Source organism: Rhipicephalus sanguineus, chromosome 3 (assembly GCF_013339695.2).
Source record: "Rhipicephalus sanguineus isolate Rsan-2018 chromosome 3, BIME_Rsan_1.4, whole genome shotgun sequence".
In the NCBI taxonomy this organism is placed as follows: Eukaryota; Metazoa; Arthropoda; class Arachnida; order Ixodida; family Ixodidae; genus Rhipicephalus; species Rhipicephalus sanguineus.
In genome coordinates this window covers 126,197,601-126,462,431 of record NC_051178.1, presented here as the reverse complement: position 1 = coordinate 126,462,431, position 264,831 = coordinate 126,197,601, and the positions used below count along the sequence as shown (strand labels likewise).

Below are 264,831 nucleotides of genomic sequence, written 5' to 3'. Positions count from 1 at the left end.
GAGCACAGACGTGCAACAAATTCTGTTTGTTGGCAACATCTGTTTAGCACCAGGAGCACAACTCTGACAAAATGCAATGCTTAACTATTTTCTCAACCACAGGGAACAATATGTTGTCACATAGTTAAGAAACATAGAACATAGAACGTTAGCTACCATGTGATTTTTATCAAAGTTTGCTTCATTATGGTTCAAGTGAATCATGGCACAACAAATTACACTATTGCTGCATCCAGATTTTATCTCGTTCATGATGCAACCACAATTCTTGACACAAGGTTTAAAACATCATAACACTTACCCTCAAAACAACATCTTTAGGTCGACAAAACTAAATAAGGTAATAAAATTGCATATTCATAAAAACATGGTATAATAAGAACACAAAGAGAAACAAAGGAAGAAAGAGACAAATAAACAAAGAAAATGCTAAAAAAAGAGTAATGTTCTCCCACTAACCTTAAAAACGGCAATTAAGGAAAAAACAAGATTACAGAAACATGACAAACCTCAGCCATGTTACGCTATGCAGGAATTCTTATCTGCTAGTGGTGTTTCGAGTTATAGAGAAGAAAAGCTACTATATGTTTTTCTCCAAAGAAAGCCCTTAAGGTTTATCACAAACGAGAGAGACGAGCACAGCATAACTTCTAAAAGTTGACAAGGTTAAGAGACAGAGTATTCAGTTGAAAGTGAAACTAGAATGACAACAGGTACAAGGTATAAAAGAAAGGAAAGCACATCACACAAGACCTACTTGGCAAACCACAGTTCAGAACACAACTGTGACGTGACTAAAGTGAACACATTATCTGCACAGTGTGTTTAATCATTTTGTGCTGCAGCGAGATTCACCAGTTCAGGCACCTTCTGCATTTCTCCATTTCTTGTTTTTCAGACTGCTGTACAATTACCACCATTACGATTCCATTATGGTTCAAGTACTTTAGGAGAAGAGCAACTTTGCCATTAGCACAACTAACAACATATTATAACAGGAGATGCTCAACAAACATGCATTAACCAGCTCTATTTGCGATAGTTCTGCAAAAGATTTATGGACATTTTGGAGACCTAGGATCGCAGTTCATTCACAAAACCACCACAGATGTCAACGATCTGTTAATTCAAAGTTCATGAACAAATCATCTTATTACTTGGGCACAACATGAAGGGCTCGTTTTTCTTTGTTAGACACAATATTAATGAGAACCAACAGACAATAATGCCAAGGAAAATACAGGGGATAATATTTGTAGTAATTAGGATATAAATGTGAAAAAAGTAAAGTGGACGAAAAGATAACTTGCCGCCGGCAGGAACCTGATCATACATACTAGAGAAGAAAAGCCTTCTTGAAAGGCAGGTACTCCAACTCGAATTGGACAACAGGAACCATACGTGACATTCAATTCTCTACACTAGATGCACAGCCAATAAATAGAAGCAGAGGGTTTCACCGAGCCTGACGTAAGTTAGCGGAGGAGACGGAGAACGCTCAGGAGGGCGAGATAGGCAACAGGCTAGAGCATTGAAATCTGCCTGTGAACAGCTGGACATGTTGTTTTAATGCTATAAATCAGATGAATCAGGAATATATTGCTACTCTACTCCAGCACAAATTATTGCAGCAAAAGTTAAGCATCAGTGAAGTTAGAAACACGTACACTACTCGCTTTCAAGTAGCACAGCGGACTGAGCCTGTTGGTATTTTCAATTATCCATTACAGTGCCATTACAGTGGTTGACTACAAGATTAATGGAACTCTGATGTAAAATCAGGTGCCAGCAACTATAATCAACTCTGGTAATAATCACTAAAGCATACTTCTTGCAATGCAACTCCAATGCTGACCTGTGCAACCTGTCATCCTCATCCCAGTGCCCAGAAAAGACCAACCGAAGGTACCATATGCTAGCCCAACATGGGGCAAATGTGGTCCCACGCGAATCTTATGCTTTTGCGCTTACTGTGCCAGTACTGTGCCAGCTATGAAACGGGTGCTTGTCTACTCGTTCTATGTATGCACCGCACTGCCCTATCCACATAGCTGAAAGTGTTGCATTTGCTTCAAAAGATAACTTTTTCAGCCTTTGCAAAAATTTTGATCTTACTCGTGCACCCATGTACTCGGACCGAATATTATGCATGCGTCGAACTATGAACATCACGACTAAAATGCCAATTTTACATACATTACAAAAGCACCCCTGCAGTTGCAACTAATACCAAGCACGTGTACCACAGCTACTCAGCTTATAAATTTGCCATTACATACTGCGTGCTTGCACACGGCTCTGCAGAAAAAGAAACTCGGCAGGTGTAACAGTCTTTAACACAAGACGGTGAAACCCTTGCCGTACTCATGTAAGCTAAAATGAGCCACATTGAGCAGTACACATGTTTGGCATTAAAGTGGACCCTCTGTACACCTTATGCGAGCCCCTTTTCGTGTTGTGCATATATTTCTGTCTTTCGCTTGTCGCGCTCGTCATTGTTCCACTTCGCACTTCCGCACATCATCTTCAGCATCGCGCACGTATAGTCACAGAAGCACGAGCAGCAACACGCGCTTCTTTTGTAGCAGCATACTTGTGCGGCCGTCCCCGCAAGCCGAAAGGGCATGCACGCTCCATCACTTGCCTCTTCACCACCTACTAGCGCCGCCAGCAACAGCCGACACCAGAGAAACGGCACTGCCTAGTTTGATGTATATGCACAGTGCGCACACGCCTGATTTTATGCGCAACAGAACCTGTTACTCTGCAGAGTAAAGCTGGGAAGACGCATCAGCTGCTTTGCATACATTATTTTTTCACTCGCTCACAGCTGTTTCCCCCACATCCGCAGAGGGATTTTTTCATCATGCCATGTTTCACGTCATCACAGGTTCTCTGAGGGGCCTCTAACATAGAAACCTAAGGCATTCAACTTAATAAGCCATAGACGATGATAAAATTACTGTTCTCTCATACAGTGATGAAATAGTACTTTTTAAATTTTTCTTCATAATAAAGGGGGGGAGAGTGCGGGCAGCAGGGACATGTTACTGGCAGCAATTAAATTGTGCTGGCAAAATTTGATTTGTGTTGCCAACGCCGTCACTGACATCTGTAGACAGATTCAGGTGCTATGAATAGGCCTCAAAGCATACTTCAAGCATCCATATCCACACTATCTTATGAACAGACTTTCATGCAATATACCCAGATAATTGCACAGCATCTTTGGTTTTGTTTTACCACAATGAATCAACTAAACGGCAATCAAAAGTGTGCCAGCAGAAAAAGACACTAAAAACTAAATTGCCAGGTCTGAGCGGAAACACAGCACAGTCGCAGTGTAAGCTTGAAGAGCAGCCTTCTTAGAGACCATTTAAAATGCTTGGGGCAACTAGTGCAAATACCAGTGGCATGTACCCACCGCACCATAATTGTAATCATTTCGTAAAGTAGGGCAGTGCCCACTACGCCATGACTACGGTATTGTATCGTGCAAACCTGTATATGTAGCTGCACATCTGACTCCTGGGGAGATTAAAATATGTTGGTGCTGGGGCTGCTGGTGGCGATGATTTTCAGCACACCCATTTTTATTGACGATGAAGTGTTTAAGGAGCCTGTTATCAACAAGCATTTATTCAAAAACAGTAAGGTGTGCTTTGTGATCGGAGAAGCACAGGCTGTTTCACACTTAGGGGAAAACTCATTGCGAAGGACATGCACTGTAACAATATGGGCACTTTGTTGTTCGTAAAGACAAAGTCCAAACAAGAGCCAGTGATCGATGAGCTGCCATTTGTATTCGATGCAAAGGGCATGCCGAGGTCCACTTGCACGTAGCGTGTGAACCAGGCATTGTGGGGATCCTTTGTGTTCATGTTAAAATCCCCCATAACAATCACAGGCACGTCCTGTTCAGGCACGAAGGTCTGGATGAAGAAGTCAGCTATCTGGCTGTGTTGTGCGCCTGGCGACACATACACGGAGGCTACCACAATACCTTCGGAATTTCGTACTGCGTCAGCGAACTCGACGTCCGGTGCACCGAGAACAGACTCATTTCCTCGCTCGTAGATGGCCACACCCGATGCCCAGTGCATACGTCTGTTTGCTGATGTGACACACCTGTAGCTGTCAATTTCCTGTGGATGACCCCAGGTTTTGGAAAAACAACGTACGGGCACTTGCATTAGGATGTGGTGGTGCATGACGTCATGCCTATGTGCAGCAAGTGAATGCACGTTGAGCGAGCAGATGGCAAATCGTTGAGGCTGATCGAGTACTGCAAAAAACGTTGAACGATGGTGTCAAGCCGATGGTGTCTCAATCTGTTCAATTCATCATGTAGCAATCGATCTGGATTGCTGGCGCCGTGATAAAATGTGAAATCGTCGTCGGCATTGGTGATGTAAAGGCCATCGATAGACGTGGCTCGACTAAGTGCCACGTACACAAGTTTCTGGGGATGAAGCTTGTGGTAGTCATAAACCACCCCAGTAGCACACATGCTGCCATAGGACTTGTGTATTGTTATGGAGCTGGCTTGAACCATAGGAAATTGTGTGCGCCGACATGTAATGTTTATCTTATGGTCCAACATTGTGGTCACAGTCTGCTTTTCAATAGGCACCCAGTCGAGACTGACTGCTTCCGAGTACACCGCGCAATGGTGTCACCTTCAGTCGCGCAAGTCTTCCCGTGGCACCACATTCGAAATTCAGACACAATCTTTTGATGCATCACGATTCGTCCACTTCAGTATGGGCAAGGTTCCCAACCACACCGTTGACCAGACCGTCCACTAGGTCTATGTTGACCGTGATCATGTAAGGCTTCCAAATGCACAAAATGATTTTTGATGGTAAGTTGGCCATTTTGGTCTGCAACATATTGGCGATTTTCTTGATAGCCTTGTCACGCTCGTCAGGTTTTCAGTTACCAGAAACCGTGTCCTTGACATGGATGGCCTGCACATGGAATATGCCTTCTACGGCCTCTTGACTGCTGAAAGCTTCGACATCCTTGTTCACACCTTCGAGATACATCTACTTTAGTGGCAAAGCGAGAGTGCAAAATCGTCAACTTATCATCGGTGAGGGCTTCTCCATCTCCAATCTTGGTAAGAGCAGCAGAGAACGTTACTTGCTTTTGTCTCACCACTTCGAGTAGCGGGAAGTATGCCAGGTGGTGCCACATGACCTCGGTGGTGAAGATGTTTTGACGGCTTTTGCTGCGTCGAAATACTTCATTTGCCCTAATGGGTGGTAGTTGACGCAAATCACCGCACATGATCACGTCAAGTCTTCCAAAGGGATCGTTGTATTGGGCAGTTATTCGCCATAGGCGGTCGTCAATTCTGGCTAGTATGTCAGCACTCATCATGCTAACCTCGTTCATGATAATGCATTTAACATTCCTGAATGCTAGTCTGAATGAATTGAGGTCGCCGTCTCGTAAACCACCTTCACCTGTGGCGCTCAATTTGAAGGCTGAGTGCACAGTTACATAGCCAATCACAACCGCTGCCTTGCCTGTTGTAGCACAAGCGACGTAAGCATTGCGATCGCTTTCCAAGAAGTGTTGTAGTAGCGATTATAAATGTCCATTAATAGACGAAGTACTAACATCTTCCCACAGCCAGCGACACTCGTCAAGAAGATCCTCAGCGGCTGCGAGTTGGGGGTGGTGAGTTTGTGAACTACCTCAGTTAAAATTTTGTGCTGTTAAGCGTTTGTGAGGCACGTCATTTCGTAAAAGGTTTGGGTAGGCATGATGTCTTGCCTTTTCATTACTGCGGCGCAGCGTACCATTAACCTTGCCTCGCTTTCTGCCTCTCCACCAATGAGTAGATCAGCGTCTTCAACGTCGGTTTCTCATTCGTTTGCTTTGATGATTGGAGGCTGATGATGTGCCTCATGCATGATTTCAGAGCACAAATTTCGCAGTCATTCTGTGTCAATCTTGCCATTGCACTCTTTCTTCTTAGCGCAGATCACTTCAAGTTGTGAACGGTAAATCTCTTCAAATGTGTTACAGTCAAGAAGTGCGTTTCCTTGGCGGAAAGGCAGAAAAAGCATGACGTGCTCGCACTTATAATTCCAAGCATCGTCGATGGCATACAAACGGTACCGTATGACAGCTTGCTTCTGAGGTCGGTAAGTGCAGACGTTGTACCGTGAGGCGAAGTTGGCGAGACACGTACTCTCTAATGCATCGGGTCTGTTTTCATAGTGTCTAATGATATCTTTTTTCCATACGTCATGAAAATTTGGTGGAAAGTGTTCAAGTTCCATTTCTGCATGTGTCTTCCACACCATGGGTCCTCTCCTCGGGCAAACAAGTAGGTACGTAAACCACAGCCCTACTGCATTGAGAGATGCCCTGCCTTAAAAGAAACTAAGCGGCTTCTCGTGAGGGCATCTCGACTGCTTTTAGCATTCATACCCCAAGCCTACGAAGAGCGTCAGCGCACCTGAGGTCAGGGTTATCTCTTAGCATGTCTGCAACTTGCACGTACAACTTTGAGCTGCCTCTTTTGGCCATGTTGACGTAGTCAACTACGTACCGGGCACACGAGTAGCAGTCTAAGATGACTTGCAAGTCGCAATTGGAATCAAGTGTATGTCCGATCCCGGCGTTGAACACATTTACCCATCTTTGCTGCAGCGTCCGCTTGAGCAAGAGAGTTGGTCAAGTCATGCCCGCCTGCAGTATGTAGTGGTACTCCTGCTCAGAGTGCACGTAATGCTGTTGCCAGAATTGTTGCATGTTATCATAGTTCGTTGCTTCCAGTGCTTGGTGCATAGTCATAAACTTCTCCTTTAATCTCTCTTGGCGCGCCAGTTCTTCTTTGTCATCTTGTGGCGGAGGTTGGAAAGGAATAATTATCACTGGACTGGTCACTTTGCCAGAAGGGAGCTCCGAAGCGACAGTGAGTAGTGTTCTCCTTGAAGCACGTGTGGGTATGTTGATGCTCTTGCGTGCTTGCCCGCTTGAGTATCGTCGTGTACAGAGTCATAAGTTTTGTGTCCATGCATATTGTTTCAGGCATGTCAGCACTGAGATCTTCATTAGAAGTGCCCTCCAGCCGGAGAATGTGTGTGTGTGCACTTCCCCTGTGCTGAAATTCTATTCGTTTAAAAAAATCGACCACTCTGTATGGCAGGAATGGGGAAAACTTGCGATGCTGTAATATTGAAAGGAGTATGCAAACTAGCCTGTTGAAGTAAATTGTGCACACGACCGGGTCGTTATTCACCAGACTGGCACGATCAGTGCATGCATGTCTGCAGGATCGATTTCAAGGTCAGGGTTATTTTTCTGTAGGCGTTCAAGCAGCGAGAGGAGGTGAGGCCAGTGAAGTTCGGATGCCAAAAGAGCGAGAAAGACTGTCAGCTGACCAAGCTGACGGATCATAGCAAGGACATCACGTTTCTGCTGCTGCCAACAATTGACTGTGTTGGGAACGCCCTTCATGAAGGCCAGGTCATTATCCACAGCATTCTCAAGGAACGAAGGTTGTTCTTGCATTTCATAGGTGATATGGTCTGGTTCAGGGGTTGCATGAAACGCTATGGACAGGCCATGACTCACCCAGAAGCAGAGAACTCGCATTGCCATATAAAGGACATGTTCGGGCACGACACCTCGACGGTCACTGCGACGAATTTCACTCGTGGCAAATGTGAAAGGAATTGGCTGTGCAGCGGGATCAACTCGTCGAGGCTCTACGAGGTAAATTTGAGGAAAAGAGGGTTCTTCTGCGTGTTCATCAAACAATATGCTCAAGGGGTTGTTTCATTCACCTGGAGCAATGGCAAGGATGTTCTCATTATCCCAGACTAGTGTGTACTGATATGACTACAGTGCCAGTGAAGAATCAATGGGGTCATCCCATCTTACATCCTCCTGGAGGTCTTCGATAACGTCGTCTGGATATGTCCTCCTCAATTTCATCTTTTACGTCAACAGCATTTACCTTAATGTTGTAGTACTTGCAGAGCGTACTCTTGCATAGAAATGCCAGCCACTGATACACCTCAGACTTTTTAACGGCACCCGAAACGTAGGTTGTATTGTTGAGTAGGCGTCTTTTCAAGTGAACATTCACGCAGTAGTCTTCATCGACATTCCGTGGTAGTGACGTGATCATGGTATTAACGTCCACGGGCATGTTAACCACGGGCCCCACAATTCCGTAGTGACCACCTCTGAGCATCAGTCGGCATAGAGACATGACCGGTATGCGTGGTGATATGAGCCGTTCACTCACATGGTTGAGTTTGGGAAGTGCGTGCGGCTTCGGAGGATACGTGTATCCATAGCTGCGACACAATGATGGCAGCTTGTTCTTCATCAACGATGCCCGACATGTAGCACAGACGTGAAAGTTGTCAATGACCTCACTTCGAAAAGCAGTCGTAAGGAGAGGCACATGTACGTTTTGCACAGGCTTCACATCAGTCTGAAACCACAAGCAGTCGCATACATCGCACAGAGCACCAAACGCATTATCCATGAATCTGCGTTTGAACTCTGGGTTGGCCTGCGGTGAATGTGGATGGGTGTGTAGAAGCGTTTCTTTCCTGCACTAGACTGCCTTGTCAGCATCGTTGTCGAGAATGTGCTTGACGTGCTTGCCATCACTTTCTTGTCGCCTAATTTGTTGGGCAAGGTTTTCAGCAGCGTGCGCCTGTCTGTCTTCTCAGCGAAGTCTTACTGCTTGGTTTTCTATTTCACGCATTAGGACTGCACATTAGGATCTCATCGGCGTAGTTGGCTGGAGAAGTTCTTGAGTGCCTGTGCTTCAAGTTCTCTGCGGCAAAGTTGACGTGCGTGATGCGGCAAAGTTGACAGTGCGGATTTCAGTCTGCCTAGCAAAGCTGTCGTGCCTCATTTTCAGCTTCACACATTTGGGGGTTCGCCGTGTTGCAGCTCTCGGGTCTCAGCTTCCGGTGCATGCACCTGAGTGTCCGAACGGCGAAGCTCTCAAACCTCATTTTTGGAAGCACGCACCAGAGGGTCCGAATGGTGAAGTTCCCAGGCCACGTTTTCAGCTGCTCGCACCACAGGATCGGCACGCCGACGTTCTCCGACATTCACAAGAACGTTGGAGAACGACGTTCTTGTGAAAGTCGTTCTCCACTGTACAAACCTCCGGGTCGGCACGGCGATGTTCTCGGGCCTCATTCTCCACTGCACACGCCTCCGGGTCTGTGTGGCAACGGTCCCGGGCTGCATTTTCAGCAGCACTGCGCCTGAGGTGCTGCACGGCGAAGCTAGCCCTGCCAAATTCTCGGCAGCACGGACCTGAAGGTCTGCGCAGCAAAGCTGGTGGGACACGTCTTTAACAGCAAGGTTTTTAGGGTTTTAGTGGCAAAGTCTCTTGCCATCGTTTACTCAAAAACGAACCGAACTGTCCGCCCGGCGTCGACAGCAAGCTGCGGTTTGGGCTACTCTCTGCACAGCGGTCTGTTGTGCCCGACGTTGCCTGGCTGCAGCCACACGCGAAGCTCTGTGATTCGCTTCTTCAGCAGCGGTCCACACTTTGCGAGGAGGTGCCATCAAGTATATCAAAGAGCCAATACAGGCTGCTGTCGGGGCTGCGCGGTGCAGGTCGCCTGTTGCGTGACGCATGGCACGAAAGAATAAACTGCTGTTCAAGGCTGCGCTTCATAATGATGATGACGAAAATGATAGAGAATTTTTAATGATGGTTCTGACAACGACGCAAGCATTTACGACGATCTCTAAGAAGGCCGCTCCTCAAGCTTGCGCTGCGACTGTGCTGTGTTTCCACACATCACAGAGTGTTTGCATGTGCATTTCCGTATGCTGTCATCGTATGCTGTCACGTAGGTTTGCACTTTACAATAACGTAGTTATTATGGTGTAGTAGGTACTAGCCCTACTTGGCGAAATGATTAGAATTGTGGCATAGTGGGTACCTCCCACTTGCGCAAGTTGCTCCAAGTGTTTACAAAATGGCATATAAGAAGGCCGCTCCTCAAGCTGTGATTTTGCTGCGTTTCCACGCAGGCCTGGTGTTTGTTCATTATGATTATGCAGCGAATGATGATTGAAGATTAATTGTGCATGACGCCTCTGTAATGGGTGCACAGCTTTAAAGCATGCAGCTGTGCTCTTTGAAATGACTCCTCGTACTCGTTAGGCAATCCACTCTGCATGACCCGCAGTGGTATTTTACTGTTCTACCACGTAATATTACATATGTTAATGTCAATCCTCCACCGACTTTGTACCTGTATAGGTCTTTTTTGCGAGGAACTTTCAAGCAAAGGCGTGGCTCAGCGGTAGAATACTTGACTACCACGCAGATGGTGTGGGTTCGAATCCACACGGATGATTTATATTCGAATCCTGCTCGGTTCTGTTTGTTTTTTTCTAAATTAGCGTCATAGTGGTTACGGACCCCGGTGACGGCGGACAACTACGGCACCAAGAAACTGCCGTTGTTGTGACCTCATAACAGCTTGCACTGTAAAACCCCTATTCCGTGTGCAGATTACAGGCAAGCACACTTATGCCTTTCTAAAGCTTGCACACGGTCGCCTCATTGCACTGGCATGATTCGCTTGCACTTCACAATGCCTGGGTGCATACATATGTGACATACAAGATTTCATTATCGAAACAACACTAAAGATCTTCAAAAAATTGAAAGAGTCTTCTGGAAACACCCTACTAAAGAGGTGCAGCCCATTATCCCATGAGCTAGGAACTCCACCAAAATAAGACCGTAGCTGCACTACTGACAACGCCATTAGAAGCATGGATGTACAGGCTGTTTCACACTTAGGGGAAAACTCGAAGCGCATTGCAATGCGCTCAGAGTTTTCCCCTAAGGAAGTGTTCCCTACATCCCCGAAAGGCCTTTTTAGTACTAGTAGTTTGTGTCAAGCGTTGTTACTAGGTATGTTAGAAGTCAAAGGAGATGCTTTTCCCTGGCACACATATCCATCTTTCATAACTTGAACAATTTGCATTTGTACATGCCAATTTTAATATTTTCTTTTCGCATCTGCATGATGTGCTGCAAGGAACTCTCCAGAGCCCAGTTCTGCAGCCAGACAAATGTTCCAAGCTGCAGACCCGAAAGTTGTGAGTTCGATCCCGGCCATGGTGGTCGCATTTTTATGGAGGCAAAATGCTAGAGGTCCGTGTACTGCAGGGCCGTAACTAAGGGGGGTTCTAACACCCCCCCCCGAAATTTTTTCATGCTTTAACTTTTCGGGTTGCACTAAAATACTTTCATGCCTTCACAGTGACCACTAGTTGCGAAAATTAGCCGTTCTACACCCAAACACCCCCCCGAAAAAAATTCCTGGGTATGGCCTTGGTGTACTGTGCAATGACAGCGCACATTAAAGAACGCCAGATGGTCAACCTCCACTATGGCATGCCTCGTAATTATATCGTGGTTTTGGCACATAAAGACCTAGAAATTGTTTTATAATTATTATTTGTTAAAAATGTTACAGATCTTTTTTTGCCCAGTTAGAGGAACTGAGCACAACTGATGCAACTTCAGTTTACTCAACAGCTTACCAAACCAAATGTCTACATTGAGCTGTAAAATTGCACAGTTTCTAGCAAGCACAGTTTCTTTGTATAATTCAATTCTAACTGAAGGTCCCGTACGGTGCCCATACATACTGACCCAAAAATTTGCATATTTATTCTATAGTCCTAAAATTAGGCATTGATGCATACTTCTGACTTGACTTGCATGTGTAAAAAAATGCACATTAAGGAAAGAAATAAAAGATACAAAACAAAAATTTATTTATGATGCAAATGCTCCTTGCTGCCCTGCACTTACAAATAAAAATATATGTGCTCTGACGCGGCAGAACACAGCTCCAAAATGAAGCATGTCGTAAGGATTCAGTGTGAACGCCAACTTTGCATAATACATGCAACCATTCAACACCACAAACTAAAGGGTTTCATCAGCCTGCCAATCCACTATAAACTACTCAGCAACGTGCTACACTGATATACGCACTTGATACGAGATGACAATGGGTCAAGCTACAATTCCTTTGCCTAATCTTTCTAATAAGACATACCCACTGCAAGAACATGAGCGACTTTTTCTGCCAAACTTTCCCAAGCTTCGAAGTTGCTAAAACTAATTCACCATTTAACTGCTCACAGCATTTTCACATTAGTATTTAGCTTCTTTCCCCTTTTATTTTTGGCCCCAATGTACTTACAGCACTTTACTAGTACTAGCCTAAGCAAACCTAGGCTAAATTTAGATGCTATTGTACCACCTGGACTAAGGTAACCTATTTATTACTTTTTTTTGTCTTGTGATGAGCATGGTATGATTCCAAACTCAAGCAACCTTTGGTAAGGAGACTTCACAACACTGCTGAGCCCCAAAATCTATGATAAGGCAAAGAATACGAGCTTGGCTTCAAAGTACATAAAAACAAACATTCCCAAAGCTTGCTAATCTTTCATTTTTGGCTTGAATTGTACAGAAATGTCACACGCCACGCAACACCGCTGTAATTGGACTAGCTTGTGCATCTGAACACTCTGCTACTGCATCATATTTAGTATGAAGGTGTGCGTTATAGGTGAAAAGTAACTGAACCTAGGAAGAATGGAGAAATGTATACCTCAAAATGCGACAGTTTTGAAAGTAACAAAATTGCAAACAGAAATGTCGCACTGCACGTAAATCTGTGCAGAACACCCAGCTGTCGAAAGCCACAATTATCACCCCCTCAAAAAATGCACGAAAATGCAAGGTCAGCTTGTGTTTTAGACTAGACAACAAATATACTATACTGTGAGCAACGAAAACGTTTTCAACGTAGTTTGGAAATACGTTTAAAAAAAAAGGGAGAGATTCAAAAAACAGGAACGATAACAGTACATGGTCAAAATGGTGGCACGAAGACACGCTCCACATGTGGTATTCAGCAAAAGCGAGGAGGACGTGCAATTCCATCGTCGTCTGCGTCCCAGTGTTGTACTACAGCATGCCAGGCCTGTCGCTCTCCTTGTTGCCGGCCTTCTCAAAGAACATGTAATCCTAGGAGCAATAAAAATAAATAAAAATGTGATGTGTTATCCTCTTCAGAACCCTGATGAAATGGCTACATGTGTAAGGACAAACTACACTGTTTAACAAAACTTGAAATTTGGCAAGATGGTGCATAGCTTTTCGGAACATTAGAGCACAAAATGAGACATTCACAAGAACGAGAGACACAGGACGGGCGCCATCTCTCATCTACCTTTATTTGAGGTTTCGCCAGCAAATATATAGAGAGAAAAACGCATGGTCACGTAACACGAAATCACTTCGGAAAAAATGTTCAGGATACTCACTCTCTGCCCTCCAAAGCTTCACAGACGTAGCACTAACAAACATATCTCCACTCTTTCTGATGTGTTTCTAATAGTTCTCGCGCCATCCTATCCCTACCTTTTCCCAGATTGTTTATCTCATTCACTTTCGGCTGACAGGCCCTGCAACTTGCGCAATGCTCAGCCAAATTAGTACCCCGCTCTTAATGTTTGTTTTCTCTATATATATTTGCTGGCGAAGACTCAAATTAATGTAGATGAAAGTTATCGCCCTTTCTGTGCCTCTCGTTCTTGTGAATGTCTGTTTTTGCGCTCTAATGTTCCCAAAAGAAACTACACTGTGGTTGAAGCTCTCTTACAGTAACAAGCCCAAAAACAACATGAATTCTTTTAAAGGTCTCTTTGTAAGGTCAGTCCTGTCTTTTGGCACTTATTCATTATTGGAACATTAATTTTGTATTTGAATTATTTATTTTGATCACATCCCTTGCTTTCTGCGAACTGATAGGTGCAGCAAAAGAACGAGTATGAAGTACCGTATTTACTTGAATCTAACGCGCACCTTTTTTCCGGTAAAACGAGTCCAAAAATCGCATGCGCGTTAGAATCGAGTACCGAAAAAAAAAGAAACTCGGTTATCGTATTGCCATCGGCATTTCAAAATGGCCGCCTCCTACGCGCCTTGGCCATTTCTGCCATTATTGTTTCAGTTCGTACGTGTGCTGAGGAGATTGTCGTCCCGTTCTGCGTTCGCATCAACGGCATGGAAGTGGCGACTCCAAATACTCGACGAGTGCACCACGTTGCAGCATTTAAAAGAATAGTTATTACATGTGCTGAGACGGGCGGAAATCGGGCCGCATCGCGGTCGTTCGGAGTTCCCGCAACGTGCGTGCGAGACTGGAGCAAATAGAAGCAGAAGATTTTTTACAGCAAAGCTTCACGAAAAGGTTTCAGTGGACCAAGGCAGGGCCAGTTTCCCGAAATCGAAGAGCGTTGACAGCGACAAGGAGTTGTCCGACAGCGACGAGGACTGATCCATTACGCGACTCGTATCGCCGCCGTAGTGGTGACAGTTTTAGCGGCAAGGCCCGCTTTTTGACTTTGTGTTTTACTTTTTTGAAACTTCAGTTCTTTAAAACCCAAATACTTGTTCTTTCTTTTCTCTCACGAAAAAATGGGTGCGCGTTACAATCGATGTATTACTTTTTTTTTTTTTTTGGTCGCGGAAAACGGGTGCGCATTACAATCGAGGGCGCGGTAGAATCGAGTAAATACGGTAGATTTTGTTATACCTACAAGCATGGTCCTCATACCGCAACTCTTAAAAGTACTTCAGACGTGGGTACCATATTAGATATTTCTGTGCGAGTATTGCATTGAAAACAGAATGCCATCTAAACAATTGCTGTGCTGCAAATCACTACAAGTCAAAAAGAAAGAAGTGAGAGAAGGGCCCTGGTAATCTTCACTCAATGCCCTACCTAGAGACCTGTAATGCCCGTTAACTCCTCTAATTCAACTAACTCTAAATTCATCATCATCATCATCGTTCTCAGCCTGATTTAGTCCACTGCAGGATGAAGGACTCTCCCAGTGTTCTCCAGTTTACCCTATCCTGTGCGAGCTGATTCCACTTTACCCCTGCAAACTTTTTTAATTCGTCACTCCATTGAACTCGCCTCCTACCTCGACTGCGTTTCCCATCCCTTGGTAGCCATTCTGTTGCTCTTACTGTCCACCGGTTGTCTGTTCTATGCATTACGTGGCCAGCCCAGGTCCATTTCTTTCGCTTGATGTCAACTAACATACTGCAACACCTGCTTCTTCCCTGACCCATTCTGCTGTCCTCCGATCTCTTAATGTTACTCCTGTAATTTTTCATCCCAGTGAACGCTGCGTGGTCTTCAACTTTTTCTCTACTTGCTTTGTTAGCCTCCATGTTGCTGCCCCATGCGTTAGAACTGGCAGTGTGCAGTGATTGTATATTTTTAATTTTAACGACAGCGGCAGAATTCCTGACATTATTCAACTAGCTCTAATTCAACTCCAATTAGATTAATTTGTTTGTTAACTCAATTCAAATCAAATGTTATGTTTTAGCGCAAGGAAAAAAAACGAGGACGCAAAAGCAGACACGAGGACACAAGCAAATGCCATGGCCAGCGCCCTTATATATATACATAAGGCTCAACTTTCCTTATTTTAATTCTAAAATTTGCCTTCACTGGATAATTTTAATGTTACTGGACAGCACACGATACTAACCCTAAATGTGATCCCAATTGCGACCCCTCAGGTGGCAGTGTCTGAGCTTAGAAGAAAGTGAATGCACTGAGCTCACAACAACACCCTGCCAAAAATGCCCATTTTTGGCCTGCCATTGAAAGATTTTCAGGCAATGTGATTTTTGTTGAATTATGTTAAATAATGAATTGCGAAGATGTGTCCAAATACTAATGACAATGTGAAGATCCCCCAATGTGACAGAAACGTACTAAATGTGTCAGCTTACAATAAGGAAAAGTGCTCCAAGCAGGACAGCCTTCATTTTAACATCCAAGTCCATGGGAAAGCTGATGCCAAAATTGTCCGTGTCGGTGAACGACTCTTTCAGCAGCCCCGACCACTGCTTGCTGATGCGGCCGACTTCTACAGCGCCATCCTTTGACAGCACCTAAAGTGGGAAAAAAGAAGAAAAAAGTAGGGCATGCGCTACAGGTGCATTCCATACCTTTAGTACTACATGCCAACATTTAGTGGTGCTTTCATTACGTAACCCAACCCTTTGTATAAGATAACCTATGCTCCGACACCAGTTCCATAAATAAATGTGCCCATGGAGCTTGTGCAAATAGAACATGAAAACTGTATTGTGTAGGCAACTACCAGTCAGGATTGCCAACCCAAAGCAAAGCAAAACCTTAGGAATACATGAATATCAGTTCACATGCTCCATTATCAGTACTTCACTTGCTCCCTGTTCAGAAGCAGGGTGGCATCCTGGCAATACAGACTTTGGGCTCTGCAGTCAAAACCAGACATTTCAAACCCGGGTATATAGAATTGTGCCCTCTAAAAAATGGTTATAAGATCTCCTTGGATATTCCATGCAAAAGTATAGCATTCCGCTATGCATATAGTATTAAGCTTCTGTTCACCCCCATATTCAATATCGAACGCTGCACTGCACTGTGGCTCTCCCAACTTAGCCACGATAACATCTTGTGTCAGTGGAAATATTCATGCCCGTTAAACAACACTGATTTGGCAAATGCTGTGAAACGAGACATTGAAATTGAAGGGTAGTACAAGCAAGAGTAAAAATGTGCAAGGTGATTGCCCCAACACATGGTTGGCTCACATAGTAAGAATATTATTTGCGCTTCCAAACTGATTTGCTTTAATAAGCATCACTATATTATGTCCATGTCACGCGCTGGAGCCTGGTAACAATAGAAAGAGCTACCATGCAGTGAAGCATCCTGCCTGCAACTATTTGTTATCAGAAAGAGGGCCGCAGCGCCGCTTTAAAGGAGTCCTGACACAAAAATTTTCGCCTCGCGTTTTTTTTGCTGCAATGTGTTGCTGGGGGCCTGTCAGTCATAACACGGCACATCGTTTGCTGCAGCGCGCGACAGATAATTAATTACAAGGTCCTCATTACTGACACAGCCTCAGTTTCGGTTTGACAAAGCTCCAAAAACGACAAGCCGCCGAGTGCAACTATCACCACCTAGCGAGTGAAACGCTCGGTCACGTGAGCACACAGAACAGCAACGCATTTCCGCGCTGTCTGTCGTCGTCAGGCTCATCGTCGCCATCAGACGACGATTTTCTCGCGGCGGGGATGGAAGGTAGTTTCGACGTGGCGAATCACTTCAGGTTTGACCCGCTGGCGAGGAGCGATTCGTCGGGAAGCGCGTCAAAACAGAAATGGCGGCTACGACGTCATCATAACTTGTACCGGCTGCAACGGTTACGTAGGGGAAGTAGGGGGGTCACCTCGGGTCACCTCCGAGGGTGTCAATGCACCAGGTGTGGCCTATAAATGCTGGATCGCGCTCGCAAACTTCAAAATTCATATAAAAATATCTTCCAAGCTTTATTAGCTGTCGATATTTTGCAGATGGTATGCGCACATACACGGGAATCGATCCAGCAGGCTATCTCGGCCGCGAAATTTTGTGTCAGTACCCCTTTAAAGGGGCCCTGCAACACTTTTTCAACATGGTCAGAAAATGCTCCCGATTGTTAGTCCAGGCTCTAGAGAACACGCAAGCCAAGTATTATAGTGCAGTAAGCGGCTTGGAATTTACAATTAAATCACAGTCGGCTAGAAATTGTTCCCTCTTCTTTCGGCAAATCATGCCATATACCTAAAGGACCGCGCCATATACCCAATTTCACAGCCACTGGCTGATTTGGCAATCGTGAGCTGCACAGTTACCACGACCGCCGCAGGAGGCTGCCACGTGCCCGCGCACATGCGATCACACTGAAAGTAAGCCGCATGTTTGAAGAAAAAAAAAAGAAAGAGTGCTCAAAGTCGTGACGCATGCATTGCACAATTTCTTTCCCCCGTGCCATCCCTCCCTGCTTTGCTTCCAGCGTGCTCGTTAGGAAGAGAGAAGAGCGAAAGCAATTACAGCGTGCAACAAATCTCTAACTCTGCTCGTACTTGATGAATTCTAAAAATTCTTGCAGCAGTTGATTCATGAGGCAATGAACTCCTATAATAAAGCCATTCGATGCTTACTTGGAAAAGTGTTGCTAAAAGAATGTGATAGGCTTCCCAGTCTTACACATACATTCCAAGAGAAGGTGAGGATAAAAATAAAGCTAAATCCTACGTGTTCAGTGCAGTCTCTGAGAAACAAACCGGTACTTTATATTCCCCTTTTTAACAATTGCAAGAGTGTGTTCAAGACATGCAGGCTTATTCAAATGAGTCTGGGGTAAGCATATTTTTTATTATCAATTGATCAAACTATTTTGCGACCCCCTTGATATCCGACGTATTTGGGTTTCGCTGTGGTAGAGCCTATTGGGTGCCCCAGATTCTTCACGCTCACCTTGAATTCGACGTCTCCACAAATGCTCCAGGTACAGAAGGGGCCCTCAATCCTCAGCACAGTCTCCCGCTCTGCGTTTTCAACTCGGAACTTGGGTATGCAGATGCTCCACTCTTGGATCACATACCCGATGGGCGTGTACGGAGGCGATGACACTTCAAGCTTCTGCAAGATGAAAAGACAAAAGCTATCAGCCTGTGGCATCTTATGCATAGACTGTGTTAATTTCAGACGAATCAAATACACACAAATGCCACTGTGTCTGCTTGATGAGAGTGAAGAAGTCTGATCACTGCCAGGAAGCTATAATAAAGAATGAAGAGTGTTACTGAGCAAGCTTGTGCCTGGAAAGCAAGACGAGACTAATGTGATGACAATGTTCAAAAGTATTTCATCTAGGGCTAGTAAGTATGGCAGAACTGAAGGTGTACTCATCTGTATTATCGCAAGTGCATAAGGGCTCCTCTCAGATTAACTTCACGATGCCAGATTTGCATGCAAACTTCCACAAGGAGACTAGCATTTCCTCACTACGCTTGAGATCAGTAGGTTCGCTCTGTGCAAGACACGAAGTGGACGAAAACCTTCACAATACCACTGGAGGTGCTTCATATCTTGTAGCATGGTAATAATAATAATAATATCTGGGGTTTAACGTCCCAAAACCACGATATGATTATAAGAGACGCCGTAGTGGAGGGCTCCAGAAATTTCGACCACCTGGGGTTCTTTAATGTGCATGGGCCTCAAACACTTTCGCCTCCATCGAAAATGCAGCCACCTCGGCCGGGATTCGATCCCGCGACCTTCGGGTCAGCTCTTGTGGCATGGTGGCATCATCAAAGTACACGGGCTGGGGTTTGAATGGTTGGTGTGGGCTAAAGAAAGATGACTCTGAGGTCGCATCAACCACGCATCTTGTTCACGCTTGCAAGGACTGTGTAAAAGATGTAACCAGGAACAATTGTAGACTTCTGAAAGTTGAAAGTAACAGTGACATCTGGAGCAGTCCAACAGACCTTCACAACTGACAAGTGATAATTGGGACATTATAAACAGCACATCTAAAACGTGCAGATCTTTTTTCCACACAATCTGTGATATCCCCTTCAGTGGCAGTGTGTACAATTGTACACATCAACTTCGGAGGTGCTCCACGCACTGCCTGTTTCTTCTAATGGCTTGAAACGCAGTGTGAACATTCATGCAGGCTTCCTGAGAGGACAACTAGCAGTCATTTATCTCCATTGTTGTGCGTACTGCTGCAGAGGATCACTTTGCTGGAGACACTACCATGTCCAACAATCGTTCGACGTGCTGCGTTCCAGGACTAACAAAAAGAGCATTTTTTTTCTTTGCTCGAAACGAATACAACCAAAACACAAACTGTGCATGCATTTTCAGCCTAATATTTCATTCTTTTTATGCAAGGATTGAAGCTGAGTGATTGCAGAATAATTAGGTATTTAATTACATGCTAATTAACATTAATTACTAAAACTCACACAAAACAACACATTCCTTCATTTTCTTTCTTGGAATGTAATAGTGAGTGCCTTGGAATCATGCAATGCGAATTTGATGCACTTGCTGACAGTGCATCATAATTCGCGCCTGAAGGGGATAGACGTATATGACACTGTCAACAAAGCGATACTTCCATATAAGTCGGCCTGCATGGAAACAAGCCTGTATGGATACCAAACATCAATGCTGAAGTGTTGATGGAAGTTCCCAATACAGTCATTCGGACATAATGTAGACATATTAGGACACATTACATTGTGCCATGTGCAAGCTATGCAGGGAAAGGACATGCTACTAGCCCATTCTGTGGAGCTGGTCATTTTCACAGGCTATTCATTTCTGATATGGCTATGCAAATTTAGCTCAAACATTTCATAACCCTGAATTTTTGGACTTTCATTGTTAAGCACATTCATTCCCAACATGGTAGTTAACAAGATTGTCATGGGAAAATGTAGAATTGTTTTTACTGCTATGAGACAGAATACCTACACATAACAAATTTTTAAATTAGTAAGTTTTTCATGTCTGATGGCATGTAGCACATGCCCAGAGATGTAAACCAGTTTGCAGTGAGCCATGCATTGATTTTTTCTTGCAAGCACAAATTTTGTTCCAGTTCTGATGTAGATATACCGAGTGCATCTATTGTGCCTATTAGTTCAAACGTTGCTACAGAAGCCATGTGTAAGAACAATGAAGCAGAGAGAAGACAAAAGAAATCCCAGTTTCGCCGCAAGGGCAAAGCGATGCATGCAATAGCAACAAATTGGAATACATACAAAGTAACGCTAGCAGCTAACTCTTTTGGATCCAATCTTGCGTAACTCAACAAAATGCTGGTTTAAGGGAATATGGCTGCTCCAGGGACCGAAGTGGTTTTCGTGCTGCTAGTCCTCTAGACATGAACTAAGTGTTGAGAGCACAGCAAGTTTAGAAGCCATCTCCTGATGTCTGTCGAGATAGCACCCTTATGAGCAAAGTTCGCAGTTGCTGCTCAAGCAACACAGCCTCCTCCCTTGCCCCCCTCCCCAGTTCATCAATGCTTCTTTGCTCGACGAAAGGCTGGGGCATTTCCTCTATGCTTGAGGAGCCATTCACTGCAGGCTTCGCACGCGGGGTGATATTATTGCATGCACCCTTCGTGCAAAGAAGATGGCCGGCTCCGGCTTGTTTCATCTCTGCTTCAGCGACGTTCATCCCCAGCGCTTGGTGATGTTATCGCATGCGCCCTTTGTGCAACGAAGATGGCCGGCTTGTTTCATCTCTGCTTCAGCTGCGTTCATCCCCAGCGCATGCGTGCTTTTACTTGCACGTAGAACATACGATGTGCGGGGCGATGTTATCAATTTGGGCTTTATACAGAACATGATGGTGACGGCAAAACAGCACGGCAAAAACCCGCCGAGAGTGTCCATATAATTGCTATCACAATAAAAACTAAAGAGTTTCTTGACATTGTGTGAAGACTAACGAGGTTGTACAAGTATGACAGCAAAGCGCAAAATGTCCACTGCACAGACAACCTTACCTGCAGGCAGCATGGAAAGCAGCAGGAGCTGCAGCGCAGATCCCTCTGCAGATGGATCACTTCATTGCCAGCATTGTCAGTGAACTTGATGTCGAAGGGGCGGTTAGGACCGCAGCAGTTTCGGGAGCAACAATCAGTGTCTACAGGAAAAGAAAGTGTGCCATTAATTAAAAAGAGTACTGATACAGAAATAAGGCATCCCTGTAATGATGAATGGTACCCTTGATCAAGTATTTGTGGCAAACAGAGGCTAGAAGACCCCTTCTTTGCTCTATGAACCGTGTGTGGGTATCGAATAAGCATCAAGCCAGCCCTTGGCACATGTGAGCTTTTTGTAAGATTCAATGATAGCTAAAGAGGTGTGACGTGGTATGAAGGTATGTGAAGGTATCTTTCATTGATGGCAAACAGCCAAGCTTTCACTGAATCTGTGCGGATGTAAATCACCCCTTATGACACTTCAAATTGGCTTGTGATGTATGGAATGAAAAGGATCATGAAGCAAGATTCAACAGGTGACATGGAGACACCAAGCAGAAAGTGGCTTGATATGCTTAACTCTATTGTTTTCATCCCCATATAATTCACTCGCCAGTGAAGGATCATTTCTACTTGCCAATACTGACACACTTAACCCAGATAAGCAGCACTATCCAGAAGATAATCCCATAAAAGAGCTTTCAGAATAGGTTTCAGTTTCGTTTATGCAGCGGAACAGTTATTTCTGGACTAACTTTTTTTGTGAACTAAGGCATGCAACATTATGGTGAAAATTTCAATTCTTTAGCCCATCACTGATTAAAAAAAAACAAAACAAAAGTTAAGCGACCTTCAATTACACTGCTTGAACTTTCGAGCAAGAATAGACAGCGCTGAGGCAGGGATGAAATACATACATGTATCTAATGTATCATCCTCGTCTTAACACCATCAATTCTCATGCTATGCATGATCAACTTGTTCAAATCAAGTTACCGATTGACCATCCAAGTTTTGCAATTGTGGCACCAGCAGTAAAACAGATGACATCGCATCGTTAGATTTGAGGTTATACACAGCATTGAAGAGTGACAGTGGGAAGAAAAAGTCTACAGCTGTCCACAGGCAAGTTTAGATTTCTACTTTCTAGATTTCTACTTTTCAAATTTCTAATAAAGAGCCATCTAAGATTGATAACAATGAATATTAAATGTGAATAAATTTCCCTGATGTGAAGATAAAGCTTGCTGGTTTCGTTCTGTTTATTGAAATAATAAGAAAGGCGTGGTTGCTGTGCATTAGCGAGCCAGGTTTATTCAACAGCAGATGCGGTGCTCAGCAGTTTCGTTCCGACTCTGAGCGTACACCACACACGTGCCATCAGAACTGCGTGGACACTATGATCGTGTCGTTAGCGACCACAGCTTCGTCCACAGCAGATGCCTCACTCAGTAGCCTTGCTGTGATTTCGGGCAGTGCGTGTGCGATGTCACAAAACTCAAACATGGTGGAAGCTTATGAAGATGAAAAACTTTAGCCGCTGTCCGCATGGTGGTATAAAACTCATTTGCTACATTGTGGTGGACTAACAATCAGTTGCCGGCCATTTTAAAAAATTATCGTCACGTGTGCGTGGTGGTGTTGGCGGTCGCAGTACGTAATAAAAGATGGGTTCAGAGCGTGTTTCAGCTTAAGACACCAGGGTCATGAGCCGCGGTCTCATTGTGAACGAAGTCACGAATGACGAAAATTATGGCATTTACACTGCTCTTATGCAAAATAAGTACTGGATTTACGTATTCATTAAGAAAATGAAAATGCAATGATGTAATAGACACTTTTTTATTGTTTTATTGATACTTATGATATTTTCTTGATACTTTTGATAACCTAGTGGTCCGCCCCATAGCGGTAGGTGACGCACCGCTAGGTGGCGCAGACAGGCAGTTTAGCTCGTGCTCAAGTGGTCCATAAGCTTTTGAGGTTGATTGTACATCATACCACAATTATTTACTGATATTTTCCAATTTGGGAATGAGCAATTCGCTCTCATTTATTTTTCTTCTTTTTTTAATGGGTGAACAGCAAGACAGTCACTTTCGCCAATGCTGCAAGTATAACTGCTACAACTTGTTTTCACACAAAATAATGGTCGGTGGATTAAGCCGATATCTTAAAGTTCTCTTAAGTGACAAGCGATGATCACCGCTAAACACGTTGCATGAACGAGTGCTGTGATAGAAGCCAAGTACAACTCTGAGCCCACGCATCTGGCCACGACTGCAGTGCATGCTAAGCGGCTCGACTGCACTGCCGGGATGCAAGAAATCCTTCATTATACAGGCACTTTTGTCACAGAGGCTTATAACCTTACTGATACAGGTTTTCATGGTTTTCTTTTAAAGTGAACAGAAAAATGCTGACATTGCAAACTTGCGTTCCTAAGATTTATTTTTTGCACCTTACGTATTCTGAAGCAGCCCTTTTATTATTTATAATGCTGCATTATGTGCTAGGCCACCACCTACGGTGGCAAAAAGGATTTGTTCTGAGACCTCTCAAAACTCGCAATTCCCCTTTGCAGTGAAAAAGGTTTAAGCATTTTTTACAGACTTAATAATGGCACCTCAAGCAACCAAATAAAAGCAACCATGACTCTGCCTTCAGAAAGGAAATGCAGGGTCGTCCCCGTCTATACAATCATACTCAAGTTCTAAAGGTGTAACGTTATTCCCCCATACATACCCTCCACAGCTTTGTAGACCTTCTGGCCCATGCTGTTCTTAATGGTGTACTTGTTCTGAGTTTCAAATCCGAGAAATGCTGAAAAAAAAAAAAACGAGAATCAATGAAAGCATCACCTTTAGCTCAACATCTCCACCCTCTGGCTTAAGTCATAAGGCTGAGGTAGTGATATATTCTTTTATGAAAGGTTTCGCACAGATGTCCTAAATGAAATAAACCTTCCGACATTTCCAGGTACTGATGTAAAAACGTATGACATATTTACTCACTCCACAAATTCAAATAGCAATGCCATTAGTACTGCCAGTGCAGCTGTAATTAAAGATTTCAGACAACATCGTAATGGCATAATAAATGGCATTCGACTTTCGCTGACTGTTAGCAGCTCTTTCTTGAAATGCGCGTGTACCTTGACCTGCATCTTATTAATATGAAGTACTACTATCATAGAAAATAAAACTGAACCAGGGAAGTTACACGTATAATACCCATTGCATGTGACAAATCAAAATCACAATTTCACAAAAGATGGCACACCCACAATCTAAGCATGCAAGTTCAAGAGAAATGGTGATGGCATGAACAAATAGAGAAGGAACAAGTTCAAGTTAGCCCTAACCTGCTGGCATTTCATTTGTTTGCAATGGTACAGTACTGCTGCACCAGTGGTTGCGCCAAGGGTCACGTACAGTATAGTACACTTAAAGGGCCCCTAAACCACCCAGCGGTCGAAATTTAGTTGAGGTGAGGAAGTTGTGCTCGAGTTTACAACGAACACGTAGCTGTGAGAATTTTTCGAAACGGTGCCGTAATAGCGGAGTTACACGCGTTTGATGATCAGAACGCGACGATCGCTCGTTTCCCTCTTTCCTACGCTACCCTCTTCCAAAACCGCTTTGCCCTCCTCGCTGAGTCAGCTGAGTGCTCCTCCTCATCTCGCGTGGCATACGTCACCGCTGACGCGCTGTTCGAGACAGCATCTACTTCCGGTTGCCGCGACTCCGGCGACTCCGACGCTCCAGCTCGCCGTCAACTCTGTGTGGTATCTGGATGCACTGTTCGTTGACTAACCGCTGTTGCTGCCGTGCCGGCCCGTGCCCCTACGAATCGTGCCGGTATGGACCCTGTGTTGCGCGCACGCCTTCAAAGGATCGCCAACGTGATGGACCCGTACGGGGACACGCCGTGCCAGACCACCTCGGCTCGAGATGAGGAGCCGAGCTCGAGTTCACGGAGCTCATCAAACCACAAGGCGTGGATATGTAATTACGCTAGCGACTTGGCGGTTGCGTTAGGGCCCGCTCACGCAAGCGGCACGGCAGCTCGCCGTTTGCCGTTCTCAGGCTGCCGTGCGCAAGTGATTTCGTTTGTGCACGTCTGATTTTCTCGCCGTCCTCCGTCTGCCGCAGAGCGACATGGCCAATCAGTGACGGGAGAGCGGTTGCCATGACTACGGCGCGCCGCGTCGTCTGCTTTCGGCTTTCCGCGTCGTGTGCGTCTGCCGCTGGACGCTTCGAGCTGCTTGCTTTCTGCTCCGCGTTTTTCACGCTAGAAGTGCAGATGTGGTTCGTGTCGTTGCCAGGCATGGTTCCAGCAGTCAATAGAGCGTTTCAGTCTGTCCAGCATTAAAAAAAGCGTCGTGTACAACCAAATAAAGTGTCCCCAAGCTGGCGCCAGGTCAAGTGGCACCAGCTATGGACGATTAGAAACAACTAACAAACGCGTAATCTATGTCCTCCGAGCATTCGGATGCGCTCATCTCGACTCGCTAAGCCTACAGCATCGATTATTTGTGTATGGCTCTCATAAACGAGGCCGAATCGACACGAATACTTCGCCGTCGAAGCTTAAGGTCACGAATCTAAAGCAAATGGAAACATCAGTTCGGAGCTTACACGCTACAGAGCGCACGGCGGCCACTGGATAGATTCGAGGTGGACGACAACCGCTTTTGGCAGTGCGGCCGTGTTTTTCGGAGGCTCGCCGGCGAAGCTTGCCGTGCAAGTTGGACAGCTCTCGCGCGTGCGGCGACGGCGGACGTTCTGCGGCACCGCGCCGCCTGCCGCAGATGTCGATTTCCAAGCGGCAACACGACCAAGAACAGCAAGGTGCGCGCGAACAGCTGTTTGCAGAGTAACCGGAAGTCGTCGGTTGTCGTTCGGCCAATCGCAAGCATCGAAAGTGATAACATCATCGAGTTTCACTGGTGATGTCACACATGTCAGTGGCGGGAGTGGCGGGGACCGGAAAGGAGAAGCTATTGTTTTTTCGAAATTGTGGCGCGCCCGCGACCTGTAGCGCTGCGGCGTGTGGCATCGTTGATCGCGACGGCATTCTGCACGCGATGCACTTGTTTACTTGAAATGTTTGGAAAAATGTCTGAGGGGGTTTAGGGGCCCTTTAAACCTCGATATAACAAACACGGATATAACGAATTATCAGTTATAACGAAGCAAATGAAGAACAGTCTTGTCAGAGATACAGTGTTACAAATAAACGCTTATAACGAATTTTTGGATATAACGAAGTTATTTTCGTGACAGATGTGACTTTCTTATAATGAGGTATGAGTGTACTACAGTACAGTACTACTGTACCGTGACTCTTGGCGCAACCAACTGTTGCCATTGCTGTGATCACGCCTACTGTAACGCCCTTGGAAGATGGAAGCACGGTAAATAAATGGTGCAGCTCCGACCCACCTTCCAGCATTTCCACTTTCTGGTGCACCAACAGTTGATCTATTGTCGTGAGGTATTCTAAACCGGGCGGGCAGCTTGGAATACCAGGCGACACTCCCATTGGTGCTGAAAAGCACATGACAATGGCATAAGTGGATTAGCGTGTACATAAGGGCCTACATTGTAGCAGAAATAAATAAAAACACCAGCTGTCAGCAGCGAGATTCCTAAAGAACTGCAAGAAAGCAGAAAAAATTATTGCAGGCCTTAGAAGTTTGTTGTCATAGAAAAGCCAGTACGGAACAACCATAGCATGTTCAAGCGAGGTGAATCTATACACTCCTTTACAACTTTATAAAGTCACAGTGAAATCATTAGAAAATGGATAGGACAATCTTTTGTAATATGTAGTTACAATGGAAAACATAAAAGTTGAAATGCAGGATGGCACCAAAAGGCACACAAACTGTCAACAATACTGTTTGCGAAATTGATTATTATGTCCCGAACCATCAAGCGAACCTACGGAATAAAACAAGACAGATTAAGACCAAAAACTGCATTCATTGATGTACACAGCATAAATCTGTCACCACTGTAAACGAAATTTGGCAGTTTATGTGAGGTTTACTTCAGCCAGCAGTACACTACTTATTGAAGAACATGCGACCTGTAATTAGGTCCGCAGCCCGAGAGGGGGGCAACACAATCCCCCCCTCCCCCTGTGGATATGTTTCAGAAGGGTGACTGAGTGGCCACACAGAGACTGAGTGAGCAGCTTTAAAAACAGCAGTCTACAAAGCAAAAAATTCAATAATTCTGTATTTGTCTTTCACTGTCGACTCAAAATGTCCACATTTAAAAAAAATAGCCTCAGTCATTACACAACCAAAGAGTTAAACATTTACTGTGGTTCAAAGTATCAAAACAGATGCTTCTGTGTTTCGATCTTTCACCAGATACACTGTACGAGTACCGTAATAGAACCAAGAAGAAGGAAGGCATTAAATTCCATTTCCTGCTGCTGACTACTAAAAAATTTACAAGTTTTCATTTTGCTTGCACCTGCTTAACAAGCTTCAAAGCGTGTTCCAACACAAACATACTTGAGGTGACACTATTGCAAAGACAAACATAAAAGCCCATGTGTCCTCTGAACAGCTGAGAAGCAGTTACTCATGTCATTCCTATGCCACATTATATGAAAACAAAGTTATTTCATTACAATACATTTTGTTTCACATGTGAATGATGGAAATGTTAATTAAAATTCAATGCCAGGGCTAACGGTACTGGAGAGAAAGCTAATTCTTCGCTTTGCCAGTTGCACTGACAGTTTGCATTATTCTGTCACAGCGTTTCACTGACTCATCATAGACAGGCACGTTGTCATCGCACAGCTGCAGCCTGGAAATTGCAGACATGTTTCAAAAGCATGCAGTGACATAAGCTCTACGAAGCCCTTACAGGGCAATAATTTTTCCAGGCTGTCATTTTTAGACGTGCTGCAGCTTTTGGTCGGGTGACAAGGCGAGGCTAGCTTTCACATGTACAAGAACCAATATAAAGTGTGTGCGCTGCATGCGTGTGTGTGTGCAAGGGAGCGAGGGGGAAAGCAATAAAATAGAGTTTTTAAGCAATGTAGCTTCATTAAACTGATGAAACAGTGATAGAGACTGTCACGCAGCAGGTTGACCAACTGAATCAGAATTCTTATTGAAAAGCATTAGTCAAAACTCTTTCACACTGCAAAGAACTCATGCACTGGACCTCCAAAGCAGCAACTGTGCGTACATCGTGCATCGAAATTATCAGACTGCCACCTTCAGGACAAGTTCCTATATTCAGGAGTCCACAAAGAAAACACTATGCCTACATTCACACTGTTTTATTAGCTATTAAGAAAGCATTCAGTCTATGCATTAAGTTGGAAAACTGAAAGGTTAACTCGACCACATAATCATGCTTCCTATATCCGATGGCTGCAGTGTAGCTTCTCAATAGCACCCATTGACATTTAACCTTAAGTTTCAACAATATTTTTGAATACGAGAATTCAGCAGACAGCTTTTCTTAAATGTTTGCTTTAGAGAACAAGCTTAGCTATAAGCCTGTGAAGGCATTAATCTCTTTTTCAAAGAACATGAATTTCAAGGAAGGCACCGAAATGAATGAAGCTCTGCTTACCCATGTCTCCGCCTGAAGGGGGGTAACCACCACCTCCCATTACTGGTGGCTGTGTGACAGGTGTCCCTGGAGCCATTGGCATGAACTGAACGTCTCCCTGTGGGGGTGGATAGCCCATAGCTGGCGGATAACCACCCTGCATAGGTGGAGGGTAGCCTTGGGCAGGTGGTGGGTACCCTTGGGCAGGCGGCGGGTATGCTTGAGTAGGCGGGGGGTAACCTTGGTCAGCAGGGTAACCATGATGGTAGCCTGGACTAGGCGGTGCATAACCCACATTAGGCGGTGGGTAGGCCTGAGCTGGTGGGTAGGCTCCACCATCAGCAGGAGCATAGGGAGGGTAGCTCATGGTGTAATCAGGAACTTGATGCGATCAGCTGTGGTAGCCTGCACAAAAAATACCGTTCTAGTTGGATCCACGTTTTGCGATAACAAAGCAACATAACCGCCATGAAGGTGTAGCCGTATTCAACGACAACAGGCACTACTGGCAAAGTACCAGTGTAATCTTAAACTAAGAGGGCAATTTACCCTACCTTCAAGCGTAACGGCGCTATAATAATAATTTTTGGGGTTTAATGTCCCAAAACCACAATATGCTTATGAGGGACGCAGTAGTGGAGGGCTACGGAAATTTCGACCACCTGGGGTTCTTTAACGTGCACCTAATAATAATATCTGGAGTTTAACGTCCCAAAACCACGATATGATTATGAGGGACGCCGTAGTGGAGCGCTGCGGAAATTTCGACCACCTGGGGTTCTTTAACGTGCACCTAAATCTAGGTACACGGGCCTCAAACGCGGCCGCCGCGGCCGGGATTCGATCCCGCGGCCTTCGGGTCCGCAGTAGAGCACCGTAAACACTAGACCACCGCGGCGGGTGCGTAACGGCGCTGTTGGACAGATACATGCCCAGATGAAATGAACATCTATGTATCATCCAATAAACAAACGGTACAAGAGAGTGTCCTTTCTGTGCCGGGCAACTGTCCAGCTCTAAAACAGCTGCGGTGTTTCTTCGATAAAATATAAAATATATGCCTTCAAACCGGTAACATGGGTCCGTCCCTTATGCGCGCAAACCATACAGCTCCTGCAATTCCCTATCAGTAGTACTTACCGAACGATTTCATTTGCCTCTCTATATAAAGAAAAACATGCTCAAGATATAGCGCACTGACGTGAAGCTCAGCTGCAAGCAAGCTCGTTCCTAGCTGCACTGCACTGTTCTCCGGCAATAACCAGTCGTACACGTCAAGGACTTCCCTGCTTGCCACAAATGTCATCGACTTGCAACGGCACCTACATGCATGCTCTGTACCGCCCCGACCTTCCTCGTTCAGTGGCCTTAGAGGCCGCAAATCGGCGACGTGGTCAGAATTGCGAGAAAACGGGAGAATGCGTATATGTCATAACACAATAACTGAGGGGAGGCCGTAAGAGAATGCCGGCCAGAAATATCGAGATAGTCCAAGAAGTGATAAACAACAGGAAAAAGGAAAAAGGAAACAGGAAAATATAAATTGGTCACCAAGGTATTGCCGGAGCGCGGAACCATTGCTAAAAGGTAACGCATCGAACGAGCTTGCACTCACAGAAGACAGGTTGCTCGCCTTCCTGGCAATCGACGGATAGTAGGACTGGTAGGACGCCCACTATGCACTAGGCCACTAGCGACCGGCCCCGTATTGTAAACAAACCAATTCAGATATACGTCGCGCACGGGCAGCACGGGTACGCAAGTTGCGTGAAGTAGGCGGCGAGGAGGGCGTGCCTAGCGAGAACAAGGGCCAAGCCAACGCGTAGTAGCGCGAAAGCACAGGGCTGAAAACAAGTGCGGACGCAGCAGACAGTTTACAAGCGTATGCAACAGTGCACTTATATCAACAGACTTTCTTTTTACGATGTTACGCCAGTTACGCTATTGTTCTCGAAACGCCTCGGCTTGTTTCAACGACGCAGGCTCGGTAGCGGCAAGCAACCATATAAGGGCAGAGAGGTTTTGGTTTCGTTTCCGCCGTTTGTGGAAATAAATGTTTTGACCATTACAGTAATGCTTCATGTGGCACGAAAACATACAGTGCTTGCACATTAAAATTCTCAGTTATTTATATAACCAACGACATGCTTGTATTTCGCTCAGAATGCGAAGATGCAGGAATGTGACATCAGGGGCGCAGCCAGGAATCAGTAGCATAGCCAGAAATTTTTTTGGGGGGTGTTCAACCATAAAAATCTGGGAAGGAGGGGGGGGGGGGGACGGCTTTATGTATGTTCGTGCGAGCGTTTGTGTGCGTCCGCGTATACATACACATTGAATTTTATTTAAATTCGGGGGTGGGGGTTGAATCCCCTAAACCACCCACTGGCAACGCCACTCATGTGGCTGTTCACGACGAAGGCGAGATGGGACGTTATGATATTATTTAACCTTTGAAGAAAGCCGGCCATCATGGGCGGTCAATGCATGTCTTACGGGGACGGGTACTGAAACCTTTCGTCGCAGCCGGGGATGTTTTAAGAGCGTCTCCTTCGCGGCAGCGGCAGTGTGTTTGAACACCAGCCCATTATATCCATAGTCCGTCTCCCAGGCCATGCTCATTTGAATTTCGGATAATCGAACTTCGATAATCTAACTTCACAACAATGCATCTATACGTAACTCAATAGATCGACCTTTCCAAAAATTTATAAGCTAGCCCAAATTTCGACAACAATGCTGATCTGTTGCAAGGCTGGGTTATCGCAATATTTTTAATCAGTGTGCGAAAATAATTGCAAAAAAGTTACAAATTACGACTACATATAGGCACCGTCGTTTTTACGCCAACTGAAAGATGTTGAAATACTACGACACGTCAGTTTTTCAAATAACTCAAACGTCAATTATAAACATTTTAAAAATCTATCTACGCTGGTGCGCGGCGTAGAACCATCATTGCGTTGAAGGCTCGCTAACATTTCATATATTTATTGCAAGTTAAATGTCACCGTCAACGGCGGGTTTGGGCTATATATCTGTCCAGAAAATGAGCGCATGCATTCTCCACATGACGTCTGCTTGAACTGTTGCATGCCAGTCCCACCAATCAAAAAACACGTGTATCTACGTCAGCGGCGAATGCTAGGATTTCAGGAACAACACTTACCACATTGCATTTGAGAGGCAACATTTCTCGTAGGCTTGCTGTACCGTAGAGAATGGGATGTCATGCATTGTCACCGAAGAATAAGGTAATATAGGGATGACGCCATTCGACCGTACCTCCCTTAGCATGTCGCACCGGTCGCACCCCCACGGCCCCGACAATACCTTATAACAGCAACCGCCATCTATATGGACGCTGCGGCGCTTATCACCGCAACGCTGTGCCCTTAAAAGGGCAATCTCGCGTTTTTCCTGTCTTACGACGACGACCGGCCGAGGAGTGACGGTGAGCGCATAGAGAGCGATTTTTGACGCGCGATTCTTACGTGTAGCTGGGGCTGTTGAATATGTTTGTTGCTGCGCGTTGTTCTTGCTTGAGCGATCAGCAGTTACTGTGAGGGTATGCGGGAGAAAAATATGTATGGGACAAGGAATTCGTTGTCAAACGTATGCATGCCTTCGCTTGCCGTGGCTAAGGTGTAAAGTTAGTTCTTGTTCTATTTAAACATATATACTCGTGCAAGCGACACCTGCAAAGTACTCATTTTAGTGTCAGCAGCGCTATGTCACTGAAAACAAATGATGATTGGCCGTTCCGCATAGCACTTGCAGTTAAACAAAATTTCGTAATATGGATCACTACAGGCGTTTGAATAGAGAAAAAGAAAAAGTCGAGATGAAAACTACAGCATATGTAAGTGTAAAGATGCGTGAGGCTGTAACATTCCACAGAAAAATGTTCAACCTCCAAGAGCATGCATGCGATATTCCTGCGTAAATGCCTCGTTGTTACGCCCATTGCAACCCATCCCCACACCTCGCTGCTTACTTTTGTATTGCAGTGCACAAACTGTCGCATAATATATAACTTTGAAACTAATCACAACTTTTACAATGTGGAATAGAGTCCCAAGAGCGCGACTAACTTTTCTTTCTTTCTTTCTTTCTTTCTTTCTTTCTTTCTTCTTTCTTTCTTTCTTTCTTTCTTTCTTTCTTTCTTTCTTTCTTTCTTTCTTTTTTTCTTTCTTTTCTCTAAACTTACCTGGCAGCCGGGCCAACTGGTACAGTCCGCGATCTACAGCACGTGCTTATTTCTATGGAAGTTAATAATATTGTGTGGCGTGTTCTTTCTATGGCGGTACAGGAGCGAAGTAAGATTTCGGCAATAAGTTTTGTTGTATTGTGACGCCCATCATCAGCAAGATCGTGACATGTGCAAATTTGATAAAGATCTTTGTAATTCGAAACTTTGCTATTTGTACGTTTCCATTATGAAATCACAGCCACGCTCACACTAAACTTGTTGATCAACTAAAAATTCGGAAGTTAACATATAATAGTTTGAAAATATATGTTGTCGCCAAAACTTGCGGAGATCAATGTCATGTAACGTTTTTATGTGGCTGCTCCTTCTGCTTTCTCATTACTGTATATATATATATATATATTATATATATATATATATATATATATATATATATATATATATATATATATATATATATATATATATATATATATGAGGGCCCATAAATTTTAGTACGATTGTATACTCGCGGACAACTTTTCTTGGCAATGAAGAGAAAGCTACGGGGGCGGAGCGTCTGCACATTACTGCTACGCGAAGTTGTCCGGTTTGGCGCGCGTCTCATAACGCCGTGGAAAGTGATGGCTAGCGTTGCATTTCTACGCAAACGCTGCTTAGCGTAAAAGGCGCGACTTTTTCACGCACGCAAAAACGCAAAGTGACAACGTACAAAGTAAAAGAAATACACATATCTCGCTTGTGTGCGCTGCGTTCCGGCTCAAAAAGCTACATGTATAAAATGAAGGAGTATTTTATATATCTCAAGCAGATAATACGGACGCAATTGTGGGACTACATTCATTAGCGGTAGGATACGTGCATTGTGGCTCTGTAGCCTTCGCTTCACTGTCAAGAAAAGTTGTCCGCGAGTATAGTAGCGCCACAGCGAGTAATGCGCTGACAAAAAAAAAAAATAGAAAAACACGTTTACAATTTGCCGTGACTATCACCGGACTATTTTCTTCTTTTACTTCACCTATGGTGAGACGCGTGTACAGTCAAGCCCGCGTTGTGCTCACATGAACTTTTTTTTTTAATTCTGAAGTTCAAGAGTTGTTCTTTTTTTTATGGTGACACTAGAGAGGGAGAAAATTAAACTTTCTTTTGTTTTTTTTACTAGGCTTTTTTTCGCCTCTGCCTCCTTCGCCCCCCCCCCCCCCCACCCGAGGAGCAAACAGTCAAAACAAAACGCATAATACTTTCACTTGGTCGAGTTGGTACATACGTTGGACGAGTGCAGCGCGATTTTGACGATCTGTCTTCGTCAAAATCGCGCTGCATACGTCCAAAAACGCATAAACTCTCCGCCTACCTGTCCCCCCCCCACCCCCCCACCCCGCCTACCCTCGTTAAAACGATGCTGGCGCCACCCCTGGATAGGCGTTGCCTGTTGATACTTGTTGCATTCCCAGACTACTAGGAAAATATTTTTTTTCGGTAAGGCATTGTTATCGAGATGATGGACGTCAACAAGAGCGGATACAAGCGCAAATTACCAAATCAACATGGTTGTTCGCATATCTTCATGACACTGTGATCTGCCATTGTAGTTCCCAAGGCTTGGAGATCAACAATCCTGAGCAAGTACGATTTTATTGCCCCCCCTCCCCCCCGGTGACTTCGGCCCCGTTATTTCTAAAGCACCCCAGTGCGTCCTCGCATTCGGCGGCACAATAAATTGAAAGTAACACGCAAACTTATACGAAACAGGTAAACAATGTGCATGCGCAGATATTGCCACGCGCAGATAGAGCTTTTATTATTATTTTCTTTTTCGTTTTTTTTTTTCTTGGTGGAGGCTTGACCTTTAAACGGTGGTTGATGATGATGATGAAGACGACGACAACATCATGAATGCTTAAGATTAATAATAATAAATAATTTAATAAGCGGTTAAGACGACCCGTTTTCTTCCTTTATTTATTTTCATACAAGAATTGGCATTCAAATACGCCGCTTTACTTTTGTGTTGACACCGATCCAAATGATTTACAAAGATTTACAAAAGGAACAAAAAAAAAACACGTTATAAAGCAAAAATTGAATCGCACATGAGCTGAGTGCTCTCCGATAGTGAACGCCCGATAGAATTCAAAACGAATAGGCCTTGAACAAGGTTGGCGGGGAGTGCCTGTCCGACATTACAATTACGCGAAATTTCCTTCGGCAAGCATTTCTTTTTTTCCTGCTGGGAGTGAAAGGTAGGAGAGAACGGGTGGGAGGGGCCAACTTCTAAAAATGAGTACACCACACCACCAAGCGCCAGGTCTGATGTGACTCTCGCCCCGTTTGAAAAACCGATTGTTGGGGGCGGTACTGGGAATTGAGAACCCAGTACCTCTCGCATCGTAGGCGGACGACCTATAGACATCACTTGACCACTGCTGGAATTGGGCATGCCCTCCCATCCTCCACGGCGCTACGTCATGTACCCATATTGGTATACGATGAATTAAGCCACTATCTGGATGTCCATTCAACCTGCAATCAATCGTTGATTCCATGCCGATTTCAAGAACCGTAGCAATACTCGCATCTCTTTGCATACCTGTGACGCCTGGGGCCATGGTCCGAGTATCTTTTTATCTGAAAGGCCGCGCATGAAAACACTTGAGAGCAATATAGCGCTCAGAGTATGTTGTGCAGATCTCAGAGTACAATGTGGACTTTCCCGCGAGGTTGTGTAAGTCACCCTACACGGTGGCTCTCGCTCTATAGCTCTTACATTATTTTCTCCGTTCTATTCTTTTCCATTATTATCATTATTCTTCTGCTACACTAACTAGACTTTTAGCCTATTAAGCAGTCAATAAGCTGTGGCACGAATAACGATCTTTCTGCCGTGTCTCTTTCTTTGACATATAAAGAGAGAAAAATTAGAGAGAAGGGGAATGGGAGGAGAGTTGTGTTTTTTTTTTTTTTTCGCTCCCATTTTGCATATATCCGTCGCTTTCAGCGTGTTACCCTATAAGGCCGTTATGGCACACAGGAAACGAACCAATATAGAAAGGGGGTCACCTCTTTCACCACACGAGCACTCGGCGATATGCGCCGCCCCAGCAACGGCGCAATACATCCTCGCGCAAAGGGCTAAGTGATATCCAGGCCGTTGGTTTTCCCGGCAAGAGAAATAAATATCAAGTTGCACTTCAGTCGCCCACATGGAACGAGATAAGCTGCTGCCGTTGATATGACGGCCGATGCGATATGTACGATTACACAGAGGCACGTCAATCCACGAGTGGTTGAGCCGTGAGAAGGTGAAGATATGAATAAAGTGCTCGCATATGACGTCGATGCTTTGCCCATCGCAGTTCTCCTGCTGTGTCGCTTTTATTAGATACGTCACTGCGATGAATTTGATCGCAGTTCCGACCACGGTGGTCAAGACCAAGATATAGGACACGCGAAGCTTCGGTATAAAAAATAGGCGTAATGGGTGCTTCGTGATATCAAGTAATCAGGAAATTACAATATTTGAAGGCGCCTAAGTGCGAATGTTTAATAAGTGTCGAATGTTTAACAAGAGTCGCATTTTCGGCAGAAGGCGTACGATAGCGATAACACTGAACAACACAACTGCATGAAGGGAGGTTTTCAGTTTATTGACCGAATATGCTGCATCAAAATTCACTTTTGACAAGCTTGGTATACCACGCGCTCACGGGCAAATAAGCAAGAACGGCTTGCACTTGACCGTTGTTGCGACGATGACGTGAAAAACAGCGAGGGTGGAGGTCAACAAACTTTCTGTTCTGCGTCATTTCAACGCCGCCTCTGATGCGACATCCGACACTGCACTCCGAGCCAGTGCACTCCGAGATTGTGCATGCGCTCCTGCAGGCGCACGGACACCAAGCGCGGCCTCCACGGGCATAAGAGAATGAGGCGCGCGTTCACCTCGCCTAAAGGATAAATAAATTGTAGAATGTAGTATGCCTCACGACACCGATATAAACAATTACATTTACATATGAGCAAACTGGGGCATTGCACAATAAGATAAACAGTAACAATTAATGATTGGTGGAAAATGCAATGACCATTCTTGCAATGCGTGGTTGGCGAAACATCTGTGGAAGGAAGTGCACCCAACCTATTACAGCACGGTGCTGTCATTGTCGAGGTTTGCCGTGTGTCGTAAATAGAAAGTTATCATCATCATGAACCGGCACGCACTCTCTTCGTACTGTTCTTCCTCTTCTGCTTCGCCCCCAGAACACGCGCGCCGATTTGTCCGGCGTGGGATGCAATAACTGTGATGGGCGAGAGAACGAGTGCAGAGAGAGAGAAAGAAAGATAGAGAAAGAGAGAAATTCTTGGCGAGGCGATATTCGAACCCGCGTCCTCACGATCCGAGGGCAGGCGTCGTAACCACTCGGCTATCCAGGCACGCTAGCAGAGCATATCCTTGTATAGTATAGCAAGGGGCTGGGAAAGGGATGTGAGGGTGAGGAGGATGGGTGAACTAGTACAGAGAGAGAGAAAGAAAGGAAAGGAAGACAGAAAAAGATAGAAAAACAGGGAAACAAATAGAGATAGGGAGAAAGAGATAGAAAGGCATAGACTCAAAGAAGATAAAAAAGAGAGCAAGCACAGCCATGTATAGTATAGTATAGTATAGTATAGTGTAACAAAGGTGGTGGGAAGAGGACAGGTGAGATGTTAAAAGCCTAGCCAGGCCAGGACCAGCTAGGTGACCACCAGCTCTGCCGTGACCCAGCCTTGCACGACTTAGCGCAAGCTGCGCTAATTTTTATCATCCACGAAAAAAGTGGAATGTAGGCGCGTGTTAAATGGAGCTGGTGATTAGTAGCCGCCTGTCGTAAGAAGGTGGCAGGAAATGTTAGAATTGGAAGCCTCGAAGGTAAAAGGTGACAGAATCCGAGGGAAGTATATATGGACCATTATATAGTTGATCACCGAAAACTAATGCGATACCAACCACTGTGGCTTTGTCACCATCATTCTCAGCCTATATTCATGTCCCTTGCAGGGCGAAGGCCTCCCTTATAGTGACCTACAATTTACGATATCTTGCACGACCAAATTTCATTTCATGCCTGCGAACATCACTCCATCTAACCCGCTGCCTTAATTCCTCGGTTTCGTTTCCCTTTCCTTGGTATCCGTTCTCTTCCATACCATAACACGACAGGAGGAAACCGGACGGGGCAATTGCCTGCATACGTCGCAAGGCTAGGTCCGCCTGGAACCTATACAATATCCTCCTCCTCTAACTCACACCATTTGTCTGTCCTACGCATTAAGTGGCCGGTCCAGGCACACTTATTTCGCTAATATAAACTGTAACATCAGCTACATTTGTTTGTCGCCTGGCCAATTCTACTGTCTTCCGATCTCTTAACTCCGTTCCATTGTGCGCTGCATGGTCCTTAACTTTTTATCGAGTTTCTTGGCATTCCTCCTACAGTTTCAGCCCCGTACGTTAGAACTCGAAGTATGCAATACTTTTCGATTTATGAACAGCGGCAGAGTAACCTATCGTGTTGGTAATGCCTGCTGTATGCTCTCCAGCCCATCCTAATTCTTCCGTGAATTTCCTTTTCATGAGTACGCTCCCCTGTTAGTAATAGACCTTGGTATCCATATTCTTGTACAGACTCCAACGGCTGGTTTCTCTTCGCCAGGCCATTTAGCATTATCTCTGTATTCAGCATATGTTCATGTTTAGCCCTACTTTTATACTTTCTCAGTTTAGGTCTCCAATCATACTTTACAATATCGTCGCCATCATTGCTGAAAATCACTGATATATTGCATACTTTTCATATCTTCGGTGAGATCAACCCACGAGAAAAACAGGCTCTGCGCTTGCCTGCTTCGCCTTCTACGTGATATGCAACGCTGACATCGGAGATACAGAAACGGCCCGCCGCTCCACACGTGTTTGTCTGCGCATTGAACCATTCAAGCTGTATCGTCACGCGCTCTCGCGTTCAGTTGCACTTCCTCGCCAAGCAACACACACTCGTCGGCTCGTTTCCACGCTCTATAGCCGCGGATGACAGTCGCACAGGTGAGCGACACGTTTCTCGAATTTCACGAGAGACTTTTTTTTATGTTTAGGCATTCTCAAACAAAACGGACAGAAAGCAATAGAGAGATGAAGCGAAGGTGAGCACGAGGTTCAGAGGATTGCGCGCAGCAACAGCCAACTTCAACTTGATGACACCACGTGTAATGTCGTTGAAGTCACCAGCACGGAACTTCTCAACTGGCATACGCATACAGATAATGTAGCGCCCGGTTGCAACGCACAATAACAACTATACATTATCAACGGCAGCTTATGAATGCGTCGACGAAGTTATATTACACGTGTGCTGTTGACGCGTTAACTACACGGACGGTCACAATTTCGCTGTAGACCCTGTACTGTGCCATTTCTCGTATAGCCCGTGCACGGCGTATAGCTTGGTAAATAACGACAATTAAGTCAATAAATACAATTATCGACACAGAGCGCGGAGGACAGCTCGACGCTCATCGGTGTGTATATCGACAATTAACTGTCAAGTTGGCGATAAACATATAGGTTTATCGCTGAAGAAATAGGGATGTGTAGTGAGCGAGGATACGAGCGTACGTCAGACTCATACGTATGTTCACAGGCCTGCATGTCTGTGTCCTTCCTACATGAATTCTAAATACCGAATTTTGGCGACAAGGTTTCTTCTAGCCCATGCACAGCTACAAAAGAATCCCCCGCTAGTCCAACAGGATGAGCTTCCGGAGGCTAAACTATTGCCGCCTTTTCTTGCTTAACCTGGCCATTCTGTTCGTCTCGTAATCTGGATACACATAAATAATTCCTGCTGTCGCAGTGCGTAAAAACTTCGGCGGTATCGATTAACTGACTTGACTCTGAAGTCAACAAGCAGCAGAAGCAACAACAACGGACGCCAATCAGGCGGCACACAAACTTGTTCAAAACGAGACGGAAGCTTCTTTTTCTATTAAATAATATATTCCTAATGCACAGGCGCTCCATCAGAAGTCGTATAACTCAGCTTCTCAGTTCAGTGATGACGTTGCGGCACGCACCAATTTTCTTCTGCATCGTTTTGCTCTCACGCAAGCATATTCCTTTGCAGGCGTATATGTTTGCAGCCAATCTGTCCTAGTTACAAACAGGTATTCATTGCGCGAGTATGCCAGCTGCTGCATTTATACAAGCAGAGCTATGTCCTCATGTGACATACACTTGTATTCATACGATAGCTCATTGCCTTAATTCAACCTTTCTCAGAATTAACGAGGGATGTATTACGTGGCATACATGTTTCCGCATAATATGATGTCGGATGTTCGCGTAACTCTATAAAAGTGGTTTAATCATGCTGTTGCCTTCCATTCTTCTCAGTATTAACAAAGGCGGGATTACGCAACATATTCTATCTTGTAATAGGATCGAAGGTTGCGCGAAATGGCACGGTAACATTATTCTGTAGAGTCGTCGCGGTGACTCAGTGGTTACGGTGCTCGGCTGCTGAGTTCGATCCTGGCCGCGGCGGTCGCATTTCGACGGAGGTAAAATGCTACACTAACGCCTAACGCGTAAGCTGAAGGGTAAGCCCGCAATTCAAAAAAAAAAAAAGGAATAGGAGTGTAATGCCAATTTCGAATATCGTCGGCAAGCCGATTGGCTCCTACAATTAGCGCCGTAAAGATAATTGCATAAACATCAGCACTTACGCGTTCTTAGTGGTGCGACTACAACAACAGAACGCGCCTTGTTTATTGCTATAGTTCTTTCCGGAACAATAAACATACTATTTAGGGGCAACAGGACGAAGTTCGTGCACGTATTTACAAGTGGATGGGGCATTGTTTCATGCAGCGAACCGCTATCCGAAATCTGACTCGTCTGGTGTACAATATTATGTCAGGATCGCGACATAAAAGAGAGCCAGCACTAACGTTTGTTTAACGGATGCCCTCGCATAGCGCCTATATGCATGTGCCAAACTGTCTTCCACATGCACAGCTTATGCAGCAGCTCTTAACTATGTCCGTGCATACATGCAGCGCCTGATTCGCAAGAGGATTTCTACGCAAGAGGACGTCACTACTAGCAGCAAGGATTTCTACATTTCTGTGAGGACTTCGACGGAGAAGCAGACATCACTTACTAGCAGCAACCATGATGAACCCGTCGCACATACCACCAGGTCTAGAGTACCTTGGCATGATCGACCAGATCATCATTAAACAGAAAGTGCAGCTACTAGAAGGTATGACATTTATATAGATGTAGCCAATGTGGGTGGAGTCTCGGTCCGATTCTGGGGCATATAGTTCGAAAACTGCCCCTTCTTTAATCGGTTCTTGTGGTATACTTACAGCGACTGAGATGAAAAAAGATTAACAAAATAAATTATTTTTCAATCGTCCCCAGCTTTTGTATATGTTTACACAAGTGACTCGGTGCGCGGAGGCTAAGGCGCTCTGCCGCTGTGTCTGGTGTGCAGGCTTCGATTCCCGGACGCATTTCGAGGGTGCATGCATGATACAATTCGAGCTCGCCTATCGGTGTGTCAACTCGCCAACAAAGTGCTAGAGCACAGTAAAAACACCAGTATGGCTAGAGGAGGTATAGTCATACCGTTGGATTCGTACCAAGTGATCCACGGCCATCCCGTGATCGGCTGGTAATTGCGTGCGCCGTCAGTAAGGCAGTATCTACGTTCTCCACGACATGCGAGTCTATATACGTCGACCGTGGCTCTATGTCAGAGCATGCAAGGCAAAATGCGTTACGTCGGAGAGTAACACACGCTGAAGCACAATGAAAAAAATAATAATAATAGAAGAACGTCAGCTTCAGAGCAGCGTACGCCCTTACGTCAGTCACAGGAAATTGTTCTTGTCACTTTGAGTCACATAAGTTTCGACTGGATTGCAACAGATGTGCTTGCTCTTGAAACCTTTTCTTTGTGTGCTGTAAGGCAGCTGAAAGAGTCGATGATAAGGCTGCAATTTCGCGCTAGAAGGGTGGGAACGATACCACCGTTAAAGAAAGCGGTCATTCTGACCTAGTGTGAGACGTATCCACTCATAACAAGCGCTCGCGCGCCACAGCCAGCGCCTCCTCACAGGAGGCGTTGGCTCAGCGAGCACGCCTTGTGTCGAGATAAGATTATTTCACGGATCCGTTTAAGTGCCGCCATGCAATGATGTTAGAATTAACGTGCCGTTTTGTATCTGTAGCAACAAAACGAACGGTACTATACAGTCTAATTATAAGAATGAAAACAGCTATAAGGAGTGTCAGCGCGGCTTCGATCATCTGTGTGAGCGCGGCTTCGATCATCTGTGTGAGCGCGGCTTCGATAGAAACGCATTCTTCGGAATATGATTTCATGCAGGGAGCTCTTCGACCTGTGGGATTTTATCTTGTTAATGATGTGTCACGGCGCATGCGCGACAAAGTGTGTATATTTCAGTGGGGCGTTCTCGCAATAAACCGTTGATGGCGGCGAGAGACTGTCCTTACGTATTTGTGTGTCCGTCTTCATTATAACGCTAATTTGACTTTGTTATACAGGGGCATTCAACGCTTCATGACTTTTTTTTTTCATTTGACGTCCGATTTTCACAACTGAATGAAAAAGATCATTTCTGCAAAACGGCGATATGGCGACACCAATGAATGAAAAAAAGCAACACCATCATCTATGCATAACTGTGCGCGCACTGTTGGCAGTTTACCGAAAGCAGGCTGTGAGCAGAATGCTTTATGGCTTAATGGAAACATCCGAAAGCTCGGCGAACTTATCGGATATGGGGCAAAAGAGCTTGGTCGAGCCGGCCACCGGAAGTTGCTAGCGGAACCGTGCACCTTTCCGCTATACCCACATCCGTGACAGGGCTTTCCTGCCAGACCTCACGTTCCGTGTTGCACGTACAAGTTATCACCGCAGCCGACAGAATCGGCGCAGCAAACAAGAAAAAAAAATACGGCTAGGTGGCTACGAATGACGTTCAGAGGGCGTGACATTTCTCTGTTATGAAAATTACTATTGCGGTGTTTATATATAGAAATCGACCTGACACGAGGTCAAAAAAAAAAAAAGAAGTGTCACACTTTATGGTACATTTAAATATTAATGACAATTAAAGAGGCACTAATTGCGTTATCTGCCTTCCCGTAATGAGCGACATCTCATTCTTTGTTTCTTAATTTTCTCTTCTCAGTCTTCACCGGCTTTGAGACGGCGAACAAGTACGCCATCAAAAACAGCATGGGCCAAGACGTTTTCTTCGCCGTCGAAGGTAGGCATCTTCGACTAGCAGAAACAACCAGCGGCTTTGTGCCGAATTGTTGTACGTTGAATATCAAACACACTTATCGGAAGTCTAATTTCTCGTGTCACTTGCGCAAACTAAATCATTGTCTTGCCGCATTTGGATCGGGTTGGTATCTACAAATAGCTTACTCGTCTCGCACTGAAAATGGGCGGCACGGGCATACAAATGAGCGCGACGCCTGTGGGACCATGTCCAGCGCCGGCCCGTCAGGAAAGCATCAAACCGGCCAGACTCAAGGCCGTGCACTTTCAGCAGCGAAGTTCCTTGGGCCACGAGTGTCGCCTGCGCTGAAAGGAACGTGGTCTACGGCTCTCTGCGACCTCTTATGTCATTGGCGTAGCCGGGAGGGGGGGGGGGGAGGGGGGTTTCAAAACCTCTCCCCCCTCCCCCCTCTCACCTCCCGAAAAACAATTCTGGCTACGCCCTTGGCTTATGAAGGTGGATGCAGAGAAAGTCTCGATAAAGAGCGCAACTATAGAGTCCCCTACCTCCTTTTCTTTCTCTTTCCCACCCCCTTACCCCAACGCTGGGTAGATAACCGGAAGTGCGTCTAGTTAACCTCTCTGCCTTCCCTTTCTCCTCTCTCTGTACAAGGTGGTTTACTACTTTAGTTACTTTATTTTCAGTATGCTGTCATTTGTGTGGTAAACGCAAGCGTAGAATATCGTCTCTTACCTAAAAAGGTACACACACTACGAACTATATGCCCGAAATACGGCATACTAAAGCGTAGGTGAAAAAATAGCACGTGTTTTCGCTCCATTTTATGGTATACCCGTTCATCCCGGCTATACGCTCGCGCGTTTCCAAAACGCGCCGCCGTGCCGCCATGCCACGTTCGAGGAAGGAGCGCTTTTGACGTCCGCTGCACGCCTGCATGAAATGTCGACGCACTGAGAGGAATGCCAAGGCGAGGCGTACCCGCCAAGTGCCTTGCGACACCATCGTCTTCCGCTCGTCTGCGGCCTTCCCAGCTATTTTCTGCAGTGGGCCTCGTCGCCTCCAAGTCGGTGACTCTTCGTGCCGACGCTGAATTCCGCCACGTGCAGTCACCAGATTAGACCAGATCAGAACATACATGAAAGGTCGCCTCGAGCCCTCTATGAGGAAAGGAGAGGCGGGTGGAAGCCAAGTACGTCTCATTCGTTGTACACGGGCTTCGTGTGCAACACCCCAGTAGTAAGCTGAGCGTTAACTGCCACACACTTCGCTAAGGCCCGCCTTTCAACAACGGCATCTTGACAGAATTGCAGGCTTTTCCTCTAGGCGCAGATTATCGAATGGTACGTTTCAAATTTTCAGAATTGTTTGGTTCGGCGGTCGATCCGTGTGACAATTTCGAAGAAAGCTGATATACTCAAGGCGAGGCACAGATATCGTCTTTTTAAAACACAAAAGTGGGCTCTTAATTAAGAAACACGTCAAACACAAATACACAATGCAGTAATACAAACTTTATTTTACTTTAGGGTACTAGGACAAAGATGGGTGGGTCCCGTATAGAATAGTGCCCCACTGGCCTGGCTACGGCCTGGGAGACGAATTACAGCTCATGATTACTGAACTGGATACGGAAAGCAGAAGAGTAGGTCTGAAAATTAATATGCATAAAACTAAAGTAATGTGGAACAATCTTGGCAGAGAACAGCGCTTTTCGATAGGTAGCGAGACACTGGAAGTTGTAAAGGAGTACGTCTACTTAGGACAGGTAGTAACCGCGGAGCCGAACCATGAGAGTGAAATAACTAGAACAATAAGGATGGGATGGGGCTCATTCGGCAAACATTATCAAATCATGAATGGTAATCTACCACTATCCCTCAAGAGGAAGGTATATAACAGCTGCATCTTACCGGTACTAACCTACGGAGCCGAAACCTGGAGACTTACAAAGAGGGTTCAACTTAAATTGAGGACGACGCAGCGAGCGATGGAAAGGAAAATGATAGGTGTAACCTTAAGAGACAGGAAGAGAGCAGAGTGGGTCAGGGAACAAACGGGTGTTAAGGACATCATAGTTGAAATCAAGAAGAAGAAATGGATATGGGCCGGGCACGTAGCACGTCGACAGGATAACCGGTGGTCATTAAGGGTAACTGACTGGATTCCAAGAGATGGCAAACGCGTGAGGGGGAGACAGAAAATTAGGTGGGTAGATGAGATTAAGAAGTTTGTAGGTATAACGTGGCAGCAGAAAGCACAGGACCGGGTTGATTGGCGGAACATGGGAGAGGCCTTTGCCCTGCAGTGGGCGTAGACAGGCTGATGATGATGATGGCCTGGCTATAAAAAGGAAATGCGAGACAAAACAAGATTTGCAACAGCCTTAAAATACACACTATGCGAGAGTGTGAACGGAGATAAAAGCACAAGATAAAAAAATAAGTGATTAAGGTGATATGTCGAACTAAAATATTACAACACTCGATATCTGCACCACTTACGGATTAGCTAAACTCAGTCGCAATGCACGGATCGCGATCGTCTTCATACGGACCTGGTCCGATCGCGATTCAAAGTGACTGCGTGACGCATGTAATAAAGAATACAGTCGCGACTTCGTTTGCCATATGTGCGAAGGCGAGTAGATATGGGTCTGAATCCTAATATCGACCTCGAATTCCGGTCGCCCGGTTGCAAAGCTTATGTAGTGGACAGCGATTGCATATGTGCGTTAGACTAACCACAGCCACAAAATAGCAGATCAGGCCCGTAGCCAGGAATGTTTTTCGGAAGTTGGGGCGGTGGGGGGGGGGGCGCACTTGCTGAAGGCCTTGACCATTTAAGGAAAACACCTATTTTCATTAGTCATTTTCGGTAAAACACAAAATTCCGGGTGCGATGGGGGGTGGGCAGACCCCTAAGATACCCCCCTGGCTACTGGCCTGTAGCAGATCCATAGTCCGTCTCTGTACAAACAGTTGTGCAATTTATACTTTGGCATCGCGAGTTCGCACTCATTCATTAATGTGCCGCCCGAAAACAGCACGCAAAGCAAAGGACATGCACGCGGAAACTCTCGAACTTCGAGCGGTGTGCGTCGGTATGACCATTACTTTCGTTCTTTTATGAACAGCCACATAGGGACTCTAGCACGCAAATCTTCATAGGTTTACATAGGCTTTGATGTTTTCTGTCGGTTACACAAGTTTACAGCAGGCGTTGGCTAAAAAAGCAAAAAAAAAAAAAAAGACAGAAACACGGACTGGGGCTTCTGTGTCAAATTGCGCGCTTTGTGATCCACGCAGACACTGACTGCTGCACTCGCAATTGCTGCGGCCCCATGCGGCCCTTCGGCATTAAGGTGCTGGACAACTTCAAGCGCGAGGTGATGTACATTGAACGACCACTACGATGCGACAGCTGTTGGTTCCCATGCTGCTTACAGGTACGTGGCGCAGCCCTTCCACATCATCATTGTCATCATCTGTTCCATCAGCAGTGAACTGCACACGTGTGCTTCCGAGACAACAATCGCAACGCTCAAGTCCCGCCTGCGTACGCCACGACCCTCACGCGTCCGTATATGTTAGAACGCCAACGTATATTCTTTGTTGAACAAGCATGCACATCCTATCTGTGTCGCACGTTGTATCTGTGTGAGCGTCGCCTTGTGCGAATGATCCTTGGTCTATGGAAAACCCGTACGTGACTCATAACACGCACTCGTTCTGTATGAAGGTGCTTGAGCGGTATCCTTTAGGGAGTCTTCACATTCAGTCGACGCACGCCTTTTCTTTTAAGGGCGAAGCTCCTTATAGCGGCACCCGTTCGTCCCCGTCGTAGTAGTGTGTAACCAGTCTTAAAAACGGAGGGGGCGTGCACACATGAAGGCTCCCTAAAGACAATGCGCTGCGACAGTACGTGATATGTATCGCCCTCTCCTCTCCTACGCTTCCCCCTCTTTCTCCTCTCCTACGGTCATCATCATCATCATCGTCATCATCAGCCTGTCTACGCCCACTGCAGGGCAAAGGCCTTTCCCATGTTCCGCCAATCAACCCGGTCCTGTGCTTTCTGCTGCCCCGTTATATCTACAAACTTCTTAATCTCATCTACCACCTAATTTTCTGTCTCCCCCTCACGCGTTTGCCATCTCTTGGAATCCAGTCAGTTACCCTTAATGACCACCGGTTATCCTGCCGACGTGCTACGTGCCCGACCCATCCTTCTTCTTCTTGATTTCATCTATGATATCCTCAACCCCGTTTGTTCCCTGACCCCCTGCTCTCTCTCCTGTCTCTTAAGGTTACACCTATCATTTTCCTTTCCGTCGCTCGCTGCGTCGTCCTCAATTTAAGGTGAACCCTCTTTGTAAGTCCCCAGGTTTCTGCTCCGTAGGTAAGTACCGGTAAGATGCAGCTGTTATATACCTTCCTCTTGAGGGATAGTGGTAGATTACCATTCATGATTTGATAATGTTTGCCGAATGAGCCCCATCCCATCCTTATTACGGTTCGCAGGTTCTACCGTGCTTCTAAAGGTAAGTAGATGGAGACAAAACGCAGTTTTTTTTTACTGCGTAGACTGTGCAACAAAAGCAGCCTCGATGACGTCAGTGCGTACACCGTACAGCTCTTCCCATCAAACTCAACAACATTGAGCGTGCATGAAGCGCACGTAGCAACATGAAACGCCGGTAGCACGGGGGAGAGCGCTTCGCAGACCATTACCGCCAGGTGCCTCTGCATAGCGGTATTCGATAGGTAAACAGGTCCACGATAAAATAGGTAAAACACGGTTGGATGATTGGTGGCGGAGATGATTTGGGAGAAAGGACAAAAATAAATAGCGGAAGAAATAATGCGACTCTGCCGTATGCGGCGAAAGTTGGGCTGTGAACTTAATTTATTTCTGTAGGAAGAAAGTTTTAATTGAGGCAGATAATGCATTAGGCCGAATTAAAAGCTAATATTAATAAAAAAAGTTGTTTTTCGATTATGGTGGCGCACAGGCGATTGCCCCGTTATAGAATATAAAATATTTGTTGGCTTTTTACGTCCCAAATCCGCGATACGGCAATGAGAGACGCTGTAGTAGAGGCAGGGGCGGCGGCAGGGGGGGGGGGGGTGGGGGGGGCAGCAGCCTCCCCAATGTTTTGCGCCCCCCCCCCGCCCCCTCTAAAAGGAGACATATTTAAAACACAACGCATAAATTCTCCACCTCCATGCCCCCCTGAAGGAACTCACTTGTGAGTGCTTCCCCCCACCCCTCCCAGTAAAAGAATCCTGGCGCCGCCCCTGAGTGGAAAGCACCGGAAATTTCAACCACCTGGGGTTCTTTATTGTGTAGCTAAATCTAAGCATACGGGCCTCTATTTCGCCTCCATCGGAATGCGGCCGCTCGTGCCATCCATCCATTCATCGACAGGTTGCTTCGATGCGCGCACCCCTGCGGAGAGTGCACGCATCAAGGCCCCTTATATTATTCAATGCTACACGTGTACTATGCAAGGGCAAAGGCCAAGCATCGAGATAAATTTTTGACGCTATAGCTGCGACAGCAACAACCGCGACAAGTCCGCCAGCGTTCCATCTATAGCATTATCACAAAAAGAGCTCGAGATACCAGAACAAAAGCTCACCATGGGCGCAGCGGTGATAGCGTCGGTTGCTTTTCTGGAACCGCCTTTCGCGTTCGTAGTACAACGTGAAAAGATTATTCTTATACGTGCGTTTCCACATTCCTTTAAGAAGTGTTCACGCTTGTGCACCTGTACAGTTGTATAGAGAGAGATAAACATTCTAATGAAAAGCTGGAGACGTTTGCCTGGCTGTTCGCCTGACGTGCTACTCCAGGTGCTGGGTGACGCATAACACATACAGCCACACAAGTTTAAAAAGTTTCGTTCAGGCTCGTGGCCCGCAGGAAAGTCAACAGCGCTTGTGCATGCAACAACGTAATACATTCAGTTGCAACCAAGTCCACTCCACCTGTTTTCCTCTGTTTCTGTTCGTGTGTTCGTTCATTCTGTTGTGCTGCCAAATATGACTGCAACCGTTTAGCCAATCTCGCCGCTTTAACTACGTCCTAATTGCGCTTTTGGTTGAGAGCTTTATAACATACGTCGCGCCCACCTCGATCGTAGTGCATGACGCACGTTCCATGCAGAACCAAGCGCGCCTACTTAACGGCGGAAATGGCACTGTTTCTTTATGCTTTTGCACAGAAAAGGTCAATGCGCGTGAATTTTTTGCGATGCATTGTAATCGTTGTTAAAAATGTAAGAATTAGCCAGGAGACTGCTTTCTACAATTACGTTTCTTTCTTTCTTTTTTATTTTTTTGTTATTGACATCAGAACGGTTGTCTCCTCTTGCTAGTCCTTCTCGCTTGGCAAAGAAAAGTGTTGTCATTATCAGATATAATGCTTCTCACGGATAACGAAGTTTCGCTAAGTTCGGCCCTGAACCATTTCCTTCGTTTTTCTTTTTTTTTTCTTTACATAGACCTTGGAGGTGATGGCGCCACCGGGCACGACACTCGGCTATGTGGTCCAGGAATGGAGCATCCTCTACCCGCGGTTTCGCATCGAGAACGCTATGCACGAGACGGTGTTACGCATCGAGGGTCCCGCCTGTCGCTGGAGCTGTTGCGGCAGCGACGTCGTCTTCCACGTCAGTTTTCCCACGCTTGTTGCAGTCCGCCCGCGCTTCTTACGCGCACTGCGGTCTCTGGTCGTCTTTATCAGGTCGCTGACACCACTTGCAGCTTCCACTGTAAGGTGCCACATTAGTGAAATGGAGAACAGGCACTTGATGTGCTAACGATGGACGAATTCGGGTGCATGCGATGAACCGACAAGACGGAGTGAATCACAGAAAGTTGGCTTCGCCCCTCAATGTCTATGAAAATGGGAAAGCCCGCTTCGACGTAGGCTCTTTGTGAAGCTCGTGAGTATGCGCACACGTAGGCTAGAGCGAGGAGAGAGAGTGAAAGATACAAGAGGGAAAGACAGGGAGGTTAACCGGTATTTAGACATCTGGTTTGCTACCCTAGGCAAGAGAAGGCAGCTAGCTACTACAGGGGAGTTGGAAGTACTTTATACCACCTGTTGCCACCAGAAGGAGCCGATCTCCTGAACACAGGGACAACGCAATTGCTAGAGAATATTGCTGATATTGTCCATTTGTCGAAGGCTGGCCCCTTTAAGGAGCATGAAAAGTGAATATACCGGTAGAATTAGGCTCGAGATAGCATTTTGGACAAAGATAATGAAAGCGAAAGCAACATCAGAAATGCGTTATTCAGCATTTCCCTATCACTCGAAATTAATCTTTATCTCTCTCAGTATATTTATTCTTTAGTCAAGAAAGTAATTAGCTATGCCAAGCAAACACACATTGAATCTTCGCTTTGAAACGTTAAACACCCCAAATCAAACCAACCAAACATAGTCAGTCTTCGGGCAGCGATATCAAGTTTCACATACAAGCACTGACTGTGATCGCCTTCTTACACGCAGGTACTGTCAAAGGATGGACAGACGCAAGTTGGTAGGATATCTAAGCAGTGGTCCGGCCTGTTAAAGGAGGCCTTCACAGACGCAGAAAATTTTGGCATCTCTTTTTCCAATGGACATGGACACGAGCATAAAAGGGGTGCTCATCGGTGCAGCTTTTCTTATCGTAAGTGACAGTCCCGATTTAAAAAAAAAGGATAACAAAGACAATTATAAAAAAAACTGAACAATCTTCAGATATGTGAAGTCTGAGCTTGTCGTATAGGTAGGGATTCATTGTAGAAAAAAGTTAGTCGTGCAGACGCGGACACAAGAACAAGACAACACCGCTTGTGTTGTCGGTTTACCTTCTCTTACGTACGCGTCTGCAACCTGAACTCATTTCTACGGTAACAAACCAAATTTCGGAGACGCAGCTTGCCACCCGATTATTATAACTATTCACGCAGCAATTGCAATCGACATTGCCTTTTGGATATTTGAACAAGAAATCCAGAAATGCGGCATTGTTGGTACAGGTTAACTTGCCTTCTGCTTGCAACTCGTTCTACACACTTAACAAGTCGCGTCACTCCCTGTTAAAAAATATAAAGGAAAAAATTCAATGCCAGCGTTAGCGTTTTCTAGAAACCTTAAACAGGGTTTCTGTTTTTCTTGTAATTTAGTGTGCCCGTTGCCTGTGACGAGTGTCATATAAATCTACTTCTCATCTTCGCAGGACTTCATGTTCTTCGAGAAGACGGGCAATCAAGAACAAGATTGCTTTGGAATGTTTTAGGAGGAGCCACATGAAACGGGTTGAAGTGAGAGTACACTCGCACGACGGGATTTTTCGTTCCTTCTCGTGCAGCCCTTGCGCAAAATATGATCGCCATACGACAGCCGAATGCGACGTCGCCGCAGAGTATATTTCGCACGAAGAGTATCGGCACTTACCGCAGCCTATACAATCAGTGGCCGCGTTTACACGAATTACATAGCAGCGCATCGCGTCCTTTTATTTATTTTTATTTTTTTCGCATCACGGCTATGCCAAGGCGTGCATACTTCTGGCGCATCCGGCTGCCCCTGAGACACGTCAAAACCTGTTTTCGGCGAGTGAATTTCGCTGGAAAACGGTGAGCGCTAACAACAGCCATCTCACTCATGCTCTTTTCGTCGATGCGATACGCCGGCATTTTCCACCAATCGCGAAAAAGGACTACACCCGTGAGCGATTCGCCTAGCGCATCGCCAACTACACATAGATGCGACACGCTCGAAGTGCGATGCGATGTGCTCCTATTGTCGCATTTTCTTGTAAACGCTGATATTTGCCTGTTAAAAAGGCCTTGCGCTGCTAAACTCGAGGACGCGGGTTCGATGTCGGTCAACACCTATCGACATCCGACTGGAGCAAAGCGCTAGACCACACGCGTACTTAGTTTTTAGTTTTAGGTACATGTTAAAGAATCCCATTTTAGTCAAAATCAATCTGTAGTCCCCGTCACGGCTCTGTCTCATAAACATATTGTATACACTTTTGGCACGCAGATCCCCTGAATTTAATCTTAAATTTGCGGGCTTGGGCGTTGCAAGCAAACAAGAGCAGCGGGTATATCACGCGGTATAGCGACTGCGTCTGGGACGTATGAAACGGCTGCGTGACGAGAAAACGGTCGCAATTTGATACAAAAATCCACGCGCCGTTCCTCCTAAGGAGCGGGAGTCATGATCACGCGTATGAATGCCCTGCTCAATACGTATACTGCCTGCAACATCAATGGCCGCGTGACTTCGGTTAACAATTCCATGCGGAATGTGCAACGCCTACACTATAGTAATGCGCCGCGAAGCAAAACAGGAAGGCAAGAGAAAAATGTTGGGGAAGGAGAGTTTGTGACGTGAACGTGACGCAGCTCGTCCGCTCAGGTACGTGGGAGAATGAACGCAGATAGCATACGTTATCATGCAAGTTTTGTCATTTGTGCACCTACGGTATGTGAAAATAATGTGCGTGTTCAGCTACCCATTCTTCACGTGTGTATTACAAAAGTGACTATCATGTAATGTAATTTGTGAGCTAACGTAATTCTTCATTGCTGTATGTAACTTCGCGCCTTTTTTGTAAAATTCACTTTTTTTCGCTTAATAGACTTCTTTTTTAACCTTACTTTAGCAGCCTCTTTTCTGTGAAATGTAAATCTACTCTGAGGGTACTGTAAATAAATAAATAAATAAATAAATAAATAAATAAATAAATAAATAAATAAATAAATAAATATTTAGAGTTTTCTTTATAAAGATAGCACCAGCCTTCAGTCCGTATTATTAAAATGCCTCCAAGCTCGACGAAAGCTTGACACTGTACAGTCGTTGCTCGTTTATATTGTCTCGGGGCCGAAGTGTAACAAACATGAGTACGTGACGCACTGCGATACACATGGGGTCATAAACACGCTGATGTGTACACGAAACACACGACACGCAATGCACCCGAAGCGGTCTTCCTTTGAAGTCATCGTTGGAGCACCCTCATAAATTATCGCTGTATTGCAGCGCTATATACTACTCACAGAGGTATAAGCGAAATAAAGGGAGGCCTTCCAAGGCAGTTACCGAGAGCTTTGCGTGGGACGCCATTCGTACTTAGCGAACTGAGAACGTCCTTGACTTGCAGAAGCTTGCGCCAGTCGCGCAGCTAAGTGTCCATTGACCTATACCGGCGCTCTCGGCTTATGTAAAGCCGCGTGCAAAATTTTAGAGGCCACGGCAGCGCGTGCCAAACTAAAGCCTGCCAAACTATAGGGCGCCTCGATGCAAGCGTTCGCTGACATCGGCCAGACTGCATCGCTTCTCCTTTTGACGGTGTCACGGTTGACGTCGAGAGCGTGTACCGCGCACGCGCGTCCTTTACAACATGCTATAGTCTGATAGTTCGTTCGCTTGAAGCGCGCGCGCATCGGAACGCGGTGGGGAGTGCAAAGAGGTAAGCCCTGTTCTGGCATGCTATGACCAGAAAATCGGAAGGTGGAAAGGGGAAAAAAGGATAAACAAGAGCAACGCAAGAGACGGGAGAGGAAAGAAAGGAAGGAGAGATGCGCATATACGATTAAGCGTCTCATACAATTATTTCCATTTATAGTGCAATGTCTTGCAGGCAGGCCGCAACAGCCCTCGTAGATGTCCTTGCGCCGTGCCGACACAGTGCGGTCAAAATAGAACCTTTCGATAATGCTTGCCTTCCCCCCGCAATAGGTATACAGAGCCAGCCGGAAGCTTCCTGGATGTAGATCCTTAGATATATAAATCGAAAATTAGACGCTACCCTGCTGGATCGGTTTACCTTCATGAATGGCTAATACCCGCTACGGGTTTTGGCCAAGTCTTCGTGTCGTTGCTGGCTACTAGCGCACTACAAGAGGCGGCACACGTGACGTTGAACCGAACACTTTCGACGTCAGTCGTCACTACATATAGTTTCGCAATCACGACGATGTTCATCGCGCGTTTCACTGTTCATTCGATCGACGAAATTTGGCATCGCAATGGAACAGAACTGGGAGACGTCTAAGTAGACAACGCTTGTTTGTGAAGGGCTGGACCGTGTAACGTACACCACGAAAGGTCGGCACAGTCTAAGACCCTTCATCGAAATTGCGCGAAACCACCATCCTTGGCAGCGCTCGACCAGCGTTGAACCAACGCGCACTGCGGAACCGATGTGACGATGAGGAAAAAGAAAAATAAAGATGGTGGTATCCGCCGGCTGCGTTGTGCCATGGTGAGACGCGCAGGGCGAGGCGCGGAATGATGTCCACCGCCGCTGCGGCACCATGTCATGGCACTCGAGCGCCTTCTTCACTTCACTGGCCCTATGGACCGTGGCCGTGCTCTTCGTGGCACCCGAGACGCAAGAGGGCCGCACCGCCTGGAGGCGCAGCGGCGTAAGCGCCCACGACAGCCTCCTGCTCACCTGGCGAAACGTGACGGTCGCGCTGCTCTGCGCCGCCGTCATGTCGATCGGCTACTGCAAGCTGCGTCTCTACCTGGACGAGATGTCGGACGCGCTGGCCGCTGGTCGCACGGGGCTCAACCCGTACAGCGTCAACGACGGCGGCTTCGCGTTCAGCAATGTACGTGTTATGTAGTACGCACGCCTGGCCTGTTTAACGCACGAGTGACCCTGTAACGTGGTGTTCCCCTTAGCAACGTTCTTTCTCGTAGAATTACTCGGATATGTGACAAACGCACAGCACGAAAGAATAGACCACGGGAATAGACACAAGAAGCTTGGAGGACGCTTAAGCTTCGCCTTTAAAGGGACACAAAGTGAAACAATGAATCGGTTTACATTGATAAATGGTACTCTGAGAACTCTAATGTCGTTAATTTCACTATCATAGGCCTATTAATAGAGGAGAAAATGGAGGTCATTTTAAATCTCGCGCCGAAATCGCCGCACGTGACGTCACGGATTTGAAAGAGTATTTTTCATATTTTGGAAACATTGGCTCAATTACATTTCCTGACGCTTGGTATATTAATTAAGTCTATGCCCCCCTCAGATGATAATATACCTCATTTTCGCTGATTAGGAACTACGCAGGGCCTAGCAGGCGCCGTCAAAATCTATGACGCCATGACGTTTGGTGCGAAAATTTCAAGATGGCGTCGCCACCCGCATTTTTTTACACGTTTTCTCGCTTACTAAGCGTCCTCTCGCAGCGAGCATAGTGATTTCGAATTTGGGAAAGAGCAGCTTACGAATATGAGAAAAATTGTTTTTCTCTTTAGTGTCCCTTTAAGAGCGCAACGCGATAGCGCTATCAGGTCGAATTAGTTACAGCGCAGTAAAATGCGGACGGAAGAGATGACACGACAGACGAAGCGCAAACAACTGACATTCATTGAAGGGATACAACACACTAACATATATTATAAAGGAGACGTGACAAAAAATAATGAGAACATAAAAATAATTGCCTACACAATCTCTGAGTGTCATGCGCGAGACAAGAGCACGAGTTCTTTTTTTTGGTTTGTTTTAGTCAGAGCAACAAATGCCACACTTACACATTGTGTACCCAATCTGGCAATCTCTTTAGCTCCCATTACCTCCCGCGTTAGCTGGGAGTGTCTTCGTCCTACCACCCGGCACTGGTCCAAAAGAGGCTTACAATCCATTGAATTATTAACGACCAACTCGCCCAAAGAATCTCACTTCTAAGCGTTATCAGGCCCTCTTCGCATTGCCTTCTCATTCGCCTGACCTAGGGCGCCGACCGCAATTACAGCTGTGAAGTAGCCACTACGCGCCTGTAAGGCAATACATGCACCCATAGGCGTGCGCACAGGGGGGGCAGGGGGGGCGGCCCCCCCCCCCTAATCATCTAAGAGGGGGGACGCGAAATCTGCCCCGTACATTGACCCTTCTAGTCACCTAAGAAGGGGGGGGGGCGCAAAATCTGCCCCATACATTGACTTAGTATAGGGTAGGGGGGCGCTGCGATGAACCTTCGCCCCCCCCTCATGGTGAACACTGCGCACGCCTATGCATGCACCTATACGTATACCTGCACACATTTGCTGGTGCTGTGGCTGACGATGGCGATGAATTATAGCTCAGCCCTCTGTGATCGGTCGGCAGCTTTCAACGAACTATACTCGTAATTCACGTGGCGTGACGCCTGGTGCGATACTGTACGCTTTCGCCACGCAATATTGCATCTGTTAACGCAACTCTTTGCCCGACGTGACGACTGTGCAGGGTCTTCTGCCGAAGCAATTTGAAGTACTGGCGTGGCTCGTTCTTGACGGATCAAAATTTTTGCGGCAATCGATTCGTGGGGGCAATAAACTCCGACAGAGAGCTCATTCGATGGTTACGTGGAAAAGTTGCATGACCCCTTTAGGCGCTTTCTCTCCCATCCCGAAGAGCGCACTGGAAGGTACGCGGGGGAAAGAAGTTACGTGAGTGCGCGTCATGACCTTGAGCTCGTGTGATCAAACCCGATCACTCTTTCTCGCTGTGATCCCTCTGCACGCCAGTGTGGCTACTGTGTAATGTTAGCAGACTATGGAGCGCGACGCCGGCACGTGGCAGCACCCCGTGGAAAGAAGCGCATCTGATCCAAAACGGCGCTCTTGATTTATGTCGGCTAATAGCCAATAGCATGCTATATCTGTTGTTTGACGCCAAACAGCAGGCGCCGCTAGCTCCGAAGAGAGTGAGCACAGGCCTCTGTATAAAAAGACGGCGCCTGAGAATCTCTTCGCTTCTAAACTCTCCTTGCCGCGCAATAATACAAGATTTGGTTGAGATGCTCATAGCAGTGTTTGCTTAAAAATGAAGCGATGACGTGATTCTCAGAAAGGCTTGCCACTGCCCCCCCCCCCCCCCCCAACCACCGCTTTCCGGGGGTAAAGGTGGGAATTTAACAGTTCTTTGAAAGCCACATCAGGAGTTCTTGGTCGCCATTATCGTAAACAAACAAAAATACCCCTGCGTATTAAAAATAACGTCAAAGGTCCGACTGAGTTAAAGGCATGGAACAAAATTGCCCCCACCCCGCTTTATATGATCAGAGGGACAGCCGCCCCTCCCTGCCCCTCCCCGTGCGCACGCTATGCCTACAGGACATGAGTCAGGAAGGCCATGTTTTTGCTTTGCACAGGCGCTAGTCATGATACGTCCGCACGCACGCACGCACGCACGCACGCACGCACGCACGCACGCACGCACACACACACACACACACACACACACACACACACACACACACACACACACACACACACACACACACACACGTGTGTGGGTGGAACGTATATTTTCCTGTATATGGCATTACTGCCATTATGCAGGGAAATATGCTGTTTTTTTTTTCGAAGTATGCAGGAAAAAGTTACCGTAATTCGAAATTTTCATGTCTCGGAATGGAATTCTTCGGCGTAGTATATATATATATATATATATATATATATATATATATATATATATATATATATATATATATATATATATATATATATATATACGGAACATCACTGTAGCCGTGCCTCGCGACGGAAGCGGGCGCGCTGAGGCACGAAGCTCCGGAGCTGTATTTTGTAAAAATTTTCTTTTTCTCCTTCGTCACTGTCTGTATCGGCCACTCAGTATGACGGGTGATACGAAATAAAATCGGAGGGAAGAAATACTTACATAATACGGACTTACACAATACGGCCGCTGTAGTCCAGATATCCATTGACGTGACAGGAGAACAGCTTGCCGGCCGGCGCGCACCGATCGGTAGGTAAGGGCTCCCGTTAAATTTGCAAAAATTTTCCAGGTCGCGTCCTATGACATCTTTGACAATAAAACATTTTCCCCACGTAAAGCGCGTTTCGGGCGGTTGTTTTTGAGACCGCGTTAATCACATCGCCCTCGGCGACGCAGGACAAGGTCACGATGACACGGAGCGTCCTCAACTGCCACGACCGTGCGACAGACTTCCTCACATCGTACAGCAACGACATTGTCGAAATGGAAGAAAATATCCGCACCTGCATCCGCTTACTCATCGAAGACATCGCCAACTGGCACAAAGAAGTGTCCACGATTGCCCGCGAGCTGCGAACGGTGCCAACGTCAGCACTGTCTGCGGTGCCGCCGCCGCCACCGAACATGGCGCCGCCCAATGTGACGGACAGCCCCGAACAGGTGAGTACCAGGCGGACCCTTACATCACGGACAGTGCGTGTAGCGACTTCGGTGTTTTGCTATTGCAGGGAGGGCTCGATGTCAATGGCTCGGGTACCAACACGCCGCAAAGTTCCGGTCTGCCAAAGGCGCCCGGGGACCGGAGCATGCTGGTGAAGAAGTATCGACGCCAGGGCAGACACCTCAGCAGCAGCTCGTCGGGCGGTGCCACAGAACACCCGACGCGGCCGCCGAAACTAGGAGGCGCGCAGGCGGACCGTGACACCGAAGAAGTAGACGTGTGGGCCCCAACGATGCGGGCCCAGACGACGCGTAATAATGTGATGGCATCTTCGCGCAACGCGCGCTACACGGACCCGACGCGCGAGAACACCATCCTGAACGTGCGCAGGCGCACGAACAGCTCGCGCAGCTCCGAGTACAGCCCCCCGGAGCCACACGGCTTCGACGAACCTCGACCGCACGCTGAAAAGATGCGCATTGAGCTTGAAGAAAGGAGCGGCCTTGCCGCTTCGGCACCCACAGAGCAGGAGCCGCGGAAGCGTGACAAAACGCCCGCGGAAACACTGCCGCTCACAACTTCGGAAGATGGTAGCCAGCTAGTGCCCTGGACGGGTGGCCCCTGGACCGGTGGGGATGACCTAGACCCAGACATCGCGCCTTCGCCCAAGGAAGACGACTATCGCGCTGCATCGCTACAGCACCTGCCACAAAGTAACGAGCACCAGCAGCATCGGGAACAACGGAAGGAGGATATCGAGGCCAAACCTGGTGACGAGAACCCGGGTGACAGACTGTAGTATCGTGAGCAGTTAACATCTTAGAATGAATTAAATGGAAAACCCACGACCATTGTCTAATACGAGAAATCTAGCCGACAGTATTCGAGGTGTTATCTTTTTCTTGCAGATGCTTGGTAAAGGAGACGAAAGCCAGTCCTGTCCTACATAGATCACCAAAATCGGGACTTGACAGACTGGTGCAGATTAGAGCACTGCACAGGCCCGGGCCCGGCCCGGCCCGCGGGCCGGGCCGGGCCGTATTTCGGTCTTTTATTCGAGGCTGACACATACGATACATTTCATTTATATTCCTTGGTATTACGTGCCAAAACCACGATATGATTACGAGGCACGCCGTAGTGGCACCGGATCAATTTCGACCACCTCGAGTTCTCTAACGTGCACTTAAAGATAAGTATATACACGGGTGTTCTTTCATTTCGCCCCCACCAAATTGCGGCCGCCGTGGCCGCGGGAATCGCACCTGCGTCCTAGGACTTAACAGCGAAACAGCTTAACTGCTGAGCTACCACCGTGGGCAAAGCAACATTTCGATGCATGTACACACCGGATTTTCCGTCCGATCGCCCGCTACAAAGCGCACGGCATCATTAATAATCATCATCAACAACTAATATCCTCTAGCGGCTCTAGCGGGCCCGGGTCGGGCCTGGTCATGAACAAGCGCACCCTGGATTAGTTTAGTAATGAACGCCCGGGCCGGGCCCGGGCTTGGAACGACGGGCCCGGGCCGGGCTCGGGCTGGGTACGGTCAAGTACGCCCGGGCCGGGCTCGGGGTGGGTGCGGTCATGTACGCCCGGGCCAGGCCCGCACTTGGAACCACGGGCCCGGGCTGGGCTCGGGCTTCATAAAGCGGGCCCGGGCCGTAAAATCCGGCCCGTGCAGTGCTCTAGTGCAGATGGCTTTGCAGTGCTTTCCATTGTGCACCATTAATGTGCTCCTATATACCCACCAAAAAGCATCACCTTGAGCAAAGAGGTCAACATGCATGCTTGCAAATGTAGGACCCATATTCATGCATGTCACCTCCGTAGCAAAGCATATTCAGAATACCACAAGCAAGCGAAACATACCATAGGCATCTTGCCTTGATGTCTCGTTTCTAGAGTTCTGATGTATTTCACACATGCAGAATTTGGGAATATGAGACTATGTGTATGATGCAAGAAATCTAAACAAGAATGCCTTTAACAAGGAATGGCAAATATAGTTTGTACTATATAAACATAGTCTCAACCATGTAGACACGCATGCGCCCTCCAATGTACATCCCTTTCCAACCCCGTGACCAGTGTACTGGACATAAGAAAAACAGTGCAGAAAAACAAGCAAAGCCAAAATCGGAACTGAAACAACTTTTGCAGCTTCTCTAAGATGTGAGCAATCTTTTTTTTTTTATGCTTCTGGTTAACCTCCCTGTCTTTCCTTTCTCCCTCCTCTCTCTCTCTTTTTTTTAATGTAGGTCCTCCCTCAGCCACATTTTCTTATGGACGAGCCTCAGAGTAATAGCGTCGTCCACGAGAAAACTCGCGCGCTCGCTGCGCTCAAGTGCACGAAATTATTTTAGGAGTTAGTATATTCACGAAATTCAAATAATTTAAATCATGCGAGCTAACTTATGTCATTTCGAAACAATGGTGTGAAAAGGTAGCCTTTGTAACCAGAAATTTGCTCACAGTGTGAAAATGTATTTGTGTCCAGTACACTGGACACTAGGATGTAGGGGTGTGCGAATATTTGAAAATTTCTAATAACGAATCGAATAGCATTCTATTTGATTTAGTACTCGAATCAAATAGTACGTATTCGAAATGCCGAATATTTTTCGAATAGTTTTCAAATGAACAGCACTGACAGGAGAACACCAAAAGAACGAAACTTTGAAAGAGCTGAAAATAATTATTGTTCTTTTAATCACTAAATTACCAATCAGCATGCAGCTCAAGCTTTTGCGGGACGACTGACGCTATCTTTATTGCCAGGTGAAGGCAATTTTTCTGAAAACTCCACTCTTACTCAGTTTTCGCTGTGCTGCAGCTGCAACACATTAATCAGCTCCTGCCTTCATCTAGTAATAACTGAGGGTGGGGACTCCGACTGCATTCAGCTTTATGAATAAAAGACACAAGTGTTGTGTTTGCTAAATTGCTCTTCAGCTTTCAACACTGTTTACAATCTTTCGGAGCCGAGGCCCATGTTGTGATGACAGGGTTATCCGTTTCATTACATCCTCAGCTGTATTTGTTTGTTTGCTTCAAAAGTGTTTAGCCATTATGTCTCAATTTTATCTAAAAGTAGGTGACCAAGTATCACCTTCATTACTGTAGTCATAGCTGTATTTCAATTTTCAACCTACAGGTACCAAATATTTCGAAGGCCCTGGTTGTTGCTGTATACGAGCATACCTCAGTTTTCATAGTTGTGCTATTTTGAGTCGGTTAAAAGCAACCAATATGTTCTTTGGTGAAAATCTGTGAATATATTAGGTTCACATAAAAGTTGGGGAGTCCTAAGACTTATTATTACACTGTAGTTCTGTGGAATCCCGCAAGGTGGTGGAAGGATTAAGAACCCTTTCGCCAGCAAATAAGAAGCTTTCTCTGAGAAATCCGTGTACATTTCCTTGTGGCTTCGTGCTACAAATGTGTGGTTGTCAATTTCCCTTTCTTGAATTCTACGACTGTTTTGGAAATGGTGGATTTGGTTCGCACTATTCGCACACCCCTACTAGGACGCAATTGGTGGACATCGTGCTAAACATGGAGGGGGAAAAAACTAGGAGGGAGCGTCAAGTGACAATCTTGAAGCCCAGTCATAAAAAATTAAATAGGAGTATGCTGGGAATTCTACCAAGAGCATGGAGCTAGGTGCATGGAGATGCATGGAGACGCTAGGCACGTATGCTCGTCAATTTTTCTCTTTTCCATGAGCTCAGCAAAAGGAAACTTCGTTTTCTCGGGTCAAAACAAACTGTTGTTGTGTTTTATAAGACAATTAACTTTCTGACAAGACCAAAATCAACATTATTTCAAGAAAGAAAGCAGAATACGTGTACCCATAAGTGAAACAAATAAATCCCAGTGTCCTGTATACTGGACATGGTTCTACTGTCAAAACTGTTGTACTTACCGTCTCCTTTAACATTTTTGCATGCATTCCAATAGCCTCTTAAGTAGAAAAGAACATGAAAAACTTTTGCTACACCCCACAAAAAACTTGGAATGGAGAAAGGGATATGTTCACACCATGTAGCATCATGTTGCTTAATTAATTGATAGGGTTCATTTACAATGCAGGCCATGAGGTCCTCAATATTGTGAAGACGAATTGTTGCTACATGCCCCAGCAAAATGGAGAGTGTGTAGGGTGACGGGCTCCATTGTGCAGTATGCATTTTAACCTCCTCACAAGTGTACATATGCTTACGCATTGAATAAGCCCACTACTGACACACTGCCAAATTTTTCGTTGAAGTGTAACTTGTAAACATAGTGACGTGAACAGCGCGTGAAACACACAAGGACGAATTAACCAAATCTATGTGTTATCAAATGCTCCAGCATTTGATAACACACAGATTTTAGCTAGGCATCGTCAGGATAGCACGCGCATCATCATTGAAGCTGCAGCTATCGCTAAAGGCAATTGCATCAGCAAACCTTCAATCACCCTCATTGCCAAAGAAATAGATTACCTAAGTTCATCCGGTCAGATAACCTAGACATACCCCGGTTGCTTTTCCTGATGCCTTTTCGCGGTTTTTGCTTATTCATTCTTTGTGTCTCTCGGTTCCCTTTCCATGTCTGCCGTCATGCGCAATTGAATGAGCGGTGATCACGTGTGCCATCTTGTTCTCGTTTTCCATGTTTGTGTTAATAAATTTCAGTTGGAAGTCAGCGCTAGTCCTCGTCGGTTAATTCGTCCTTGCGTGTTTCACACGCTGTTCATGTCACTATGGAATACCAACTAGCCCGTTCACACACCTTGCAAACATAGCTAGGCTTTATTTTTCTATAGCGTTCCCTCAAGTCAACCAACTATATCTTGTCTAAACCCCACATTAACTTTGAATCACATTTTGACATATACTCGCTTTATAGGAAAGATGAAAGTCAATGAAAAAGAAAATTACAGCCATTTCATGGCCTCATTACATTACAAACATCAAGTGGTAGGCAGCTGACACCATCACAGTATAAGAGAGCTGGCATGGAAATCTATAAGAAAACACTAAGTGGACAGTCCATTTCAGTGTGCTGCAATTGGCGATACCTCAAGAGTCAACAGACAAACACCAATTGTGAATGCTGGCTCTTGATCGCCCTCCGATCAGTGCACTCTGAACAGCTAAGTGGACGCTTATAAAATACCACACTGGGACTGTATATCGAGTTACAGTGAATGCTGGGAAAGGTATCCTTCCCACAGGGTAATACTGCCACATGAACCATGTGGTCAATATGCACTTATGGTAACACCCACCCAAGAAATGTGTAATGTGATTACCAAGGCACCAGTATTTTTATGAAATCTTAGCCAGCAAATGAAGCACACGGAACCTCCATCATTCTCAAGATAGGTGCCAGGCTACTTCAGAATTCATGGAACTGCAACTAAATCTAAGAACACGGGCCTCAAATATTTTCGCCTCCATCGAAAATGCAGCCGCCATGGCTGCGATTCGATCTCGCGACCTTCGGGTCAGCAGTCGAGCGCCATAACTACTAGACCACCGTGGCTGGGCCATATCTTGCTATTGCTGAACAATGCAGCCACAGGCAGTATGTTCTGAGGACTGATACACACTGGTAACAACAGAGTGAATAACAACAGAGTGAAGTGAATCATAGTACTGTACTCATTTTATTCTAAAGAGCCCTCGGCTATAAGGTGCACTTAGTTTTTGCCACCTCGAAATGCAATGCCTTCAATTGTTTTCCCGTCGGGCGTCCATGGTAACAGAGTGCAAAGTACCTATTCGTCTTAGTCATGAGGAATATTTACTGCACCACAGACGCAGTGGACCAGGCATCACTTTGTTCAATGCCTCAATTGCCACTAAATTGCCACAAAATGTTCAATGCTTCGTAAGTGGGAATTAATATTTAAGAATAGGGATTTTGACAACATATACTTTTCAGTTTTGGAATTTGTTTCTGAAAATAGAAAGGAGCAAATGTGCTATCTAAATGTTGGACGGTTGCAGCAAACTTTACAAACACATGAAAGAAAGACACAAGAGTCCTGGTATGTCTCTCTTTCGTCCAACCATCTCAAGTTTGCTGCAACCACTCAATGTGCAAGATTACTAACTAGCCAAGATGCAAGCCATTATGATATTACCTAAAGTTGTTGACAAGCTAAGAATGCAGTGCAAGCTCCATCCACAATATTGCAGCTACAAAGCCATCAGTGTTTCCACACTCGGAGATACAGTTCTCAAAAGATGAAGTCCACATGCACCGTGATGTCATGGAAACCGATGAAAGTTGTGAAGCAATGAACCTAAACAGTCTTTCACCAACCTGGACAGTATGGTGCTCGTCAATGTATTCTTAGAATATCATGACCAGTAGAGTGTACGATCTTTTCTCCCCTGTGTCTCAAACAAAGAGGGCGAAAACATTAGATTGCATAATTTATTTAAAAGCCATAGCTTTGCAAGCTATTACATGAAAACATTGCTAAAAATCGTGTCTGGATCATCTGTAATTGTATCGAACAAAAATGTCAATACTTCTTTTTTCTAGTATTGATGAGTAAGGATATGCAACAAAAGAGAAATTGTAGTAAAATAATATGTGCAATATACAGTAATTTGTTTAGAAAAAAAGAAAACGACAGCAGGAAATGCTGTGTTCATAATGTGCCTCAGAATTAATCCACATGAAGAATGTGTACAGGTTTGCATGCCTTCTGCCAATGAGAAATGGTGAATGCGAAGCAGCACTTTACAAACCAAGTGCAGCTGGGATGGTCACGTCAGGTGGCATTGGAAACCGTCAAAGAAGTGAAAATGTTTTAAACTACTTTATGTACTTCTCCATAAACTTTTTGTGGAACTCTGAACGCAGAGTGTCGTTGATGAAATGGCGCTCTTTGCTGCTCTCGAGGTCACCCTTGGCACAGTTTTTGAACACGACGTCGTCGTCCCATCGTCGCTTCACCTTGAATTCAGCCTTGCTTGAATTCAGCAGAGGGTTTCCGCTCAAGATGTTTTCCATTCGAATCCTTTCCTCTTGAATTTTGCGCTCAGCTTCCTGAAACGAGCAACAGAACACCGTATCATGAGCTTGGAGCTAAGTCCCAACTTATCAAAATTACATGTGTATGTAGCTTCTTTTCTGCACCAGACAATTTAGAAACGACTGCCTATAGTAGAATACAACGTAGGAAGTCCGGAGAGGCCCCACAAATACCGAAGCGCGGCAGCCGATCGCCTCCACAACTAAAAAAATAGTCCCGCTTATGCACTCTGCAATGTTTTCCAAATGCAAGGTCACCAGCCGTCCAGCTCATGACATGTCTGGAGCGCGTGCCCACTGGTGCATGCTTATGTGCATCCGCCTTTGAGTAGGAAATGCTGCGGACTTCTAAAGTTGTATCCAACTACTACAAGTCTTCTGGTTGTTTGAATGTGCACAGCCCCGTGTATTTGGGAAAGCACCCAAGCAGACTCTTTGCGATTCTCCACAACACGTTTTCGTGTGCTTTCCACAAACGAAGACCTGCTCAATGCACGTTACTCTAGACATCTGTTCAACGTCTAATTTCCTAGCACTTTTATTGCGGTAATACAGTAAAGCCTCAATATAATACAATTCTCTCTCTGTATGAGTAAGCATTAAACTTTTTACAACTTCATGTCCAGAAAACACTGCGTATCTAATATAACAAAGTGCATTTATCCACAATTTCAATGTAACGAAGTACTGAAGTTTCACTGCTGCAGCAAACGAAGGCTGGGGCAACCAACTGAAACTAACTGGTGCCGATGGTCAAACAGTTGGGTTACATGCAGTTTTTGTGAGCGCGTATTTCAAATTGCATGCTGCACGACAAAACATGGCCACTAAAGTGGAGTAGCATCTCTTCTGGCAGTGGCTGGGAAGCGCACCTCAATTCTCTCCTCCAGAGCTCCCTGGAAGCACGTAAGCATTTTAGTGCACCAGGTCCATTCAATTCGCCTGCACTACCTGAACCAGTTCAACTTGCCACTCATTTCAGTGATCCAGTGTCTGCTCAACTGCACCGTTCATTTCAAAAAGGTGCAGCACTGGTTCACCAGTTTTTCGGCACCCTCCCAACTGATGGTGCTGGTATGGTACAAATATGCGAGTCCGAACCAGCCGTAGAGCAAATGATGCAGTACACAGGTGCAGACACTGCTTGAGGCCCGCTTACATTCACCCGCAGTACCTACACAACTCTGTGTGTGTGTGTGCGTGCACGTGTGTGCCTCAGGAAGCAGGCACACATGCAATTTATGACCTCTCAGAGCTTACATGGACAGACCACTAAACATGCGGTTTGCACTGTGTTCTTTTTCTTGTGTATGTTGTGCGCAACAAGAGCTAAGCGCTCCACTTTTGAAGTGTCAATCGTTGATGGAAGAGCCGCTGTTCAAATCAGCCGCGGCACTACTGACTGTGGACAACAGCTCAGTGGCAAATTGCTCAGGGTGTACCGACAGTTGATAGAAGAGCTCTTTCTGAAACATTTTGTTTTTCTGATGGCCAAAATGCTGCGACCGGCATCAGCTCCCCCTCCTACCCTGAAGCGCCCTCCACTCCCTCGCCTTCAACTGCCTGCATGGATGGATATACTCCCACCACCAGCCAAAGTTTAGTTACCTGCAGTTATACGGAAGCAAACATTGGCCAGGCAGCCAGTCGTAGACTCACGAGCATCAATGGACTGGTGCCCGGGCTGGGCTGTGTGCTACTGTTGTGCTCGATCCTTGTGCTTCAGTGTCACGAGTGCTTGGGCTAAAAACCTTTCTGTGCTCATTCACAGCAGCATTCTCCAAGCCGAAGAAACTAACTAAGCGGCGGGAAGCAAGTTTGCAGTTTCTCAACGGGTGGTCCTGCAGTGGAGACTGCAGTGTGACCAAATTTTCACGTGTGATGCCAAGCGGCAATGTTTTTGTGGGCTGAAATCGGGACGCTTTCCGGAGCCTGAGGCACACGTGACCAAACTATGCGGTTGCTCAGTGCTAGTGACATGCAAAATGGTCATGCAAGAAATCCGTATCTTTGCTTCGGAAACCAGAACGCTGAGGATGCACTATAATGCCAGCAGGGCCTGGGCACCTAAGTTCATGAAGAGGTCTTCCTTGAAGACAACAAGTGAGGATGTGTGTTTTTTTTTAAATGCGGTAGCAATTATATGGACACTCAAGGCCCATTTCTGCTATTGCTGTCACCATAAGTTTCAATATAAAGACTTAGGGTGATAACGTCACCGCATCCGTGCATCGTATGCTCCATGTGAGAGTGAAGGCATGCAAGGGCAGCCGATAACTGCAGCTCAAGCTGGAAGAAAATGTGATAGCAGTCTTCAGTAGTGCAAAAGTGGCTCCTGCCTTTGTATGAGGACTTGCTTGAACACAGCACAAGAACACTTGTGCTGTGTTGAAGCAAGTCCTCATGCAGAGATATGAGCCAGCACAAGAACACTTGTGCTGTGTTCTCATCTCTCAGTTTGTGTTGAATCAATAGACAGCACGAAATTGCCTTACTTGCTGTAGCGGCTGCGTTTCCTTATGCCAACGTTTTGCTGGGTTACGCCAGGTGGGATGCTAAATCTTGACTTTGTCTAACATTCCAATTTGTTGCTCTTGTATTCGTTGCGTCACCATTGCGGCGAAACTGTGATTTGTTTTTCTCAATGTGCGATAAGAAGGGTCGACCTACATTCGAGTCTACTCACAATCGTGTAAATTAAGTACATAGCAGGAGGGACAGACAGTCATTGGCTTATTTCATGATGTGAGAATATCCTTAGTATTACAGTCGAGCCCACTTACAACAATATTCAAGTGCCACGAAAATTCTATTGTTATAACCGATAATTGTTATAAACGGGTTGCATGAAAAAAGAAAGCAAAATACAGACAACTGCCGATTTTTCGGCCATGCATGAAAATTCCGGCGCTTTCGCGGCACTGTCACAAGTACCATACACGTTATTGTAACAAACATCTGAAATTTCGGACGCTGAAACTCTTCGGCGTCCAATTTTTCGGACTTGCTGTGCAAACTGCACGTCTGAACCGACATTAATTGAAGACCCCAACTCTGCCGCGTCTGCAGGGTGGAAGCAGCGCTTTCGCAAGTCGATCAGTTTGCGCCGTAGTTGAGTTCAAGTAGCTTTGCCGCAATGCTGAGGTGTAATAGGGTGAAGCTAATGAAAAAAATCCGGCAGATCCCACGCACTGTGGGAATCGATGTAATGCGAAGCAGCCAGCAAAGAGCTGCATACATCGCCTTGTTTGTCTTTGAGCCGAATGAAATCATCCAGGCCATGGCATCTAGTCCACCATATATCGCATATTTGCCATGCACGCATGCATGCACAATCTAGTACGCACCATGCCAATGAAACGCATATTCTGGTATATACAATGCATGACCTGTCGTTTATGTTCAACGCACTCGTGTCATGCCATACCAATTTTGGTATATATCCAGTTAACAAAACGGCCGGAAGCGCACCATGACAGTGGCATGTAAATCATACCGTACATGACATGCATAACATGATTCGCATGTTAAGACCTCTCATTTATGTTCGTCATAGTCACATCGCGCAATACCAATTTTGGTGTATATCAAATGAGCGAAATGGCCACGAGTGCACCATGAGTAGAGCATGTAAATGATGTCATACATGACATGCATATCATGGTTTTTCATGTTACCCGCTGTCACTAATGTTCGTCATACAGACACATCGCGCAATACTAGTTTTGGTGTATATCAAGCTTGCGAAACGGCCGCGAATGCACCATGAGCGTGGCATGTAAATCATGAAATACATGGCATGCATGTCATGGTGTTCATGTTACCACCTATTATTCATGTTTTTCATACAGTCACATCGCGCAACACCAATTTTGGTGCATATCAATCTAGCGAAACGGCCACGTGTGTGCCATGAGCATGGCATGTAAATCATGTCGTACATGTCATGCATGTCATGATTTTCATGTTACCACCTTTAATTTACATTCATCATACAGTCGCATCGCGCAATACCAATTTTGGTGTATATCAAGCTAGCGAAACGGCCGCGAATGCACCATGAGCGAGGCATGTAAATCATGACATACATGACATCATGCCACGGTTTTATGTTACCACCTGTTATTCATGTTCGTCATACAGTCGCGTCGCGCAATACCAATTTTGGTAATTATCAAGCTAGGAAAACGACCGCGAATGTATCCTGAGTATGGCTTGTAAATCGTGTTGTACATGACCTGCATGTCATGATTTCCATGTTACCACCTCTCATTTACGTTCGTCATGCAGTCGCGTCGCGCAATACCAATTTTGGTGTATATCAAGCAAGCGAAACGGCCACGAGTGCGTCATGAGCATGGCATGTAAATCATGTCGTGCATGTCATGATTTTCATGTTACCACGTCTCATTTACGTTCGTCATACAGTCGCCGCAATACCAATTTTGGTGTACAAGCTAGCGAAGCGGCCGCGAATGCATCATGGGCGTGGCATGTAAATCATGACATACATGACATGCATGTCATGGTTTTCATCTTATTAACTGTCATTCATGTTCTTCATACAGTCACATCGCGCAATACCAATTTTGGTGTATATCAATCTACTGAAACGGCCGCTAGCGCACCATGAGCGTGGCATGTAAATCAGGTCGTACATGACTTGCATGTCATAATTTTCATGTTACCCCCTCTCACTTATGTTCGTCATACAGTCGTGTTGCACAATACCACTTTTGGTGTATATAATGCAAGCGAAACGGCCGCGAATGCACCATGAGCATGGCATGTAAATCATGACATACATGTCATGGATGTCATGGTTTTCATGCTACCACCTGCTATTCATGTTCTTCATACAGTGACATCGCACAATACCAATTTTGGTGTATATCAACCTAGCGAAACGACCGCGAGTGCGCCATGAGCGTGGCATGTAAATCATGTCGTACATGACATGCATATCATGATTTTCATGTTACCACGTGTCAGTTATGTTCGTCATCTCGTCATACCAGTTTTTGTATATCCGCGATGCGCAGCGCCTATAGGGGCGCCACTGAAAGCCGCGTAGCGGCGGCCGTTTGAACCGCTGGTCGGTCGCGTAGCAGACGCTTCGTTTGCGTGCGTGCGATTTGCCGCTTGTGCGCGTCCCAGATAATTACTTTTGCGGCGATAGTGTGCGCAAAGGAGCCGCACTTTATAATAGTGGACATGTGTCCGATGTCAAAGCTGTGTGGGACGACAATGTACTTCACCATACGCGCCAAGTGTTTGCCACAGACAAGCGTCAACAAGCTTCCCTACGAAGTGGAGCTTATCGTAAGTACACCGCCTTCATTATAACGTCGCGATCAATAATGCCTGCATGCGTTGACGCGTGAACCAACGTTTTTTCTCAACACAGTAGCTTCGTTTACGTGCCATGTGCTTATATAGTAGATTTTGAGGGAGTGCTGTCGCACCGTCGTATAGATTTCACAGGTGCGGCCACGCGAAGGTTCAGTGTTGGTAAAACTTTGAAACCACCACGATAAACTTGTGAAAAAATAAACGATACACTTGTCATCATCGGTGCAGAAGCGCACAGCGAACATTCTGCACCGATGATCGCATTCCAGTGCCATCAATAAGTAGAATGCAGCCGATTTCGTCCAGCACACGTGTGATTCCACGGCGCTTTTGTAAAAGAGCCGTCACCTTCCCCACATTCTCTGGCATTGCGCTTCGCGCCACTCGTTTTTCAAGACAGCCTAGGCATCGCGTCTTCACACTAATAACAACCTCATGTGCATTGTAGCGTCTACAATGCAGGCGAGGCGACCAAGTGTAAACGTAGTAGCGTTCGCTGAATACGTAGCGACATAAATGGAGAAATAAAAACACGGTAATCGTTCTAACACTGCCGTAAACAAAGCGCGATTGCTTACTTTCTACGTCGTACAGCCGCAATCCACCGCCGCCGTCGCTCTCGCTCATGAAATAGCACTGGAAACCTGTAGAAGTGCGTTCCTGCGATTTTTTGTGTGTGTTTGAGCAGCCGACAACGCAGCAGTTATTTTTCGACATCGCTGAGGCCCGACAGAGTCGTTAAATCACGACGAAAACACATCCATCCGTGCACTCGCGTAGGCGCTCGCGGGAACACTGCTCGCCGGGACCCATCGGCGCTTCCAAGCCGTGGCGGCAGATGGCGTCGTCGGCGCTTTGCGCACCGCCTATATCCCTTCATTTAAACGGCCGCGGGCGCCCCGAGACCACGTCATGTAAATCATGCTGCACATGACATGCGCGTCATGATTTCCATGTTAGGACTTGTCATTATTTTCGTCATGAACTCTTGTCACGCCGTAACAATTTTGGTATATATGAAATTAACGGAACGGCCGCAAGAGCCCAAAGGCCGTGGAATGTAAATCATGCTGTTCATGACATGCGTGTCATGATTTTCATAATACGACCTGTCATTTATGTTCGTAATAAGGCCATGTTATGACACACCAATTTTGGTATACATCCGATTAACTAAACGGCCAGGAGAGCACAAAGTCGTAGGCGGCTAGATAGATAGATAGATAGATAGATAGATAGATAGATACGCTCAAAGTCGCAGAAGTTCACTAAGAAATGCTTCGCATTTAAAAAAAATTTGCAGGGGTCACTGTCATGCCACAGTGCGGCGATGTCTTTACGGAAAAGCACCGGAAACTTGGGGAGGTGTGACAGCGGCAGGTGGCAAACGCGCCAGTACAGCTTAACTGCTGACAACACTTATGATATGCATCTTCAGCTAGCTGCTCGGTAGTGCATGTGGCACAGTTGTACGCATACTGCACGCATTTAATAGGCAATTACCCAAACGCGCCATGCTGCGGTTCATGCTGCCTCTTTGTGCGAGACCGCTAAGTGCGCTGCACACACCCGTTGCCTTCATGAACGAAAGCAGCTCGCCATCGCCACACCCCTGTGCGGTCAGAAATGCAGTGGGCATTCCATAACGAATGCTTTCATGGCAAACGCTTGCATACGATACAGCAAGTGCCCCGGCAGTGACGGCATGACCTTCGTAGGCGATGTGTTTCACATTGGCTGGCACGAGAAAACCCCATGTCCGTCAGCCTTGCTTGTTTTACGTGAAGCTCGCATAACTGCGCAGAATGAGACGCGAGCGAGCTGACTGTGATCGCAGGCAGCGCGTGGCACAGGCAGTGCACTTGGTGCGGTCCATTCATGTTTTGAAGGGTGGCAAGCAGTAGCCCATTCATGTTCGGAGGGGTGGAAGGGCGACGGAGAGGCACGCAAGGCTGTCGATTCTGAGAAGGCTGCAGGACAGCTGCTATTGTATAAATGTGCAGAGGCTGTTGGCGGGGGTGTAGCAACTCGAATTTTTCACTTTCTTCTTTATTTTCAAAGATTTCGTGTTCCATTACCTTTTGGCACGCACACCTAGCAGCCATACTTCATTGTTATACTAACCGATAATGCGGCATGGCGGCATTGTAGTAAGCGGGTTATTTTACCATAGAAAACATACAAAAGTTGACGGTGAAGCAGCTTTTCATTGTTATAACCGATATATTGTTAAAACCGGTACTGTTATAAGTGGGTTCAACTGTACTTCTATTCTTTGTTTTCAGTCTAATAAATTTTTAAGATATGCACGTCTCCATTTTGAAAAATGCCAAGAATCGATGTATTTAAAGTATTGTTTTCTCCTATGAGGCAGCACTGGGCGCAGTGCATCAATGCTACAGTTAAACCTGCCTATAACGAACCTCCATACAACGAATTCCTCGATCTTACAAGTTTTTCTATTCCCCGCCGTTACTCCATAGAAGCACATGTATTTGCGACTTCTATGTAACAATGTGGCAGCGGGAGACACCCTTGATATAACGAATTTTCGCCCCCGACAACCTAGGGATTTTGCCCTGAATTTTGTGATTTTGGCACGAGCAGGAGCCGCATAATGTTCTGCGGTTGTCCCGCGGACGAGAGCGCAAAGTGCCGGCGTCGCGCATGGCGCGCTTGATGCACCGGCGACATCCAGGCGAGAGCGAGTGCTTTTGGTGCGTGCGAGTGTGCACGAGGCGGGCAGGTGAGGCATGCGCTCATTGAGCCAGCTTTCTTGCCGCCGCGGACGCATGCGCCACGGCTAGACGATGATGGAGCAGCGTTGTAATGATGTCCTATGAATGTTTAGTATTGCCATCCCTCACAAACAAGCAACAGAACAAAATAACCCAGTTTTTTACGGCTAAAGAAATGTTTTGGTTGAGCTCTGCCTTCAATTCTCCTTGTGTTTAATTTGTGCATTTATTTTCCGAATTTTCGTGCTGAAACTGGATATAACGAAAACCTGTTTATAACAAATTTTTTCAGGAATTGGTCAATTTTGTTATATTCCGGTTTAACTGTATTTCAAACAATATGTGCTTAAATTGTCACGTGTCGTGTACAGAGCCTGCTATGGCAAGACTTACCGATGCAAGCCATCATTTGCAAAACCACTGGTACATTTGCCAGTGCATGTTCGCTCACAAGTGCCACACGAGCTGCAAAATTGGCCCGCTGATAGGCATGCTTATGGCACGAGAACCATTCGAACAAGGCGTCTTCAACTTCTCTGTGCGCACCCTGTCGAAGTCTCTTGTGGTTCCCACTGTCCATGCCATTGAACTCACTCTCAGCCAGTGTGGTAGCGGAGTGGATGATTGTTGAGATGGTCACTTGTGACAGTCTGTACTTGACCACGAGGGCGGACACTTTTTGGCCATCACTGTTTAAATGGCTCTTTTTTGCGTCCAGTGTAATTTCATTGCGTTTTCTTTTCTGTTGCGATGGCGCACAACCTTGCAAAGAATGCGCTGCAGGCGGATCGGCCGCGACATCCCGATGTCCCGTGCGCGGCGAAACGTAAAACGGAGGCAGTTGTGGAGAGAGACTGTCAAAGCATCGAGCACACAACAGGCGAGTGAGCAAGCGAGTGGTGTGAGCCACCATTGTGATCAGGCACACGGACGAGGCCAATGCGGCGGCACTGGGAGGGTAGTTTGGAAAGAAAGCTCCTCCTCCTCTCGCTTCTTCGTAAGCGGCGCAGTCGACTCGTTTTCTGAGGGGGTGAATGGGGTGCCAGGCGCATCGCGGCGCATGCCGTTGGCACAGAGAGCCATTTTCGGTGCACGTTGTAGCCGGATTCAATTGCTACATCCGATATCGCGGCACTGGAGAATCGTTATAAGCGGTTTATTTTGGCATAGAAAGCATACAAAAGTGGACGGTACCATCGTTGTTCATCGTTATATCCGATATATTGTTACAAATGGTAATGTTATAAGTGGACCCGACTGTATTCATGTTGAAAAAAGTTACCCTCGAGTCTCAAGAAAAAAGGAAACTCCCAGCAAAGGCAATCGGAACTGACAAATTTCTACTGCAACTAAAAACACTTTCAGTGAATGTAATGCACCAGAAAACACATGAAACCAATGAATATTTCGTCCCCAGCACAGTGCCCTGTGATCACTGCCTCAGTGGCAGGTTTCAAAGGAAAGTTAATTTCCTGATAAGACAACATACCCTCTTTGCTTCTTCTTGAGCACGTTCCTTCTTGATTCTGTTCAGTTCTGCCATGAGCTCAGCAGTGTCGTCCTCATCGCTGTCATCACTGTCTTCGTCCTACATGCAGAACAAGACACAACTAAGAAATTGCAAGTGCTAGATTCGTATTAGCCTTTGTTCTACAAGGAACTACACTGTGAACAAGAGACACGTCTTGCAGCCAACACTGTAATCTGTAGTAGTAGGGAGCGGTTTATTTGGCACTTAGTGCACCGTGAATTTGGCAAATGTGAGGCTCTCATGTTGTAGATATAGGTTTCCCAGTTTTGTTCTCGATAATTGGCAGTCAAGCAAAAGTTGGTACATCCTACATCCAAATATATTAGTTTGTTACCGTACCTCACGTTTCACGTAAATACTATGTTAGGTTGAGGTGAATCTGAACTTCGACTTGTCGTCTATTAAGCACTGCTACTCAACACTGCATGCAACAAGGAAGATTTTTATAGCTGATTTCTATTAATTAGATTTTAACACAACCAATCAGACTAGATGTTATGGCGGTGCAAATTTCGATAAGATGCAGAAAATATGTACAAAAACACTACTGCTTCATTTGCCACTATTTACACGATCTAAATGTGCTCCCAAATCTAACGAGTGCCCAGCTAATACGGGTTCATAGTATAATACAACGTGCGCCCAAATATAACACACATGTGCACACAACAAGTAGCACACCTATGAAGGCTAAGAGATTCTTTAAGGGTCAGTCACGTACATATACAGCCCCATACACAGGTCCCAAATGGCCAATGACATACATTAATAGCACTGTCTGTATGATGGAAAACATTACTTTTTCAACTCTTGTCTGCCCAGCAAGTGCTGGGCAGACAAGAGCTGGTCACTACTGCAATTAGACATGTGCTTGCTAACCAGTCAAATTCTAGTTGTATGGCTCATGAAGCAATCAAGCACCAGTTATGACTTCTTGTATGGGAGGAACAAAAAAAAAAAAGGCTCGTGTACATGCGAGTGACGTACAGGAGCCTACTGTACATTACTCAAGATAAGTCAGCAATCTGTAGCTCGCAATTTCACCTAGGCACATTGCAAGACAGTGAAAAAATCATAACAGCTATCAGCTGTTTTGATGTTTATAAATTAATTCTGTGCCTAAGGTTTCCATAAAATATATTTTTCTACAGGAACATTTCGTTTACCATATGTTGCAGCAAATGATACCAACGATAGGAAATTGCATACATGGCATGTGAAACCGATAACACTCCCGATGGAGAAGCGTTGTGCCTGCAGCATGCTCAACATCTGCCTTAACTTTAAACAGCTTAAGTTTTATAGGTAATATCACTGTGCAATAAGTATAAAAACATGCTCCTTTTTTTCACATTTGATTATATATCTATGCAGAAACATGCATGACAGAAATCCAAGAACACAAAGTCAAAGGAGCATTCAAAAAGCAATACTGAGTGCCAGATAACCAAAATCTACATCATAACTTGTATTTGTATCGCCATATTTTGCTGGCTCCGCAGGGAGCAACATGGGACTGCATCGAAACTTTCAGAAAATTACTGTTGGCATAAGCACCGAATGCGCACACACACTGGCATTCCTTCTGAGCAGCAAAAAACAGCACTGCATCAGCTTATTTACACACACAATCCAACAGCTTATTTACAGACACAATCAAGAGCTTATTTACAGACACAATCCAAGACATAAACAAGAGTGACAGATCTCCTGTTTTAGTTAAATGTGTAAGTTAAAACATAGGTTAAACAAGCTATTATTTGGTTCTATAATAAATGGTCAGCATGATTTCATTTTTTACAGTCCAATAAAGTACTCATTAAGTTTACGGTACTCACCTCATCTAAGGAGTCATCAGCATCAAGATTTGATGCAGGTGCCTGCTCCAGTCTGGGCCTCTTTGATGGCTCTATATATCAAAGGACATGAACATTTACTCATTTACCATATATAGTCAGCCTTGAATTAATGGGAGACAAAGAATTATACACATGTGTATCACTCAGAAAACAGAGAAAGCCTTCTAATTCCTCAACTACACAGATCATGCTGGTGATGCAAATATAGCTGATACTACCAATTGAACAAGGCTTAGTGCAATAATTACTACCAAATGTAATTGTATAAAATACTTGTTCCTTTATCTCTAACCCAGGTGCAGGTGTTGGGATCGAAGAACATCTTCTAATGAGAAAGCAACTGTTAATACCACAGAGCTGTATGTATCCTAAAAATGGTCATTCAATGCAGTGTGCTTGGTAACACACTCGGTGACTGGCCACCGTCTCTCTGGAAGTATTCATCATGCTGTAGATGCCTGGTAGAACCCCCTTATCGATAATCGTGCATATGCAAATGGCAAAACTTCAATAGAATAGGCATTTACATATGTTGACTTCCTCAACTTATCCTAGTTCACTAAATGTTTACTTAATTTGTCTGTTAAGCAACTGTAGCTTGTGCTTCCTACAATACCTGGTAAACAATCAGACCAACCTCATCATTCTTATCTTAGCAATTTGAAACTACTTAATGTACAGGCTTGTCTACCCTCACAGTGGTCATGTGAGCGTGAGGCCAGACTTTGTAGCACACCAGTGCAGCCAGCACGAATGTGCATCAAAACAAAGCTGTATGGGGGCCATGATGACTAGAAGGTGTGCCATCATATTGCCACGCCCACTTCTTGTCTTGTTTTGATGTATTCGGGTTTGACCGGCAGGGACGGTTATCAACGCTCGACGCTGTCCGCGAAGTAGTGTTCTAGAAGCGTCGCGATTGTTGTAGATCGGTTTGTTAAGATTGCGCGCCGCACGCGAATGTTCCAGCTTTGTCTAGAGATAACGCCGCCACCAGCGATATTGCTGGAAAGTTCGATAGCGCCTGTATAAAAGCCGACGCGCTTGATCGCTTGTCAGTTGATCGACGGACGACGCCCTGTTCGCCGCTATCATTGTACAGCGTGTATTGCTGTAGTTCTAGTTCTCATTTTCCCCGGCCACAAGTTCGGCCAAATAAACAGTTTCATTCTGCAAACGCCGACTGCTGTCTTCGTCGACGTCACGACCACGTGACATCTGGTGGAGGTGCTGCTTCATGATCCGGACGCCACCGCGGAGCGCTGACCCAAGCCCAAGCCGCGAAGAAGACGACTCTAAGGACAACCCGGATCCTCGAACCAGCCGCCGGCAGAAGGGACTGCAACCAGAGTACGGGCTCCTTCCCGAAAACGCCAGGCAGCCGAAGATCGTCACATCGACCGCCGAGACGATGACTGACGCAGTGCCCCCTACGGCGATCGTGATGCAGCCACCCAGGGAGCCGCCGACGTTCCGTGGTTCGCCATGTGAAGACCCCGAGACTTGGCTCGAGACCTTCGAAAGGGTCTCAACATTTAATAACTGGAACTGCGAGGACAAGCTGCGCCACGTATACTTCTACCTAGAAGACGCCGCGAGGACGTGGTTCGAGAACCGAGAATCCGCCCTACAAACATGGGATCTCTTTCGGACGACGTTCCTAAGCACGTTCACGAGCGTGGTCCGCAAGGAACGGGCCGCGGCTATGCTGGAGACCCGTGTGCAGCTGCCCAACGAAAATATTGCCATCTACACGGAAGAGATGAATCGCCTGTTTCGACACGCCGACCCAAGTATGCCCGAAGAGAAGAAAGTGAGGTTCCTCATGCGGGGTGTCAAACAGGAACTCTTCGCTGGATTGATAAGGAACCCGCCGAAGACGGTCGCTGAATTCGCATCGGAGGCTTCCACGATCGAGAAAACGCTTGAGATGCGAACGCGGCAATACAACCGCAGCTTCTCGGCTACAAGCTACGCCGACGTTCAGCCCTAGGACCCGCCGACCTGCGTGAGACGATTCGAGCAATCGTGCAAGAGGAGTTGCGAAAAATTCTACCTCCGTTGCAACCTCAAGTAGAGTCCATCGCCGACGTCGTGCGCCAGGAGATCCAGCATTCACTCGGCGCGCCTCAGCTAGCAGAGCCGCAGCCGCAAGCTATTAGCTATGCTGCTGCAGCCCGCCGTCATGCTCCTCCTCCACGCCCCCGCCAAGACGCCACACCGCCGCAGTACCGTCGCCAGACGCCGCCGCCTCCACCGACGCCCTACCGACCACCTGTCGGCCAGCGCAGCACCCCGAGGAAGACCGATGTCTGGCGTGCCCCCCGACAACCGCCCGCTCTGCTACCACTTGCGGAGAGGCCGGCCACACGTACCGCCGCTGCCAGTACCGACAGATGGGACTACGGGGATTCGCTATCAACGCGCCGCGCCCGCAGCCAGGCGAACGGCCGCGCGACATCGACGACTACCTCACCGGAACACAGTGGCAAGAACGACGACCTTCCCGCTCGCCGTCGCCCGGCCGCTTACATGTCACCGCACCGCCGGCCGTACACTGGCCCAAACCGGGGCCGGTCGCCTAGCCCGTATCCGGAAAACTAAGGGCAGCAAACCGATGGAGGTGCGGTTGCTGTACGACGAACTACGGAAGATCCTCCGCCGCCGACGACGACGCCACGACGAAACCTTCAGAGCACGACGCGAACCAGACAGACCCCTGACGACGAAATCTCGCGGTCTGAAGAAGACCCGACGACGCAAAATGGAAGCAGCGGAACACACCGACGCAGCCGTGACCCCACGCCACGACCTAACTGCAACGCGAGACGACGAACTAGCGACCTCGACGTTCTTATCGACGGCCACAGCGTCACAGCCCTCGTCGACACCGGAGCCGACTATTCTGTCTTTAGTGGACCGTTCGCCACCAAGCTGAAGAAAGTAAAGACCGCTTGGAGTGGACCCGAAATCCGGACAGCTGGAGGCCACCTGATAACGCCGATCGGTGTCTGCACGGCGAGAGTCACAATCAATAACCGGACCTATCCTGCGAGCTTTGTAATCCTACAAAACTGCTCCAGGGATGTGATACTTGGAATGGACTTCCTAAGTGACCACGGCGCCGTCATCGACCTGAGGTCTGAGTCGATAACACTGAACTCGGACAAAGCGCTCCCGCCCCACGTGATGCCAGGCAACCATGAATTGAATGTGATAGAAGAGCAGGTGACCATTCCGCCGCGCTCCAGCGTCATTATTTCCGTCGGCACCGAAAAACCTGCGAACCTTGAAGGCGTCATCGAGGGTGATCAGCACCTACTCCTGAACCGTCAAATATGCGTCGCACGAGGTATAGCCGAGCTGCGTGACGGTAAAGCAAAAGTAGTGCTGACAAACTTCAGCCACGAATATAGGCACCTCAACTTTGGTACGACGGTTGCCTACATCGACGAATGTGTAGCCGCCAGCGATGCTTTCGCCCTCTTCGATGCTGCCGAACCTGCTTTGACGAATAGAGGTCCCGAAGCGGATTTTGACGTCAACCCGATCCTTTCGAAGGCCAAGCAAGACCAGCTCAAAACCCTGCTCTTGCAATACAAGGACTGTTTCTCGTCGTCATCGCGGGTCCGACAAACGCCCCTCGCGAAGCACCGCATTATAACAGAAGAAAATTCTCGACCACTCCGTCAGAGCCCCTACAGAGTTTCTACTCGAGAGCGCGACGCAATAAAGAAACAAGTCGACGAGATGCTACGCGACAACATCATCCAACCGTCCAAGAGTCCATGGGCGTCACCCGTGGTGTTAGTGAAGAAGAAGGACGGGACACTGCGCTTCTGCGTTGATTATCGGCGCCTGAACAAAATCACGAAGAAGGACGTGTACCCCCTCCCACGAATAGACGACACCCTGGATCGACTTCACAACGCGACATACTTTTCGTCGATGGACCTCAAGACCGGCTACTGGCAAATCGAAGTCGACGAGAGAGACCGAGAAAAGACTGCCTTTATAACACCCGACGGCCTCTTTGAGTTCAAGGTCATGCCTTTCGGTCTTTGCTCGGCACCTGCGACGTTCCAGCGTGTCATGGACACCGTACTGGCCGGATTGAAGTGGCAGACGTGCCTTGTGTATTTGGACGACGTTGTCGTGTTTTCCTCGACCTTCGACGAGCATCTCCGGCGGCTTGAGGCAGTACTTCAAGCAATCAAGACCTCTGGACTGACCCTGAAGCCAGAAAAGTGCAGATTCGCGTATGACGAGCTCTTGTTTCTGGGTCATGTGATCAGCAAGTCTGGAGTGCGCCCAGACCCGCGGAAAACAGCTGCCATCACCGAATTTGCGCCACCCACCGACAAGAAGGCCGTGCGCCGATTTCTCGGTTTATGTGCCTATTACCGACGCTTCGTCAAAAACTTTTCACGGATCGCCGAACCACTGACGCTTCTCACGAAGAATAACGTGGAATTCAGGTGGGAAACGGCGCAAGTGCAAGCCTTTCAAGAACTTAAACGACGCCTGCAGACACCACCCATACTTGCGCATTTCGACGATTGCGCCGATACAGAAATACACACCGACGCAAGCAGCGTAGGACTCGGTGCCGTCCTTGTGCAAAAGACTAACGGGCTTGAAAGGGTTATCAGTTATGCTAGCCGGTCACTATCCAAGGCAGAAGCAAACTATTCCACAACAGAAAAGGAATGCCTTGCCATTCTCTGGGCTACCTCAAAGTTTCGCCCCTACCTCTATGGCAGGCCCTTCAAAGTTGTCAGTGACCATCACGCCTTATGTTGGCTAGCTAACTTGAAGGACCCTTCAGGTCGTCTCGCACGATGGAGTCTCAGGCTTCAAGAATTCGATATTACCGTCGTGTACAAGTCCGGACGAAAACACTCTGACGCCGACTGCCTGTCTCGTGCCCCCGTCGACGCGCCGCCGCAAGACGACGACGACGACTGCTTCCTCGGAACTATAAGTGCGGACGACTTCGCCGAAAGGCAACGGGCCGACGCGGAACTGGGGGGCCTTATTGAGTACCTCGAGTGCAAGACCGCCGTTGTCCCGAAGGTATTCAAGCGAGGACTGCCGTCGTTTTTCTTACGGAACGGCGTTCTCCTGAAGAAGAACTTCTCGCCACTTCGAACTGACTACCTTCTCGTCGTGCCCTCATCATTGCGACCAGAAGTCCTCCAGGCCCTACACGACGACCCGACGGCTGGACACCTCGGTGTTTCCCGCACGCTCGCCAGAATACAGGAAAAATACTACTGGCCACGCCTTGCTGCCGACGTCGCCCACTACGTCAAGACTTGCCGAGATTGCCAGCGACGGAAGACACCGCCGACTAGGCCAGCGGGACTTCTGCAGCCAATCGAACCACCTCACCGGCCGTTCCAGCAAATCGGGATGGACCTACTGGGGCCGTTCCCGACGTCGACTTCCGGCAACAAGTGGATCGTCGTAGCGACTGACTACCTCACCCGCTACGCCGAGACAAAGGCCTTGCCCAAAGGCAGCGCCGCCGAGGTAGCCAAGTTCTTCGTGGAGAACATCGTCCTGCGACACGGCGCCCCAGAGGTTCTCATCACCGACAGAGGTACGGCGTTCACGGCTGACCTAACTCAGGCGATCTTGGAATACAGCCACACAAGCCACCGCCGCACCACCGCGTACCACCCACAGACCAACGGCCTCACCGAGCGTCTAAACAAGACTATCGCCGACATGCTGGCCATGTACGTCGACGTCGAACACAAGACGTGGGACGCCATCCTTCCGTACGTGACCTTCGCGTACAACACGGCCGTACAGGAAACGACGCAGATGACGCCATACAAGTTGGTCTACGGACGGAGCCCGGCAACGACGCTCGACGCCATGCTACCAAACGTGACCGACGAGGAAAACATCGACGTGACCACCTACCTACAGCGCGCCGAAGAAGCACGACAGCTCGCCCGCCTACGGATCAAGAACCAGCAGACGACTGACAGTCGCCGCTACAACCTTCGACGACGCCACATGGAATACCAGCCCGGTGACCGTGTATGGGTATGGACGCCAATACGCCGACGAGGACTTAGTGAGAAGCTTCTTCGACGGTACTTCGGACCGTACAGGGTACTTCGACGCCTCGGCGCACTCGACTATGAGGTTGTCCCTGACGGCATTACGAACTCTCAGCGGCGCCGTGCGCGACCTGAAATCGTCCATGTCGTGCGCCTTAAGCCGTTTTTTGCGCGTTAGCGAGCCTGGGGACTCTATCTTTTCCTTTGTTATTGTAATTTAGTTGTGTATGCACTTGTTTTTTTCCTCTTCTATGTTCTTTCACAAGCATCGGGACGATGCTTTTTCAGAGGGGGGCAATGCCACGCCCACTTCTTGTCTTGTTTTGATGTATTCGGGTTTGACCGGCAGGGACGGTTATCAACGCTCGACGCTGTCCGCGAAGTAGTGTTCTAGAAGCGTCGCGATTGTTGTAGATCGGTTTGTTAAGATTGCGCGCCGCACGCGAATGTTCCAGCTTTGTCTAGAGATAACGCCGCCACCAGCGATATTGCTGGAAAGTTCGATAGCGCCTGTATAAAAGCCGACGCGCTTGATCGCTTGTCAGTTGATCGACGGACGACGCCCTGTTCGCCGCTATCATTGTACAGCGTGTATTGCTGTAGTTCTAGTTCTCATTTTCCCGGCCACAAGTTCGGCCAAATAAACAGTTTCATTCTGCAAACGCCGACTGCTGTCTTCGTCGACGTCACGACCACGTGACAATATTGTGTGATACATTGTTCAGACTGTGCTGCTGTACAAAAACTTCGCTTTCAGTATCATGTGGCTGTCATGGGCAAGTCAGCTTAGCGTTTTGTACTGTGTAATTACTAAAAGGCTGATGGTTTCCTGACCATCAGCCAAATGATCTGCATCAGTGCCATTGAAACATCTAGATTAGGCAAAAACATCTTAGCTGGTATTCATTATAGCCAGCACTGTGGTTGAAAAGTCAAATATTTCTTCAAGGGAGAATAGTTCTGTGCTGTTGATACAGTCTATTTGGCTCCAGGTATGCAATCCACCAGTAGCCTAAATGTGATGCATGGTTTCGCACAAGGAGGTTAAAATAAAATTTGCTGGAGTGGAGGAGGCGCCCCTCAGCTGAAGCCGTGTGCCGCCATCTTGCCATAGGCAGAAAGCGTGTCTTCCGCAACGCACGCTGCAGCGGCCGCATAGATGTTCTAGCTGTTCTCTGGCGTGGTGGCGTCCGGACGTTGTTGGATACATTATAAATCGAGCGAAAAAGTACTCTGGGATGAAGTTTCAGTTGTAAGCAGAACATTTCGAGCTCGATGAAAACTTCTCTATATGCCGGAACACATGCTGACAGCCCGCAATCTGTCTCTAATTTCACATCTGACGGTCATTCTTTTTTCCTAACCGGTTTCGTAAGGACTCAAATGTTCGAAGCACGTCGGGGCAGGCTGTTTGACGGGAAGTCTGGAAGCCAAAAGACGGCGATCGCATATGTTAGAGGCACTTTTCGCCAAATTGTTTCGACCGGACTAGGCTGCGACCTGGGAGTTCTTCGACTAGCTGTGCTTGACACATTTGTAAAACACTTGGAAAACCCAGTGATACACATTCTTGTGCTTGTTGATACCACTGGTGCGGGCGCGAATAGGAAAATAACGCACCGCTTGCTATTCATTGAAATTATATAAATAGGCAAGATTTCGTTATCGGTTGCCCTGTTCGTGCTAAAGGGTAGCTCGCAACTACGAGGTTAAGTAACATCATTTGGGCAATATACAAGGACCTGTTTTTTCTTACATTCGTGCATGTTTTTCGTTATATTTGTATTTGCTTTATGCAGTGGAGCGAGTAAAACCAGCAGGTCTGAACTGTGCAGTGCTCTTTCCAGCTGCAAATAAAGCGACCTAACCGATTGCCCAGGGGTACTCCGGCCGTTAGATGCGTTCAAATTGAAAAAAAGTTGTTGAAGATGTGACAGTTGCATCACCTATACGGCAGCATTACGAAGAAATGCTTCATCTTTTCCAAGAAGAGATAAAACAGCTCAAGGTGAAAATTCTGCAGCAGAAAAATTGCACACTAACCAAAAAGAGCGAGGCTCGATCCTCAAGCGATAATAAAGCAGATCAAGGATAAAAACCTCATGTCTGAGTAGGGCAGGGCGATGTTCACTGCAGCCTTCACCCATACATACAGCAACCCCATAGGGCACGAAAAGACCAGAAAGGCACATATTCCATCCGAGCTGCGGGCGTTTTCGTTAGCGCTGCACTTCTATTCTCCATCAGCTTACGAGTAAGTTTAATCGCGCGCTGTCAGCAGAGCGCTCTATACGAGAACGGTGTACAGAATTCCATCAAAGGAAATGCTGGCTTCACAGATGAGTCACTGTCTCGAAAAAGCTAGCCCAATGCCGCACAAAAAACTCTACTGTACTTTAATTGTTGATGACAAAGGAGAAAACATGTTGAGATTGTGGGCGACTAAACGGTTAGATATGCGGACTTCGGGACTGGAATACATGATGACAGACTATGCTCGTTGGCTTAAACTTATGACTTATGTCACTTGGGCATTTTTAATAAGATTCATTGACAGGGTAAGAGAGAGCGGCCGAGCCTACGAAATAGTATCGAAAAAGCTGTATCTATTGAAATAGTGTCGACTGCAAGCTGAATGCCCTTGAAGCACGTCCATGCAAAGCCAAAACTATTATTTTTGGAGATTTTGAGCTTGTCTTGAGAAAAGAGATGGCTTTCAAGCCTTGACGAATATATATCCTTCTCGATGAGCATATCGAGTGTGGTGCTTTGGACCCACATTTATATTCCGCTCAAAGAAAGTGGCCGAACTCCATATATGCATAAGACTCCGTCACATGACGAACGAAATAAACAGGAAAATGAATGCCGAGAAGTGAGGTCTGCTCTTACGAGGATAATTATTAAAAAAAAAAAAAACAGTGATACAGGCCCTTCGGTGTGCATGCTTGCAAGGAAAACGCCAAAAGAAACAGAATAAAACTGACCGCATTCTTATCTGCGATTTCGCTTCTTATTCTTGACAACTTCTCCCTTAATGTTCGCCATTATAACCATTAAAAATTACGGCGGAAAGACGCGGTCAGCGTGGCGGGCGCGCTTTGGCTCCCGTTTCTTGCCTATGGCAAGATGGCCGCCGCGCGCGCGGCGCGGCTTCACTGCGGCCCATTGGTAAGTATAGGCGGCCTCCACTCCAGCAAGTTTTATTAAAACCTCCTTGGTTTCGCACACATAAAGATGTGACTTTGTACGCAAAATCTTCTTCATCGGAGTGCTGACCTGGCGTGCCCATACAGTCCATCAGATGACATTAAGCTAAATGTCACTGCAGCTGCACAGCTCTTATTTGACACACAGCTGCGCTTGCTGCCCTAGAACTCTACATGTCTACGGTGATATTGACTGGATGTGCTTCTACCTGCTGCCAGTGCTTACCCACACAGGTTTGTCTTAAAATTCGACAAATACACTAGTTTGTGAAGAATTCACGTTTGCCCTGCTCTCCTGACACGTTTTTAGGTCCTTTATTTGCATAAAAAAAAACAAAAAAACGCTGTTTTGTGCAGCTGCAAGAAGACACAAGCGGCATCACGAAGGGTTGGGTAAATTTGTATCGGCATGACCCAAAAAGGTATCGCGCTAAAATATATGTAGCAGACCAATGAGAACAGCAGCTTGACCACCCTACTCACCTCGGATTATCTTCTTGCCATCTCTCTCGTACAGCGCAGCACGCTCACGCTCCTCCAACTCACGGCGAAAGTCCTTTGCTTTGAGCTCCTCGCTGGTGCCCTGACCGGGTTGCCTGTTCAACATAGAGCGTAAGCCTCAAAGCACAGACAGCCGAGCGCAGTTGTTTGCGGCGTCAGTTTTACCCACCTGTACTTTAGCTTGGTGTGTCCCGGGAGATCCCTGCTAGAGTACTGTTTTGACAAGGCCCCTAAGTCTTTCTCATTGCGGCCGCCACCACCTCTGGCTGGCTCGAAGGTGGGTCTTGCAGCGGTAGTCATCTAATAAAAGAGACGGTTGGTCAAGAAAATCTGAAACGACAAGTTTTGTTCAAGCACTTATTCGTCCCAAGCAGTGGCGGTTAACGCTGGCAAATAACTCCAAAGATCAAACGCTTGGCGCTATGGACGCATCACGCAATGAAAACTACTTCAGATGTTCCGATGGCATGAATACAAGAAGCACTAGAAAAAATGTACAGCAGACTTAAGTAAAAAAATACTGTTCCCACCTTGGATCAAGCGATCCTCTGCGACGACAACACTTGATGACTACCGCGATTGCGCTTCCAAAGATTAAAAAAAAACCTGAAGAAACTGCCATTGATGCCAGACTTTTCTCGTTTGTTCGCTAAAATAGGCAAATACATATTATTTCTAATGTCCTCACGGGAAACGAAAGCTTATCGCTCCGTCACAATGTTAAAATAACAGTTACCACACTGAACTGTGCTGTTTTTCACTAGGAAAACTGACATAGTTTAATCTTAGTTAAGATCAACTTAAGTGAAAATGCACACGTTCTCGTCTTCCTGCAGGTACTTCCGAACGATTCAATTGAATATTCCTCTTTTTTATAGGATGAAGTCTTTCTTTTTTGCTATTTGTATTGTTGATAATTCACTTGACACTATGGAATTGATCAGAAAGAAAGTCGCATTTCCGCCCGATAAAGCACTGTAGCCTAACACTTGTTTCTTGAAGCCGTCGACGGGTTAGGGGGAGGCTGAACGGTTCAAGTGGCGCAGCTGATAAAGACATCCTGGTGTCCTGGTCGCAAAGCGACCTTTATCGCCAGAGCCGAAAGTGGCAACGGATATCGTATGGCCCGAGCGAGACCGAATACTGCAATGACAGATAACTTTTCTTTTTCTTCTGTCGGTGTGGAGGAGGTTGCTATTCGGGAGTGTTGATTTCATCACTATCCAGATTAGTTTATCGCCACTGTCACGGCGCCTCGCTTGCACGCGGCAGACATCGCGTACGTCGAGCCGTTCAGAGCTGTTCGCATAAAGCGGGTGAGTCCACTGTGTTTCAGGTTCGCGAGAAGAAGCTGCCGACAGTAAATAGACGTTCAGTTGAGCAGCGTGCTGCCACGCAGCGTGATTTCGTAAAGGTCATTCACAATACAACTTTTGCCATTTTTTCGCCGTCTTAAACAAGCATGCAGTATCGCACTCTGTGAACATGTAATGGTAGGGTACAAGTGTTTTCGCGCTCATAGAGAAAGCGGGATTTCGTTAGGACGTCAGGTTTAACGACAATTAATGTCAAGTACAGAACATAGAATTCTGCGATAACTTTGTAAGGGCACATAGAATTCTGCGATAACTTTGTAAGGGCATGGAAGGTTTTTCAGATTATTTCCATGAAGTTAATTAATTAACGTCAGCAGTTCTACATTTAACTTAAAAATGTTTTCCATGTTTCTGCGTACAGCGAGGCGGACAGAATACATTACAGCCAGGGCCGTAACTAGGGGGGGGGGGGGGTTCTTAACTATTCGCGGGTCATATTAAAGTACTTACAAGCCTTAGCGAACACCAGTTGCCAAAGTTAGCTGTTCCACATCCCCCACCTCCACCTCCCTCGAAAATTTCTGGGTAAGGCCCATATGACTACAGCCAAATGGTATTATCACGCAATGCAATTCACAGGGCCCTTTTGCTTCTGAAGGCATTTTAACCCGTTTAGAATTTTGCTTCTGAAGGCATCTTAACCCGAATTTCAGAATGCACTTTAACCAATCGTATGTTGACTAATCTTATTGTTCGAGTTTTGGGCCATTTTCCGAAAGCTGCACAGTTGTGCAAAGCTCATGTTCGTGCCGCTGTCATGAAGCTTCCTTTAGAGTTTCGCCTTCAATTATTCATTATTACGGCCGTCTTAGCGGTTAAGGTGTTACCCTACTTTGCTCGAGGAAGCGGGTTCGACTCAGGCGCATATTCAAAAAAAAAAAAAAAAAAAAAACCCTGGTGGTCAAATGTAATCGGGGGTACCCCACTACGGTATGTCTAATAATCATATCGTGGTTTTGGTACGTAAAAACCCAAAATTTATCACTTTTTTACTTTTTAAATTGTGTACTTTGTGTATTTCATCGCCTGCCCCTTCCGTGTACAGATGGCAGGCGTCGTGGTACGCCTTTGCAAACTAGCAATTTTTCTCTTGTTTTAGTTCTTCGTGGTCGTGATATTTTTCTTCGTTATAACAAATACAGACCTCAGGTTGGTCAAAACTGAGTTTTGGCACACGAAATCCAAGAACTTACACTTAAAAAAATATCCTGTCGAAGGAGCTTTTCTCGCGGTTGTAAAAGCTAGCCAAAAATATGGTCAAATCATTTTCGTCGTATCATTCCCTAGTTGTAGCATGTAACTGCAGGCAGCCGCCGCTTGTTGTTATGTACGTATAGTTTCTGTCGTATGTGGCTGTTGTATAGGTAATAATCATTACGATGTCGTGAATGATAAATATATGCACTTGCTCTCACATACACGTCTGCTTGTCATATATCCGACAACTGCGGTAGAAACTGCAATCACAGTAGCAGTTGCTGATAAGTAGTAGCAGCCGCTGTTGTACCGCATATCCGATCACAAATAAAATGAGCGACAAATTCTGTACGCGCTTATTATTCATTATATTTGACATATATAACGGTCGTACAATTAAAGTGACAACAAGGGGTGAATAATAGGTGCAGAAGTGTACACGACGGAGAGCAATCGACATATCATAGAACGCATTGAACAGGAGTGCGCGTCATGTGTTTAGCTACCTCAAACACATATGTTTTTTTTTCAGCGTTTAGGGCGCGCTATACACATTGTGCTAGTTTCGACTAGTGCATCTTCAAAAACAACTAACGTTGTGGTCGTAAATTACTGTAATCTAATGCGTCTACGAATTCGTGAATCGATGCGCTACGTATAAATGTCGATTGAGAAATGACGAAACACGTTGCAGTTCAATCAATGTCATACAGAAATCACCGCCATCCAGCACAGCACGTTACTGGCGGGGTGTAGGAATAGCCATTATAGTAACTTACCTCGAGTGTTCCTGTAATGCTTTCACATTACTAGGTGGCCAGTGAAAAGTTGGTTACTATTACCTCTGGGAAGAACTAACACCTGCCGCTAATGACTTTCTGCTTGCGGTAACGAGCCTTTTATAAACTCCTTTTTGTTTAAGAGTGTACGCCTTGTACATTTAGTGCCATATGCACACCGTTTCATATCGTATATTTCTCTGAAGTCTTCCTTTTAAAGTGCGGAGCACCTTAGGGGCTTTGGCTGTCGTCTCATGTCTCATGTCTGCTGTCATCTGTCATCTCATGTCGCCACGCAGGCAAAACCAACGTTACTAGTTGGGCAAAACCATGTATAACATAGCCATGTATATAACATAGTATATAGAAAGATGGCGTGAAATTAAAGTGAGGGGGAGGAGGGGAGAGAGAGTAAAGTATAGCATAGCCATGTATGGCGTCACGCAAGCAAAACCATGTAGAGAATAAAGGAAAGAAGTGTTAATTTTAAGGGCTCGTTTTCTTTGTTATACACAATGTTAATGAGGACTAACAGACAATAATGCCAAGGAAAGTATAGGGGATGTTTTTTTTTTTAGTAGTAAATGTAAGGTAATTGTGAAGAAAGAAAAGTGGACGAAAAGATAGCTTGCCGCGGGCAGGGACTGAACCTGCGACCTTCGAATAACGCGTCCGATGCTCTACCAACTGAGCTACCGCGGCGGCCATCCCCCCGTCCACTTTATAAGGTATATATGTGCATTTAAACGCGGGAGCGTCAGTCAGCGCCACCAGTAGCCATGACGGCGAGTGTGGAACACTCTTTTTCTGCCTGTTGGCGTCACGTAGCACGTGAACTTATTACGAGCTGGCAGCTGACCAATAATAAGGTAATTGTGAATGTAGAGAATAGTCACGTGTAGTACAGAGATGTGATGGTGAGGAGGAAAGAAAGGAGGCTACATAGCATAGGCGTGTATAGTACAGTGGGTGAGGGAAAGGGAAGTGAGGGTGAGCAGGAGGGAAAGGAGGAGGGAAGATAGCGCCACTGCATCACAAATGGTTTCCTTTCCCGCCATGGACCCCGAGCAGGATGCACGTTTGGAACGCCAGCGCTTGCTTGCCCGTGAACGCCGGCGTCGCCCAAGGGCAGGCGAATCACTGCTTCGCACTTCAGCTTTACGTCGAGTGCAACTGCATATATTTTTCTAAGTGCAACAACAGTCTTATTTTTGGGATCTGTGTCATGATAACGATAATTGTCAGTGTGCTGCGTCTATAGGATAACCTTCGACAACGGCATACGGCTACTAGCGAGTTTTAGTATAGCGGATAACAGCAAACGCAAGGATTTAGCGTTAGCGTTAGCGTTGCGTGCTCCTAAATGCGCATGAGCAGAACGTAAACGTAGCCCGAGCTCTTACGTACGAACGCAATTTCTGGAATATAGCGTTCAACGCTAACGCACGCAAGAGATGCCGTACGTAGGGCAAGATGGCGGTGCCTGTTGAAGCGAGAGCCGCCCGCTTCGAAGCTTTGTAGCCGTCGTCCTGCATTATTAAACTTATTCATTCTCTAATAATGTTCGTATTTGATTTAGATTTGAGTAATGGGGCTTCGCCAACCGTGTACCGCCGATAAAATAGCTCCGTTTTTGAGATACAAAGTGGATTTGCGCTGCAGAAGGCTTAGCAAGATTTGTTTGCAAGGTTCGCTCATATTTTCTGTAGCAGCGCAGAGATGGCGACGCTGTCTTTAGTCGCCTCTTTCCAAGATACGGCCACAAGTCAAGCAGATACATGTCAGGCGTCGTTTCCCTTCATGCCTTTCGCGGCAGTGCATGAATGTGACGCGTGATGCGTCCCAGCTTAAAAAGCCCGGTAATAGGGGTCTTGAAGAATTCTCAAACGCGGCATGTCGACAGAAACCAATGTGTCAGAACTCAACACTTCGGCAAACGCGACATGGAGACGCAACAGTGGTGACTTTTGATCAGCTCGACTTGGTGGCGCTTTTGTGGATTCTACAGTGCATTTAGTGTTTTTTAGGGGTGAGCAAATATCAAATTTTTCGAATACGAATCGAATACGAATATCCACCTTCGGATATCGAATCGAATATCGAATATTAAAGGTAAAATCCCTCCACAGTAACAATATTTTATATAACATGTAGCTATTTGAAAAAAAAAAAAACATTAACAGCCTGACTGGCAACACCATACACTGCTATCTCCAGAACACAATTCCAGGCTAGCACAATGCACATCACAACACAAGCAAATATCACGGCACAATGAAAGTAATGACTGGATATAGTGAACGAGTGGTAGTGCGGCACGTTACGGCCGCATAATATTGAAAATGTACGATTACATGATCGCCAACAGCGCTGCACGTCGGAGATGCACCAGCAATAAATCGTACGTATTGGGGCGCTCGTCGCAGGCAGATATCGTGCCTCCGTGTACTTACGATGTTTATCGCTCCTCTCGGCAACGTTTTTAGCTATACGAACGCAGCAGAAATGTGGAAGACGAGTTATTTTGTGCATGATAATCGAATAGCATATTCGAAGTTATCGCATATTCGAAACTATTCGAATACAGGATTTTCGAATCGAATACGAATATTTCGAATGTTATATTCGACGAATATTAGAAACTTTCAAATATTCGCACACCCGTAGTGTTTTTATATCTAGATGGCGCTGTCTGTATGTGCTTGCGTTAGCGTTAGCGGGAATGCCTTCCGCTGTACTAAAAGACCACCAGTTGACACGCAGTGCGTTCCGTTATAGCGTTAGCGTTGAGACGCACGCTAACGCTAACGTAAGCGTTTCCCGCTATACTAAAACTCGCTACTATCACAAGCAACATTGCTAATGGAACATTGCGTCCATCACTTGAAGAAAGAAAGATACTTATTTGCACCATCACAGGGCCCTAATTCATGATTACAATTAATGCTAGACATCCCATACTACATCAAAGATATGCGTAAGTTATCTGTGTATGATTGCGAATTCGAGCAATGTTTAGCATGTTATAAAAACAGTAAGCTTGGGAATGGTATTTTAAAAATAGCTATACTGTATGACTCTCTGTGCCACCTGACATATTCTTCGGAAACTTTGGGGATTTTCTAATTGCAGCTGTTCGGCATTTTTATTTCGTCGTTGTATTTCGGTCTTTGTGGTGCACACAGCTTACAAGCTTACAGCTTTGTGGTGCACAGCTATCGTGCAGGTTGTACAAACCTCGGTCATGTTCATGGCAAAAATGATTCATATTCATAAGACGCAATTTTCACAACTGATTGTAAACACAATCTGGGGCATCTATTTTCACGTGTGTTGCGTATCCTACATATTGTCACGTGGTCGTGACGTCGACGAAGACAACAGGCAGCACGTCCGAGATGAAACTGTTTATTTGGCCGAACTTGTGGCCGAGAAACTGAGAACTAGAACTACAGCAATACACGCTGTACAATGATAGCGGCGAACAGGGCGTCGTCCGTCGATCAACTGACGAGCGGTCAAGCGCGTCGGCTTTTATACAGGCGCTATGGAACTTTCCAGCAATATCGCTGGTGGCGGCGTTATCTCTTGTCAAAGCTGGAACATTCGCGTGCGGCGCGCAATCTTAACAAAGCGATCTACTAAAATCGTGAAGCTTCTCGAACACTGCTTCGCGGCCAGCGTCGAGCGTTGATAACCGTCCTTGCTGGTCAAACTCGAACACATCAAAATAAAATAAGAAGCGGGCGTGGCAATATACGGGGACCCCAGCACTAGAATCACTGCGCACGGCACATATATGCACGCAGGCGGGCATGTTACGTGGCATTTTTTGTATTTATTTCGCGGCCATCTGTAGCTAGAAGAACACCAATATTTAATAGATAGAAAGTGACGTTTTGCTAACCGACCTACAACTTTCTCATTGGAATATCTTGCTCAGCTTCGTTGCTCCAAAGCTAGTAAATTAAACATGCCTAATTAAGCAAATAAGAACACAAAAATAGTGTGACCAACTCCATGCAGTAGTCAGCAACATGCATTTGGTCGCGTCTTCACAGAGTGCGTTGGCATATTTTTAAACTCTGGCTAGAGTTAGCTGGGCACCCTGTATACGTTACATTCCTTAGGGGAATGGCTGCTCGGTTGGTTGGATACGCCCCTGCTGTGTTCATCGCTCAATAATGTGGAGAATGAAGGTGATGACGGAATGGAGTGTGCATAACTGATAGCTGTGCTAGCGTCTGATTTGCGAACGATAAACACGCTCAGTACAAACACGGGAATAAAAAGATATTATGCTAGGCCCGCGACCTCGCGGGTGCAAATATCCCTTTCTTCGCGTATATATATAGGTTTCATATTGAGGATACTTAGCGCAACTTGGCATTCACTCGAAAAACACACTCATATCCACACACGCTTCCACTCATGAACACACCCCACACACAGCGCTCACTACGAACTGTTTATTGTGCGTGACCGATCATCCTATATATCTGTATGATGCGCAAGAGCAATTATCAACAAAGATGCGCATGTGCAACGATCCAGCAAGCGATGCAAGATACAGCCACACCCTAACAAATCAACAAAGAATGAAGAAAACAGTGCAAAGAAAACAGAAAAGACTAGCTAGGAGCACTTTAAGTTATAGCCTCGAGCAAAGAGATTTCCTTCGCTATAGCCTCGAGCAAAGAGATTTCCTTCTAAAACAAAACCACTGACGGCTCGCTGACACACCGATCCTTATTTTTTTCTATAAGGTATGCTCCCAACGAAAGACGTGGTTATGTTTTCGCGCTTCGATGAAGAGGTGTCCGAAGTAGCGTGGGAGGGCATCGGCTGTTGTGGCTCTGTACGGGCGTAGCTGTAACTTGCGTCAACGGTACCTGGACGGGGAACGCGGCAGCGGCAGAAACGCTCGACATGGCCGGGTAGACAACAGTAGTAACAGATTGGTCGGTTGTCCGTTGTGCGCCAAGGATTATGGGGAGGGGTGACAGGACGGCGATAAAGTGGAACGTGCGGGCTTGCCGGCGCCTGCGTTGAGTAGAAGGCATTTGAGGGATGAGCAGAGTCCGTGCCCTGTGGCAGCGCATGTGACTGCCTTCTCGCGACGTCAGCGTAGGTCAAGGGCGCGGATACAGGTGGTGCCTGGTGCGTGGGCGAAAGGGCCTCGGACACTTGCTCCTCAATGGTTTGTCGCAGCGACGACGGGAGCCCATGAGTTTTGCCTGGGAGAAAGGGTGCAAGAGACAATTGTCGCGCAACTTCTTCTCGGATGAACTGCTGGATTTGTTGCGTTAACACCGTCGGGTCCGGAGTGATGGCGCCAACGGTGAGTGCTGACGTACTGGTCGTGTCGAAACTAGGACGGCGTGTGGCAATGCGCTGCTTTCGCAACTCGTCGTAGCTCTGGCAGTGCTGAATGACGTCCGTGACTGTTTGAGGGTTTTTCGACACAAGCATGTGGAACGCGTCATCCTCGATTCCTTTCATGATATGCTTGACTTTGTTGGCTTCGGACATGACAGGATTGAAGCGGCGGCAGAGGCCTACGACGTCCTCAATATAGGAAGTGAAACACTCTACAGACAGTTGGGCGCGATCACGCAAGCGCTGTCCTGCGCGGACCTTGCGCACTGTCGGTCGACCGAATACGTCCGCGAAAGTCGTTTTGAAAGAGGCCCAGGTGGTAATCTCAGCCTCGTGGTTGTTAAACCAGAGTTCCGCGACTCCTCTCAGGTAGAACTGGACGCTGCCGAGTTTGTCGTTATCGTCCCACTTGTTGTTGACACTCACTCTTTCGTACGAAGAGAGCCAGTCTTCGACGTCCTGCTCATCAGTACCGCTGAAGATGACTGGGCCGCGCTCCCTTGGAATACCGGGACAGCGACCAGCTTGGGGTGTGGCAGCATTCTGCTGTGCAACGTCATCGGGCATTGTTGACGGGGAAGGTAGAGTCCGGTTACGGAGTTCCAGGGTGCAAAAGGGAACCAGCACTCTCCACCATTTGATGGCACGCGTTTAGCGTTGCGTCCGTGATGTGTTTATTAAAGAACTAGCACAGGTGAAGCGACCAGCGGTCCGAAACGGAGCAAGCACGAGCACCAAAAATGATGATGATGATGATGATGATGATGATGATGAACTTTATAAATGACTCACACCCACACCGGGGGAATGACCAAGAAACGAATAATTTATACATAAAAGTGGTCACATGTGAAAATGAATTATAGAAAGTTAGAATTGTAGAGAAGCATTGGAACGTTGTAATGGGCCGTCCTCTCAAGCGCCTTCTAGTGGGTCGCCCTCTTCGTCTCTTCTCGGAGACGAAGAGCTCCTCGTGCTCGTGAGAGTCTGCGCTTCGTCGTGACTGTCGTGCATCGTCGCCGTCAATCCAGCCGTCAATAAACGCCTTTACAAAGTGGTGGAGAGTGCTGTACCGTCACCACAACTTCGGTCTCCATTCGATGCCCCTGGAGCTCCGATCCCGTACCGTGCCATCTACCATGCCGCAAGACGCCGCTCTGCAAACGCCGCCTCCTGCCCCGACCGCTTGTCGGAGCTGCGCCGGCAGCGCTTGATGACCCGTCGACCGCCATCACGCGATGCTGATCTCGCAGGCTTGTCGGCAATTCCTGACCACTCCACCTTGCTCGCCGAAATCAAGTCGTTCGTGCGTGAGGAAATTGCCCGCCAGGTCTCTCTACTGGCTTTCACTCCACCGCAGCATGTTGACCAGCCGCCAACTACACTTCTGCCTCCTCTCCGCCGAGCGATTCAGCAAGAAATCGCGGAGGTCATTCCCGAATACCACCAGCCGCCTCTAGTGCCTGCACCACTAAGCTACGCGCAAGCTGTAGCCAGGCCGCCCCCAGCGATTCCTGTGACTGGCCCGCGGAGTTACGCCGAAGCCGTCGTCGGACCACAGGCCTTCGACGCGGCTGTGCCGCCTACATACGTCGACGTCGTCCCCAGGCCCCGACTGCTGCCCACAATGCACTCATATCAGCAGCCGCCTCGTCCATCCCGTTCTGCGACATGGATGGGACCCGCGAACCGCTGGCGCACTTCCGACAACCGCCCCATTTGCTTTGCGTGCGGTTGCGCCGGTCACGTCGCACGCTACTGCAATCGCGTGCAGCCGCCTCGGGTCGCATCAACCCTGACCAGCTCATCAAGCAGCCCTTATTATGACCAAGCGCCGCCTATGTCACCGACGTCCCGCCCCGCACCATCTACCCGCCGTTCACCGTCTCCACGACGTCGCTCACTGTCGCCGATGCGGCCACGTTCAGGCTCACGCGACCAGGAAAACTAGTCGTCGCAGTCCACGAGGCAAGGGCTGCGACGCTATCGAACTGCGAAAGCCCTCAGCGAAGCCCCTCGAACGTGATTGACGTATTTGTGGACAGTGTTCGCGCATCTGCCCTTATCGACACTGGAGCCGCCGTATCCGTTATGGACGCCAAGTTTAGCCGATTACTGCGAAAAGTGACGACGCCGCTTTCCGGGCTCTCCCTCCGTACAGCCAGCGCCCAAAGTATTCACCCAACAACGGTGTGCACAGCTCGCGTCATTATTCAGGATGCTCTGTACGCCGTCGAATTGATCATAATTCCTGCCTGCTCTCACGACGTCATCCTAGGATGGGATTTTCTCTCCCGCCACGACGCCGTCATTCATTGCGCACCAGCCGAAATAGAGCTCTCACCCTTCTCTGAATTGGCGCCGGCAGACAGTCCATCGGCTGCGGGCAAGGTACTTGTCAAAGACGACACCAAGGTGCCTGCAAACTCGTCGACGGCGGTGTCAGTGTACTGCGCCAGTCTCTCCGACACCGTTGCACTTCTCTCGCCATCTGACCGTGTTTGCACGAGGAAAGGCATGCTGGTGCCTTTCGCGACCGTGCAAGTCACTCAGGGCAGTACGTCAATTTTTGTTATCAACCCATCTCCGTACAGTGTTACGTTGGTCCGAGGGGAATGTCTCGGCAGCGTGGAACCCCTCGAAGACGCACAAGTTATGGACGAACCAGATGAAATGCACTGCCACAGTTCCAGTACGCTCGGCGCTCTTTCGACGTCTGGTTCATCACCCGCTGATGTCTTTGGTTCCTCCATTGCTGACGACCTTACACCGGTCCAGCGCTCCCAGCTTCTGGGCCTATTGGACGAATTTCGCTCTTCTTTCGATGTCGCTCAAACTTCTCTCGGCCGCACTTCCGCCGTTACGCATCGCATCGACACTGGCGCCCAGCCGCCATTGCGGCAACGTCCATATCGCGTATCTCCCACAGAACGCCGTGTAATCAACGAGCAAGTCGACGACATGCTTCGACGCGATGTTATTCGACCTTCTAACAGCCCCTGGGCGTCTCCTGTCGTTCTTGTTGCGAAGAAGGACGGTTCTGTGCGGTTCTGTGTGGACTACCGACGACTCAACAAGATCACTCGTAAGGACGTGTATCCACTACCGCGAATAGACGACGCGATTGACAGCCTGCAAGGAGCAGAATTCTTTTCATCTCTCGATTTGCGCTCAGGGTACTGGCAAGTACCCATGGCTGATGACGCTCGACCGAAGACCGCCTTTGTCACGCCCGACGGCTTGTACGAATTCAACGTCATGCCGTTTGGGTTGTGTAATGCGCCCGCCACCTTTGAGCGCATGATGGATACCGTTCTGCGCAACCTGAATGGCACACATGCTTGTGCTACCTCGACGACGTCGTTGTTTTCGCTCCGGACTTCTCCACGCATCTTCAACGCCTGCGGCATGTTTTGATGCGTTTGAGCGACGCCGGTCTACAACTGAATCTAAAGAAGTGCCGATTTGCAGCACGGCAGCTGACAATACTCGGTTACGTCGTGTCCAAGGACGGTATTCTTCCCGATCCAGCCAAGCTTCGGGCCGTGACCGAGTTCCCCAAACCTACGTCCGTCAAAGAACTGCGCAGTTTCGTAGGACTGTGTTCCTACTTCCGGCGCTTCATTCGAAACTTCGCGACTGTCATATCGCCGCTGACGAAGCTCCTCGGAAGTAACGGGTCCCTCAATTCATGGTCGTCAGAGTGCGACGACGCTTTCGCGAAGCTCCGTCGTCTTTTGACGTCGCCTCCCATACTACGCCACTACGACCCTACGGCCCCTACAGAGGTACACACAGACGCCAGCGGTGTTGGCCTTGGCGCTGTCCTTGCGCAGCGCAAACCAGGGTTCCCTGAATATGTCGTGGCATATGCAAGTCGTACGCTCACCAAAGCCGAGACCAATTACACCGTCACCGAAAAGGAATGCCTGGCGATCATCTGGGCCCTTACGAAGTTCCGACCTTATTTGTATGGTCGCCCATTTGATGTCATCACCGACCACCATGCACTCTGCTGGTTGTCATCATTGAAGGATCCATCAGGCCGCCTCGCCCGCTGGGCACTTCGGCTACAGGACTACGATATCCGCGTGCTGTACCGCAACGGACGCCAGCATGCTGACGCCGACGCACTCTCGCGCTCCCCCTTGCCTGACGACAATACCCACAGCTCAATGTCTCACAATGCCGTTTGTTCCATCGACGTTCACACTGTCGCTACCGAACAGCGCAAGGATCAATGGATTGCTTCACTGCTAGACTTGCTCACTGATCCTTCGGCAACACCATCCACTCGCGCGTTGCGTCGTCAAGCCCACCATTTCGCCATTCGCGACGACCTCCTCCACCGACGCAATTACAACGCCGACGGCCGCCAGTGGCTACTAGTAATACCCCGCAGTCTGCGTTCTGAAATATGCGAATCGTTCCACGCTGATCCGCAGTGTGCGCACTCTGGGGTATCGAAAACATACCACCGCATTCGCCAACGGTACTTTTGGCGAGGCATGTACCGCTACGTGCAGAAGTTCGTTCGCTCCTGTATCGATTGTCAGCGCCGCAAAACTTCAACGCACCAGTCACCAGCAGGTCTGCAGCCTTTACCTTGCCCTGACCGGCCGTTTGGGCGCGTTGGCATCGATTTGTATGGGCCACTCCCTCTGACTTCGGCTGGTAACCGCTGGGCCATCGTCGCTGTAGACCACCTTACGCGATACGCCGAAACTGCCGCCCTCCCAGCGGCTACAGCGCGCGATGTAGCCTCCTTTCTGCTCCGCCGGTTCATGCTGCGCCACGGTCCACCCCAGGAGCTGCTCAGCGATCGAGGCCGTGTCTTCCTGTCGGAAGTCGTCGAAGCCATCCTCAAAGAGTGCAACGTTGTTCACCGCAAAACTACTGCTTACCACCCGCAGACGAATGGGCTCACGGAACGCTTTAACCGCACGCTCGGAGACATGCTCTCGATGTATGTCGCCGCCGATCACACAAATTGGGATTCCATTCTACCTTTCGTCACCTACGCCTACAATACCGCCCCTCAAAGCACCACTGGTTTCTCACCATTTTTCCTATTGTACGGCAGGCACCCGTCGCACACAATCGACACAATACTTCCATACAAGCCGGATCGATCTGAGTGTGCGCCTATTTCTGCCACAGCCAGACTTGCTGAGGAGTGTCGCGAGCTTGCGAAGACCTTTACTACGAAGGACCAAGAGCGGCAGAAAAGCATCCGCGGTGAGACCAACACTTCTGCACCCACGTTCCTACCTGGAGCACTCGTGTGGCTCTCGGTCCCTACCACTGCAGCTGGCCTCTCTTCGAAACTGCTGCCCAAATACGAAGGCCCCTACCGTGTCGTCGAATGCACATCCCCGGTCAACTACCTGATTGAACCCATCGACCCATCTTCCGACATGCGCCGTCGAGGGCGCGACATTGTCAACGTGGAGCGCCTCAAGCCCTACCATGACCCGCTCATAGTGACCAGCTGCTAGGTCGCCGGACGGCTCCCTTTTCGTACCCGGGGTAATTGTAGAGAAGCATTGGAACGTTGTAATGGGCCGTCCTCTCAAGCGCCTTCTAGTGGGTCGCCCTCTTCGTCTCTTCTCGGAGACGAAGAGCTCCTCGTGCTCGTGAGAGTCTGCGCTTCGTCGTGACTGTCGTGCATCGTAGCCGTCAATCCAGCCGTCAATAAACGCCTTTACAGAATATATTAATAATTCTAACTTAAAAATTCAGAATCAAAATCGCCCTGATTCAACTAAGAATTTTTGTACAGCTGAACAGACATCCCGGTGACAATGACCTAATGAGGAGGCTCCCAAGGATAGAATATTCGAAGTAATGAAATCCAATCTAATACGATTAAACGCTGCATTGAGAATGTTTTTCCTCAGTAAATTGAAGTGGTTACATGATAAGAAATATTGTTCAATTGTTTCGTCCTTGTTACAAAACGAGCCAAGAGGGGAAGGAGCCAGACCAGTTCTATGCATATAAAAGTTTAGTTTTGGAACGCGGCATCGTAATTTAGTAAAAATACATCTTTTCTTGTTAAACAGAAATTCCTACGCCAAGGGAACAAGAGGTGTCAATATTCGTTTAGATGAGTGATTAATGTTTTACCAGAATCTTGAATTATGGCACGCCTTCTAAATCTGTCACGAATTATGAGTGCTGATGTGGGGATAATTGATAGTATCAGACCACTGAGAGCGGCTTTCGCCAGAGTGTCCGCCATTGTCCTTGTCTTCGTCTTTCACCGGCGCTCCTGTCTGCGCCCTATTCATTTTATACCGCATTAATGGCGCGTTCACACTTGGCCTCGATGGGGGCGAAAGCGGCAAAACTCGCCGGAAGTTCACTCGCTTCGCCGCCTAAGCGGCCGGAAAACCACGCCGCGAGGCGGACGCGAAAAAATCGGTCCGAGACCGATTTTTCCGCCACGCGAAAGCGGATCGCCTTTCCGCTTCACGGGAAGCCGTACTTTGGCTGCGCTAGCTTAAATCACGTGACGTAAACAACAGACCGCAAATTCAACATGGCGGCCAAGGCGTCGGCGGTGGCTCGCATCGGCGCATTCGCAAACTACCCGTGCAGCGCGACAAGACTCACAGCCTCGACAAGGACGCGTTCCTCGAGAACCTGGTTTGGATTACGATTGACGAGAACACTGGAAGTAGAAAAAAGGTGTAGCAGCAGCGAGTCGGCGTGCCCCAACGTGCCTCGCGTTTTGCAAAGCCGGGTGAATCCGCCGCCGCCGCCACTGCTGCCGTGTCCGCTTATGTGGTTTCTGCTCGTGTATCTCCCGAAACGGCGGTTTGAAAAGGTGAAAGCTATTTATTTTCCGTGTTTTGCATACTTAACTTGAATTTGGTACGAAATTAAATGCTCAGGAAACGGGGAAAAGAGAATTAATTCTCTTTTCCCCGTTTCCTGAGCATTTAATTTCGTACCAAATTCAAGTTAAGTATGCAAAACACGGAAAATAAATAGCTTTCACCTTTTCAAACCGCCGTTTCGGGAGATACACGAGCAGAAACCACATAAGCGGACACGGCAGCAGTGGCGGCGGCGGCGGATTCACCCGGCTTTGCAAAACGCGAGGCACGTTGGGGCACGCCGACTCGCTGCTGCTACACCTTTTTTCTACTTCCAGTGTTCTCGTCAATCGTAATCCAAACCAGGTTCTCGAGGAACGCGTCCTTGTCGAGGCTGTGAGTCTTGTCGCGCTGCACGGGTAGTTTGCGAATGCGCCGATGCGAGCCACCGCCGACGCCTTGGCCGCCATGTTGAATTTGCGGTCTGTTGTTTACGTCACGTGATTTAAGCTAGCGCAGCCAAAGTACGGCTTCCCGTGAAGCGGAAAGGCGATCCGCTTTCGCGTGGCGGAAAAATCGGTCTCGGACCGATTTTTTCGCGTCCGCCTCGCGGCGTGGTTTTCCGGCCGCTTAGGCGGCGAAGCGAGTGAACTTCCGGCGAGTTTTGCCGCTTTCGCCCCCATCGAGGCCAAGTGTGAACGCGCCATAACTTCTTGTGCGGAGGCGATCCTAATGGTCGGTCGCAGGTGTTCATCCTCGAAAGCGCCTTTACCTTCAGGTGTTCAGGTGGAGGTTCTCACCTCCTGTAAGCAGAACAAGTGTTCGCACAAGTGGGTACTTCCGAACATGGCGATGATCCTAGCAGCCTGTCGACGTAGCCCCGGGCCGTGGCGGGCCGCATGAGGCCCGCAGGTCGCGTGTTTGAGACTCCTGCTCTACTCTATATGGCATCCTCATAAACCTATAGTGTCAGCGTCCCCTGAGACACGTTAATAATTTAATGAAACATCTTTAGAACCAAAGCAGACGTCATGTGCCGTGGAATGACATTGAAACAAAAACTGTTGACCACCCGAAACGGAACTTTCTCCCTCGATTTTACGCAGCGAACTGAACTCGTGCATTTTAACACTATGCGTGTCGTTCTGCTTTGCATTATCCCGCGAAGGTGTTATGAGGTGAAGTCAGAGTGCGAAACAAAATATTACAAAATTATCTTTTCTTTTGTTGAAGAAGAAATCTAATAATAATATTATCTGGGGTTTAACGTCCCAAAACCACGATATGATTATGAGAGACGCCGTAGTGGAGGGCTCCGGAAATTTCGACCACCTGGGGTTCTTTAACGCGCGCCTAAATCTAAGCACACGGGCCTCAAACATTTTCGCCTCCATCGAAAATGCAGCCGCCGCGGCCGGGATTCGATCCCGCGACCTTCGGGTCAGCAGTCGAGTGCCATAACCACTAGACCACCGTGGCGGGGCTGTTGAAGAAGAAATCGTCACCATTGTTTTTTTTTTTTTTTTACTGAGCGTATCAAAGGGATAACCGTTTTGTAGCACGAAATCACAAGGAAATCCGTACGGATTTCTGAGAAGGAAAAGCTTCTAGTTTTAAGAAAAATTCGTCCGGGGATTGAACCCAAGACCAACGCCTTTCCGGGGCGGTCGCTCTATCAATCTTCAACTAGAACCTTTTCTTTCTGAGATATCCGTGTAGATTTCCTTGTGGCTTCGTGCTACAAACTGGTGGTTGTCAGTTATCCCTTTCATTACGTCTCCGCCAGATGGCGGGATTCCGCATAACTTATTTGCAAGAGTTCTTATCCTTTTATCTAACACCCACTTTGGTTCGAATTTTTTATTGTACAGTCTATCGCACTAACACCACCAAAACGTAGACGAAAATGACGTCTTTTCGTAAATCAAGGCCAGTTTTGTAGCGTTAGATACACTGGCCGAGCACGAGCAGTCCAAGAGCCGTGCTGCGCATGCGCGAGGAGAGGTGACGTTACACGGCGCATAGCTGGCGCACCGGAGCCTCCGCCGCCGCGCGCGCCTGGCCGATCTGCGCATTCCAGAGGAGTGACGGCACAGCCGTGGCAGACATACTGGCGCCGGCGTTGGGACCGTGCACGAGACGGCAGCGTGTTACTACACTGACCACCGAGCCGTCTATGCAGCAATAAAGAAATGGCGTTTGAGCAAAAAATAAATATACAGGTGTCATATAATGCGTATACCATGTGTGTCATTGAAGCAGCGTAAGCATGATAATCAAGCTAATCCTATTTTTATGGCTAGCTTCAGGGTATCGAGGCACAAATGAAGCTTTACCATATAGTACGTTTTAAGGGCGGCTCTACTTACAGGTTCTGTAGTACACTACAATTTTTCCGTTTGTTTTATTGCGATAGCAATTATATGGACAGTCTCGGCTGGTTTTTGTCCGTCCCCGTCGCAGCCGCCGAATGCACCGTATGTATGTATATATATATATATATATATATATATATATATGTATAAAAGCCCCAAAGAAAAATAATTCAGAAAAATGCTTCCGAGGCGCGGAATCGAACCGGGGACCACTCGCTCCGCAGCGCGTGGCGCTAACCACTACGCCACGAAACTTTTTTTTTCTTCATTGCTTGCTTAGCAAACTACGCCACGAAACGCAGACGACGCAGATCCTCCAGGTAGCTAACGGCGAGTGTTATATACACACCCTTTACCGCTGGCCGGACTCAGAGACGGCAGGCACTTATAAGCGTTTCTTCATCACCAGCAAGATGGCACGAGGAGCGCAACGGGCGCATTTAAAAGTCGTCGGCCAGCTCGCTCGCTTCTTCTAATATTTGCGCAGGGAGAACCTTGCCCTTCCGCTGCCTGCTCTTTATATACACCATTTACTTCAGCGTGCTTTCTTACTCACCAGCGAGATGGCGCGATGTGCGCGCTAGGCGCTGGCCTTTAAAGGTCGTTGCCCCGCTCCTGCGAACGCCGATGCTCTTTGCCCTACAGGGCGTGGTCGCCTTCGTGCGCTTATCTCAAGGAAATAAGTGAGGTGGAGCGGGGGGTTGTAAGCCTTGTGCTTTCCCCGCGATGTCCGCGCTGAAGTCACAGAGCGTACGAAGGTGACTTCGCTCGCTGCAGCGGACGCGTTTGCGAAAGGAGCGCACTGTTCAAACAGAGATAAGTAACAATTGCGACATTTAGTTCGCGCTCGTCCTGTGTGTACCTGTTCGTTCGTTTCGTGCGTCCTGCTTTATGTTTCAGCAGTGCGCTTCAAGTATCGAGCTGTGACGCATGATAGTTCGCGCTCGTCCTGTGTGCGTTCTTTTCGTGCGTCCTTTGGGCTCGAGCGACGCGCTGGCAATTTCGAGCTGCTTTCCGTTCTTCGCGTTACATTCCAATTTGTTGTTATCGCATTCATTGCTTCGCCGTTGCGGCGAAACTGTGACTTTTTTTCAATTAACAAAGAAATACCATAGCTCGGCCATATTAAAGTTCGCCTTAAACAATGCGAATTCGTGACTAACATGCCAGCCTTGAAATAATGTGTAAAACACTAAATTTTTGGCACCATGTTTCATCCAACTTGGTGTCTCGTTCGTTGAAATGGCCTTCGGTAGCTTAAATATTTTTAAGCGTAAAATTCAGGAATGCAGTCAACGCTACATCTGAACAAAAAAACCAAAATGCAAATCCGACGAGAAGGTTAAAATCTTTGCGAAACGAGGAATTAGTTAATCGTTATCACGCGTAGCGATGTAACGACTACTAATGTAGTCGAGTAGTCGAGTAGTTATGAATGCATTCAAAGAAAAGTACGACAAATGTTCAATAAAATGCGGCTGGTGCTAAAAAAAAACAACGACACGTTGACAGCTTTAAAGTTTTTTAATATAGTGAATAGTGAATATAGTGAAAAGAATATGCATGCTGTCTTACACCGGTATCAAACGGACACTTTTAATCGCGATCGGGCCCGATCCGGATCAGTTTTCTCGATCATGATTGGCTTCTTTGCGCAAGCTGCGGAAGGAAACCAATCACTGCTGAGAAACATGATCAGGATAGGGTTTAATCGCGATCAGTAGTGCACCGTGTGACACCAGTATTGCACCTGCGGCAGCGTCAGTTGATATTCTGTACAGCGTTGGAGTCAGCGCTTTAGTGTTTTCCTTGTACTTGTGTCCGCGGCGGTTTTTTGCGCTGTTTTTTTCCAATACGCTCAAAGTTGTCACGAGCAGCTGCAACAGGACCTCATGCAGAGCACCCTTACAAGGGTTTACCTATCTTTGGAAACATATTCAAGAGCGGAAGAGATTATGCTACTGAGAAACACTTTGCAGCGACACAGCGGCGGTTTCTGCATGGCGATACCGCTAAAAACGTTCGGGAAGCTTCATTTCTAGGAAAAGCAGATAAAGTGCCAGACTTGCAGAGGTCTGTGAACGACAAGCGTCAGCCACGTGCATTATCTTCAACGGTTGCGACTCAGATTGAGCGATCGAGTTTCACCATGAGAGGTATGCTTGCGGATCAATCCCGTTTTCCCTGACTTGTAATACCTGTCTTATATGGTGTTTCTTTTTTAAAGATGTTCATGAGAACGTGTTTACTGAGACACTCGGGGAAATGAAGGTTTGAGGACAACGATACAGCTTCTGCAGTCAACAGATAGTTGTGAAGCCAAGGAAAGCATAAGGGTCTTGTAGGCATAGGTAGGCAAACTCACTCATGAGTCGACTCACTCAGACTCACTCAGAATCAGATAGAGCTGTCAGTCGGAGTCTGAATGAGTCCGCGTGAGTAATATTTTGGTGAGTTTGAGTCCGAGTGAGTCCGGTTGAAGAAAATTTTAGTGAATATAAGTTCGAGTGAGTCCATTTGAGCAAAACATTGGCGAGTCTGAGTCCGAGTGAGCCCTTAGCGCAAAATATATTTGTTGAGTGAGTCAAAGCGAGCTCCACCTTTTGTTGCCGACTTATGGGCCTATCTACTCACCTTCTGCATTACTACCAGCTTTATACCGGCTTACGTTTATACTCCCGTCTATTCACACATATCTCAGCACAGTATCATTCATGCACCACCTCAATATTTATTGATCAGAGGCGTGAGTTAGGGGTAGAGGTGCCATGACCTCCACCCGCAAACTCTTTCATGGGAAGTTCTTGATAAGAATATGTCGTGTGAGTCGTGTAGAGAGAGAGAGAGAGAGAGAGAGAGAAAGGTTAAGTGAACGGCAGGAAGGTTAACCAGAAGTTTTTCGGTTTGCTACCCTGCACTGGGGAAGGGGTAAGGGGGATAGAAAGGTAAGGAAGAGAAAAAAAAGAGTAAGAAAAAAAAAGGGGGGAAAACGCACACACTCACGGGAGCATCATAATCGTTAAACGAGGTCGGTTGAGCGGAGAAACTTCAGCAACGCCTTCGTCGCTTTCTGGTTGGAAGCTAGAACGTTCCGGCACTCCAAGATTGATTGTTCCGAAAGCAGTTGGTCATCGAGGCGTGCTAGCGTTGCTGAGAGCTGTTGTCTTTGGGAACTATAATGAGGACAGTGACACAGGACGTGCGCAATGGTTTCCTCGCTGCCACAGTGAGCACAGGCAGCACTGTCTGCCATTCCGATTCGATAAGCAAAGCTGTTCGTGAAAGACATTCCAAGCCACAGGCGGCAGAGGACTGTTGTTTCGGATCGAGATAGTCCGGATGGAATTTGAAGTTGAAGTGATGGATCCAGACGGTGAAGGCGGGTATGCAGAAAACCGGACGTATTCCACATTGAATGCATTAGATCATGTGCGAGCGAGCGAATCTTTGACGCTGCATCGGTTCGTGATAATGGAATGGCTTCTTGCACGCCACCTTCATGAGCATTCTTTGCAGAACTATCGGCATGTTCGTTGCCGTCGATGCCACAGTGGCCTGGAAGCCACTGAAAAGTTATGTCATGCCCTTTGTCCTTTAATTCCTGGTAGGTTTTTCTTATTTCTAATACTAGCTGGTCTTGTGCACCACGACGTAAAGCTGATGACAGACACTGCAGGGCTGACTTCGAGTCTGTAAATATGCCCCATTTCTGTGGTGACTCTGGTTCAATTCTTCGAAGTGCACTGCGGAGTGCCACAAGCTCCACAGCAGTCGACGTAGTCCTATGAGACGCTCTAAAATGATAGATTTCGGCTTTTGCAGGGAAGATAACAGCGCCTGCAGATCCCCTAACAGATTTAGAGCCATCCGTGTAAAGTTTAACGTGGTCTGCATATTCCTCATGTAGCATCAGCAGAGACAGCTGCTTTAAAGCTGGCGACGAGAGATCTGCCTTCTTCCGAACCCTTGGCACTGTAAAACGAAGTTTAGGCTGTTCCAGGCACCAGGGGGGTGTCATGATTCTTTCAGGAGGTGTGTAGCCTGTTGGAAGGCACTCTCGGAAATTCGAAATCCTCTTGCAAAAGGAGGCACTGGGCCGATCTTCTGGAAGTGAGGCTAGGTGGTGGGCAGGGGCGCGAGCAAGGTGCCTATTGTGTGCCCTAAGCACCTCCAAGGTTATGTGAATGCTAGCCGGATGATCGTTTGCAATGGCAATAGTCTCCGCTGTTGATGCGCAACGTGGCAGTCCGAGACAAACTCTGAGTGCCTGACCCTGAGCATTTTCGAGTGTACGTATGTTGCTTTTGCAACTGTTCGTCAGCACTGGTAGACTGTACCGCATATACCCGAGAAATAGAGTCCGATATAATTGTAACATAGCGTGCACCGATCTACCCCACGTTTTCCCTCCGAGGAACTTGAAAAGATGTGAGATGGCTGTCAGGCGCTTCTTAAGACAAGCCACATAGGGACTCCAGCAAAGGTCTCTATCGATGATGACTCCCAAGAATCTGTGAGTCCTGGCGTAACAAACATTTTGCTCATTGATTGATACGGCATATGCTGTCATTGACTTCTGCGTAAATGCGACCAACGCAGATTTCTCAGGTGAAATCTCGAGGCCTTGTTCACTAAGGTACGCCGATATTGAAATCGCGGCCTTTTGGAGTCGAAGCTGCGGGATGAAAATGGGCATAAAAAACAAATTCCTTGCACGCACCTGAGGCCGTGTTACGCCTGACGTCCAAACACAGATGTCATCGGCATAAATGGATATATGAACTGAACTCGGTATACGTTCCACGAGTCCGATCAACACAAGGTTGAATAATGTGGGACTTAAGACGCCACCTTGAGGAACACCACGGTGTGTGTAGTGCTGAGACGTTGACCCATCATCAGTTTGCACAAAGAATGATCTCATGTGCAGGTAGCAACAGATCCAACGGTACACTCGACCACCAAGACCAACCGATTCGAGGGCGTCAAGTATGGCCTCATGAGAAACGTTGTCGTATGCTCATTTTACATCCAAGAAGAGCGCGACGGATAACCGCCTGCTCGTTTTCTGGTGTTGGACGTAAGTTACCAGATCAATGACATTGTCAATGGAGCAACGAACGCGTCGAAAGCCGGCCATGGCATTTGGGTATACGCTGTAGCGTTCCAGCAACCACTCTAGCCTGGCAAGGATCATTCTCTCCATCAGCTTCCCTACACAACTAGCCAGTGCTATTGGGCGGTATGATGCCAGCTCTAGTGGGGATTTCCCAGGTTTTAGAAGCGAGACTAGACGGCTCGTTTTCCATTCTTGTGGGACTTGCCCATCTCGCCAAGATTCGTTGAACACATCTAGCAGAGCTTCTCGTGCCCGCTCATTGAGGTTGCATAACATGCGGTATGATATGCCATCTGGGCCAGGCGACGACGACCGATTGCATAAGGCGACAGCCGCATCCAGCTCCTCAATCGTGAAAGGCATGTCCATGCGTGAGTCCAATGAAGGAGGTGCGAAATCAGCAGCAAGGGCCCCTGTGCAAGTCGAACGGCCCGCGATCTTCCTGCAAAAATCTTCAGCTACTTCGATATCCCGTCGGTGTTGGAAAAGTGCCAAAGCTTTGAAAGGAAATCGCTGTTCAGGAAATGTACGTAGACCTCGCACAGTCCGCCATATCTGTGATAGAGGTTTTCGGGGGTCCAGAGACTTGCAGAACTTCGCCCACCGTTGAGAGACTAATTTATCTAAACGACGCTGATCTTCTTTTGTAAGCGTCTGACTGTCCTTAGGTCATGAATGCATTTTGTGCGTCGGTACCTTCGTTCGGCTCGTCGACGAATAGCACGAAGTCGTTCCAACTCAATGTCAGTTTCCGAGTGCCTCGAGGAGCATGTCAGCGTGCGCATTGCAGACTGCGCTGCTTCCTTGATCGCTTGCTCTAGGCCAGAGGAGAGACCTCTGCGACAAGCACCTTCGATGTTGGTTTTAAATGCAGACCAATCAATTCTTCGGATTGCGCCTACTGAATGACAGCCAGCGAAGCCTTTGATGTTAAGGTAACAGGGGATATGATCACTGCCATGTGTCTCGATGTCTATAAACCATTTTACAGATGTGGCGAAGCGACGTGACACAAACGTCAAGTCCAAGCAGCTGCTATATGTGGAGCTTCGTAGAAATGTAGGGCTTCCATCGTTAAGTAGGGACAGATCGTGATCAGACACGAACGAAGCCAGTCGCTGACCTGTTACGTTAACTTTTGAGCTCCCCCAGATAGGGTGGTGTGCATTAAAGTCTCCCGTAATAATCCATGGACCAGGGTTTTGTGCGAGTATGCCATCCAGTCTTTTTCTATCAAATCGGGCTCAAATCGGGCTGAGGGAGATAAATATATACATACTAATGTAAAGGTGAGGTTTTTCTTCTTGACAGTCAGACAAACATATTGGTTGTCATCGTGAGGTGGCACGGGCTGAATGAGGTACGTAAGCTCGCGACGAATATACACCAGGACCTTGCTGCTTTCGTTGTAGGTGGAGGACATCATTGATTCATAGCCGGATAGCCTGATTGGGTTTGACAACTTCGGTTCACAGATTACGACGATTGGAAAACGGTTGGAAAATACATACTGGCGAAAATCAGAGATCCGAGATCTAAGTCCTCTGGCGTTCCACTGGATGATAGTTGCTTGTCTGACTTCTTTGCGGAAAGATTGCTGATTTCCTGCCATGGCTCTACGCGAGGGTTGCTAGGACCGGGCTCAGCGCGTCCAAAACTTGCAGACCGCTTCGGGCGGTTGGAATTCCCAGGCTTCTTAGGAGCTCCGCCATGGCAGCGACGAGGGATCGCAGCATCGGAATGATCTGCCGATCGACCCTTGACATATCAACTGAAGTAGGCTCGGAGGAAGGTGTAGGGCGAGGATGCCTGGAAGGAGGCACCTTCGCAGGCTGCGTACGCGGAAGCGCAGGCCATTCTTCCGCAGCGTTGGGCTTCTCCGACTCATTTTGCGTCTTTCTTGCAGCTTTGCTTGTGCTCGAAGCTGATGAGTTTTGCGCAGGAAGCATATGTTTAGCACCCTCTCGTGCACTCTTCCGTCGACGATTAGGCCGACGCTGCACCTTATCTGCGGCTTCTCTGTGGGATGAACTATCTCTAACCATTTGTTTGATAATGGCAATTTCTCTTTTGATCCGTGGGCAGGTTTTGGAGGCGGCATCATGAAGGCCATCACAATTTTTGCACTTTAGATCTTTTGCAGTCGGATGACAGCTGTGAGTCGTGTATTTAATAATAATGCCCTTACTGGATCGATATATGATAATGATGATATATGATATATGATGATAACTCGTATTTGAAGGTACAAGATCAAAAGGCGCATCGTAGAGCACTGATTATGTGAGATATTGGCATTAAAGAGCATTCACACCATGATCGAACAAGCTAATTTTACGCCAACAGACTCATGAGTCAACTCACTCAGGCTCACCCAGATTCAGGTGAAGTCGTGAGTCTGAGTCAGTCCGGTTGAGAAAAAGTTTAGTAAGTCTGAGTCCGAGTGAGCCCGGATAAGGAAAATTTTGGTGAGTCTGAGTCCGAGTCAGTCTTCAGAGCAAAATATATTTCTTGAGTGAGTCTGAGTGAGCTTCAATCTTTTTGCCAACCTATGCTTGTCGGTAGTTTTTAATTGTAGTGTATTAATTACGAGATAAAGAGAAACTGAATTAAAGAAGAGATGGAGAGATAAGCTAGTAAAGGTGGGAAGCACGTACGGTTAGCTACCCTGCAAGGGGGGGAAGGAATAAAGGGGTGATAAGTGAGACACACTGGAAGAGATAGATAGATGAATTAAGTTATACGAAAGAACAACTCGCCGCAGGTGGGGACCGAACCCACAACCTCCGCATTAAGCGTGGAATGCTCTGCCAACTGAGCTACGGCGGCAGCCATTCCCCCGTCCGAATTTTCGCTTATTTCTGTAGCGTATGCCTGGAAATGTTAGCTAGTGACACTCGTGGCCATGGCGGCGAATGGCGCAGGCTAACATTGCTAACATGGCCATAGGCGTGCGCACAGGGGGGCAGGGGGGGGGCGGCCGCCCCTCCTAATCATCTAAGAGGGGGGGCGCAAAATCTGCGCCGTACATTGACCCTTCTGGTCACCTAAGAGGGGGGGGGGGCGCAAAATCTGCCCCATACATGGACTTAGTAGGGTGGGGGGGCGCTGCGATGAACCTTCGCCCCCCCTAATGGTGAACCCTGCGCACGCCTATGAACATGGCTAACATATCTAGTCATTACGCGTCTTAAAAAACAATTTTTAATATTTTTCTTTTGTGTTTCATTAGAATCTTAAATCGTTGGCCGGATCGTATTAATAGATGTTAACTACACGCCACTCATTCACGCTTGAGACAACGACTCAAGTGGTTCTTCTGACCACTGCATGGTGGTTTGAACTGGGGGGGGGGGGTAACGGTGATGAATTGCTCGCGACTTGTCTGCTGTTTTCATCGCTTCCAATGTTGGCTGTCTACTTTCCCGGGTTTCTGTGGCTTTGCTTCTAGCTTGGGACCTGGCAGGCCTGCATTGTTCCTGTTTTGTTTAGCTTTTCTTGCCTTTGGTTATTACGCCTCTCTATAGGTGCTATTTATACCCCATGCCATCGAGCCAACGTACGGCTTCTTTCTGAAGATAAATGTCGTCGAGAGCGGCTACAAGGACACCTTTTTCATGTTGTTGTGTACATTGTCTGGAACTGAGACCTTCTTGTGTACTTTCGCTTCGCGCAGACTTCCTGAACGGGCTTCGCCGAGGGCCCGCACGAGGAGTGGTTCTAGAACAGGCTTGAAACTAGAACAGTCTAAAAGTATTTCGCACTAACATGTGCGATGGTTTGTCAACACATATGCTTCAAAGCGATAAAAATTATCGTACCCGAGAACGAACTCAAACTATACGCATGAATTAGATACCTCCGGCATGCATGGCTTTGCGCCGAATATCTACGCTTGAGCATGACACATATATTCCGTGCAGTCTTTATATCGTCTGCTGTAACAATAAAATTATGTTTACTTGCTACGAATTGTCGTGAAAAAACAAACAAAACTTAGTCTTATTCCTAAAATATCAACGTGTTGGCCATAGGGCAGACGTGTCCGCCGCGGTGATACAGTGGTTACAGTGCTCGGCTGTTGACCTGAAGGGTTCGATCACGGTCGCGGCAGTCGCAGTTCGTCGGAAGGAAAATGCTAGAAGCCCGTGTACTGTGCGATGTCAGTGCACTTTAAAGAACACCAGATGGCCGAAGATTCAGGAACCCTCCACTACGGCGTACCTCGTAATCATACCGTAGCTTTGGCGCGTATTACTATACCACAGATGAAACACCCTTTGTACGAATGCTTAGCGTGAATATATCGCTCTAAAAAAGTGCGGCGCCCTAACAACACACGTGCTTCTATTCTGCGTGTCTTTGCTGGCTATAATGCCGTGCGTCCGGTACTTTCATATTGGGAACAGCGTGCGCGCTATCAACGCCGCATGACATTTTCGGTGATAAAGGGGCGAGCGGCCAGGCTTCCACAAGGGAAACTCAAACAAGCCTGATGACGATTATCGTCATCAGGCTTTTTGTGAGACCCCCTCAAAAAGTGCAAACTGTTTTGAGAGTGATAGCAATATATACAAAGAAACGGTTGGTTGCTTCGTAGAGTTCAACGTCCCAAAGCGACGCAGGCTAGAGGGCTCCGGATAACTTAGACCACCTGGGGTTCTTTAAAGCTAACTGATACCACGCGCTACACGCGCCTCCAGCATTTCGCCTCTATCGAAATGTGACCGCCGCAGTTGGGGTCAGCATTCGAGCACCGTAACCATAGGCGTATCTGCAGGGGTGGCAAGGGGTGCGCTAGCCCCCCCCCCCCCCTACTGAGAAAATTTAGTGTTGTAGAGCGCCCCCTCCCCCCCTACTTTCCTCAGCGGTCATTGTCGGCTCCAGACTGGGAAAGTAACAAGTGAGGCAAAGTTTTATTCGAACGCCGCAATCACGTAATTATATAATAAAATTTGTCCTACGATTCTGCTGTGACGGCTGTTCTCCGTGTCTCATGACCACGCACTGTAGGCTCTCTGCTGCCTACGCAACGCTTTCGCGCTTTGCGCTCGAGCATTGCAGAGAAGGCCACCGCTCAGCAGGGGCTCTATAACATTAGATCAATCTGTCGATTTTATTTTGTGCTGCCTGGCCTGAACTTTACTTAATCGGCGACGCATACGGGTGGGAACCAGTAAACGTTTTATAGCCCGATAGAACGTTCTTCCTCCTACATGAAATTCAGTTCCTTTGTTTGAAAACGAATAGCACTCTCTCTACCTCTCTCTCAACAAGGAGGAGTTTACAGAGAGCTGTATACGCGCAAAAACAGCTCAACATCGTTATACTACAAGTGAAATTATCTGTTATACGCATATGAACCCATTTCGCCAGCTCATATATAAGTAGCCGCTGCCAATGTGATAGGCGGTCAGCCTTCTTAAATTGCGTTCAGAATGACACACTGTCTGGCTATTCCCAAAAAAGTTTAGTTACTGTTCTGCATAGTAATGTGCAGTTTATTGCGCACACTTCATGTTAACGCCGCGAGTTTTCGCAGACTTGTGGTGTCACGTAACAAGGAGGCGATTTTATGGCGCACCGAAAATTTTTTTACGAATAGCGAGAAACCAATGACCAACAATATGCCGTATTGAACATTGTTTATTCTTTTTCTTGTGTGTTTTGTTTTTTACGTAGTCGTGCGTAAATGGTCATTACGCGGTGGATCACTTACGCTTCATTTGTTGCGTCGTGTTACGAGCAGGTGCTGTGAGCATGACCCAGAAAATTTTGACCAATCATTAACAGCTAACGACCTATGCGGAAGGAAACAATGTGGGGTAGTTTAACGTTATAATCTCCACATTTTTTGAAACAAAATTAAAGCTTACGCAGCTTACGTCGGCGTACTTACTTGCAGAAGCCGGAGGGGAAGAGTAAAAAGCCACTTCACCGCTCCAGCCCTCCCCCCCCCCCCCCCCCCCCGCCCAAGCTGGAAAAAGTAGAAGGGCAAGGAACGACACCTAGTATATAAATTCGTCGTCATTCATAATCTTATATACACGGCCAGCTCAATGTGCTTATCATAAAAATTAATCGACTGAACTTGGTCCTCTTCTTCAGAAAGACTTTACAGTAAAAAACAAATTGGCATTCGGCTTACTCTGTAGACTTCTGCAAAGTACCTTGCTTTGTCAGCCACATGTTTTGTTTAATAAGTGAGAATTTAAGGTACTAGAGTCAAAGCAGGTTCTTGATACTCATCGTATTTACAACGCCAAACTGAGACTGTGAAGTTTGCAGATTTAAATGCTCAGATGAAGAACAGGCTAAATGTGGCTGCACTTTCTAAAATTCACGATAATTTTTCCATAATGTTATTAAACACTGCTGTGTTGTCGCGGAACAGGGCGGCCCGGCCTGCACAATCTGTTTGTGCAGCTTCTTCCGTGATTTCAGAGAACAGTTTTGAAAAATTATCTCTCTATATATAAAAAATCACGTCAAATTGAGAGCAAATGTAGTTGCAAATGTAGTTTCTCTCTCTTTCTCTCTCTTATATATATTTACACACACACACACACACACACACACACACACACACACACACACACACACACACACACACACACACACACACACACACACACACGCGCGCGCGCACACACGCACGCACGCACGCACACACACACACACAAACACACACACACACGCACGCACGCACGCACGCACACACACACACACACACACACACACACACACACACACACACACACACACACACACACACACGGTCGACAGAGTGAGCGACGCTTGCCCCCTCCCCCCCCCCCCCCCCCACTAGCGCACGAGTTGGTACGCCACTGACCGTAACCACTGGACCACCGTGGCGGCCGTACACAAAGAAACGGGTGGCTTTGATTATGAATGTCGCAGAACGCCGATAAATGTACGCTGTTAACGCAGGCGCCTCCTGCCACCGCCGTCCCCCCCCCCCCCCCCCCCCCCCCCACACACACACACACACGCACGCACCATCCCCAGCCTCCACACTTCCATTACTTTGCTCTATTTGCTGCAAACATACTAGATATATCTTGGCGCAGACCACATAACGTCCCCCATACCTTGCAAATCAATGCGCGAACATGCAGCGTGTTTCTTCGAATTTCCTTCCTAGCTTGTCAGCCTACAAACACGCTCAGTTCACAACGCACTTGCAGAGGACATACATAGACAATGAAACAGTGCAGAAAATGCACTGATAAGACTGAGCGAACAGAAGTGCTTCAGGTAAGCTTCTAAATACGTGGAAGCGTGTCCGCGTCCGTATACGTATCTTGTATGTGTCTGGAGCGGAGGATACAAGTGGCTCTGCGTTTCGAGTGTTGGGCAACATTGTTCGCCCTCGCGGAATGCACTGATCGGGCGCCGCCATTGGAACGAGGCAACGCCGTAGATAATGACCGCGCTTACAAAAACCGGCGACCTGCCTCTCTATCTTTCTGACAGCACCTGTGGGCAGTCTCGGAGGAGACACCTCGGTCCGCCATGAAGGTGCTGGGCGTGGAGTTCGCGCCGCTGAACGTGCCGCTCAAGCGACGGCTGCAGACGGCGGGCGTTCTCTTCCTAACGGTGTCCTTCGTGTTCGGAGGATTTTTCTGGAGCGCCCTGTTCGCTTACATCTTCTTCTACACGAACTACTACTGGATACCGCTGCTCTACGCCATATGGTATGCTGTCGCGAATGCTTTAAATGAATGCTAGATTGGTGATATTGGGGAAAAAGAAAAAAAAACTGCTCAAAGTGAAAGTTGCAGATTGTCACGCTGCAATATTAATGCCTATAAAACTTTGTCGGAGCGACCTGAAAACGTAAGACCTGTCTCGGTATGATGCGTTAGTTTCGCATGCACACAGTTTTGTGAGATGCGTAAGCAGCTTGACAGGAGACGATTATGCATATTCAGGAGAACACATAACATGAAGTTGATCGGAAGAGGGAGTGAGTGGACGTCTGGGCTGCGGCTACATTACGGCCCGCGCAATACGCACACAGCCGCAACGAGTGCGAAATATTTGTTTTATAAGGTGCAGTTCGATCTCGTGGTTTCCCGCCAAAGTTCTTGGGCCGAAATCACAATGCGTTTTGCTCGTAAGTGATCTTTGCTATTGCCGGGCTGCGTTGGCTGATAATATGTCCAGCATCAGAATAGACCGGAACTTTCTTGTAAAAATAATTCTGCAGCAAGAATTATTCGCCAAGGAAAGAATACGGGCAGTGAAACTTGTTCGCGAGGTACCAAATGCGTCGTCAGACCTCTAGCAGGCATCTACCAGCACACATTGCGTTCCGAAACTTAATGGACAGAGAAAGTGCAACGTACAGACTGGTCCACTGTTAAAGGGACCACTTGCGTGCAGGGCATGTCTGGATTGCGCTCTCGCAAAAGCAGGGGCTTAAATTTGCATAAGACTGCTGGTGGCTCACAGTTCAGACTACTTTTGACCGACTACTGCCGTGCACGAACAATGTTACCACATCCACTTACCGTTAGGGGGCCAGCGACATGAAAGGTGCTCATTGCAGTGTACGGCACTGTGCATATATTCACAGCTCGCTGCCTTCTATGCAGATTTCTAAATGCGTTTTATTGTAATGTTTTATGCAAAGTTCTGAATGCGTGGTCTGCCGTACCTCCGAAACTCATGGCAAAGACCATGCCTCGTGAGTGTACGTCGTTTCATTGTTGCATTTCCCAAATAAGCCGACGATGAATACATTCACGTAGGTACGTGTATGACCGCGACGCGCCTAAGCGTGGAGGCCACCAGAGTCAGTGGGTGCGCAACTGGCGGCTGCACAAGTATGCCGGCGCTTACTACCCGGTGAAGCTGGTCAAGACGAGCGAACTGCCTACGAACAGGAACTACATCTTGGGGTACCACCCGCACGGCATCATGTGCATGGGCGCCATGTGCAACTTCGGTACCGAGGCCACCGGCATCGCCGAACTCTTTCCAGGGATACGCATACATGTGCTCACGCTGAACGTCAACTTCTTGTTCCCAGTTCAGAGGGAATTGCTGATGTATCACGGTAAGTCGAGACTGCACTCTCATATGCGCTAATATAAACTGTAGGTGACAGCACGTATTAAAGGAGCAGTGACATAACATTACGCATGTCGCGTTTTTTGCGTCAGCGTGTAGTTATCGACCCCCTAGTACCGATGCACCATTGATGATGCCACGGGGGGATGCATAAATATATGTAATATTGATCAGTATGACCAGTAACGAGCGCGGTTCAAAACGGGTGCAAAGCCGGCCATTTGCAGCGCCGCAGGGAAGCGTTGCCGCGCGGTCACCCCCGCGGTCACGCCCCGAAACGGCCTTCATCTGGTCGCGTGGCCACACGAAACGGTGACGCGAGCTTCAGCTGTCATTTCGTCTGCTAGGCGCGCACGTGTAGTCATGCCTTCGTCACCACCAGCGTCGTCGCCGCCGTCATCAGTGTCTGCAAGTCATGAAGAAAATACTGAGATATTGGAAGTCGCTGCGATTCACGACGTCGCAAATCATTCTCGCTTCGAAATCGGCAAAGAAGCAATTCTGAAATTTGCGCCGGTCCGAGCAGCGACGAATAGGCACCTGGAGACGCACGCTTGGGCCATGCTGGCTCGCAAGAACATATAACAGGTAGAAACGTTGTGGACAGGACAGGCGCCCCTATCCTGTCCACAAAAGTAAGCAGTCCGGTGTCTAACAACAAAAACGATTTATTCAACGGTTTATTAAAGGTGAAATACGTCCGCACTGCTGTGAACACCATTCGCGTCTGCCGATTCTTCCATTACGCCGGGCTCGCCTCCCCCCCCCCCCTCAACACACGCACACAAACGCTGTCGACGCTCTGCGAGTCTCGTTCCCAGCCAGGTGTCCGTGATGGCGCGTTTCGCCTATGTCACCATCAAGCTCCAAAGAACAGCACATTTTCTGGGTGTGTAAGGCCAGCGCCTCAGGAGGCGTTGGTAAGGCCAACGTTCAATGCATCGCGGGCACGCGTGGAGAGACGCAAATTACATGCGCCGTCTTACCTGGAAGCTTTTAGGCAGTTTTAGAATAGCGTACGCAAAGCTTTGCGTTGGCTTTTCGCGCAACTGCGCATGCGTCGTACGCTAACCGCTTGCGTGCTCCCGTTAAATGACGGAAATAGCGGGCCGCAAATGCTAACGCTAACTTAGCGTACGCTATTCTAAAACTGCCTTTTAAAACCAACTTTTCAGCTGTCCGCGACAAAGACATCCCTTCTTGCTGTACTTGAAACGCCACTGGTTTAAGACGCGCACAACTGCTTGACGACATGCTGGCACGTAATGCAGTTGAGATCGTCGCTCCCAATTATCACACGCTGACGAGCCGATGACAAATAATTTGAAGCGGTGCGGCGAAGACGCAGGACTTGAGACAACGAACCCAAGAAGTCGAAGTGAAGCGGCTGCCAGGCGTCGCTGCTAGTCGGCACCACGATGACAACAATGATATCGTTGACGTTATCGTTACTAGCGCATCGTCACTCAACGCCTGGAGAGTGGCCTGGGGGCCAGCAGAACACGTCATAATACTGTCGATATTGCAGGGTGCTGAACGCACTGTTGAGCTTTCGTAGGCTGTCCGCCCTCGAAATAAAATAACTTCTACGCAACCGACGCCATTCATACTTAGCTAAAAAAACTTTTGCATACCAAGCTATCGAGTGACGGCCACCTCTCGAGCTTGAAACTTTGTCACTGCTCCTTTAAAGCACTTACCAGAAAGAGAGAGAGAGGGAGAGAGAGCGATAGAAAAGTCCCACGGTTCCTTATGTATTTGCGTAAGACGACTGGAGTGCGAAAGCTATGCTCTTCTTTTCCTTCCGTCGATTGTTAAAGGGGCCATGCAACACCTTTCCAAGTAGCCATGGAATGGCTTCATTAAAGGAGCTTATTTCCTCGCGAATCGACCACCGCAAAAATTTTTATAATCCGTCCAGTACGAGCGGTGTTAAAAAAAGCCGCCCGCATCTTCCCACGGGGGGAACTCGAGTAAATGCGTCGCAAAGTGGTGGGGGTATCGCGTCATCATCATCAACGACGTGAGATCGGGCGCGTTTATACTAAAGGGTCGATGAGAGTTATGGCGACCTGCAGCACTCTTTAGTTTTACATGTACGCTGTGAATTTCCATTGTTTAATCACGCACAGGAGAAATCGCACACAGGCACTAACTTGGAGGTCAAAATCCGGTGCCTATATATACGGGGTGGTCAGTGAACGGTTGTGCAGCGCGAGCGGTCGGTTTTTTCAATCAAGAAACTCGCTAGCAGACGCTGCCTGCGTTGAACGGTTGTGCAGCGCAAACGAGGGAGAGGCCTGCTGCCGGCACGAGACGAGCCAAGAATGCGCAGTGGGGGAGAGGAGAGGCTTGCTGCCGGCACGAGACGAGCCGAGAATGCGCAGTGGGGGTGTGGATGGCGGCCGACGCATAAGCGAACCGCGGTAACCGTGGTTACACTGATGGCTCATTCACACTGGGTAATCCGCCGGCCACAGCGACTGGAATTCGCGCGCCGCCGAAATTCCACATTGTTCGTCTTCACTGACTCTCGCGCCGCCATTTGGGCTTACGAAACCGGCAACATCGCGCGTGAAGCAGCCCGCATCTTACAAACACGAAAGCACACGGGTTCGCACTGCCTCTCTTGGTTCCCTGCCCACATGGGCAAAGACGTCCATCCCCAACAACCCAACCTCAACGAAACGGCTCATGACCGAGCGCGAGAGCTCACCCGCCGCGACGATCAATCAGCCACCGAAGAGCTGGGCCCAGATATACAGTTTAACGACCCCTTACTAACCTTCCACGAAATCACCTCTCACTACCGCAACAACAGATGCCAATACCCATTACCACACACAAAGCTCGAACGTGCGCAAGCGGTAGCCTTTCGAATGCTACAAACAAGATCCTATCACGGGGCCGACTAAGCCATTACACACAGAAATCACTCCCCAATGCCCAGATTGCAGAGAACTCTATTGTTCACTCTCGCACATGCTATGGCAATGTCCCGCGTTACCCCAGGGACCTCTCACCAGTGAGTCCGACTGGGAAGAGGCACTCAGGAGCTCCGAGCTCCACCAACAACTCAAGGCAGTCCAGAGGGCCCAAGAACTGGCGGAACGCCATCACGTTCCCGCCCCGACTCGGGCGTCGCCTACGGTAGCGGCTGCTAGGGTGTCCCCCCTGGATCCCCCGGCGGCCTAAACTCCTCAGGACCGATGAATAAAGTTCTTGACTGACTGACTGACACACCACTTAGCAACCGCACCGCCGAAACTAGGGCGCGTAGTTGTCATCGTCCCTTCGCGCGAACGAACGCTGGCATCGACGCGCTCTGCGTTGTGTACGCGTTTCGTTATGGCGTAGCGCATAACCAGGAGCAGGGTCGTCGAACTGCTGGGCCTGCTGGAAAGCAACTTTCTGGCGATGTCTGACGAGGAGAAACATGCATTCACCGAACAAAAAAAAAAATCACAGCATATCCACGGAGTGAATGATGATGAATGGGCGAAGCTGCGGAGGTTCATCGGTAAACCGTGAATCTTCCGTGAATTCTGCCCAGTACATCATCACCGACGTGAGATCGGGCGCGTTTATACTAAAGGTTCGATGAGAGTTATGACGACTTGCAGCTCACTTTAATTTTACATGTACGCTGTGAATTTTCATTGTTTAGAAAACCATTGCTTTAGAAAACATCTGGCGTCTTTCGTTAAGCAGCTGGCGTCTTTTCGTTTTGCTTTTAGAAAACATCTGGCGTCTTTCGTTGGTTTATTTCATCAATCAACGGCGTTTTGAACAAAATTTTTATTGTTTAATCACGCACAGGAGAAATCTCACCAGGCACTACCTTGGAGGTAAACAATGGCTGCTAATGGGAATGAGAGACGGAAGAAGTCGGCTTTTAGCTAACACTTACACTTCTACTTCTACTAACGTTTCCTACTGGAACATGCCAATGGCTGCTAATGGAGAATGAGAGACAGAAGAATTCGGCTTTTAGTTAACGCGCACGCTGCGAATTTTTTATTGTTCAACAACGCACAGGAGAAATCTCCCACCGACACCACCTTGGAGGTCAAGGTCTGGTACTAGCGTTAAGACTGGTTACGCACTACGACGGGGACGAACGGGTGCCGCTTTAAGGAGCTTCGCCCCTAAAACGACGGAAGCAGTCGTGGTTGGTTCGTCCTGATTTGCAAGACGCGAGAAGCTTGGTCGAGCCGAGAAAATGCTACCCGTTTTGGTAGATCGCGCTGATGTATTGCAAAGATGCTAATCGCGACGACACTTAGCAGTTGTCGAGAGCTACAGGATGATTACGAAAGACTTCGCTGTTGCTGCGGGCCTCGACGACTGCGATATCACAAGCGCGCCGCCATTTTTCGAATGTTCGACTCGCGTCCCGATTGGTTCGCGGTGAGGGAATCCGGCGGCAGCTGCCGCAAAAATCGCTCCAGGACCGATCGGCGCGGAATGGGCTTTTCCGGCGAATCTCGCTGCCGCCGAAGCGGATTGCGCGCGCTCTGGCCGCCGAATGTAGGCTGTCAGGGTATAAGAAATGCTCCGCATTTAAAAGATTTCTCGCACGATGTAATGCTTTCACTCTTCTCTCGTTCTGACGAAAGCGCTGGAAGCTAAGCAGAGAGGGGCGGTACGGGGAAAGAAGGTACGTCACGCGCGCATCGTGACTTTGAGCACTTTTTTTTTCCTCGAACGCGCAGCGTACTTTCAGTGCGATCGCGCGCGCGCGGAGGCAAGTGGCGGCTTTTTGCGGCGGCCGCAGTAACTACCGAGCGCGCCATGTTCAAACAAGCCAATGGCGTGGAACTTGAGTCAGTGACGCTGTAAGCATCATTTTTGTGGAGAGAAGAGGAAGTGATCTTTAGCTGACTTGAGAATTTATTCTAAATCCCAGGCCGCGTGCTGCGCTATAATGTTTGGCTCGCGTGTTCTCGGGAGCCTCGACTACCGATCGGCAGCGTTTTCTGACCATGCTGAAGAGTATTCCAGGGCCCCGATAGCTCTAAATGGCTAATCAAACGCGAAATTTGACCGTCGGCGTCCCGCGGCGTCGGGGGCGAGTGTTGCAAAAGATAATCAACACGGGATGACGTCACAATGACGTCACAGATCGCCATAATTTGTGACGTCATCATGACGGCACTGCGACGTCACGTGACGCAACGTCACGTGATGGCGTCATCACATGACATCGTAGCTTGGTCAAAGGTGGTCCTATCACGGAGACAATGCAAAACCACGTGAGGTGCAGAAAGCTTTCGGCGTGGGTGATCAATACAGTCGAATGAGAAGAAAAGAAGAAGGGATGGCTTGCGCGTTCGGGGTCGTCTTAGGCAAATGCGTAAGCGACGATGTGACTTTTGATCCTTCACCCACGAAGGCTTTCCGCGCCCAATGTGGTTTGGCACTGCTTCCGGGATCGGAGTCATTTAAAACATTCTGCACCTCACGTGGTTTTGCAGTGCCTCCGGGATCAGAGACATTGGAAACTTTGTGGACCTCACGTGCTTTTGCAGTGCCTCAGGGATCGGCGCACATTTGAGCAAGCGACAATGCCATGTGATGAAGGCTTCATTTGACGTCACCGTGACGTCAAATGATGCCGTCATGACGGTCACTTTTCTCGTTTGATGAGGCATCTAAGGCTTTCGCCTTAAACGTTCGATGGTGCCTGGAGGTGTCATGTTACCATTATGAATATTTCGCAGGGCTGCCTGAGATGTCTACTGAAGGTGTATATTATACATATACGATAGTTATCCTTGTTGTTGTTGTTGGTGCCTTTCTCAGGTGATGCCGGTGGTTTCCTTATTCCAACACTTCATGCCAAGATATCGGTTTTTTTTTGTCTATGTACAGTTTGCAGTCTCTATACGACTGCACCAACTTTGTTTGCCGGTTTCTGTGCGGTGCAGGTCTGTGTTCTGTCGACAGAGACAGCCTCAACTGGATCTTGACGAAACAGGGAACGGGCAACGCCGCTGTAGTCGCGGTCGGAGGGGCCCAGGAATCGCTTGATGCGCACAAGGACACCTACATAATCACCCTCAAGAACCGGAAAGGGTTCATACGATGTGCTCTGAAAAGCGGGTAAGAAAAAGAACATCCACTGCGGGATATAGTGGTACGTTTTAGGGTTAAAGGCGAGGAACACCGGGCAGGGGATGGGGGACGTGTGGAACTAATAACTATCAACTAAGTACATCATGGGTAAAGCGCAGCGCGAACGGGAAACGGCGGACGAAAGAGAGGAAGAACACAGTACTAGCGCTTTTTCTCTTTCAAAAAGTCCGTCGTTTCCCGTGCGCGATGCACTTTACGCACGATGAAGATGTACCAACTCGCTCAAGTTTCTATATTATTGTTATTAACTAAGAATATCTTGCGTTCTTGACATCATTTATTGTTTTCAAAGCGGAGCATTCCTTTTCTATTTCTATCCGACAACTCATTTTCTCGTTGGATGCTTACATTTTGTTGCATGCATGAAGCGAAATGCACCCATCCGCTGCACTACCACCTGCAGCAAAATATCAACGGCGGTGAATAGTAGTCACATTTGTCAAGCTTACCGCTATTTTAACATGACGACTGAAGCGTGTTGCATGATTCCACTTTCCGATAATCATCACTGTAGTTTCAGTCAGAAAAGAACAAAGTTTTTGAGATGTAGCTTATTAGAGATGGATACAACGCCATTCAGGAATGCGACAACGATGGTACTCATAGGCGTGCGCAGGGTTCCCCATCAGGGGGGGCAAAGGTTCATCGCAGCGCCCCCCCCCCCCCCCAACTCTACTAAGTCAATGTATGGGGCAGATTTTGCGCCCCCCCCCCCTCTTAGGTGACTAGAAGGGTCAATGTACGAGGAAGACTTTGCGCTCCCCCTCTTAGGTGATTAGGGGGGGCGGTCGCCCCCCCTGTGCGCACGCCTGTGATGGTACTGAAAGAAAGCATTCGATATTCGAGAGCAAATAGAACGATACTTTACCAGTAATGTTATGGCGGGAGCTAATCTATGACAAATAATGCAAAAAATAAATGATACTGACGAGGCAGATACGGCGCTGCATTGCCGTCAGCAACCTGGCCCAGTTCATTTACTGCATGCAGCAGCGGTGAATTAAGTGGGCAAATTACACAAGCGCGCATCACAGGCGCTAGCGCCTGTGATGGGGGCACGCCGTCTTTTCTTCGCCTTTTTGAGTCGTCATTGAGGTTGTACCATAGACGTGCACACATGGAGTGGGGCAGGGGGAGGGGAGGTCGCCACCCCCTGATCATGTAAGGGTGGCGCTAAGTCCGCCTTATATCTCTGCTCAGTCGGGCCTAGAGACAACCGGGCTTAGAGACAGACTTTAAACAGTGTCGGAATCTGCTTCCTTTTTTTTTTCGTCTTTTTTTTCTGTACCATCTCTTTCCTATTCTCTTTCATTCCCCTTGCCCCCTTTCGCCAGCGCAGTGTAGCCAGCCGGCCTAAGAACTGGCTAACCTCCCTGTCCTTCCGCCTATTCCTTCCTTCCTTCCTTCCTGTTCCGTCATCGTTTAATGTGCAGTGTAATGGCCATGCAGGTTTTTGACAATAATGGCGGCCAATGACCCTGATGTGACATGTTAAGAATGGTTTGTTGGTAAGAACATGTAACATCATTTGGACGGGGCCTGTGGCGTGGTAGTCGATCAGACGTGACGTCGTCTCTGAAGGCGAGGATGTATGCTACTCTGAAAGTAAGGCGGCGCTATAGAATTAGCGGCGCATGTCCGTCTACCATCTAAGGGCGTACTCCCTCGCGATGAACTTTTGTACCGACCATGCCCTGGCGAGCCAGACCAGACCAGACCAGACCAGATCAGACCAGCGTTCGTTATGGTCAGAAGAATAGAACTTCACGGTACCTTCTGAAGAGCAAACACACACAACAGGGGGCGAGTCAGACGCAACTGCGCGTGCTGTGTCCTGCCATCATCTCTTGTGCGTTTGCACTTCAAGAAAACACCTTGAATCTTTACCAACGGGCCCGCCTGTCTGGTCGCCTGGATAGAAGGTCAAGTTAACTTTAAATGCACCTCGAGCGCATTTAAAAAGCAAATTATATCTTTATTAATAACGACTGAATTACACTTTCCCTCCTTCCACTAACTTTAAAGGTAACTACGAAATGTTGTCTACTGATGATGCATCTGGCTTTTCGTATGGTTATGTAGCGTTTGTTCTATGTGATATAACAATGTGTGAGAGAGAGAAAGAAGCAAGGAAAGGCAAGGAGGTTAACAAGACGCACGTCCGGTTTGATACCCTGCACGGGTGGAAGGAATAAAAGGACGAAAAGAGAGGGATGGAAAGGATGTGTGTGGTCATTATGTGTATATGGTTTGAATTTAGAGACCACAGAGTGTACCATATTTCGGTGCTTTACGAGCAGATATATGTTGCAGCGTTATATAAATATGTATGTAATGTGTATGCGCGTATTGGATATATGCGGTTTAAATAAGTGTTTATCTTGCCCTGGTTGTACTACTTCTTAAACCTAACGTATAAGAGCAATCTGCTGTGAAGAAGAACGTTCATCGTTGACTGAAGTGTATGTGGGCGCGGGGACCTTCGTCAGGCACATATAAGCCTTTAGTCCTCGCCTCCCCCTTGACTTGGATAAAGACATTGAATTATATTGAATTGAATAGAACTTCAACAGAGCGGACACGCCCAGGTGACGCGGTTTAACGAAATGGTTCTTTCTTTTTCAGTATCATTGGCTTCTATACTGTAGTCGGCCTGCCCTGCTGCACAGAACTTTCGAATTCTTTTGAAGCAGTGGTGTGCACGTAGCATGTATGCCTTCAATATTCGCGCGTAACTGCGAAGCTTATGTTGTTGATTTTCTGCTTCAGCGCCGACTTGGTTCCCGTCTTCTCGTTCGGCGAGAACAACATCTTTACCCAGATGAAGAACCCGCGCGGATCGAGGTTAAGATGGCTGCAGGAGAAACTGAAGAGCATCACGGGCGTCGCCCCGCCCATTTTTTACGGAAGAGGAATTCTGCAGTACACCTGGGGATACATGCCGTTCAGGGAGAAGATCGTCACTGTTGGTAAGCAGCCGGTGCACGGTCCGCCCGTGTCCTAAATTGCGTCTCTGTGAATGACATAATAGTCTAATTATCGGCTATTAAAGTGATCGCAGGCCTGCGCACAGGAAAGGCATATACACACAGAGACACGCACTCACGACACACGCACACACATTACGGACGCATATAGGGACAGACGCTAAAAAAATATCTCGGTTTATGGGAGAATTGATTTATTATATCAGAAGAGCTTGTGCTTGGTGTAGTCGGTATTGGTTATCAAGCATAATTACTGCTAAGCGTGCCGACACAAAGCAGGGACAATCGAGTCGTGTCGACGAGTCGTGTCGCCCGCGTCTTCGTGTCCGTATGTGTGTGTGACGTGTGTTTCTAGTTTATGTGCGTATACTGGGTGGCAATCATGGGCCTCATATAGTTTATTGCGGTTTCCTTGTATTTTCACTAATTTCAAAGCCTTTTCAACTCTCTGTTTTGTGCATCAAAAGCACGTCGAAATGCTTCGTCAAATTAAAAGTCATTCAATCTTCCACACCAGTGATTTCACACAACAGTTCTCATTTATTGCGTTGGCTGCCAGGTCGCTAACCAGCCTCCCCACGACTCACTGCTTTTCAGTCCGACACGCACGCTGTCACAAATTGAAGTAATCGAGTAAAATTTCAGAGTGTCGCTCACTATCGTAAGCCACTATTGTCAGGCCTGCGGGGCTAAGGCGCTATGCTGCCAGGTACTACGTCGCCAGCATTAGCGGTAGCCGTGGCGGCCGCTCTCGGCGAGGCTCGTGCGAAAACACACATGTAACCGAGTTCCCGTACAATTCAATGAACACCGAGTGATTGACATTAAGTCGGTGCCCTCGGACACGCGCATGTTTCTTTGTGGCGTTAAATCCAATCAATCAATCAATCAATCAATCAATCAATCAATCAATCAATCAATCAATCAATCAATCAATCAATCAATCAATCAATCAATCAATCAATCAATCAATCAATCAATCAATCAATCAATCAATCGTATGCGCTTTTAAAATGACCTTCTGCTATCACTCTTCACTATTATGTGCATCACGTGACTTCCAAATTACGCACACAAGAAAAAAACTTATTGTTGCATTATTCCTACATGCTATGAAAGGAAAAAAATCTTGCTAATCTCGAGGGTGCGGGTTCGATTCCCGGCCACGGCGGCCGCATTTCGAAGGGGACACCCGTGTGCTTAGATTTAAGTGCACGTTAACTCTTAAGTAACCCCAGGTGGTCGAAATTTACCCGAAGTCCAGCACTCCGGCGTGCCTCGTAATCATATCGTAGTTTTGGCACGTAAAACCGCAGAAGTTATTTTTATTACAGCGAAGATGTGTATGGCTAGGCGAAACTAAAATTAGTCCGTCCTATGTGTCGCAAAAACTCCTGGCGCGCATGTGCCACAGAAATAGGGCAAATCCCACTACTCACCACTGGTCCACAGAGGCTGAAGAAGGGAAAGCACGGGCGGCAAACACCAATTAAGATTCCTGGACAGACGCAACCAACAATTGAGAAATGTTTAATGAATCGTCGGGATTAACCCAGTGATAAACACCGGTGCCGCAAGTTTCAACTTCGCCCATCTGTACGGAGTGCTTGGGCGTTGTTGTTTTTTTTTGTGAAAGGGAAAATCGGGCGGATGCTAGTTTTTCCTTTCATAACATTTCCTCCACCTTGCTGGATTCCGCGGAACTAACTAGCCACATTTTGATACATGCTGCTTAAATGTTCCAACACGATGCACCAATCTCGCGAAGCTAATGATCAAGGAGTTGCGAACCAAGCGATATATCGAAGCTTACATCTTTGTCCTGCGCGATGCATCGAGTCGAAGGGCGTCATCTGGCTGGTTCGTACAGAATATGTGACAGCTAGCGCTTGCGGTTTTACAGCAAAGCTGTGGAGGTGGGAAAATGTGGCGGTCCGCGAGTCCGAAGGTGCGCAGAAGCTCCTCCGGCGCAACCCACCTTTACAGAGGAGGCAGAAGTAGGTAAGTGGGAACTGCGCATTGGAGGGAGTGAGCGCAGGTGCGAAGGCGGAGCGAGTACAATAACAACAATACAACAGTAAGAGAAGCGTGCGATCAGCTGCGCCAGTATACTGGACGTCGTTGCTCTCCGTGGCAGCCGGGCGCACGAGCACCACTTTCTTTCCGACTGCGAAATGGGTAGGCCGCGCATCGTTTGCGCTCCCCAGGAGCACACAGCTCACAAAGACGTAACTAGTAATTCAGGAAGAGTTTAATGAACTCTCGGTACTGACCCAGTGATAAACACCGGGGCCGCACGTTTCCGCTTAGCTCGTTAACCGTCTGTACGGAGTGAGTATGCGATGATTTTTTTGCTGTTGTTATTTTTTTTTTTCATTTTTCGCAGTGGGCAAGCCTATCCACGTGGATAAGAACGAAAACCCCACCGACGAGGAAGTGGATCTGCTCCACGAAAAATACGTGGCTTCTGTGAATCAGCTTTTCGAAGACCACAAAGCGCAATACGCTTCCAAAGAATGTACTCTCACAATTGTTTGATTGAGCCGCTGTCCGTAGGTCATTGTTATCATTAGGAAGCAACACATCGTCATTACCAAGACAGAGGTGACCGCGGTAAGCACGGCAAAATCGCATCAGTGCGTATACATATAGGTTGAAACCGGTTTTATCTGCTCTAGTCATCGAACATGTTCACAGAGCTGCGAAATACGACCTCACTTTGCACTTGCTCAGACGGACTTCCATGTAACAATAAAGCACCGAGTGTATTCATATAATAAACACGTAGAAATTGTTTTATGTATTAGAATGACTACCTAAGTTAACGCTGTTATCAGCAGTGTACGCCAGTCATAAAGGCTGTCGATGAAACTAGTTTTTTTCCGGCTCGAACGAAACACTTTGTATGTGTATATATGGCACCGTGCTTCTACCATGGCTAAGGGCAAGAAGAAGAATAAGAAGAACGTTTATTGAAGGAAAGGAAAGGTGTTTAGTAGCTAGATGTGCGGTGCCCTTGTCCAAGGCTCCACTGGCTTCTGCCTCCAGCCGGACGTCGTCCAAAAGCGCCAGTTGCACCTCCGTGTCCGAGATAGCGAGGAGTGCCTCCCATTGCTACAAAAAGTTTTCTATTCTAAACTTATGCTGTAGGAAATTGAGGTTATTTGGTCTTTTACTGCAATCCCATGAGATGTGGTTCGGTGGTGAGTCGTCAGACCACGGACAGTTAGTAGTCGGGTGTGTCCAGATAAGATCGAACACGAGGTCCCGGTCACCATTCCCGATTGTGATGAAATTTACTGTAGGCCTAGGCGTTACACCCAGAACAATGGTTTCGCAGTTAGTTCTGCGAAAAAAAATTTCGTTCGCCTGAAAAAAAAAATATAAATTTTGGCCGCAAAAGACGCTTTTCCGCCAATTTCGCGATTTCTGAATTTTGAGCGCTCCTAGGAAAAAAACGGTGCACTTCTTCGTCACAATATTTATTCGCCTTAAAGAACAAGTGAAGTACAATCTTATGAGTCTATTATTTCCCTTCCTTGTCGAAGCACATTTGAAGAAAAAAATCACAAACTTGGCAAATCGCACAAAATACCTGTATTTCAGGAATTTATTGCTGCAAGCACATTAAAGTGAGGATAATAAAAATCGGCACATATTAACTTTGATACTTTCGCTCTCTTTTAAAATAATTTGCGTGGTTTTATCGCGCTCCCTTTTACTCGATAATTGGGCTTAAACGTAAGTGATTTACCAAAAACGCCAAACTTTGAAAATGATTTTCTCAAAAAGGCCATTTTTAGTTTTTTTTTTTTTAAATCCCTCTGATTGAAGTCAAGGACGTCATCTACCATTGTGCAGAAAAAAACGTTGCATTATTTTGGTTGCCAACAAGTTATAGTGCGTCAAATGTGACCATGCCAGCCTAGCGGCCGCGTCGTTCGTTATGGGCTGAAACTCGGATATAAGTTGCTAAAAATACTTGTACGTGACATAATCACAAATCAGCAGCTCCACACCAATAAATGCGCAGCCCGGTGTCATGGTTCAGCAAGCTTTGTCTTTCGATCAGCCGTTTGAGAAACCCGCAGCAGCGGCCGCTCGATGCTGCGGGCGCTGACATTACATGAGAGCCGCTTCGACTGCGGATGAGCCCCGCTTGAGCGCCAAACTACGCTCAGAGGACAAACGAGAGATGGAATGCATCACTGTGAAAGTTAAAGGCCGTTAAGTGCCAACAAATGTCATAGTATGCAACGAAAACTCTGCCGGCGATTTCCCAGTGAGCACCTCCAGTAGTGCGCTCATGTGTTGCTTTATCTCTTCGGATGGCCTAAATATAATTAGGTTCATTCTATGAGCAACATATGGCACAAAAGAAAGCCATTGACATCTAAAGAAAGCTGTCATACGTGCTTCCGATGGTCGAGCAACTCAAACTGCAGTTGTTCTTCTCGTGCCAAAACACTTGTGTCAGCTGGCTGTGTGAAGAAGTGTGTCCAAGTCCTTTACTTCATTAAAGAACCGCTTTTACAATACTGTATTGTTGGGCGTCCGCAGATAGAATATTCAACGCAAGTCGAGCGTTTATCACGATATTATGCGGCTTCGGGCATAACAGCAGGGAAAAAAAATACATCCGTGCTGCATTGAAGGCGCTCACTGGGAAATTGCCGGCAGAGTTTTTGTCGCATATTATGACATTTGTTGGCACTTAACGGCCTTTAACTTTCACAGTGATGCATTCCTTCTCTCGTTTGTCCTCTGAGCGTAGTTTGGCGCGCAAGCGGGGCTCATCCACAGTCGAAGCGGCACTCATGTAATGTGAGCGCCCGCAGCATCGAGCGGCCGCTGCTGCGGGTTTGTCAAACGGCTGATCGAAAGACAAAGCTTGCTTAACCATGACGCCGGGCTGCGCATTTGTTGGTGTGGAGCTGCTGATTTGTGATTATGTCACGTACAAGTATTTTTAGCAACTTATATCCGAGTTTCAGCCCATAACGAACGACGCGGCCGCTCGGCTGGCATGGTCACATTTGACGCACTATAACTTGTTGGCAACCAAAATAATGCAACGTTTTTTTCTGCACAATGGTAGATGACGTCCTTGACTTCAATCAGAGGGATTTAAAAAAAAAAAAAACTAAAAATGGCCTTTTTGAGAAAATCATTTTCAAAGTTTGGCGTTTTTGGTAAATCACTTACGTTTAAGCCCAATTATCGAGTAAAAGGGAGCGCGATAAAACCACGCAAATTATTTTAAAAGAGAGCGAAAGTACAAAAGTTAATATGTACCGATTTTTATTATCCTCACTTTAATGTGCTTGCAGCAATAAATTCCTGAAATACAGGTATTTTGTGCAATTTGCCAAGTTTGTGATTTTTTTGTTCAAAAGTGCTTCGACAAACAAGGGAAATATTAGACTCATAAGATTGTATTTCACTTGTTCTTTAAGGCGAAAAATATTGTGACGAAGAAGTGCACCGTTTTTTCCCTAGGTGCGCTCAAAATTCAGAAATCGCAAAATTCGCGGAAAAGCGTTTTTTGCGGCCAAAAGTTGTATATTTTTTTTTCAGGCGAACAAAACTGTTTTTCCGCAGAACTAACTGCGAAACCATTGTTCTGGGTGTAACGCCTAGACCTACAGTAAATTTCATCACAATCGGGAATGGTGACCGGGACCTCGTGTTCGATCTTATCTGGACACACCCAGTTGTACCCATACAAAGTTGGAAACATTTTGCGTAATTGTAATGCATTTTAGACCCCCGTTTCTATTCTACGGAAATGCATGGCGTCTCGTCCTCTAAGAGATTCGTGGCGGGTGCCATATTTCTGCCGTGCACATCGCTGATGAGCAAGAATCTCAGGCGGAGGCATCCGGGCAGGGTCACTGTCTTTCGAAGGTAAAAAAAAAAAAAAAACACTTCCTAAAGTAAATCTTCATCCAGCCGATGCGGATTCTAATTAGCATACTCAGTAGTGTCTAATAACGCAGACAGAATTCATCGTGGACAACAATCGTGGTATAAAAATACTTTTTGTAGCTGAGCACCGATTAAGAAGAGAAAAGTAACACGAGAAAAAAAGTAGTTTAATATAACGGCCAATGACATCCGTTATGGCGCATTAAGGCGGATGACATTCATTCATGTATAGTGGGTCGCAGCCGTAGCTGCGCATTTCTCTTGAGGCACCCTGATAGGCTAAAAGCTTCGTTTCATTCGCCGTATACAAATTCAAGAAATTCTGCCGTACTTGGCGGTGACGTGGGGCTGAAGTTTGTCAGTGCCTAGTCATTGTCACGCAGCAACGCCTTGTTCTCTTCTACCTCAAGTAAGTTCCAAGAAGTAATAAAAAAGAAGTCAATAAGTTATCACGCTGGTAATAAGCCGTATTAAAAAAAAACAGTTCACAAACACATGCAAGAGAGATGCTTGCGTTAAAGGTGTGCTGACACGAAAATCCCCCCCCCCTCCTTTCCTTCACCTGTCTGCAAACATATGGCTGCAACTACGAGTATTGTACTGCTTTTACTGTACGAAAAATTGTATTTGACCCCAACCGGCGCTTTAGGGCTTTTTATCAGAACGCATCGGAAAGTGAAATCCATCCGACCGATCAATCACAGAGGGATTGTCAGCAGAGTTTGGGCTTGTCAGTGCCAGAGGCCGGCCGCTCCATGCGGGTGTCTTCTTTTGTGCTGGCGCCGCTCGCAGGGGCTACGTTTACTCTGCCGGTATGCCGCCGCGCCGAAATACGACATCTAACGTGAAATCTTGGGGCGCTGTCTTCGCACGTGTGAACCTCGTCGGGTCAAAGTGCATCTCATCTGAGGAATCTGATGGAAGTGCCTAAACGGCAGTTAGCACCGAGGTGCGAGCGGCCCGAGGAAAGAACCATGATGTCTTCTTCTGCAATCCCTGTGTGTAGAATTCCGATTCAGTGCAGATAAATCAGTGCAAAATGCTTCAGGGATCTATGATGATCCCTCAACCAGATATTAGGGGATCATCCAGTCTACCCTCCATACCGAGCACTCTCGATAAAATGAACATAATACACAATACTATGTGCGCAGTGAACTTCACACCACACTTAACATTGCACTTGCTTCATTTCTGGACACCTGTAGCTTGCGTACTGTTTCGCACTGCTTTCAAGATTTTACAGCGACGCTGTCTTAATCTACCCTGTGCCGTAGTGGTTGTCGGTGTCCGCTGAACTCTCACAGCGGGTATGTGCCATTGGCTGGGCCGCTAGGTCACGTGATCTCGCTGTGACCAATCAGGGGTAAGCGCGTGCATTGCAAATCTTGCAGCAGGTTCACGACATCACGTGATCTCGCTAGCCAATCGTACAGACTCGCGCGTATAGACGTCGCCTTGCCGAAGGCGCAGCGTTGTGAGCTAGCGAAGCGGAGACCAAGCGCCAGTGGTGAGCCGGCGACTCTGAAGTGCGAGCTCGCGAAGCTGAGGCAATTCGCCAACGGAGAGACGAAGACTCCGAAATGCGCACTCGCGAAGCCGAGGCAACACGGCAACGAAGGGTTGCCGCCACTCCTGAGGGCATCAAGGGCCACAGTAAGGAATGCCTCAAGGGTGATCATCGCGCATAGGCAGCTTCGCTGCACGACAATCTTCACGGAGTGGATGTGCCGTAGATTTTTTAAAGCATAAAACACAAATATGACCTGGGACTTACGGTTACTTTGTTCTGGCTGTCAAAAATGAAGGGCATAAGAGATAATGGCCATCTGTTCTACGTATGCTCTTCAGAATATTTTTGTCGACAACATTTCTGGTTGAAAATTCCTCGTTGAAAATGGCGGGACCAGACGGGCTTTCCGAGTGGGAACAGTGGTGGTGCTTTGGTCGACGAAGGCTGTTCCCGGATCGTGTCGGCCACTGCAGGCACTTGGCCTTCTGGAAAGTGGGCGGACAGCCTTGTCCGGGGCTCCAATCCAAAGAGCAGTTGTGCTGGCGATTTGCCCCTCTCGAGGGGTGTAGATCTGTAACGGAAAAGAAAACGAGACAACTTTTCATGCAGTGTGCCGCGCTTGTTTTTCTTGAGGCCCTCTTTTATTGTTCGCACCGCCCGCTCCGCTAATCCATTGGACTGTGGGTGGTATGGCGCTGTCCAGACATGGCGTATGTTATTTTCATGCATGAACTTTGCCATCATTGCGCTCGAGAACTGGGGGCCGTTGTCAGACACCAGACAATGCGGGATACCAAACCGAGAAAACCTTTCCCTCAGTAATTGAATTGTTGCGTCTGTGGTAGCTGTTTTCAGCGGCACGTTGCCTCTATCCACTTCGTTTCCGCGTCAACTAGGACGAAAATTAGGTACCCGTCAACAGGTCCTGCAAAATCCATATGCACTCGATACCACCGCCTTCCTGTCCTAGGCCACGGGGAAGGTACTTGGGCCGCAGGCATTGACCACCCCTGCACACATTGGGGACAAGTTTGCACGAACCTTTCAATGTCTTTCTCTAATCCGGGGTACCAGAATAGCATACGAGCGAGCCTCTTCCTGGCGCCGACACCTGGGTGGGTATCGTGTAGCTCGTTGAGTAGGCACTGCCGGGCTGCCTCCGGCACGACCACACGGTGACCCCAGTAAACGAGGTCATGGCTCGCGACGAGTTCGTGTCGGCGTGTGAAGTATACGGCTGCAGATGTTGCTGCTGCCCCGCAAGATGTGATGGCCAGCCCTGCTCGATCCATTCCCGGACTTGCCGAAGTGCGCTGTCCTCCTGGGTCAAAGCAATAATTTGGTTAGAAGGAAGGGCACTTGCACCCAAACCTTGCGTATAAAGTACATATTCCATGACTTCTTGACTTCCGAGTTCCTGGTCCCCTGGCAAAGGCAAGCGACTGAGGGCGTCCGCGTTAGCGTTGTGTGTTCCCTTGCGGTATTCCAGATTGTATTGGTAAGCTGATAGAATAAGCGACCATCGCTGAATTCGAGCTGCCGCCATCTTCGGAATCGGCTTGTTAGGGTCGAAAAGCCCGGTGAGGGGCTTATGATCTGTCACCAACGTGAAACGGTTGCCCAGCAAGAAATCGCGGAACTTACAAATTCCAAATATCAAGGCCAGCGCTTCTTTCTCGATTTGGGAATAATTGCGTTCTGCTGACGTCAGCGTTCTCGAACGAAATGCTATTGGGTGGTCCACGCCATCAATGCGGTGTGATAATACTGCACCTATAAGCCGTCTGCTGACGCATCACATTCCAGCCGCAACTTCTTCTGCGGATCATAGTGGACCAGAAAATTTGCCTTTAACAAGGCGCGCTTTGCTTCCTGGAAGGCTTTTTGATGCTCTTTCCAGTGCCAGCGTTGCCCCTTGACCAGTAACCGATAGAGCGGAGCCAGGATCGTGGCCAAATTAGGCGCATTCTTGCCTGGTCAACGTTGTTCTGGGCGGATAGGGCGAAAAGCATTTCTTCTTTACTGTCCTCTCCCTCAGACAGCTCGCTGAGCGCGTACGATCCCACCTGCCGGCCGCCGCGCCTGCGCTGGCACATCCTTGCCAAGCGTCCTCTAGTGCCGCAATTTCGGCACACCTTGCCGACATGCTGGCATTCGTGTTCCGAGTGACTTGAGCCGCATCTCCAGCACGAATGGCGTGGTTCTTCCGAGTCGTGCCCGCTGCCTCTCTTTCGTCCGCTGCTACGTCGCCTTTGGACAAGGAGCACGTCACCCGCATCGTTCCTGCAGTCCGTATCTTTCACAGAACGTACGTTCCGGTCAGCTGTTTCTGACGACATTGCGAATTCCTCAGCTTCCTGCAGAGTCAGCTTTCTTTGCGTCAGCAGGAAACGCCTGGCCTCGTCGTCCCGGATACCGCAGACTATCCGGTCACGTAACATTCTGTCCAGAAAGTTGCCAAAGTTGCAGTCTTTTGCAAGGCGTCGCAAGTCCGGCACCAAATTTATGACCGCCTCATTGTCTCCTTGCCTCCGCACAAAAAATGCTTGACTTGCCGCAGTCTCGTTCACCTGTGGGCTGTAGTGTTCTTCTAACACCTTTAGGACATCTTCGTACGTTAGGCTGTTTACGGGCGTCGACGGGCATCGTCCCTGCAGGACTCGAACCACGCTGTCACTGAGCGATGCTACCGAAAGGGCTCGACGCTTCGAAGAATCCGTGATATCGCTGCCTTCGAAGTATGCCTCGAGACGCACGCGGTAGGCATCCCAACTGCTTGCTGTCTCGTCAAACTCCGGCGGCCTCGATCCCATCCTTCGTCGCCACTGCGGAGACGCAACGCAGTAGCGGAAAGAAACTGAACCGTTTATTGCTTGGCACTTGGCCTTTTTATCCTGAAAACCACGTGAGTATAGAACACGAGCTGTGGTCGATTACATCGTGACTTGCTGACAGGTGATAAGGAACTCTGGCCGGTGAGTGCGGTTTATCGACGACGCTGCAGACGGTTTGGTCGACGGTGAGTAACCTGTCAAAATCTTATTTTTTGCAACGGAAATTTGTAACGTGAATCGCTATGTTTCGTAAATGCATCGATGCGAAAAGCATTTGCTTGCTGCGACCGCCCAATATGCGCTTGTCGCCTTTAACGTGTGATGAGGCTAATATCCGTTCTCGTTTTAGTTTCAAGTGCCCTTGCCTTTGAGCACCATTCCTAACCATGTTGGGGACAGTCAGGTGTCTCGTTGAAGGCGATGAGGTCGTTGCAGCGGGTCACATATTGAATGCAGTGCCATCGCGTCCACGTGCTTCTCTGACGGTCCAGTGCACATTATTGCATTCGTGCTGCAATCATCCGGGCTTCCAAAGGATCCACATCGAGTCGACCTGAAGTTGAAGGGAAGAATAGCAGAATTTAACGGCACATGCCCTGCGGAGAAACTAGTGCCAGTGTCACAAGGCCGCTTTTATCGCGATCAGGGCCGATGCGGATCAGGTTCTGCTACACGGTCACTTTTAGCAGTGATCCGGCCCAATCGGTATCCCGACGTTCGCGGTCTACGCATCTCGGTCTGGCTGACGTCTGTGCCAAACTCGATCCGGATAACTACGGACCTTGCAGCAGCGACCATTGTTGATCTATATCGAACAATCCTACCCGTATTGACCCTGCAGCAGCGACCAGGTGCCGCAACGCAGTAGCGACAAGAAACTTAACCGTTTATTGCTTGGCACTTGGCCTTTTTATCCTGAAAACCACGTGAGTATAGAACACGAGCTGTGGTCGATTACATCGTGACTTGCTGACAGGTGATAAGGAACTCGGGCTGGTGAGTGCGGTTTATCGACGACGCTGCACTCCTTCCCTCTTCAAAAGCCCAGTCGTTCTGGAGGGCGTCTTGTTCGCGTTGATCGGCGGAGTTGAGTTGGAACTGCCTCCGGCGCCCACGTTTCTCGAGTCGGGCCGGGCGACCGAGGGGCCGCTGGACTGGAGTTCAGCGTTGCCCTTGCTTCTCGAGCGTCTGCGTCGGGCTGTGGTTCCGCTAAGCTGGTGCCGATCCTTGATGCCTTTTCTTCTGGTGTGGCTAACGCCCGCCGCGCCCTCAACTGGTCGACATGACGGCGCTGGGTTCCCAAGGGTGTCTCCACCTTTACCATCCAATTCCCTTCCGTCGCTATCACAGTCCCTGGCAGCCATTTTCGCCCTCGTTGAAAATGGCGGGACCAGACGGGCTTTCCGAGTGGGAACAGTGGTGGTGCTTTGGTCGACGAAGGCTGTTCCCGGATCGTGTCGGCCACTGCAGGCACTTGGCCTTCTGGAAAGTGGGCGGACAGCCTTGTCCGGGGCCCGAATCCAAAGAGCAGTTGTGCTGGCGATTTGCCCCTCTCGAGGGGTGTAGATCTGCAACGGAAAAGAAAACGAGACAACTTTTCTTGCAGTGTGCCGCGCTTTTTTTTCTTGAGGCCCTCTTTTATTGTTCGCACCGCCCGCTCCGCTAATCCATTGGATTGTGGGTGGTATGGCGCTGTCCAGACATGGCGTATGTTATTTTCATGCATCAACTTTTCATGCATGAATGCAGTGCCATCGCGTCCACGTGCTTCTCTGACGGTCCAGTGCACATTATTGCATTCGTGCTGCAATCGTCCAGGCTTCCAAAGGATCCACATCGAGTCGACCTGAAGTTGGTAAGAATTTAACGGCACATGCCCTGCGGAGAAACTAGTGCCAGTCTCACAAGGCCGCTTTTATCGCGATCAGGGCCGATGCGGATCAGGTTCTGCTACACGGTCACTTTTAGCAGTGATCCGGCCCAATCGGTATCCCGACGTTCGCGACGTCTGTGCCAAACTCGATCCGGATAACTACGGACCTTGCAGCAGCGACCATTGTTGATCTATATCTGAACAATCCTACCCGTATTGACCCTGATCGCAATCAGAAGTGCCCGTTTAATTCTCAAGTTGTTCGGATGTAGTTGGTCATGGGACGTATCGCGATTTGTTTACATCATGCTAAGCTGACTTTCCAATTCGGGCTCTGCTAACCCCTTACTTCACATTGTTAAGGGGAAAAGCCTTAGATGCCTCACCAAACTCGAAAATTGACCGTCGGCGGCGTCAGCACGAGCGATGCAAAAAATCATCATCACGTGATGACGTCACCTTATGACGTCACAGATATCAAAGTTTTGTGACGTCATAGTGGCGCCATAGTATGATATCGCCGCTCTATACTGCCTCCGTGATCGGCGACAAATCATGGAGGCAGTGCAGAACCAGGTGCGCTGCAGAAAACTTGCAATCACACGGTGGCATCATGACGTCACACGCGCCGAATTTTGTGACGTCAAGCGATGTCATGCGATGACGCCATCACAACATAGCAGCTTTGCCCTGCCACCGTGATCGGCGGCTGATCACGGAGGCAGTGCTAAACCAGGTGAGGTGCAGAAAGCTTTCACGCGATGGGGGGAGGATCAGTACATTGACTGAAGAAAAAAAACGTCAGGCCTGCGAGGAAAGCGCAGCACAGTCACATCGAAAGCTGGAAGAGCGGCATTTCTAGAGCCCGTTGTAAGCTCTTTTGGGACTACTAATACAAGTACATTGCCAAGGTACCCGCTACGCCATAAATTCAAGATTTTATATTGTCGCCCACTGACGCTTGGCAATGAGACATGGGCCAGTGTCGGAAGTGCGTCAGGCCTCAATCTCTTCCGCAAGGACCCTTAATATGAGAGAGAGCGAGCGAGAAAATATATATCAAGGTCAGCAGTGGCGATAAGCTCGCTCGCGCATTTTCGTCGCTTACGTGGCGAGTCAGGGCTCACAAAACAACACTCTTTACTATGCACTATATCATGCATACACACTTGCCACGTTTCGGTGCTCGTATTTGCACTGCGGAACACTGAGAACTGTTCTGTTAGCTTTGTAAACACAACGGAACATGCGCGAACTACAAAATTCAGGGATACTCGTTTATACAGACTCGCGCCTGAGCGCGAACTAACATTGTATTTGCAGCGCAGACGGTACATGAAGAACAAATAATAAATGCCGGGAAATAAGTTCCTTCTTCTTTCTCGATTGATTCTCAATTAATTTTCTTGTGGAAGTGTATGACAACCAAAGCACGGGGGAATCATGACTGGCACCCCCGACGAAGTTTCCCCGAGTGTTCGCTTACTGCAACCGTCTTCATGCTCGTAGCAGCAACAAGCACAAATGCACAAATTACCGAAGTTACCGCTCACTACTCAACCTCATATCTCGTCCGCGAACGCTTGAATGCACTCTCGTCGAAGTGCTTGCTGCACACCATCGCTTACTTGGAAGGCGTGTTGCCGTTACGAAGCCTAACGAGCCAGCCTCCACGACGTTCCGCGTAGGTGGGATAGAAATGGAACCTTATCCCTGGCTCTGTGCAGTATGTACGGCATTGTGGCACCGAACAAAACCTCACCATCGAAAACAAAGAGCTTTCTGCGGATACGGAACACAGAATCACCATGTGAAAACAGCAGCCCCGAACATTTCCACGCACCGCACGAAACGCGCATCCACACTAACGGGGCGACGGTGCTGCCGCCTATAGGTCGATCTCGCCGCCGATATACGGGGTGGCCGGTGAACGGTTGTGCAGCGCGAGCAGTAGGTTTTTAAATCAAGAAACTTGCTAGCAGACGCTGCCTGCGTCATAGGTTTCCTACAATACTTACTAGAGGGAACTCTGGCGCTAGTGTCTATGGGAGCTGCAACGCATGACGCTTCAGCCAGCATGGGAATGATAGGTAGTACATAAATTTCTCTAAACTTCGTTCTTTCGGCTCCGTTTGGCTGCGCGTCGCCTGCATCCTCTTTGTCGCAAAACAATGTTCAGCAAAATAAGCAGTTCCACTTCACCACTTTAACTTTTTTAGGCTCACCAAGTCAAACCTTGTCACGAAGTTCACAACGGTCTATTCTTTTATCCGAAAAGGAACGCCAAAACACAGCAATAAACAAAGCCACAAGTACGTTTGAAGCCGCAAGCACGAAGACTAGGCAAATTTGTGTACTACCCATCATTCCCATGGTAGCTGAACGATCGCAGCACCAGAGTCCCCTCTTGTTAATTTTAGGAAACTCTATGGCCTGCGTCACCGTTGTCTCTCGCGGGCGAGGGTGCGTTCTTGTTCCTTGCGGGCTGATAGTTCAGCGTTCATCGCAGAAGGAGCGTTTCAACGCACGCCGTTCGCTCTCTCTCGCCACACGGGGAGCGCCGAGGTGGTGGCGCCCTCTCTTGCGCTCAAGCAAATGGAGCGTCACGACAGCAGACGATGATGCACGCCGCGGCAGCAGAAGACGACGACGATGCACGCCGCCACGCAGAGACCCTAAGGCGCTTCGGCCCTAAAAATGACAAAGATCCGACTGAGTAAATGTGTGGGGCAGAATTGGAGACTCCCCTCTCCCTCCAACTCCGTGCGCACGGCTACGGGAACAAGCGACAACCGAGCCTTGCACGCAACGTGTTTATATGAGCTCGTTGCACCGTGCTCAATACCAGAAGAATGGCGGCAGCAAAAGCGTCTCCGTCTCAGATGGAAGGCAGTGAGTTCTAACCCACTACCGATTGTCTAGTGTCCCAGGTTTATCCGCGCGGATCGTCTCGAGTCGTGCAGTCGGACGTGAAAAGAGGCTGCACAAACGCGCTTCCTTCGCAAGAGGAGCGGAGTGACGCGTCATCCGGAGGGTTTACAGTCGTGTTTGTAGGAGTGCCAGAGGCGCGGTGCGTGCTCTGGTGCTCTGAGGCTGAAGAACTAGGGTACATGTTGCTGATGTGAGGTACTACGTAGCACTTCTCGATGAACTACACTTCGCCGTGGTAGCGTTGTGGCGGTCATCGTCACCGGCAGTATTTGCATTGCCTGATGGCGCATGCATGGTCCGCACCCGACCAATGTCGCAGGTGCGTCAGGACACCCTTATCAGGAGATCACCACCCGCAGTAGCAAGGTAAGATGACATCCAACTGTTGGAGGTTGGCTCTCGCATCGAGTCTTCGCGGAATGTGTGGTCACTCAATGCGTGTTCCAGGAGCGGAGAATCATTTGATCCTCACTACTCGTTTCATAAACGATGGCCAGCTCTCTGGGGCCGTGGAGTAGACTCGCCGCATTCGCGGGGTTCAGAGATTGAGCACATGGATCAGGGATATTGAGCGGCCTGCAACGTGATTCGCGTCACGCTTTAGGGCAAGCTGATATAAACACATGACAATTTTCCCAGGCAGAGAATCTGCGAAGATGAAACGTTTAAGCGCTGGACATCGTTCTGCTTAGCGGTCCAGTCTAGTCCAAAATGACATGGAAGCTGAACCTAGAAGTTAGCTACGCCCAGTAGCGCCCCAACACAAAGCCCATTAGAAGCAGCTAGAGTGGCCCTAATTTTTGAGGGGTGACTCATATTTACTACACCGCAAAAGGGAGGCACGTTAGCTCTCTTGTTTGTCACACGACTGTTATGAAGAGCTCACACATAATTTTCCGACGTCGTGAGCCATAACATTACGAAAGTGCATATATGCCATACAGGCGCATAGTGAGCACCTCGCTTCTCCACAGAATGATGAATAATGGCATTGGGGGTTCTACTCTACTTCCGCAAAATTATGATGATTTATGGCGCAGTGGGTACCTTGCAAATGTATAGTTGTAGTAATCGCCCCAAGAGCGCTTACAAAAAGGCCGTTCCTCCGGCTTACTCTGTGATTGTGCTGCGTTTTCCGCGCATGCCTGGCGTTTTTTAGATGTGAAGCATCTTATAGCGGAGTTCAATCCGGTGGTGGTGGTGTGCGGCGTGACCACCCTTACTGCGCATGCGCATACCCTCTCCACACACCTCCTCTCCACTTCCCCTCTCCCCTCCTCTCCACTTTCCCTCTCCACTCCTCCTCTCCCCGCCTCCTCCCCCTTCCGCTCTCCCCTTCCCCTCTCCAATCTTACTCTGAAACGCAGGCTAGACATGCCGAAATTCTCTCCTGCGCAACGCCGCGATGAGCACCAGGGCATGGGCGTCCCCTCCCCCTCTCTCTCCTCTCCTATGCTGCCGCCCTCTCGCGCGCCTGTCGACCGCGTTCCCCGCTCGCCCTGTGAGAATTAACGGCCAGGCTAGAGAGAAGACAAGACGCGCGTAGCGTTCCTCTTCGCGTTGCACGACGTGAGGTCGGTAGCATGCCCAACGAACGCCAACGGAACGCGATCGTGCAAGTGCTCCGGCTTCACATCGCCTCATGGTCCCCTTTAGCGGGAAATGGTGCAATTTTTTGTCATTGTTTACATTGTTCTGTGCATTTCTGTGCAGTATATAAACATCTCGCTTTTTCCCCCTACTCTGGCCCCGTCTGCTTGCATACTGCGTTTGCTTGCGTACTGATCGTCCAACAACCTACAGTTTTGTCACTCCCCATCGACGACTCGTGGAACGTAGGTTCCCCATTCGCTAGGACGAGGAGTAAAGGGGGGAGGGAGGGAGGGACGGTTATCGGAAGATGTTGGAGTAACTTTCATTAAAGGAGGCAGCGAAAACAATATCGTCGTTTTTTGTAGTCAAAATTTGGAAGCGTGTCTACGCATGGTTTCTAGCACAAAATGCAGCTAGTAATTTGGGCTGCTAATATATTTCGACCAGCGGGGGATGCATCCCTCCTTGGGTGAGGAAAGGGGGAGGGGGGTGGAGCGCATCTTGATTCACTTTTTAACTGACCACTCTGCCCTTAACGTTGCTATAATGTCTTTAGTGACGCCGGTGAGCTCCATTCCAGAAATACTCCATTTGAACACACCCTTCTTTTTAATGTCCGAGAGGCGAATCCACATCGACGAGGCTGCTAGAGACTACAATCTACATGTGGCTTTGCAAAAACTGCTTCCTTCTAACGATGACTGTGCCTCGAACAGTGGTCTGTTGGCGAAAGCATGACGACTGTCTTCTGCTATATATCTATGATCTAGCTAAAAATAGTTTCACTTCTATTGTGCTGTTATTTGGAGCTCACTTAGCTCGGCACTTTGCAATACTACAACTAATAATAATTTTTCGTGTTTTGCGCGCCCAAAACCACGATATGATTATCAGGCACTCCGTAATGGAGGACTTCAGAAATTTCGACCGCCTGGGATTCCTGAACGTGCATTTAAAGATGCTCGTGCACTTGCACTGGCCTCTAGCATTTCGCCTCCATAAAAATGCTACCCCAGTGGCTGGGATCGAAGCCACGTCATTCGCGTCAGCAGTCGAGCAGCGTAACTACTGTACCACCGCGGCGGCTAACGCTTTGCAAATTCGCTAGTTTGCTACTTTTTCTAGTCTTTCGTAAATGCAAGCATATGGAGGTCAGCAAACGTCTATGTTTAATACGTATTCCATGTAGCCACAGCAGTCTCTGTCGGAACGTGGTCGCGTGACCCAGTAGCGTAATTATTTGGGATAGGTGGTGTTGAAAGATCTTGCGTAAAATTGGATCTCACATCAAGCGTCTGAATGAATGTCTATACAACTCTGGAAACGAAGAAATATATTAGGGGCTCACTCGCGAAACTTGGCGTCGTCGAACTTCGCTCCTTGTTCGACCGTCACTGGCCGTCAAGAAAACATGTCCCAATTTCCCTCACCGTGCAGTTCATCATAAGTAGAGACCGGATTTCAGGCAAATGCCTATTTTGTTCCTTGCGTTCCTATCACCACATTTCGATGTATGAGCATGAATTAGAGGTTAAGGAGGACTGTTATAGCGTTTTTATAGTGCCTAAAAACGGCTATCTTTGGCATTTGTGCCTAAGTGCCTGTAAGTACCTATAAAGACCTATTTGCAAAATTGGCGCCTTTTCGCCTCAATCGTCTCAGAAGTGAACGACAGCGGTAAGCTTTTGGGAGGATGAAGCCTGAAGCCGACATGAAGCCTGTATAGGGTCTTTTTGCAAAGGAGTTTCGAGCACCGATAGCAACCATGTGGAAAAAATTTCCTCATCAAACTTGTAGAGCGCTGGGGAAAACACTCCCGTCGATACACAGGCCACGCGATAGCGTAATTTCTAGAGCCCGTTGTAAACGCTCTTGGGTCTACTAACACGAGTACACCTTGCAAGGTACCCACTACCCATAAATCATAATTTTTGTGATGTTGGGAAGTGCCCATTACACCATTATTCATCATTCTGCGGAGAAGCGAGGTACCAGCTATACATCTGTAATTCATTATGTGCACTTTGTTGATGCGACGGCCGATGACGATCAAGAATTGTGACTGAGCCCTTTGTAATGGGTTCGAAGCTTTAAACGACCCACTAGTTACGTAATTCGCATAGTGGGACGCCAGGTCGCTATTTCACTCTCCCACCACGCTATATAACATATGTTAATGTGAGAAAGGGAGAGAGAAAATGAGAGAGAAAGGGAAAGAACTTTTTGAAGCACTCAGGAAGTGGCTCATGGTGGCTTTATGGGCTTCCTTGGCGGCTAAAACAGGTCGATGTATAAGTGAACGACTATGGGAACACCAGCTTTCGATAAACACCGGACAAGGGACTAATATTCCCCTGCACTGCAGCGCATGCCCGCTGGCTACTAGTGATAAGCTCTGCCGGCCTTTGCTGGCAAGAATAAAAATTTTGAGAGCAGTCGTGACTAGTTGGCATGTGTGCTTGCTGAGGCTTTCCTTCATAACGAAAAGGGATGATTGTGTCATGTCCTATACCTCGCTCAGATTGTATCAGAATGAAAGCAGGTTTATAGCATGCGCGTAAACGAAGAATTTGAAGACCTGAAGGTATAAATATGCATGTTCTTCCGAACAGAATCCAATAGCGAGTCAGCGCCCGTCGTTGTGCTCTTCTCGTCCATGTTTCTATTGTGTGGCACCTTGCTTAGTGATGTACGACCGACTCGCCCAATGCGTGCATTATTGCATTACCATTCAGTTTGCTTTAAAGTTGCATGCCAGCTTAATGTGAGGGAGCAATCGGGATCACCACCTGCTGAACAGAACAGATCATACTGGTGAGTAAGAACGCCATCTTGCCATCTATTGGGAGGACTCAGGGGCTTAAGGAGCGGAAGAGTACAAGGCGATTGACACTTCCCCCTCCCCCCCTATAACGGAAGGGGGGGGGATTCTTTCATCCTTTCTTGAACCTTCAGTCCACCTTTTTACCAACTTACCGAGCACAAAAATCCGCGAACGCCTCCTACCCAGACGACTACCGTTTGTCAGCCGTGAACCCGTACACATTCTAGTTTGACTTTTGCGAACACGGACCTGTTGTTTACATTCAGGTATAACGCTAGAGGTCACCTATCGCTCTACCCCTCCAGGTATACAAGCCGAAAAAACGCCTCCCTGCATGAATCTGACCTTCAAGCTCAGCCATGGTCAACGACGGCGAGAAACTACAGCGAAGCACTCGTGCGGCGCATTCGCGAAAACGAACAGCGGCTCGAGGTGAGTCTTTTGTGCTGCCACCGCCAAAGGCGCTGGCTGCATCCAAGTTCATCGCACGTTCGCGCCTAGAGCGCCGACGCCGCCGAACAGCTCTGCGTTTTGTCTAGTATAGAGCAGCACGTTTGCTCCCTTGTTGCGACGTGTAGCCGAAGCGTGTCGCCCTTGAGTCGTCCTTGCGTGAACCAAGACACGCAACAGTGTTATATCTCTGCAAAGCAATAGTATCTTGCTTTTCCAAAGAAAAAAAAAAAACCCCGAGCGATCACTAGACAAACTTGGCTTAACCGCCATCAACCGCGGCAAATCTTTTTTGTTCTTGCATCTTCGTTCCACGATTCCTTTCAAAACTGTCCAAGTCACGCTCAAAGCCGAGATCCCGTTTTCTTTTCTGCTGAGCCGTTGTTCTCTTATGTTATCTGTCTCGACGTTTTCAAGCAAAACGTACGGTTCCATACGCGGCGAACTTACATGCTACAGAAGCCGGTTAATACACACGCCTACAAAAATGGAGGAGTCACCGGAATTTCTCCACAAGGCTGTGCTAGATGGCGGGGGGGGGGGGGGGGGGATCAGCTACACAATGGTGAAGAGGCCGGAAAGTTCGTCCTATGCCTCGGGGAGTACCACTGCTGGTCTTAATTTGTGGATGTCGTTGCATGTCGCCCACGAGCGGTGAGTACTAGCCGATTGTCGCCGAATGATGTTTCGCAAGGAGACCTCTGACAGAAGTGAAAAGAAAGCAACAATATGAAACAATGAAGAAATTCAAAGGTTACGCACGTCATTGGTTCTCCTTCTGCAATCACCTGTTCGTGTACTGTTTCATATAACGGCGCATTTTTTTTTCCGGATGAATTCTTCATCCATAAAAAAATTGATTTGGTAGGACATTCAGGCCTTCGTTCTCGCTGCTTTTTTGACAGTTTGTTTTCCCGCGGGAGTCGCATGGTCTCGCATTTTTCCTTTCGTGCGTACGAGCTGTTGTAGATGGAGATAATCTTTGGCGAAATTGTGTCTTTGGGGATACTGAGGAATTTTCGGTTGGTCATTATACTTCTCAGCTTAAACGAGGCAACCAGTTCGATAAACTGGCGTCGCATCGGTGCTGCAGAGCAAACACCTCTCCTTTATCCGAGCGACGCATCACGCGGAAAAGGTGTGCGTTTTATCGTTTTCAAGTTTTTGTTGGCACGTTTTGCTCTGTTCGTAAAGACAAGACGATGATTTCACCCACCGCGGTGGTCTAGGAGTTATGGTGCTCGGCCGCTGACCCGAAGGTCGAAGGATCGAATACCACAAATACCGGCCGCGGCGGTTGCATTTCGATGGAGGCGACAGCCAGAGGCCCGTGTGCTTAGACTTACGTGCGCGTTAAAGAACCCGAGGAGGTCAAAATTTCCGGAGTCCTCCCCTACGGCGTCCCTCATAATCATATCGTGGTTTTGAGACGTTAAACCCCAGCAACTAACTATTTTTCTGATGTCAAATTTTAAATGCACAAAACATTTCTTTGGGTACATCCCCGCCACTTGGACCGGCTAGGACTGACTGGCCAAGAAAAGGTATCGACTCCTTCCAAGAAAAGGTATCGTCAAAACGTCGAACGCAGTCGCGAGCACTATGTTTATACACCTGCGCCATTCCCAAACTACGTTACGTCTCCGTTACGATGCTTATAGAGTTACGTTTAAATTGAATCGCGAACAAGACTCGCACATGAGACTGGCGTACAGCGCTGCTTGCACTGCGTAGGTTACAGACCTTACTCCCTCCTCTCCTGCGCAATCGATCTATCTAAATTGAAAAGTTCAACGTGCCGTTCATCGCGATTTTCCAAACCGCTTCAGTGGGGAGAAAATATCGCACATATAAAAAATCACTATCCGGAACGACCGATGCTGCTGCCATCGGTTCAAGTATTTTGGGACTCGCCCCATACTCGTTCAGTGCGATTTTTTTTCCTAGGTCGAAAAGTGAACCCACCTGCCAAAGTTCACACTTTTGTTGTCCAAGGAACGTCACGTGCTACACCCAGCATGAGCCACCTGCATCGCCACCTGAAAACAAAGAATGCGAGGTAGGAGAGAGAGAGAGAAAGGTTAAGTGAAAGGCAGGGGGGTTAACCAGAAGAAAGTTCCAGAAGAAAACTTCAACAGTAACAGCAAGTCCGCAATCGCAACGACAGCACTCTGTAATCACCGGCCTCTGGTAATGACCCACCCACGAAGTTCATGGCGGTGGTCTTTCTCAGCTATGGACTGTTCAGCATCGGGAAGATTGGACAAAAAAAGGTTGCAGCTGTCGGAGGACACTCTACTTGTCCCTTTTCTTTTTTACAAGAGAGTGGGCTTGAAAGAGAGAAAAAAAATTGGCCGCGTATCTGCGTGCTTCGCTGCAAATGTCGTCTAAAGACGATAGAAGAGGCGCTGCGTGAGATATGCACGCCATCTGGCAATACGCCGGGAAACATGAGGGCTGTGTTGCGGGCTGGTAGTCCCGGCGCAGCAGCAGGCGAAGACCGGCGGTGACCAACGCGACCGGCGGGGACGCCAGCCAGCCCGAACACGCGGTTTGGCGCGAAGCGCCGAAGCAGAAGAAACGTCCGCACTCAACGAGTACTTTCCACACACTCTTTTATTTACACGTCGCCTGGGTAAAACAGGAATGCCAGAGCGGCGCCCCATGGCATTCGTACAGTGCAATACTGAACCGTAACCGAAACACAACAATGAGCTCGTGCAGAGGGCACGGAGGAAGGCAAGTTTCAGCGCAGTCGCATTTTCAGCGCAGCTTAAGAAACTAGGGTCTCTGGAATTACGTATCTATGTATTTTCTATTAAAGGAACACACCACCTAATACTTACCTAGTGATGTTGCGCCTCAGATACGCGTAATGTTTGCTTTTTGATCAACAATGTACACAAGTATGAACCTAGTCAGCCGTTCAAGATGGCTGGCCCTTGGGCAAGTGGTTCAACTTTGGCCGGGTGGCTGAATCGAGTGACGTGCCGACAAACAGAAAGACAGACCAAGATTTCTGCGTTTAAGTTCCCCAAGAAAGACTATCGTCTTTAAAAACTTGGGAGCGACTTGGTCTCCACGCCCAGCCCTCCTCACTTTCCTTTTTTTTTTCAGGAGCTCTCACGAGGTTGGTGTTGATGGAGGAAAAGGTTGAGCTTGTGTTTTGCTTTCGAGGCTTGCGGAACATCGCTAAACTTCAGAAGTGCCACTTGTTAAGTGAAACTATACGAAGGAAAAGAGAAAAAAGAAAACACATAGAAAGGAAAGCAAAGGGGGAAAAATAACAAAAGAAGAAGCGAGAACAAAGACGTCAGGGGAAGGGTCTTATTGTTTCCGCGGGAAGCGTCAGCTGGTTTTTTAATTTGGAAACTCGTAAATTCGTTTATTTTTCCTAAAAAAACTACGAAGCTTGAAGCACACTTTTGACAACAAGTTTCTGTCTGTTTAAAAAGTTGTTTAAAGGTCACGTTCAAATTGAGAATAAGCTTAAAACTTGATTCGGGTGCGCTTTTTCTTTTTTTCAGAAAAAAAGAAAAACTGAAGAGTCGTTTTATTGTTGTATTAGTTAGAAACAACGATAATATGATTGCTTATACTAAAAGCGAAAATATTTATTGTTGAAGGCTTTCTATTCTCTACACGTGCACCACCTTCAGGAGCCCGTTCATGAAAAACTGCACCAGAAGAAGACAGAAAAAAAAAAATACGGCAGATCTGACGCACTGTGGGAATCGATGTAGTGCGAAGCAGCCGGCAGAGAGCTGCTACATCGCCTTATTTTGTCTTTGAGACAAATGAAGTTATTCATGCCACGGTATCTAGTTCACTATATATCGCATGTTTGCCATGCATGCATCCATATACAATCCGGTACATACAATGCTAATGAAACGTATATTCTGGAATATACAATGCATGACCTGTCATTTATGTTCATCACGCACTAGTGTCATGCCATACCAATTTTGGTATATATCCAGTTAACAAAACTACCGGAAGCGCACCATGACAGTGTCATGTAAATCATGTGGTACACGAGATGCATGTCACGATATTCATGTTAGCACCTCTCATTTACGTTCATCATACAGACTCGTCGCGCAAACCCTATTAAAGACGATAGTCTTTCTTGGGGAACTTAAACGCAGAAATTTTGGTCTGTCTGTTTGTCTGTCACCCGATTCAGCCACCCGGCCAAAGTTGAACCACTTGCTTACCGCCCACCCAGCTTGAACTGGTACGGCTGTTAATACTTGTGAACGTTGTCGATCAAAAAGTAAATATTACGCACATCTGAGGCACAACATCACTAGGTAAGTATTAGATGGTGTGTTCCTTTAATAGAAAATACATAGATACGTAATTCTAAAGACCCTAGTTTCTTAAGCTGTGCTGAAAATGCGGCTGCGCTGAATATGCGACGCGCCGACGAAAGCTCTCTGCCACGGAGGAAGGAAAGAACTTTTCTCCTCCGTGCCCTCTGCACAAGCTCGTTTCCCGACGTATTGCCAAATAGCGCCCGTATCTCACGCAGCGTAGAGTTACTGCATATGCTACCTTTAGGTAGCAGAGTTGGGCATCTGTCTTCCAAACGCCGCTAGCAACCATGCGTTGCGGAGAAGCTGACGCTGGGGCCAAGTTTTGTATTTCTCGATGGCGCCGCTGCAGCGAACTGGATTGACACTAGTCATTCACATTAGAGTAAATCACCGGTCTTCGACACGCCGAACATGTCGACCGGTGACCCGGTAGGCATGTCGCCTGCAAAAACGGAGTGAGTTTTCCCATAGTTGCTAGCCAGACCTATGCGCAACTCTGCTACCCAAAGGTAGCATATTGTCGCGGTGCACCGTAAACGGACAACCAAGACGTTTAGCAGAAGAGCAAGCAGCCCGTTTTATGCAGCAGCATAGTTGGTTGGTTGGTTGATCCTCAGCTACTTGGCGCAACCCACCGTGGGGGATCGGCCATGAAACGGGTGGTAGCTTATTTTGGAAATAAGATTGTTTTAAAATCCGAATATGTTTAGTAATGAATGGTATAAAAATAAATTCACTGGTCCAATCCAGATTTTCAAAGAAAAAGAACAAAAAGAAAGGAAGAAAGAAACCAATAGGTTGAAACAGTGAAATTGTAGATAAACTTAACATTCTATTCTTTTTGTTTCCCGTAAAAAATCGCACATGGCTTCGCAAACGTTCCTGTGGCTAAAGCCCATTTCAGTTGCACCAAAAGATAGAACCACCGGAAGGGATAAACTCAAGCCAATTTTTTGGAGAGGTTGTTCTAGCAATCGTTTTCTTTGATTTGTGAACAATCTGCATGTTAAAAAGAAATGATGCAGAGATTCACTCTCGTTGCAGTGGTGGCATAAATGTGACTGAGACAGACCAGACCTGTGCAGGTAAAAGTTCAGAGGGGGAACTCGGCATCGTATCCTGGTAATTGATATTTCTGCCCTTCTAGTGCAGCACCAACGATTTTTCCATGGATACTTAAGGTGGGAAAACTCAGATGTTGCCAAAGCCGATTTGGCAAAGGTATCCGACGTGGCAAACCTTTCAAATCGCGCCGCTGAGACAAACGCCAACGTCGGCAAAATAGAGATTATGGGACCATTATGTGATGCCACCGCAAGTGCATCTGCATATTCATTGAGGGTGAAACCCTTGTGACCTGGTACCCACACTAAGCGAATAAGACGATAATGTTTTGGGACAAGAGAATAAAATACTTCTAAGGCATTCGAGAAATTAGGTGCAGTTAATGCAGAGCAGATAGACAGACAGTCTGTCAGAATGACAGCTTCTGTTATTGATAGGGGTAATTTACGTAAGGCTAGGACAATCGCAAGCAATTCCGCTTGATAAATAGGCGTAAAGTCGGGTAAACGAATTGAAAAAGACCGATCCAAAGCTGAGGATGCAATTCCCACTCCTGCCTTTTCTTCACAAACTGAAGCGTCAGTCGCTATAACGATGTTTGTTTCTAAATTTGACAGGTGGTCTTTCAAAACTGCATTCAGGTACCTATGGGGTAAATGTTTGCATTCCTTAGGAAATATATTGTCGAACACTATTCTAATTGTTTGAGGAGATCTGTTAAATACCAGTACCTCACGAAGGTTTACTTGTATTTTTTCCAAGAGTTTCTGTGCGACAATCACTTGTGGAAACGTTAATCTAGACCACTGGTGGTTAAAAAAGGACGTCGGCTCAATAATAAAAACGTACTGTGATCTTCTCTGAGGTGTCGCATATATCTTTAGGAAGGTACGTACTGTTAGAATTTGGAACCGTGTAAGAAGAGAAGGCAGGCGCGCTTCATTATACAAAATATTATTTGCGACAAATTTAGGAAGTCCAAGACATAATCTTAGTGATTCGCGTTCTAGAAGAACCAGTGGTCGAAGTTTGTAAGCAGGTGCTCCAGAAAACAAGACGCAGCCAAACTCCAATATCGGGCGTATATACATACAGTAAATCATAATGAGTACATCACGACGTAAACCAGATCGTTTACTGCTGACTCTACGAAGCATCCCTACCGCCCGTGCTCCTTTAGCTGCCATATTTTGTATATGCGCATCCGAATTTAGTTTTTCGGTATAGATCACCCCTAAATACTTGACCGATTCCACCTGCGGTATGACATCTTGTCGGTAAAGTAACGAAATTTGAACTGGGACACTTAGTGGGAAAACTACCATTGCACTCTTCCTGATGTTCAAAGATAAATTAATGCCCTCAAGCCACGTTTCCAGAGTGTTCATATATATTTGTAGAATTTGATACAGTGTATGTATATCTGCAGCTGTAGCAAAAAATGCAATGTCGTCAGCGTATACATACACCTGCACACCATGTTGTACAGGGATAGTACACAGTAATATATTAAATAGTAATGGTGACAATACCGAGCCTTGGGGGAGACCTCTAGTTTGTTTATAGCTTGAAGAAGACACACCTGATTGAAAGCAATAGAATTCTATGTTTTTTAAAAAGGAATATACCCATGCTACGATGTAGTGTGGTAAATGTACATGCGTTAGCGAATTTATTAATTTGACGTGTTCCACGCTGTCATAAGCTTTTGTAATACCCAGAGTGACTAAAGCGGAAAAGTGTTTCTTAGAACGAGCTAATTGTATCCTGCTTTCTAAGTCAACATGGGCACACCAAATGGAGCAGCCACGCCTGAATCCAATTTGGCATGGGCTCAAGATCATGTTTTCGTTCAACCAATTGATCTGAATGTGTAAGATCCTTTCAATTAGTTTTACCAGATTAGATGTGAGTGAAATAGGCCTGATGTTATCTAAAGTGAATCCAGCTCCATGCTTTTTTAATAAAGGAATTATTTTTGCCATTCTCCACTCAAGAGTTCTGATTTTTCTGGTGCGCACGAAAGACCACATGTTGTAAGGTATTGTTGCACCGCTTCTTGCAGGTGATCTTGTTGGGTACCGGTAGATCCACCTGTGGTCCAAATTGTGAGATCATCCGCATAAAGCGCGTGCTTGATCCCCTTTATTTGTTTTAGTTGGTTAGGTAGCGAGCTCATGGCTAAGTTGAAAAGAATTGGCGATATAACAGAGCCTTGTGGTGTCCCTTTAGAAGGCAGCGTGAATTTTTCTGAGCGAAGATTTCCTAATCCTACCGTTGCTGTCCTATCGGTGAGGAAATTTCGAACATACTGGTACATTTTCTCACCGCAGTTGTAAAGATTTAGATGGTGAAGGATGCTTTCATGGGAGACATTATCGAAGGCCCCTTTTACATCGAGGGCGAGGATGGCCCGTTTGCTGTACGAGTCTAATTGGTCAATTACTTCTTCTTTGATTTGTAGGAGGACGTCTTGTGCCGAAAGATTGGACCTGAAGCCAAACATGGTGTTAGCAATGTATCCATTTTCTTCAAGGTACGGGGTGAGGCGATTTAGAACCATATGCTCATAAAGCTTTCCTACACACGAAGTGAGAGATATGGGGCGAAGATTCTGAATAACCAAGGGCTTATTGGGTTTGGGTATCATAGTTACTTCGGCGTGTTTCCACTCCGGCGGAACTCGCCCTTCGTCCCAACATGTATTGATATAGTCAAGAAGCGAATCAAGTGTTTGGCCGTCAATGTTACGAAGGATCTTGTTGTTGATTCGATCCTTTCCCGGGGCAGTGTTGCGAGTCCCAGATCCTGAAGTGACGCTTGGGGGAATCAGTATTAAAAAAGTCTCTACTCTACGTATCCTCGGCCTTCTTATTCAGAAAGATGGTACTGGGGGAGCCGAACTGGAAAAGCTGCAACCAACAGTTCAGCAAATAACGCATCTTATCAAGCGAGTTGCAAGCAAACGCCAGGGACTCAAAGAGGAGGACTGCATCGCCATGATTCAAGCGTTGCTTACAAGCACCATAACCTACGGGACTCCATACGTGGACATGAAGAACGGCCAGCGAGAGAAGGTGAACATCCTCATCCGCAAAGCTTATAAAATTGCCATGGGACTCTCACCAACCACATCCACGATGAAACTCCTCCAGATGGGGGTACACAATACCTGGGAAGAGTTAATTGAAGCGCAAAGGGTTAACCAGTTGGAAAGACTAAAACTTACAAAAACGGGGCAGGCACTTTTAAAGAATCTTGGCTATACAGTGGAAAAAGCAGCACACCTGCCTCAGTGTATTCCCCAAGAAATCAAAGATAAAATATTTGTGTGTCAACTACCCAGGAACATGCACCCGGAACACGACAAGGGAAGACGACAAGCACGAGCACGATTGTTACAGCAGAGGCTCGCGAACTATAGCAACAAAGAGAGCGTGCGTTACACGGATGCTGCTAAGTATCGAGGGGTAAACAAATATGTAGCTAGCGTGGTGGATGAAACAGGTAGGGAACTCGCTGCCGCTTCAACACATGCAAATGACGCAACTACCGCAGAAGAACTTGGCATTGCGTTAGCAATAAGTACAAGTTCTTCTTCACTAACCATAGTGACGGATTCGCAAGAAGCATGTCGAAGATTTCAAAAAGGATCAATAAGTAAATCAACCCTTCGAATCCTCCTAAAGTGTGACTTCGAAGATGCAAGTATCCTCTGGACACCAGGGCACGAATCCCTAGCGGGGAACCGAGCGGCACATGCCGCAGCCCGAGAGCATACACACCGGGCTACTCCGCAGCGATATTCGGACTCCGAAAACGAAGAGGAGCCAATACCAAGAAAGTACTCCGACATACTCGCGCACTACAGGAAGCAACGACGCCACTATCCAGCGGCTCATAAAAGGCTTACTAGAGAGGAAGCGGTGACTTGGAGAAGGCTACAGGCGGGTACCTACCCGCACGGTACACTACTCCACGCAATGTACCCCGGCAACTTTAACAGGCACTGTACATACTGCCCGGCCTCTGCTAACACCCTGTACCACATGGTATGGGGATGTCGCAACAACCCAAGTATCCCGCCCATAGACGAACTGAACGTGGACGAAAATCCGGAAGACCAGTGGGAGGCGCTGCTGACGTCCGCGAACCCTGAGGACCAGCTCCGGTTGGTGGACAGGGCTCGAGCGTCAGCTGCAAGCCATGGCTACCTGGAATGAGGAAGTCACCCACCTCTGGGCGAAGAGCACGCGCGCCTGGTCCCTCAATAAAGTTTAATTCTCTCTCTCCACTCAGGCGGAATCCATGAATTTCTTATAGAGTGGTTAACTATTGCAAGTAAATCCTGGGGCGAAACTTTATGTACAATTTTTATTACCGATGCGGTTATGCCATCCGGACCTGGCGCAGCATTGGGCAAAATCTTCACTACTTGTGCTAGTTCCGAAGCTGTCACCTCTTCAAAGTCGTCACTTTTGACCGGCGACCGTGAGTGGAATGAGCAAGCAGCCGTGAAGCGAGTTTCCAGCCTTTAGCAATATTTGCCAGGAAACTAGACAACTCACTTGGCGTTGAGACTACTGATTCGATGTTAATTGGTGAAGGAATTACTTCTTTGGCTTTAAGGAAATTAAAAAGGGGTTTCCTATTGCCAGGCTTTGAAAGAAACTCCGAACGTTGGTTATCATGACAATCCTTCGCAGTGGCGACTGTTCGTTTAAAAACCGCAGCCGCATACTTATAATCCCTCCAATTTTTAGGACATTGGTTGTAGAGCAGTTTACGCCACGCAGCTTTTCTGAGCCTGTAATCCCGTGGACAATCTGAGTTCCACCAAGGATTAGAAGAATTTCTTTTAGAAACATTTACTGTAAGTTTAGCTTTATTTAGAGATTTCTTTATCAGATCACTGAAGTTCATACCCTTTTGCTCTTCATTTTCATCTGTTCGTTTTGACAAAACCACGCGTAGCACCTTTTCAAATGTATTAAAATTGATGTGAGTAACCGACTGGTTGTTTACTGAAGTCACAGGAAGCAAAAGCTCAAAGAATACAGGAAAATGGTCGCTACTTGTACCCGAGTTCAAAGTAGACCATGTAGAAATAGAGAGACTGGGACTATAGAAAGTGAGATCAATTGCAGAAATAGACCGATTACAAGCGAAAGTGGGTGTTCGCTGGTTAATACATGTTAAATTATTCTTAGAAACGAAATCCCACAGACGCTTCCCACACGTATCTGTTCTGAAACCCCATGAAATATGATGCGAATTAAAGTCTCCTACCAACAGAGTTTCTTTCCTGCAAGATGCAATTACAGAATCTAAAACATTACAATTTTGAACACCTGCTGGAAAATATGCATTTACTAACGAAAAGGGAAGACTTCCCGGAAGGGAAATACCTAAAGCTAAAATTTCGCTTTCTAAGTTCATTACTTGAGCTGTAATTCTTACCCGATGAGCAATGTGCAAAGAAATAAAGACTGCTAACCCGCCACCCCGAGAGGGTCTGTCTAAACGAAATATGCGGTAATTTTTTAGATGAAAGCTCTTTTCTTTCGAAAGCCAAGTTTTTTGCAACACAATAACATCAGGTGAATGTTGATTGCACAGGTAAAATAAATCTGTTGCTGCAGAAAAAATTGACCGGCAATTCCACTGTAAAATTTTTAATCGACCTATTTTGGCGAGATACCGGCAGCCTTCACTGCCTTATCTAATATGCTATCTTTCAAAAAGTCGTTTTTTGATGCGATTTCCTTGTGATATTTTCTGCTCTTCCCTTTTGGACTCACTGGAGAACCTTGCATTCTAGGCGACGCACGCCGTTCCATATTTCTAGATTCTAGCTCCATTTGTGAATCATGAGAACTTGAATCTGAGCTCCAGTTCAATTTTTGTTCAACGGGAATCATCTTACGGCTAGTGTTCGACGGGCCGGGTTTTGGTGAATATAACTGCTCTTCAACAGGTGCTTTTTTCGTGCGGCTGGTTTTCAAGGAAACTGATTCTTGCAAGCTTGTGTTTACCTCCTTTGTTGAAGAAAGTAACGGGGTTCCATCCGGTTGGTTAACACTCAGCAGGATTTGAGTCATCTGTGCGTTCACTATTTGAGCCAACGATTCCGTCAGCGTTACAAAAAGATTCTCCATTATCTTTGTCATTGCTTTTTCAACAGTAGAAGCTACTACTTCTGAGAGTGAGGAATCTGTGACATTATTACTACGATTCGTAGTAATAGCGTACCCACGAGAGCGCTCTGCGATGGCAACTCGAGCTTCACGTCTAGAACATCGTTTATGTTCAATGGTCTCTATTATTTGAATTTACTGAGCCCTCGCGGGACAGTTACCATCATCAGCTGAGTGCGAACCACCGCAGAGACAACAGGACCTTTCCTGTGATGCACATTCGTCAGTGTTGTGTTGTCCTGCACACAGTTTACACCGGTTGGTTGGTTGGTTGGACCTTGGCAACCTGGCGCAACCCACTGCGGGGGATCGGCCATGAAACGGGCGGCACCTTATTTTTGAGATAAAATTGATTTACATTTCAAATATGTTTATAAAAAGGATATGTGAGGAAAAACTCACACTAATATTCAAGGCTAGAAAATATATATATAATATATATATATATATATATATATATATATATATAATATATATATATATATATATATATATATTTTTTTTTTTTGAAGCCAGTATGAATGAAAAATAAAATGAAATTAAATAACCTAATAAGCAATTCGCTTTGTCTCCCGTAGAAAATCGCATACGGCTTCGAAAACGTTCCTGTGGCTGTGGCCCAATTCAATTGCACCAAAGGAAAGAACCATCGGAAGGGATAAATTTAATCCCATCCTTCGGAGGGGTTCCTCTAGCAGTCTTTTTCTTTGATTTTTGTACAATCTGCATGTTATAAAGAAGTGGTGCAGAGATTCACTCTCGTTGCAGTGGTGGCATAAATGTGACTGAGACAGACCAGACCTGTGCAGGTAAAAGTTCAGTGGGGGAACTCGGCATCGTAGTCTGGTGATAGATATCTCTGCCCTTCTGCTGGAGCACCATCGATTTTTCCACGAAAAGTCAAGGTGAAGGAATTCAGATGTTGACAAAGAAGATTTACCAAGGTCAACCGACGTGGCAAACTTTTCAAATGGCGCCGAAGAGAGAAAGGCCAACGTCGGTAAAATAGAAATTATGGGACCATCGCGTGATGCAACTGCAAGCGCGTCCGCACATTCATTGAGGGTTAAACCTTTGTGACCTGGTACCCACACCAAGCGAATAAAACGTAAATGTCTTGGGACAAGAGAATAAAATACTTCTAAGTTACATGACATGTTAGGTGCCGTCAATGAAGAGCAAACAGACAGACAGTCTGTTAAAATGACTACTTCTGTTATAGATAAGGGTAATTTACGTAAAGCTAGGATGATTGCAAGTAATTCCGCTTGATAAATAGGTGTAAAATCAGGCAAACGAATTGAGAAAGACCAATCCAAAAATAATGATGTAATTCCCACTCCTGCCTTTTCTTCACAAACTGAAGCATCAGTAGCTATTACGATGTTTGTATCTAAGTTTGACAAATGGTCTTCCAAAATGGCCTGTATGTATCTATTAGGTAAGTCTTTGCATTTCTTAGGAAATATGTCGTCGAATTGTATTCTAATTGGGTGCACAAATATGTTCGACACAAGTACTTCACGAAGGTTTACTTGTAATGTTGCCAAGAGTTTCTGTGCGAAAATGACTTGTGGACACCGTAATCTAGACCACTGATGGCTAAAAAATGACATCGGCTGATTAATAAAAACATACTGCGACCTCCTCAGGGGTGATGCATATATCGTTAGGAAGGTACGTACTGTCAGGATGTGAAAGCGTGTAAGAAGAGAAGGCAGGCGCGCTTCTTTGTATAAAATATTATTCGCAACAAATTTAGGAAGCCCAAGACATAAACGCAGTGATTCGCGTTCTAGAAGAACTAATGGCCGAAGTTTGTAGGCAGGTGCCCCAGAAAACAAGACGCAGCCGAACTCCAATATTGGGCGAATATACATGCAATAAATCATAAGAAGCACATCACGTCGTAATCCTGTTCGCTTATTGCTGAGCCTACGAAGAATCCCTACCGCACGTGCTCCTCTGGCTGCCATATTTTCGATACGCGGACCCCAATTAAGCTTTTCAGTATAAATAACCCCTAAATACTTAATCGATTCCACCTGCGGGATAACGTCTTGGCGATAAAGTAACGAAATTTGAACGGGAACGCTGAGTGGGAAAATTACAATTGCGCTTTTTCTAATGTTCAAGGACAAATTAATGCCTTCCAACCACGTTTCAAGAGCGTTCATATACATCTGTAAGTTTTGATACAATGTATGTATATCTGCAGCTGTAGCGAAAAATGCAATATCGTCGCTACTGACAAAACACGTCTTCTTCTTCGGTCAGAGTCCCGTTCCGCGAGACTGTCCGAGAGCACATCATCTTCTTCGTTGTCTGCATTAGAGCGGGCGCGGCATTTGCCTCCCTCTAAAAGAGCATCGCCCCGATGCTATAGTCGGGTCAGTTGTACAATATACAGTAACTGTAACGCAGCGCTCCTCTATCGTCTTTCGACGACATTTGCAGCGAAGCACGCAGATACGCGGCCAATTTTTTTATGTATATCAAGCGAGTGAAACGGCCACGAGGACACCATGAGCATAGCATGTAAATCATGTCGTACATGACTTGCATATCATGGTTTTCAAGTTTCCACCTCTCATTTACGTTTGTCATACGGTCGCGTCGCGCAATACCAATTTTGATGCATATCACGCAAGCGAAACCGCAGTGATCGGACAATGAGCGTGGCATGTAAATCATGTCGTACATGACTTGCATGTCACGATTTTCACGTTACCACCTTTGATTTACGTTCATCATACAGTCTCGTCGCGCAATGCCAATTTTGGTGTATATCAAGCGAGCGAAATGGCCGCGTGTGCACTGTGAGCGCGGCATGCAAATCATGTCGTACATGACTTGCATGTCATGATTTTCACGTTACCACCTCTGATTTACGTTCATCATATAGTCTCGTCGCGAAGTGCCAATTTTGGTGTATATCAAGCGAGCGAAATGGCCGCGAGGGCACCATGAGCGTGGCATGTAAATCATGTCGTACATGACTTGTATGTCAGGATTTTCACGTCATCACATCTGATTTACGTTCGTCATGTAGTCTCGTCGCGCAATACCAGTTTTGGTGTATATCAAGCGAGTGAAATGGCCGCGAGGACACCATGAACATAGCATGTAAATCATTCGTACATGACTTGCATATCAAGATTTTCAAATTGCCACCTCTCATTTACGTTTATCATACAGTCGCATCGCTCAATGCCAATTTTGATGCATATCACGCAAGCGAAACGGCAGTGATCGGACAATGAGCGTGGCATGTAAATCATGTAGTACATGATTTGCATGTCATGGTTTTCACGTTACCACCACTGATTTGCGTTCATAATACAGTCTCGTCGCGCAATACCAATTTCGACGTATATCAAGCGAGCGAAATGGCCGTGAGGGCACCATGAGCGTGGCACGTAAATCATGTCGTACACATGGCTTAAAGTCAGGAGGAGCCAGGATGGGCCCGGTGCCCCCTCCAATTTTTAAGGGGGGGCCCGGCCCTCCCTCGGCAGTCCGATGGTGGTACTGCGGCACCCATTTAACAAGTGCTGGAGTTGAATTTTTAGGCAGTAGTGCTTTGTGCGGGGAAATTATACTCTGCAGTTTTCCGAATAATGATTTAATCGCGAATGTTTGGTTGACGGGGTGTCAGCAGAACAGAAGAAAACAGGTATCGTCGTGCTGCTGAGTGCAATTCACTGAAACACTGCACACCACGGGCAACGCCTCCTGAAACCATGGGTCACCACCCTGTTCGACAGAGCGTCTTGGCACAGCATACTGTTTCACGAGGCACCTGAGTGTGAAGCTACCTGCTCGTGAATCAGTAATGGTTCACCTTGGTCTGTTTAGTTTGCCACTCAACTTTCATTCTTTTAGTTGTGCATCACAAGTCTGCCGTAATTGCAAAGACGCATGTATTTTGCCTACTTTATTAAGCAAGTGGTAGTCAAAATAAAATATAGCATTGTCGTGCCTGAGGTTCTGAATCCATGTGAGTCAAATAATATTACTTATTTTGAGCTCACATATTTTGAAGCCTTTACATCCCGATTTGTTTTTGAGAATTCGTTCCCAAAATAATTTCATTTAATGCTTCATTGATCTTCAAAAGTTCGCTTAATGAACACAGACACAAACGAAAAAAATTGCAGTGGCTTTGCTTGGCTATGCCAGGATATACGTAGCGTTAGCAAAGGCTCAGCTGATTATTCTTAGCTTTCCAGATTGTCTAGGATTATTAGCCTTCTTCTGTCCATTCTTCGTACGCTGAACCGCTAATTGCCAGGCAACTACATCGGGATCCGATGAGATAAGCTTCTCGGCTCTTCTGCGCCGTTGAGCAGCATTTGCGCTCTCCTTCTCCATGGCGTTACCCACCTGCAAACGACAGTCAGAGGCGCTATCAAGCGGCTCCAGCGCAGTGTCAGACGGCGACTGCACAACGAAGCCGAATAGCTGCGCGCGCGCCGGAGCCACTGTGTCTGCCATGGCTACGACGTCAGTCCTCTCGAATGCGCAGACCAGCAGCGGCGAGCCGCGCGCGGCGGTAGCGGAGAGCGCGTGAGATGCCGGCTCCGGTGAGCGAGCTGTGTGACATCGCTGATCCTCACGCATGCGCAGCACGGCTCATGAGGATCCACGCGATATCGGCTCCGGCTAGGCAAGTGTAGCTAAGGCTACAAAAGTACAGGACATAAGGCAACGAGCGCAAACCCAACTAGCCCACCTTATAGCTGTTCTCAATGCTTCATTGGTTTGACACGTTGAATGAATGCCCGAAATACATTCGGAATAGTATATGTATTTGTATAGCATTCATAAGCATTTGTTCAGTTCTAGAGACAGTTGGCTTCACTGCGCTGTGATCATCGCAAACACCTCTCTTAACGCTTAATCTATAGCAAATATATAGAGTGAAATCTCGTTGATTCGATTCTGCATAATACGCTTTTGTTTTTATTCCCGGCCAACATTAATCGGAAATAATGCATTTGCATGCGTTTAATACGATAACATTTTTGCCCAAAATTGGATAATACGACCGCGAAAGTGGATCTTGACCGATATATCTAGAAATCCTGCGCTTATTTGCCAGCTCGCACCGCGTTCCAACAACCCACAATCTGCGCGTAGCAGAGCCGCTGAGGCCACAGCAGCATCGGTTTTGCGGCGAAAAGATCGCTGCTAGGCGATCTTCTCTTTGAGATTATATATATATATATATATATATTGTAATGGCGAAGAACGACAACGGGGCTCTGGCGCGAGAGCAGGATGCGCGAAGAAGAGAAGAACGAGGTTGAGAAGCTCTGCGGCATCTGCTGTGCCAAGGCCTTCAGCGGTTCGAGCCTTCGATTGCACGTCCTGTGAGAGGGGTTTGGCCACACTTATCACCTTTGGTTCTTTATCTGCGGTAGATTTTTTTTTTTTTGCTGATTTTTCAGGAGCCATCAATGCCGGTCTCCGGTCCCGGCCAGGGCTCGCCCTGGTCGGCCAGTCGCCCTGCTGACTCGGTACCACTGGAGTGTTTCCTCAAGAACGGCGTAAGCAGTTTGCCTGTCGCGCTTGTGCCCACTGATGGTGGAACCATTCGGTTGAGTGAAACGGAGGTGTTTCAAGAAGAGCTTCGCAACATAACCGGGCATTTTCTGGACATCTCGGAGGTGAGGCGCTTCGGCAAGACTGGCATACTATGTAGGTCTTCAAATCTTCAATGCTTAACGGACTTACTGGCCTCCACGAGATTTGCGTTCATTGCTGTTCGCGCTTTTATCCCCCCTCATCTTGCTTGCGTGAAGGGCATTGTTCGCGGTGTTCCAACTAACATTAGTCCTGAAGCATTCTTAAAGATGGTCTCTCCGGCTGGAGTGATATCTGTCTACAGATGCACCAGACCTGTAGGTGATACGCGAGTCCCTACTGAAAGCGTCATCGTTACCTTTGCCGGTCTCACACGCCCCACTGAGCTGAAGGCCTGGCCTTATCTGTTCCGTGTAGAGGCATTGACACCTCGCCCACTGCAGTGCCGTAACTGCTGGCGATTTGGACATAGTGCCAACGCTTGCAGGTCCTCATTGAGATGTGCGAAATGCGGTGGGGCACATGCCGCAGCAGATTGTCAGGTAGACAACTGCAGGTGTTGCCTATGTGATGGAGCTCATACAGCCACGGACAATAGCTGCCCAGCTCGTGAACGTGAAACACAAATTCTAGATATTGTGGAGAAACGCCGTTGTTCTCGGTCTGAGGCAACATCCTTCATTAAAGAGCGCGAAGTGGGGTACGCCGCTGCTACGGCACGCCAGTGTGGGTCCATTGAAGCGACGGTCGCTTCCGCAGTGTCGGCAGCGATAGATAAAGCCATGCCGATGATTGTGGAACGGCTTTCAACACCTTTGCTGAAGGTCTGACCGAGATGCTCGCCGCCAGGTTAAACAGCCTTATTCCCTCCTTCGGTGCACACACTACCACGGTTCAGGGTGAAGCTGGGCACCTCGACAATGAACAAAACAATCGGTGTCAAGAAGATATTCCCCCAGAAAAGCTCGTCAGCTCTCAGTCACCGGCCCCTGCGGGGCCCAGTGGGTCATTTGGTGACATGAGGCTTGGTAATATCACTCATAAACGACGCAGTGCTCCATTGTCTCCAACCAGTTCGCCAATGTCGAAACCTAAAAAGGTACTACTGATAGCAACAACGAGCAGGACGTTTTGCGTTCTGCGGTTGAGTCAACTATATTAAGTCCACCATAGCGCCTGTAAAAGTTCTCCAGTGGAATTGTCGTTCCGTATCTTCCGCTTACACAGATCTTATTTATATCATACAGCAAACAAATCCTAATATAATTTTACTTCAAGAGTCTTGGCTTTCAGTAAACCAAAAATTTACTCTGAATAATTTTCGAACTTTTAGACTGGATCGGCCAGGTAGAGGAGGTGGATTGTTGGCCCTAATCTCTTCAAAAATGTGTCATAATGTTACTGTAACTTTTGAACATATTTGTCCGGATTGTGAACTGTTAGCAATAGATTGTTTGTTACCTGACTCCTACAGGATTACAGTGATCAATGCGTACTTTCCAAATGGAGTAAGACGCACAGATCACCTAGAATGTGTCATCAAGAATTCTCCTTCAAATTCAATTTTATTGGCAGGGGATTTTAACTCGCATCACACTTCTTGGGGGTTTAAAACAGATGGTTGCGGCAAACGATTGTGGAATTGGTTACAGGATAATAATTTTCGTTGCCATAACTCTGGGCAAGTTACCTTTCTACGCGGGATAAGCTCATCAACATTAGATCTGACTTTTTCGTGTGGCCAGTTTATAATTTCATCGTGGGAAACGTTTGATAATGGGACGAGTAGTGATCATGTACCGATTACCTATGAAATAATGCTACCACACCTCACCTCTGGTATCCGGCAACAACGATTCATAAACTATAAAATTTATAAAACTGTTTTAAATTCTGCGCTTTCGTCATTGGGAGGACGTGTCGGACAGCAACGAGCTGCTTCAGTAGTAGCGAGTCTAAGTGACTCTGTTCAGCCGGCAGAGTTTTCTGTTAAATATGGCAGCACACCGTCAAGTTCGGCTTGGTGGAATGAAGACTGCACGCTTGCGTATAGGCGACGTAAAGCTGCTTGGAAACGTTTACGCCACAACCATACGCCGAAAAATTGGGTTGACTATAAATTCCACGCAGCATTGTTTAAGCGTACAGTCGCTACAGCTAAAGATAAACACAAATCAGACTTACATTCGCATTTATCGAAACCTGATAAAAGATCTGCTCTGTACAGATTTTTACGGAACAAAAAATCTACACAGGTACCAGCGTATTCGCATTCAGTAGTGCTGTCGCCTAAAGAGGCAACCGATTTGTTAGAGGATATCGCGAAAGGACTTGAAGCGCGTTTTGCTTCGTTATGCTTGAGACCTTTGGCATTCAAAAGCTCAACCTCGGACTTTCGGGAAGTCACTATGGAGGAATTGGCAGATGTCATACTAACTGTAAACCAAGCGGCTCCCGGTCCGGATCAGATTACAAACTCTATGATTAAACTGATATTTAATTCCCACCCCGTTGAGCTTTTGAATATTGTTAACTGCTCCTTACAGCACACATGGATTCCAAGCGCATGGAAAATTGCTAAAGTTGTGTTGCTGCGAAAAAATCAAAGCCTCGGATATGTACTGGATAACATTCGGCCAATTTCGCTTACTTCAAATTTAGTTAAAATAATTGAAAAAATTCTTCATAGCAGGCTCAGTGATTTCATCAATCGTCAGGGTATCCTTTCGCCAAGGCAAGTAGGATTTAGACAGGGGTGCTCTATATGGTCGGCTCATGTTGATTTGGAAAGCCGAATTCGCCTTGCAAAAGTATCTGGTGAGCTTTCTGCATTAGTCACATTAGATATTGCAAAAGCCTACGATAGCGTGGAACACAGTATATTGATCTCAAGATTAGTGGACTGTGATGTGCCTAAGTACATTATATCTTGGGTTCAGGAGTTTCTTTTTGAGAGACAATTCTTTTGTTGCCACGAGGGAATTACTTCTGCCTCATATAAGCAAACAAGAGGTGTTCCGCAAGGATCAGTTTTGTCACCTCTTTTATTTAATATCTTATTATCATCAATTCCAGTTCATAAAAATGTTCCTCTTTACGTCTACGCTGATGATATTGCTTTTTTCTCGTCATCCCGAGATATCAATACTCTGTATCAAATCTTACAGTCGTACTTGAGTGAGCTTGAGGTATGGCTTGACGGGCTCTCTTTTTCGCTTAATGTTAGCAAATGTGCTCTGCTTGTATTTCCGCTATCCGTTCCCGTATTTCTTTCACTGCATTATCGAAATGAACCGATTCCACAAGTAGCGGCACTAAAATATCTAGGCATTCTTTATGTGGAAAAGTTAAATTGGCAGCAACAAATAGAATCAAACACCCGTAAAGCAGAAAGCGCCTTAGGATTGCTACGCCGGTTTTGCAATAAGAATTCAGGGATGCGCAGGGAGACGTTACTTATAATATACAAACTTTATGTACGCCCAATTCTGGAGTTTGGTTGCGTTCTGTTTTCCGGAAGTGCAGAATACAAATTAAGACCTCTTATATTGTTAGAAAGGCAAGCTCTGCGGCTGTGTCTCGGACTACCTAGATGTGTTGCGAACAGCGTGCTTTATTTGGAAGCTCGAATCATTCCGCTTGATACAAGATTTCGACAGCTGACCGTGCAAACATTTTTAAAACTCTACGATGCGCCCCTCTCCCGTTCACAGACACTTTTCATCAAATCTCCAGATTCTTTCTTTAGGCGCCCGTGGCCTCGTTATCAAAGACCCCAAGTCATTTTCGTCGAGTCTCTGTTGTCTAATCTTCACGTTTCCCTTCAGCATTTAACTCCCCAAACCCTATGTTCGATGCCAGTTGACTTAATTTTCGATGACATTTTTCCAAAAAATGCTAAATTACTTCCAAAGCATGTTCTGGAGGGCCTCCTTCAAGACCATCTCAGTCATTTTCCTCATTATGTGGTAATTTCGACGGATGCAACGCAAAATCTTCAGAAGGCTGGAGTAGGCATTTTTTCTCATCAGCTTAATTGGTCTTTTGCGCTCCGTTTGCCTGACTTCACGCCAATTTATCTTGCAGAATTCCTGGCTATTACATTGGCTCTTCGGAAACTAAATTCTCAGCAATCAAAAGCTATTATTATTTCGGATGCTTTATCTGTTTGTACACATTTAACGTCCGCAAAGCAGTCTCCTCTTCTCAGGATATTTTGGTCTCTTGTACCGCGTAGCCTATCAGAAGTTCGGTTTCTTTGGGTCCCCGGGCATGCTGGAATTGCACTAAATGAAACCGCTGACTCGCTCGCTTCGGCATCGTTAAATTTCCCGGTGGTACTAGTAGCTCCACAGTTTTCTTTTATTACTGCTGAACGATTCAAACGCCTATTAATCTTAAAAATCAACGAAACATCGCTCCTACAATCTGAAGAATTTCGGCACTTGCAATTCACATGGAACACCGCAAACTGCCTTTCCCGTCAATGTGAGGTGACCCTAACAAGCTTTCGCTGTAGAGTTCCTCGGTTAAATTATTATCTCCACAAATCAGGATTTTCATTAACTAACCTATGTGCAGTTTGTAATGAACCGGAAACAATAGATCACTTTCTTCTCACATGCCGCCGTTTCGCCTCACTGCGCCGAATAATTCTTGAGAGACCGATTGGCATGCTCGGATTGGCAGTTGATACACCCACCCTTTTATCGTTTGGAGCCAATCAGTTGGGTGCGGGCCGCAGTGTTATTCTGTCAACGCTACATAAATTCATTCAGGCAACTGGAAGGATACGCTGCTAGTGGTACCGCCAGTTACATCCAATTCTTTGATCCCCTTCTTTATTTTTGCTAATTTGTTTTTATATTATGGTTTATCGAAAGCTTCTGCCCCTTTCACCTTTTTTTTTTTTTCTGTAAGGAATGTTATTATAGTTCTTATCTAATTTTTCTCCTTTTTTATTTTTTAGCCAGCGTCGTGTAAACCATTTACATTATAAAGTACAGTGTGGCCAATCCCCCTTGTGGGTATGTGCCAAGATCTAGGCGACAAGACAAGACAAGAACAGCCGGCCCACGAACGGGCGTTGTCTCTTGTTTCTCTGTTTCTTCTTCACAATGGCGCAGTCTACGAACTATCAACCGTAAGTGCGTCCTCGTGGCTCATCGGCGCTGCGGACCTTCCCTCCAAGGAACGATTATGCAGCCCGTCTCGCTACTTCTGCCGGAAGCACCTGTGCCACCATTCAAGGACGGCGTCCAGGCCTCCTCAGTGGCTCAAGGGCAGGCTTTTCCCGGCGCCGCCACGACAGTACACGGCCTACCGTTGCCTGGGAATGCCATCCACGCTTCCCGCAGCGACAACGGCTTACTCGGTGCTCCATCGGCACCCGAGCCGCTTAGGGGTGCTGTCCAAGCTCCCTCGGACAGGGGTCCCTCCTCTGTGAGTACACCGATTGTGTCCAACTCCTCGGACGTCACCACTGGCTCCACGCGCGGCTCGCCCGAGAGCGCCGCGGAGCTTTCCGCCACCATCGCGCGACTCCGAGTCACGGTGAACGCCTTGGCAGCGCCAATCTCCGTGCTGTGTCCTGCCGCCTTGCCAGCACTGCACTCGCTCAATGCCGCGTTGGCCGCCGCCGCCTCGCAAGACCATGAAGAGAGCTCACCCGAGAGCCGCAGAAAGCTCCTGAATGCCCTCACGGAGCTCTCATACCAACTAGGCTGCTTGGCGTCGTCATGCTCCGGAGTTTCGGCTGCCGTATCACCATGACCGGCTGCTTGCGAACTACCGGAGTTCCGCGGCTTCCAGGACGACGCCGACCATTGGGTGGCCACCGTCAACGCTCTAGGAGCTCGTCAAGCGTGGACGGACCAACGGAAATGGTGCGTGGCCATTGACCGCCTTCGGCATGCTGCCGCGGCGTGGCATAGATTCGAAGGCGTGCGGCAGCAGTCCTGGGCGGAGTGGAGCTTCATGCTCATTGCTGCTTTTGGCCGGACACCCTCCAACTTCTATGCGACCACCGAGGCCAATCTGACCGTTACCGAGGATGGAGCTCAGGAGGGGTTCCACCTCGGGGCGGCAGCTCGGGCGTTCAACAACCTGCCCTCCAGCGGACATAGAGCTCGCGAGGCGCAGCGCAGCCCCCTGGTACAGCTGTACCCTGTAGCTGCTCCACGGACAGCTTTACGGAGTGCCCTGCGGCAGTCATCCACACTAGCCGCAAGATGTCCTCCTCCCCACAGGTGTCAGACTCCGCGTCGATACCTGCCCCACAACGACCCTTGACACAGACCAAGACCGTCTCCGAGCCACAGCAGCCGGCGAGCCGGCCTCCAAGTTGGCCAGTGCTAGAGTGCCTGGAGGCGTCGGCCTACTGTGTGACGACTTCACCTCCCTCGCTACAAGCCGGAGACGATGCACTAGCCACCACTTCCGGTTTGGCCGACAGACAGGAGCCACATAATCCCCGGACGTCGCCGCAGTCATTGGCCGAGTGGGATGACTCTCAGAATAACAGAGAGCTGAGCTAGTTGGTAAGTATTCATTCTAAAAAGACAGGGCGTGCAAACACGGACACAAGAAAGAAGTCAGGACACCACAAACGCCGACTAACAACTGAAGAGACGCACAACGGCTGAAAAGAAAGAAGGCACGAAAACTTATCTGCGCATGCCCATGCAACAGGCGAACCTACTAATCCGGCACGCGTGGCGGTCTACGTGGAAGATAACTGTTAAGGCATTTGATTTCATCTTTATGCAAGTTAATCGACGGTTGGCTCACGCATGCGCTACCACTATTCTCGATATGCCATGCTTCAATCATCAGGCGCGTTTCTTCATTTCTATGACGATACAACACTGCGCATTCATCGAATTTTGGCGTGCACTTACAATCTCGACAATGTAAAGATAGATTAGAAGGTGAGCCGCCTGTTAGCGATCTCTTATGTTCCAACAATCTCTGGTTAATGCCTCGGCCCGTTTGTCCTACGTAGAAGCGACCGCAGCTGAAAGGGACCTTATACATCACACTCGTACGGCAATCAGTGAATTTGTTGGTGTGTTTTACGAAACAAATATCGGTCCGCTTCTTGTCTTTTACTCGCTCATTCTTCCTCTGCCCAGCGGCACAAATCTTACCTAGCTTATTGGCCGCCGTGAAAACAACATTAACGCCGTATCTACTTCCTACTTTCTTTAGCCTGTGAGATACGCAATGAATGTACGGTATACCTACGACACGTTTCTTCCTATCGCTTTCTGCAACCATGCTTGGACTTAACACAATAGACTTCTTTAAACGTTCAGCAACCGTGGCCACTGCATCACGAGGATACCCTACATCTAAAAGACGCGTAACCTGCGCGTTAAAGCTATCACTCAATTTGTGCTCACACGACTTGGTGAGGGCTGACTTAAGGCAAGACATGGCGATGCCGTTTTTTACAACCTTCGAGTGCTTCGACGAAAAATTTAACAGCGGTTTCGAAGATCTAGGAGAATACTGCCAGCACACGTGGTTCTTCTGGAACGTTAAGGAAATGTCTAGAAATTGTATTCTATTATTCTGAGGCACCTCTTTAGTAAAGCTCAGCCCACCTCCATTTAATTCAAATTTTTTGCTCACGGAAGTTACCACCTTTTCAAAGTCCTCACCACTACAAAAGATCAAGTAATCGTCCCCATAACGAAAAACCTTAATAACCGAATTACCTAAGGCGCCTTCCAAAAGACTGTCAATCTTGCTAAGGTATAAATCACTAAGAACCGGAGCAACCTTAGAACCAATACATATCCCTGATTTCTGCACGTAAACGCCTTCCTTCCAACCTACAAGCGTCGACTTTAAATACATGGAAAGGATTTCTAGAAATGCCCCGGTAGAAACACCACATTTATCGGTGAAAACCGTCTGGTGCGCTTGTTCGTTAATACATTCATTAACACAATTTAACAAGTCCTCATGCGGCAAAGAATAATACAGGTCTTCAATATCCATACTAAAAGCTTTACAACAGCCGGGGTTCTCCTCTGAGAGGAACTGAACTAGCGCCTGAGAATTACGCATGCGAAAAGGGTCGGAAAAACTCAAAGAGGTTAAGCAGTTCTGCAAATAACTAGATACAGCGACTTGCCAGGTGCCTTGCTCTGAAACGATTGCTCGAAATGGGATCTCGTTCTTATGTGTTTTGGCTGAAAAAAACAACTCTAAAGTAAGTGATTTAGCCTTCTTGACATTACAAGCTATTCTCTCAAGATTATGTCTTAACAAAAGGTCGACAGCACGTTGCCTAACTACCGATGGCTTAAGTTTTACCGTCCTAAAATTCTTTTCTATGGCTGTTAATGCTTTTTCTGAGAACAAACTGTCTGGCATAATTACAAAATAACCTTCCTTATCTGAAATTACTGGCCTGAGTTTCTTCTCGACACAGTAAATAACCAAAGGCCGGATAGGATCAGAACACTTGAGATGCATATTAGAACCCTTGATGCTAGCAACGCAGTCTGAAATGCAGTGGGAACGCTCTTCTTCAGGAACAAGTCTAGTGATTGTACGCGGCAAACTTAAAACGTCTATTGGTTTCAGGTTCGGCTTAAAACAGTATTTAGGACCTAAGGCTAGGGTTTTGCAGTGACTATCATCTAAGGCAGCTCCTCCAAGGACTAGCAAGTTATTTTGCGGTGAAACAGTAGAAATTTTCTTCCTCTTACATGGTTGAAGTTCTCGAAGTTTTACCCTCCATATGAATTCCGCATGCTGGTTAGCTACCTTCATCCAGTCGGCGTACATCTGCTTCTGGCGGCGATCGTCACGCGAAGTCGAGCAACGGACCTTGAGGCATTCCTGGTAAAATCTCACTTGACGCCATGATTCCGCGGTCAATATGGCACATATCCTCCTGGCATGTCCGGTAGATGGTTGCAGAAAGCCGCACAAAAGTTGAACTTCAACTGGGCAAACTCTATTCTTAAAAAACCATGAAAAAGTTCTAGCACGGACCAAGCAAATAGCAATTAAAGAAGCCAAAGAGGCAGGATTGTTCAGATAAGTAGGAGAACACGGAAAAGGGCTCAGAGTACTAGAAATGAAGCTTAGAATAACAGAGAGCTGAGCTAGTTGGTAAGTATTCATTCTAAAAAGACAGGGCGTGCAAACACGGACAGAAGAAAGAAGTCAGGACACCACAAACGCCGACTAACAACTGAAGAGACGCACAACGGCTGAAAAGAAAGAAGGCACGAAAACTTATCTGCGCATGCCCATGCAACAGGCGAACTTACTAATCCGGCACGCGTGGCGGTCTACGTGGAAGATAACTGTTAAGGCATTTGATTTCATCTTTATGCAAGTTAATCGACGGTTGGCTCACGCATGCGCTACCACTATTCTCGATATGCCATCATATATATCATATAGATATGCCTTCATATCATTGCATCATCATCATATCATATAGATATGCCTTCAATCATCAGGCGCGTTTCTTCATTTCTATGACGATACAACACTGCGCATTCATCGAATTTTGGCGTGCACTTACAATCTCGACAATGTAAAGATAGATTAGAAGGTGAGCCGCCTGTTAGCGATCTCTTATGTTCCAACAATCTCTGGTTAATGCATCGGCCCGTTTGTCCTACGTAGAAGCGACCGCAGCTGAAAGGGACCTTATACACCACACTCGTACGGCAATCAGTGAATTTGTTGGTGTGTTTTACGAAACAAATATCGGTCCGCTTCTTGTCTTTTACTCGCTCATTCTTCCTCTGCACAGCGGCACAAATCTTACCTAGCTTATTGGCCGCCGTGAAAACAACATTAACGCCGTATCTACTTCCTACTTTCTTTAGCCTGTGAGATACGCAATGAATGTACGGTATACCTACGACACGTTTCTTCCTATCGCTTTCTGCAACCATGCTTGGACTTAACACAATAGACTTCTTTAAACGTTCAGCAACCGTGGCCACTGCATCACGAGGATACCCTACATCTAAAAGACGCGTAACCTACGCGTTAAAGCTATCACTCAATTTGTGCTCACACGACTTGGTGAGGGCTGACTTAAGGCAAGACATGGCGATGCCGTTTTTTACAACCTTCGAGTGCTTCGACGAAAAATTTAACAGCGGTTTCACAGGCTAAAGAAAGTAGGAAGTAGATACGGCGTTAATGTTGTTTTCACGGCGGCCAATAAGCTAGGTAAGATTTGTGCCGCTGTGCAGAGGAAGAATGAGCGAGTAAAAGACAAGAAGCGGACCGATATTTGTTTCGTAAAACACACCAACAAATTCACTGATTGCCGTACGAGTGTGGTGTATAAGGTCCCTTTCAGCTGCGGTCGCTTCTACGTAGGACAAACGGGCCGATGCATTAACCAGAGATTGTTGGAACAAAAGAGATCGCTAACAGGCGGCTCACCTTCTAATCTATCTTTACATTGTCACTGCAAAGATGATAGTCACTGCAAAACCCTAGCCTTAGGTCCTAAATACTGTTTTAAGCCGAACCTGAAACCAATAGACGTTTTAAGTTTGCCGCGTACAATCACTAGACTTGTTCCTGAAGAAGAGCGTTCCCACTGCATTTCAGACTGCGTTGCTAGCATCAAGGGTTCTAATATGCATCTCAAGTGTTCTGATCCTATCCGGCCTTTGGTTATTTACTGTGTCGAGAAGAAACTCAGGCCAGTAATTTCAGATAAGGAAGGTTATTTTGTAATTATGCCAGACAGTTTGTTCTCAGAAAAAGCATTAACAGCCATAGAAAAGAATTTTAGGACGGTAAAACTTAAGCCATCGGTAGTTAGGCAACGTGCTGTCGACCTTTTGTTAAAGGGCCCCTCACCAGGTTTGACAATTTTGAGCCGACGAGCGCAATGCATGCACTAGGCGTTCACGATTACGTCTGCCAAAATTTGCAACGCTACGCGCCGCGTAAATGGGTCAAATATCAAGCTGAACGCTGCTTGCCCTTCTACTCGCGTCCACGCGCCCAGAGAATGAGGGGATGACGTACATGAGAGAATGGCCCTGCGTAGGTAGTAGTGCTGTGACGTCGCTCCTCTACGTAGACGACTGTGCTCTGACGTCGCCAACAGTAGCACGTGACACTGCGATAATTATTTAACACGACGCGTAGTTTTTGTAATTTGTTGCTTGAATGGATGAATAAAACTTGAGAGCAATAATAAAACACACAAACGGAATGTGTGCGTTTTCTTTTTTAATTTTTACTGCGAATCGCAGCGAGATTCGAGACTATACCTCCGTTTCGCACGCGTTCGTGTTCTCGCGCTTTGCGCATCGTGCAGACGCCACCCTTTACAACGAAATTAATATTCTACCGCGTTCCAGCGCTCATTAGGCTCATTTATCCTCCCGCGTCTAACTAGATGTTCATGCGGCACACCGCTAGTCTCGCGTCCGTACAAATGTTGCAGCTTTCGCGCTCAGTAATAGGTTGAAAGCCAAGTGATTGGCGAGGGCGCATTCGGCATAACTTGCAGAGATGAAGCGCAAAGAACGCCGCCACAACACCGCTCGCGTCTCGGGGGCTCGGGCTGGTTCGGGCGCGTCATGCGCTCGTGACATTTTGTGCGCATGACGTGATCATGCGTATGCGTTATGTGATCCTTCCGCTCGCGTGGCGAAGAGGGCAGGGAAGGGATTTGGCTTGCGAAGGCTACGCGGGGCGAGCGGCAAGGGTTTGCAGCTCGCCTCCTCGCATTATGGTTTCGCGCCGCTACAAATTATTGTTTTTCTCAGCTTCTAACGGACCGATTAGAAAAATTCTTGTGGCATAATGCTCTTTATTGGGCTCGCAACAACTTGCAATGTCTAACTAAAATTCGCTAGGTCACCTGGTGAGGGGCCCTTTAAGACATAATCTTGAGAGAATAGCTTGTAATGTCAAGAAGGCTAAATCACTTACTTTAGAGTTGTTTTTTTCAGCCAAAACACATAAGAACGAGATCCCATTTCGAGCAATCGTTTCAGAGCAAGGCACCTGGCAAGTCGCTGTATCTAGTTATTTGCAGAACTGCTTAACCTCTTTGAGTTTTTCCGACCCTTTTCGCATGCGTAATTCTCAGGCGCTAGTTCAGTTCCTCTCAGAGGAGAACCCCGGCTGTTGTAAAGCTTTTAGTATGGACATTGAAGACCTGTATTATTCTTTGGCGCATGAGGACTTGTTAAATTGTGTTAATGAATGTATTAACGAACAAGCGCACCAGACGGTTTTCACCGATAAATGTGGTGTTTCTACCGGGGCATTTCTAGAAATCCTTTCCATGTATTTAAAGTCGACGCTTGTAGGTTGGAAGGAAGGCGTTTACGTGCAGAAATCAGGGATATGTATTGGTTCTAAGGTTGCTCCGGTTCTTAGTGATTTATACCTTAGCAAGATTGACAGTCTTTTGGAAGGCGCCTTAGGTAATTCGGTTATTAAGGTTTTTTCGTTATGTGGACGATTACTTGATCTTTTGTAGTGGTGAGGACTTTGAAAAGGTGGTAACTTCCGTGAGCAAAAAATTTGAATTAAATGGAGGTGGGCTGAGCTTTACTAAAGAGGTGCCTCAGAATAATGGAATACAATTTCTAGACATTTCCTTAACGTTCCAGAAGAACCACGTGTGCTGGCAGTATTCTCCTAGATCTTCGAAACCGCTGTTAAATTTTTCGTCGAAGCACTCGAAGGTTGTAAAAAACGGCATCGCCATGTCTTGCCTTAAGTCAGCCCTCACCAAGTCGTGTGAGCACAAATTGAGTGATAGCTTTAACGCGCAGGTTACGCGTCTTTTAGATGTAGGGTATCCTCGTGATGCAGTGGCCACGGTTGCTGAACGTTTAAAGAAGTCTATTGTGTTAAGTCCAAGCATGGTTGCAGAAAGCGATAGGAAGAAACGTGTCGTAGGTATACCGTACATTCATTGCGTATCTCACAGGCTAAAGAAAGTAGGAAGTAGATACGGCGTTAATGTTGTTTTCACGGCGGCCAATAAGCTAGGTAAGATTTGTGCCGCTGTGCAGAGGAAGAATGAGCGAGTAAAAGACAAGAAGCGGACCGATATTTGTTTCGTAAAACACACCAACAAATTCACTGATTGCCGTACGAGTGTGGTGTATAAGGTCCCTTTCAGCTGCGGTCGCTTCTACGTAGGACAAACGGGCCGATGCATTAACCAGAGATTGTTGGAACATAAGAGATCGCTAACAAGCGGCTCACCTTCTAATCTATCTTTACATTGTCGAGATTGTAAGTGCACGCCAAAATTCGATGAATGCGCAGTGTTGTATCGTCATAGAAATGAAGAAACGCGCCTGATGATTGAAGCATGGCATATCGAGAATAGTGGTAGCGCATGCGTGAGCCAACCGTCGATTAACTTGCATAAAGATGAAATCAAATGCCTTAACAGTTATCTTCCACGTAGACCGCCACGCGTGCCGGATTAGTAGGTTCGCCTGTTGCATGGGCATGCGCAGATAAGTTTTCGTGCCTTCTTTCTTTTCAGCCGTTGTGCGTCTCTTCAGTTGTTAGTCGGCGTTTGTGGTGTCCTGACTTCTTTCTTGTGTCCGTGTTTGCACGCCCTGTCTTTTTAGAAGGGATGACTCTCGCCAATTGCCAAGTGCCGGCTCCATAAAAGAACCTGAAATGCCTATGCCCAAGCCGCCTGTAACCGAGAACCTACCGGTGCAACCCATGTTTGCACCTGATTACAATGGGTTTGACCAGGATGGCTTGACCGCACGTCGCACATTGTCAAGAACCACCAGCTCGTTCACCAGTACGACATCAGCGATACCACAAGAGCACGACTTGCCTGACAAGCCAGTACGTGAACTCTGCTCTGCGATGCCACAGATGTCTAGTGGAACATCCCGTCGCCCCTTCACGCACAGTGAACGGCGCAGAAGTCCCCGCTCAGTGTGGACTGTCGTGGCACTGCAGCCCAGATGCGCTGCCATGTCTTCCCAACTGCGACGGGATAGTCATGATGATCTGCAACCGATGCGACAACTCCGCATCAGCCAGTACCACCTGCTAGCTCCATATTCTGCAGGTGACCACATGCATTCACAGCGTGGAAGAGACCTGCAACGACCACCCCGGTACAGCCAGTGTCATCCACCAGAATGTTTGGCAGCTCAGCAGGACAAGTCACGGCGTATACAACACCGACCACCGCGACACAGTCAATGCCGTCCGCCTGAACTACGTTTGGCACCTCATGAAACAAAGTCACTGCGTGGCCGAGATCGGCCACCTCGATGCAGCCAGTGCCGCCCACCAGAGACACTGTCGGCAGCTGCGGCCACTCGCAGTCGTGGCCGAGTGTAATGGCGAAGAACGACAACGGGGCTCTGGCGCGAGAGCAGGATGCGCGAAGAAGAGAAGAACGAGGTTGAGAATAAGAGCAGCCAGCCCACGAACGGGCGTTGTCTCTTGTTTCTCTGTTTCTTCTTCACAATATATATATATATATATATATATATATATATATATATATATATATATATATATATATATATATATATATATATATATATATTGCCGCTTTGCGAGCCCCACCCCCTCCAATGAAGGGAGACTTTAAGCCCTGGTCGTACATGACTTGCATGTCACAATTTTCACGTTACCACATCTGGTTTACGTTCATCATACAGTCTCGTCGCGCAATACCAACTTTGGCGTATATCAAGCCAGCGAAATGGCCACGATGGCACCGTGAGCGTTTCACGTGAATCATGTCGTACATGACTTCTACATCATGATTTTCAAGTTTCCACCTCTCATTTACGTTTATCATACAGTCGCGTCGCGCAATACCAATTTAGATGCATATCACGCAAGCGAAACGGCAGTGATCGGACAATGAGTGTGGCATCTAAATCATGTCGTACGTGACTTGCATGTCATGATTTTCACGTTACCACCTCTGATTTACGTTCATCATACGGTCTCGTCACGCAATACCAATTTAAGTGTATATCAAGCCAGCGAAATGACCACGAGGGCACCATGAGCATGGCATGTAAAATGTCGTACATGATTTGGATGTCATGATTTTCACGTTACTACCTCTGATTTACGTTCATGGTACAGTCTCGTCGCGCAATAGCAATTTTCATGAGTATAAAGCCAGCGATACGGCCGCTAGCGCACCATGAGCGCGGTATGTAAATCATGTCGTATATGAAATGCATGTCAAGATTTTTATGTTACCATGTGTCAGTTATGTTCGTCATACAGAAATGTCTGATCATACCAGTTTTGGTATGTATCCATTAATTTAACAGCCACGAGCGCCCGAGATCATGTAATGTAAATCATGCTGTACATGACATGCGTGTCATGGTTTGCGCATTAGAACCTGTCACTTGTGTTCGTCATGCACTATTGTCACGCCATACCAATTTTGGTATATATCAAATTAACGAAACGGCCGCAAGAGCCCCGAGACCGTGGCATGTGAATCATGCTGTTCATGACATGCATGTCATGATATTCACTTTATGACCTGTCATTTATGTTCGTAAAACGTCATGTTATGTCATACCAATTTTGATATACTGTACATTCTATGAACAAAACGGCCAGGAGAGCTCAAAGTCGTAGGCGGCTAGATAGATAGATAGATAGATAGATAGATAGATAGATAGATAGATAGATAGATAGATAGATAGATAGATAGATAGATAGATAGATAGATAGATAGATAGATAGATAGATAGATAGATAGATAGATAGATAGATAGATAGATAGATACGCTCAAAGTCGCAGAAGTTCGCTAAGAAATGCATCGCATTGAAAAAAAAAAAGTCACAGTTTCGCCGCAACGGCGAAGCAATGACTGCGATAGCAATAGATTGGAATGTAACGCGAAGAACGAAAAGCAGCTCGAAATTGCCAGCGCGTCGCTCGAGCCCAAAGGACGGACGAAAAGAACACATAGGACGAGCGCGAACTATCATGCGTCACAGCTCGATACTTGAAACGCACTGCTAAAACATAAAGCAGGACGCACGAAACGAACGAACAGGTACACACAGGACGAGCGCGAACTAAATGTCGCAGTTGTTACTTATTTCTGTTTGAACAGCGCGCTCCTTCGCAAACGCGGCCGCTGCAGCGAGCGAAAGACCTTCGTTGCGCTCCTCGCGCCATGTCGCTGGCAATGAAGAAACGCCTATAAGCGCCTGCCGTCTCTGAGTCCGGCCAGTGGTAAAGGGTGTGTATATAACGCTCGCCGTTAGCCTTCTAAAGGATCGGCGTTTCGTGGCGTAGTGGCTAGCGCCAAGGGCTGTGGAGCGAAAGGTACCTGGTTCGATTCCGCGCTTCGGAAGCATTTTTTCCAAATTATTTTTCTTTGGGACTTTCATACATATATACATACTTATACATATACGGTGAATGACGACGACGGGGACGGACAAAAACCAGCCGAGACTGTCCATATAATTGCTATCGCAATAAAATTGTTCCCATCTAGAGGGCGCGAACGAAGGGTCTAGCTCTGGCTTACAAACATGCACAAATGTTTGTGCGTACATCACAACATTTTTCATTTATTTCCCGCCAAACCCTCAGATATTTGGACAGAGGTATAAGCGTGACTGTGTAACTGACATCGGCTAAATCAAGTTACAAATATTAAAAAACATATATATATTTGAAAGCATATATTGCTGCCGGGCAACCATACCTTGGAAAAAAAAACATGGTTGATCCCTCCGTCATAGGAATCGGTATAACACGAAGGTGAGCCGTGTCATCACAGACGTAGTTGATTGTTTATTGTACATTGATATACGGAAGCTTGTACAACATCTATTGGTGTTTAGCAGCTATAGCACCGTTTTACGTAGACGCACCCACAGTGACGCCTAGCGGCACACCTCCATCCCGATGACTAACTTTCATGATTTAACTCGTCTGGTAGCTGAAGGATTTAAGATACACCTGGATACAGCATAAGGTAAATAACGCGCAAAGACGGCATAAACAAGGAAGTAGTGAATAGTGGTCATCGATATGCACCCATTCAAAACGTCGTCATTTGTCGAGAAATACGCCGAGGTGTAATTATAATAATTGTCGGGGTTTTACGTCCCAAAACGATGATATTGCTACGTTATGATTATGATTATGAGGGACGCCGTAGAGCAGGGCTCCGGAAAATTTGACCATCTGGTGCTCTTTAACGAGCACTGAAATCGCGCAGTACAAGCGCCTCTAGCATTTCGCCTCCATCAAAATGCGACCGCCGCAGCCGAGCTCGAACCCGGGACCTTCGGGTCAGCAGCCGAGCACCGTAACCGCTACACCAACGAGGCGGACTGCCAGGGTGTGCGCTCCCCAGTATTAAGGTAACCTACGCTTGGGCTCGTGCAGAGTTCATAGCTTGAGCCGTGAACGCGGGAAGGCGTTCCGGTTCCCGCAGGCGTCTCTCTCTCTCTCTCTATCTCTGCACCAAAGCACTCACTGCACGACACTCACCAGTCGACGTCATTGCTTACTGCAGCAGTTTTATTAGTCGGTGCTGTCGCACTAGAAGCAGTAGATAGCGGAGAAGGAGAAACACTATTGGTGCATGTGGAAGCTGCACTGATCTGGCTACGATGCGTCACGACGCGGAAGGCAAACGACGCATTGTGTCGCCACCGAAGCGAATCAGCACGTATGGCGCATAGCACCGACCCCAGAGTTTCCTATAATAATTCGTTGAAACCACCTAAGCGCTCCCTGTCGATGCTCGTTAGTGTCATGATGCACTACTTCCCTGCTCCTGAGGCCAACACCGCCCCTGCCAACCAGATAACGGTAAGTGAGAAGGTGTGAGATATATAAGGCGCTTTTGTGAAGCCGCGCGCATGTGCGTCGGTAGAGCAGCGGGTTGAGCGCCCGGCACTTATCGTCGCTGACCGAGACGGCGTGGGTTCGACTCCACTTAAATCAACGAAACTTTTTCTTCTGTTTTTTTTTGTCATATTTATCGACATAACTTCCGTGACGGAAATGTTAATGAAGTCCTGGTGGACCCCCGCATAAAACACTTTCGTGTCAAAAACCTGCCCAGCGTTACTTCAATCATCTGTGCGAGCAAGGGCGTCAAAAGTATGGCAGGTTCACCCGGTTAGTCAGAGAAGCCAGTTAGCATTTGCATAAAAAAGACAAGTCGATTGCCAACTCGAGAAATTATTTCGACCTTCTTTTGTCTTGTTCATGTAGGCGTCTCGTTTATCGATGCAACTTCAAAGATGGACGCATAAAGTGGCGAGAGAGACAGAGAGATAATTAAACTTTATTTCCTTGTCCAGGTTGTTTGCTCACAGCGGTGGGCGCTCACCTCAGCCCAAAAAGCCGTGAGCTTGCGCTGATAGCCTAGCCCTGTTCACAAGCTGCAGCTGGTCCTCGGAACTTTGGATTGTCAGCAGTGCCGCCCACTGGTCTTATGTAGATGATTGGATAGGCGTTGTTTGGGGAATCTCGTTACATTCCCGGACCATGTGGTAGGGTGCGTTCTGCAAATTGCAAAATTTGCAGTCTCTTCTATATGTTCCAGCATACATCGCATGCAGCGGAGTGCCGTGCAAAAAAAAAAAAAAAGGCATTGCTTGGCAGAGAAAAAAAACAAAAACAAAAACAAAAAAAACACGAGGATATTGCGTAGACTAGCATTCTATTGCTATAAAAACTATATATCTACATTTTTTATAAAAAAATATTCATAAAGCTGCGCAACCATCGTGTTGTGACAGTCCTCTAATATCTTTACCGGTGAGTAACTTGCACGAACAGAGAGGATAGCCAATAGTAAACGAGGTCGGAATGAGCTCGCACGTCGTTGAACTATAATTTCTGCGAACGAAAGATTTCACGCAATACCCTTCATCATCAATTGTCGGCCACCTGAAACAAGTATTAAGCGGTAGAAAAATGAGAACTAAGTTTAGCATTACGAGTTGTTACGCAACAAGTCTTGTTACAACACGTTCAATCATGTAGCACCAAGAAACTGCTTTACAACTAATTCTATAGGAGGAAAAAAAAAAGAACACAACACTATGGGAAGCAGCAGGAGCAATTTTAGGACGCCCCCCCCCAGCTATTATTAGAACCGCAGAAATGAAACATGTGTTCTTATTGAGTGAAATAACGGGTTCTATCTTTCTTTTGCTCTCTCTCTTTTTTGCAGTCTTTTTTATAAAACATGTCAATGGACTTGGTGCAAGAAGGATGCTACATAAACATCGATCGACAATGTAATTTACTGCTGGCTGCGTGGCTTTAATGGCGGCAATAAATATTCAAATATGACTTCCTCTAGGATCGCCAGAAAGTCCTTTATTAAGCCTGCAGGCCCATTCACATTCAACAGTACTGCGTGTTATTCCTACTTCTCTTTATTTTGCTATCTCAGTAGCACCGAGGGTGTATTAAGGCTCCCAGGCTGGCAATATATTCTCCGCGTTTTCACACTTATCCATATTCTCCACACGCAGAAAAAAAAAAGAAAAAAAGAAAGAGGTAATCAGTTTCCTCACTTTCGTGTGCGTGCAAATGTAAAGACGCACTTGCCGTTGCTTTCGTGAAGTCTTGCGGAGTGTTATTTATGGTCTCTTGGTTCAGCGAACAAGAATTTCAGATCTTGCGTTCAGACGCGGTAAAAAAGAATATCGTAAAAAAATCGTTATGCAAGCGGTGTGAAACAAAGACAATGATTCCAGAGCTGAACATAGTCTTAAGATCCTGCAAGGGAAAGGAAGTGAAGAAGGGTGCTCATACGTAAGGTTATTTTTCCCGCGACGCCAATGACCACACTGAAAATTGATTAGCTCCCGCCATTCAGCGACGCTTTATTGAGTGCAACCTCTCCGCCGGCTCGTGGTGTATGGCCGTGAAAGGCTGACAAGCAATCAGAGTACGGGGCCGTGACGCTGACGGGAAGCTATTAAGCGTGTTGAATAGGCGGCACTGGGGGGCTTTGTTCTTATAGATGAAAGCCCGAGCTATCTTTATTCTCTTTATTGGTTTACTCTATCCTATTTGAGATCTTGTCTTCCTTTCATATGCTTCGTAACTTATTCTAGTTTTAACTCTGACACCCTCCACGTAAAGAAACTTGTGCATCGACCCTGTGAAGAGCGTGGCCGTCGTATGTTCCCTTATGCACCAGCGGTTAACCTATTGTGCCACTATTGGCTGTAACCGGTGTTAGCAATAAGCCCCAATCTCGGCCCATAAAGGTTGCAAGTTATCCGCCCGAGTTAACTCGTCGTGGATCGTGAGCTGATGTACTCCGGTGTCTCAACTTGGCGCTAAGTTGTAACTGCGGCCCAATAATACCATTTTATTTTAAACATACGTATTAGAGTTAAGGTCTCTTGTTCAGTCATGTCGTTAAGGACTGCTCAAGAGGGGATGGGGGTAGCAGAGTGAAATCGTGATTTTACACTGGAAGGCGCGAACGTATTGTTCGCTCGTATTTACGTCTTTTTGTGTAATAATTGAAGATATTCGTATATTTAAAACACCATCCTGGTCTCCCTGAGAAGCTTATTTAGCTAAGAAAAGGTCGTCATCTCCAGAAGACTTAACGCTGGAACATATCTTCCTAGCATACTACAATGCAACGTCCTTGTATTCCAGCACATACCTGTACAGATATATGCCTCTGTACGTGGTGGAGGTTTAGGCGCGTGTTTAGTGCCCACAAATGTTTCTTTAAAAATCTGCCGCTATATTAGGCGTGCACTGCACTTTCGCGCATGCCAAACACATCCACGTGACAATGCCCTTGCAAAAGACGCCTTCAGCCAAGAAACATTGGACGCATACATGTTATGCGAGCACAAATGTTGCTACGTCTACACTGTGCAGCATTGTGGTCGTTCTAACACGCGATAGAGGAGCGGAGCTCCAAAAACTTGCTGTACATCTGAATTGCAAGTTGTCTCCCTTTTCAAAACGTCGGCATCGCTTGGTTTCCGAAACACGCTGGCGCAGTTGGTTTAACGGCCATTCATGCCTCGGTTCTCGCTAGCTTTTTTGTACCGTTCGTCCTTGAGCGCACGCGCACGATGAGTGTATATCGCAAAATGAATGAAATTTAGATCACATTGTGTATGATTTTCCATTGCATGTTAATGTTTTAAGACGAATCACGATGCTGATAAGTTCAGTCATCACTTCTACGGTTCTTGTAAAGTGCGTGAATACTATCGCACGCTGCATTGTTATCCTAGTAATAATACAAATTGTCGGGGTTTTACGTCCGAAAGCCGCTATATGATTATGAGGGAAGCCGTAGTGGAGGGCTCCGGAAATTTTGGACATCTGGTTTGGAATACATGGGCCTCCCGCACTTCGCCTCCATCGAAGTGCGGCGGCCACACACACACACACACACACACACACACACACACACACACACACACACACACACACACACACACACACACACACGCACACGCACACGCACACGCACACACACACACACACACACACACACACACACACACACACAGATGAAAAAATTCGGGAAGTTTGCACTAAATCGCGCAAAGCTTGACATAACGAAGCTGGTCGACCCTCAAGCGTTCTGGCTAAGGCCGGTTACTTTCTATCTTTTTCTCTCTCTCTCTCTTTATCAGATCAAATCAAGTTTATTCATCTTTCGAAGAAAGGAAAGATAGGAGCTGTCACAAAAAGCTACTACTAGCTCGACGAGGCGACAGCCCCTCCTTGATAGGACAGCAGCAAGCAGTGAACAGGACAAATAATAATGACATGAAACAGATTGCAAAGGTACACAAGAGTTATTGATACATATTTGCGGAAACTGTAGAACATTGGTAGAACAGGATATAACGAAGAAAAAAAAACCAAGTGTTAAATAGTGTTGGCTAGGTGAAAAAAACAGCATTAAAAAAAACAAAAAACACAACAACGAAATAAGGTAACATATATACCCTTCGCAAACCTTGAAAGGATGTATACAAATAAGTTTAGTTCTTTCTCTCTCTTTCTTTCTCTCTCTGTCTTTTGTTTCTTTCTCTTTCTATTCTTTACTCTTTCCCTCCTCCTCACCCTCACTTCCCTTTCCCACCCACTTGCTATACTATACTATACTATACTATACTATACTATACTATACTATACTATACTATACTATACTATACTATACTATACTATACAAGGCTATGTTATGCTCTGCTAGCGTGCCTGGATAGCCGAGTGGCTACGACGCTCGCCTTCCGATTGTGAATACGCCAATTTACATTTTTAGTGGACCAGCAGTGAGTAGTGCGATTTGCCCAATTTCTGTGGCGCGTACCCATTCATGACGATGATAGTTTCTTGTGGTCATCCGTGTGACCTCGAGCTTCAAAAGCTTCCTTGTTTAAAGTGCTTTTAGAGCAGTTGGGGCTGACGACGACTTGGACCAGGGTCCAGGAATTCGAGTTGAGAGATCCCATTTTTAGTATGGCAGTCGAATATTGATTTCCGGGATGCCAAGTTTTCACCGTTTTCTTTGCTACGTGTCTCATTAACCTTCCCGTTAGCAGTTAGTAAAATGTAATGTCTGCGAAGGACAAGTCGTTGTAGTCTTCGGTTGCACAAAACCGGAACGCCTAGAATTTTGAATAAAGCACTGCGATCTTGCTTTCTCCGTTCAGTACTTCCTGCTTTTATCTTGTATTCGAGAAAGAAGTGATCGCGTGCGCGGGAAGAGCCGAGGCAGCGCCATCGTAAACGAAGAAATATACCCCCCTTCAGGCACGTAGGCAAGAGGGGGGGGGGGCGCCCCCCCCCCGAAATTCGTCCAGCCTTCTATATTTCCGGGCAACTTTTTTTCTTTTTGCCATGGAAAGACTTTCTTTCGAACAATTAGGCCTTGAGCCCACCCCCGAAAAGAAATCCTGGCTACATGCCTGCCCCCCTTATCTCAATCTTAAACCGCGTCTGAAATTATTAGCAAAACTTTAATGTAGGCCGTTTTATGCTGTCTAAACAAAAACTTATAATAATACTTCGCGCTCTTGCCCCTTGCGTCTAGGACACACACATAATCATACATTTCCTAACAAACACCACTTAAAAAAAAGCTATGGGTAATCCATCACAGTGTCCTTCCGCTGCTTTCTGCCTGCCCTACATTTTCTCTTTAGACTGGGAAAATACACTCAGTAGGTATGATAGGGCAAAAAAAAAGAAAAAAAGAAACTAGAAACATGAATATCGGTTCATGCTTACTTTTCAACCTGACACTCTCATGCCGACACTCAATGCAGGGGACAAAGGGGACGAATGTACGAGAACAGTGATTGATTACAATTGCTGCACCACCAATACAAAGCTGATTATGTGAGTTCATTTTTAATTCGGTTACAAACAGAAATAATAATGTTAATCAGCAGCTTAATATACGTATAACTATTAATTTTACTTTATATCCACGTATATTGATACACATTCACATTGGCTATATCACGCAGAATCAATAATATTTGATCACTATGCATCACGGACACGGCCGCCAAAAAGACAGCGTTCATAATAGAAGTTGCATAGACCGCTTCTCACGAACTTACACTGCAAAAGTAACAATTAAGAAGAAGAAGAAGAAGAAGAAGAAGAAGAAGAAGAAGAAGAAGAAGATTCGAATAAGATTTTAAGCTTCAACTACATATTCTTGGCCCGTGCCATAGAACAGAAGGCAAAACAAACAAACGAACAATTCACTCATAAAAATGTTACCCTGCAACGTAATATACAGGAGTCCCCAAAGCTCTAGGCAGCAAGGGGGCTTCTTGTACTAATTAAAGAGATCATTATTTACCTGCCTATTCAATTAACGTATACTATAGGCCTATTAACATGCCAAATCCGACTGACGAGGGCATCTCGGAGGAAAAAGCGCAAATCAATATGGCCGCCGACGGTCACAATAATTAGCGATGATTCAGTTAATCGCGCTGTGTCCGTGTCCACGTTAAATGTCGATCGCTGCTTGCAACACGTGGCGCTAGTGAAAGAAACAATGCCGCCCCAAAACCCTGATAACGTGCTGATGCAACCTGAATTTTACTGATTGACGTCTGGGGGAGGGGGGGGGGATGTAAGGGGCATTCTCGAGCGTGGGCAATGCTCCTGCAACCACAGTACGAAACAAACGAAAAGAAAGCAACATGAACAAACCAGCGAAGTAATAGGGGAGGAGAAAGTCAGAAAGTTCTCGCTACATCCGAGACGTCATGGCAGAGGCGCACCATTGATAGCCGAGTTTTCTCACGTAGTGCCGGCAACATCCCACGTGCCTAGGGGGACGCCGAGGAGCGAGCGAGTGACCAACGGTCAAGAGGAATGACCGTGCACGGTTCGTACATGCCGCCGGGATACGATGCCGTCACACAGTGATACGTTTATGTGAGCAGAGAAGCGAGCTGCGCTCGGCAAACAGGCCTATACGCGTGCTTGGTTTTTCGCAACTTCCTTTTCTTCTCTCCGATTCATCTTCTCTCTCTCTTCTGGACGACAATCTCCTAGCCGTGTTCAACTGTTTCCTCTCGCTACTGCATGCCTCCGTGTACCTTTTAATGTCTGGTAGTATCAAGTCCCGGTTCACGGTCTCGTCGGTCGCTCGAGGGGCAAACAGAAAGGCCTGGCAATATCTTGAGCACGCTGACTGCTCGCTTGCGTCTCTCCAAATTGCTTTCTCCCAGCCTGCTTTTTCGCCCGTAGGTCGCACGCGCCCGCACCGATATGTCGTGTCTATCGCAAGTGGAACAATTCGGCTGCCGAGCCGTTATTCCTGTTTGCTGTGGCAAATAACGCGGGACCGCCATCACGTCGTTGTCTTCTTGTAATAAGCAGGAACAGGAGAGGAATCTCGGCTCTAACCACTCGCTGTCTGGCTCCGAGATTTTTGCTGGGAGACTAAGTGGCCCCCTTGTTTTGTCGTTCGGTGGCAGCAAGGGCTGCGACGGAGAAGAGTATGTATATACTTTTCTACTTTGGTGCATTCCACTAGTTCTTTATTGTACTGACCATATTGTAAAAAAAAAAAGATTGTGAAGTTAAACTTTACAAGTGAGTTATGCACCTGCGGTAGTAAAGGGCTTACTTTTATACAATCGAACCTCGTTATAACGAAGTAGCATCGGGACCACAAATGGGTTCGTTATATCCGATATTCGCTGTAACAGCAGATATAAATATCAGCTCTAATAAATCTGCAATCTGGCTCGCACAAAAATCCAAAAGCGCATTATTTTAGACTTTAAACCCACTATAAACGCGGTGATACTCAAGACGCCACCCTGTGTCGTCGCATGAGCGTCAAAAGTTTTCTGTTCTTTTCGTACGGTGGCGCAAACAGTCAAAGACTCTTTTTTTTTGCGCTGTGTGATCTAAATTTCCGCAAGTTTTTCAACTGATTAAAAATAGGTGTGGTAATGACTTGTTTTTCAAGAATCATTCTGGCTAATATTTTATGCTGCTTTCGAGTTTTCAGCCTCGCGCAAGCCAACTATTTCGTCGTTACAGCTGATATCGCGGGGGTTGTCACGTTTTCTGTTTCGTTATAAAAAGAATAGGTGTAACTGAAATCGAGCCTGATAAACCAACGTTTGTATTTAGTTCGCTGTAACCGATAATTTGCTATATCTGCGATCGTTATAACGAGGTTCAACTGCACCACGAAAGGATAACTGGTAGGCAAGAAAAACGCGCAGGAACGAAAAAAAAGGGCAGTGATTTCAAGAACACCGTGACGTGATTGATTTTCACGATTCTTCTCGCGAAAACAGCATTTGTGAAACGCACTAGAAAATAGGGGGCGTAAACAAGGCCCAAGCAATAGAACCAGAACGACGGCTGTTTCAATCAGAAAACAAAACAACGCCCAGCAGAAAAATAAGTGTACGTTCACAAGGGGGGCAGCTGGCGATATATCAATGCATCGAAAACAGAAAAACAGGCGAAACCTTTCTTACCCTCTGTAAGTATGTACACTCGTTTCGAGGCTTTCAAAAACCGGGGAAAAAAAAAGAGAGAGGCGAAAGTATATGCACTATACGAAGAGTATAGTTTACTCACATTTTTTGCTTTTTTGGCATGTTTGTATTTTTCTTTGATCGATTCCCAACAGTATATATATGCGCTGAGGTGGGTAGACAGGGAATTGTAAACTACTTTTGTTTTTCCAGCACAGAGGTCGAAAATGAAAAAAATAAGGTTAAGTTGCGAGAGTGCGAGTCAGGTGGCGCATTCTCGTTAGTATGGCTAGAGTTACTGTATATGCTACCTTTAGGTAGCAGAGTTGCGCATGGGTCTGGCTAGCAACCACAGCTATGCGGTGAAGTCGCACTCCGTTTTTGCAGGCGACATGCCTACCGTGTCGCCGATTAACATGTCTGGTGTGTCGAATACCGGCGATAAACATTGGCTGTCAAAGTGTTAATTCAGTTCGCTGAGCGGCGTCGTCGAAAAATACAAAAAAAAACATGGCTGATCCCTCCGTCATAGGAATCAGTAAAACACGAAAGTGAAACGTGTCTTCACAGAAGTAGTGCTTATTGTGTAGTGATATATCAGCGCTTGTACAATGTCAATTCGTGTTTGGCAGCTATAGCACCGTTTGGCTAGAATGCACCCATGTTGACGCTTAGTTCGTAGAGGTTCGTAGCTTGAGCCGCAAACGCGTGCGTCCCGCTGGCCTCTGCTTCGCTCCACCAAGGCACGACATTCGCCCGTCGAAATCGTGTCCTTTCTACAACGCAGATTGCGGCAGTTTTGTTAGTCGGTGCTCTCGCAATCAAAGTAGTCGGCGGCGGAGAAATCCCATTGGTGCATGTGGAAGCTGCGCTAGTCCGATGAGCCGGCGCACGCTAACACGAAGCGAAAGGCAGAGAACGTAACTGCGTCTAGGGTGCCTCGGCGACGCCTGTGCGGCCAGTGTCCCTCGCTGGTATCGCGACGCTTTAACCATGACCTCCGATATCACGCGCAATCTCGGAGTAAGCGCTAGTAAGTGTCGATCGTGACGCATTACTTCTCTTCGCCTATCACTGACGGCGGCACCGCCCCGCCTACCCACACCGCAAACCGGCAGACAGCACCGTGAGAGATAGAATGTGTGAAAGATATAAGGCGCGTTCGTGAAGTGACCATCATCTGCCAAGGTAGCTTTGTTGTTTTAGCGTCGGGCGCTTACTGTCGCGGCCGCAACGTCGTGGGTTCGATTCCCAGCGGCGGATCTTTCTCTTAGTTTTTTTCTTTCTTACCCGTTGGCGTCCATTTTATCAACGTCATATCCGTAACGGATGTGCTTGGTGGACCCCGGCATAAAACACTGTCGTGTTAAAATTGGCCCGAGCGTCAGCTTGTCCGCAATGCATGGTTGCTAGCGGCGTTTGGAAACAGATGCGCAATTCTGCTTCCTAAAGGTAGCATATACAGTAACTCTAAGTATGGCTACCAATGACGACGCGCCCAAACAAACTGGATGCAACCATGCAGTCACCGGAGAGCAACAGCGGGGGACTGGATCCGGTATCGCGGCGGTGCCCTTGTAATTTAATTTAGCACGAGCGAACTGCGTGTAAAGGCATGCGACATACAGAAAGGTCACTCGTGAACTCCACGAGAGAAAGAGAGAAAGAGAGAAGAGGGAGGGAGAGATGGAGAGGGACGTTGCATCAGTCCGCAGAACTTCCATAACGCGCTTATTCAAGCACACGGCAAACTCGGAATCAAGAGGTATACGCGGCCTGTCTCGCTTGTGCACGTGTTATGCGTGCGGCGTTTCGTGTTCGGCGGCAAAAATACAAAGAGAAAGAGAGTTCGGTGGTTAATTAACGCGTGGGCACACATCGGTCCGACCGAGGTCGCGCCTTTTCACGCAACGATGAAACTTCGTCGAACGTTACGTTTTTTGTTGTCGTCTCGTGTTTGCCCGCGCGCGCTGTGAACAGCGGGAATGGAGGGGAAGATTGCTGCGGTTGCATAGGGCCACCAGGCATCGCGCGTTAAGAGGTTCCGCAGCGCGGTGCTGATTAGACGCTCGCCGAGCTTTTCACTGCCGGTCTGCGCAATGTGGTGGACGGACGGTAAAGTTTTTCGACTTTTTTCGCGTTTTTTTTTTTCTGGTGTGTGATAGAAACTGTGTTGAACTCATGTACTATGGTGAAAGACCTTTTTTTTAGGTGAATTGAAAGCGAGACCGTGTGAAGAGAGAATAAATGTCTTTCTTTAGAAGGCAGATTCGGAGGGGCGCCCTTAGTCCGGGATGCCTTGAGCTCGGGCAACGTCCTGGGACAACGCGACCAGCCTTCGTTGATCCTCGATGTTGGAGCGCGCGAAGGCTGTTTCCCAAATCTCGTTGGTGTGGTAAGGGTTGGGTGGTTTTAATGGCGATTTTCTGCAGCCTCCTACCATATATTGAAGGGACCCATGTTCTCTGGAAAAGCGGCAATGAGGAGTGAATTGTGTTGTGGTTATGAGGTGACTTCTGGATTGGGTGAGGAAATGTGCTAGCCTATAGAGCTCGGAGTAATCTCTCCTGCCCTCTAGGTAGTGACTAGTGTGCAGGACGGTATGTTCTGCGGTTTAGATTATAATGCGTGATGTCATGGTAAGTGATTAGAAGATGAATTGCGCTCGGACTCGGCTTCCTAGGCGTCAGCTCGTTCGGTCAAATCTCGAGCCACGAGGTTGGCCATCTCGTTGCCAGGAACGTCGCGGAGAGCTGGCGCCCAGATGTTCATGACTGGTCTTGCCGGAGGCTTGTGTAGAAGAAAGAAACGCCTTCCGCGCGTTGTCCATCGGCATGAGTCATCTGTGTAACTACCGAAAACACACTTCAAATTTGCCGACCACAAGCGGCACTACAAGCTGTTATAGAGATAACGATGTGGGAGCTTCCATCTAACATTGACCAGCCGTGGATTTTTAAAGTGCGCCTCGAAGGGTATGCACTCACAAAGGATAAACCATCATTGACGTGAAAATGGTTAGCCTTTAGATCGTACCACGAGAGCTGTAGTTTGCTCTATATACAAAGCGCCATCTCTTCAGAAACTATACTTCGTTTCGTAGATCAGGTGCAACGCTGTGGCGGCTAGAGAGACTTGTTGCAGTAGATGCGTGTGCACTAAGAAATAGTTCAATGATTTTAGCATCCGTCACACGATTTCTTTTCGTCTTTAGGCTGAGTAACAAATGAAAATGTTTTGTGCCTCAGATATAAACAAACCCCGTTATCGCTTAGCGTCTCCTTGTTCTCGCGCTTTGCTCTTTCATTTGCAGCCCGTCGTGAGGCATCACGCGCGGGCTCGTGCTCGGCACGCACGAGCGTTTACGACGACGAAAGTCGAGCGCGAGACGCGCGTACTCGAACATCTTGCTAACCGAACTTCTTGCATAGTTTTCGTAGCGTTACACCTGATGTATGAAACGAAGTATATACACTCGGGAACACTTCCAAAACGCTAAGGAGTGGCACCAAGCTTGAAGAGCTAGTTTTCCATTGCAACGAGTTACGGAAGTGTGGATGCGATAAGCACCTCCGTCCTCTTTGCGACGCCTTGGCTGGATGGGACGCGAATGGTCTGCGTGAAAGCCTCGCCCCGTTATCCGAGTTTTCAGGAAACGCCTTGTCCGTTTGATGGGGACCATTGTACAACAGTCCTACCTTACTGCAAGTAATACGTTGTTGTTGTTTCATTCGCTCAAGCCTTCGTTCTGGCCGGCTTGACTCCCATGTTATCGTTGTTGTTTCGTTATAGGGCACCCTTGTGTGTCCGCCTACCGTTTTCTCCGGAAGTGGTCTATTTCCGGACGTTCTTTCTGCAATCTCAAATTTCCGCTGCTCCTGGTTTGTCCGCGGCTCCGGTGCTCACCAGTACATTTACTCTGTCCCATTATCTGGGACAGAGTAACGTAAAAGACGATAAAAAAACAAAAACAAAAGGAAAGTAAGGGTGTCCTAAAGGAAAGGGACATGAGGTGCGAAGAGGTAGGGGTAATCGAGAAGAAACTCGGGCGCTTTCCTGATTCGATTTGCTTGGTGCGCTGCTGCTGGAGCTGCTGCTGCATAAGGGTGAAAGTAAATTTACCGGCCTCGCTGCTTATGACGACTATTCAGGGACTTTTCGAAGTATTTCATTAACTGTGTCGGGTGTCTTACACACCGGGAGGCTACGCCGCCAACTGTGAAATGAACGCTGCCTTCATCCAACGAATTTGTAATTCTACTCAAATTGATGAAATAATGTGCATGTTTTCTTTCTTAGATGAATTTAAAGGGTCGCAATATAATAAATTTGCCAGGGCAGCCTCCATTTATTAGCCACGCAACGCTGAGCAGCATCGCGACTAACACGCCTTGTGAAATCACCGGCTGCAATTCGTAAATTGCAATAAGTACCACAAAAAATTAGATTAAAAAACTATTTCTTTAAATTTTGCAACCCACCTGATTGCGTGGTTCGATCTCACGCGCAAGTAACCCGCTGCTTTAAGCAGTTAAGTTGAAGAGTAATGATTGCGTTATATGTTCCGGGTAATTTTTGAAATATCTGTATTAAAAAAAAAAACGTTCACACAGTGACGCATTGATAATGCATTCGTAAAATGACCGTTCAGAAATGCTGACACTAGAGCTGGAGTGGCGTAATGTTTAGGCAAACTTTCGTAGTGTTTAATTTGCGTACGTAGGGTCCATTGAATTTCTAGAGACAAAAAAAATTGCAAACATTGGACTCTCCTATTGAGAGCCATGGGTATCGAGCGGGCTGGCTTTATTCCTCGCTTCCGAGTTATCTTTCCGATAAAGTAAATAAAAAAACTAACAAGTTCAACGCCACAACGATTACTAGGGCACTTGCCCAATGTTGCTAACCGCCATACATAGAAGAAATGAGCATGCGTGCCTAACACCATTAGTGCAACTGCAGGAGAGATGACGAACGATACACGAGATAAACTTTTCAAGGGTTCATTTCGAAACGTAGTCTGAGTGAATCTACGTTTGTTCGGGCTAGAACATAAATGAAAAAAAAAAATTTTTTTCGATGTCTGGTATGCGGAGAGTTACACCGTTTCCTTCGCAGAGGATCGATAAGGTTCCTCTGTCGAGAGTGTGTGTGTTCTCTGTGTGGTTTGCCAGCTAAAAGTATCGAAACGGGAAAAGTGACCTTGTCCCTCTGATCGAAATGACGCCCTCGCTACAGATAGATCATAAATCATGGGAAAATCAAAGTGCACAAAACTAGACGTTCCCATATAGGTCGAGAAGCACGGGACGAGCGCCAGCTTTCATCTGCCATTATTTCTTACTTCGCCAGAAAACATATACAGAGGTCCACCCCGGTGGTATACAGTGGTTACGGTGCTCGGCTGGTCACCCGAATGTCGCGGTCTCGACCCCGGTCGCGGCGGTCACATTTCGATGGAGGCGTAATGCTAGACGACCGTGCACTGCGCGATGTCAGTGAACGGTAAAGAACAGCAGGTGGCCGAAATTTCCGGAGCCCTCCACTACGGCGTGCCTCGTAACCATACCGTGGTTAAAACTCGTAAAAACCCAGGTATTATTAAACATATACGAAGAAACAAACTTGCGCAGTAAGACAGTTTGTCTTACAGCATACGGACGTGCGCGGTAACACAACTGGTCTTACTGCGCATGTATTTCTCTGCATATATTTGCTGGCGAAGCCTGAAGTAAAGGTATGTGAGAGTTCGTGCCTTTCCTGTGCTTCTCGATCTATGTGAACGTCTATTTCTCGCGCTTTAATTTTCCCGGAAGCTATGCACCATCTCGAGCAATATCAAATTTTGCTAGGTACCGATAGAGTCGCTATAATATCGTGATCATCGTCAGCCTATATTTTCGTGTCATGCGGGATGAAGGCGTCTCCAGACGATCTCCAATTTGCCCTGTCCTGCGCGAGCCGATTCGACTTTATGCCCGCAAATTTCTTAATTTCCTCGCCCCATCTAAACCTCGGCCGTGCTCGACTACGTTTCCCATCTCTTGGTATCCATTCCGTCACCCTAACTGAACGTCGGTTATTTGTCCTTCCCATTATGTCACCTGTCCAGGTACAATTTCTTGTCTTAATAATAATATAGCTTCGCGTAAATTGAAGTGTAGAACTTGGCGTGCAAGAGGCCTCGTATAGCGTTACATATAAATTTTCTTTTAATCGTTGGGTCATATTTGTCTCTTGGCTGAAGTGGATGCTTGGGTGAGGTGGCGCGACATACCGGAAAAACAAAACAACGCGAAAGACAGAGCGCCAGAAAAAGGACAAATACAGCACTGATGTCTTTGTTCATGTTTTTATGGCGCTCTGTCTTCTGAGCTGTTTTGTTTGCTATAGCTTGTCTTTTTGCCGTATGTTTCTGAAAAAGGTATCTTGGATTGGAAGTTTCCAGCTCGGAACACGCACACACAAACGTTGAGAAAGAGAAAACCGCTGAAGAAAAAGTGCCACCCGCCGTGGTCGCTTATCGTTTAATGTGCCTTGCTGCTAAGCACGAGGCCGTGGGTTCGATTAATTTATCAGTCATGGCGCGCACATTCAGATGAGGGCCAAATGCAAAAACGCTAGCGTGCTTAGATTTTGGTGCACGTAAAGGAAGCTGAGGTGATGAAGATTGATCTGAAGCACAGAGAAAGGAAAAAGACTAGGTGGGAGCGTCACGTGACGATCTTGAAGATTAGTAACAAAAACAAAACATTTGAGGGAGAAACTGACCGTAGACACGTGATAGGCGAGCTATACTATTGGTCGACTCGCTTTAGTGGTGTCTGCTGCGAGCGCTGCGGGAGCGTAATTTTACCCAAGAGTCACCGCGCACGGGTGCCCCTGGAGAGCGGGAGGGGCTGCGTCAGAGGAGGTTGGCCTGCCAAGACTAGGGGGAAAACGTGACACTCCTTCATAGAATAACAGAGAGCTGAGCTGTTGGTAGGCACTCACGTTAAAGATACAGGGCTCGCAAACACGGACACGAGAGCGAAGTCAAGACACCACAAATGCCGACTAACAACTGGATAGGCGCACGGCGGCGGAAAAGAACGTGGACACAAAAACTTATCTGCGCATGCATATGCACGATATGATACCCATATCAATCCTGCATGCGTGGTGGTCTGCGTGTGAGATAACTATTCAGGCATTTGATTTCTTCTTTATGCAAGTTAATCGACGGTTCACTCACGCATGCGCTGCCACAAATTATCGATATACCAGGCCTCAACTATTGGACGCGTTTCTTCATTCCTGTACCTGTATAAAACTGCACATTAATCGAATTTCGGGGGGCATTTACACTATCGACAATGTAAAGAAAGATTACATGGTGAGCCTCCGGTTAACGATCTCTTATGTTCCATTAATATCCGGTTAATACAGCGGCCCGTCTGTCCTACGTAGAAGCGGCCGCAGCTGAATGGAATCTTATACACCACACCCGCATGGCAATCAGTAAACTTGTCGGTATGTTTTACGAAACAAATATCAGTCCGCTTCTTATCCATTGTCCGCTCATTGTTTCTCTGCACGGAGGCACATATCTAGATTATTCGCAGCCGTAAAAACATTAACGCCGTATCTACCTCCCACTTTCTTTAGCCTGTGAGATACCCAATGAATGTAAGGAATACCTACGAAACGCTTGTTACTATTCCTTTCTGCTAACATGCTCGGACTTAGCAAAACGCACTTCTTTAAACGTTCAGCGACAGTGGCCACTGCAACGCGAGGATAACCTGTATCTAAAAGACTCGTAACCTGGTAGTATCCCTCCTAGTATTGCTTCTTTCGCCATAATCCGGATCCCCCTGCTACAGCGACCTTCATAATCATATCTTGGTTTTGGCACGGAACACGTAAAAATATATAAATTCAAATAATTTTGTCGCTAGTTCTTCCAGCGCCCGCTTAAACCCCATTTTTGCTGCTGGGAGGTACTTATAAGCGTGTAATAATAATAATAATAATAATAATAATAATAATAATAATAATAATAATAATAATAATAATAATAATAATAATAATAATAATAATAATAATAATAATAATAATAATAATGTTAACTTTAACGAGGAGGTATATTCCTTGGAGTGGGTCTGTACCATTGTTGAAGCGATCGTCATCATTCTCATAATCAAGAAGAAACGGAGGAAGTGAGCCTTTGAGGTCGTGGTGCTCAGGCGAGTAAGAACAAGAACGAGGTCATGGCCGAGCCCTGGGTTGCGCTGAATGAGGACGACTACCCGTGTCCCGTGCTTCCCCCGGCCAAGGCGGTGGGCTCTGTGCGCGACGCATACTTTGCCCAGGAGTTCCAGGGACCGGAGAAGCGGACGCTGGGCGAGGACAAGTCGGTTGAGGAGCAGGAGGACGGGAAAACGGTGACCGGTCTGCACCAATCCATGGTCACCGGTTCGCTGTCCCTGTTCGTGATGCTTCTGCCCCTGATGCTTCCACTGGTTGTCTATCTGGGCGTCACCAATCCGATTGTTGAGGCCCGCCAAGGCCGGCTCGTAGAGGGAATTCTGGATTTGGACGACGACATCACGCCTCCGGTCCGGGACCCTGCGCACGAGGTACGTGCGCCCCTTCTGGTCAGGCACGACACCCTCAAAGAACTTTCGCTCGACCATAAGGGGAATGGCTCGTACGATATTACGACATTTTTCTACGCCCTGTTCTGTAGATGTCATTTAAGAGACGCTGTCATTTAAAGACAGTATGTCGAAAATAATGGCACGAACCCTTTAATAGAAACAGAAAAACAAAAGAAAATCCCAGATGAACCAGATATCATTTGGTGTGGTGCCCTTAACAGGGTGCACTTAACAGTGGTGGTGGTGGTGGCAGTATTGTAGTTGTTGTTGTTTTATATATCAAAACAAGGAAAGATAGACTACGTTTGAGCCGCTATACGAACAATATGAAATTGATATTGAATGAAACACACAAAAACAAGGAAGCAAGTAAGGTTAAAAGAATAAGAAAACAAAGAAGAGATAAAAATAGCAAAAAGAGAGAGATAATAAGCTTAGTGCGCGAAGTGGTTCGGTTTGAAAGTTTTCTGTTAGAAGTAACAGTGATCAGGACGTCTTGAGGGGCTAGTTGGTTCATACTATGCAGGAAAATTTGCGCTAAACTAGAAAAGGACAACACAAAGAAGGAACACTTAAACAGATCTTTGTGTTGTCCTTTTCTAGTTTAGCGCAAATTTTCCTGCAAAGTAACAGTGACTTTACCAGAACTTGGGTTGGGCTGTACTTGCGGCAATGCGTATACCGCAGTTTGTCGCTGCGTGGACGCGATGCTCGAGAAGTGCGAGGTGATTGGAAACCGCCGCTTTTCTGTTAACTTGACTGATATATTTTATTGCGATAAGAATTATACGGACACTCTCGGCGGGTTTTTGACGTCGCCGTCATGTTCCGTATAAAGTTCAAGTCGATAACATTACCCCGCACATCGAATGTTCTACGCGTGACAGGCCCGTGGCCAGGAATTTTTTTTCGGGGGGGGGGGGGCACTTGCTGAAAACCTTGACTATTTGAGAAAAACACCTATTTTTATTATTTATTTTTCGTAAAAACACGTTCTTCAACAAAATTTCGGGAAGGGGGGGCGAGCCCCTAGCCCCCCCCCCCCCCTAGCTACGGGCCTGACGCGCGAGCAAAAGCACGCGAGCGCTGGGGACGAAGACGGTTGAACCACAGATGAAACGACCCGGCCATCTCCGTCGCACGAAAGGTGCATGCGATTACATAGCCCCTCGTGCGAGGCCTGCCGTCAATGGCCCCTCAAGCAGAGAGGACACGCCCCGGCCGTCTTTTATCTACCGAAGGAGCATGAAGGGGCACCGGTGGGAAGTGTGTGTTAGAGTTACTGTATATGCTATAGGAGCTATATACAGCAACTCTAGTGTGTCTGTCTGTTGGGGGGGGTTGCTGCATCTCTCGAGCAGCAACCGCGAACTTTGATCATGAGAGCGCGGTCGCGAGCGCCGGCACGCGCTCTTTCGACAGACATCAGTGGACGGCTCCTATAGCTTTGTACGTGTTTTGCTCTGACCGCTTACTTCGCGTTGAGACGACATACGACACGAAAGCAGCTTCGCTCCCTGGAGCGGTCATATTCCCTTATACCAATGTTTCGTTACGCGAGATGGGATCCAAAAGAATTAGCTGCTAGCCTTACCTCGTATAACATTCCAAGCTATTGCTATCGCATTCATTGCTTCGCATTGCGGCGAAACTGTGATTTTTTTTTTTTGCGTACGTTCGCACTCGACGCAGGGCCGCCATCTCCGGACTCTGAACGGTGACTTTGAAGAAGAGCTCAGCTGGATGACGGACAACACGCCGGGCTCACCGACGACCTGGGCGAACCCCGTCCACACGTCACCGAAGCACAAGGCGATGAGGGAGTCACCCGAGGTCGTCTGGCCCCTGGACAGGAAGGGCAGGAACGCCACCCTGGGACCAAGGCCGCTGGAGGAGAACGAAGACTTGCCCATGAAGCGTAATCTGCCCTTCAAGAAGATGAAGCGAGAAGGACGTAGCACGGTCGGTGATTATCTGGCTCTCGAGACAGCCGGGCCCATCGTGTTCAACAACGCTCCAGAACTGCGCGTGTTTACCCGAAGGAGCGAGCGCCATGGCGGCAAGACATCGTCTACCCGCATCCCTATCTTGCGGGTAGCGCCTGACGGGTAGGCGTGTTGCCCGTGGTGTATTCATAACTTTTTTTCTGCCCGGCTCACGCATGAACGAGGGGAAGACCCCCTGAAGCTTCCGTATGCATGACTTCGCCTTGTGTGAAATCGACAAACAAAGTATCATCGTTTGCGAAGAGACTTGTTATTGTTACTTTGTTTCCAGAACCACACCATTCTTTCGTTGCCACTTAGCAGTCATGATGTTCGGCTGTTGAGTGTAGCTAAGTCGCCGATTCGTCTATATGCGGTAACGATTGCATTCCGGTGGGTCAGGAAGGAAAGATTGCCTGGTATTTAGACCTACGTGTTCGCTTATTCAGGGGATCAAATATTCCTCCAATACTACATTTCCGATACAACAGTTTTCCGCTAGGCGACGTAAAACCTCCTGTGTCAATATTAAATATCGAAATTGTGCCAGAGATTACTACGTTGTGCGTCTATAATAACTTACTAAGTGGTCCGTTGTACACTGTGCTTGTTTACTGATTTATATATGCATATTAGAAATATAATATTAATTTCAAATCACAACTATTTCTACTTAATTTTCTGACCTCTTTACCAAATGAACTGACACAGAAAAATTTAGGCAACGAAGGAGGTGACCGGCAATACAACAGGACAGGCGTCCGTAGACGTGAAATTACTGATAGTCATCTTGGAGGGCTTCAGATACTCTGCTTTCGAGAATAAGCTAGCTGTACAGCTTGAGCAAGAAAAGCGAAGATCCACGACAGCTTGCTCACATGTCATTGTTTAATTTCCCCCAAAGGCAATATGATGGCGAGTTTGGCTAGTGTAGTCGCTGTCCTGCCCAATTTCCTTGTCTGCGCCTCGAGCTAAAGCACCCCATATAAGATGCGATAACGAAATTCATCATTACAGCCACTTGCGAGTGATTTCTTGTGAATATGTCAAATGCCAGTATGAATGTTTAGAAACTGGCGATGATGACGAACTACATCACTGGCTCACACTTACCCTGACGGATCAGTCAAGCAACGAATAAACTTCCAAAGAAAATAGGCACATTTGAATTGCATGGCTATCTGACTCATTCACCTTTGTGCTATAAGCGCGAAACCACGACAAGATTGATTGATTGATTGATTGATTGATTGATTGATTGATTGATTGATTGATTGATTGATTGATTGATTGATTGATTGATTGATTGATTGACTGACTGACTGACTGACTGACTGACTGACTGACTGACTGACTGACTGACTGACTGACTGACTGACTGGAAGTCCATTTTGCATGAATGACTTGCGAGACGAACGGAAGGAAAACCTGGTCCGGCCGCCCCCTGATTTTCTCCGCTACCAGGACACCACACTATAGCCATAACATTTCTCGCTGTGGCATGGGCCTGTTCATGACATAGAGATAAAGCATGGCTAGCGTTGTGTACGGAGCGAAAGTACTTTGCAAGCTCCAATCGCAGGAGGTCTAAGCCCCTAAATCCAATGCCCACAACTTCCTCTTGAGAGACTGTGCTCAGCAGCGATGGCTCATCTTGCCGATACGCGGAGCAGCGTGGAACAATGGTGTTTTGGAAGAAAAAAGGCTATACGCTCTGTGAGGAGGATACCACACCATACTTCTGAGCGCTTTGGGAACGCTGTAACGCGACGGAATCAATAAAGCAAGAAAACGCATGAGGTGCAACGCTCCGCGTAGACGAGTTTTGTAAGTTATTCTGCATTGATTTCACCCGGAAGATTTGTGCAGATTTGAGTAGTATGTCAACGTCTTTCCAAATACCACTTGAATCTTGGTAAATTCGTCGCAGTGGGTATGTGTCCTACAAGAACGAAAACGAAACAAGGTGCAAAGCGTGCGCTCGTGCAGCGTGCTGTTCTCGCGAGGCTCTTTATCTTTTCTCAAGCACTTGGCGTTTCGGAACACACCTTTACTAGCCTGCTGTTCTCTCGTCGCCTCGTTTCGAGATGAGCGGAGAATCGTCGCTCGTTTTTATCCGAAATATTTATACTCAGAGTAACGTTCTGTCGAAAGGATTCAGGAAGGAAAATGCCGGCGTTGCGCTTGTGGCGCTGTTTTTCCTGAGTGTGTTCGGAGTTGTCGGAGCTCTGACGTTCGTTATGCTTGCCTCGAAGGATGACGTAGCGGACGAGCTCACTTCAGTTGCGGTCAACGCGGTTCCCGCGAAGCCACCTAGAAGCCGTCCCACGCCTCCACAGGAAGAGTCGCGTCACCTCTACGTCCGCCCCAAGCACTCGGCGTCGCTGTCGGCAGACAAGCTGGACCACATTCGCTCGAAAGCGCGGTACAAAAAGTAACGCTGCAAGGAAGGCAATCGGCGCATCCTCGTCTCCTCGTAGGACTGGGGCAGCAACCATTGACTGTTACTCTGGATGAAGATGCCGTTGATAAATATAACAGCACCACTGCACTCGAAAAGGATGCTCTCGTCTTTGTCCAAGGCGAGGATGACGACAGTGGGCCGTCCTATTCCAACGTTTACATTGGCAACAAAACTGAGATGGAACCAAAGCAAGGACATGCGCCAGAACAAGGTTGGTTTCGAGACTGATACTACGAGTCTGTTTTCATCATGCCGTGTCGCTTTCGCGTCCATCCACCAGGACGACTGTCCTGCGCGCAACCACAGAGATACCTGCATCAGTGTCCAAAGCTCTTAAACCGGATTTGCCGTCAACAACGAATGTGTTGAGTTCCGCGACCGTAACTCCAGTGCACCCCACCAGAAGGACCAACGGGCTTGGACGTATCACGAGCGGCGAGGCAAAGCCAAACACCACGGTGGAACGCAAGACCCGCCAATCATCGCCTCTGCTGTTCTGCTTCTACGATGATCGAAGCGCCATCCGATCTCCCGGATTCTCGGTGTACGATTTTCCCGTGCAGCTGTGCACAGACGTCGCCTTCTGCTGCGTCGACGTGAGCGCGCAGGGTCGTGTGATGGTCAGCAAGAACTTGAAGCTGTTCCTTCAAGTTCTGGGACACGAGTTCTTCCCAGCGAACCACCTGTACGTGACGCTGGGTGGCCATCGGGTGCTCATCCACCACTTGGACGCGGCCTTACAAAACACCGCGCGCTTCGCGGCCGATCTCACGGGAGAAGTGAAACGGCTGGGTGCTGGCGGGCTGGCCATCTATCTAGAGGACGTGGAACTGCTGAAACACGCCTTTCGCGTTCACGACCTCATCATGGCCGTCCGGGACGTGTCTGTGGCTGTGGTGCTGCCGCGTGATCTTCGACAGCAGGTGCGCTACTACCATACCGAGATCTACGCCAACACCAAGGACATGATGGCCATCTCGCCGCCGTCGCAGGGCTACGGTGGCAGGAATCCGCGGCCGTCTTTCGCCACATGCCCGCACCCTCGCCGAAGCATCCACGAGGGATCGTCGCTAGAGTTCATCTACCAGCTCTCGAGAACTTTGCTGTCCTCTATGGAAGACGGCTCTGCTGATTACACGTTGACCAACGTGGCTACAGTGCAAGAGCGATCCGCCACCACCACGCTACGTCATCGGCGTCTCTTTCGGTGGCCTGAAGTTCCAGCTCAAGAACAGTAGCCTCCACGACGTCGGATCGCCGGCCACGTTCGTTCGCACTGTGCCGTACCGCGAGATCTGCAAGCAGCCCTGGGGAAGCTGGCACGACAACGTGAGCGAGTGTTTCGTGGCCTGGGACGGCGATCGGGGCTGGATGTCCTCGTTGGGACCAGGAAGCGTGGGCTTTACAACGGAGCTCGCCAACTGGTCTCGCCGTGTTCGACCTGGACTACGACGATCACAGCGGCGAGTGCGGCGTCAAGTTCCCTGTACTGAGGGCACTACGCGCTGCACTTTTCTAGCAACACCCGTGGATGCTTAAATGAAGTTGGGAGTGAGCTGGCGCATCTGGAGGCTGTCGATACATCCTCCACTTTGTTTCTGCTGACGTGATTGTCGACTTGCGCTTCACAATAACGGTTATAGAGTTACAGAATTCGAAACATCTTTTTTTTTTGTTTGTTTTGCTGTGTGGTAAAATCGTCGTGTTTTGGTGGTGACAACGATAAATGAAATGTAAAGAGTACTCTCCCATGGCGTGCAATATTTAATATAATTCTAGGGAGTGCGAAATAATGACCTAGTTTTACCTCCTGCTATGCTAGACAGAATTTTTTCGTGTTTACAATGTTTCTCGTATATCATTGAGAGTTTGTTTAAAAAACGACGTGTCGAATAGCTTATGCCCATTACAAACGTACGCATTCCTGATACCAGAGACTGCATTAGAAGCACGAGTTATTTCGAAAGTCTCAAGTTGTTCTTAACGACGTGTGGAGCCGAATAGAACAACGGCTACGTTATGGAGTGAAGCCGTTTCTTTACCCTTAATGTACTGATGTCGCGCGTTTAATCAAACCGATGGCTCCAAGGTGCTGTTGGAATACGCAGCGATGAACAACCAAACACATTGTGCCGCCGTTAGGTATCGCGATGTACCATACGGTCGTTTGGTTCTCGTTATTTCTCTTACAAAAATTGTTTCCCCAAATTAATCTGCGCCCCACTTGTGGCCTATTGGACCACTTTTTTGTACCATTCGTTTGTGCGCCCGCGCGATGCCTCACATCAGTATGGCGTTAGTGATCAAGCTGCACCCTGCGTTAGCCAATCCGGAGCCCGAACGCCTTAAGAGATGCGTTGGTTCCCACTGTTCCTATAAGTTACAAATCGGCCTGCACACGTCATAGCATTGTCTGCTCAGTATTGAATGCTGGAGTAGGCACTTTTACTCAAATTCTACATTGTTACTTAGCTGTGTGTATCCGTATGTCTTGCGGGAGCATAGAGGGATAAAATAAAGCGGAGAATAAATTATTGGTAAGAAAAGCGGCTATGCATACAGATCACTATACATTTTTTTCCGGATAGCGGATTGCAGCAGACGCATGGCTTGACGAAAATTCGTCTTGTAATACCAGTGTCACACGACGCACTGCTGATCGCGATTAAGCCAGATCGGAATCGGATTTTCGAACAATAAATGGCTCCCTTCCGCATCTTGCGTAAATCACGATCAAACACATTCTATCCGGATCAGGCCCGATAGCGATCAAAGGTGACTGTGTGACACCGGTATAAGCAATAATTACAGTCAAAGGAAAAGGGCACTGCGACCGCAAAGATAGAAATAAAGGCTGAACACGAAATCCAAGAGCCGGATAGTTTTGTACAATGCTCCATATGAAAGCCGAGATGTCTTGTTATGTTTAATCGCCGATTTCCATTTCTCCCTTTGGCTACACCACGCATACAATGGCGCTGTTATGAAATTTGGCACGTTCGCTGTTTTTCTTCCATCTCAAAAGAGCCTTCCTCAAAGCGTGCATGATTTTCTGTGCTGGCAGCTGTCGCTGTCGTGAACGCTATCGTTCCCCTTCTTGATTCGTTGTTGTCGACGACGCCGTATAGCACAATGCGATTCCGAGGCAAAGCGTATGGCATATATAAGTTTGATTCAGTTTTCTTGTGCGAGCAAGACCATCTTGCGTAAAGTTATTGCGAAACCATATTCATGGCATTGTCAAGCTCTCATAACGATAAAGTACCCGTATTGAAACAGCGAGAATTTTGCGTGATGATTCATAACAATAAGATATACGTAATAAAACAGCGAGAATTTTATGTGATGATTAAATGAATAAATTCTAATAAAAATGTATGAGCCTGTGGCATACGTCCGTAGTGGGGGAAGTCGGGTTAGGTATAGACGAAAGGAGAGGGGTGGTGGGTGAACCCAACTGGTGCCCCCCAAGGCGACACGCTACGAAGAGCGCGAAAGCCCCATTATTATGCGTGAGCAATCTTAGCAATTCCTCTCGCGAGTTCCAAGGTATACAGGAGACCAGCCCAACAGTATACGCAGTCAGAGCCACGGCCATTGCAGCTGTCTACAACCGCCGGCAGGAAACGCATTTGCTTCCCTCGCAAAAGAGGCCGGCATTTTCTGCGTATTCTTGCTTGTAACGCGACAGGGGGCTCAACAGCGTTTCAGTTATGGAGCGCACCGAGAATCCCGTACGCGGAAGCCCCCCCACGAATCGCTGATCCATTTCGCACATAGCGAAGGCGTTGATGTCGTTCTAGTTTTCTCTTTTGTTTTTTGTTGTTGTCGACGCGTGCTTTTCTATGCACGTATTCTCTCCTAATTTGGAGAAACATGGCTTTGGGGCGTCTCATAAGGTCGCAAGGAACGACTTTTTGAGCGCCGAGAAATTCGGGAGCTGTACGTCAGCCCTTATGCTGCCGTTTTCAACGCATGCGCGCCACATTTGCGCGACGTTCTTTCCACCGTTCCCCGCGTAGGCAACGCATCATTTCGACGTATATTCGTGGTCGGGGCCCCGAGTTTCACGGATAATGCATTTCTCGAAGTGGAATCAGGCTTGAATGCTAGTCACGAAGACAGGAACTACTGAAACAAAAAAGCGGGAAAGCTATATGAAGTGCTACGCAACATGCGTAGAGGACACGTTGTCTGCGCAATGGCCTACACATCGGCTGCTCCGCATCTGCGGCACATTTGCTTCCGGCAGATTTTGCAGAGAATATTCTTGGTTACAGTAACGGCAGCGGTCTACGCCACAGCGAAACAAGACTGCGTACCAATTTTTTACGTAACCGTGATGATAGAGCGTACGACAGTTTATGTGGCGCGCCCACCACACAACACACACACACACACACCACACACCACACACACACACACACACCACACACACACACACACACACACCACACACACACACACACACCACCACACACACACCACACACACACACCACACACACACACACCCACACACACACACACACACACACACCACACACACACACACACACACACACCCACACACACCACACACACACACACACACCACACACCACACACACACACACACACACACACACACACACCACACAACACACACACACACCACACACACACACACACCCACACACACACACACACACACACACACACACACACACACCCACACACACCACACACACACACACACACACACACCACACACACACACACACACACACACACACACACACACACACACACACACCACACACACACACACACACACACACACACACACACACACACACACCACACACACACACACACACACACACAACACACACACACACACACACACACACACACACACACACACACACACACACACACACACACACACACACACACACAGAGATAGCCACGTTATACCATGCACTGTAGCGGAGGATTTCTTGCTTCTTGCTTGTTCAGAATAAGGCGTGGTAGAAAATAATAATAAATGCGTCACAAAATGTCTCGCACATGTGCGCAAAGTACAAGAGTGAACGAACGAGCTTAACATCAAACGCAGCGGAGATGAAAGTCATGTAGACATAAATATATTGCAAGGCTTGTACAGCGCCAGCTACTAAATGCGATCGGACGCTCGCGCACACCACAAACCGGCTTCCAAACGCCTGGAGGAAACGTTGCTGTAACGTTTTCTGTTGATAATTTGCAATTTTTTTCCCCGCAGCAGCACAAAGAAATTATAGCATTGCCTCAGCCGCAAATTTGTCCAATCGCACATCGTACGATGTTCTGTGCTACACAGGGTGCCAGGATCCTCTTGCGTTTTCCCGAGATCTAGCGCATGAAAACGTTAAATAAAAAAGAAAAGAAACACGAATGTAAACGTTCTTCAACTTCAAATACATTCGAAAGTCATCCATTTATTTCGTCGTCAAACGAAGAATCCACACCACTTGTCCTTCAGAAAATAGCGAGGGAACTATAGCGGGCGTCTCGCCAATCACTCACACACCTGCGCGGGCCGCACAAGAGGTCGCGTGGTGCTCGATTCTTCCATCTGCGAAAAAGTCATACGTACTAAAACCGAAACGCAATAGATTCAAGAAGAACTCACACAGAGCGTTGTCGCAGGAGTTGCATTTTCACGGAGGCGACAGACAGACAGACAGACAGACAGACAGACAGACAGACAGACAGACAGACAGACAGACAGACAGACAGACAGACAGACAGACAGACAGACAGACAGATAGATAGATAGATAGATAGATAGATAGATAGATAGATAGATAGATAGATAGATAGATAGATAGATAGATAGATAGATAGATAGATAGACAGACAGACAGACAGATAGATAGATAGATAGATAGATAGATAGATAGATAGATAGATAGATAGATAGATAGATAGATAGATAGATAGATAGATAGATAGATAGATAGATAGACAGACAGACAGACAGATAGATAGATAGATAGATAGATAGATAGATAGATAGATAGATAGATAGATAGATAGATAGATAGATAGATAGATAGATAGATAGACAGACAGATCTTTATTCAGGTCCTGAGGAACTGCATTGTAACGCCCCCTTTTAGGGGGAATCTGTAGCAGTCACCTCCAGTACCTCCAGAGGTATATCACTCATGCGCGATGGCGAAATCGATCTCAACGGCGGACTTGGTCCTTTTCTGCTACATCTTACTCGGGCGGGAGAGAGCGCGATCATTTTCCGTGCGCGCCAACTTCGTCTCATTTCGCGGGCGTCTTTACTTACGTCTGCCGCTGACGCGCTCGACAAGGCGTGCGTGTACGTGCTTCGAGGCAAATCAGCTCGATTCTCGGTCGCCGTTTGTTCGGCTTCCCTCGTTCGCTCGAAAGGTCACCGATTCCGTCTCTGTTTCTGCATCCCCCCCATCTCGCCTCCAGCCTCCTTGCTTCTTTAATTATTTATGTTGTTCAGAATTCGATCGAGTGACGGCTATAATTGGGCAAATTTTATTTGCACGAATCCGTAATGAATAGGCAATGGAAAGTTTCCGCAAGGACGCCAAAACGACAAGCCACAAGCGCTTGCTTCATCTGAAAATGTGTTACAGGAGACGCTTACATATATAGGTAAACTCAAGAAAAGAAGGATTATAAAAAAGACGCCTCACACCAAGCTATTCCTAACACTCAAATATTCCTCATGCGCGACCTCTAGATAACTAATCTCCTTTTTCTAAGCGGAATAGACGTTGTGCTCACACATACTAAATCATCACGTTGCAATGCGCAGCCTTTACTATCAAAAGACGACCATGTGTTAAAGTACACGATACAGGTATTATAAAAACAAGGACTGCAACCACGTTCATGGCAGTGAATCGATCAGCGTCTTTTGTATAGTCTTTCTCTCCTTCATCTTACATGTATACGTGAGCTCTTTTTGTAAGAAATTTTCAGTTGAAAAAAAGCCTCGTGGCTTGTCGTCATATATTTAGTTTTCTTTTTGTGTGTGTGTGTGTGTGTATATGGCGAACTTGCAATACAAACCATTATGACGGCTCTTCTACGCCAGAAAGAACTGCCGAAGGGAATGCGCACAAAGATGCGTCTAAAACTCTGGCGACACCAACGGTAACATTTAGAACTAAATTATCGTTTTCTTTAACTGACGAAAGCTATTGCAAACTCACTTTAGTTGGCGTTTTGATGTCCTCCGGTGCCAGTCTCAACACGTAAAAAAAGAAAGCTAGCCGTGATTCGTGAGGATTCCAACTTGGGCCGCGCTGGTCGTCATTCGCAGACGTCAAGGTTCTCATTCGCCATCCGTTCTTTATCTTTTCTCACTGTAGCATATATTCGATCCCGCACCGAAGGTCGCGGGATCGAATCCCGGCCGCGGCGGCCGCATTTTCGATGGAGGCGAATATGCTTGAGGCCCGTGTACGTAGATTTAGGTGCACGTTAAGGAACCTCAGGTGGTCGAAATTTCCGGAGCCCTCCACTACGGCGTCCCTCGTAATCCGATCGTGGTTTTGGGACGTTAAACTCCTGCAATAATATTTATTATCATCTTGTGTGCCGTGTCAGTCGCGCCTTCTGTCATTGTGTCCTCCTTGTTTCGTGTCGTCCTTTCAAACAGTGTGCGTTGCCATATGCTGTAATTACCAACTAAATAGCCAATTAGTACATTTTACGAGATTTCCTTTCTCACATGGCGTTTTCTGTAGCACAGCATGCGATAGCTGCGTACACTACGCTCTGATGATATGAGAACGCCCTAAAAAGCTCATCGTAGACTGTACGCAATAACAACGAAAAAAAAAAAAAAAAGCTTCAGCACATTTCCACGAAAAATAAAAAAAAGAAAGACAGGAACATTCAGGCTGAAAAATTAACAAAAAGGCACCGAAGATCTAATTTGTCACTAATCGATTCTCAATTTATATTTTTAAGTGTACTTCCCGCTTCTCGCCAATCCCTCGTCGTGTGGGCATCATTGTCATCAATGCTATCCTATAGACAATGACATAAACCTTCACATAAACAATGACTGTAATGAGAGGTTGAAGGCAGGATATGAAATAGAAGGAAGCGACGTGTTTTCCAACGGAACTATATTCCTTCAACCCTCGTTGGGGACACCGCTCGTATGTAAGTGACACCCAACGAAGAGAAGCGAGTTCCACAGCTGCGTTTAAACTTTGAGACACCACAGAGGTCACGTGTTACAGAGACGTGCTACAGACGCTCTTTGAGAGGCACGTGCCTTTCAAAGAGCTGGTTAGCGCGGTGCAACGAACGTACCCTGTGACTTGTTTGCGCTAGAACACGCGATCTCCGCATTCTCGAAGGCGGGCGAAACAGTTAAGTAAATATATACGCTTTCAGAGCTGAAGAGCTCAGGCAAGAGTGTGTGGCAGAAAAGAGGTCCTAATACGAAGGAAACTTCGGAGAACGAGCCAACGTCTTCGTCATTTAATTAGTCGAAGAAAAAAAAAACTGAACCTAGGGTGTCTGAAAGAGGCCTGATTTTCAAAGGAAGCCATGAGAATTCCTGAGCTTTGATTTTTTTTTGTTTTTTCCTTCAGCTAACGCAGCCGTGGAGGAGTTCGGCTCAAACTCTATCAGCAGTGCTAGCTAGAGGAGAGAAATCAGCGAACGGTGACCTTTAAACAGCCAACGAAGGAAAGCAAGCTTCTCTGCTGGTACCCGAATTTTATATGAGAAGAAACTTTGTTAGTCACTAAGTGTTGCCGTTCGCCCCTATACGCCGAGAAAGGGCCGCTCGAAGGACGGACCTACCTGAAGGTTTCTTTTCTTTCCTTCTTTTTTCTTTGTGTTATCGACTCGTGCTAGCCTGAAGTCAAAGACGGCCGATGCATTGGGTACAAGGTGCACTTTTAATAACAATTTCTCGGGTTTAATGTGCCAAAACCACGATATGACTATAAGGCACGCCGTTAGTGGAAATATCGACCATCTCAGCCTTTGTTCCCAACAGAGGCAGTGACAGCCAGCGTGTCCGTTATATGACCGAGTGGGTCCCGCAAAGAACAAACTATCGCTTGCGTGGCGTCTGCAATTTATTTGCACCGGTGGTTCTTGACTACTGCGGTGTGGAATAAATAAAAAAGTACAGGGCCAATGCACATCTTGAAATCTACGTGAATCTAAGCGCCTAGATAAATCCTGTACAACAACCGACGGCGCGCATAATTTTGTTGCGCCGCCTATCCGCGATGCGCAGCGCCTATAGGGGCGCCACTGAAAGCCGCGTAGCGGCGGCCGTTCGAACCGCATGCGGGTCGCGTAGCGGACGCCTCCTTTCACTGCAAGCATGACGGAAGTGCGCGCGTGCGATTTGCCGCTTGTGCGCGTCCCTGATAATTACTTTTGCGGCGATAGTGTGCGCAAAGGAGCCGCGTTTTATAATAGTGGACATGTGTCCGATGTAACAGCTGTGTGGGACGACAATGTCACTATACGCGCCAAGTGTTTGCCACAGACAAGCGTCAACAAGCTTCCTTCCGAAGTGGAGCTCATCGTAAGTACACCGCTTTCTTTACAACGTCCCGATCACTAATGCCTGCATGCGTTGACGCATGAACCAACGTTTTTTCTCGACACAGTAGCTTCGTTTACGTGCCATGTGTTTATATAGTAGATTTTGAGGGAGCGCTGTCGCGCCGGCGCATGGATTTCACGGGTGCGGCCACGCGAAGGGTCAGCGTTGGTAAAACTTTGAAACCAGCACGATAAACTTGCGAAAAAATATCTCGGCAGCTTGCGCTAGTGGCGCGGGACTGAGTCACTGCGGAGTTGGTGGTCACCTAGCTTGTCATAGCAGCTGTTCATAAGGTTACAGAAATGTTCATAAGGTTACAGAAAAGTGGAAGAAGCAAGGAATTAATTAAAAGAATACATATTTCCAATATTCACAGTTTGAAAGCAAATGCTAAAAGTGGTCATATATATTGCTGAAAACCAAGTGCTTTATTGCTGAAAACCAAGTCCATGCAATTTCACACACACAAAAAAAAGCAACCAGTAGCTAGCACCTCTAGCAAAAATAAAAAAAAAAACACGAAACTTTGAGGATCGACCCCACGCATTGGGCATGCAAAATTTTTTTCAGGTGTGATATAACTACAATGAAGCAGCACCAACATATACTCACCAATTACATGCTAAAGAAAACAGCAACCAGTAGCTATAGCACCACCAGTAAGAATAAAGAAGAGAAAACACGTAAGTTCCATAATCGGCTCCACTCAGGCGTGCGCAGGGTTCCCCATCAAAGGGGGGGGGGGGGGGGCAAAGGATCATCTCAGCGCCCCCAGGCCCCACTAAGTTAATGCAAGGGGCAGATTTTGCGCCCCCCCCCCCCTCTTAGGCAAATAGGAAAGCCCCCACGCCCCGTGAGCACGCCTATGGCCCCACTCATAACACAGCTTGTGTAAAGCGAATGAGTATTAGTGGGATACATCAAGGGTGTTTTTTATTAGCATGAAGTCATGTTACGAGGCATTCAAAGGGAGGTTGAATCGGTTGAATGTCCTGTCAAAAGCCTTCAGTGCGAACAGGTGCCATGTTTTACAGCCAATATGCATACAGTTGAGGCGAGCGCACAGCAAACATTCTGCACCGGTGATCGCATTCCAGTGCCATCATTAGGTAGAATGCAGCCCATTTCGTGCAGCACACGTGTGATTCCACGGCGCTTTTGTAAAGGAGCCGCCACCTGCCCCATATTCTCTGGCATAGCGCTTCGCGCCATTTGTTTTTCAAGAGAGCCTAGGCATCGCGTCTCATCAGTGATAACAACCTCATGTGAATTGTAGCATATACAATGCAGGCGAGGCGGCCAAATGTAAACGTAGTAGCATTCGCTGAAGACGTAGCGACATAAATGGAGAAATAAAAACACGGTAATCGTTCTAACACTGCCTAAACAAAGCGCGATTGCTTACCTTTTGCGTCGGACAGCCGCAATCCACTGTCGCCGTCGCTCTCGCTCATGAAATAGCACCGGAAACTTGTAAAAGTGCGTTCCTGGCGAGTTTTTGTATGTGTTTGAGCAGCCGACAACGCAGCAGTTATTGTTCGACATCGCTGAAGCCCGAGAGAGTCGTTAAATTACGTTGAAAAACACAACCATCCGTGCACTCGCGTAGACGCTCGCTGAAACACTGTTCGCCGGGCCCCGCAAGCGCTTCCGAGCCATGGCGGCAGATGGCGTGGTCGGCGCTTTGCGCATCGCCTATTGATAAACATCCGAGTGAATTTTTTTCTTCATGATAGCTTGTATGGCTATAGTAACTTTGGGTAACAAAAGAATATCCGATATATTAAAAAAAAAACATCCTATACGACGCTAGCGACCTGAAACGTGCTACGAACGAATGATCGATGGAGCGTGTAGTCCCAGTCTTAGAAATGAATTAGGCTATAGACAGGTACAGGGGGCCATTTTACTGCTCCTGAAGGTCAATGAAAAACGTTGCAGGTGTGAAATTCGCAGACTGGAGGCAGAACTTAATGTTCGCTACTTGCGCTGCTTGCTTTGATGCTTAGTGCCGGTCACGTGGCGTAGACCATTGTTGAAGCCGCTGCTAGTAGGATACTTGTAGTGATACGAAGGAGAGCCGCGATACCGAAAAGTTCGTAAAGTTTTGGAAATGATTGCTCCACAAGCCGTTTCTTATACGAGTCGTCAATACTGCAGTGGGGTTTTCGAAAAACACGATGTAGCGATCTTCTGTTCGTCTAATGTGGACTACGATCTATTTAACCGCGGTTGCGCGATGCCAATTTCTTGCGCGGCGCGTACTCCATTTGGAACGTTTTATCGACATGGATTCAGCCGGGCGTTCGATTTTTCGCTCGATACGGAAGCATGGGTGAAGTCTATGATTTACCTTCGCTCTAGGTCATACGCTTCGATTTTGACACCATTGTCACGCCCACGAGAGGCTTCAGTTGAGGCAGGCGTTTTTCAATGAACGCTCGAACAGGTATGAAAAATGAGAATGGGACTACCATCTTTCACGATCAATGCCTCCGTGGGATAGATTTGGACGTACACTCTACCGCGTACGTGAAGGCTTTGTATAAACAGTGTATATCTTTACCAGAGCCTTCTTTTGTCTCGTGTGTCATCCCTTTTGTCGAGACTTGACCAATTATTCGGCTTTGTGTTGTTTTTTACATATACGTTGTAGAAACCAGACATCTGCGGCTTCGATTTTTTTGGGGTGGCGAATATGCATTAAGAGCGGGAGCGCTGCGGTGTTACTATGACCTTTTGTGCGTGCGCGAAATTGTTTTCCACAAACATAAATCAAGAAACGTCTTCAGGCAAGAAAGACTGAACATAAGAAACTTACCATTATACCCTTAACCTGATTTAAAAATTAAAGCAAATTAGCTTTTGACACCAAGGATTCCATTCAGACAATGCTTCGCCGCGATTTCAGTAATACCATGCGTGCTGGAGGGTGTACACGCTGACAAAAAACAAGCCACTTAAATTTATGGTCCTTGTGCTGCAGTCTGAGCTCTCCTGCTACCGCAAAGAACATTCCCATCCGTTACGAGCCACATGAGCGTTACAAGCTCAGGTCGCGCGCGATACTTGTGTTTGTTGTACTGGAGTGTGAAGACTGTAAATGAGCGAGAAAGTTTGCTTTAATGGTTCCCATTCGTCACGAATGTGGAAGGTTAAGTCAAATTGTGCCAAAAAGAATAAGACTCATGTTAAGCTGATTAAAAAATGATAATAAAATCACGAGTGCCATAGCTGCTTGTATTTAAGAATGTGCTTGGATAAATTTGTGCACCGATAACATAGATTAGGGTAGGTGTCAGAGTAATGAGGTAGAGGGCTTCTGTTACTTCTTCCTTAAACAGTGATGTGCGCACAAAAAACACCGTTGGAACCAACTTGTTTCGCAGTGTGCCTATTGCGAATGCTCCTATCTTTTGACCCTCTTTACAACGAAGCTATTGTAAACATGCGTAGAGTGCGGACAAACACGAAAGAACTGAAAGGACTCAAAGACGAGCGCTGTCTTTGTCGCGCTTTCCGTCCTTTAGTCTACGCAAGTTTACTATGGAATACCAACCAGCCAGTACTAAAACCTTGAAACGAAGCTAGTATGAAGGCGTTGTAGTCAACTTCCATCTGTTTCGCTTTAGCTTTGCCCTGTCATTAACTAGTATATGAGAAGAATTCGCATTCTTTACTTCCACCCAAGCTTAATGCATCACCGTGCTCCATTTTATTGTGGAGACGCTGCTGCTGGCTTTTTGCCCAAAGCTGTAGCTCAACGTCTGAACATCGCTAGCACATAGCGGAGTCAGAGTGATCGATTCAAAGAAAGAAGGACTACGTTGGTCCCTTCCGCAGTGAAACGGAAATTCCTTTGATCTCGAATTTTCTTTATGCCTCGATTGAGGAACCGAATTCGCTGGTGCGAAAGCATTCTCGCCAGAGTCACTCACCAAATTCCTATCCTCAGTCAAACTTCTGCAGTCGTGGATGGTTGCTTACTCGCGCTTTTTCTTCTGTTTTGCCTGAAAAGAACAACGTGCTCTCGTGCCAACGGGGTGCTCGTCAGGCGTCTATAGATGCAACGTTTGTGTGCGCATTGTTTGTTTTAGAACCAAGCAGTCGGACACTTCTTTACAAAAAAAAAAAAAGAGGAAGAGACGCGTGAAACACTATCGAGCGGCGAAGAATAGCGCACAAGAAAAAAAAAAAGTTTTCCCGGAGAAAGTACGCATGCTGAATTGGAAAAAGAAAGCGAAGAATCCTGACGATTGCAATTTTACGGAGCCTTAGAAGTGAAACAACAGTCGTCGCGTCTGTTATTGATAGAGGAAAAATGGAATGCTACTTTGGAAGCGGAAGAGGAATTGGAAAAAAAAATAAATTCACACAATGATCCTCCTAGGCGCGCTGCACGAAAACTGACAACCCAAGTGTCTGGAATCAAAACCGAATCATTACCGATGCCGCTTCCCTGAAGGAGCGTGTAGACTGAGACATTCGGAGGCCAGATGGGCGCGGAACACAGTTCGGTGGCAGCGAGATTCGCTGGAGCAGCCTTCTCCGCGCCGATCGGTTCCGGACCGATTTTTGACAGGAGGAATGAAGCTTATTTAGAGGAGTTAGCCGACGGCATAGTCGTTGAAGGTGGGCGGTGTCCCTATAGTCAGGATGCTGTGGGCCTGAGCGGACAGCTTGGCCCTAATCACCAGACGCCGCTGGTCTTCGAGGCTTGAGCTTGTCAGCTGGGTCTCCCACCGCTCAACTTTTCGTCCACAGATAGGTGGTATTGCTGGGTTGCGTGCACACTCCCATACTATATGGTAGAGGGTATTTGTTGCAGAGCAGAATTTGCAGTCGTTTCGATAGTTTGCGGGACAAAAAACGGTGGCGCGCTTAACATATCGCGATCGTCGAAACCCGCAGTGACGGAGAGGTCCTTCGTAATCACCCTCTTCATCTCGACGGGCGCCAAGTGAATCACAATGACTGCTGTACGAGTAGCAATATATCTCGACTTTCTTTTTTGCAATACACAATGCAGTGATCTCGCAAAAGGTGTACCGTTATCTCGCCACTACCAAGCCTTTTGCGCTTTTGCAAAGCAGGACGAACCCACCACCACTGCCCGCGTCGTTTTACTTCGGTGAATGCATGTTTCTGCTTCTCATGTATCACCAGGAAATTGCTTGCCAGCAGGACTACCAGTACGACAACTCTGCCCCGGCTGGTGTGTTTCGCCATTACGACACGCGAACACAACGCGAACGAAAAGCCGCTGGAACGACATGGGATATTTGGCACCTGCTTTTTGGTTAGCTCTCTAAACTGTATCTCGTTTCAGCGGTGTGGTCGGTAAGCAGTGCGAACGATGCGAAAGTTCGGTGGCAGCAGAATACCGGTCGCTGTAGACGGCGGATACCCCAGTGTGAACAAGCCATATTTTGGAAGAAATGCTCCATTGACTTAAGTGACGTTCGAATTGTGATAGATGGATGGACGTATGGACTCAAAACTTTATTGAAAATGTTGAGGTGTGTGGCTTAGTGCGCAACGGGCCGGTCCCACGTAGGGACGGTCCTGCCAAGCCCGACCGCCGCGTCGTGGATCCTCTGGACAGACCATATAGTTGTGCCCCGGCCTGGAGTTCTACAGCGAAAGCTGTTATGAGATCAAAACAAGGGCCATTATTGGCGCCGTAGTTGTCCGCCGCCGCCGCCCGCCGCCGGTGTCCGTAACCACTATCGCGCGAAATAACAAATAAGAAAAAAAAAAACGAAATAAGGAGAAATATCCAGGATGGAACGAGGTTCGAACCTAGGCCCTCTGCGTGGGAGCACAGCATTCTACCTCAGAATCATGCCGGTGCTTCAAACTGTTTTGCAAAAAGACCCTATACTGGCTTCATGTGGGGAAGGAACCACATTAACATGTGTAATATAGCGTGGTAGAAGAGTAAAATGACAACCAGGCGTCACACAACGCAAATTCTGTAACCAGGCGTCACACAATGCGAATTGCGCAACGAGTGGGTTGTTGAATGCTTCCCACCCATTACAAAGGACTCTGCCATGATTCTTCATCGTCATCAGCTACAGCATCAACAAAGTGCACATAATGCCTTACAGGTGCTTAGCGGGTACCACGCTTTTTCGCAGAATGACGAAAAATGACATAGTGGCTGCTTCCCTACTTCACCAAAATTATGACGATTTATAGCGTAGTGGGCGTCCTTGGTTGCCAAGGAGGCCCATATGGCCCCCATGATCCATTTTCCCAGGGTCTCAATAAAGTTCTTTCCCCCCCCCTCTCTCTTTCTTACGTTAACGTATGTTATATAGCGTGGTGGGGAGAGGGAAATAACGACTGGGCGTCACACAATGCGAATTACGTGGGGCGTTTAAAGCTTCCAACCCATTACAAAGGGCTCAGCCATAATTCTTCATCGTGATAAGCCGCCGCATCAACAAAGTGCACATAATGCCTTACAGATGGTACATCGCTTCTTCGCAGAATAACGAATATTGGCGTGGTGGGTGCTTCCCAACTTCACAAAATGATTTCTGGCGTAGTGGGTACGTTGCTAGTGTACTTGTCCCAATAGAGTTTATAACGGGCTCTATAAATGCCGCTCTTCCAGCTTTCGCTGTGACTGTGCTGCGCTTTCTGCGCAGGCCTAGCGTTTTTGTCAGCTCCATCACAATTGTGCTTGTCAACCAGGGCAGTTATGATAAAACTAACGAAAAGTTCCAGGCCTTCGCGGATCACGCAGCACAGTCAGCATTTACTGTTCTCCCTATGACCACACCAAAGGGGCACCACCCAGTCTTCCAGATAGCAACATTGTAAAGGAGAACAAAATCAGACGCTGTCAAACGTTGATCCCGCACAATTTCACCTACGTGCATTACGGGTTTTGCTCTTCAACCGGTCTTGCATTACGGTCTTGCTCTTACTTACGGCCTTGCTCTTGCACCCGAGAGTTGACTCATATTTGCGGCATACTAAGGCACTTGACCCGCTAGGTAACGGGTTGGATAGAGCTGTGAATGGATAGAGCTTGCCGTTCTATCCATTCACAGTTGAGTATCGGCATTGTTAAGGTTGGCATTACGTGGGCAGCAAAGGACGTCACCAACGGGGTAATATCATTCACTAAGGAGGAAACTTTCTCCATTTATTTACTCCCTGCGTCTGACTACGTAAAACGCTAGTGAAAGCTCGTGTCGCTTCACCGCGCTTGCTGTTTTCTGGGGCGCGCCCGGTCTCGAGTAGTTTTCACCCACAACTCTTTTTTCTCAACGGCACGTGCAAGAAAAAAATAACTATACGCGCAAGGAAGAAAGAACGTTGCTTATTGTTCGCCCTTAGGCCAAACTGTACATTGAGTACGTGAAGTGCGTCAATGTGTGCACAGCACTCGGGTTCTCCAACGTGCTCAGAATTGTGATGCCAAGCTAGGAAAGGGTGACCACCGCTCCACCAGCTACAAAAAAAGAAAAAAAGGCTCCAAAATATTAAAATAAGAAATCTCTTTCCGCCTTCAACAGTTTCTCTTGAGGCGCACAAACAAACGTTCATTCTTCGCTGGCGGCCTTGACTTGTCGTTTTTACTTTAAAGCGCCGAAAGTTCAGTGTACTCTGGCCTATCAGGAGCGCGCGCGCCAAGTGTTTGCGTTTCACTTCTGCATGTCCTCGTCCGTGCGCTTTAGCATGCGCATACAGTGCGTTCGTCTTACATCTACAAGCTAAGAGCCTAACCCATACAGGGGTCTTTGATCTTTCCCCAAAGTGATGTCTTTGGGAAGGCAATAATACAGTCGTTTAATGACATCGTAATAGCATTCTAAATATGTATATGCAATTTCTAACAGCACACGTGATTTTCGGTCACATTTTGTTCGAACAAGCGTCCATTTCCGCGATTGTTAGTACATTAATTAATTAATATTTATATATGTTAATCGCAGTAGAATCAAACAGAATCAGCAGCGTCAACAGCACGGCGTGGTGAAGAGCTAGCATAAACGTACGTATATCATTTCGAATTGGAACATTGTACTTGATTAGCAGATTGTGTCTTTTTTATGTATATTATAATCGAGATGCCCGCATGGGCATTGCATTCGTCCGCATTGCTTATCTTTGATGTCACATTGTTCCATGACGTCTGAGAACGTACACACTCTCAATGTAAAATTTAGGTTCTATGTCAATTCTCTACCTAAAGTAAACCAACGCGATCTTTTCGTCGGGCACGCACTGAAGTCGTTCTCATCAAAGAGCGTGATCGAGCGGGCGCCATTAGAGGCCGTCTCTAGGGGCGCGAGTCATTGAGACCGGGCTCTAAATTGGATGTAAGCGAGAACGTTACAGGAAGTGTCATTATCTGCTAGCAGCGTTTCCCAAGCAGGACAAGCCGACAGCCAGCGGTTAATTATTGTCCACATAAAGCCGAACCCCTTTCGAAGAACGGTCGACACGAGCTGTGAGACGATTGCCAAATGAGCGCCAGCTCTGGTTCTGTCGATGCTCCGCATACCAAAGCGCATTAATGGCTCGCCTATCCCTCTGCAACCTCGCGCATATTCTGTTTCTCTCCGATAAAAAAAAACAAGAAAACAAAAACTGCCCTGCATTGGCGGATAATAAAGCACTCTTATCGAGCTGTCAGAAGCATTTTCTGCGAGCGGGCGAAGTGGATACGCAGTGCGCCGCGTTATTGGCCAATCGGTAACTGTCGAGTGCTGTAAATTACGTCGCCTGTTCAAACTTACAAGCGAGCAATGTGGAGTGCCACATCCGAACGCTACACCTAGCGCCGTGTAAATGTCTACAAGCTGCAGATGAAATTTGGGCTCACGGATTATACACCTATTCCTGTCTAACCTCTCTCGTACCACGATTAGATGTTTTACAACGAAACTGCTTTAAAAAGGCGAAAGCCTTAGATGCCTCCTCAAATGGGAAAGGTGACCGTATACGCGTCAGCGGCGTCGGCGCCAACACGAGTGATGCAAAACATAATCACCACATCATGACGTCACAAGTCACCATAATGTGGGGCGTCATCATTATACGTCATTATGACGTCACACAACATAGCCTCATTTGATGTCGTCATCGTATGACACCGTCGCTTGGTCAAAGGTGGGCAGACCCCGGAGGCATAGAGTTTCCTAAAATTAACTAGAGGGAACTCTGGCGCTGCGATCGTTCAGCCACCATGGGAATGATGGGTAGTACACGGATTTGCCTAGTCTTTGTACTTGCGGGCTTCGAACGCACTTGTGGCTTTGTTTATTGCTGTGTTTTGGTTTTCTTTCAGATAAAAGAATGGATTGTTGTGAACTTCGTGACCAGATTTGAATTGGTGAGCCTAAAAAAGTTAAGTGGTGAAGTGGAACTGTTGAACCTTTGCTGAACTTCATCTTGCGACAAAGCGGACGCAGGCGACGCCCAGCCAAACGGAGCCGAAAGTACGAAGTTTAGACAAATCCGTGTACTACCCATCATTCCCATGCTGGCTGAAGCGCCATGCGCTGCAGCTCCCATAGACACTAGCGCCAGAGTTCCCTCTAGTAAGTATTGTAGGAAACTCTATGCCCGGAGGCACTTCAAGACCACGTGAGGTTCAGAAAGCTTCCAATGCATCCGATCCCCGAGGCATTGCAAAACCACGTTTGATGCGGACAGCTTGCAGAGGGGGAGGGGGGGGGGGCATCAATACATTCGACTGAGAAGAAAAAAAAGATTGTTTTTACCTTCGTGTCGTCCTAAGCAAATGTATAAGGGACCGTGAGGAGTTTTTGCCACTATGTGCGTGTTCACTCAGAGACGTTTGATATGAGTTTCGATGATGGTGGAATGAAACTTAGTGGGCATATTTTAGAACTTAAAACGAAAGAGAGAGAGAGAGATAAGGAATACAGGAAAGATAGGAAGGTTAACTTCAACGGAAAATATGTGAAAAAATTGGTCGCGTATCTGCGTGCTTCGCTGCAAATGTCGTCTAAAGACGATAGAAGAGGCGCTGCGTGAGATATGGACGCCATCTGGCAATACGTCGGGAAACATGAGTGCTGTGTTGCGGGCTGGTAGTCCCGGCACAACAGCAGGCGAAGACCGGCGGTGACCAACGCGACCGGCGGGGACGCCAGCAAGCCCGAACACGCGGTTTGGCGCGAAGCGCCGAAGCAGAAGAAACGTCCGCACTGAACAAGTATTCTCCACAAACTTTTATTTACACGCCGCATGGGTAAAACAGGAATGCCAGAGCGGCACCCCATGGCATTCGTACAGTGAAATACTGAACCGAAACCGAAACACAACAATGAGCTCGTGCAGAGGGCACGGAGGAAGGCAAGTTTCAGCGCAGCTTAAGAAACTAGGGTCTCTAGAATTACGTATCTATGTCTTTTCTATTAAAAGGAACACACCACCTTATACTTACCTAGTGATGTTGCGCCTCAGATATGCGTAATGTTTGCTTTTTGATCAACAATGTACACAAGTATGAACCTAGTCAGCCGTTCAAGATGGCTGGCCCTTGGGCAAGTGGTTCAACTTTGGCCGTGTGGCTGAATCGAGGGACGTGCCGACAAACAGAAAGACAGACAGACAGAAAGACAGACCAAAATTTCTGCGTTTAAGTTCCCCCAAGAAAGACTATCGTCTTTAAGAACGTAGACCTGCGTAAATAACGAGGTGTGCTGTAGAAAATGCCCTAACATCGGTTAATTCTATTCGTAGCTGCAAATTTTGTCTCTTGAGAACTTTCAAGCGTAGGAAGCTGAAAACAAATAAGTAACAAAGTGGCAACTTAGACGAGACATGCTGAAGAAACACAGTTCACAAGAAGAGACGTTCGGCCTTTTTGGTAACGTATAGTAGCAAACTTTAAACTCTGGTAAGAAAAGGCTCGACTTCTTCGTCCTTGTCTCGTAGCAGCGCTTAAAATATGTTGCAGTGCTGAGGAAGTTTTAAGTGTGTACTCACCGAGAGACGACGTATAAAAATACAGAAGTAGGGCTCATTTATATTCTTCTTGTTGCTTTGCTCAAGATTAAGACGTTTGAAGCTGCGAGGTTATTTTCAGCATAGCTTTGAAGAAGTAAAGTGCGCGCTGCAAGAAATCTCCTGATCAAACTTTTAAATTGTACGTACATTGAGGAAGCTGTACAAATTTTCGAGTAGATGGCGAAGCCCTCGACGCCTGTTAAATATCTGCGCTCGCTGCAGAACTGCCCAATATTTCTACCTGAAACTTACTACGCTTCTACAATATCCGCAAGACTCACGGACGTGTTCAGTTTTTCAAAGCAATTGTTTCAAGTCGAGATCTTGCGGTACGCTAAATCCTAATCATCCAAAAGAACATCTCTCACGATCATGACAGAAAATGTCAGTGTGACATTGCCAGTAATTTGAAAAACATTATTTGTCAGCTGTCGTCCTTTCGGCCTCACCATTTCATACCCACTAGCCACTGCTAGGCATGTCGTGAGGATGCGATGAACACGGTGCCACATAAGAAAAAAAATCACGAGATTAAGAATTGCTCATCTTTTTCTGGCAAACACTTCGCTGGGTTTTCTTTCCTATGTCCTACTGGTGAGCGCTGCACAAAATTCATCATGAATACTGACCAACTAGCTCAGCTTACCATCTCAACCTTCACTGGGATGGCACTAGCTTCTCCTAATGAACTCCGCTTCACTGAAATTGGAGCGGTGATTGCAGATTATCACACAAGTTAGTCATGTATTCTTCTTTTTCTGTCAGTGCGCAAGTACGTTGGCGTAATTGGGTTTTACTTTCTTGGCGTCCTTAAAACAACAAAATGAATGTCCTCTACTCTTACGGCGAATACCAGCTGTCGTTATTTTTGGAAGTTCCTCAAGCTCAGGATGACGTAATTACTTGTTATGCAATCTTTTGACAGTCTAGGAATTTTGATCCACAATGAACTAGCGGGGTTTTAAAAAAATATGCTGTGTTATCAATGCAGAAACAATAGCGGCTAAGAAGAAGTAAAAACAGCGCTCATGTCATCTCTTTTCCTTTGATTCTTCATGTACTTACGCGATGATGTTCCTGAAAAGGGGATTACGATGCCTTTCCCGTCGCGCTGTTGTCAAGACTACATAGTCTGGTCATTACTACCTTTTTCATTTTCTCTTATTTTGTGAAGCACGCTTGTTGAAGGCGCATCGCGAATCGCTCTTAATGCCTATCCAACACGCTCAGCACTAAAGTATTACGTGGCGTAACAACACGAAAGCACACTAGTAGACCGAGGCAAGCTGAGGTTGGCTTTTGTCGTTGCACGCTTCGTATATGCTTGCAAAACTACGTCACAAAGTTAAGTAAACGGCACATTTTGGTTAGTCGTTAAGTAAGAAACATAACGTAACACACCTTTCGCAGTCAGTATGACCTAAGCTTTTTCTCTGAAGTGTTGTTCAAACAGAGGGGCTGGCAAGTTATTACGAAAGTTTAACAATTAAAACGCGCTGCTCGACAAAAAAAAAGGGGATGTTTCGTGAACTCCTAGCGTAAGCGTCTCACGGTTATGTTAACTCTAAATGCACCGTGCTTCGCTGAACATGAAGATTAAAGCACGAAGGTGCTTGCTTAAGCGTGCAAATGAAGCTTGGCACTTAAGCACAATCCCAATGTAACACCATGTCGTTGCGTCCCGCACGGGAACAAGACGTGTTGTGGGACCAGCCCAATCTGAGAAGGTTTTGGTCACTACTAAGCGGAACCGTAATAAAAAAAAACTGTGAAAACCGGGAAGGAATTAACGCATTAACGTAGTTAGGAATTAGGATTTGATTCACACTTGAAGTAGGTCAACTGAAAGTGCGAGCTCTAGGGTAGTAAAACTCCTGGTTTCTGAGCAGTTTGAACATATCAGTAATCTTATTAAAACGATCAAACTGCTCGGAAACTTTTCTCCGTCTCACAGACACTGCAAAGGGGACTGTATATTAGGATTCGGGCCTAAAGCCGAATGTATTAAGCTATAGCACCACAGGCACAACCTTCGCGCAACCGCCGCGCCAGCCGCAGCTGCTTTTACTGTCCGTGAACGCAAGCCATTTTACTAGGTGCGCACCACCAATTTTCTTTTACAGTGAAAGCTTTTGCGAGATCACGACAACAGCCGTTTTTGGCGCCGTAGTTGTCCGCCGCCGCCGCTTGTGTCCGTAACCGTAATCGCGCGAAACAAGAAAAACGAAATAAGAAAAAAAAAGACGAGGATGGAACAGGGTTCAAACCTGGGCCCTCTGCGTGGCAGCCCAGTATTCTACCTCAGAGCCATGGCTGTGCTTGAAACTCGTTTGCAAAAAAAAAAAAGACCCTGTACAGCCTTCATGTCGGGAAGGAACCACATTAACATACGTAATATAGCGTGGTAGAAATGTAAAATCACAACCATGCGTCCCAAAACGCGAATCCTGTAACCAGGCGTCACACAATGCGAAATGCGCAACCAGTGTGTCGTTTAATGTTTCCAACACCTTAAAAAGGGCTCAGCCATAATTCTTCGTCGTCATCAGGCACAGCATCAAAAAAGTACACATAATGCTTACAGGTGTCTAGCGGGTACCACGGTTCTCCGCCGAGTGACGAAAAATGGCATAGTGGGTGCATCTCTATTTTACAAAAATTATGATGATTTATACATGGTGGGTACCTCGCAAGTGCACTTGTATGAGTTGCCAAGGAAGCCTATAAGGTCCCCATTATTCATTTCCTCAGGGCCTCAATATTGTTCTTTCCCTCTCTCTCTCTTTTTCACGTTAACGTATGTTATATAGCGTGGTGGGAGAGTGAAATAACGACCGGGCGTCACACAATGCGAATTACGTAACTAGTCGGTCGTTTAAAGCTTCCAACCAATTACAAAGGGCTCAGCTATAATGCTTCATTGTCTTCAGCCGCTGCATAAACAAAGTGCACATAATGCCTTACAGATGTGTAGCTGGTACCTCGCTTCTTCGCAGAATGACGAATAATGGCGTAGTGGGTGCTTCCCAACATCAAAAAAATTTATGTCGCAGTGGGTACCTTGCAAGTGCGCTTGTATTGTACTTGCAAGTGTACTTGTACAAGTAGTATTATGGCGTAGTAAGTACCGTGCAAGTGTACTTCTGTTGGTAGCCCCAAGAGAGTATACAACGGGCTCTAGAAATGCCGCTCTTCACGCTTTCGCTGTGACTGCGCTGCTCTTTCCGCGCAGGCCTGACGTTATTTTTTTTTTCTTTTGCCCCTCGTAAGCGCCAACATCATGCACTGAACCCCACGGCAGAGGGAGTGTAAATCAATGCTGTTATAAAAAAATTGCAGTGGCTTAGCTCGGCTATGCCAGGATATACGTGGCGTTAGCAAAGGTTCAGCTGAATATTCTTAGCTTTCCAGATTGTCTAGGATTATTAGCCTTCTTCTGTTCATTCTTCGTACGCTGAACCGCTAATTGCCAGGCAATTACTTCGGGATCCGATGAGATAAGCTTCTCGGCTCTTCTGCGCCGTCGAGCAGCATTTGCGCTCTCCTCCATGGCGTTACCCACCTGCAAACGCCAGTCAGAGGCGCTATCAAGCGGCCCTAGCGCAGTGTCAGACGGCGACGGCACAGCAAAGGCGAATAGCTGCGCGCGCGCCGGCGCCACTGTGTCTATGGCTACGACGTCACTCCTCTCGAATGCGGCACAGACCAGCAGCGGCGAGCCGCGCGCGGCGGTGGCGGAGTCTGCGCTCGCGCCGGCGCCAGCGGGTCTGCCGCGCCTACGATGCCACTCCTCCCGAACGCGCAGACCAGCAGAGGCGAGCCGCGCACGGCGGTGTCGGAGAGCGCGTGGGATGCCAGCTCCGGTGACCCAGCTGTGTGACATCACTGATCCTCGCGCATGCGCAGCACGGCTCATGACCATCCACGCGAAATCGGCTCCGGCAAGGCGAGCATAGGTCGGCACTGTAAGAGAATACTCACTCACACTCACTCACCCCAATATTTTCAGCCTTCGCACTCACTCACGTTCATACTCACGCCTACTCACACTCATAGGCACTCACTCACGTTCATACTCACGCCCACTCACACTCAAAGTATTCACTCACGTTCGTACTCACGCCTACTCACACTCATAGGCTCTCACTCACGTTCATACTCACGCCTACTCACACTCATAGACACTCACTCACGTTCATACTCACGCTTACTCACACTCATAGGCTCTCACTCACGTTCATACTCACGCCCACTCACACTCATAAGCATTCACTCACGTCCATACTCACGCCGACTCACACTCATAGACACTCACTCACGTTCATACTCACGCCTACTCAGACTCATAGGCACTCACTCACGTTCATACTCACGCCCACTCACACTCATAGGCACTCACTCACGTTCATACTCACGCCCACACACACTTATAAGCATTCACTCACGTTCATACTCACGCCGACTCACACTCATAGACACTCACTCACGTTCATACTCACGCCTACTCACGCTCATAGGCTCTCACTCACGTTCATACTCACACCCCCTCAGACTCATAGGCACTCACTCACGTTCATACTCACGCCTACTCACACTCATAGGCACTCACTCACGTTCATACTCACACCTACTCACGCTCATAAGCATTCACTCACGTTCATACTGACACCTACTCACACTCATAGGCATTCGCTCACGTTCATACTCACACCTACTCACACTCATAGACACTCACTCACGTTCATACTCACGCCTACTCACACTCATAGGCACTCACTCACGTTCATACTCACGCCTATACTCACACTCATAGACACACCCATTCACGTTCATACTCACGCCTACTCGCACTCATAGGCACTCACTCACGTTCATACTCACGCCTACTCACACTCATGAGTGCTCACTCACGTTCACACTCACGCCCACTCACACTCATGAGTACTCACTCATACTCACACTCACAACGTTCAAATGAGTGTGAGTGAGTGCACTCATGAGTGAGTGTGCCGAGCTATGGTCGTTGATCTTTTTTGTAGTCGTTGAGTGAGACCGTTTGGGACGAACTGGTGACGTTGAGTCCCAGCGAGCCTGGCAGTTCTCAATATTGTTAGGGTGGAGTCCGCGTGCGTTCATTTGGAGAAAAATCTGATGCTTCTAAGTCCACGTGAATCCGGCTGAGGAAACCTCTCTTTAGCCTGAATGTGAGTGAGCTTGGCTGAATAGTGTTTTAGCGAGTTTGAGACCAAGTGAGCCCATAAGAAGCAGCATATTTTTTGAGTGAACGAGTGAGTGTGTGCCATAAACTTTGCCGACCCCTGACACACATTCCTTGGTGCTTTTAACTTACCTTCATACTAACCTCAGCTCTCACTCCTGGGTACTTACGTTCAAAGTCATGCCGACTACCACTCAAAGGCACACACCATGGTTCCTCAATCACTCAGTTTTATTAACCTACCCACACTAACCGATACGTCCATAATAAGGTCTACTCCCACTAATGGCGCTAACTCATGTTGATACAGTCATACTCAATTACAGTCATACTCACAGTCATACATTCGCACTTATATCCATATCTACTCACGCTCACAGGTCGTGTTCACACTCAATTATCACTCTCCCAGAACTCATGTTCACACTCGCGTATACTCACACACATCGGTAATCACTCATCTTCATACTCTCGTCTACTCTCATTCATCGGCTCTCACTTTCGTACTCACTCTACTCGCACATTTAGGTACACACTCACTTTACTCACTCCACTCACCCTCATTGGTGCTCACCCACTTGCATACTCTTTTATATTCACACTCATCGGGGCTCACTTACGTTCATTCTCATTTCCACTCACAGCCGTCGATACACACATTCACCGGCACTCACTCAGGTTCATACTCACGTATACTCACACTCATCTAGCACTCACTCACGTTCGTACTGACTTCTACTCACACTCATGAGTACCCACTCACGTTCATACTATGCCTACTCACACAAATCAGTACTCACTCACGTTCACTATCGCTTACTCGCACTCACTGGTACTCAGTCACGTTCATAGGTCTACTCACGCTCACGAGCACTCAGTCACTGTTATACTCACGCCAACTCACACTCATCGGTAGTCACTCACGTTCATAGTCGCGTCCTCTTACCTTCGTCGATACTCACATTCATACTCACGTCTATTCACTTTCATGAGAGCTCACCCACGTTCACACTCACGTCTACTCACAGTCATCGGTAATCACTCACGTTATACTCATGGCAACATGCAGTCGATACTCACGTTCATTCTCAGGTCCACTCACTCTCGTCAATACTTACTCACACACAGCTCCCTTCTACTCACACTCAAGAGTACTCACTCACGCTAATACTCACGCCTACTCACACTACTCGCACTCATTGGTACTCACTCCCGTTCATACTCACGTCTACTCACACTCATGAGTACTCACTCACGTTCACACTCACGCCTACTCACACTCATGAGTGCTTACTCGCGTTCACGTCCACTCACACTCACGAGCACTCACTTTCATACGCCTACTCACACTCATGAGGACTCACTCACGTTCATACTTATACCTACTCACACTCATGAGTGCTCACTCACGTTCATACTCATGACTACTCACTCTCATGAGCACTCACTCATGTTCATACCTACTCACACTAATGAGTGCTCCCTCACGTTCAAACTCACGACTACTCACACTCATGAGCACTCACTCACGTACATAATCACGCCTACTCACCCTCATGAGCGCTCACTGACGTTAACACTCACGTCCACTCACACTCATGAGCACTCACTCACGTTCATACTCATTCCTACTCGCACTCATGAGTACTCACTCACGTCCACTCACACTCATGAGCACTCACTCACGTTCATACTCATACCTACTCACACTCATGAGTACTCACAAACGTTCATACTCACATCTACTCACCCTCATGAGTGCTCACTCACGTTCACACTCACGTCCACTCACACTCATGAGTCCTCACTCACGTTCATACTCACATCTACTCACACTCATGAGTACTCACTCACGTTCACACTCACGCCAACTCACCCTCATGAATGCTCACTCACGTTCACACTCACGTCCACTCACACTCATGAGCACTCACTCACGTTCATACTCACGACTACTCACACTCATGAGTGCTCACTCACGTTCATACTCACATCTACTCACACTCATGAATACTCACTCACGTTCACACTCACGCCAACTCACCCTCATGAATGCTCACTCACGTTCACACTCACGTCCACTCACACTCATGAGCACTCACTCACGTTCATACTCACAACTACTCACACTCATGAGTACTCACTCACGTTCATACTCACGCCTACTCACCCTCATGAGTGCTCACTCACGTTCACACTCACATCTACTCACACTCATGAGTACTCACTTACGTTCACACTCACGCCTACTCACACTCATGAGTGCTCACTCACGTTCACACTCACGTCCACTCACACTCATGAGCACTCACTCATACTCACACTCACAACGTTCAAATGAGTGTGAGTGAGTGTGAATGAGTGCACTCATGAGTGAGTGTGCCGAGCTATGAAGGCGAGTGTAGCTAACGCTACAAAAAAATTTGGCAGATCCCACGTATCGTGGGAGTCGATGTTATGCGAAGCATGCGGCGGGAAGGTGACTGTGACGTAATTTTTTTTACTGAGCGAAACGATACAAAATGACGCTAAAGATTTGTATAAATTTTATAAGCACACATATATGTTGAAGAGCCGCATATGTGTTATATAACCAGTTGTTTACAGTTGGGTAACGCTGCCAACGGCAACGTGGGTATTACCAACACCAGAAGCGGTAAGCTGATATGTAATGCTTATACTTGTTCCTTATGATGGAGAACGCACGTACGTTTCACGAACCCGTGTGCATGTGTGGAAGAAGTTCTTGACAGTTCTTGAACAAAGTCATTATCACCGTAATCAGTGAGCACCAGGAGCTGGTCATGACTTGTTATCGGATGCTGTCGTGATGGCGGTGACGAGAGAGGTCCATGTGTAGTAAAGTATGAGGCATAGTACAGCTGTTGGAAATCGTGGATGTCTCGGTAGTTTCGTCGACAAATTGTCTGTCGATAGAGCCGGCGATACGTCGAAAGCCGAAATCACCCTTCGCGTTGGTGAGGTATAGGCCGTCGAGGCTGGTAGGCCTGGATAGTGCTACGTAGGCCAACGTCAGTGAATGGCGCTTGTCGTATTCGTAGACTACCTGGGCGTATGTGGCCTACGTAGCCTAGTCTACAAAGCGGCTGTCAGTCAATCTGTCATCATCCTCGGTGAGCTTGAGGCCATCGCCCAGCCTCGTAAGGAAATGAGGAAGACTGTGTTGTTCTGGCGGACTAAGTGCAATTTACGGTGCGATGATGTGAATATCATATGTAACTTTCGTTAATGTACTCCTCTGGGGCCGAGCAATGCTTCAATATACCTTGCTGAATCAAAGTAATGCGAATGTAATAATTAATTAACGGCTATAAAAGCGGAGCCAACACTGGAAACACAGACGGTCATCTGATATGACGCCTATATCGTAGGAGTACACACTGTAGGAGTATCACGTAGTGTTTATTGCTTTCTTGTAAAATTAGATAGCAAGCACCACAACCACAATTGACGTTGGACCGCCATTACGCCTGCATAGGCTGTTTTTGCAAACCAGTTTATACACCTGGAGTGACTCTGTGGTAGAATACCTGATTGCCACGCAGAATGCTTGGGTTCGATTCCTGCTGGGATCCTAATTTTCATTCTTTCCATCCGTCGGGTCAAGGCTGCCGATGTCGTTTTTTTTTACCGCTCTCGCATTTAAGTTACCAATGTCTGTTTCCGCCGTTCCTGGTTAGATATAAACTGTCACTCACCTGTGGCGCATACCTGTACACCGCGGCCCGTGGTAAACGGGTATGTGCCACACGTGTCTGGAGGAAAGGGTTTGACGACGTACGCGACAGGATTTTCACGTTATTCATGTCATGACCCGACAGTCATATTCGTCAAGTCCTCTTACCCTCCCATGCCAATTTTGGTCTACACCAAATTAATGAGGCGATCATGAGAGCACACAGGCGTAGGCGGCTAGACAGATAGATAGATAGATAGATAGATAGATAGATAGATAGATAGATAGATAGATAGATAGATAGATAGATAGATAGATAGATAGATAGATAGATAGATAGATAGATAGATAGATAGATAGATAGATAGAAACGGTCAAAGTGCCAAAGGTTCCCTAAGAAATGCTTCGCACTTAAAAAAATATCGCCAGGCCTGCGCAGAACACGCAGCACATTCACAGCGAAAGGTCGAAGAGCGGCCTTTCCAGAGCCCATTGTAGAGTCTATTGGGGCAACTAATACAAGTACACATGCGAGGTACCCGCTACGCCATAAACCACCGTGACTTTCATGAAGTAGGGAAGCACCCACTATGCCATTATTCGTCAGTCTGCGGATAAGCGAGGTAACCGCTACACATCTGTAAGGCATTATGTGTACTTTGTGCTGCGGCTGATGACGAAGAAGAATTATGGCTGAGCCTTCTTTAATGGGTTGGAAGCATTCAACGACCCACTCGTTGCGCAATACGCATTGTGTGACGCCTGGTTGTTATTTTACTCTTCTACGACGCTATATTACATATGTTAACGCGATTCCTTGCCCGACGTGACACCTGTACAGGGTGTTTTTGCGAAGGAGTTTCAAGCACCAGCGTGGCTCTGTGGTAGAATACTCGACTGCCGCGTAGTGGCTCCGGCTTCAAATCCCATCCCCTCCTAGAAATTTTTTAGCATTCGTTTTTTTATTTCTCGCGATAGGGGTTACGGACACCAGCGGCGGCGTATAAGTACGGCGCCAAAATCGGCTCTTGTTGCGATCTAACAGCTTTCGCTGCTATATATAAACGCCTCAAACACCACCATTTTCACCAGAGCCATGGCCTAGAGCACAGAGTGGCTGCTTATCAATGGCTAGGTTGATGATGATAGTCAGTAAGAGTGATCGACGTTTCTAGAATTTTTTTCTCATTTCATTTTTTCTTATTTTGCACGATAACGCGAAATAAGAAATACTACCCCACGGCCGTTGGGGTCTGATAACAGCTTTCGCTGTGAAAAACAGGCCGCGTGGGGATCTGCGCGTTACTGTCGACCGAAAATTACTGAGCGCTAATATTGAGTGAACTTACGACTTATCTTGCAGGCCAATCCAGGGATCTGACAGTGTCTGTCAGTAATAAGATTAAACAAATACTAACCAATAATAATAGTATTTCTCAATATCTGCAAATAGCAGATTAACGTTTTGTCTCGCACACGTATCGTGACATCTCCGGTGTGCGAATGTGTGTACGTAACGTTGCTTTGCTGGCACATCGTCAATATGATGGCGCTAACAATTATAAAAAAGTTTGTGGTTGAAAGAAGGTTGCGGTTCTTTCAATAGAACACTGATACGTAAGAAAGCTATTTCCGAACTACTTTGCCCCTTTCGCGCTGTAGGTTCGGAATTAAAATTTTTCAATTTTGCATGCGTATATATTCACGCACACATACATACGCACGCAGTAACATACAAAAAGAGTGGTTGAAACGCCTCCCCCCCCCCCCTCCCCGAAAAAAATTTCTGGCCACGCACCCCGGTAGTGAGATTGAAAGAAAGCAGAAAGGGGGTTTTATTGCACCAGAAACGATATGTCAATAATCCCGCTTTATACGACAGCCCCTTCAGCCTTTTCGTCCACTCTCTTTCTTTCATTTTCTGTCGCCCTCTCTTATCTGCCCCTCGCAACTTTTTTTCTTTGTGCTCGGTTCTTCTCGCCTCTTCCATGCACAGACGGAAAAAAACCGGCTCTAATCTACTTCCTTTCCTGTCGCAGTTTTTCCTCGCATTCCACAAAACCCGCATCATGCAATCTTTTCACTCTACCCCTTCCGAGGCGCTTTCATCCCTTCCTTATACGATTTACAAGAATACTCCCATTCTCCATCCCTACATTTTCCATCACCACGGGCAGAGACCGTGTTGGCCTCCTATGCGTTCTGTCACCGAGGAACTCAATCTTCTTTCGAGGGGGCAGAGCAAAACATTGGAAGTGGACGCGGCAACCCATAGAAGGCGCCCCTGGCACAGCGTCTTTATAACCTGTCAAGTGAAGTCCTGACCGGCCCTTCCATGCCCTGTTCCTCATACGTCGCTTCGCTGGCTGCTCCGTTCTCGACCGTCAGACGCAGCGGCGACCCACGATGGGTCCCGTCCGATTGCCCATTAAGCGTTATAGTAGCACGCGCCAGCGGGAGTTATCGATCACCGTAAAGCGCTTTCCGCCACCATATGAGCGAAAGCGGGTGAGAGAGAGAGAGAGAGAGAGTAAAGAGAGAAGGCCATCTCGCTGCCATGGCAGCTTGTATTCGAAGCCGTCGTCGCGGCTTTTTAAACAGAATTTCGTCGCTGTCCTCAGATGCAGCCACGGCACTGCTGGCGCCACGCGGCTGTTCTGGTCCGTATTATACATTTCTGCTTCGTTTGAACATATTAGGCCTCTAGAATGGGAAGGACGTGAGTGGTGGCGTGGCATTGCCTAACAGTCCAGCCTTCTTGACGAGGTAGATTTATGTCGCCGCTTTAGTCGTTTCTTCATGCGTGCAGCGCGGCGCATTGCGTGCGCTTTACATTTATGAATGATGCGTCTGCCTTCCTAAAGAACACCATTATAAAATAGAGATGTGTTGATCAGCGCACGCGTGAAACAGCCGAAGCCTTTTTTGTAAGATTCAGCAAAGGTGGTAGAAGTCATCCATCAATCACTCTACTAGATGAAGAGCGCAATTATCCATTAGAGAAGACACCATTCATGTTGTTGCGCCACACATGTGCAGAGTTTTGACGACTCATTGCTATCAATATATGTTCTTTCTTTTTCGAAAATAAATCTAGCTGCGAGTCAGCGCTGTGTCCTTTTCTTCTTGCTGTCCATATTCTAACCTTGTTTCACTTTTAGTTATTCCACGATCTATCTATCTATCTATCTATCTATCTATCTATCTATCTATCTATCTATCTATCTATCTATCTATCTATCTATCTATCTATCTATCTATCTATCTATCTATCTATCTATCTATCTATCTATCTATCTATCTATCTATCTATCTATCTATCTATCTATCTATCTATCTATCTATCTATCTATCTATCTATCTCTTATCCCACGAAGTTCGCTCACTTATTATGTAGCACTGATACCATGTGCCGCACTACCACCGCCATATTTACCCGCCGCGATGGTGTAGTGGTTATGGTGGTCGACTGCAGGCACGAAGGTCGCGGGATCAAATCCCGGCCACATCGGCCGCATTTTGTTGGGGGCAAAATACTAGAGGCCCATGTGCTTCGATTTGGATGCACGTTAAAGGACCCCAGGTGGTTGAAATTTCCGGTGCCCTCCAGTTCGGCGTCTCTCACAGTCACGTATTTTGGGGACTTAAATCCCCAGCAATAACTCTTATTACAGACATTTTGGTTCCAAGATTACGGTGATAAAGTTAGTTCTTAGTTTCGACGTGCATCTCGTTTCATGATTGTTTTAACATTGCCTGACTACTACCCCCCCCCCCCCAAAAAAAAAAAAAAGAAAAACATGTTTGCAGCACGTGGGAACGTTACGCGTCCTTTCTGCGTCACACATCGCTTCCAGTCGATGCGGCTCTCCTCGTCGTTAACGCACTTGTATCAGTATACTTGCAACTCGGACACAACAGCGGAAGCTCTAGGTATTTTCTGCGGGAGATTAATGATTCCGTGACAGAGATGCATTCATTACAGCGTTACGAGAGAACGCCCTCGCAAAGCCCGTGTAAGGCGGGCCAACGTCGCTCGATGCGTGGCATTTGGAAAGAGATCGCCTCGCCCGGAATGAGTAAACACCAGCCAGGTAGTTGCGCGATAAGTGGCCAGTTGAACGAGGATAGTTACTGGATTGTCTGGCATTGTGGGCTGTTAATGGTTAGCACTCATGATAAGCTTCTCGACATAGCAGGGAATGCGAGGCCTCGAAAAAATAAATCGGCTTATGTGTTCCTAAACGAAAGCCATACACTCCTCGATCACTTCGTTCCGCAGAGAAAAATAGCCGATAAATGGAAGCCAGCGTGCTGGTTCCGTTACGCATTGATAGCCGCACTGGTTAAACCCGTTACGAAGTGTAAACTGACCGATAAAGGTAAGCGAGCAGACTGGTTTGACGGCATTATGATAGCCGCATTGATAGCCGCATTGGCTATAGGTAGTCTCCCCCCCCCCTCCACCTTTCTTTCCCTCTAAATTTATGCGAATACTGAACTTCAACGTTGTTCGTGATTCCCGATCGCAGTATACGTCTGGTCATATTTGCTAACTTGACCTTATGGATGAATAATGTTAATCGTTTTCTAAAAGCGATTACCCTGAATACCGCGCGCAGTGGCAGGGTACGTGACTTTTTTTTTCTTTTTTTGACGCTCATCTGCTACTTATGCATGCGTGGGCGGATTGTACGTTTTAGCTTTTCTGCTGCTTTGCTCCTTGCGGATCTCCAGTAGTCGCGTAATCGCTACTTCGTTCAGTTTCATCGCTCGTGCGCGAACTGGTGTGCGCTGTCTCTACGTGCATATGCAGAAGAGTAACGAAATATTCGAGAACATTTTTGGAAAAACATAAAGAAAATTTCTGGTAAATAAAGTTAGCCAGAACGGTAGCAATTATGGCTTTTCTATTCGAATGCGCGTAAAACGTGTAACCGCTCTTATAAAAGAAATGAAGAACAAATTTGAATAGGCTTCATTCTTCCGTGTTTCATTTATTTAGTAACAAAATTTATCGCAATATCGTTCGGGCGAAAGTTCTAAAGTTATGCATTTCATGATTACGTCTTGAACGGCGAGCTCCACCGAAAAGAGGAAGTGACAAAAACTGCTGTTAGAGTAGACAAACTGTCACCGATGAACGTCTCTATGTGGTAAATTTGCATTTGAGCAGATGTGGATTCATCTAGATGCATGCAGGTAATTTACGCGTCTATCGATCAATCCACCGGTTCGTGGACGCGCGATCTTAAACAGCAGCTGTGTACTCGAAGAAAAGTGCAGTAGCTCTCCTTACGTGCTCGATAAGCAGCAAAATGAAAGAAGAAACGGAAGCCCGTAAATCACGAAACGGCAAGTAGGTCATCTTTTCGGAAGAATCACTTTCAGAGCTAGCACACGTCGAAACGTTAAGGTCGCTACTTCCACCAAAGCACATAACAAATAAGCGTTCCCTGACGCGCAGATATAGGTATAAGGATGGCATCTGTGGAAGAACACTCTAGGGGAGCTGCGATGTATACGTGACTCGATAATGTAGTTTATTGCAGACCGCTGCAAGGCTAAATATATAGGTCTAATATTTCTCCGCGTTTGCTTTCCTCCATGGTCCAGCCGAGGACAACGCGTTAGTCGCTGGACGTCCACCCCCGTTTTGCTACACTTTACAACCTCTACCGCGCCCTACTTTTCTTCAGTACGCGTCACATCCGGTGCTCTCGTGGGCCACTGAGACTGCAGATTGCCCGCGTATTTATTTTGGCGAGCTTTAACGCTCTCTGGACACTCTGTCGTGTTAGTTATCCCACGGCCGTGGTTATCCTTTATACTTCAGGGTCTTTTCCAATGGATCTTGAAACATGCTTTCGTTCCCGTTGCTGCACTTTGTCATCCGTCATTTATCTCTTCAGCAGGTTAGAATTCAAACCACGCAAGCGTTAGTAAACGTGTCGAAGTATACAGGTGCGAAATTACGTATAGGCAATCCTTCGCCGTTCAAACTCAGGTATTGTGGTTTTACGCATTCTTTCGTTTTGCTAGGCTGCTGTCCTTTCTGCGCGTTGTTTCCAATCATATCCTGACTTCGATTATGCGGGAACTCTTGGGTTGTGGACGGTGCGGAAAACGCCCCGTTGTATGACGGAGACCATGGCACCGAATACGACTGGATGATTAAAACCAGCCGCTCTGTTGAAACAACAATTCGTAGAATTCTCTCAGGCGCAGCTTAGGCTTAGTTGAAAAGCTTCTCGAGTTTATTTACCAACGTGAGTATTCGAGATAGTTGGTACTCCATACTCAGCAATACTAAGCGACGTCGTGTTATTCAGCCTCTTTTAACGCGGAGGCGGAATATCACAATGCGAGCAAACATTACAGATTACTAGTTAAGAAAGACACGTGTATTAGTTGTTGTCTACCCACACTCGGAGTCTTTGGAGTTGCGCTGCGAAGCACGAGGGCGCCGGTTCGATTGCCGACCACAAGAGCCGCACCCCGGTGCGGGTGAAATACAAGAACGCCCACGTTCTTTCGCTTACGTGCACGTGAAAAGGTCCAGATACTCGAAATTAATTAAACTACTTCATGTACTACACACTTTGGAAGTGCGTTCGGGCATACTTGTGCCTCGGACTGCTCTCAGTTTTTTCTTAACTGTGACCATTCCTGACGCTCACTGATCGTGCGAATAGGAGGACGTTATACTTCGGGATGGAGGACCATCACCACAACGAGACCGAGGGCCCCAGCCTTCTGCCTACCGATGGACCGAAGAGGAGTGACCGAGCCGTCGCATCCGTTCCTTGTTACTCCACCGACAGCTCATCCGTGGAAGAGATGGAGTCGGAAGCTGACTTCGCGACGTTCACCTCCCGCCGGTTGAAGCGAAAGCTTCGAAGGACGTCATCTTCAAAAAATCACAGCATATCCACGTGGTGAATGATGATGAGTGGGGCGAAGCTCCGGAGAGAATCATCGGTAAACCGTGAATGTTATGTGTAACGCCCCATCAATCATCATATGAAGAGTGAGAAACACTGTGTGTATATTTACAAACATCAAACTTTTATTTTTCTTAATTAGATGATGCTTGGCTTGCGTTGTCCCTTCATTATCACGGCTTTATGGTCCGTGAAGTGAGGGGACAGCGGTTCTTGTACGGGTTGCAACTGGAAATTAGAAAATACCAGGTCTATACACGTCCCTCGGATGGTCGTTGGTTTCATATGATCAAAGGACGTGTACGTGAGAGCATATTTGGCTGCCATATGTTGTATGAACCACTCATTGTTCTTTTCGGTAATATCGACATTCAGGTCACCAACTAACACAAATGGTCTGTTCTTGTACTTGTCATAATTACACAATGCCGTGTCAATGAATGTCTTGATATTGCCACTCGACAAATTGGGTGCAAGGTACGTGGTCATGATGATGCATCCATCAAAATTGATGGCGGCATATTCACCGTTGTGGCTTTGTGTCGTTGGTAATAGTTTGAGATCTTGTGCCTTTTAGGTTTTTTTGACGTATACGGGCACACCACCTGCAGGACGCTCTGCATCATCGATGCACACGACTGGAACGTATCCTTTGATATACGGTCTTTTGGCGTTCCATGTCTCGCGGGCTCGAACGGCGGGGTCTTCTCGCCGCAGCCGTGCAGCTTGTCGAGCAGCTTCGGCTTCGCGGGCTCGAACGGCGGAATCTGCTTCGCGGCGTCGACGTGCAGCTTCGGCCTCGCGGGCTCTCACCTCAGGATTCTGTCTGCGAGCGCGCGCTGCCGCCGCCTTCTGTGCCCTCCGTTCCGCAGCCTTGTCTTCCACCTGGCGACTCCGAGCTAAAGAGAAAGCGTGCCAAGAGGGAGCCTCATGGCGCGTTACTTCTTAAATGTTGTCTTCGGGTGTCGTTGAAAACACGAGACGTAGTAAAGAAGAAAGAACGCCACACAGGCGAACACGCACGAGAGTGTCACTCGTCAACGTCGTCTTCTTCTTATACTGCATACCAGAACGCGCGCAGTAAAGAAGAAAGAATGCCACACAGGCGAACACGCACGAGATTCTCACTCGTCAACGTCGTCTTCTTCTTCTACCGCATACCAGAACGCGCGCTTCTCACGAACTAGAGGTGGCTACTACAAACAAACCTACAAACGGAGGATGGACAGACCCACGGCATAAGGAGCTTCGCCCCTAAAAACTCGCAACCGATGCTGGATACCGGCAAGCAGTGTTTTACAATCTCGTGTGTGCCTACCTTTACAACAGACAACTTGAACTCGCTTAAGAGGCAGTCATTAAATGAATATTTTAAGCGAGTCGCATCTGCGCAAGTGAATGAAATTCGTATAAATGGCAGGAAGAACACATTGTCAGTCGACGTGACAAACAAGACTATTCTCGAGAGGCTGGAGGCCGTCACACAATTGGGGACTATCTCTGTGCGCTCGTTCCTTGCTCGCGGGAAAGGAACAACGACTGCTGTTAATAAACGAGGTGGACAGTGACATCACTCACGCTGACCTCCAGAGGCTTGTAACGTCGACCGTCAGAGTCGTCAGAGGCAGTCAGAGGCAGTCTCGCTGCATCAAGCTAGTGTTTAATTCCGAGACTCTGCCTAGCCACGTCAAGGTTGCATACGTCCGACATCCTGTGCGCCCTTACGTGCCACGGCATTTGAAGTGTCACAAATGCTGCAGGCTGGGACACGTCCCTGCAGTATGCAAAAGTGAGATTACTTTCAAGTGGTGCGGCGGACCTCATAAAGTCAACAACTGCGATGCCGCTGATCCTTTGAAATGCCTAAACTGCTCTGGGGCACATGAACCGACCTCGAAGGACTGCCCCCAAATAAGAGAAAATGCGCGTCCGGCGGAAGATGGTGAGGGACAACTCGACACACAGGGAAGCTGTCTCATCCATCCGCCGTCATAGATGCCGATCCGAACGCAGGCGCCAGCGGAACCACAGTGGCCACCGGATTGATAGATCAACAACAGTTCAAGACAAACAGATGACTGCGCAGCATAACGCCTCTACTCCCATCTGCAGAGCACCCCGTCCGAGTGACGCACAAAAGGAGGCCGAGCCAGCAAAGCACGCCGATGCTTCAGATGCTGAATGGCCTTCGCTACCGTCTGGAGCAATAGGCAAGACCATATCATGGGCTACATCTCCAACGGTGGCTCATAACGATAGGCAAGACTTTGGAAAGACCCAGAATATACTGAAGAACCTGCTGAAGTCCATTCGTGCAATTCTCTGCGAGCTACAGACGCCGGGCGCGAAGGCAGCAGTGCAGATCTTCAACATGCTGGAACCGCTTCTGGTAGTACTTCCATAGAACTGACAAATTCATTTGAACAGCGTGTACGTGCATCTGCTATAATGCAGTGGAATGCAAGAGGTTTGCGAAGCCGGTTGTCTGACTTTCCACAACGGATGTTTAAATACCACTTTCCCGTGGTCGTTATATGCGAGCCGAACATGGTGTCGTCTTTTCGGCTTTCCGGATACGTGACACTGTGGTCTCGTGACGTCCAAAGTGCGAGTAAAGTGATACGTCGTGACCTAACGTTCGCGAGGCATGACGTGGCCTCTCATGCTTCAAATGAATATGAATGTTTCACGGTGACGCACAAACTGCGTACACTATCAGTAATCGGTGGATATATCCCCCCAGAAGCTGTGTGGACTGCTCTCACCTCTTATCTGGGCTTCAAGCTTGCCCAAGTCCACATGTATTAGTTCTCCAAGCTTGCCCAGGTTCACATCTATGTGGGGCTCAGCTTCAATGAATACCCGCGGCAGGGACATGGCTTATCTTGTACTAAATTAGGGCCTGCTGTCCATCAGCGATGGATCGCCAACTTTTCTTCGGGGCGCATCGAACAGCAGCTGTCTGGACGTTTAGGGCTCTCCTGCCAACCACCTCCTGGTGTGTAGACATGGAAACACACGGAAGTGACCATCTCCCGACATACATTCAACTGAAAGCATTCCGCCGTTCGGCTCCTCTTTCAGTGCGAAGCGTGGAATGGCAAGAATTCCAAACCTCTGTGAACACCCAGTGTAACAATGTCCAGTCTTTCTCTGAAATAGAGAGTGTCATCGCATCAGGCCTAAGTGCAAATACGAGGCTTGTCAATGTACCAAAACCAACATCGCTGATTGATGCACAATACGAACACCTACGTGCAATCCGTCTTCGTGCAGAAAGTATAGGAGGACGAGATCACCATCAGGCTTGTCTGCATCTCGCTGAGAACTACGACATATACTACGACACTTCGATAAACTCGACACACAAAGGTGGAGGATATTTTGTGGATCTCTGGACCCCAGGAAGCATCTGTTGCGAATCTGACAAGTTGTTCGGAGCGTTCAGACACCTACGCCGAAGTTGTCTCCTTTGCGAGCTGTCGCATTAAAGCAAGGTCGGAGTGAAGTAGATGTAGCAGAAGATTATTGTCAATTACTGGTAAGCACTTTTTCCTCAACGGTATCGCTTTCATATTGCGCCTCACCCCCATCTTTGATGATCGCCTCGACTTGCCGTTCACTATGCACGAACTCGACGCTGCGATTGCCGCCTCCCGATGCTCGTCCGCGCCAGGGCCTGGTGGGATCACCTATTCGGCTCTCTGTCACCTTGGCCAGGAGGCGCGGAAAGCTCTTTTGTCTTTCTAAAATTCTACGTGGGACACGGCAATAGTCCCAGGCAGCTGCAAGTTCAGTCGCATAGTGGCCTTACTGAAACCAGGCAAGTGCTTACACGAGCTTTCTTCGTATAGGCCAATTGCCCTAGCCAGTTGTGTCGGCAAAGTAATGGAACGCATGTTGCTCACGAGACGAATGGCTATTAGAGAACAATGCCATCTTGCCAGATTTTATGAATGGCTTCCGAAGGGGTCGATCGTCAAGACATTGTCGTCGACCTGGTTTCGTCGGTAGAAAAAGAAAAACAACGCCGGAGATTAGTAGGCGCAATTTTTTGGATATGAAAGGCGCCTGCGATAACGTCCTTCATGAGGCCATACTTGATGCGCTTGAAGACATTGGCGTAGGAGTCAGCCATCCCGCGTAGATAGTCAGCTATCTTAACGGACATGCCATTTTCATTTCCACGCCTGATGGTGACACGGGCCGACACCACGTCAGCCGTGGAGTGCCACAAGGCGCGGTCCTCAACCCCACACTTTTCAAAATTACCCTCATTGGTCTTGTGGCTTAGCTCCCTAACGTTGTCAAAGTCAGCGCCTACGCTGACGATATGTGCATATGGGCATCTGGAGCAACGCGTCCGCAACTGCGAGCAAGACTTCAACAGGCCACATCAGTAACGTCAAAGCACTTGCGCCGTCAAGGCCTGCAACTCTGAACAACGAAATGTGCTTCATTGACGTTTACAAAGAAATCAATGACGCGGTAGCCGATCTTCGCTGACGGAGCAGTGATTCCTGCTGTTAAGCACTACCGATACCGCACTACCGGTGTCGTCATTGGCCGCACCCTATCTTGGACAAAGCATGTCACAGTTTTGTAGACGTTCTTCGAGTTGTAGCAGGACTAAGATGGGGCCCCTCTGAGAAAAGTCTCTTGCAGTTGTACCAGGCATTGTTCGTTGGCTATCTACGGTACAGTTCACCTGTGCTTTCAAATATGCGTGCAACATGCATCCGTACTTTGGAGAGCCTTCAAGCGCGAGCGCTGCGATCGTGCCTATGGCTACCAAGATGTACAACAATCTCTGGCACCATAGAGTAGCCACGTACATGCCCTATAGAGGCTCACTTGTCTTGGGAGCCCCTTCGAGTCCACCTTCGACTGCTGGATCGACACGCAAACTATCCCTTGTCTTCGCTCCAGAGAAATCGACCAGGCTGCACCTGTTCACGATGCCTCGATACACACAGGTACGTCATCCATTCTGACTTTACACCAGTCATCATCCCCGCAGTGCCACCGTGGACGCTGAACAGACCACTGGTGTCCCTCCAAATACCCGGGATTTCGAAGAAGCGTCGCGATCCTTGTGCTGCGCTCAAACAACTCACCTTGGCACGTTTGACTCAACGATACAACACTCTCCACATATACACCGAGGGATCTGTGACTCCGTGCGCTTCGACTGCGGCCTTTGTGATCCCTCATCTGAGTACCTCCCGGAAGTGCAAATTAGATCACAGGTCGTCTTCAACAGCTGCAGAAATTGTTGCGATAAGGGAAGCCATCCAATTCGTGTCCGGCCGATCACCACATAAATGGACGATACTGTCTGACGCAAAATCCGCATCACAAGCCATTGACTCCTGCTCAAGAAGGGGATGATATTATGCACTAGCTTTAGAATTCATTCACGCATTCGACCTTACGCAGAATATTGGTCACTCAATTACATTGCAATGGATCCATAGGCACTGTGGATTGGCAGGCAACGAGCTTGCTGATGCTGAAGCAAGAACCGCTGTCTTGAACACCCCCATTGACGTGAAAGTACCGTACACGCGAGGTGTCGTGAACTCTTTGTTGAGATTGCTCATGCGAGAGTGCATAACGACTTATTGGTCTCAGCCAGATCATCGATACAGGCGTCTGTGGGAAATAGATCCGGACCTCCCGGCTAGAATAAACCGAAGCAACGCCAGTTTGCTGCACCGGATTCGTCTGGGAGTTGCATTCACTCGCCGCTGTGCACACCTCATCCGCCGTGCGGACAGCCCGAACTGTGAACGATGCCAAGTACATTACACAACAGCACATCTTTTTTTGTGATTGCCCACTTTACGTGTCGCAACGTAGTACGCTCGCTTCAACGTTGGCAGGAATCGGTGTGGCAACACTAAGTGAGACTGGCATTTTGTCAGCTATGTGCGACCAGACAAAGCCACCAACTGCTATCAGGGCTGTTATAGATTTTCTTAAGAGCACAGGATCGGACACCAGACTCTAGCGAAACCACTATGTTACTTGGTTATTGTATATACGCATATCTCTTGATTGATTGTGTGATTAGAGGAAGAATAAGACGCCTAATTTCTGCCTTTTTCCCCTTTCCCTTTTCCCCTGTGCAGAGCAGCAGGCTAGAGCGCACTAGCTCAGGCCAGCGCCTCCTCTATTTTTAAATAGAGGAGGCGCTGCTCATAGACTAAATAGACTAAATAGAGGAGGCGCTGCTCAGGCCGACCTCTCTGCCTTCAAATAAATTCTCTCTCTCTTGCGTTGCACTCACATTCGACATCGGCCATGCCATCGCAAGCCGGCCTCTGCCGCCGCATGAAAACAGTTGTAAACCCAGCCGCCACACTGTAAAAGACGTTAAGAGGTATGTTTCCGTCACTGGAAAGGTCTACGCACATAAGTTTTTGTCTGAATTATCGCGGGAAGCTCACAACAGTACTTACAGAAGAAAAACAAAATAAACGTGACGACAACACACCACAGCGGCACACTCGTTTTGCCGTCACTGTTCTACAAACGACTTCTCTTCTGGCCGAGGCAGTTGTCCCTGTTAAAGGCATCCGAGCAACACACACCACGCGGACTTGGCTACTTACGGCTTACGCGCCGTCCAAGAGGATTTACTCCGTAATCCTTCGTACGGTAGCCGTTATGTTGCTTTTATACTGGCACTAGTGTCGTTTATCATTTTGCTTCTCGGCCTCTGCGGTTCATTTTGACTTCCTAGAGAGTTGTATGCGGTGGCAAGAAACGTGTAGGGGGGAGGCTGACGTGATAAGTGGCTCTAGTGAGAAACACAGAAGTCACGTACTAGCGTGCACGATGCTATATATACACGTGATATATGAAGCTTTCTTTCCTTCTTTCTTTTTTTTTTTTTTTGAAGATCAAGGCGGGAGCGAGGGAGGTCGCGACCTGGGCTTGATGCTATAGCACGTTGTGGCACGGAGTGATAATCCCCGTAGGTGAAACTCTCGTTACTTAGCGACCAGGACAAAAATAATCTGCCTACAAGTTTTGATGTTTAAGTTATTACACGTGGCTTGAAGTTTGAAGTCGAAGACAACGCTTGAACGTTAACTTTGTGGGGGAAAGCGGGAATAACCTAAATATAGTAAGAGTGGCAACTGTTATGTAGCGCACAAATACACCCTTTCAAATATCAGCTTATGGTGAAAGCGCTTCACGTTGTATGCTATTGAATTGAACGCTTATTCTTGTTGCCATGCGAGGTACCTTCGACTATAACAAACAACAACCGGCTAATCGATGGGCAGTATTCTGCGACTCAAACGCGGCTCTACAATGTCTTTCGTCAGCACTTCGTCGAGGATCGTACGAACAACTTGTGTGGGTTCACATACCATCGATTGTACTCTCGACGCATCTATACGTCCGCGGCTACAACCTGGTCTTTCCCAGGAGGAAGATACAGTGTTTTGGCGCCTGCGTCTGGGTGCAGCATTCAGCAGATCCAGATGGCCGACAACGCCGAGTGCAACGACTGCGCCATCGATGAAACTATTGAGCACCTCTTGTGCTACTGCCCGACGTACGCAAACGAGAGGCTTCACCTCCGCACTGCTCTAAATCACCTGGACGGAAGCGCTTTCACTGTCGAGAAAATATTGGGACCGTGCGACTGCTCATTACAGTTCCGAATGCAACGAAAGTGCTGTTGCATTTTTTCAAAAATGCCGGACTGACTCATCGTCTGTGATATTAAACGCGGAACTGTTGCGTCGGCTGAAACAGTGGCTTTTCTGTCCTCCTCTCTAACTTTCCATCCCTTTCCCAATGCAGGGCAGCCTACCGGGCTAAGCCTTGGTTAAGCTGCCTGCCTTTCTTTTACTCTCTCTCGCTTGTTGAATTCAATTGAATTAAACCTAAGCTAATAATGAGTACTGTGTGTGTATTACATTTTCAACTAGAGAGGGACAGGGAAAAACGAAGAGGAAAGGCAGGGAGGTTAACAGAGCTTTTGCTTGGCTGCCTTCCCTTCACGTGGGGTGGGGGAAATGGGGAATAATAGATAAAATAGAGAAGGAAGAACAAGAGTAAAAAAAAAGAATAAATGAACAGTTGGTGTGAACAGACGCAACACGAACTCGCGGTGGTATATAGTTCGCAGACGCTCGTGCAGTCCAGTCGTCTTCAAGTGGCACAATATGGCTCTCGTGCCCTTGTGCATGCAGGAAACCGTGGACCAATGTAAGTGCAAGCGATAAAATTCTAGCTAAACAGTGTGATCCTCAGGCGTTGCTTGGAGATTTTTCCGCTCTTTTACAACCACTTACTGAAAGAAAGAAAGAATGACGCTGTTTTGATATCTGTGGCTTCAACAGCTTCTAAAGGTCGTGAAGCACCGTTGACAAAACCATATTTCATCTTGCTGCAATTTAAACCAGGCGAAGAACGCAAGCATAGAAAGACACACTGCATGTTGGCTATGTTGCCCGAAACAAAGTCCCACCAATTAAAGTTCACCAACTTTTTTGCTGAGCTAAGTTTGTTTGGGGGTCGCTAGCAAACACCAACATGTGCGAAGGCAGGAAGAATTGCAACGTATCGTAGCACTGCCTTAGTAGTACAAAATGCATAGTGCGTATTTAGAAGAGAACAAAAAAAAAGAGGTTGTGCAAGTGATTATGCTTGGATATGCCATAGCAAATGTTCTTGTACGTGTAAGACACGGCCGTAAGACTGTTATTTCGCACTGTTTCCCAAAGCCGCGGAAATTGTCATTTCGGTAGCGTGATCAATACTAAGACTGAAAATCAAGTGGAATGCGAGCGCTCGCAAGGTGGCCACAACCTCGGTTAGACTTAGGTCCTATTTCCTAGCGAGAATTGTGATAAAGATAATGTTTTCTGCGCGTCAACGCTGCACAATCATCATGTATGGGTACGCTATAGTACTGCATTGTTTCCACGTACCTTTTCTCTGAACGGCTTAATGCGACACCGAGAAGACGCTGACAATAAATAAGCGTCATTTTTCCTCTATTTGGCCGAAGTTCATTCTAAAGGATCGATTTTTCTACGGCTCATTTCTTGAAAGGAGACGTGGGTAGTTGGTTACTTGCAACACGAAGATGAATGACCGCATGTCCCTTTCGGGCTGCCGAACTCGCCAAGCAGTGCGCCTCTGCGGACGGTCTTTGTATTCTTCTGGTGACGTATGTGACAGAGCATGTGACAGTGAAGACAGTGGGAGGTGAAATACGCAGGCAAGTGACGGTCGTGTCGCGCCGACGGTGATGTGAGCTCGACAACGGATCAAACGGGTAAGCCCATAGAGTTACGAAATTGAACTTGTTAAGGGCGCAGGATATGGTGATTACAGAGTAACCACTAAGTCGGAGCAGATGAACAGTTGCCAGTAGTTCAAGAACATGAAAGGAGCTAAGCAGCGCGAGTGAGAAAGCAGATCATTTGGATGATGGCCAGCCATTTAACTTTTCCTGTCATCGTTTTTGTGTCGTTCCCGAGAAGCAACACGAACTGCGCACACCTACTGAAATGTGGCCGAAAGCTCAAAACGCTAAAGATTCGACCTTTCGACCAGGGACCGGTATGTCTTAAAGGGACACTAAATAGAAACGATGAATCGGTTTAGATCGATAAATTGTACTCTGAGAACTCTAATGTCGTTAATTTCGCAATCGTAGGTTTATTAATGGAGGAGAAAATCAAATTCAAAGTTTCATTTCTAAATATCGCGCCGAAATCTCCCCGCGTGACGCCACGGATTTCAAAGTGTATTTATCGTATTTTGGCGCCATTGGCTCAACAATATCACCCAAACTTGGTATGTTAAGTTTATGGCCCCCTTCAGAAGACAATGCACTTCATTTTTACCGATTAGGAACTACGTGTCCCTAGTAGGCGCCGTCAAAACATGTGACGTCACGGCGAATGGTGCGGAAACTTCAAAGTGGCGTCGCCACCCACATTTTGTTTTTGCGCGTTTTCTCGCTTACTAAGGCCTTCTCGCAGCAAGCGTGGTGTTTTTGGTATCGTGAAAGAATACTTTACTAATATGAGATGAATTGTTTTTCTCTTTAGTGTCCCTTTAAGGAAGACCTGGTGCCGGTCAAAACGTCCAAGAAATTTGTTTTCTTTTTTCTACGTGCTCTTCTACTTTTTGTTACATTACATATTATATATCCTCTCTCGTAGTTACTATAATGCACAGTGTTTTGGAACCTCGCCATAGTGGACAGTAGTGGCCACTCTAGAAGTACAAGCGGTCAAGAATCTTCGATTGGCCGACTGTCGCACAAGATAAATGGTTGCGCGACCTTCAATTCAATATTTCTTTCACGGTTTGTCGCCGGACCCTCTCCCGCTGTCCGCGGGGATGGCCTCAGCAGCTTTTACAGCGAAAGCTGTTATGAGATCATTTCTCCGGCCGTTTCTGGCGCCGTAGTTGTCCGCCGCCGCCGCCGCCGCCGGTGTCCGTAACCAGTATCGCTCGAAATAAGAAAAAAAACTAAATAAGAAAAAAATTCCAGGATGGAACGAGGTTCGAACCTGGGCCCTCTGCGTGGGAGCCCAGTATTCAACCTCTGAGCCACGCCGGTGCTTGAAACTCCTTGCAAAAAGGTCCTATACAGGCTTCATGTCGGGAAGGAACCACATTAGCATATGCAATATAGCGTGGTAGAAGATTAAAATAAGCACCAAGCGTCGCACAACGCGAATTCTGTAACCAGGCGTCAAACAATTGCGAATTGCGCAACGAGTAGGTTGTTGAATGCTTCCAACCCATTACAAAAGGGCTCTGCCATAATTCTTCATCGTCATCAGGCGCAGAATCAACAAATTGCGCATAATCCCTTACATGCGTTTAGCAGGTACCAACGCTCTCTGTAGAATGACGAAAAATGGCACAGTGCCTGCTGCCCTACTTCTAAAAAATTACAATTATTTATAGCGTAGTGGGTTCCTCGCAAGTGCTCTTGTATTGGTTTCCAAGGAAGCCCATAAGCGCATGATCCACTTCCTCGGGGTCTCAGTAAGATTACAATGATTTATAGCGTAGTGGGTTCCTCGCAAGTGCACTTGTATTGGTTGCCAAGGAAGCCCATAAGCGCATGATCCATTACCTCGGGGTCCCAATAAAGTTCTTCGCCCCCCCCCCCCCCGTCTCTCTTCCACGTCAACGTATACAGCATGACGGGAGAGGGAAATAGCGACCGGGCGTCACCCAATGCAAATTACATAACTGGTGGGCCGTTTAAAGATTCCAACCCATTACAAAGGGCTGAGCCATAATTCTTCATCGTCATCAGTCGTCACGTCAACAAAGTGCACATCATGCCTTACAGACGTGTAGCTGGTGCCTCGCTTCTCCATAGAATGACGAATAATGGCTTAGTGGGTGCTTCCCAACTTCACAAAAAGTTTGATTTGTGGCGTAGTGGGTACCTTTCTAGTGTACTTGTATTGTAGCCCCAAGAGAGCTTAACGGGCTCTAGAAACGCCGCTCTTCCAGCTTTCGCTGTGACTGTGCTGCGGTTTCAGCGCAGGCCTGGCGTTTTTTTTTACAATCTGCCCGGCTCGGAAAGCCAAATACTGAGCGCTGACTCGGCCCGTTTTACAAAGAACAGTTTCTTGCTGCTAGTTTATGAGTTTGTTGTTGTTGGTGCATTCTTGGCTGTTTTCGCTGTAGACGTTGATGTAGAGCCCAGATGCTAGTGGAACATTTCTACTCTGTAGGACTGGCAGAAACCCCACATTTGCTTGTTGCCTTGTTATTTGTTTCTTTTCCCGCAATTTTTTATTAGTTAAGACAACTTGTTGGTTTAAGCAGCGGTGTACTCACGCCTTTAGAGAAATGAACTGATTTATTGGTCCCTTGTCGCGAGCTCGATAAGTGATAAGTAAAAATGACAATGATGACAAAAACTGAGGTTGCCAAGAAAAGATCGGTGTCATCGCACTGTTTGGCAAGCGTTGTCACCAGTTTAGTCAGTGGCGTAAACAGACAAATAAATTCATATCGATGTCTTTTTTAGTGAAATACATGTATTATTGAAACAGCACGACGTGTTTCACACTAAGTGGAAGAACAAAGCTTATGCAAAATCTTTAAATTTTTAACACAATATATGAACGTATATCGCCCAAAAGATATATATGTTCTCTAAACAAAGGTACAAACTTATACATTTTCAGCACACGCTGACAGAATCAAAGGCCTTACACGGATGCCCATCGTTTTGTAGCAGTAGAAGAATTCACGGATTTGGGTGCTACGTATGGACATGCATATGTGTGAGATCATATACGGACGTAACGCCTTAAACCAACAACGCGATGAACACATTTATCGAAATTCAAAATAATCTCTCTATCGTTTACGTAGCATCGTCACTCGAACCTGCGATGCGCCGCACCACAGAGTGCTGATGCTGCGACACATGCCGGGGCAGCCACTACACTCCAATCGCGACGATAGTGGCCGTGCAGCCGCAAAGCCGCGGCCGCGCAAAGCCGCGTGAAATGCTGTCACCGCCAGATGCAGCTGCCGCACGCACAACCAGCATCATGGCTCGAGGACTCGTATACGTACGTACCACGTTGTGGGAGGGAACCGTGGAACACGTCCGAGACTGCAACACAACATTGACAGTAAGTGACAGAACCTACATATCGGGGTTGTTATAGCATTGTTGCCCTAGACAAAGACGCGCCTACAAACAGCGAGCCGCAGGCACAAGTGGACTTGATGTGTTCGGCTGGGCAGCCCGCGTTGACTACGTGGTTACGGCGCTCGGTTGCTGACCCAAAAGATGGGGGATCGATCCCCGCCACGGCGGTCACATTTCAGTGGAGGCGAAATTCTAGAGGCCCGTGTACTGTGCTATGTCGGTGTACGCTATATAAAGACACCCACGCGGTCGAAATGATCCGGAGGCCTCTATTACGGCAGCTTTCATAGCCTGAGTCGCTTTGGGACGATACATTTCATAAACAGATTAATGGTTTGGCCATGTTTAACCGTTATCCGCTCGCCAATTGGTCTAATTTTTATTTTATTTTTTAAGGATACTGCCAATCTCATACAGGATGAAACCAGGAAAAGGCGGTTACAGCAGATACAACAAAACAAACAATTAAATTAGAAATTCTAACAAAGTAACATAGAATGAAACAAGGATTCGTGGAATCATCAAAGAAATACAGCAGATTGCATAACAATGCGTAGTAAATAAAGAACTGTAAATATATTTTAGGTGCAGCTTATGCATTGTATGAAATGTTCCAACACAAACAGTACAATAATAATATCTGGGGTTTAACGCCCCCAAACCACAATATGATTATGAGAGACGCCGTAGTGGAGGGCTCCGGAAATTTCGACCACCTGGGGTTCTATCATCATCATCATCAGCCTGTCTACGCCCACTGCAGGGCAAAGGCCTCTCCCATGTTCCGCCAATCAACCCGGTCCTGTGCTTTCTGTTGCCACGTTATACCTACAAACTTCTTAATCTCATCTACCCACCTAATTTTCTGTCTTCCCCTCACGCGTTTGCCCTCTCTTGGAATCCAGTCAGTTACCCTTAATGACCACCGGTTATCCTGCCGACGTGCTACGTGGCCGGCCCATATCCATTTCTTCTTCTTAATTTCAACTATGATATCCTTAACCCCCGTTGATATCCTTGACCCACTCTGCTCTCTTCCTGTCTCTTAAGGTTACACCTATCATTTTCCTTTCCATCGCTCGCTGCGTCGTCCTCAATTTAAGTTGAACCCTCTTTGTAAGTCTCCAGGTTTCTGCTCCGTAGGTAACTACCGGTAAGATGCAGCTGTTATATACCTTCCTCTTGAGAGATAGTGGTAGACTACCATTCATGATTTGATAATGCTTGCCGAATGAGCCCCATCCCATCCTTATTCTTCTAGTTATTTCACTCTCATGGTTCGGCTCCGCGGTTACTACCTGTCCTAAGTAGACGTACTCCTTTACAACTTCCAGCGTCTCGCCACCTATCGCAAAGCGCTGTTCTCTGCCAAGATTGTTCCACATTACTTTAGTTTTATGCATATTAATTTTCAGACCTACTCTTCTACTTTCCGTATCCAGTTCAGTAATCATGAGCTGTAATTCGTCTCCCGCGTTACTCATCAATGCAATGTCATCAGCGAATCGCAGGTTACTGAGATACTCTCCATTAACTCTTATTCCTAATTCTTCCCAATCGAGGGCCCTGAAAACCTCCTGTAAACACGCGGTGAATAGCATTGGAGAGATCGTGTCTCCCTGTCGTACGCCCTTCTTTATTGGGATTCTGTCGCTTTCTTTATGAAGGTCGCTTTCTTTAACGTGAACCTAAATCTAAGTATACGGGCCTCAAACATTTTCGCATCCATCGAAAATTGCAGCCGCCGCGGCCGGGATTCGATACCGCGACTTTCGGGTCAGCAGCCGAGCGCCATAACCACTAGACCACCGTGGCGGGGCGATACAAATAGTACAGTTCAACATGGCAAAATAATGGATAAATTAGTTATGATTACGAGCCTACAAGATTTCATTGCCACTCGCGTCCTTAACCAATTGTGTAATGTGCATCATTGGCCACATGTGTGTAACGCTCTTCATCTGTCATCGGTGTCCAGGCATCTGGTGACAGTTCCTGTGGTCCCTCACACGATTGAGCGTCAAGTTACGTGTGGTATGTTATGTTCTGCGCAAAAATGGACATGACTTGTCGTTGCAGATCTTGCTGATAGGTAGCTCAGGAAGGAAGGGAGGAAGAGACAAGTGAATAAGCTCAGGTATTCTCGTTACCTTAGACGCCGTCTGACCGGCTCTTTTCTTTATAACCTGGGAAAACGCGTTGGCGCTACGCTGCAGGTGATGAAAGCATAGACAAACTGGAAGCTATATAGTTTAAATTGTTGGTTATAACGGTCGTGGCCGTCAACGGGGAAGCTGTTCACTGAGAAACGAATGAAAAATGCGATGTGGTTGATTAGCTGGTAATAATAGCGTGCCCTGTTAGGAGAGCTCAGCTTTTAATCAAGGTAGGAAAGACGTTCCTGAAACATCTTGAAACTTTCCCTATTATGGGAACGGCGCTCCTGAAATACAGTAACGAAATTTCATTGGAAACAGCTCACCTCAGGTCTTAAAGGGGCCTTGGCACAAAATTTGGCGGGCGAGATAGCCTATGAAATCGATTCCCGTGAACATGCGTATATCATGTGCAAAATATCAACGGCGTAACTTGCAAGGTATTTTAATGAATTTTGAAGTTGGCGTGCGCGATCCAGCGCTATACGCCGCATCTCGCGGCATTAACACCCTTGAAGGTGACTCGACGGTGACCCTCGCTACTTCCCCGACGTCACCACGCTGCAGCCGGTACAACACGTCATGATGACGTCGAAGCCGCCATTTCTACTTTGCCACGCTTGCGACAGCAGACTACTTTTCGGCGGCTGCTCGCGAGTCCGTGGCCGCGGCGCACGCGTTGAAAGTTTTGTGTTTGGTGACACTGCTTTCCCGTTTCCTGTTTTAAAGAAGTTCTTGATGCGGACCGTGCGGAAGTGCGTCACAGTTCTGTGTGCTGACCTGGTCGAGCGTTGCACACACCAAGTGGTGATAGTTTAACCCAGCGGCTTGTCGTTTTTGGAGCTCTCTCAAACTGAAACTGAGACTGGTCGGTAATGAGGAGCCTGTAATTATTTATCTGTCGCGCGCTGCAGCAAACGATGTGCCGTGTTATGATTAACAGGCCCCCAGCAACACATTGCAGCAAAAAAAAAAAAAAAACGTGAGCACAAAATTTTTTTGTCAGTACCCCTTTAACCTAAAAAATATAGTCTCAGTGTCTTGATATGGCTCCTTATAAAGCCCATAGCGTGTGAGCATTGTTACACTTTCTTAAAATCAGGAGAAAGGCGAGTATTAACCTGGCTATTGGATTCTGGCTATGACTACAATAGTAAATACGCGGTGCGCTACATCAGAGATAACTGTTCTGTTAACGATGATTGCACACTGCTGCTGGTTCTCGACGTCTCTCAGTCTGTTCTTGACAGTTCATAGACTTGGCGCTTAAGATATTTGAAAATGATCGTCACTGCACGCTGAAGATGAGTATGCACAAATTTCTTATTGAAATGCTATGGTCATATGTTTCAGGAATTAAAATCTGCCAATCCACCCAGGTTCTATCTATCTATCTATCTATCTATCTATCTATCTATCTATCTATCTATCTATCTATCTATCTATCTATCTATCTATCTATCTATCTATCTATCTATCTATCTATCTATCTATCTATCTATCTATCTATCTATCTATCTATCTATCTATCTATCTATCTATCTATCTATCTATCTATCTATCTATCTATCTATCTATCTATCTATCTATCAGATTCTCTAGTTATTCTGAGGATGTTGCTCTTTTCTGAATTCACCACTTTGTGATGAAAGAACGGACAATGGTATTAGACAAACAGTATACTAAAGGAAAAGAACACTTCGAACATTCTGCAGTAAGGAAAAAAAAAATCCGTTTTCGTGAGACTTTGGCTATCACAAAATATTGCGTACATCACCGTATTAGGCCATTTCTCCCCTGTAGCAACAAATGGCTCGAGCAGTTGCGACCAAGGAGGATTTGTTGCGACACAAGCAACGTTGCCACCAGATGCGGGAGTGTCGTATTCCTTCGCCTCTGAGTACTATAGGAGCTGTTCAGCGAAGTTGCGAACCAAAAGAGAAACGGATACATATTAGCGGGCCAAGACACGAGACGTGAAGGCGGCACACTCGATAGCCGAGTCTTTCCGGGCAACGCTGTCACATACACATCCATCGAAAGGCCAACGAGCGAGTGTGGCCAGTGGTAGCGAGAAAATAGCTATATGTCTGATGTGCCGAAAGGGCTTCAGTGTCGCGAGTCATACACTAATATTAGCGGGGAAAGGAAGAAAGTTATGTAAACAGGGCATCCCGTTCCACCGATCTGATGGTTTTTCGACCACGCATTTTTGTATTTTTGTACCCGTAAAACGTAAGGCCTAATTGGAACAATATTTTTACAAATTTTGTTAGTTGTTTTCTGTTTCACGCATGCCCGTGCCCTGCACCGAATCTCGGTGTTGATTAGTAATGTGAGCGCAGTCGGATGACAAAAGCAAAGGCTTTTGTTTTGCAGCTAGAACCCTCTGTTTGCTCACTAGGATTCGAACTGTGTCTGCTCCTCTTGAAGAGACCTGGCATGAATAATGATGACCGTTTAGAACATCGTTGTGGCTCCAAGGCTTTGTGCGCTTATCCGCGTAACTTTCATTTCTTTTTTTATTGCGATAGCAATTACAAGAGGTACATCAGACGTATATCCACCGTCGTCGTGATGATTGACGTAATGTCCAACTATGACAACGCCTTATCGCACTCGGCATACCTCGGTGCGCACCGTCGTCCCTCACGCGTAGCAAAATGCCAAACTGGGGAGGAGGTATCGGCGCTTTGATATATGCGCTAGCTCATCGCGCACCCAAATCGTGCAGGAAATATCCAGTGTATCTCTCTGCAGTGGGCGTGGGCTACCAGCCGAAACTGCAGTGCATTTCATGTGCGCAGTCTTTTCACGCGCCTGATGTCGGAAATCACATTACCCGAGTCGAGCAATCAATTAAAATTTGTTCATGCTTGCCTCTGCGCATGTGACACCCTGTATGCTCTCAGCGAACGTTTACAGCAACAAATACAATCGATAAAACCATGAAACCTAGGGGGGGAGCCTGGTGTGCCCCCCCCCCCCCCCCCCTGGCTACGCCCCTGGTCTCTTGTGGTCATATGGTGGTTTTGGCTGACTGCTGCAAGTGCACTTGTCAAAATGTTGGCTCTATAGTTTGGGGCTTCTCTTCTGAGTCCGGTTTTGGTCACGTTCGCCTTCCTGCGAGTATCCAACATGGCGGGAGCATTTTCCTTTTTTTTTCTCCTTTGTAGTTAGGATAAGATAGGAAGCTCTGTACGCCACGTGTGGTCAATGTAACCGACACAGTGCAACTAAAGAATGTCGAGCCGCGCTTGGCATTCAGGCATCCAGGGGATCAACGAGGGTCCTCGTTGAATTCAACTAGCGGTAACGTTGAGTGACAAAGAAGCGAGGCGAATTCAGCAATCGTGGGCGGCACGTGGGAACATTGAACTTAGTTTCGTGCTCCACCAGTTGAAGAAAGGGGGCAAAATAAACGCCTGTATTGAAGGCCTAGTACGGTGCTTTGTGTTTCCGGGATAGCTCTTATATTGAATACCAAGGTTCTTGAAGATTCAAGAGTCGGAATGATTGGAAGTGCGTCAGCTGGCAAAGGAATGTGAAGCGAGGCGAGGAGGCTTTGATGGTCGTTCGTGAATGGAACGCCTGCCCCAACTCAGTCAAGAGGCGGAATAAAAGTAAAAAAATAGGGCTACTAAATACTGAGACGTAAAACTATCAGTAATACCTGACGTATTTCGGAAAACCGTAAAGGAGTGGTCACGGCGATATGTTCTATCTTCTTTTTTTTTTCTTTAGAAAGGTAAAATAGAGCAACAAACTTTTTTTTGGTTTTTAATCGAAGCTCTTGTCAATTTACCCATCCCTACAACCGCTTCTTTAATCTTACATTTACTGGAATGCGTTAAAAGTTCACGAAATTAATTCATACCGTAACGGCGCGACGTTAGGATAATTTTCCCCTACTATAGAAGTATGGTGAGGAACTCGTGACTTTGCTCCTCGTGGTTTAGCACCCGAGAATCACCTTAACAAAAAGTCAGTTTCACCGCAACGGTGAAGCAATAAATGCGATAGCAACAATTTGAAATGTAACGCGAAGAACGGAAAGGCGCTCGAAATTTCCAGCGCGTCGCTCAAGCGCAATGGACGCAGGAAAATAACGCACACGGGACAAACGCGAGCTAACAACTGTCACTGCTCGACACTTGCAACGCGCTGCTCGAAGACAAGGAAGGACGCTCGAAAAGAACGCACAGGTATACCGAGGACAAGCGCGAACAAACAACTGTCACAGTTACTTCTTTGTGTTCTCGAGCAGCGCGCTTCAACCCAACGCTGTTAGATTTTTTTTTTTTTGGTTGAAAAGGGCGGCGCGTGGAATGACCCCTCCGCGCCTCCTGCCGCGCGGTGGCGTCCGACGCATTGTTTACATGGCGTTCCACATGGCGTTCCAAATGGCGCAATGACGTTCCACATCGCGCCTAGGCGTTCCACATCGCAAGTGGGTTCAGAAATGGGCCACTTTTTAGCGCGCATCTCAAGGGCAGTTTTCACACGGGAAAACAATCTAGGAGCGTTGCTTTAAAGCGTGCCCTTCGGGCAATCTCGGCGGTGATGCTGCACACGCTGAAGCACCTCCGAGATCTGCATACCGCCAGTGGTAAATGGTGCATATACAAATAGCTCGCCGTTAGTAATCCAAGCATCGCATGGCGCGTGGCCTAGTTGTCCAACGCGGAGCGAAGCGTCGCAGGTTCGAATCCCGGAGGCGTGCTTCAGGAATTTTAAATGCGAAGCATTTCTTAGCGAACTTCTGCGACTTTAAGCGTATCTATCTATCTATCTATCTATCTATCTATCTATCTATCTATCTATCTATCTATCTATCTATCTATCTATCTATCTATCTATCTATCTATCTATCTATCTATCTATCTATCTAGCCGCCTACGACTTTGTGCTCTCCTGGTCGCTTGGTTCATCAAATGTGCACCAAAATTGGTATGGCGTAACATGACTGTATGACGAACATAAATGACAAGTCATAACATGAAAATCATGACACGCATGTCATGTACAGCATGATTTACATGCTACGCTCATGGTGCGCTGTCGGCCGTTTCGCTAGTTTGATATACACCAAAATTGGTATCTTGCGACGTGACTGTGTGACGAACATAAATAACACGAGTTAACATGAAAATCATGACACGCATGTCATGCACAACATGACTTACGTGCCACGCTCATGGTGCGCTGGCGGCCGTTTCGCTAGCTTTATATACACCAAAATTGGTATCTTGCGACGTGACCGTGTAACGAACATAAATAACACGAGATAACATGAAAATCATGACACGCATGTCATGTACAGCATGACTTACGTGGCACGCTCATGGGGCGCTGGCGGCAGTTTCGCTAGCTTGATCTACCCCGAAATTGGTATTGCGTGACGTGACTGTATGACGAACATAAAAACTCGAGTTAACATGAAAATCATGACACGCATGTCATGTACAGGATGACTTACGTGCCACGCTCATGGAGCGCTGGCGGCAGTTTCGCTAGCTTGATATACACCAAAATTGGTATCTTGTGACGTGACTGCGTAATGAACATAAATAACACGAGTTAACATGAAAATCATGACACGCATGTCATGTACAGCATGACTTACATGCCACGCTCATGGAGCGCTGGCGGCAGTTTCGCTAGCTTGATCTACCCCGAAATTGGTATTGCGCGACGTGACTGTGTGACGAACATAAAAACACGAGTTAACATGACAATCATGACACGCATGTCATGTACAGCATGACTTACGCGCCACGCTCATGGGGCGCTGGCGTCGGTTTCGCTAGATTTATATACACCAAAATTGGTATCTTGTGACGTGACTGTGTGACGGACATAAAAACACGAGTTAACATGACAATCATGACTCGCATGTCATGCACAGCATGACTTACGTGCCACGCTCATGGGGCGCTGGCGGCGGCTTCGCTACCTTGATCTACCCCGAAATTGGTATTGCGCGATGTGACTGTGTAACGAACATAAGTAACACGAGTTAACATGAAAATCATGACGCGCATGTCATGTACAGCATGACTTACGTGGCACGCTCATGGGGCGCTGGCGGCAGTTTCGCTAGCTTGATCTACCCCGAAATTGGTATTGCGTGACGTGACTGTATGACGAACATAAAAACTCGAGTTAACATGAAAATCATGACACGCATGTCATGTACAGGATGACTTACGCGCCACGCTCATGGGGCGCTGGCGTCGGTTTCGCTAGATTTATATACACCAAAATTGGTATCTTGTGACGTGACTGTGTGACGGACATAAAAACACGAGTTAACATGACAATCATGACTCGCATGTCATGCACAGCATGACTTACGTGCCACGCTCATGGGGCGCTGGCGGCGGCTTCGCTACCTTGATCTACCCCGAAATTGGTATTGCGCGACGTGACTGTGTAACGAACATAAGTAACACGAGTTAACATGAAAATCATGACGCGCATGTCATGTACAGCATGACCTACGTGCCACGCTCATGGGGCGCTGACGGCGGTTTCGCTAGATTTATATACACCAAAATTGGTATCTTGTGACGTGACTGTGTGACGGACATAAAAACACGAGTTAACATGACAATCATGACTCGCATGTCATGCACAGCATGACTTACGTGCCACGCTCATGGGGCGCTGGCGGCGGCTTCGCTACCTTGATCTACCCCGAAATTGGTATTGCGCGACCTGACTGTGTAACGAACATAAGTAACACGAGTTAACATGAAAATCATGACGCGCATGTCACGTACAGCATGACTTACGTGGCACGCTCATGGGGCGCTGGCGGCAGTTTCGCTAGCTTGATCTACCCCGAAATTGGTATTGCGTGACGTGACTGTATGACGAACATAAAAACTCGAGTTAACATGAAAATCATGACACGCATGTCATGTACAGGATGACTTACGCGCCACGCTCATGGGGCGCTGGCGTCGGTTTCGCTAGATTTATATACACCAAAATTGGTATCTTGTGACGTGACTGTGTGACGGACATAAAAACACGAGTTAACATGACAATCATGACTCGCATGTCATGCACAGCATGACTTACGTGCCACGCTCATGGGGCGCTGGCGGCGGTTTCGCTAGATTTATATACACCACAATTGGTATCTTGTGACATGACTGTGTAACGAACATAAATAACACGAGTTAACATGAAAATCATGACACGCATGTCATGTACAGCATGACTTCCGTGCCACGCTCATGGAGCGCTGGCGGCCGTTTCGCTAGCTTGATCTATCACGAAATTGGTATTGCACGACGTGACTGTGTAACGAACATAAATAACACGAGTTAACATGACAATCATGACGCGCATGTCATGTACAGCATGACTTACGTGCCACGCTCATGGGGCGCTGGCGTCGGTTTTCGCTAGCTTGATATACTCCAAAATTGGTATCTTGTGACGTGACTGTGTAACGAACATAAATAACACGAGTTAACATGAAAATCATGACACGCATGTCATGTACAGCATGACTTCCGTGCCACGCTCATGGAGCGCTGGCGGCCGTTTCGCTAGCTTGATCTACCACGAAATTGGTATTGCGCGACGTGACTGTGTGACGAACATAAAAACACGAGTTAACATGACAATCATGACACGCATGTCATGTACAGCATGACTTACGCGCCACGCTCATGGGGCGCTGGCGTCGGTTTCGCTAGATTTATATACACCAAAATTGGTATCTTGTGACGTGACTGTGTGACGGACATAAAAACACGAGTTAACATGACAATCATGACTCGCATGTCATGCACAGCATGACTTACGTGCCACGCTCATGGGGCGCTGGCGGCGGCTTCGCTACCTTGATCTACCCCGAAATTGGTATTGCGCGACGTGACTGTGTAACGAACATAAGTAACACGAGTTAACATGAAAATCATGACGCGCATGTCATGTACAGCATGACTTACGTGCCACGCTCATGGGGCGCTGACGGCGGTTTCGCTAGATTTATATACACCAAAATTGGTATCTTGTGACGTGACTGTGTAACGAACATAAATAACACGAGTTAACATGAAAATCATGACACGCATGTCATGTACAGCATGACTTACGTGCCACGGTCATGGAGCGCTGGCGGCCATTTCGCTAGCTTGCTCTACCCCGAAATTGGTATTGCGCGACCTGACTGTGTGGCGAACATAAAAACACGAGTTAACATGAAAATCATGACACGCATGTCACGTACAGCATGACTTACGTGCCACGCTCATGGGGCGCTGGCGGCCGTTTCGCTAGCTTGATATACACCAAAATTGGTATCTTGCGACGTGACCGTGTGAGGAACATAAATAACACGAGTTAACATGAAAGTCATGACACGTATGTCATGTACAGCATGACTTGCATGCCACGCTCATGGGGCGCTGGCGGCTGTTTCTCTAGCTTGATCGACCCCGAAGTTGGTATTGCGCGACGTTACTGTGTGACGAACATAAATAATAGGAGTTAACATGAAAACCATGACACGCATTTTCCTCAATGACATACAAGACGATGTATGCAGCTCTTTGCTCGCTGCTTCGCATTACATCGATTCCCACAGTGCGTGGGATGTGCCGGCTTTTTTTTTCTTCTGGTTTATTTTTCTTTCTAGCTTTTATTTATATATACATACATATACATATGCGGGACATGACGGCGACGGTGACGGCAAAAACACGCCGAAAGTGTCCATATAATTGCTATCGCAATAAAGTCTTTTTATATTGCAACGATGTGTTCATCTATGCGTCTTTTTTCTTTCTTTCCAGTCGCGCAGTGTACACTTGTTTACCAAAATAAATTCCTACCTTTATTGTCGTTCTGCGGAAAACTTCCACATTGCGGCCTCGCAATAAAAGTACCAAATATTCAC

General features: G+C 47.1%; 5 protein-coding genes across 8 annotated transcripts; 3 read left to right on the top strand and 2 right to left on the bottom strand.

The window, feature by feature from the left end:
• Positions 1-12,349: 12,349 nt before the first annotated feature.
• Positions 12,350-30,907, bottom strand: LOC119387112 (phospholipid scramblase 2). Of its 3 annotated transcripts, none has more exons than XM_049413382.1 (9): positions 30,673-30,907; positions 29,298-29,462; positions 29,079-29,255; positions 26,913-27,017; positions 24,211-24,288; positions 21,487-21,626; positions 18,429-18,593; positions 15,869-16,030; positions 12,350-13,075 (listed from the first exon to the last, which is right to left on the bottom strand). In XM_049413382.1, the coding sequence occupies exons 2-9, from the start codon at positions 29,422-29,424 to the stop codon at positions 13,016-13,018; spliced, it is 1,014 nt and encodes a 337-aa protein (XP_049269339.1). In that variant the 5' UTR covers positions 29,425-29,462; positions 30,673-30,907; the 3' UTR covers positions 12,350-13,015. The 3 variants fall into 3 exon arrangements, with proteins under 3 accessions (XP_049269339.1, XP_037510349.1, XP_049269338.1); XM_037654421.2 differs by having other exon boundaries at positions 29,079-29,462; positions 30,673-30,721; positions 30,754-30,803; XM_049413381.1 differs by having other exon boundaries at positions 29,079-29,462.
• A 10,457-nt stretch (positions 30,908-41,364) lies between these two features.
• LOC119387113 (phospholipid scramblase 1-like) lies at positions 41,365-54,874 on the top strand. Its single transcript, XM_037654425.2, is given in 7 exon segments — positions 41,365-41,570; positions 43,534-43,611; positions 46,896-47,035; positions 50,096-50,263; positions 51,112-51,213; positions 51,215-51,274; positions 51,827-54,874. Coding segments are annotated over 7 exon segments (699 nt in total). The 5' UTR covers positions 41,365-41,479; the 3' UTR covers positions 51,887-54,874.
• Positions 54,875-65,618: 10,744 nt separating this feature from the next.
• LOC119387109 (protein CWC15 homolog) lies at positions 65,619-250,375 on the bottom strand. Of its 2 annotated transcripts, none has more exons than XM_049413380.1 (6): positions 250,370-250,375; positions 87,281-87,411; positions 87,094-87,206; positions 77,304-77,374; positions 75,424-75,522; positions 65,619-65,859 (listed from the first exon to the last, which is right to left on the bottom strand). In XM_049413380.1, the coding sequence occupies exons 2-6, from the start codon at positions 87,409-87,411 to the stop codon at positions 65,626-65,628; spliced, it is 648 nt and encodes a 215-aa protein (XP_049269337.1). In that variant the 5' UTR covers positions 250,370-250,375; the 3' UTR covers positions 65,619-65,625. The 2 variants fall into 2 exon arrangements, with proteins under 2 accessions (XP_049269337.1, XP_037510347.1); XM_037654419.2 differs by lacking the exon at positions 250,370-250,375 and adding an exon at positions 87,642-87,713.
• LOC119387108 (2-acylglycerol O-acyltransferase 2-A) lies at positions 102,382-131,170 on the top strand. Its single transcript, XM_037654417.2, has 6 exons — positions 102,382-102,674; positions 117,658-117,878; positions 118,938-119,245; positions 125,190-125,364; positions 128,167-128,366; positions 130,771-131,170. The coding sequence occupies exons 1-6, from the start codon at positions 102,387-102,389 to the stop codon at positions 130,920-130,922; spliced, it is 1,344 nt and encodes a 447-aa protein (XP_037510345.2). The 5' UTR covers positions 102,382-102,386; the 3' UTR covers positions 130,923-131,170.
• On the top strand, positions 199,746-202,402 carry LOC119387107 (uncharacterized). Its single transcript, XM_037654416.2, has 2 exons — positions 199,746-200,140; positions 201,854-202,402. Exons 1-2 carry the CDS (start codon positions 199,772-199,774, stop codon positions 202,271-202,273), a joined length of 789 nt encoding a protein of 262 aa, XP_037510344.1. The 5' UTR covers positions 199,746-199,771; the 3' UTR covers positions 202,274-202,402.
• Positions 250,376-264,831: the final 14,456 nt, after the last annotated feature.

Coding starts and splice junctions, on each gene's coding strand:
- LOC119387109 (XM_049413380.1), bottom strand. CDS start 87,411: ATGACTACCGCTGCAAGACCCACCTTCGAGCCAGCCAGAGGTGGTGGC. Junction 77,375..87,093: donor TGGCAAGAAGATAATCCGAG/GTGAGTAGGGTG, acceptor TTTGATATATAG/AGCCATCAAAGAGGCCCAGA. Junction 65,860..75,423: donor CTCAAGAAGAAGCAAAGAGG/GTATGTTGTCTT, acceptor TGCTCGTTTCAG/GAAGCTGAGCGCAAAATTCA.
- LOC119387108 (XM_037654417.2), top strand. CDS start 102,387: ATGGCGGCCAAGGCGTCGGCGGTGGCTCGCATCGGCGCATTCGCAAAC. Junction 117,879..118,937: donor CCGCTGCTCTACGCCATATG/GTATGCTGTCGC, acceptor ACATTCACGTAG/GTACGTGTATGACCGCGACG. Junction 119,246..125,189: donor GGAATTGCTGATGTATCACG/GTAAGTCGAGAC, acceptor TGTGCGGTGCAG/GTCTGTGTTCTGTCGACAGA.
- LOC119387112 (XM_049413381.1), bottom strand. CDS start 29,424: ATGAGCTACCCTCCCTATGCTCCTGCTGATGGTGGAGCCTACCCACCA. Junction 24,289..26,912: donor GAAAGTGGAAATGCTGGAAG/GTGGGTCGGAGC, acceptor TTTTTTTTTCAG/CATTTCTCGGATTTGAAACT. Junction 21,627..24,210: donor GGTCTACAAAGCTGTGGAGG/GTATGTATGGGG, acceptor CTTTTCCTGTAG/ACACTGATTGTTGCTCCCGA.
- LOC119387107 (XM_037654416.2), top strand. CDS start 199,772: ATGGCCGAGCCCTGGGTTGCGCTGAATGAGGACGACTACCCGTGTCCC. Junction 200,141..201,853: donor TCCGGGACCCTGCGCACGAG/GTACGTGCGCCC, acceptor CACTCGACGCAG/GGCCGCCATCTCCGGACTCT.